This window comes from Macrosteles quadrilineatus, unplaced genomic scaffold (assembly GCF_028750875.1).
Source record: "Macrosteles quadrilineatus isolate MER2022 unplaced genomic scaffold, UCM_ALF_1.0 Scaffold_2__2_contigs__length_208266976, whole genome shotgun sequence".
In the NCBI taxonomy this organism is placed as follows: Eukaryota; Metazoa; Arthropoda; class Insecta; order Hemiptera; family Cicadellidae; genus Macrosteles; species Macrosteles quadrilineatus.
The window spans coordinates 175,624,949-175,879,885 of NW_026542595.1; the positions used below are offsets into that span (position 1 = coordinate 175,624,949).

General features: G+C 35.0%; 10 protein-coding genes across 18 annotated transcripts; 5 read left to right on the top strand and 5 right to left on the bottom strand.

The window, feature by feature from the left end:
- Positions 1 to 2,138: 2,138 nt before the first annotated feature.
- On the bottom strand, positions 2,139 to 31,440 carry LOC128986365 (kelch domain-containing protein 1-like). Of its 2 annotated transcripts, XM_054406710.1 has the most exons (11): positions 31,206 to 31,440; positions 29,872 to 29,963; positions 26,217 to 26,305; positions 22,124 to 22,265; positions 20,257 to 20,391; positions 18,814 to 18,895; positions 17,967 to 18,052; positions 17,248 to 17,372; positions 15,741 to 15,904; positions 12,732 to 12,784; positions 2,139 to 2,422 (listed from the first exon to the last, which is right to left on the bottom strand). In XM_054406710.1, exons 1-11 carry the CDS (start codon positions 31,299 to 31,301, stop codon positions 2,311 to 2,313), a joined length of 1,176 nt encoding a protein of 391 aa, XP_054262685.1. In that variant the 5' UTR covers positions 31,302 to 31,440; the 3' UTR covers positions 2,139 to 2,310. The 2 variants fall into 2 exon arrangements, with proteins under 2 accessions (XP_054262685.1, XP_054262686.1); XM_054406711.1 differs by lacking the exon at positions 15,741 to 15,904 and having other exon boundaries at positions 2,300 to 2,422.
- A 1,582-nt stretch (positions 31,441 to 33,022) lies between these two features.
- LOC128986485 (peptidoglycan-recognition protein SB2-like) lies at positions 33,023 to 38,185 on the top strand. 2 transcript variants are annotated; one of them, XR_008490129.1, is made up of 5 exons: positions 33,023 to 33,096; positions 34,597 to 34,760; positions 35,911 to 35,963; positions 36,489 to 36,616; positions 37,271 to 38,185. XR_008490129.1 is itself a non-coding variant. In XM_054406883.1 (5 exons), exons 2-5 carry the CDS (start codon positions 34,599 to 34,601, stop codon positions 37,408 to 37,410), a joined length of 471 nt encoding a protein of 156 aa, XP_054262858.1. In that variant the 5' UTR covers positions 33,023 to 33,096; positions 34,597 to 34,598; the 3' UTR covers positions 37,411 to 38,185. The 2 variants fall into 2 exon arrangements, 1 of the variants encoding a protein (XP_054262858.1); XM_054406883.1 differs by having other exon boundaries at positions 34,597 to 34,748.
- On the bottom strand, positions 38,068 to 50,754 carry LOC128986484 (peptidoglycan-recognition protein SB1-like). Of its 2 annotated transcripts, XM_054406882.1 has the most exons (6): positions 50,328 to 50,754; positions 43,128 to 43,329; positions 42,026 to 42,153; positions 40,677 to 40,784; positions 40,107 to 40,165; positions 38,068 to 38,110 (listed from the first exon to the last, which is right to left on the bottom strand). In XM_054406882.1, exons 1-5 carry the CDS (start codon positions 50,692 to 50,694, stop codon positions 40,107 to 40,109), a joined length of 864 nt encoding a protein of 287 aa, XP_054262857.1. In that variant the 5' UTR covers positions 50,695 to 50,754; the 3' UTR covers positions 38,068 to 38,110. The 2 variants fall into 2 exon arrangements, with proteins under 2 accessions (XP_054262857.1, XP_054262856.1); XM_054406881.1 differs by lacking the exon at positions 38,068 to 38,110 and having other exon boundaries at positions 39,705 to 40,165.
- Positions 50,755 to 51,925: 1,171 nt separating this feature from the next.
- On the bottom strand, positions 51,926 to 59,576 carry LOC128986594 (DNA-directed RNA polymerase III subunit RPC4-like). 2 transcript variants are annotated; one of them, XM_054407035.1, is made up of 9 exons: positions 59,394 to 59,576; positions 58,161 to 58,420; positions 57,489 to 57,579; positions 57,119 to 57,241; positions 56,009 to 56,138; positions 55,525 to 55,649; positions 55,078 to 55,179; positions 54,301 to 54,444; positions 51,926 to 52,909 (listed from the first exon to the last, which is right to left on the bottom strand). In XM_054407035.1, the coding sequence occupies exons 2-9, from the start codon at positions 58,397 to 58,399 to the stop codon at positions 52,766 to 52,768; spliced, it is 1,098 nt and encodes a 365-aa protein (XP_054263010.1). In that variant the 5' UTR covers positions 58,400 to 58,420; positions 59,394 to 59,576; the 3' UTR covers positions 51,926 to 52,765. The 2 variants fall into 2 exon arrangements, with proteins under 2 accessions (XP_054263010.1, XP_054263009.1); XM_054407034.1 differs by having other exon boundaries at positions 55,525 to 55,661.
- Positions 59,577 to 60,204: 628 nt separating this feature from the next.
- LOC128985164 (uncharacterized) lies at positions 60,205 to 71,010 on the top strand. Its single transcript, XM_054404545.1, has 9 exons — positions 60,205 to 60,223; positions 60,925 to 61,047; positions 61,276 to 61,430; positions 62,495 to 62,641; positions 62,958 to 63,026; positions 66,348 to 66,367; positions 66,810 to 67,074; positions 67,398 to 67,618; positions 70,231 to 71,010. The coding sequence occupies exons 1-9, from the start codon at positions 60,205 to 60,207 to the stop codon at positions 70,343 to 70,345; spliced, it is 1,134 nt and encodes a 377-aa protein (XP_054260520.1). The 3' UTR covers positions 70,346 to 71,010.
- A 332-nt stretch (positions 71,011 to 71,342) lies between these two features.
- LOC128987461 (E3 ubiquitin-protein ligase Siah1-like) lies at positions 71,343 to 81,693 on the bottom strand. Of its 2 annotated transcripts, none has more exons than XM_054408316.1 (6): positions 81,523 to 81,693; positions 79,106 to 79,256; positions 77,020 to 77,201; positions 75,773 to 75,934; positions 74,618 to 74,859; positions 71,343 to 72,100 (listed from the first exon to the last, which is right to left on the bottom strand). In XM_054408316.1, exons 2-6 carry the CDS (start codon positions 79,212 to 79,214, stop codon positions 71,923 to 71,925), a joined length of 873 nt encoding a protein of 290 aa, XP_054264291.1. In that variant the 5' UTR covers positions 79,215 to 79,256; positions 81,523 to 81,693; the 3' UTR covers positions 71,343 to 71,922. The 2 variants fall into 2 exon arrangements, with proteins under 2 accessions (XP_054264291.1, XP_054264290.1); XM_054408315.1 differs by having other exon boundaries at positions 81,528 to 81,692.
- Positions 81,694 to 83,475: 1,782 nt separating this feature from the next.
- Positions 83,476 to 97,474, top strand: LOC128986325 (isovaleryl-CoA dehydrogenase, mitochondrial-like). Its single transcript, XM_054406646.1, has 10 exons — positions 83,476 to 83,703; positions 83,875 to 83,964; positions 86,064 to 86,285; positions 87,052 to 87,213; positions 89,116 to 89,281; positions 90,008 to 90,101; positions 90,950 to 91,040; positions 94,991 to 95,046; positions 95,735 to 95,847; positions 96,835 to 97,474. Exons 1-10 carry the CDS (start codon positions 83,545 to 83,547, stop codon positions 96,969 to 96,971), a joined length of 1,290 nt encoding a protein of 429 aa, XP_054262621.1. The 5' UTR covers positions 83,476 to 83,544; the 3' UTR covers positions 96,972 to 97,474.
- A 5,795-nt stretch (positions 97,475 to 103,269) lies between these two features.
- LOC128986967 (probable tubulin polyglutamylase TTLL2) lies at positions 103,270 to 138,502 on the top strand. Of its 2 annotated transcripts, none has more exons than XM_054407600.1 (10): positions 103,270 to 103,410; positions 109,303 to 109,407; positions 119,544 to 119,666; positions 119,881 to 119,984; positions 131,468 to 131,621; positions 132,528 to 132,685; positions 133,636 to 133,754; positions 134,583 to 134,785; positions 136,718 to 136,890; positions 137,688 to 138,502. In XM_054407600.1, the coding sequence occupies exons 2-10, from the start codon at positions 109,339 to 109,341 to the stop codon at positions 138,373 to 138,375; spliced, it is 1,791 nt and encodes a 596-aa protein (XP_054263575.1). In that variant the 5' UTR covers positions 103,270 to 103,410; positions 109,303 to 109,338; the 3' UTR covers positions 138,376 to 138,502. The 2 variants fall into 2 exon arrangements, with proteins under 2 accessions (XP_054263575.1, XP_054263576.1); XM_054407601.1 differs by having other exon boundaries at positions 132,531 to 132,685.
- Positions 138,503 to 140,443: 1,941 nt separating this feature from the next.
- LOC128986678 (metal regulatory transcription factor 1-like) lies at positions 140,444 to 149,285 on the bottom strand. Its single transcript, XM_054407165.1, has 8 exons — positions 149,215 to 149,285; positions 148,694 to 148,918; positions 147,622 to 147,845; positions 144,803 to 144,953; positions 144,260 to 144,391; positions 143,696 to 143,867; positions 142,458 to 142,557; positions 140,444 to 141,972 (listed from the first exon to the last, which is right to left on the bottom strand). Exons 2-8 carry the CDS (start codon positions 148,897 to 148,899, stop codon positions 140,957 to 140,959), a joined length of 2,001 nt encoding a protein of 666 aa, XP_054263140.1. The 5' UTR covers positions 148,900 to 148,918; positions 149,215 to 149,285; the 3' UTR covers positions 140,444 to 140,956.
- A 2,529-nt stretch (positions 149,286 to 151,814) lies between these two features.
- On the top strand, positions 151,815 to 238,510 carry LOC128985388 (mitogen-activated protein kinase kinase kinase 11-like). Of its 3 annotated transcripts, none has more exons than XM_054404838.1 (14): positions 151,815 to 152,978; positions 203,707 to 203,887; positions 207,044 to 207,192; positions 209,445 to 209,620; positions 218,316 to 218,529; positions 220,707 to 220,808; positions 225,168 to 225,311; positions 229,451 to 229,670; positions 230,897 to 230,994; positions 231,400 to 231,605; positions 231,818 to 231,945; positions 232,445 to 232,671; positions 234,031 to 234,231; positions 234,696 to 238,510. In XM_054404838.1, exons 1-14 carry the CDS (start codon positions 152,147 to 152,149, stop codon positions 234,935 to 234,937), a joined length of 3,120 nt encoding a protein of 1,039 aa, XP_054260813.1. In that variant the 5' UTR covers positions 151,815 to 152,146; the 3' UTR covers positions 234,938 to 238,510. The 3 variants fall into 3 exon arrangements, with proteins under 3 accessions (XP_054260813.1, XP_054260814.1, XP_054260815.1); XM_054404839.1 differs by having other exon boundaries at positions 231,821 to 231,945; XM_054404840.1 differs by lacking the exon at positions 225,168 to 225,311.
- The last annotated feature ends 16,427 nt before the right edge of the window (positions 238,511 to 254,937 follow it).

Consider the following 254,937-nt stretch of genomic DNA (forward strand, 5'->3'; position numbering starts at 1 on the left):
TTGGTTTGGTTAGGTTATGATAGTTTAATTTTATAATTAAAAAATTATTTAATTGATTTTGAGATATTTATAATTTTATTTTATGAACAGAACTATTTTTGTTATTAAACCTTCATTCGAAATTTTCATTATCAGCAAGTTTGGTTAGGTTATGACAGTTAAATTAATTTAAATTTAACCTACAAATGACACGTTTTGACAGCAACAGTGCTAAAGATAACAATTTCCCACGAACAGTTCGGCTATGCACGGTATGATGCGTTCTGCACGGCGCGGTGGTGGGCGGTGACGGTCTGACGGCAAGGTCTCGTTCAGCTGAGCTGCCAGCTTAGTTTGACGAGTTATCTATATATTTAATACGCTAGGCATATTTTTGGCATAATTGTTTTGAAGCTGCTATGCATCGGTTTACCAAGTTTGAGGTGTCGTTGGATAGGGTGTGGTACGCAGATTTGCCATCTATCAAAAAATCTTTGAAATTCACTGCAAAACACATTATTAGGGTTCAGTGAATTTTAAAGTGAACTGACAGTACAGCAGTTACACGGGTTTGGCTTATTATTTAGGTTATCATCAATTAATCAAAAACGAATCTTTACTGACTTTCACAAAAGAAACTGCAAAAACGGCAGGTAAACTGCGAACTCAATTAGGCCTTTTACTATCACCAGCTTTAGCAACAACACCAAGAAACGAGATAACGCCAAATAAAAAAAAATCAATACAAATCCTTCTTCTCCTTTGTCTAAATTGCGTACGATTTTGTGTGCCAGGTTCTCTAGTTTGTAACATTTAATGTTTAGGTTCTCATATCTAAATGTGATAACGTGGTTTTCTTTTATTCTGTATAAAAATTCTATTCAGAGTAGGTTTGGTTTGAGGTTTTGCATACATTGCATTAATTTCAATTTGCTCTGTATTAATTAATAACATATAGTAACTTAACAGTAATAACAGTATAGTACTTTTTATACATTTTTACATTTTCTTAATAGGGATTTGGTTATCATCAATTAAAAAATATTTGCATACAAAATTTAAGTAATTTATCCCTAATAATCAATCCCTGATTCCTGACTCTAGTATTTTTCTAAGGTGATTCAGTCCCTTTAGGTGTCTGTTTTTGGGGATTAAAACAAAGATAGCGACATCATCACTCATTGTGTGTTGGGGGGGGGGGGGGGGCGCCTGGCAACAACCCGCCCCGGGCGCCAAAAAGCCACGCGACGGCCCTGCACAGGAATGCAGATGCACTATCTAGAAGACCGTGCGGGGACAACTGCGTGCACTGCACACACAAGGAAGACAAAAGTGCATCGGTTTATCGTCTGACAGCCGTTGGTGACAAATGGAACAGTAAGAAACTTTTTTGATGTTTGTTTGTTTTCACGTCCAGTGCCTTTGGATGACTTAGTCTCTGTGAAATTTTGAAAAGTTGGCACTCTTGACATTGTGGATTGCTAAATTCTTCCACCATCATACAGAGTTTGTAAAAATGAGTCGAACGCTCGTACCGCCCAGTGAATGCTGGAATCTTGTAATGAACACGTTCAACGCAAAACAAATACAACTATCCGCCTTTAAGGATAGAGGTGTGCTCTGTTGTTTCGACTTTATTTAGTCTCTTCAGTGATAGATAGGTCCGAAGACCACTATCAGACAACAGTAAGTGTGTTTTGCGTGGAACGTGTTCAGACCGGGGGTTTCGGTTAGTGTCAGCCTGGATAGGGTTTCAGTATTAGTGTTAAGACTAATGGGTAAACACATAAATGGTTTAACTGAAGTATTGGCTGAAGCAACGTTACTAGCCTAATTCAAGTTAGAGAAAGCAAAGTGTGAAACACAATCCAAATTGCCAATTTTTAACAAACATTCTAACAACACACCAGAAGGTGTGAAATCCCTTAAACATAATACTTACTTGCACATCCATACAACTAATTAACTTACAACTTACAAGAAGGAAATCACAGAATTAGGTCATAGACCCATAAATATCTAAATAAAATGTTAGTTCCAATAAAACTTTATAAGAGAATTAGCTGAAACTCAACCATTACCTGCCTGGCAAGCCTAAAACCAACCACTAAGTAAATAACACACGTTCATATATAAATTTGTTAAATTTTAATAAAATTATCTAAATTGTGAAAACTTGAATTTTTACGCTTGAAGCAATTGATTAACAAAACTCAACCACTGCATGTCATGCAGCTAATACCGTAAGCGATAGTTATCGTGAAACCTCCATTAAGACAACGGCTAATTTAAGAACTATCAGTACAAAATTGTAAACAGCGTGAAGTCAGGCTAGGACGGATTATTCAGGCGAGATGCGATCACTGACTGTAGATGAAGTGGAAGAGAAGGAAACTCTGCTTGGAGATATTTCGGATACTTGCAAACTACGTCTAAACTCAGTCTGAAACAGACAACATATACACTGATGATTGCGGATGTCAAAATCACTGTTAACTTGTAACGCTAATATTTAAAGCAATGATGGTTTAGGCACAACGAATATAAGTGATTTTACAATAAAGAACAAATAAAGTTACATTTCTGTTTCAGATTAATTATAAATAACCATTGCCGGGTGTATGGGAGGTTCAAATGGAAGCATTAATCAATGTACGTGTCGTTGACACTGTTGCTCCATCGTACTCAATCCTCCCATACGAAAAAGTACTGGAAAATACAGAAAGATAGAAGAAGAGAAAATTCTTAAAACTAGTTAACAGAAACAAGAAACACTTCTTTCACCCCTCTAATCACTTTTGTGGATGGAATGCTAGGCAAAGAGTCTCAGACATTGCTCAGAGCAATGGAAGAAACCTTACAGTTTAGTGATGAACTGGATAAGGGTTAAAACCATCTGTGAAACATTAAGGGCCACGTGTGTCTAAGGAAGACAAGAAAGAAGTGGAGGGCCCTTAGAGAATTTAAAGATGGGACTGGAGTACCGGCATTTATTAATTAAAATTTTAAAAATTCTGTTTTTTATCAAAAAGTTAAAAAACCCATATTTCAGTAAGCACTAAATTTTAATTCATCCAAATCGTAAAAATGGTTTGAAAATTGAATTTACAACCATCTGAATATGATTAAGATGATATAAAATACAAATGGAGAGATGTAACAGAATCATACACCTTGCATTGTTTGTTTAGTTGAAACCGTTTCTCATATAGCTCAATAATGCCTCAATAGTTATTTGGTGTGGAAAGTTTCTCGAGTGCAGCAAAGGCACTTTGCACTCGCGTTACACATTATATGTTTCTTACAGTTACAAGGTGAGTTAGTTATCCTTCTTTTCTCCTCAATAATTATAAAGCATTTAAATAATTAGTCTTTTTTATACACTATACAACACGTTTTTAGGTTAGGTTAAATCCAAGGTGTTCGGTATTCATATTTTTAGAGTATTTAGAAATTAATCATTATGTTAATTAAGTCACTGGTTAATTAATCATGCTAATGTGTATATAAATCACCACATTTATTGTAATATTATTTAGTCTCAGTAACAATTTATTGTAAATAGACTCCCGCTTTCAATATTCAAATGAGATTGCTAAGCCTGCTCGAATTTCCCGCCACAGTAAGGCCTATTTTCCTGTACTACATACCCATGAATCACCTGACGCCGTGTTTGCTTCAATCGCATTTCCTATTGGCCATCGAATTCCTAGACCCCTCTAAACCGCAATTGCATTTTTCAAAGTGTGAAGCCGGCGATCGGCGTCTGTCTGTCCACGGTCGGCGTCCATAACTCACGGTGTATTCCGTTTCTCGTATCTCGGGACATTAATTGCCCATTTTACCTCTCTTAAACGTATTTTTAGGCTATAGATTAATTATATCTGGCCTCCCTCTCCTCTATAGTACATTTAACTATATATACATTTTAATTTCCCCCTTTTGTTTGTGATTAAATTACTTAAATTGTGATCTAGTGCTTTCAGACTCTTCAAACCAATCAAACCTCAAGACAGTGTGTGCGCGTCCGTGTATTACTTCTAGACTTTCCGTACGTTTTCACCGCGACTTCCGCGTATTAGTGAGCTCTTTGTGATCATGAACTTGGGTGCGTTGCGTTCTCCAAAATTCTACAAAACAGAAGCACTCGGTCTAAGGACTCCGCCATCCGCCATCGCTCCACCATAGACGACGCCGCTGCCATACTCTCCACCTTTGGATAATTGGACTCAAGGTACAACCTTAAAGTTTTGTGTGTGTTTTAATTAGACTCTAAAACTAATCTCATTTGCCCCTCACAAGACATTTTATTCCATCTCGGGACCTCAGTGCCCTTCAAATTGCAGATTCGCCATTTTCTATAATTTAATTATTTTTCTCTTGAACTATTAATTAGTTCTGGTCCTTCGAGTTATTAATTATTTTCATTTTCACCCATTACGCCCCCAACATTTGGTCCTTCGAGCCGGATTCATTGTCTAAAGTCCTGTGGTAATTAATTTCAGCCAATTTTCATCATCAACCATATTTTTAGCGATCTGCAATTTTCAATTTTCGCCATATTGGTAAAATATCGGCTCGCGTTCGTTCCGTTCGTGGGCGTGGTTTAGCAATCTCTCTCCACTCGCGCGTCTGCGCAGGTCACAATCATGTACAATTTGCTGTTCTCTCTAGTAGTAGACAATTTTTCCCTACTTGGCTTTTTATCCCGAAAACGGGATTTAGTTTTAGTTGCGGGATTTAGTCGCGTGCAGACGGCCGACACTAGTAGTAGACGCATATCTCAACTGTCACTCACTGTACAGCGTTTGTTGTTGTTTACAATTTCTCATTTAAGGTGTATTGTGTAATAAGGTTGATTGATATTATTAATAACCAACTATTAGGTTATTATTAGGTATTTACTATTATTCTTTGAAACAATATTGCTCTTTTGAATATCATACTAAATAAACAATAATTTGTCATTGTTATTTAACATTGTTTATGCTTTCTGAATTTTGATTTTAAATGAAGTAAAGTTAAATTAGTTCATCTCTGTAATTTTGGTTGACAAACGTGCGATATTATATTTAAGGTAATTTTATCTTGTCAATTAACATTTTAATAAATAGTTCAAAATAACCGTTTTTACTGGTTCTTATTACTAGTGTTGTACATATAAACAAAACTGTTAGCTAGCGTATTTGTATTGTGATTCATATTTCATTGATGGTTATAATTTTATGTTCCTTTCTCATTTATTAGGGTAATAACTTACTCTTTATGTTGCAATTCTTGTTTACTAAGGATTATTCTACACTGTTTCATTAATGAGGCCTACTCTCATTAAACTTATTTAGATCCATTTATTATTTTTGTAAATAACGGTGAACTTTCATGTGACTCATTCATTTGTTCTATCATATCTCTTGTTTTATTGTGCATTATTATTACCGTACTTGAATACTTTCAACTAAGCTCAATTGTTGATTTATAGTTTGAAAATCGAATTAAACCTGCCACACTCATTTAAAAATATTTTATTGCTATTTAACGTGTTAATAACTTAGTGTTTTTCACTATTTGCCTCAATTAAGCTACAAAGTAGGTGGATATATGTTTTAGATATTTATAATATTTTATCTCTATATTATTCAGCGGACAATTAATTACTACATTGTTAAGCTAATACCATTCATAGGCCTAGCTACAAGCCTTTTGTGTACCCACAACTTCCATTTTCGTGTGAATACTTTCAAGTGAACACTTCACAATGCCTCCTAAAGCATCTGATTTTAAGTCCGCAATCTACACCCGTTCTACGGCGCTGATTAAATCACGTTTTGAAAAACTTAAGGCTACAGTAGATGAGTTATCAACTCAAATCGACCCTCTAACACCATTACAACTTAAGAAATTATCCGCTTACGCGTTGGAAATAAAAAAGAAACGCAGTGAATTTGAAAATAACCTTCAACGTGCCTTCGTTCTGGAAGATGAAGGGATCGATGATAAGACTCTTTCCAATGATCAAGATGCTATTGAAGACATGTTCTCTCACATTCAAGCTACGATTGAAACCCTGGTTCCCTCAGAACCACCAAAAACCCCTTCCGCGTTCAGTGAATCGTTTTCTGTTTCAGAAACTCATCCAAGCTCACAAGTACGATTACCTAAACTGGACTTACAAAAATTCTCTGGCGATCCATTAACGTGGACAAGTTTTATCAATCTTTTTGACACTGCAATCCACCGTAATGCTTCATTATCCTCTGTTATGAAATTCCAGTACTTACTCTCTGTCTTAAATGGAGAGCCTCTCAATTTAATAAGGAGTTTAAATCTCACCGCTCCTAATTATCTAGTCGCCTATGAATTGTTACGTGACAGATATCACAACAATCGAAGATTGCAATCATTGCATCTTAACCAATTGTTGGACCTGCCAAACATTACGGCAACTTCACTCAAAGGTTTGCGCCAATTTGTAAACCTGTTTACGGAACACACACAAGCTCTTAAGGCATTAAATTGTGACGTTAGTGACAACAACCCCCTATTGTCCGCACTCCTTTTGCGTAAAATGGACCAGGAACTACGTAAAAAACTTGAATCGTTCCGTTCCAGTCAAACCGAAGATCCAGTTACTCATTCATTACCAGAAATTGGTGAAATAATAAAATTTCTTAACCAAGAATGTTCGCAGACAGAAGATGCTAACATACATTACATGTCATCGGCCCACAGAAGCGTTCAACCTTCACCTCACAAAACCATACCAAAAAAGGTGCATTTCCGGTCTGACGTAGGCCTAGCCATGGTAGCTACTTCGAGATCTAATGCTCCCCCCTCTCATAGCTCTCAGACTAAAAATAGTCCTGTCTATAACAAATGTTTTGTTTGTAACAAAAATGATCACAAAGTTTACACTTGTGACGTATTTCAAAATAAATCTCCTCGAGAGCGACACGCCATTGTTAAAAAACATAATCGTTGTTTTTCTTGCTTGGGTGAACATAGCTCCAAAGAATGCCGCTCTCAGTTCACTTGTCGCACATGTAAACAGCGACACCACTCTCTCTTACACCTTGGTGATAATAATCAAACCTCTCAGATGTCTTTTCGACCTCAAGGTCAATGCACCTCCCCGACCACTTCAGGTCCATCTCACACTCAGACTGGTGATGTTAATTCACAAGCCTCTATCTCCGCCACTGTCGCGGATGTAAGCAATTATTCTGCCCAAAATAACTCATGTACGACTTCGGGTAATTATACTGTATTACTCGGCACCGCCTTGGTCAAGTTGACTTCCCCTCAGGGTATCTCTCATGTGTTTCGTGCTCTACTAGATACTGGCAGTATGTGTGATCTGCTCTCAGAACGCGCTGCGAATCTCCTGAATATAAAACGCCAGTCTTCTCAACTCAAAATATCTGGTCTTTCTCAAATGGCTTCCTGTACTAAAGGGTCAACTTACTTGAATCTTGAAACTCTCTCAGGTCGAGTAATAGCCACTGACCATCAATTCCATATTCTTGATAAGATTTCCGTCGACTTACCTCGCTCCCCTATATCACCGGAAGTGCTAACAAAAATCAAGCCCTATGTTCTAGCTGATCCTACTTTTCACTTGCCTGGTGGCATTGACGTGCTTATAGGTAGTTCTCTGCTACCCCTCCTCTGGACTCATGAAAGTTACTCCCTCGGCACGCACATGCCTCATGCGATAGGTACTCATCTTGGCTTTATTCTGATGGGTAAAGCTCCCTGTGCAACTAACTCGGAACCCGTGTCAGGTTTTGCGATCTCTCTTCTCTCTGTTAGTGATAATTCACTACACTCTTCCCTGCAACGTTTTTGGCAACAGGAGGAACCCCCTCACTTCCAGGTTAAGTCACAGGAAGAGCTTCTTTGTGATGAATACTATAAAAAATCACACTCTCGTGATCAATCAGGTCGTTATGTTGTGCGACTTCCGTTCAAGACGGACCCCTCCATTCTAGGCCAATCTAGGCCCATTGCTGAAAAGCGCTTGTTGTCTATTGAGCAGAAATTTAAAGCTCAACCCCATTTTTCACACTTGTATAAGACGTTCATGTCTGAATATCAAACTCTCGGCCATATGACAAAACTAGATTTTGTTGAAGACATACACCCACACTACTTCCTACCTCATCATGGGGTACTGAAGGACTCTAGCACGACCAATTTAAGGACAGTGTTTGACGCCAGTAGCAAAACCAGTTCCGGTCACTCCTTAAACGATATTCTTTTGACAGGACGTAAATTACAAACTGACATTTGTGACGTAATTTTGAACTTCCGCTCTCATAAAATTGTGTTTTCATGTGACATTCGGCAAATGTACCGCCAAATACAAGTGCACCCTGACGATCAAAAGTTTCAACTGATTCTGTGGCGTGACGACCCTTCAAAGGAAATCTCTACGTTTCAACTTACTACCGTCACCTACGGCATGAACAGCTCCCCCTACCTTGCTATTAAAACTTTAATGCAGTTAGCGGAAGACGAAGGTGATGCCTTCCCTCAGGCTTCTCACTCTCTACGTCATCACACCTACGTGGACGACATTATCACGGGTGCTGACTCCGTTGAGGCTGCTCTTGAACTACAGGACCAACTTATCCAACTTCTACATCGTGGTGGCTTTGAACTTCGCAAGTGGGCCTCCAACTCCTCTGCTCTTCTAGAAAAATTTCCTTCGGAACATCTAGAGACTCCAAGTTTCCTGCAAGACGCTCAGCTTCCCCAGTACTCCATCCTAGGTCTCCATTGGTCTCCTGAAGAAGACTGTTTCTGTTACGCTTTCAACCCCCCGTCTGAAAAGCTGACAAAGCGCTCCGTGCTCAGCTTTATTGCCAAACTATATGACCCCTGTGGATTTTTGTCCCCATTAATCATGGTAGCAAAATGCTTCATGCAATTACTATGGACTCAAGGTCTTGATTGGGACGACCCTCTCCCTTCTGATCTCGCACATAAGTGGCATGTGTTCACTAGTAACACTAAAGACCACCTCGGTCAAATTAAGATCCCCCGAGCATTTCCGCTCGCCCACTCATCTAAAATCGAGCTTCACGGTTTCTGTGATGCATCGGAATGCGGTTATGCCGCTGTAGTGTATTTCCGGTGTGAATTTAGTGACAAAACAGTCATTGTGAAACAAATATTGTCTAAGACTCGTGTTGCCCCGTTAAAAAAGGTAACTTTACCCCGCTTGGAATTGTGTGCAGCTCACCTCTTATCAAAACTAGTGCATTATTGTGAAAAACAATTTAACTCTCTTACTATGAATACCACTGTATTGTGGAGTGACTCATCTGTAGTTCTTACTTGGCTACAAACCCCTCCATACAGACTAAAGACCTTTGTGGCTAATCGTGTAGCCCAAGTGCAAGAAATCATTCCCAGTTATCAGTGGCGGCACATAAAAGGGACGGAAAACCCCGCTGATTGTGCCTCACGAGGAATTCTAGCCTCATCTCTCATTGACCATCCCTTATGGTGGACTGGCCCACCATGGTTACAGCTCCCTGCGGCCAACTGGCCCCCCTCATGTTTTTCGCCGTCTGAACTCACTCCCACGGACGAAATTAAAGAAACTCCTCTTAGTGTACTTAGTGCAACAGTCGCCCCTTCGGAATGGGACTTATTGTCTAAATATTCATCTTGGTTGAAACTAACCCGTGTGCTAGCTTATGTACTACGATTCATAAACTATTCCAGGTCTAAAAACAAACTCTCTGGACACTTAAAACTCAGTGAATTAAATCTAGCGGAAGTGACAATTTTTAAACTAGTGCAAAAACTCCATTTCAGTGCGGATATTAAATTATTGAACAAAGGCTCAATATGTTCTGCACAATTACAGAAACTCACCCCCTTCCTCGACCCTAATGGCCTCATACGCGTCGGTGGCCGATTGTCACATTGTTCGCTTGCTCATGACATACGTCACCCTATTGTTCTACCCAAGTCTCATACTGTAGTGAATTTGCTTATAGACTTTTACCACCAGGTACACTTGCACTCAGGTCCGCAACTAACTCAATCACTACTCGCCCGAAAAGTGTGGATTCTATCGGCCAGGAGCGTTATCCGCTCGCGCATATTTAAGTGTCTTGTGTGCTTTAAAAATAAACCACGAAACAAAATCCCTCTAATGGGTGATTTACCTGCTCATCGGGTCAATCCTACTCGTCCATTCTCATCTACAGGCGTAGATTACGCCGGACCATTTAGTGTTCGCGTTTGCAGTCTCAAAGCTCTTAGACAGATTAAGGTCTATTTGTGTATTTTTATCTGCATGGCTACCAAAGCTATTCATATAGAGGTAGTCACCGATCTTACCACCTCAGGCTTCATTGCCGCTCTCACACGTTTTGTGTCGAGACGCGGACTCTGTTCCGATCTGTATTCTGACTGCGGAACCAACTTTGTTGGTGCAAACTCGGAATTACGCAAGGTAATCCGTGAAACCATCCTTACACCTGATTCGCAGGACAAAATTGTTCATTTCACCACCCCCAAAGGAATTAACTTCCATTTCAACCCCCCCTCTGCACCTCATCAAGGTGGCTTATGGGAAAGTGCCGTTAAAAGTGCAAAATACCATCTGAAACGGGTAATTGGTGAAACCATTTTAACTTTAACCCAATTTCAAACTTTGTCCATTCAAGTAGAGGCAATGCTAAACTCGCGCCCTCTTACAGCTCTTAGTTCAGACCCTTCCGAAATTTCTGTGCTGACCCCTGGACATTTCCTCATCGGAGCTCCATTAGTTGCCCTGCCGGAACCTCACCTGTCTGAAGTGCCCTTCAATCGTCTTCGTCAGTGGCAGCTTGTCCAGGCTTTTCACCAGCGTATCTGGAGGCGTTGGCAGCTTGAATATCTCCACTCCCTCCAGCAGCGATCCAAGTGGACCACCCCTCATGAGAATTTGAAGACCGGAGACTTGGTGCTCATTCACTCCAATTCACCTCCACTCACCTGGCCTCTTGGACGCATCGTCTCCACTCACCCTGGCGCTGATGGAACAGTTCGAGTCGTCACAGTGAAGACAGCTTCTGGGACTTTCACACGGCCTGTTCACAAGGTCTTCCCTCTGCCATGCAATGAAGACTAAGTCCAAGAAACCTACTCTATGTACATATTAGATTTAAGTGTGGTTTACGTTTGCTCTTGTGTTTTTTAATTAATTGTCTGTTGAAGCTGTAATGCTTCAAGGGGGCCGGAATGTTCGGTATTCATATTTTTAGAGTATTTAGAAATTAATCATTATGTTAATTAAGTCACTGGTTAATTAATCATGCTAATGTGTATATAAATCACCACATTTATTGTAATATTATTTAGTCTCAGTAACAATTTATTGTAAATAGACTCCCGCTTTCAATATTCAAATGAGATTGCTAAGCCTGCTCGAATTTCCCGCCACAGTAAGGCCTATTTTCCTGTACTACATACCCATGAATCACCTGACGCCGTGTTTGCTTCAATCGCATTTCCTATTGGCCATCGAATTCCTAGACCCCTCTAAACCGCAATTGCATTTTTCAAAGTGTGAAGCCGGCGATCGGCGTCTGTCTGTCCACGGTCGGCGTCCATAACTCACGGTGTATTCCGTTTCTCGTATCTCGGGACATTAATTGCCCATTTTACCTCTCTTAAACGTATTTTTAGGCTATAGATTAATTATATCTGGCCTCCCTCTCCTCTATAGTACATTTAACTATATATACATTTTAATTTCCCCCTTTTGTTTGTGATTAAATTACTTAAATTGTGATCTAGTGCTTTCAGACTCTTCAAACCAATCAAACCTCAAGACAGTGTGTGCGCGTCCGTGTATTACTTCTAGACTTTCCGTACGTTTTCACCGCGACTTCCGCGTATTAGTGAGCTCTTTGTGATCATGAACTTGGGTGCGTTGCGTTCTCCAAAATTCTACAAAACAGAAGCACTCGGTCTAAGGACTCCGCCATCCGCCATCGCTCCACCATAGACGACGCCGCTGCCATACTCTCCACCTTTGGATAATTGGACTCAAGGTACAACCTTAAAGTTTTGTGTGTGTTTTAATTAGACTCTAAAACTAATCTCATTTGCCCCTCACAAGACATTTTATTCCATCTCGGGACCTCAGTGCCCTTCAAATTGCAGATTCGCCATTTTCTATAATTTAATTATTTTTCTCTTGAACTATTAATTAGTTCTGGTCCTTCGAGTTATTAATTATTTTCATTTTCACCCATTACGCCCCCAACACAAGGGTTGAAGGAAATGAGGAATGCTGCACCATCTGATTGTAGTCGTAGTATTTAGTTGTAGCAAGTGTTGCCTTATTTTAAACATTAAACTTATTTTCAAGCGTACTTGTATTACGTGCCTAATAAAATTACACTGTTTTGTGTTGTTTGATTGGAATACTGGAGAGCAAAAAAAAGTGAGTGTGGCAAAAATAAGTAAATGCAGCAATTAGCTACTTGGTGTGCTATAATCAGTGCAAGGAAGCCCACTAAGTCAGTTAACTGGTGGAATCGACCAGCACATGACAAAAAGCTGTCACTAGACTGAAATGAGGAGGCGAAGGATGGCAAAAAGTAGGTCACAGTGTTCTTGGAATGTGGTGTGTTGTGCACAGTAAAGGCTGACAATATCGACAACCAACAAATATAATTTTTACACAAAAAAGTACAAACCCGGTCTCTTAGACAGCTATGCGTGCTGAGCTATGTGAAACTTACCTAAAAAGTGATTTAGGTGCAAATGGCAGTATCAGCAGTTCATACGCATGGTCCTGAAACAATATTGGAAAATGATTACAAAAACATACAATAGTAGGCAAATACTATAAAATCCTAACTTCAATGTTTTGCTTGCAATGACACTTTAATTCAAAATCCGAACAGAGGGTATGATCCTCGCTAATTGTTAAACAATCTGGAACACAGAATCATCTGGAGCAAAAACTGTTGTTGCAGGTGGGATGAATGTGGCAGATTTTATTTGGGTGAGGTCGTCAAAGTACCACAAGCAGAAGGTTTAGGGAGGCAGGTTAGGCTACTACAACAGGGGGAAGTAACTCTCTCTTCTACCATGGAATCATCATGTCTCAGTGGTGGACCTATCGCCCTTGGAGGAATTAACTAAGTGGAATTACTGTTTAAGATATGCTTTGAAACTTAACATACAGTAGCTGCCCTCATATCCACTTTGTTATAACCGACTCTTCGGGATATCCGAATTAGTGTCCGACATATTTGTTTCCTATCTAGGGCGATAATGCAGAACAAGTTCAGACTATTGGCATGGTTAGATTTTATTGCTAACCAAACTCTGATGTATTGTATTTTTATTTAACCTAATTGAATTATGTATATTAGACAAAGCCTATTACTGTAGTGTTTAATGGCTGAATAAACCATTTTAATTTTAATTTGACTTGAAAGTCCACTTACCAGCCTTTCTTTACGACAATGAGTCGTGAATAATGCGGGAGTTTTCAATTTCACTGGGAAAACCTGATTATAATCTGCATAAAAATGGTTTATATTACCTGTCCGTCAGTGATCCGATTGTTGTCGTCTTATGCGACCGGTTTCCAGGGGTGCCCATCCCCCCCAAAGCTCACGTCGCAGAATCCCCCCCAAATTCGTTGTTTAACCCATGCCGGAAGGTCTGGGGGCTAACCCATAGTTATGTTTATAATGCGGGGAGGGAAGGGGTGCCCCCTACACTTCTTTAAATTTATGGGAATTTAAGCGTTTGAATCAAACTTTTAACCCAATTTAAATGGACAATTTTCCTTTAAAACTCTAGTAGCAAACTATTTGTTAGTTTAGTTTTCATTTAAATGAGTTGGATTTTTAACATGCACACAATTTGAATCAAAATTGGCCATGTAGTTTTTTTTAATCCGATTTTTCATGAGTTAGGTTTTAGGTTTTGTAGGTGAGTCATAGAGTCATGACCACGCAACTACCCGTGCCGCGTCGTAGTGTCCTGTACTGGCCAGTAGCTAGCAATGTTATTCCGTATTTTCGTGTTTCGTGTTGTATGAGTGTGTTTTTATGTTTACCGACGACCTCAACTTGAGTGACATGACATTTTTATCAGCCTGATGATCTGCGTGTACCGTGAAATCGAGAACGTTTTCAGCATTCACGTTAAATTGCAAACATTGTCTATGTGAGTAAATCATAGAAAAAAAATAGTTTTTTGCTCCTCTCAATATCTAATCCCGCCATGGTCAAATACGAGGGGTTCTACTGTTATAAAAGTTCTATCAATTACAAAAAACAATGAGTGATTATTTGGATCTGAACCTTCGTCTGCAGGTCAAACGTTTTGCACTCAAGTCAACACCTATGATGTAAAATATTGAAGCCACAAAACAAACTGGAAAAAACAAAGAGTTTAATCACTACACCTAACAACAAATGTTGACAAACTCTTGGTAAAGTTTAAATGTAGTAGTGAATAGTGATATTATTTTCACACCATAGCAAATTCAAACATTTATATACCTTCAACTATAAAACATTGCACAGAATTCAAACACATTAAAAAGTCAACTCTACCAAAAATAAAGTTTGAAAACTCTGTAATTTTTTATGAGCGTATGTACTATGAATAAATTCTGTGGAAAAATTTCTCAGGGCTTAATGTTTTTGGGCAAATAATGCTTTGTTTCTAAGCTATAGGCGAGGCCTAAAAGCCATTTATGTTTGTATGGCTGCTTATTTACAATTAGTTAACAGTGAAACATGTTAGTCAAAGCATTAAAGGCAAGACAGCTAGTAAACCACTGGGCACAGACATCACACAGTGTTAATCAGAAAACCAAAGGCTCAGTTTACAGCGAGGAAAAGACGAGTGTTGTAAAACGGCTGCGTAAGACCCGAGTGGAGAATGAGATTTGGCTCAAAGTAACATGCGACGTGGTCACACCGAGGTTCCCCGTGGTCGTACCGTAGCTCGTGCTCAACCCAACGAACTCGGTCGTCCTCAACGATCATTTGCCAACAATCATCTGGACAAGGAAAATATGTCAGGCTGGGCAAAAACAAACAAGGTTTAAAACAATTAGTTTAAATTTGACAGACATACACTTTTACTGACATATCATTCAGCTTCAAGTCTTAAAACCAATTCTAGTGAGTAATGTGTTGAAAGTGTTTGAATGTTTTTAACATGAAAATTATGGTTTGGAAAATTGGTAAAGGGATTAATGCTACTTGAGAACTGACACAGAAAATGCACCTTAGCATGATAACATATGGGACTAAACAAATAGATACTTAATACCCACTGTACAAGCCAACAATTAATTGTTTAGGTATAAAAATGTGATTAACAAAGAAGACTAGGTAAACAGTTTATAATTGTAGGCAGCAGATTTTCAGGTGACTCAGAATCCTTGGGAACCTCTCAAAATAAAAAAAAAACTTTTCTTGCAAAGGGAAAAATCAAAATATAAATAATAATTGATATATAGTGAAAGGAGCAAATTGATTATGATGTATAATTAGGACCATTTGCAAGAAAAATTGATTGAATATGTTAAGGTTCTTTGACCTCTACAACAATCAGTCTCCTAACACTAACAGTGATAAACAAATGAAAAAATCTAAGGAATTCACCAAGGAAGGTAAAAACAACAAAAGACAAGAAATAAAACAACCCTTCTTTTGTTGACGTAAACTGAAACTTTGGTTTTCCGAGACAAGTTTTCTCTCCAACAATAGACTCACTCTCCATGTAACCGTGGCAACAATGGACCGTTTGAGTCCGCCCTGTATCAGCAGTTCGTTGGTGTCGCGGGAGAATATTGCTCGATGCCAGAGTAGTGGGCGGCAGTCGTTCCGTTTGTGCCATCGTGCCGACGTACTGCTCACTTCCAAGGTCCAGCAATCACCTGTCAGTTTCAAGTGTTAATGGCTGCCTAACAGCTGATGTATGATGCTTAATGAGTGTTAAAAAGGTAATGATGATTGTACACTATTTATATTTAAAATAATGAAAATTGTTGCCATAATTTCCATTTTAACAACAACAACAAAACTTCACAGTTGGAGAAATGATTAGGAGAATTAAGTGACACTGACAAGAATATAACAAAAAATTGTGATAAAATCACAAATCTATATATAAAGCTAGGATGGATTTGAACTTTTGAAATAACTGTAAGCCGTACACCTATCAACTGCATACTTCAACAAAAGATCTTAATGTGAAAATTCCCCGAAAAATCTCAGTTTTTTTATAAACCCTTTCCTAAGACAGGAACTTTAGTTAAAGGGCTGTATTTAATTACATTAAAACCATTAAGATACATCAGCTGTTAGATTTGTTTTTTTAGTTTGTTTGTTTACTTTTCCATGAGTTAACCATACCATAGATTCCATAGATTGATTCTACCACAGATTTATATTGCATCAAGGGAAGTGTAAGTACGTTTTTCGCATAATGTATGATAGTGTTCAAACCTTTGAATTCTGTTTCAATTCGTTACTTATTATTTCAGTATTATATATCACAGCAAATCTATGTTGCAGACAAATGTTGTGTATTATTTAAGTGACAAGAACTATAGAGTTTGGACGGACCCTTATATGTCCCAACTGGGAAAAAAACACATCTGTAGAGTATTTTCCTCATGTCATGTAGGCCCTACATTGATAAAATTAATTAGCATGAAAAACAAGCGCTCAATCATTCTGCAGTTTGCTTTGGAAGAGGCAGTAAATAATCACCATATCTTCTCTGCATTCTCTCACCGTGGCGAGGCATGAGCAGAACTTAATTGTTTTGAACCAAAAAAAAACTTCTGATTAGCATTATATGTGTTTGTACTATCATATGGATAGAATAAAATATGTCTTTCAACACTAATCATACTAACATAACACTTACCGTATAGGCTACTAGTGGTAATTTTTAAGATGATAGTATAGGCCTACTTGATTTTTTTTTTGTCCTAGGACGCTAGGCACGAGCCCGGAATTGTTTTTCACATTACTTCAGGCTAGACCTAGGGGTTACGGCATTATCACTTAGATAAAATCCATTGGTGATTTGGCGGGATTTGAACCCGGGACCCTAGGAACCGGAGTCCCGCGCTCTAACCACTAGACCAGCTCGCTCCCCCGATAGTATACTTAATAGATTTACGTTAACTATCGACTTTGACCAGGCACAATCATACTAAATTCAACACCTAACCGTAATACAGTGGTAATTTTGATGACTGCAACTCACTCAATACGGCGTTGTACTGACTCAGTCCACCATAAAGGACAGCTCGCTCGTCAGAGATGAACGTTAGTGTGTGCCAAGTACGACCTTCCGGAACGCCACACTCACTCTTGGAGGCGCCTGTCAGGCTGTAAACACGGACAAATAGCTACACATTGCTGTTCTCAACAAAATAGAACAAGCCATTAGCAAGAAACAAAGTATACTAGCCTATAATTTATAACCATGATAGGATACAAAGGCAGGGAAAGGAGTGTAAGAAATATGCAGACATAAAACACAAAGACTGTGTAAAACGGTTGTGGTTTTGAGGGATCCAACCGTAAGGATTCCTGACATAATAGAGACCAGAGTTGAACCGTTTCCTCACAAACAACGTAAAATATGCCAATATTGCAGAAACAAAAATAAAATAATAACCTCAGTAAATTATTTAATGAATTTGCAGATCATTATCTCTTTGACCTATTCTATAAAGAAGTCCTGTATTAGGACAATATGTCTTTGATATGTTTTTAATCTTTTATTTGCATGTCTATTAGCCTCTGGAAACTTTTTTTCTCAAGTGAGCTAGCTAAACTTAATTACTCATCAAACTGTCTTTTCTAAATAATTCCTAACCCGCCTCTTAATATTCTCTTTAAAATAATCTCAATAGTGTTAATGCAGTAAAATTGTATGAAATATTCCATTGGAAGTTAAGATGTATTGTTATTCCTTACTTGCCACTCCATGTAAGGGTGTCCAAGTCCAGGCAGTGAAGTTCATTGTTTCTAATCAGTCTAAGGCGGCCTCCAAAAACATAGACCTGTAACATAAAACACATTGATGAATCATAAATATACTATCTTTACATAGATTCTAGGTTAGGGTTAGGAATTAGGAGATCCGAGGACTGAGACTGTAGTTGAGAATAGCTAAAGAGGAAGGATGGAAAAAGAAAGACTGTCGTTGTCAAGTGTTATCAACATAATCAAAACGAAACCGTCCCCAAAACAAACCTGCACCATTAAGTTTATTGAGTTTTTAAACCATAATAATGACTAAAATATTGACATAAAATATTTTATACACTTTGAAATAAACATAATCACTACAAATAACTTTTAAAGGTGTTAGAAATCCTAATGTTGGTAAGCCTGACACTCCCAACACTGTCACTGCCATCACACTAATTTGCGGCGTGCACCACATAGTATGAAAGGGGCCTAAGATGCTTCGGACAGGTGAGAAGGGATAATTCCTAAGATAATTGAGTTGATAGTGATAGAGGACAGGAGACAGACAAGACAATAGTTACATAAAGGTGTAGGAAGAGTCAACTGTGAAGGGATGGGAGGAGGTGAAGAGCCCATATTGCCAAAACCAGGAAAAGGATATCCATTTATTTAACTCATTTACTATCAATTAAAGAAAGAGATACTAATCAGACAAAATATACACACATACATGTATAGTCAAGTCTAATAAAATTTGTTTCATGCCACTGCTATGATCAGAAAATTGCTCCCTGACAGTGGTACCGTAAAAATAATATCACATTTATTTTAAAGCTTAAGGTGGACCAACCTTATTCTTTGATATGGCGGCTGCGTGTGCGGCTCTAGGAGCTGGAATAGTTCCTCTACATCTAGGCCACTCCCAACTATTTCTGTAAACAATACAAAATTGATAAAATTATTATTTTGCTATAAGAAAACTGATAACTAATAAAAATGTGCCAATATCTTCCATAACTGTTTGCTTTGAGTCAATAGTTAAGGCTATAATTTGTTACGGGGCGCAAGTGTGCGATTTTATAGATAGTGAAATTGTCGTGTCCGTCCAAATCTGTTTATAAAAATATTGTTCAGATTGCCTTCTAATACTCCTAATTATATATAGAGACAGGTGCTGATAGATTGTTTCCATACTTTAAGAACAAATATAAATTATATAGTTGGAGTGTTATCTTTGCCTAATAATAGATTGCCTAGAATATTAGCAAATCAGATTATTGAAAAACATATATTTTGGTGCAGACATTGGGAGCAATAAATTTTTAAACTCAGGATGTCAGCGCATTGGCGAAACAGTTTGGATCGCTGGCAGAAGCAATTAAAATAAGTGGAAGGATGAATGTGTAAGCCGAGCTAGGACATCTGTTTATCACAAACGACTATTGCGAGTTGACCTTGAACTAAGAGCCTACTTGCCTTCAGCGAAGTGGAACTAATTTCTTGGGTGATTAAAGCTAGGGCAGAGTTGGTAAATTTAAATTATAAACCCTGGACCTAACAAAATTTTATTTGCTCATTATGTAATCTTGAAGAGTATAAAACTATCTTTCACTTCATTGCTGTCTGTCCAATTTTGGGTAAAGTTAGAAGGTCTTGGTTAGGAAGCAACATTTTGAGTGAAGCTGAATATTATCAATATCTGAACGGGAAGGATTGGCGTGTCTTTACAAACTACCTTACGGAAGCTTGGAAATATAGACGGGAACTTATAGTCGAGTTTAACTTCCAAATTTTGGGTAAATGAAAAAAAACCTTGAAACACGTTTACTTTTATCTGATATCCTTAATTCTGTAATTATGTTTTGTTGTAAATTGAGTACGCTAATTGTGATTTATTATTATTTTATTTATTGTATAGAAAAATCTTCATTTCTTTTTCTGCTAAATGTTGTTAGACTCATATTCATTTTAGAAGGCAAAAAATTGTGCCAACCAAACAGACGGTTGTAATCAACCATTGTTTCAAAGTGTTATGTTTTTGGATGTAGATTGTAGATATTACTTTATTGTTGAATAAAGCACTTATTCATTTCATTTTATTTCAATAAGAAACGGACACTTTGAAATAGCAATCATGACAGTAGACAATGCTCTTTTAGCATTCAAAACACCCGTATAGAATGGTCTTAGTAGGCATTACAAATCAACATTTGGCATTAAAATATTAAACCCTTTACAAAGACCTATTATAGAAAACCATTTAAAAATAAAATAATATAGGTTTACAGCTTACGTCAATACGTTATAAACAGCCAGTTGGTTGTTCCACCCCGTCGGCCAGGGTGAGAGTTCTGACGTCGGCTCCAAAACAATCTGAAACTCACAACGACACCTCTGCACAGGGCCGAACCCACCAAAGAAGTAAAGTCTGGAAAAAATACCAAGTTGATTTGCTTTAGATCTTGATTATGTTAACAATGGCTTGCAAATACATCTTAAGTACGAAATGGTCTAGATAGAATGCTTCAGGGTTGTTGGGTCAGAACTTTATCCACCAAGGTAAAACTTCTAATGAGACGATTACTCATGATGACTTGGAGGGTAGGCAGAGAGGTTATTGGTTTAAGCCAACAAAGTTCTTCTTGAAATCCTTAATTAATGTCAATGTAGGCCTACTTGTAATGATTGTGACATGGGTTTTACATAAAAAGATAAGCCGAGGCAAAATATTGTAGACAAACTAATCAACATTAGACCTTAAATTACCAACATATTTATCAAACATGATGAGAAAATGACTATAAGTGCAACCGCTCATTGTTAGAGAAAACTAAACTAGTAAAAAAACTCAAAATAGACAAATTATACTGAGTCATATTTTGCACAACATCTATCCACTCCACATTCTTGTTTATTGCATGTACTTTAGCTGAAAAAAATGTGTATACAAGACTCAGATAGTATTTCACAATATGATTATGCCAGTATTCAATAAAATATATAAACTAATTAAACTGTTATGGAAAATTTTAAACTTTTTGAAGCTACTTTGAAACAAAGAAAATATGATATCAATTATTCTAGCACCAATTAAAATGATATCATTCAAGAAGCATTTGAAAGGCGGTGCTTATCATTTAACTGTTATTGTGGCTCATTCACTTGTGACAGTTTGCTATCTTAAGTGCAACTCTAAAAAAAAATAGATCATACCACCACTTAACTTCAAGGTGACTTAAAAGTGCAATAACTTCAAGGCTCTTATTTTTTTCTGAAATAATCAGACTTAAGGGCGGCGCACAAAGTGACAGATGGACTCATGACAACAGACTCCTGCAAGACGGATTTTTTGTAATGCACACGGCTGTAGGAGTCCACAAGCAGGCGGACTACCCCTTCCCTCCTACACGTCGTGATTTTACTACTTTTGTCCTGTGAAAATGGCGTGTAACAACATAGTGAGCTACAGCCATGATTTTTATAAAGGGGAGGACGATATTCCAGTGATGATTTAGATTTCTTGCTGTTGTACTCAATACCTAATTGGAAACCTTGGATGCATCCCGTTAGTAAAAAAAGAAAATTGAATGGTGAACCTTACGCATGATTTAGAAGAGGATTAGGAAAAGTTTAGAGGAAATTTAGAGTATGCAAGGAAGAGTTTTACGGGGTATTTGGTTACACTGAAGAACCTGTTTAAATATTTCTTCGGGCCTTCAAAGAAACATTTGCCAAGTATTTAGCGTAGTAATGCTATTTATAACGCAAAGCCACATAATTATTCTATCAGAAACACAAACTCCAGTATAAATGGGTTAAAATTGAAATGTTATTGTTGTGTTCCTATACTTACACAATGACACGTACCAGATGCAATAAAAGAGTACAATTTGGCATACTTTCACTTACACAATCCTGGCATATCTTATAATCAGTAGTTTATCAGTTTGACTTTGTAAAAAAGTTGGAGCATTCAACAGAAATCAACAATTTACATCAGTACATTTAAGGTGGCTTTCTTTTCTAAAACTTAATGCAACAACATAGTATAACATGGGAGGAATGAGTACTTTTATCAATAGTCAAGGTCAACACCACCCCAGACATTGTTTGTTTAGGTGAACGTGTGATTGGTTCACGTTGTTGAGTCATATACTCACTTATCCTGGTAGACCCATCCGGCCATCTTATCACAACAGACGGGCAAATCACCCTTAGGCATTAGTCTCGTCCACACCATTGTCTTGAGATTGAGTCTGTAAAGGTGGTTGGTTGTGCCAGTTTCTGACTTGTGTTGATAACCTGCAAACAATAAATAATAATTTGTTAGATCTTTGTTAGATACTTTGTTAAATCTCCTAATGTTTATACAGATACAGAACAGGAAGTTCTACTTTTTATACTTTTATACTTTTCAATGAAATGGCGACCAGACAAAGTAGGTATTTTAAGCCAAGTATGAATGGAGATGAGTGTAGGATGAGTGGCGCGATCTTGTAGTCTTGTTAGTGACTAAGGCCGACATATTCCTTAGACACAGCTGTTAATTAATAGCCCATACAGCTAATGGCAACTTTCCTACCACTGCATGGAAATTATCACATTTCCACACCTGTAAACAGTGTGCAAAATAGATAATTTCCAATTTTATTCCCGCTCGCTAAATCAGCTGATTTCCCTGTTGGCATTTCTATAAAACACTAGCATCGGGTAAGTAAATAACTTAGCCTTAAAAAAGCAAACATAACCTAAATGACATTTTATATATAGAAACAAAAAGTTAATCTATATACTATGGTAAGTTAATTATGGTGGTAGAAAAATCAGCTGTGTATAACAAGTAAAAACAGTCATTGCCGCTCTCAAAATGTATTAGGTAAGTAAGATTAAATAAAAAATTAAATCAGTTTCCACAAATGTGGGTGTGTTCCTCTCGATTGAGTCATTTCTTAATCGGGTATCATTTTACTACATATTGCACACTCTTACAGAGATAAACTGTCATTTACAAGATAGCAGCAGGCTATAAACTATAAATCCTTTCTCAACTGAGTCTACGTACTTTGAAAAACACATGTTTACGTAAATATACAAACATGTTTGTTACACAAGTAGTGTTTAGATGTTTACGTGTTGATAACAAAGTAGGTCTCACTTCCTTAATGGTTTAAGTATTTCACATTCTAGGTCAAGTACAGTTTTGATCTCAGATTTTCTTAAGAAATAAATTTTCAAAAGTTTTTCAATGATAATATTGTAAATAATTTGTGAAATTTTTTTATTTCAATTAATCAATTATTTAAGATGGGGACGCCACTATGTGCATATTTTAACCCAAATATCAGTAAAGGTTGAGTGTAGGATGAGTGGTGCAATCTTGTAGTCTTGTTAGTGACTAAGGCCGACATATTCCTAAGACACAGCTGTACAAATTAAATAATGTTTCATTTAAATACCCCCGCCGCAGCCAAGGCTATTAAAAAGAAAAAGAGGTTGCCTCAGTCGCGCGTATGACGTCACCCGCCGACCCGGACGGTGCTGCTTTTAATTCACACAGCTGTCACCTGTCAAGTACTTTGTTATTGTTGTTTGTTTTTCATTTATTTATTTGTAAACAGATCTGGGTCGGCGGGTGACGTCATACGCGCGACTGAGGCAACCTCTTTTTCTTTTTAATAGCCTTGCGCCGCAGCAACCCTAGGTGAATTTCCACCAACCTGGCTAGATTTCCATTAGAAGTAAATGCCATTAAAATTATCAGATTTATATTCTTTTTAAATAACATTATTATAAATGAGTGCTTAGGTTTGGTGCTACAGGGAAGGTGATAATGTGTGTGTTTTTATTAACAAGATTATAGCGGTATGAAATAACCAAAATTTCCAAATTTGACAAAAATATAGCCATTTATTTGAAGGGGGAGGGGGTGAACTATTCTGTTTTTCCATACAGATAATACAAATATCATTACTAACGGCCAAAAGTTGGATATAAAACCATTAATATTGTACCACACACTAAGATGTCAATTAATTGTCAAAAGTTCTTAACTGTCCAAAAAATCTGCTTTAAAGCCAACTGGTCATGACTTACAATAGGCTTGTCTACTTGTCCTGCTGGCTTGTCTAGAAAGCTTTTTAATAATAATTTCTTCCTTCAAATTATATTTGAAAATTTTATGTCATTCGTAAAAACAATCCAGTGATATAAAACTTTTAAATAGCCTACCGGTACTGCAATTTTTCAAGTAAAATTGGGATAAGGAAAATATAGTTTTAAAGTAGTTGAAGTAGTTTAAAATGGAGTGTGTCCAACAAACAAACAAGTTGCGTTGTCAACGCTTTTCTTGGCTGTAGTCCACCATTTGGCACAACTACATTGAGCTATTACTACGAGATCGTCCTTTTAGTTTAATCAACCTCGACCTATTTAAGTCACTTTGTATTCTTCATTTCAAGTTGAAATACTACAATATAATGAATTTGGTATGATGCATTCTCTTTATACATTGTATGATTTAAAAAGTCAGATGATATGAACTTAAACATCTTACAAATGTAAAATCTGCTTTAAATCTACTGGATTTTTATTTGAAATAATCCTTAATCAATGGCAAAATGTACCTATGTTTTATATTTGACTATTAAATGGTTTTATATATTGAAGATTCAAATATTTTCATTGACTTCTATCATAACAAAAGTTACACTAAGGCAAAATAAATAAATGAAAGTAGTTTTTTACTCAAGCTAATCTGTATATCTGATGAAGTATGGTTTTTTTACAGCTACAGAAGTGGCACATACCAGAGTGTGTGATAGATAGCAAAGCACGTCACATACTTGAAAACTCTGTAAACAGAATGCTTCATAGCTAAGTGTTAGGATTTTCAGTATTGAAATGTAGGACTACAAAAATGTTTTGTAATTCGATTTTTACATACCACCCTTGGATGGATTACTCTATGCAACTGGTTTTGATGGTTTAAATATATTTACCCAACCCGCCATGTTAAACTTCCCTATCCCAAGCATGATGTAAACAACTTCTTTAGGTACTTCATGAGTGAGGTAATGAAACCCATTTAAATAACATTGAGTGCTCAACTTAAAAAAGTATACCTCTATGGAGGCAACAACAATCAACTCTAGAAATCAGCTTTGTGCTTGAATTTTATTGTTATGCTTTAAAGAATTTTCCTAACCTAGCTTTTGTTTGTAAAAGAACGTTACTGTTAGAAAATGAGTGAAATGGATAATGAAAAATATTGTACGTAACCCCCTGTATATTGTCGGGTCAGGCAAAATCTTGCACGTTACACGTTACGCAAGAGCGTGTTTACATCACTTAAGTGAATTATGCAACTCGCTTCCGCTCGTTGCACAACATTCACCTCCGTGATGTAAAAACGCTCTAACTACACTTGTAAGGTAAATAGCTATTTTACTCATTGACATGTAGTTGCTGGAAAAACTTAAAGTCATATGATTATGATGAATGAAAAATAAACGGTATCAGCAATCTGACAAATACTTTCTCTTATTAGCTTGTCGACAACCTGTTTCATGGGTAAGCAATGGGAGTAACTATGATATTTGATAGGGAACATCACAAAAGCTGCAATAACTTTTGAACCAACTGTAATTTTTACAGCAATTAGAGCTTGTACTATTTTATTTAAAGGAATTTTATTTATATAGATTATAAGGGCAATAACAAACTAATTTCAATCAAAAAGGCTTTTTTGAAAATCTGATTTTCCGTTATTTCATAGTTTTTTGTGAGGAAAAAAACATTAGTTACAATAACTTTAGAACTGTAATTTATACAGAAATAGGAGTCATACCATATTTTTCAGAATTGAAATAATTATAATATAGGTACAGTACAAAATTTATATCAAAATAGTTTAGACCAATTTCCGAGAAAACATAATTTTTACTTTATGTTATGGGGAAATCAGCATTAAAAATCAACTATTCTGATCCCAATTTATACTTTCTTTGTCTCAGGCTACGGTAACATTATAGAGTTTGTACCACCATTCCTTTCAAAAAAAAAATTTGACATGCCTCAAGTAAAGAAAATACAAAAAACTCCAAAACTCCATGGCATTTTATTGTATCGTAATTTCAGAGATAATCCCACAGAAGACTTTCTAAACATTTACCCTACATATATGAATCAAATTTAAAGAAATAATTTTTTTACTGATTTTGTTTCATCCAAATGTATCTGCAATAAAAATTTTACCTCCAAATGTGTAGAGATCGTCTCCATGTAAAAGGGCACAGCAACCGGAGACTTTTGGGGGAATATCACCTGATGTAAGAACGCGACACCTGTAACAAAAACCCAATTTTTGAAAATACATTTATTTTCATCAGACATTTATATTCACGAGTGAAAGATAAAAAAAAGTTATAATTATGTCTATAAGTGACACTTGTAGTTCACTGAAAGTAATTGTTCACAATAACTAGTGATTATGATCCAATTCATGTTGGATATAGTATAGGCCTAACACAAAAATCATTGACTGATATCTCTAATTTCCTTAAAAAGTCCTTATAAAAGTGTTTGGTGACAATTATTGATCGTATGAAGATATACTTTTTGATCCTGAAAACTTTCTGTGCAAAACTAGTTTCCATACCCCCTTCACGAAGGTCTATCTAGGGTAAAAACTTGAAAACAGGACAATTGCTGTCCCCAGCTATTTATACCTCTTCTGCTATCTATTCCTGCTCCAAATAGTTTTAAAATAATTTATTACTAGTGTACCTGTTGCTCGAATTCGAGCAATTGCGAAGCATTACAGGCGTTATTTTAAAACGAATAACGGTCATAATTTCCGATGACTTTATAAAAGTCGACTCAAAGATTATGGACATACTTACGATGTACACAACAGTTAGATATAATCAAAATTGTTTGTAAATATCTTATCTTTTTACAAAAGCTGATCTTGTTTTTTAGAGTTTTCTACAAAGGTTTCCCACTCATAGCCGCATTAGGTTCTCTATCATAAAGTTATAAATGAAGAAAAAAAGCATTATTTCTATTTCTTCTAATTCAGTTTTTTTAGACCTATATCAAATTGTCCAGGATTTCTCGATTTTTTCCATTGTAATAATTACACCAAACCAAGTATCGTCTACAGATGCAATATGCCAAAGAATATCATCTACGTGCAACACGCCTACGTACAATCTCCAAGAAGTGGTAAAAAAGACCAACAATAACAATAGACATAAGTTAACTCAATAAGAAATAATTTTAAGAGTTACTGTGATATTAGGATTTTCCACTGATTCGGATTGCACATTATAACATTACGACATTATATTGCAAAACATGACACGATGCAGAAGAAAATCAATTTTAAAATCAGGAAAAAACCTTTGTAAATACTTCGTTTTGACAAATTCAATAATCACAATTTAAATATTAACAGCTGTTTCATTAAAAAGTAGTGTATAGTCATAATGTAAACAAATCTGCTGAGGAGACTTTAAAGGCCTCTGGGGCAGAGCCCCAAGGGAATTTACCTCGTTTCTCTTTTGATGGCTCATCTACAGACCAAGACCTTTCTTGAGACACCTCTACCGAGTTTCTACACCCAGCCGTTCTCTGAAATTAGCTGTGACAAAAACCCGTTTTTACCCGATAAGAATAACATGAGATGGGAATTTAAAGGCCACTGGGGCAGAGCCCCAAGGGATTTTACCACGTTTCTCTTTTGATGGCTCATCTACAGACCAAGCCCTTTCTTGAGACACCTCTACCGGGTTTCTACGCCCAGCCGTTCTTTTAAATTAGCTGTCACAAAGAAAACCAGTTTCAAATTAATATATAGATACCTTCCTTCGAATAAATATGTTTATGTTTCTAGATTTTAATACCATGTAGTAAAGAAAAGTGTGTTTGAAAAGTTCCAAAATGGGTATATTTAGTGAAAAACCCTGTCCCCTAGGTTAGAAGTTGGATACATAAGCATATATTTTCAGTGATATAAAGGCAATAAATTTTAAATATTTGGTTTGAATTAATTTATAATGTTAAAATATTGACAAAAATTACCAAACAGGCTTTTTAATGAAATTATACTGGCAATAACGATCGTTAAAAGTCGCGTCCCTGGCCGTGAATGTAATGCTGGGTTCGAGGGTCGGAACCAGTTCTCGTCAGGTCTTTCAACCCTATCGACTACGGGCGGATCGATATTTCGCCCTCTCTCAGTTCGTTGTTGACTGTGGGTGAAGTAGGTTAGGCGTGATGTTATGCCAGGCTTTCCAGTTTATTCGGAAAGTCTTTATTTAAAATCTGTTTTGTAAGAGTTTTTATGTAATGGTCGGTACTGGTAATAAATGTTACAATAAGGCAAATAACTTATTTAAAACTAAGAAAATATAAGACAGACGCATACTTAACCAAACTTGTGGCCAGCAAAGGGGACCATGGCCTCTATGTTCCATTTTAGTAAATGACGAGAGTGAAAATGCTAATGTCGGTCACTGTAATTTGGGTCACAAAATCTGAGGATCTGATGTGTGACCTACATTACTTTTGGTGAATTGTGTGACCCAAATTACTTCTCTTATGAGTTTTCAATGTAGAGAATTATTTTTTGATAACCCACAATATGATTGAAAATGATTCCTGTTTACTTTCTTTACTTGACCTATTCTGATGATGGGCGGGATTATACAACAATGTGGGCGACAAGAATTTGGCTCCTAGATTTGCAAAAAAATTACGAACCTCGCCTAGTGTTATTAGCAGACGATAATAACGAAAAGGGGACACTTTTATAATAAAGGATAACACAATTTTGTTTAATACATAGAAGTTCCCCATTTTTGCGTTTGAGTCACTGTGTAATGTCAGTCGCCTTACGTGCATTACCCTGTAATGTCAGTCAGGTGACCTACATTACTTGTAATTTGGGTCACTCTTGAAATGGTGGGTCACAAGGTGTGTTTGTTGGCATATAAATAAAACTGCTAACTTGAATGGTAATTTTTAATTAAAAATTATACTTTTCAGCATATTTTTTAAAGAAAAAAATATTGCAGCCTATAATTTGTATTGTGAGTTAGATAAAGAATATAGAAGGATCTTGAAATCATTACCGCAATTTTTTTTTTTACATCTTGTATATTTATAGCAACCACATTTCTCACACTTTGGTATTATTGGGTATCTAAAAAGCTATTGGAATCTTAATTTGCATAATTCATTGTAGATATCCTTTTCAAAACTTAGGATTGTTTGTGTGACCCAGATTACACAAAACCAGAGGTCGAATTTCTCTTCTAGCAATAATAAATGTTACGAATTAATTTTAGAGAAATAAGATCAGTTTTATGAACTACAAAGGCTAAACATTAGAAAAAAATAGGCTTAATTACTATTGGTGAGTATTAATTTTCTCAGATATAGGGGACAGCAATTGTTCTGTTTTCAAGTTTTTACCCTCTACACGACTGGTACAGGACATTAAGTATTCATTTTATGTGGAGTGTGACAAAGCTACACTTAAGAACAAACAGTTCTATCCTTCTTACACCTCAGTCCAAACTTATGATTGGGCTACATTTGTGTGAATGTTCAGTAAAACTACTGGATTTGGTCTCATCAACAATGCAATTTTGTATTCAATAACTGTAAGTCACTGGGTCACTTGCAGGCCCACTAGGCTGTAATTTGTGTGTTCCGTTCAAATATGGTAATATTTTTCATAACAATTGAGCTCCCACTAGATTTAGACGCACAGCATTAGATGTTAAAAAGGCTGTAAGTTACTCAAAATTCTCTTGTGGGGCAAAGCCATGTCTCTGAATCAAGACATCCTGGCTTAAAGCCTAATCACTGGGAATTATAATAATGGATTTAAATTACTCACCATACTTCTGTAAGGCAGTTGTACACCCATAACTCATCGGTGGGATGGTAGGTGCTGTAGGCGATTTCTATATCAGCATCAAGCATTTGCTCCTAAAATGTTAAACAGTCAGAAACTTCATCTAAGATAAGTAGATGATTTACATAAGGGCAATCAAAATTGCAGCCTATAGCACACACATTAGACTTCCATTGAAAAACATTTCAATAATGAATTCAGGTGTTAAACTTAAAATGTAAATTATGTCGGTAGATAATAAATTGGTAATACCCTAAAAAGTTCAAAATATTATATCAAAAATCAAAAGTAAATAATTTAAAACCGTCAGTTAAACTCATAGGCCTAATCGATTTCCCAAGTTTCAAAACTCAAGCAGTAAAAGGTATGATACACCACTAAGTTAATTATAGGGTAAGCATTGCAAAACGACAAAACAAAATTGAAACTGTATTGATCAGACTAACTAAATTATACCTATTCAGGCCAGTTCCCCGGCCTGGGTACAGTTCCGCAGAGAACCTGCGATATATTATCGGATGAATACCTAACAATACATAGGCTATCGATGTTTATCCAATTCAATATACCGGTATCCATTACAAAATATTGTTTATTTTTTTCCAATGTAAACACAGAATTAATTTATGATTTGTTTGCGTTTTTATTCGAATAAAACGAACAATATTTCAAAGCCTAACCAAAAATTGTTTTAAATTTTTAATAATGTTGATATACCCACCTACTTATTAACCACATAACTTAGAATTCAAAAATTCCTGGTTTCTTCAGTTTATTCTTAAATAGGCTCATCTAAGAAAAAACTAAGGGACAAATAAATAATAAATAAAAAAAGTTTTGATAATGTTTTGTTATTGTTTTTATTTAATCATAAGTTATATATAGTATACAATTTATGATATTAATATCGAACCAAATTAAACATCAATATTAATTTATTGTTTTTTATCCAATAATATATTGCAGGTTCTCTGCAGAAATACCGAACCAAATAATCATCGATATTTATTGTTATTCATCTCATAATATTGCAGGTTCTCTGCAGAACTGAAGGCCTACACGGCCTAAGTTAAACCCCAAAAAATGGAAATTATAAAAACCTACAATAAACTAGGTCATTTTAATTCAAGTTAAGCTAAATTGTAAGTACCTAAGTTAATTAGTTGTTAGGCCTATAAAAATGTCTTACAATCATAGGATTTTATGGTAAAATACTTACATAGTATTTTAATTGGTTTGACCAATGTTAACACCAAATCACGAAATGTTAAAACTTTTTTTATTTTATGTACGTAAGAAATTTTAGGATTGCTTACCATGTATCCACCCCAAACGAGCATACAGTTTTTGTAAGGGACAGCAACATGGCCACTTCTTCTGTGAATTCTATCGTTTAACGTTATTACACTCATAATAAATTTAAAAATTGTTATTTAATTTAATACAACCTAAATTTAAAGATAAGTATTTAAAGATCAAGCTATAGCACCACGTTCCCTGAAACCTGAAGTTCGTATTACCACTAAAAACTTCCATAAAATTAATTTCTAAAGTCCGTCTGCGTTGCATTTATAAACACTGGCAGACGATGCTAAACAAGCTGAGCAGCTAGGCTCCTCTCCTCTCCTCGGAGATTGCACTTCGATTTACTCGAGCTTAAACCCTGACGACTCAGACCTGTTTCAACATTACTCGATTGGATCAATTGTGCCGCTCTTGAGCGTTGATTATGACAAATTCGCTAAGTGGTTTGTTTATATGCAATGGCTATATTACTTTGTTAAACTCACAGTTATTATATGCATTATACATTATAAGGTATTAATAAATAGGGTTGTTTAATCAGGAGGCACGCACACGCAGTAAGTAACATTCTTAATTCAATTAAATTATTTATTTTTATCATTGAGAGAAGCGAAGCGATGCTCTTAGGATGACTTCATGCGAACATCATCAATAATAGTAGTACCAGTGCTAACTTCAGTTGTATTCTAACTCTGTCATATAACCATAACCGATTGTTTATTTCTGTTCTCTTTGGACTGAGCCTATCAGGATGTAGTCTCGTGTCGCATGCATTTCGTTCCCCTCCCAACACCCACTAACATCACCCCTCTTCGGGTTGAAATAGAAAGGAGTAGGTAGCAGGGGAATCAGGGATCAACGACCTTATAAAACCACATGTTATCATTCCAATCAACATGTGCAGTGCACTGTGCAGCGCAGTCTTGCACTTGGAGAAATAGTGAGAAAGAAGTAGGGCCTAAAACCATTGACTAAAACTAACATTTGTTTCAATACCAATTTATTTTTCAACAAAAATACCTCTCATTTGACGAATTAAAAACTTATATTTACCTTTAAACAAAATACGACCCAGAATTGTAAAATTTGATACAGTCCCCTGTATGATAGTGTAAATGTGCAACAAGACGAGTTTTTTTTTAATTTAAAGCAAATTTAGTTAAAGCAATTTCCGGTCAAAATATACGATGTAGGCTAAGCCTTTATATTTTGGTCTGTAAAGGCTGGCTGAACCAATGCTTGGATGTTAAATCTGATGTAAATTAGTTAGTGCAGGAATAAAATATCTACAACTTATGTATTTAAAGTTTGTTTTTCTGTCTCAAAGTTTGAGACACTGATTTTACTCAAAAACCGTTTGAGACTCAAACGGTTTTTGAGTAAAATCAGTTGAAGTCAAAACTGAAAATTGACTTTACCCTCATGTTTGCACCTTAAAACAAGGCAGTTTCCATAAACCATAATAAGAATAGCAAGTTGATTTGCAGATTTTTTAGGTCTGTAATGTGTTATGTGAGAAGTGTGTTCTTTCAATCTAATTATTACATTTCTTTTTGTTGTTCCAACATACTTCATCATCTCACAACAAAACTGTCATGTCACACTGAGTTAACTAATTTGATAAATGCCCGATTTTTTCTGGTTTATTATTATTATTTATTATTATTAATAATAAAATACATTTTCTGCTGACAATTAATTGCTATAATCCCATCCATTAAAGTGGTGTTTATCATTTTGATTCAAGCAACATTGTTGATTAGTGATACAATTTATGTAGTTGTTAGATAACTCATGTCTGATAAGCAATAGTTACTAATTCATGAAACATTATAGGAAGTCATTTTAGTGTAACTTATGTTAACTTTTTTGAGGAACTTAAGTAGACTTCCATTTGGCCTTGTAAGTTTTTCTTAAGTTAATTTTTTGAACGTCAATCATACTATAGCAAATATTAATATAGACCACCATTATAGTAGTAATTTATTTATATACCACTTTATAATAGGGGCTAATATACTTTTTTGTTATAAAACCCCCGTTAATTAAAATTTGTTACGTATACTGTAGGCCTATATCTATAAAGCGTTCATGAGGCGGATTGGAATTTGCTTAGTCTGCAAGTTTGATGAACCAGGGGGTGTGATAATATATTTTATAAACCTACCAAAATTTACTTTACAAAATTCATTAGGTATTTTTTATTGTTAGGTATATTCCCTATGGGGAAGTAGCTATTACTGTAGCTCTCATGGTAAGACCTAGGCCCGGGACTGATTTACTTTATCATTTTGATGTCCCCAGAGGCCAAAAACACCATTCGTTCAAATTTTTATATATGTCCGGACGATTAACTTGAGTAATTTTTGTCCGATTCTGATAAAATTTAATTTGAAGGTGTAAAGACGGGATAAACTTAAATGAGTTCGCAAACCAGCATGATCGGACCATGGGAACAGTGTTTAACGGGGGGTTTTATGGTGTGAAAATGGGGTTTTCTCATTTTTTACCCTTAAAACACAAAATTTATCAATTTTTCTCCAGACTTTTTTAAAGAGCTTAACAAAATTATTTAGAATATCAAAGTGTTTTGTACGGTGAATGGTTACGGAGAAAATTAAAAAAAAATTTTAATTTAAAATTCCCATATTATTCTTATGGAGAATATTATTGTAAAATGTCGTAGTTGGCTTGTTTATTTTGATCAAACTTGGCAGATTTATTTATTTCATACTAAGCTATTGCTATTTTAATAAAAAACACACTTTATTAGTTTCCCTGTAACAACTAACCTAAGTACTCGTTAAACATAATGTTAATTTAATAGATTAATTGAAAATCAATCCAGGCAAATGGGAATTTGCTTAGATGGCAGGTTTGCTGCAGCGGGGGTATTTATTTTACAGTTGAAGTAAGATATTTTTACTTGTTTTTGTTTGTAGCAGAAGACCATAAAATAGGTTCTCGGCATCCTAAACAATTTTAAGTTATGGGTTATTTTACAAATAACTGATTACAACTGTGTGTTTATAACACTGCAAAAGTTATGTTTTTGAAGTTAAATAATCTCTTATGTTTGGTATATTTTACCATATAAATTCATCAGAAACTCTATATAATAGACTATAAATATTGGGCAAAATAACATTGTGCAGAAGTAATTTTTAGTTTAAAAAGTTTGTTATGCTGTAAAAGAAATTAATAGAAAATTCAATATCATAAAGCAGTCAGTATTGATATCCCAAATTGTTACAGTGTCATACCAATGTGCTTGGATTCAAATATTTTGAAAGTGTTGAAAAAATAATTCGTCGTTCACCAAATGTTTGATAAAACATCAAACTTTTGAACTGGAAGAAAGTTTGTGTTGGTTTAGTAACCTTTTACATTATGATTTTACAGATATGACATTGGACATCACGACCAGACGGATGTGGGGAGGTCAGACCCCGCGATGGTCATGGAAGTTGCATCTACCGGTCACATCGGTGTTCACATCATACACATACTCAAGTCCCTGCAGCTCATACAACTCTTGTGTGGAGGAAGTACAGGCATGACCACGTGTAGGCTTAGATTAATTGTAATACTCTTTAAACTAGCTAAAGTTTAAGTGTTGTAATCATTGGATTCAGAAATTATTTTAAAATCCTGGAAAAATACTTAGGCCTACTTCCTTTCTGAGGTGTTGCCTTCCGGATTACTTAACAATTACTAATCTAGAGGTTAAATACCTTGTTGCCAACGTAATCTTTGGTAGACTTAATGGCTACCGGTTTCGACACACTTATGGTGTCATTGTCAAGCCTAGACATGGTTGTCGCTCCTAGGAGGTCGTCATAAAGTCTACAAAAACATAACGAGACGAATAAATAACAAAAACTAAAACGAATGAATAATACTATATGGCTGTACGAATAATACTACTCTACACCCTGAACCCGCAGCCGCGCCGAGAGTTGTATATTTATTCTATGCTCTGTGACAGACACCACCTCAAATTTATAATAGTATAAATAAATTAATAAATCTTTATTGGTCATTAAATTACAGATGTTACAATAGACCTCGTTAACAAAAAAAAGGTGCCAAAAAGGACCATAGACTCTAGATAGTATAACATGGTCTCACTACTATTAAATATAACAAAGAAAACAAGAGAATAAATAGTTAAAAATCATTTGAAAAACAACACAGAACTATATACAGAAACAAAAAGTGAGGTACTTAAACAAAGCGTTTGAAAGACTAGGTAACAGTTGACTAGCTAGGGACTAAAGTAAGAACAATTTTACCATTACAATTGTGTTCTGCAAAAAAATCATCCAAACTGTAAAAAGGGTGGTCAGCAAGCCAAACTACTTATAAATAGATAGATGAAACCCTGACAGAAGCCACTCTTGTGATTAAACTAAAAATCTAATGCAAATTTCAAAATGAATCATGTAAAAACAGAAAAGAACGTATTCATATTATGTGAACTTTTTACTCAATCAAAAAACATACTTCAATGCTGCAGAGCAGCACAGGGTCCTCTAGGTAAGGTATATGTGAACAAAAAGTGAACTTACAGACTAATGAACTTAAACTAATTACAATTAAGATTCCCTTTCAAGATTTAAAAGAACAGTAGACTGTTAATACTAATATTCAGAAAAGTTTGAAAGCACAAAATTACAATGTGAACAAGTGAAATTTAACTGATATTTTTTTCAGTATTTGGAGAGACACGCTACTCGGATTAGAAATTGTCCAGCTGTGCGATACAAGTAAGGATTCTGATCTGGTAAATGTTTATTAGTACTTTACGTTAATCTAAAAGCAAACAAATAAGAGGCAGCACTGCTTCCTCCGTACCGCGACCGGTTAATAGTAGGCCTGGTATTCTAAATGTTTAAATTCTTTTTTCGTGCGTGTATGTGAAATTATCAATCAATTCAATTTATTTACCCAGATTTCTTTAAGAAATACAACAGTGATCAATACATAGATTGTAATTTGAATTTTCATCTTGCTTGACTATTTTGATCGAAGAATTCCTTTAATGAATAATAAATAAACAAACCTAATAAATAAACCTAAATAAAAATAAACAACATTAACACTATTGTATTAGCTGCTAGCTGTAAATAGATAAATAAATACAAGATCGCGCCACTCATCCTACACTCATCTCCATTCATACTTGGCTTAAAATACCTACTTTGTATGGTCGCCATTTGATTGAAAAGTATTGAAGTAAAGATCTAGATATTTTGTTTTGGGTAGCAGTCACATAGTGTGGTCCTTTACAGTTTCCTGATCGGAGGAGATGGGTCAATCTATGAAGGTCGGGGTTGGTATAGCCGTCCAAGTCTACCACCCAAGTATACTATGTACAACAAACGCAGCTTGTATATCGGTCTGATAGGCATTTTCGCAGGTAACGTCAATTTATTTCTACCATGTTAATCTTGTAAGTGATTTTCTTCTTTACATTTTATACAAATTACATTACAATATTTTACTTGAATCCACTAAAACATCACCAACTGTAACGATAACCCCATTTTCATATGGATGTAAACAAAATTGTATAATGGCCATTTGCTTTGATGTAAACTTGAAATAGTTCTTGCTTGTTCTATTATTGTAATTACAGAGCAGAGTTTAGATTTGTTAAATCTACCCTAAATAAAGAGAGAAACGTTATAGACAATAGTGTGCTCAAATGTAGCATAATAAGCAAGTCAACCAAAAAGAGGGATGGGTTAAATTTAAAGCAATTGGTTTGGATTGCTTTCTTATAAAAATTTTGAGTTTCTTCCAATAGCCTGGGGAAAATATACTTGAAATACAATAGGATGAAGGTTATTGGATGAAAAATAAGGGTTTGGCCCGCTTGTCTTAAAAGCGATTGAATAATCTTTACAACACCTACAAAATGCCACTTGCATAGAGGAGAAAATGTCATGAGTCTGGTGAACTATATAAAAATGAAGATAAATAAATGCTATTTCAGAATCAACATTTTCATGTTCTATCAGGTAAAAACATAAAAAATTCTTGATAAATTTGTGGTACCTTTTTGTTCTAGAATCTCCACCAAGTGATCAAATGTACCAAAGCCAGGATAACCTCATAGGATTCGGGATGGACTATTCACTTATTTCAAAAATACACTTGGCCTTTACAATTAGACCTGCTGGAAGGGGTATTTTAACAGAAGTACTTTAGTTATGGCTCATTTTCTATGTAGTGATCTCTTTTAATATTAATTTGGCCGTCCACTTAAACCGAAGGTGTGTGGAACCGACGATGACATGTTTTTAGGCGAGGTGTTATTCATTTATGAAGATTGTTTGTGGGCATCGCTCACCTCGATAGAACGTGTTAAGCCCCATCTTATCAAACATTTTCATGGACAAGTTTGAGCAGGATGTAATTAAGTAATTTGAAACTAAACCTAGATTCTGGTTACGGTATGTTGATGATGTTTTTTACATTTGGGAGGATTCAATGTCGAAACTTATAATGTTTAAGAAACACATAAAAAGTCAGTTAGAGCCCAAAAAAAATCTTCAATAACAACTATGACTTAAGAGATAGACCATAGAGTGTCAGGACACTCTATTGTCTACCGAAATCTGGAAATTATTTTACCAGGGTAAAAAAAAACTCAAAATTTGGGTCTAAGATAATACTGTAATTTTTTAAAAACACTACAACCATGTCACTTATTAGCAATTTAATTCTGTAATTCCATGGTGGTTTGTGGCAGTCACCGTTCATACAGAATAATTGGCAGCAGAAATACAAAATTCGAAATACAGTATGAACAATTTCTCTATAATCTATGCATAATATTCCATTGTCTTTGTTTTCCTGGTTTGTAAGAAACCTTCAATAATAATTTTCATAGCAGTAGCATTAAATTCTGAAAAATTTCACTACAATTTTACATGATTTTGTTTTTGTAAGGTTTTTTTTAGTAAAGCAAAACACATTGTGATATTAGGGTATATTAATTGTAGTTTATAGCTTTATGTTTTAAAAGTGTAATTTATAAGAAAAAGAAATTGACTATTCATTACTACTTTACTTTTTGTACCATAAATATATACATGTTTCACGAATTACATTTAGTTCATTGGCATATTTCATTTTCAACCCATTAACAACGACAACCCAAAATACTTAACAATCAAGATATGAGGATACATGTTTTAATCATTCTGAGTTCATAGTGGGATCTAGGAATCAAAAACAACAAAAACAGCGGCAGCAAAAACAAAACAACTGGAGGCAATTGTGCAATACTAAGTGGAACAATTTCATCTCCATAATCTTTTATGAATGATGTAAAAAATGTTATGTAACTTTGGAAAGCCAAATTCTTTTCTTAAGCGTTGATAAAATTACTATTACTCAACAAAATAATTATTTCAATATAACTGCAGCAATTTTACAAAGGTCTCTTTAAAACAGCAATTTCTATCTTGATTCACATTAAATTAGAAACATTGATCTGAAACAACCATCAGCTCTGTATAGCTGAGCTGTGAAAGCCATGTGGTAAGATGGTTAACAGTTCGATCCTGAGGAAAGTAAAGTTTTAAAAAGTAAATAAATCAGCTGTAATTAAATTTGCAAATTTTTTGAAAGGCTGAGCTCTTAAGTGAGGGTATTCATCACAGCTAGATTGTTGGGTGCAATTATTTCTCATTTTATTTTTAGATTAGTTTAGTTTTTCATCTGTCATCGCATAGATGATATCAATTTTTTTTTTACTTTATTTAATTTACAATCTGTTCAAGTTGAACAATAAGCAAATGATATAAATAAAATACAACATTAACTTGAAGAACATGAGCTAGTGATTGACCACTTTCAACACTAGCTAACAAAGAGAATTTTGATAACACTTAGCCGAATCTGAATAAATGTAATATAGACACAAAGATTATTTATTTAACTTGTAGACACCGGGATATTTTTCACTATCAATACATTCTTTTTTAGTTTATGTATTTTATCTTACACATTTCAACACGACATGTCCTCTTTTAACATAAAAAAAAATAAAAAAACCACGTCCTCATCTTTTATACTGATATTAAGATAACTATGACAGGTGTTGTTTGCAATCCATAATAAACTCGCCAATGCTGTCAACTTCTACCCAAGCTGGACACTGTTTATTTAAGTTGGGGTCTACTCCAAGCCACAAATTAGTAAGCTCAATATGGTTACACTACGGGATTCGAACCCGTGCATGTAGGAAGACCTTAACACTACGTCCATCGCCTTAGCCAACTGAGCTACCATGCCAGAGTCGGCCATCAGCCAAACAGGTCGATTGCCACACAACAACATTAGAGCTGGTAGGCTAGATTCTACGTACTACTTGAGGGCCAGTGGGATAGCAGTATGATTATCTTGCGGAAAATTTGGTGACAAGCTACACACAAGAGTCGTTAATGGGTTAATGAAAGGACAAGCAAATCTTAGGTAATTGTGGTAATAACTCATTTGCAACAGATCAAACGTTTTAATTATAAAATACCAACCTTTGTGATATGCAAAATAATACAAAAATTAATTTGACTATTGGCCAAACTATTTGACAAGTTTTATTAAATTGTAATTAAATGTGTTAAGTTCTAACATGAACAATGTTGCACAATGATCTTACGGATCTTGTTACCTTGCCAGACTTTAAACTCAAAAACTTTATGAGACATTTTCACTTTGGATTAGAATAACAATAACGATGAAAAGTACATGAAGGAATAATACATTTTTTTTATCATACAGTTACAGCACTCTGTCCGTTTTTAAGCCAGCAGTGTTTATGTTTAAAGTTAAATGTTACTATAAAGATTTAAAATTGTAAATCTAAGTTTTACTCAAAGTAATTCTTCTGCTTTCACCTAATAAGCTTGTAGATCTTTAAGCACTTCTGAGTCAGTCGGCGTTCCAGGTATAGACCCTGAAAACACAAAAACATGTACATTGAGTAATAATTTAATTTGACTCTGATGAAGCTTACATAATTGGCAAAGACAGTTTTGTGTTGTTAACTACAATACTTCTACGGGATAAGGCCACAAAAACTAATAAGAATGTTTCAGCAGTTATATAAATATTTATATGAATTTGAACCAATGGTGTTTTTGGCCTCTGGGGACCTCTAAGCGAAAAAGAAAATCGGTCCCAGGCCCAGGTCTTACCATGAGACCTACGGTAAAGCTTATTTCCTATATGGAAATAATCGAAACAAAGAAAAGATACAGGATTTTGTATGTGGATACCATGACGCAAAATTTACAATATGTAAAACAAAATTGAATCTGTACCTTTCACAATAAACCAGTCAAGTAAAGAGACTAAAACGAGACATTTGTCAAATTCCAGAGTGATTTAGGACTACACTCTTCAGAAAACTAAATAAGTAATGAAAAGTGCTCAATAAAGTAAATCAAACCCTTCGAGATACTTACATAATCTTGATGTGTATTCTAAAAACTTTGGAGCAATAAAGTGTTTCCTAATTCCTAATTCCACGAGGTCGCGAGCAGCATTAAACATTTTCTGTGGAGGCATGGTCGCTGGAAAAAGATACAAAAATAGTAAGCAAACATTTAGACATTTCATTAAGACTGTGATGTAATTTGTGTATTATGAGCTAAAATTCATGCAGGGTGATTGGTTGTTGAATGGAGTGAGATGATCTGTGTAGCTTGTTACTGGCTACAAAATCACACTTTGTAGTAACAGCTGCCATAATAGTATACTTCAGCAAACAATTTAATCGCTTTCATAGTTAAATTCTCAATCATACAAGCATAAACAATATACTATTTTGTATTTTGTCACACTGCAGCAAAACAGCCATTTTAATACATGTGTTGCAGGGCCTAAAGTAGCTCTTTTACTCCCTATGGGTAAATTAGTTTATTTCATCGCACTAAAGAGGTCAAGTTTTACAATCGAGGCGAAACCGAGGTCGGAAAATGAGCAGGGTTAAAAAGTCACTTTTTGCCCATGTGGTGAACCATATTTTTCATCATATTGCATCATTAAATAATTAACAAACAAAGCTAGAAAACAAAATAATTGTTACCGTATGTAAAGATAACTTCTCAAAATGACTTCCAGCTTACTGTTTTAAATTCTGCTAATGCAAATAAGCAGCATTTTAGTAATTATACCATCGATATGTCAAGTAATCGATAACAATATGCTAAAACCTTATCGAATAAATCAATAGATAAATGATTTTGATCGATATGATTGCCACAATCTAAATTTACAACTGTTTACAACAGCTGATTTTTAACTCCCTAAAGACTAAAAATAATTTTTACTCCTCCGAGAGTAAAACTGCTACGTTAGACCATGCATTAAAAACAGCTGTTTTTGCTGCAGTATGACAAAAAAATTAAGTGATGGATGTCATATTAAACATATTTAATTACAACCAAAATAAGAACATTTAATAATTAGGAATCCATTGTAAAACCAACCAAAATTTCTCCTACTACTGTTTATAATAATGTATTCAAGCGTAAATGTTTCTCTCTTATTTTAGCGTAAATTTTAAGTTGTGTTTTTTTGTGTGTCTTTGGTTGGAATACCAGAGAAAAAGGAATAGTTTTCATGACTTGTTTTGAGTAGGGGAAATTACATGAACTAAAGAACAAAGCGCTCAGTTGAATAATCAACCTTCAAACTTAAAAGTTTGAACATCATAGTTGACTTTATTTTACGTAAGATCATGCAATGATTTTTAACTAAAGCATTTTTTAAACAGAGTTCATTCAAAAGATTTACATTTTTGAGAACTTACCCCTCAAGTTGCCAAGGAATGCGATATGCAGGGCATTCCGAGAAAACCGCTGCAACTTGTGGTTCAGCCGAGGTGATGAGTTCCATCCTCGACCTTCGTAAACTTGTCCATTGCCTCCAATCAAGAAACTGCAAACCACCACAAGAGTTAAATGGGAATTTCACAACTTCAGAAGTCTATGCAGATCAGATTAAGATAAAAAAATAAAATATTTTTCTATATACATGCCAATTATCATAACACAATACATTGGTCTACATACACACACCCACAATTGAACAAAGAATATTTATAGGTGCATGTTTGTGTGTTTTATATGGAATTTTTAAAATATGATGGACATGTAAAAATGAAACTTTTTTTTAAATTTAACCTGGTGAAGCAGTCTCAGACATTCTACCAAAACTGCAATTTGTGCTTGGATATTCTAAAGCTTTCTTTGGAAGACGTTTTATAGTTATTAGTATTTCATTCAGTCAGAATTCTGGGTAGCTGAGACATTAGTACTTGTCTGGCAATCAAAAGGTCACCCTTTCAGTCCTGAGAAGTCAGTAGCTTTCCGATAGTACTCAGCTTGGCTTTGGGGGGGACAAACATTTACAATCGAGGCGAAACTGCCTCGATCAATCAAGGCACAATTTTACACAAGATTTTAGCACAAGATTACAATCTTAGGCAATAAGGATCTACAGTGATAAGTCTACACAGATTATCCCACTTCATTCTACAATATTCTTGCATTCATATTCAGATCAAAATACCCCCCTGGTGGTTTGTCTCAAAACAAGAGTTATGCTAATGATAGTAATCAACCTTAATGGTTTTTTTAACCAGGACTTGATTTTCATTGTATTGCAAAACAGTTATGTATCAGCGTATAGTGTGTATGACAAGATTCATCCCAGGTGACATCCTAGATCATTTATGCTTAAGACTTTCATTATTATTGTTCCCTGATCTCCTTAAACTCTTCTAAAGCATCCCTCGGGATTTTGTGTGCTTACTTAACAGAGCTGGGCATTCAAACAGTATGTGGTCTATTTCCCCCACGCAGAATTTTCTGCAAGCTTTGAAGATAACATAACTATGAATACATACTCACTTGAAAACTATGTCAACGGCTCCGTTCTGCACATGGTTGGACTGGATGCGTTTGACCTCACGGTTGCAGAAGTAGGTGTTCCAGCAGGTGTTGCCGTGGGAGTAGGTCATTACGATCAAGTCCACGGGATGAATCAATGGAGCCGAGTGACTCGGGGGAATGGCTCGCCACCAGTCCCTGGGTATGATGGTGAATGGCCTCCCTACATAAAAATACCAGTCTTGACAAGCTGCTCAGAACTATGTGGTTGAGTGGCGGGAGCCAATGAAAATTGGTATACAGAATTTTTTTAAAGTCAGTTATTTGGTTGGGCCAAAAATATCTTCTGTATAATATAGGCTATAAATACAAGTATTACCAAATGCTTAAAATAAATGATAAGAAAATCCAGTATATGCTATGGTAGGTGTGGTAAAAGTGACTACGAGCTACTGTAAGCAAGGCCTTGGACAAGATGATAAAAATTAACTACGGTATTTTTTTCTACTGAATTCCTTATGGACGCCCAAAAAAGAGGTGAAGAGAAAGTAGCCAAGAGATGGGAATGGCCAGGGCCGATGAAGAATACACACAGGATAAGAATAAAAGACAGTTTCAAAATATAAGTTTAAGTTTTTAACATTTACTAAATTAATAAATTGTTTCATTTTCCAGCTGTCTCCTTCAAGATAAAATGTACACATTTAATAGCTATTTACATTACAAGTGTAGTAAGAGCGTTTTTACATCACGCAGGTGAATGTTGTGCAACGAGCGAAGGCGAGTTGCATAATTCACCGAAGTGATGTAAACTTGCTCTTGCGTAACGTGTAACGTACAAGATTTTACCTGACCCGACAATATGCAGGAGGTTACGAGCAATATGCTTCGTTATCAATTTCACTCATCTTCTAACAGTAACGTTAATTTACAAACAAAAGCTAGGTCATAACAAAAGCTAGGTCATAACAAAAGCTAGGTCATAACAAAAGCTAGGGGTTGGCAGCCGTGATCTGCCCTGAACTGAAGGGGTGCACGTCTTGTGAGTTTTTAAAAGTATGTTTTAGTGGTATAATGTTTTTGCGACTACGTAATTTAGTGTTACTATTGATCTTGGACAGTTGGACATTTATTATTTTACTGTGTAACGACATCGTGGTTTGTCGTTGTTAATATTCAGACAACTGATAACTCAAGTTTCGTGTTTGATAAGACTGTGCGACAGCGTGTTTGGTACGTCTGCGCACTCGCCGCCGCGCATCGGGACCAGTGTTGCCGGCCGCAGAGACTTTCTCCCGTATCGCTTCTCCCCGTCGCGTTGCGCTGCTAGCCGGCCTACGACCACTCGTAATTTTGGCTACTCCTGCAATTTGCTCGACGCAAAACAACTACAGTACTGCGTTGCATCCAGGATACGAGTTTGCAGGCGCTGGGATATCTCGTCAATCATCAACTTGGTATTATTATTCGTTGTGATTTAGCCGTGTCAGTATACTCTCATCAGGTTTTATTATTTTAATATAAAAAATGGACAACTTAGAACATTTTATGTCTGATTGTACACATTTTTCTGATGATACTGAACTAATAATTTCCAATTTTTGTCTTCAACTACAAAAGTTCGTTGCAAACTGTAATCAAAGTGGCCATGAAGACTTGGTTAATGCTTCAGCTAAGGTTGTTTTTGAATTTAATTCTATATGTGGCCACTTATCTGAAACAAATGATAAGTTATTAAGTACAGAGACTAAAATGAAGGAACTTGATTGCCAATTGGAAGTGTTTACGCGGAACCACCGTCGGGAGATTAACGAGTCACTTGTTGCAAATGATTGTCTTGTTAGTGAAAGACTTTCTTTAGAAAATAAAATTCGTAATTTGAGTGATAGTTTGGTTAAGGCTTCCAATGTCAATTTAACATTAAGACAATTGCAAAGTGAGCATGATAGGCTTGTTGAGGATTGTGACAGGTTGCAGTGTACAAACCAACGGTACATTGTTGAAAATAGTAGATTGAAGAAACTTTTAGACAAAAATGTGTCACAATGCACGACTTTAGAATCAAAACTCTCTGATGTGTCATTGGCGCTCAACAATTTGGAGGCTACGATAGATGACAAGTCCAAATGGGTATCAGACGAGTTACTGACTACATATTTCACTTTGTTTAATACGGAAGTGTCTAACCACCGAACTGATATTACTTTTGTGGGAGCATCACTGACTCAAATTTTGAAGCTTGGTGAAAAATCTCAAGTACAAACCCTCCTATCTGAGCTACAATTTGGTACCAAACGTTATTTCTTCTTTTGTATCAACAATTCCTTAAGTGAGCAAGGGGGTACTCATTGGAGTTTATTGTTGCTGGACACTTGTAAACAGTCTGCAGTGCATTACGACTCTTCGGGAGGTGTCAACAGACGGCATGCTCAGATACTCCTTGACAACTTGGGACTGAGTGGCGGCATCCAACTAACCGAGGGGTGTGTGGCGCAGCAGACTGCGGGTTTCGAGTGTGGTCTACATGTGATCGTCAACGCGCGGCTGCTGCTGGCTCAACTCTGCGCAGAGATCATCACACCTACGTTCCCACGGCAAGATGAGGGCACCCTGGCTACGACCATCAGTGACGTCACGGCGGTGGACACAAGTGTGGAACTGACTACGACACAACTTGCTGACCAAACAACGGTCGATAAGGTAGACTCAGCTAGTAGTGATAAGCGTAACAGTGACAAAAAGTGGAAAATATGCAAAAAGAATAAAAAATGTAATAAAGTAAAAAGTAATAATACACTCAAAACTCAAATTCCTTGTAAAAACAGTTTTGCCGTCCTAAGTAATATTAATGAGATGTCTGATGGTGTGGTATTTAAAAACACATCAGGTTCTTGGATAACAAAGCCAAAAAATTGTAAAAAAAAAGCATTCTAAAAATCAAATAAAAAATAGAAAAACAATGTTAAAGAGATCTAACAACACTCATTGTAAATCTGTACCACTCTGTATTGATTCCACTGTCACAGGTGTCATAGTCTCTGACTCAGCTAGCGTAGATGTTAAGAATTCAACCTCAGTTTCAGAGTGCAATGTTAATGTTTGTGTAAATAGATCTGGGAGTGATTTAGTTCAGGGTCATTCAAATCAATTTGAAAAAGTGTTAGTCATTGGCGACTCACATTTAAAGTTTGCTGGTAAACAAGCCTCAAACAGAGGTGCTCAAGTGCATTGCGGCCCTGGAGACAGAATCCAAGATGTCAAAAGAAAACTGTTAAGCTTTATAGATAAGGATTTGTCTGTTATTTACCTACATGTTGGCTGTAATAATTTAAAGAGAGGTTTTAGGGGAGGTCCGGGTTACAACGGCGGGCACGGTAAGAGAGAGAGTTTGCATCATATGGCAGATCTCCTGTACACTGCCAAGACACGGTTTCCAAAAGCTGAAGTTTGTCTGAATAGTGTTTTAACTCGCCATGACATTCCTTTTAAGCCTTTACGTGATTTTAATTCTCAGCTGGATCTCATGTGTAATAATTTTGGCGTAAATTTTGTTGATCCAAACCGTTGTGTTGGCAGGAGTGACTTAGCCCGGGACGGAGTCCACTTCAATCGAAGGGGCACCTCTCGCTTAGGTTCTCTGATTGTGGACCACATTTCTGCAGCTTTGGATCGTGTGAGTTCTCTCTCTCGTGGAGCTGCTCCTACTCCCTGTCATGTTCCCGGGACTGAGAGTGTCGATTGCGTCTCCAATACTATTGTAGAGGCATCCAGGGCTTCTCATATCCCGGAAAACTGACTGGGAGGGGGGGTAAAGGGAATCTCAAAGTGGCCCATGTCAATATAAGGTCTCTAAACACAGCTTTCGATGAGCTCTGCTCACTTGTTCATGACTTTAATTTTGACATTTTAGGGGTTACTGAGACCTGGCTCCACCCAAACACACCCACAGACAGTTATGCTATACCGGGATACTCAATGCTTCGTTGCGATCGCAATGCTGGAAATGGTTACCCAGGAGGGGGTGTGGCATTGTATGTGAAAGACGGCATCGACTTTCAGCCTTACCCCCTACCTGATTTCATCGATCCTGGTATTGAGCATCTCTGTGTGGTGGTGAGTTTCAAAGGGAGTAAGTTTGGTATATGTGTGGTTTATCGGCCTTCCTACATAAGGTACACTCGCCTTTCGGATCTGTTTCGCTCCCTCTTTATTGACCTTGCGGTTGAAGTCAAATCAGTCATTTATTTGGGGGACACAAATATTGATATGCTGTCACAAACCTGCGAAACAAATTACCTGTGTAGGCTGATGAGAGAATCCAACACTATACAAATTGTCAACGAGCCTACAAGAGTGACAGAAACCTCGGCAAAATTGATTGACCATATTATAGTAGACAAATCTGCCGAGATTGAAAGTGTTGGAGTCATAGACACCCCCAGCATAGTTGACCACAGAGGAATGAGGATGACTGATCATAAATTAATATATTGTTGTATATCTTGTCAGAAAGACAAAAGGGGGTCGAAGCTAATCACATATAGAGATTATTCCAAATTCAATGTTGATACTGCACTAAATATAATTGCTGATATTAACTGGAACTATGTGTACAAATTAGAGTCTCCTGATGATATAGAGAAATTCATTACCGATAATATAAAGAAGGTGTTTGATGAGGTTGCTCCTGTTGTTTGTAAGAAGGTAACACGGAAAAAGGCTCCTTGGATAAATGAAAAGATTAAAGAATTGTCACTTTTAAAAAATAAGCACCGTAACAAATACTGGAAGACCAGAGATTCTTCGGACTGGTATGAGTACAAGACTTCGAGGAATAAATTGAATTCCATGATACTAGAGGCTAAAAAAAGATTCTTCTCTAACAAGCTTGCAAAATGTGAAAAACCTGCAGAGTTCTGGAATTGTTTAAAAAATTGTGAGATTATAAGTAGTAAGAGAAATAGTGTGCTCCCCCCTGATTTAGATATAAACAGAATAAATGAATATTTCACCAATATGGGATCGGGAAAAGATATAGATATTGAAATACTGAATGTATTTCAAAAAGATAGAAAACACGGAGATAATGATAGGTTTAATTTCAAACTTATTACAGAAAATGATGTTAAGGAGGCAATGAACTCGATAAAATCAAAAGCTCTAGGTGCTGATGATATATCTATAGAAATGATAAAATCTGTTAGCCCATATGCATTAGGAGCAATTACACATTTATTAAATATGAGCCTGGCCTCTGGTGTTTTTCCTAGCAGTTGGAAGATTGCCTACGTGAAACCTTTGCCTAAAGTTGCTACGCCAAAAACCATCCAGCAGCTAAGACCGATATCTGTGTTACCTGCTATTTCAAAGATACTAGAGAAGATAGTAACCGAACAAATTGCTTTATTTCTAGATGAGTATAATATACTGCCTAAGCTACAGTCAGGGTTTAGAAAAAACCACAGCACGTGTACTGCACTGACTAATATGTTTGCTGATCTATTTGATGCCAAAGACAAAGGATTCTACAGCACATTAGCTATTTTAGATTACTCTCAAGCATTCGACTCTATTGATCATGAATTATTATTGGCAAAAATGAAGTACTATGGTTGCAGCGAAAAAGTTGTATGTTGGTTTCGGTCCTATTTGGAGTCCCGACTGCAGGTTACCAAAATTGGGAGTGGGACATCAGATCCGCTTTGCAAATTGCGAGGTGTTCCTCAAGGTAGTTGTTTAGGCCCTGTGCTGTTCAATTTATACACGTCTGACTTGCCCAGAAGTGTAAAATATTGTACAGCACACTTGTATGCTGATGACTGTCAATTACACTTGTCATACAAGCCAGACATGACATCCGCAGCAATTGAACTCATCAATGCTGATTTGCACAGCATTTTTCAATGGTCTGCCATGAATGGCCTTGGATTGAACGTTGACAAGTGTGTTGTCATGCATACTGGACCACATATTCTAATGCAGGAGTTGAGAAAATCTGACATTAAAGTCACCCTTGATGGCATGGGATTGTCTGTCTGTGACACTGTCAACACGCTTGGTGTTGTACTTGACAAAGACCTCTCTTTTTCTGACCACGTCACATCTGCAGTCCAACGCGCAGTGGGAAGATTGAGAGGTCTTAGCAGATTCAAAACTCTCCTGCCAGAATTTGCCAAAACGCAACTCATGCGGTCCTTGGTCCTTCCAGCCTTCACATATTGCTTTCCTGCATATGGAAACAGCGTCTCTAAGGAGGATATGGCAAGAATTCAGAGAATTCAAAATTCTGCCATAAGGTTCATTTTTGGCCTTAGTCGCTTTGAACACGTGTCCTCCTACAGAGATGCTGCTAAGCTCATCCCAATGGATGACATGTGCAGAAAGCTGACCTGCTGCCTGGTCCACAAAGTGCTCACGCTGGGAGAGCCTCATTACCTCAGCGAGAGGCTGAAGTACAGGAGGGAGATCTGTCTGCGTAGTACTCGCTCCGACCGCAAGCTTCACTTTCCTAAAGTGAGGCTTGAGGCTGGAAGAAAGGCTTTTTCTTATTTCGGCCCGCGGTTGTACAATGGCCTCCCTCAAGAGATCAAGTGTTCAAAATCGTACAACACATTCAGGGCCGCAATGAAAAAAACAAATGTAAAATGTATATTGTAATTATTCTGTTGTAATTTGTTTGTATATACTTATGTAAATATTTTAGGATAGTTTAGATTTAGTGACTTGAGTTAGTTTGAAAACCATGTATTATGAAACTCGCTCGCAAATAAAGGCCTTTTTATTTATTTATTTATTTATTTAGGTTAGGAAAATTCTTCAAAGCATAACAATAAAATTCAAACACACAGCTGATTTCTAGCGTTGAACGTCGTTGGCTCCATAGAGGTAAATTTTTTAAGTTATCCACTCAATGTTATTTATATGGGTTTCATTACATCACCGAGTGAGTTTTTTTCAACTTTACATCACTCGAGAAGTAAGGAAGTTGTATACATCACGCTTGGGATAGGGAAGTTTAACATGGCGGGTTAGGTAAATTACATTACAGGACATCTATTCTGTGTAACTGAGTTCAATTTTAAAACCAAACCACAAACATAAGTCAACAAAACCATGCATTTATTGATTGCTTGAGAATAAAAATTATTTGTATTGTTAAAAATTACCAACTAGAGTAATAATAGATTCTTTAATGTACAAAAGTAAAATTTCAATACTTACACTCTTTGTCATTTTCCCAGCTTTCATAGTTCATCTTGGTGTTTTCAATCCGTGCTTGTTTCCTCTTCAGGAAAGCCTCGTGCCTACTGGCATTCAAATCTCTCATACCTGCTGCAACTTTGTAACCTCCTTCATTTTCAGTCATTCCTCTGTAGTTTCCAGATTGCCCATAGCTTTCAGTTGATGAAAACCTTTTCGTTCCTTCATAACTTTCAGCTGCTCCAAATCTTTCAGATCCTCCAACATTTTCAGATCCCCCAAAATTTTCAGATCCAAATCTTTCAGATCCTCCATAGCTTTCTGTCTTTTGATAATTTATGGAATCTTCATATCCTTCTTCATTAGGGTCTTCTATAAAATCACTCATTTTGTCTTAAATATATACATACAGAATTCTTTGAGACAGAATATATGTTTTATCTGTATAAAGTTGATGCCTTTTTGATAAAGAATTACTTTATCATATAATTAAGATAAGAAAAGAGTTATGAGAAAAATTAGATATAAATTTACATAAGTCAATAGAGTTTAGGACATAACAAGTTGATAAAGTTGATATGGATTTGAAATTGAAATGTGAGGTAAAAGATGTGCAATAGTTATTTGTGCAACTAGTGAGAAAAGTGAGCAATTGACTCACTCGAGAGAAATCCTTACTCACGAGCCGTAGGCGAGTGAGGAATGGTTTCTCGAGTGAGGCAATTGTATTTTGAACTCGAGTTGCACATTATACTTTTCCTACAGTTACCATAAAACAAATAAATTTGTGAAGAAACATAACCTATTTTTACACAGAAGTGAACTTTTAATATAACATTTAATGTGAAGTGACAAATACAACAGTACAACAGCTGACCAGCTGATTTACAGCCAGTGCTGCCAACGTATTTCGCGCGCATACGACGTTGCCTGCATGTATGCGCTCACTATTTCGTGCCTTCACGTTGCAAATCTGGAGTGAGACAAAGTAATTAGAGTGAGACAATGTTAACATTGTCTCACTGATGAGCGAATTGGCCACTTTGCTTTCTCAAATCAGTGAGAGAACATGTACATTGTTAGGTAACTGTAGGAAAAATAGCTTTTTGTCATTTCAATTTAGATTTTGGTATTCAACTAACTTGAAGATTTATGAAAAGTTTTTCGAGGATTAATTGCTACTGTATTTATACAAATCTCTAACAAGTAATTTTTAAATTTAATATTTATAATGCATTTTAACCCTTAGACCAACTTAGTATTTTTTGCTGAAAAGACAAACTTCTGATATATTGGCAGTTTAAATAAACGATTATCTAAACAAAATTTAAAATTTAAAAAATCAACAACAGCATGCAGAAATGTTAATGAGGGCTGCTATTCAAAAGTTATAGAATTTTTTTCTATAACATAGCAGAAACTGTTCAAAGTACCCCGGTCTTACGCAGTGCGTCTTATACTATAGGGTCTCTAAAGGGTTAAAGAATTATTTATTATTTCTCTCAATAAACGGGTTCTTTAGTGCAAATTAAAAGTTTTTAACATATTAAGCTGTAGTTATTTGTTTCTTTAATGGAAAAAGAGATAATATTAAAACAACACAGCTTTTTAATCACCATTTTATTATCCAAAAATATTTACAATAATCAAATACATAACAATCATTTCTATGAAACTATTTATTTGAATACCTACTTCAGTCTTTAACAGCCACACTATGTATAGTTCATAAATATTAACGTTAACATGAAATATTTACAGTATTTACAAAACTTTAAATTAAAACACTTTAAAAATATCATTGAGAATGAAATAAAAAATACAACAGGACTATACACAAGACTAGTAATGGTTAGTCAATAAATACCAATAAAACAAAATATTTTAAAAGAATATGATTGTGGTTTTAAATCAGAAAACTTGCAGACTGAGAACCATTCTTTTTCAATTTAAGGATTTAACATGTAGCACAAGGATCTAGGTTTTAAGGACTTTGGTTGGGATAACTGGCTTACCTGAATAAAAAAGCGTACCCACTTTCCAAAATGATTAATGAATCCTAAAAAAATCTACGTTTTATACAAATATCAGAATATTTCACTGAGATAGCATTTTACAAACAAGGACGGTTCTGAAAGACAGGTCTCTTCTCAACTCAAACCCTCCTTGAAACAATTACTGTGAGCGACAATGAAATATTTTAATTTTTCTTTATAGAATTACTATTAAGTTTTTTTTCTTGAGCCAAAGTGAACTCTTCTACTCTTTATCTACAATTTTCTATAAAAAACTATTTTTTAACATTTTGTATAAATAAAACTTAAACCAAATTTCTATAAAAATAAAAATACATTATCCTATATTTTGCTTGTAGCTATGGTATATTTTTATCTGTCAAAACTTAACTATTGATTGGGCCACACACACACACTAACACAACTTATTTGTCAATACCATTGTTATAGCTTGACATTAGTCTGAGTGTTAAGTTTTGACATCAGCCCTTCCCAGTCGGGCATTGCGACCATTCGAACATTCAGTGATCCAATGTTTATAATGTGACCGGTGTGATTCTCCTTGTTTAACTGAGTTGACACTACTTCCTGTAACATAACCGCATTTTGTTAAAAAATCTAGTTGGAATCCAGTATATAACCTAACTTTTTTAATAAATTCATCCAGCTATATTCTTAACCTAATTTGGCTTAAAAGTGATATTGACCTCTAGCTAAGGTGATAAAAGGCTGATTTTAGCAGGATTTTAAGATAATTTTAATTATATTGTAATGATTGTGTAAAAAAACCCTGTACAGAACTAACTTTTCAACTTTTTCTACTAGGGTTTATCAAAATCAAATTAAAGCAAATTTGATACTAACAATTTTACAAAGCAGTTTTTTTGTTTTCTTTTGTATCATCTCACTTAAACCTAAACTAAAAAAAAAAAAAAAACATATTTTACAGCAAAAAGCACAAAAAACAAATTTTTTTAATATTTTATGAAAATTGGCCCCTCCAAATACAGAAAACAGGATTATTAATGCTGTTGTGAATGTGTTTTATCATGCCTATGCTTGGTCTCGACACAATTTACCTCTGAGTACTCGGCCAATAATGCCTATTTTGTAAGTCTTTTTTGTTTGCCTTTTAATTCCATTACCTGTTGTTGAATTGCAACTGTATTGTTCTCACAATTTTATTAATCAGCCTAATATGGAAAAATAAGTCAATAGCAAAAATATAACAAAGAAAATTCTTGGTATTTTCAGTAAACATAAATTAAACTGTGTTTTTGTAATAAATTTCCAAGTTTTATTATAAATTGTAATCTTCTGTTAGCATTATTTAAAATCAAAATCTCATAAAACCGAAAGACATCTAGTTTACAACGTAATATTGAATTAAACCTTGATTTAGTTTGATAAGGTTATTATAATATAGCCTTTTTAGAAAAAAACCCTGTTTGTCAGTAACCTTTATGATCTCTGTTATGGTTCAGCTGAAAAATAACAAAACAGTCCGTGACTAACTAGTGCTGCTACCTAAAAGATTTGCACACATTGAACAACTAGGTTGTAGCTCCATCTGTTAGCAATTGTTGGCATCATCTTGAATACCAGTTTTTACTCTATATTCTCCAAGCACAGATAGATTGGATGTGTCGCTTGGCCAGTGGCATTCATTTGTTCGGGTTCGATTCCCGTCCTGTGTGGCAAATAATTGGTGACCTGTGAGTTTGTAGCGATATACTACAACTACCGGGGCATAGAGAGGTGTTCATAATCCTTGGTTTGGACATACACCTCGAATTATCGGATTGGGCAAATCTTTTAGCTAAGTGGTTGTTAGTGTATAAACATGCAGGACACCAATGGCAGTTTTGTTACTTTTTGTTAAAATAACCTTCCTCTCTATATCCCTTAGAGAAGTTAGTAAAACAACGATACATTGTTACATAGCACACAAAGGGTTAAAGTGTCAAGTAAAGAAATACCTGTTGAAAAGCGACTTGTGTGCCCATCTCAAGCCACATCGCTGTGTCTCCGAAAATCAGTCTTGCTCGACCTGACTTAAGTATCTGGAGTTTCCCAATCTGACCACCAGGCAGTGTTGACAGCAAACATCGATTGTTCTCTGGCTGCACAATAAAACAATAGGTTTCAAACCGAACATGTGATCAAGCAACTTAATGACGAACAACAAATACTTATCTACGAGGGCTATCCTGGATATGGGCCAAAATAGCAGGAAAAATATTTCAATCCAATATACTGACTGCGACTACTGCAAGCCAAATAGAACCAGCCACAGGTAGGTATGTGGAATTATAATATTGAAGTTTATCAATAAAAGGAAACAGGTGCTCACACACAAACACACATGTAAGTTAATCTGGTTTCATTATCCATTGTGCAATCTCAATGTCTTATTAGTCCTACTGTTCAATTTGAGTACGGTAAAACTAAAGATTAATTATTGTAGGCTGTACCGTACCAAACCAAATTTAAACTAGACCTACTCTTTGGACGAAATACTTAGGAACAAGTAATAGTTTGAAAATAGATCGTTTTGATTAGTTAGATAGTTAAATTTGATTAAATAACAGGAGACAAATATTTGAATTTGTCACAGTAAACCCAAGGTGGTTTAGCTGATCCATAAATGCATAAGGTACCGGTAGTGTATAACTCTTCTATTCTTTGCCATGATCTAACTGTGACTGACTACTACTAGCAATCTAACTTGTATTTAATTTTACACTTAGGCCCACCTTAATTTCTGTAGGTTGGTCGGCCTGCACAGTGGATTGTGCATTAGGTTTTTGTCCATCCACTGTTGTTTCTGGATTCAGACCTGGCATAGTATTGGGTAGCTGAAATACAAAATGACTGGAATCAATAAAACGATAATGTAATGTTTTGAGAGTTCAAATAAACAAAAACCATTGTACGAAACAAACTAATTGCTCTATTTTCAGAAGGCATAAAAAGTAGCAAATGCCTAGCCTTACATAATCCTACAACTGAGCAAAAAATATAAGTAGACCATGGCTATTTTGTAAACCAAATCTATTAGTAACACTAAACGTAAGGATCACTTGCCAGTAATATAAACCAAGAATATATTCATCAGATTAATTACTGAATAGTAACTGAGAAGTCTTAAATAACCTCACTAATAAAATAATTAATAATATTAAAAACTTCCTCTTATGTACCTGTAGAAAGATAAAACCAGGATCAGGTTTTGTAGTGTCGCAGAAAACATCGTTAATTGAAATATCTTCTTTTTTGATGACAGGTTTCACATCAGATCTTTTCTTTAGGCCGGGATCATCCAAAACTAGAAATAAAACTACATACAGGCTATCTCAGTCATTCTACAACTTAGGCAAAATTTAAAAAAAATCAGTAACGGAGGGTGAGGATGACCCCCCTTTCCATTATACTTAAATAATAAATCATTTGAGGCCCGGTTTGAACCGTGGAACAGCTTTTTTATCCTGGATTTTATCGTCTTTTTCTGAGCACTCCAAGGAAAAAATTTGAGTGTGGCTGAATCTAGGGGTAGGCCTAGCCTAGCCTGTTTTGTGAATACTGATTTATTCCACCCTTTAGAATTTACATCACAATTTGTTTGATCACTGTTAACTTTTAACTAATATTGTAACTAACTGTATTTAAAAAACTGAAAAATCTTACTGTTTAGCAGCGGTAACGTGATGGGACAGTTGTCAAAGTCCGGTTCCAGATTGGGATCATCAACAAAGTCATCTTTAAGCAATTGTTTCATTGTATCTTCTTCTTCTTTCTTGTCTACTTTTAGATTCTCCTGTGGTAAAACAATTATGTTAAAACTATGATTGCATAGCCTATAGATTTTATGAGCAGACTTACGACTTGCTAAATAATATGATCACATGATTTTTAATGCCATAAAATGATGTTCATCTTTGTTGACCAACAGAGTTGGTAGCCTAAGAGAATATTCAAAGAATTGGTATAAACTGGTTCCATCTTGTTAGAAAGAAAATAATAATGAAAGTATCAGACAAGGAAGAAAATGCTCAATTCTGTTGCCAAATAAATATTGTGTAAATATTGTGTTCTCAGGTTTTAAGCATAGTTAATAATAATAGAATTTTGTTCCAGTAGTACAATCATGTTCAATAAACGTAAAAAATTCATTTTACACGTAAACATAAAAACCCTTAAAAATTGATAATGGTATTGCTTTCTTATTGTATTTATAATTTGTATTTTAATTAAACTATACTTTGTAAAGCGCCTCTAGCAAGCCAATGATACAGTTCAAGCTATGTAATCATTTAGTACAAAGTCCTTGTCATCATTTGTCTTACACTACAAAGGCTGGGAAATCTACCAGGAGGAGACTTTAAGGGTAATCAATATTTTTTTTTTTTTAAGAGGTTGGTGGCCTCTTTTAACCTTGAATTTGCCCGTACACATAGACTAACCGCCCGTGCGTGGATTGTATACAGCAAAGCAAGGAGTGAGCCGGTACAGTACAAAGGAGATCTGTACTGATAAAATGTTTTCGGCAGTGACCAGGATCGGAACCAATAACAACGCTGCCTTCCCGAAGGCCACGACACTACCGACTGAGCCACCGACTCACTAACGACTCAATAATAATCATTGACATGTAATTTTAAATCGGGAACATGTCGGATTTTCTGTTATAATCGTTCTGTTGTTTCCCTTTTAACCTTCAGCATTTACATTTATTCACCTCATATGTTAAAGTGCAAAAAAACCATGCTAGATCTTAAACAGCTAAATATTGGTTACCTTTAACTTGAGTGTAGGCCTCTTAAGTACGGAGTTGGATGCCTCCCCCCCTCCACCCGGCCGACCTCTTCCCCCTCCAGGCTTAGCTCCAGGCACACCCTCGGAAAACACACACTGGTTCAGCTGAAACATAAAAGAATCACAGTTGTACTCAATTGACAACGCAAGAGAAGCTTACAATTAATTTGATATCCAATACAAGGGAGCTTGACTTATTATAACACTTTTTTTTAACAATTAAAAGCATACCAAGTAGCTTCATTTATAAGCCTAATCTTCATAGGTCTGAAAATATAAATAAAATTAGGCTCCTACAATCTTGAATCCCACCATAAATGCATAAACAGGATGAAGAATATGAATGAGCTACCTGAATAAGTGTTCTTTTGCCTCTTCCTCTGCTTCTTTCAGTTTTTTGGGTCAAATTTGGTTTCACTTGTTCTTTTTTTGTGGTGACAGTTCTGAGGACAGTAAAAAAATAATGAACACACACAAAACTACTAAAACCGACACACATTAAAGTTCCTGCTGTTATGAATGAGACTGGAATGAAAAGAATGTTAGGTGTAACCTTTACCAATTGATATGACTATTGACTAGACATTCTATTACCATGTTAAAGTTGTTGTCAGTTTTTTAATCAAAATCATCATGTCCTTTGTTACAAAAAAATTGGCGACAACTGGTCCAAATATGGGATGTCAGAATCCAATAATAAATAGTGTAACTTAAGCAATAAAACTATTGACGATATATTTATATTATATAAACAAAATGTTTGTATATGAATAGAAATGCTTAAGCGAGACTGAAAGTTCTTGTAATGTTTTGTTAACATTATTATTACTTAAAAATAATTTTCTATTGCTGCTGAGCTGCCATGAGAGCTAAGGTAATAGCTTATTCCCTGTATGGAAAATTCACTCACATGAAGAAAGTTTTAAAACATTTAAGAAGCTATAATATGCTGTATTGTATTGTATGTAGACCATTTCGAGGTGAGTAAAATTTAATCAAAACACAATATACAACTAATACTTACTCGGCAGGCTTGTTACGCTGCACATTCAAGTTTGGTACGTAGACTTTTTTGTTTTTTGATTGGTTCAAATTTGGTATTTTCTGACTGTAGGCTGATAGCGACAGATCTCTCGGAGGCCGAAGAGAAGGCAGTCTTTGCATGACGGGACCAGACGATGTCCCTGGTTCAGTTTTAATACCAGGTTCTGTTTTGATTGTCACCCCACCAAGAGGCTGATTGTTGTCCTGATGTTTCATCATTTTCTACTCAATGACAAATTGCTGAAACAGTTTTGTTATTTTTTGTTTAGTAATTCTATGATGAAAATTTGATAGCTGATGCCCAACACAATAACATTGAACTAAAAGTATTAATATTTTCAATCGTACAGATCTATGACTATTCTACATTTAATTAAATTGTATAATGTTTCAATTCATTGAGTAGGGCCTAAGTTATCCAATACCAATCCAATAATAAGTTAAGCCTAGGCATAAGTAAGTAGGCCTATGTGTTAATATTTTAGGTTAAACAAAAACACAAAATGTAGGTAGGCCTATGTTCTATGAAATATGGAGCGGCTGGAGCCACTTTTTTGCTTTCTCCCCTTACACCATAAGCTATATGGAGAAAGTAACTTATTGTTCTTTTAACATTTTTGAGTTTTGAGTTTTAGATGAGTAGCCTATGTTAACTTAAACTTAGGCTATATATAGGTACATTTGGGTCCCCCTAAATTCCAAAATAGCTTATTCCCTATGGGAAATTCGCTAAACGTGGTTTTCAAACTAATGTGTGCTCTTGTAATGTGTTGACTGGGGGGAGATCCGAAACTTACACGCACAGGGCGAGGAGATCCGTATTGCGTGATGAAATCCGATCCCTGGATCTCTGGGCGCAATTAGCCTACCATTTGGTTAAAATGATTAAAACCAGGTCTAGGCCTACTAAAGGTTGCACTTTAGTTTACATCCTACATTTACTGTTATACATTATACATTAACTACCGGCTGATTATAAAATGAAACTGTTCTAAGCTAAACCATTACTAAACCTAACCTTAACCAAACTGCAGTAGGCTATATGAGTAAATGTAGGACGTAAACTAAAGCACAGCCCTACTAAATAATATTTCGATCAGGCCTAGTACGCCAATAGCTTACAATAAAGTTTTGTTTCTAAATGTTTAGATACCGTATATATCGAGACGTACTTTTTCCATTACATAGGCCTACATCTACATTATTTACTTACGTTACAAACTGGTACCCTGAGATTATCGGAGTCAATACTTTTTACAAGTTAACTAGTTATACACAACGAACTTGAACTTGCTGCACTCCACTCACTAAACAAACACTGGAAGAAAGAAAACTTGTATTATTAATGAAAGTGAGTGAGTAAATGCGTGATGCTTCTTTTGTTATTTCAAAGCGATTTGAGGTTAAGTCTAATAGTTCAAGTTCACTTATTCATGGTTTAGTGGTTCTAGCAAGAAGGGTTGTCTCAGCTCTGCACCATGCAGCTTTGCAAAGCATTTTGGATTTTTGTACGGCAAAAGAATAGTCCGTTTTGATATAAAACCATAGATAAAACCATAGACTAACCAACACAAGTATCTATGATAAAACATACTCCTCAAGATAAAACTTATGTTAAAATGGGCGAAAAATAGAAAAACCCAAATCGAAACAGATTTTCAAATAGGTATTTAGAGTAATTTGTTTCACTAATTGCTTTAAAAATATAATCTATGCTTCAAGGGCACTACTGAGTGTAGTTCTAGTTAATTGGAGTGACTGAGTGGAGTGGAGTGAGTCAATATGAGTCATTTGCTGTTGCTGAGTTGCTGTCACTGCAGACTGCCAATTGAAATATTGCCATTGTCAACCTTGTGCAATTAATGGATTGTTTTCTGTAATATTCATCTCACTTATTATTTTAGTACTTTATGCCTTCAAACTTTCACCAAGTGTTCACAATAAGTTGTTTCTAGACTTGGCATAAGTAGTGTTTGTGTGCTTGTTTAAAATATATTTTGTGCTGCATTTTTGTTAAATTCAAGATGTCAGCAGCCATGGAAAGTATCCTTTTATCATGTCCTAAGATTATTGTTATTTAATTAACTGAACACTCCATGACATACAAGTTACACATAACTAAGTTACAGAGTAGCCTTAATTCTTATTGGTTGCCATTTAAATGAAAAACGTTAAAGTATTAAATTAGGCCTAGGCCTATAGGAGGTAGTTAACTCAAAAACTCATTAAAGCTCATAATGTGGATTTATAAAGTGCCCTCTGGCACTAGAAATTAGAAATAGGGAACTCTTTGGTTGATGCACCATACCACATCATTCATCCTCCTCAGCCCACTAGCTTGTCAACCTGCTCGGCTTGGAAACTGTTTTGCTCTGGAATTTGATCGGCTGCACTTTACTTTACGTCCTACACTCATTCGAATGAAAATATCGATTATTCGATTGTTTCAGTCGATATTGTTGGAGTTACAACATCATCCAATTTACTTATTACCTGTTTTATAAAATCATATGTTATATATCTAGTTTTGTTATGATTATAAGTAAATAAAAGTTATTATTGTGTGAGTGTTATTAAAGAATAGTTGATTCAATTTTAACAGATTATGAGACTTAATTAAGTGAGGATTAAGGAAAGAAATATGAGTAATCACATTGAACTTTTGAACAGAAATAATTATGACACATGGAAAATGCAGATGGAAGCAGTTTTAGTTAAAAATGATATACTTGGGTATGTGTTAGGAACCATTAAAAGGCCTCTAGAAGAAGGTGAAAGAATGACTGCTTGGCTAATCACTGATGCAAAGGCAAAGGCAGATATAATCCTCTCTATCAGCCCAAGCGAATTAAAGCAAGTGAAAGGATGTAACACTTCAGCAGAGATATGGGAAAAATTAAAAGGCATTTATGATTCCAGTGGACCAGCAAGGAAAGCCTTTTTGTTAAAGAAGCTAATTTTGGCAAAACTGACCCCTGATTATGATGTCAGAGATTACATTAATATGTTTTTTGATGTAGTGGACAAATTAAAAGGAATGGACATCAATATTAATGAGGATCTTTTGACAATTATTCTTTTGTATTCCCTGTCAGATGAATTTGAAAACTTTAGAATTGCTATTGAAACTAGAGATGCACTGCCTTCTCCTGAAACTTTGAAAATAAAAATTGTAGAAGAGTGGGAAGCGAGAAAAGAACATGGTAAGAAAGAGAGTAGTGAAGCTCTGCTAGGAAAATTTCAGAATAAAGTTAGATTTCAACCAGGAAGATTTTCAAAAGACTCTTATAGAAATAGAACGGAATCAGTTGATTTTCCGTTTCGATGCTTTATATGTAAAGCGATCGGGCATAAAGCAAAATTTTGTCCCAAAGCAAATAAAGATCAACAAAACGTAGCGATTGCTAAGCTAGAAGAAGTAGGACTTAATTCTTCTGTACAAGATGAAACTTGTCAATGAAAGATATACAGTGGTGTTTGGACAGTGGATGCACTTCACATATGACTCATGTGAACAGTAAATTTACCAAGTACAAACCTGTAAATGGAAGAAGTATATCTCTTGCCAATAATTCATCAACTGATGCAAGAGGGGTTGGAACAGTTAATATGAACATTTTAAATGGGAGTACAAATCTAAGCGTTAATTTGTATGACACTTTGTATGTACCAGAACTTCGAACAAATCTGATGTCTGTAGCTAAAATTACTGACCATGGGTATCAAGTTTTGTTTAAAAAAGATGCTGCATTGATAATAGATCAGAATGGACAGACAAAGATCCATGCGAATAGGTTAAATGGACTTTATTACGTACAAGAGAATAGTGAAGAAATGAATATAAGCTGTGAAAAATCAAGTCTATTGTCTTGGCACCAACATTTTGGACACTTGAACTTTGGAGACTTGAAAAGAATAATCAATTTAAATATGGTTAAAGGTATTAAAGTGAACACAAAAGAGCTTATTCTACAATGCGAGGTGTGTATTCAAGGAAAATTTACAAAAAGACCCTTTCTTAAAAGTGAAAGAACATCTGAAGTGCTGGACATTATTCACTCTGACATCTGTGGACCAATGAAAACTGAGTCACATGGAAAATCTCAATATTTCATTACTTTTATTGATGATAGCTCAAGATGGGTTGAAGTTTACTTTTTGAAGAAGAAAAGTGATGCAATAGATTCTTTCAAAAGGTACAAGAACAAAGTAGAAAATTTTACAGGAAGAAAAATTAAATATCTTCAAACAGACAATGGAGGAGAGTATGTTAACAGAGACTTCGATGGATTTTTGAATTGTAATGGTATTCAGAGAAGATTAACATATAGCGGAACGCCTCAACAAAACGGAGTGGCTGAACGGATGAATCGTACATTAAACGACATGGCAAGATGTTTGCTCATTGAAGCAAATCTTCCTCAAACGTTTTGGGCAGAGGCAGTTGCAACAGCAGCTCATGTTAGGAATAGATGCCCATCAGATGCAATCGATGGTGTATTACCATATCATAGATGGTATAGGAAAATTCCAAATGTTTCATATCTAAAAAAGTTTGGTTGTAAAGGTTTTATCCTAGACAAGACAAATGACAAGTTTCAATCAAGAGCAAAAGAAGGGATATTTGTTGGTTACTCAGATGTATCAAAGGGCTGGAGGATGTGGTTACCCGAAAATAGGAAAATCATTACAACTCGAGATGTAGTTTTTGACACATCTTCCTTTCCACATGTCGATGCAAATCATACTAATTCAAGCTTTATGGTATTGCCTGTAGACAGTTTACTCCAAAGACATGAAAAGGTCGAAGAAAATCAAAGAAGTGTTCAAGTTGATCAACCAAAAGGTACTGATGAGAAAAATGTACTTGGTGATAGGCAAACATTAACAAATGAAACTAAAGAACATATGTCAAATGAAATGGAAGAGATTGAACATGACGAGCCATATATGATTGATGGGGATAATAATAGAGATGATCATCAGAATAATGGTATTAACTTGAAAGTAAGAAAATCTGAAAGAAAAACAAAAGGTGTTCCTCCTAACAGACTACAGTATCATTAATAGCTCAAGGAAATGTGATTGAGCCAAAATCTTGGAAACAATTGGAGAAATTGCCTGAACCTGAGAAAAAACAATGGGTTGTAGCAGCTCAAGAAGAAATGGAAGCCTTATTAAAAAATGATACATGGGAACTTGTAGATTTACCTCCACAGAAAACAGCAGTTGGATGTAAATGGATATTTAAAGCAAAGTATGGAGATGACGGTATGGTTGAGCGCTATAAGGCACGTTTAGTAGCCAAAGGTTACTCACAGAAATATGGAGAAGACTATGATGAAATATTTGCTCCTGTTGTTAATTCAACAACAGTAAGAATTTTACTAACCATAGCAGCGACAAAAGATCTGACTGTGCATCATTTTGATGTAAAAACAGCCTTTTTAAATGGAAAGTTAGAAGAAGAAATATATATGCAACAGGCCGAAGGTTTTGTGAAATCTGATAATGAAGATAAAGTTTATAAATTAAAGAAATCAATTTATGGGCTAAAACAAGCAGCTCGGGCCTGGAATGAAACACTGAATACAACAATGATGAGCATGGGATTTGAAAAAAGCAATTCTGACCCTTGTTTATATACGAGTAATACTGATGGAAATTATACATACGTAGTGGTTCATGTTGATGACATTTTGTGTGTTGGATCAATTGAAAATGTCAAGAAAACATTTCAAAAACTGACACAATGCTTTGAAATGAAAGACTTAGGAGTTGTTCACAACTACTTAGGAGTTGAAATTGATAAGATGGATGGAGACTTTTACATTCACCAAAGAAGAAAAATAAATAAAGTCATAATTGAACATGGGCTGGAAAACAGTAAACCAGCAAGAACACCAATGGAAGTTGGATTTATCAACTCAACAGCTATGTCACCAGATCTGCCGGATAACAAAATGTACAGGAAGGCAATAGGATCACTTCTTTATCTTGCTGTGACATCAAGACCGGATATTTTGTCAGCTGTTGGAATTCTAGCTAGAAGAGTTGAAAAACCCACCCAAAGTGATTGGAATGCTGTAAAGCGAATGATAAGATATCTGAAAAGTACCATTGACAAGAAATTAAAATTAGGGGTGGAAAAAGAATTGAAATTGTCATGCTATGTAGATGCTGATTGGGGGGGTGACTTAGCAGATAGAAAATCAATCAGCGGAATGATGTACAAGTTAGGAAACACTACTATAAACTGGATTAGCAAAAAACAGACTAATGTCACTCTTTCTTCAACAGAAGCTGAATTCATGGCCGCAAGCTTAGCCACTCAAGAAGTAGTGTGGTTAAGACTATTGTTGAAAGATATGGGCTTCCCCCAAGAAAATCCTACAGTAATATTTGAAGACAATCAGAGCTGTATCAAGTTTATTGAAAATGAAAAGATGAGTGCTAGAATAAAACATTTAGATATTCGAAAACATTACGTCCGAGAAATGATAAATAAGAACAAAGTATTTCTGGAATACTGTCCAAGTGAAAATAATCAAGCGGACCTTTTAACAAAGCCACTTCTAGGGCAAGTGTTTAAAAGATCACTCTTTTACCTAGGACTTTACTAGGCATGATGTTGAGAGGGTGTGTTGGAGTTACAACATCATCCAATTTACTTATTACCTGTTTTATAAAATCATATGTTATATATCTAGTTTTGTTATGATTATAAGTAAATAAAAGTTATTATTGTGTGAGTGTTATTAAAGAATAGTTGATTCAATTTTAACAGATATATCGTTTGGTTAGTTAGGTTAGGTAACCTTACCTAACTAACCAAACGATATAACTTATCGATTAATATATATATCGATCAATATTTTCATTCGCATGAGTGTAGGACATAAATTAAAGTGCAGCCATTTGATCTGTTCTACAACACAATCCCTCACATCAGAAGATGTGCTACGAACCTCTTTACGCCTTGAACCTGCATGAGCATGAACTACCACTGGGTACAGTTCCTTAAATGGGCTATGCTAATATTGATCGAAACTGGGCTATGCCAATATCGAAACCATAGATTCGATTAGTAACCTTCATGCGATTTTTTCACTATCAGCAAGTTTGTTTAGTTAGGTTAGGTTATGACAGTTTCATTTTACAACAGATATTTTTAAAAGAAACAATTATAAATCAATATTTTCAATTCAATAGTTTCAATCTATATTAGCATAGCGCAGTTAAGAAACTGTACCCCTACCACCTGACTGTTGCTGATCACCTAGGCCTACTCACTATTTAGGATGTCGTGGGTGTACAGTGGAACCCTCAGATTCGACTACGAGGGGACTGGATATGGGGAGGAGCATAGCCTGCGGTCCCCGAGACTTAAGTAAAAGTCTTCTGCGACCGTGGGAACAACTGAAAACCGCACAAACAAGTCTATTTTGCTTTACAAAAAGTGTACAGGCCTTCATAATTTTCTAAATTGTTGAGTCCGTTCCCTGATTATATTAAGTCAGATGCGTTTTTGTGTTGAATCATTTAAATCATTTTATTTGGCCATTAAATACAAACTGCACAATAGGCTAAGTCATATCAAGCATTACAATTCAACATGCACAAATCAAACATCAAATAGCCTAATAAAAAGCGACATGCAAGCAAACAAAATAAAATCAAGAGTTCAAAGCAAACATCATCTGCAAAGCAGCAAACCGTGCATCTTACCAAGCTATACATTACTTGTGTTAAATCTTTCTTTAATCATGCTAGAGAGATCTGCTTCATAAAACTCATCCAAGCTATACAGAGGGTTTGACAAAAGCCATGATTTTATAGTTTTTACAAACTTAGTTTTACACAGGTTTTTTACAGGTGTTTTGGGAGGCGATTGAAAAATTTCATACCTGAAACAGGATAACAATTCAAGACCAAACTTAACCTAGATCTGTTCATGTGAAAGTTATTTCTATTCCTTGTATTATACATATATGTATGTCGCTGTTTGTCAGAAATACACTCTCATTATCTTTGATTGCTACTAGGCTCTGTAAAATGTAATTATTAACAATAGTCATTGCACCACACAGTTTGAACAATGGTTTGCAATGGGCTCGGTATTGGGCATTACATACAATTCTTAACTTACAGCTATTTTTTGCAACAGAAGAACGCTGTGGGTGTTGGGTAAGTTAGCCTATTAACAATTGTTTGTTCGTGTCTCTTCAGCTACATTTTTTGTAACCAACTTACCTAGGCCTAGTTTATGTGGGATGTGATAAGTCACTCATTAGATTATTATGTGCGTTTTGGCCTATTCTACCTTGCGATCACATTATTTTCCAATCACAAGTAAGTGGATTTTGTTTGCAATATTTTGTTATAAATTTTGTTTGTCAGCTCATTTTAAACATAAAACACATATATGTATAATTGAGTGAATAGATCGCACCAAACTTATCATAGATGTAAACATTGCAATTAATATAAACATAAATTTTTCAATGTGTTGTCATGTTGTGGATGCACGATGAAAACTGCAAGAGCAATTTACATTTTCTATCATGATCGGGTTTGAAAACTAGTAAGTGTAGGCTACGGTACCTACTTAAACAAGTTTTGACTATTGAATCCTTAACACTAGCACATATCACTTGTTTAATCTCAAGTTTGCAGTCAAAGAGCTTGAGCGCAATTCTAAACGGTGTGAGAAAGAAGAGAAGGCTGAAAAAGCCAAGACAAAAAAAGCTATACAGAAGGGTAACATGGAGGTAGCCCGAATCCATGCTGAAAACGCCATCAGGCAGAAGAACCAGTCCGTTAACTATCTGCGAATGAGCGCAAGAGTAGACGCTGTGGCCAGCAGAGTACAAACTGCACTTACAACTAGAAAGGTATGTTTCTGTGACTTAACCCTTTCCGAGCGTTGGCGTAAATATACAAGAACAACGCTATTCAGTTGCGAGCGTTGGCTGTAGGCCTATTTTAACCAGCTTGTATTCTTAGAGGCATTGTTGATACCTTTGTAATTTAAACTAGACAAAATAAAATATATATCTGTTATTAATGGCTTTTCCAGTATATAAATTTTAAACTAATCCTCTAAACATAGGCTTTACAGTAACAAAATATGAAATATAAACTTTTATGCATTCTTGCATTGCTCAACAAAATAGAGAACGGAAGATCCACAATTTGTTGTCTGAATCAATTGTAGGTGACACAATCAATGGCTGGAGTGGTGAAGGCCATGGATGCTGCTATGAAGTCGATGAATCTTGAGAAAATATCTGGACTGATGGACAAGTTTGAGAATCAGTTTGAGGACTTGGACGTCCAAAGTTCCTACATGGAGAACACCATGAGCCAAACAGTTACCACCTCCGTGCCTCAGAACGACGTCGACTCTCTCATGCAAGAGGTGGCTGATGAAGCTGGGTATGTGTGGGATGACTATTACACATTTACTTTTAGATACAAGATAAGACATACCATATGTGTAAATCGGATGTCACAAAAAAAATATTAATAAAGTTTAATGAGCGATTTATAGTGTGCGACATACAGTCCAACCTCAGTATAACGAATCTGAAGGGACCGAATTGAATATTCGTTATATCAAGGATTTCGTTAAAACGAGGTTCGTTGTATAGAGGTTATGTTTGCAGGAATTTCGCTAAGTCGAGGTTCAGAACCAGCGTCGGTCAATATAGGTCGGGATTACACATCATTAAAACACAATTAAAGTAGCATAGGCTACAATACTTTACAGTACAGTGTTTACATTGTACAGTAGAACCTAAATTATCCGGCATAAAAAGGGGAGGGATCTTGAATATTGCGCAATCATGAAAATGGCATTGACCTTGGTACAGGTTAAAAAACTGTAAGTTTAAAATCACAGCTTGTTCTAACCCTCCTAAAACCTAGCCAAACACTGTATTGCGTAGTCATAAACCATGTAAAGAACAAAACAAAACAGTAGTAGGAAGTTTTGTAAGCTACTGCTCGTGATAGGCCGGTAGGCTACTTACAGTACAGTACTGATTTATCACAGCAGAGGAATGTCAATAATAATCATTAACTATAGCATTGGTGTTGCTAGTTGAAACAAATCGTATAGAAAACAATAAATAATTAGATAATTCATTATAAAAGTGTATAATCATAGCCAACTTTAAGATAATAAAAACACCCGAAAAAGGAATGTTAAAATAACGATGTTGATATTCTTTCTCTTTGGTTTTGTTTTTATATTCTTTCTTAGGTTTCTCTTTGTCCAAAAAGTTCAATTCACCATAGTTACTTATCGCCCAATCACAGCTTACTAAACATTACGTCGTCATCAGTCCTCAGTGAATGAAATCAGTTCTCAGTTGCAACATAGCGCGCGCAGCGACAGCAGACAGAGATGTGTAAAACGGAGCAGACAAATGTCATGACAAGCGATGACGTCACCTTTCCATTTAATTTGATAAAGAAACAGATTTTTCAAAAACAATAATGGGGTGGGGGATTTGTTATATCGAGGGAAAGACGTAGACAATTCGTTATGCAAAGGTTAAATTCGCAATGTAGAGGTTCTAACAATGATAAATTCGCTATAATGAGGTGTCTTATTTTAGCCGAAATCATGAAAAATTCGTTAAATCAAGGTCGTTGTTAAGGTTTGTTCGTTATGTAGAGGCAAAATATGCATTGTGTCTTATGGAGAGTTCTAGGGGATTTAAAAAAATTCGTTATATCAAGGAATTCGTTGTATCGAGGTTCGTTATATCAAGGTTAGACTGTAATAAAATTTAATTTTTTCCTTTGACTTTAGTGACTGAGATAATTGTTGTGATATAAAAGTCGCTATTGCTTACTGTAAGTCATCGTATCAGTTTTACTTGTTTAAAAGTTAGCTTCTCTTACAGAACAAGTAACTTAATTTACTACAGCTCACTCTGTCGTCTCAAGTCAAGTAATAGTGACCAACTTACTTATACAAAGCTAAAGCGAAACAAACTTATTATAGAAGATGAGTATGTGTGTTTTTTAGATTAATTTCAATCTAAAACTGCTGATAAGTTAACACGTGGTTGTACTGTCTAGTTTGATCAGAAGTCAAAGATTTGCCGCCTAGTTGAATTTGCATACAGTTAGATATTGAGGCAATTTAAAGGTATTATTTGGTTTTTTCCATGGACTTTCACAACAATTTTGCTTGCAGTTCTATTATATCTACTAAGGCTTATACCTTTGTATTTTTAGTGAGTCATTGATGATATTTGTCCTTATGAGTTATCTCTCGACGTTTATCAGTCAAAATAAGTGTTACTACAGACAGAATAAACATCAGAATAGCCATAGACCAGGAATTATGAATAAATTTTGAAATTTTGTTGGGAAACCCTGATTTTACTGCAATTTTGTTGAAACGTGAATCTAAAACAAATTTTAAAGAGTGAAACACCCAGCAACATAACTCTGTTTGCTTGTGTAAACACTCATGAAAATCTGTTAGTGCATGAAAAATACGACTGTTAAAACATTTTCTTGGCGGTATGTAATAGGTTTATACTACGGTACGCAGTTCAGGGGCTACAAAATGGAATTAATTTTCTTGGCCAAGGCAAAATTATGAACTAGTTTAAGCATTCACAGAGAAATCGTGAATGTCTTCTGTGGTCACAGTAAAATCAATGTCATCTTCCACGTTCACAGCGAAATCGTGAACATCTTCCAAGGTTACCATAAAATCATGAAAATCCTCTGTGATCACGTCTTCAACATCATGAACATCTTCTGCAGTCATGACGAGATTATCGTCTTTCTTGGTTGTTTTTGTTAGTCTGGTTATTTTGTGGCTATGAGAGTTCAGTGCAAATTATTGAATTACTTTAAATTTTAAATCATGAAGTTATGTACCAGTACTGTATATAAATAGGCATATTTAAATTATTTAGCCTAAGTTTTTGCTTTATGACTAATTACTGATTTAAATTGGTGCAATTCAGGTAAACATACAGATCAATAAATCTATGTCTAAAATGCAAAATCCGTTTCAGTCTGGATTTGAACCTAGAACTGCCTCAGGCTGGAAGTGTTGGGACGTCAACCCAAGTGTCACAGGAACAAGACGAACTTACACAACGTCTTGCAAGACTACGACAGGCAGAATAGTCTCGAGACTAACCGAGAATGTCAATATGAATAATCTAATCCACAAGTATGTCTTGAGGTTATTGTGTTGTTATTTGCTCCATAAAATGAAAGTTAAATTTTCCTAATTGGGGTAAGGTTCCATCACCACTTTTTTAGTTTTATGTACCAGCTGTGAGTTGTTGGCTGTCGTTTCAAATTTATGGTGAGGTGGAGGGGATGGGATCGCTTCCCCTCGATTTTATTTAGTTTTTTTTTTTAACAGAGTATTGTAAAGGTGATCTACACAAAATTGGAGAATAAATTTATTTTTTTATTTAAAGCCTATGTATTATGTCAAAAAATCAAGTTTTAATTTGTTGTATTCTAATTTATAATTTGAAAGCATGTATTAGAACTGATTTTTGAACATTGAAAGTTTTTTATCTTGTGAAAATCGATTACCTTTCTAGTAATGAATGGACCTATTAATGTGATAAATATTTTTGTTATTTTTCCATATACTTCCAACGTTAAGTTAATGTTACAACGCTTTAGTTGTTACCTTTATTACACTTTTCCTGAAAATTATGCCTTAAACATTGGTTAGTTACAATGCTAAGTCATCTAAAGCCACTGTGTCTGTTTAATCTATTATTGTACAAAATGTGAATGCTAAACCTGTAAATTATACATTTTTATATTAAGTTGAGAAGTTTTTATTAACTTTTTGAGTTTTTCCTTGACTAAGCCAGTAAGACGTGGGAGTGTAATTATGGTGTTATTTAATGTTTGTGTTCTTAGAAGATGGAGGCTCAGGTTAAACAACCGAGGCAACAATATGATTGGAAAACGAGAGATGGTCAACATAGATACATTGTTTATCTTTATAAATTACCTCTCAAAATGGTTTCCTTCTTGTTTTGCGACTGCATACAAACAGCTTTGTTATTTTAGATGTTGCCTAGTAGCCGTGGCTGTTTTATGAACTAACAAGGAAAATGTAAATGCAAGGGTGGAGCAATCATACACACATAAGAAAAAATTTATCAACTATATTGCTCACAAAATATTTACAGTGTCTTTCATGTTAAATAAGTCCTAACACAGTACTTATTTAAATACAATTATTTTTCTCGAGGTAACAGCAACATGGCACAGTCTATTACCAAAATATTAAACATCTTTCTTATCAAAATATACGGTGATGTTTTACTCTATCCAAGTACTTCAGTTGCAACAACACAACTCCTAAGTGTTTATAATTCACTTAATCAACTCATAAAATGTGATGAGTACAACACACAAACTTAAAAAGAAATCATCTTAACCAACACCCTGAATTATAAAATAAAACTTACTCAAATAAACTAAAATTTTATTTTAAAAGATCAGTCTTGAACTGCACGTCGGAATGTGAATGAAGAAAATGTGACAAAGTCATAATAGCAAAACAATGACAAAACATTATCTGTAACCTTTCACACGCAGCACCCGTCGACAGTTTGTTTCTCCTTGAAACGAAACCACATGAATATTTTACAGTAAAAATGTCAGTCTTGTCATGAAACTGCTATGAAAGAGAATCATGATCTCAAATAAACAAGAAATGAAAACAGTTACACCATGGATATTGTGACGTTGATTCCAAGGTTCCCGGTGTCAGCAAACAGCTGAGCAATGCAAGTATCGAACACGAGGCAGTCTGAGTTATTGATGGACGAGGCGATGCCTTCGTGGATGCTGCGTGGAGTTGCCTCCCAAGTCAGTCTGCGGCGGTGGCCGTTTAGCTCCAGTCTGCAGGACAAAACAGTAAAAGATGAATTGCTGTGTGAATTTAAATCACAGTCCGGCATAAATAGTATATTACGTTACTAGTTCTGAAAATAAGTGTTTACCGAGTGTGGTCCTTCCCATGCGAGACGAAGTCGAGTACGGGATTACCATACGAGTTCGGTACACACATTTTGGACAAGTTACGTACGATAGTTTACGCCATACTACTAAATCTGTACAAACCCTTATATATTTCTACCAACTAAAGGACTAAAAATCACTAGTCATAACCTCTAGGAGAGGTTATGTTTTGTTTATAACCATTCATTGCCACCTAAATACAGTATAATCAGCTGATTGGTGTCCGGTAAAACTCACTACAGTACAGTAATGACGTACAGTACAGTACGCAATGAGACCCCATTTGAATATGCTGGCGGTTCGTCAAAATAATGTAGTGTGGTAAAAAAAAATTAGGACCAGATTATCATATTGGTTGGGAATAGCATTACAAAATTGAAGCAATGCATTTCTATGACAGTTGATTGTAATGATCGATCACGGCAAAAATAACTATACAAAGGATGTAGGCCTATTTAATGTCTACATTTTTACTTGTGAAATTTGTTTTAGATGTTGATAGTTCTGAGACAAACTGATAAGTTAAATTAATGTTATATAGGGTGTCCCACGAAGGGGTTTAAACGTTTGATTTTATATTACGTGCCCATTCATGCACCGAACTTTTTGAAAGTTAACACAGTTTACAAAGTAGGTTATACAAATATTCTGGAAAAATTTCAACTCCCTAACCTTAGTAGAAACAAAATGGCGGCATATTGAAAAACGTTACTTTAAAAACATTAAAAAGGGAATGTTTGGTTTTATAAAATATTTTTATTGTTACTTTCCAGGGCAATATGACTTTTAAATAAAAAAAAAAAAACTAGAACATAGCCTAGTGGAAAACTAAAAATAAATCAAATAACTAATAAATAATAATAATAAATAAATAACTAATAATAAATCATGAAAGTAGTTCTTATAGAAAGCACATTGGTAAATTTGTCAATATGCCACCATTTTAGTTCTACTAAGGTAAGGGAGTTGAAATTTTTCCATAATATTTTTAGAACCTACTTTGTAAACTATGTAAAGTTTAAAAAAGTTTGGTGCATGAATGGGCACGTAATATAAAATCAAACGTTTAAACCCCTTCGTGGGACACCCGGTATTTATAAACATTGTTTTAATATATTGATTTATTAAAAACAAAAACCATGAAAAGTGATCACTCCGCTCAACTGGCTTTCACTGCTATGAAATCAACCCTAGTGCATGTTACACCTGATTACAGTTTTGGCAACCTCAGCTGTTTAGCTACATTGTGCTTATTGTACTTTTGTTGTATTGTATCTAAGGTAGGATACAATAGGCAGGGATTCTTTAATAGTATTGTGCTTACATTTCTGTGCAAGTTATTTTAATTTGATAATGATTTATGTTAATGAAATACCCGAGGTGTGAAATAACTAAAAATAGGATGTTAATTACAATTATCTGGTGTGTGGCAAAATTCATTAATATCTATAGTAAGTGATGACATCCCTATTGATTAAGCGGGCAACAAACTCCAGAATATCTCCACATGTGAATAAGTCCTTAAAAAAATTGTAGCAAAAATGACATATAAACAATTTTTATCAGTGCACCTATTGAGGGAAACTGAGTTTTTATTTTTTTATTTTAAATATTTTTAAAAATTGTAGCAAAAATAACATATAAACAATTTTTATCAGTGCACCTAGTGAGAGAAACTGAGTTTTTATTTTTTTATTCTAAATATGAGTTTTAAAAGACACTTTGCACACTAATTGTACATTATATTTTGTCTACAGTTAGGCCTATTGAGTTGTAATTAAATGAACCGTTAAAATATAAAGTTAGTATATTGTATGTTCAGTCAAGTTGCCTTTGATTTTTGTATTAATTTTATATGTCTTTGTTTTTAACAGTCCATCTGTAATTCCCATCACATTATCATATGTCAATTATCATTGTTGCATTTATTCGTCTCAAATCACCGCTCATAACATCACGTATTCATTTTTCTCTTAATAAATTATACTCTTTTATACCAAAACCTCGACTTTTTCCTCTATAATATAATTTCACCCCACATTTTTGGTCCTTTTGAGCCTCGGATTTTTAGCTGCATTCTTGTGGGGACGATAAACGTAGTCACATAGTCTCCTCTGTTTGCATAGTAAAATGAAGTTAATCAACTTGATAAATAATTAATTTGTTTTTAAACAAAAATGTTAACATAAAATTTTACATGTTAAAATTAATATAAAATACATACGCACCATTTCCTATTGATCGCAATTAAAATAAACTTAAGCCAAAATTTAGTTTTGTTCAGTTGTTACTCGGAGTAAACCAAGTAAAATGTTGAGCAATCAGTTATTTTGCAATCTACTAAAGTGCACAAAATGTCGCTTTGTATGACATCTAACTGTAGACAAGATTTCTCACCTGTATGCAAAGTGTTCAGCCTGTTTCCTGGAGCCGATGAGTTGTACGATGGCGAAGAACTGCTGATGTCCATCGTACTTCTCTTGTTTCTCCAGCACCAACATGAAGTGATGTCCGAAGCAACTCTGCATCATGACCCAGTCCACAGCTCCAGGCAAGTTGATGTCAGTAGCTAGGAACACAATGTCCTCGCCTTGCAGCGTGGTGATAGATTTGTGTGCTACCATCAAGTGAGGCATAACCTGCAATGTAGCTGAGTGTGTATAGTGCTCAGCAGGCAGCTGGGTGCTATCATGAGAAAGGTCAGAAGCTGTCAAGTCGATGGTTCAAAACCAGACCCAGCTAGTAGTGATGGTCAAAACCAGAAATTTTGAATCTAAAAGCGTAAACCGAAACTTTTCCAAAGATTTGATGGTTTTGAGATTTGGTTTTGACACTTAAAAAAAAAAAAAGTCTTTGGCATTGAAACAAAAATGGTAAATGAATAAAAAACTCACCCTACAAGTCTTTGCCATAGAATATAACCAGAAATTGTTGACTAAATATATGAATTCAGGAAAAGGTCTTCTGATTTTAGCCAGCAGATCAGCTCCTTACTAGTTAGTTTCTGTTAAAATGCTCTTTTTGCTAGGGCAAGCCAACCCATAATCTTATTACATACAAGATGGTTTGAAAATTATTGGAATATATTGAAATAAACCATAAAGGGAACAGTGATCTGTAGATCTACCAAGTAAACAGAAATTGTCGATATCCAGGCATGTACTGTGGATACGATATTCCCTGGTGTGGATTAACGTCCGCACTAGTGAGTACTACGGCTATCCGCAGTACTATCCTGATAATTAGACCAATTTGTTAATTACAAGGAAAATATGTGGTTTAGATTTCACTATAAACTGTAGGTCCCTCAGTTGCCATTGGCTGTATGGGCTATTAATTAACAGCTGTGTCTAAGGAACATGTCGGCTTTAGTCCCTAACAAGACTACAAGATCACACCACTAATCCTACACTCATATTTGGGTTAAAATACGCACATAGTGGCGTCACCATCTTAATTGTTATAACTGATGAGAGTCAACACAAGTTTTACATTTTCTCAAGAGACAGGCGACTCACTTTAAACCCCATGCACATCAAACATTTAGCCCACCTGTTCAAGAGTCCCTTGCCACTTGCAGCTGGCTCCGGGACACGGACAGGAGTACGGCCGATGCTCACACAGATCCTCGTGTTCTACTTTCTGTGGGTGAAGCAGCGACACATTGCAGCCCGAGGAGGAATACTTGCAGGGGAAAAACACTGTGTTGGCAACCTACAACACAGCTCAGCTATAGCAGTTCTACCGTAGTTGAGGATCAAAATAAGTTAACAGGCTACTGGAAATGGTTCTATGGGACAAAATTATGAATAACATTTTTTCCAAAATCGCTTAAACTTTAGCCAGATATTCGCCATTTTGTATGTTTTACATAAATTTTTTATCCTTACAAATTTTCTCAACCGATCTTCATGAAACTTTGTAGGCACTATGTATGTTAAGGTAAAGAGACCTATACCTATATAAAAAAAAAAAAAAAACATATAACTTGGATGTTTATCATTTAAATTACTAAAAAACTGTTACTTTTATTATAAAATGCCAAGAACACTTTCATTAAGTATTTAAAATTTGCTATTGAAAAAGATTGAATGACAAAAGCTGAAATATTACAATTTATTGTTGTAAAATAGGACTAAGCTAGTCAGGATGCACACCTCATTTGCCTTATTTTACAACTAAAAATTGTGATATTTTAGCTTTTTGGTATTTTCCTCCCTGTAGCGGCAAACATAGGTACTCGTTAAACCTAATGATTTAAATATATTTAAGTGAAAATCAAATCAGACAAATGTAAATTTGCTTAGTCTGCAGGTGTGCAGCGGTGGGGGTATTTAGAACAAGCCAAACTGAAAAGAGATAAAATATAGCACCTTTCATGTCATACCAACTATCTTAGTAAGGCCTACATGATTTTGTGACTTAGCATTTGATCTCTTGAGCTTGTAGGCAAGGCAGTAGTTATGTTTTAGGGATAGTTTTTAATGGGACCTAGGGTTTGATATCTTGAGGAGTCGGTTATGAGGGGGTTTAATGTTCAACGTAATTCTCAAATGTGTATATTTAGGGTTCATTGCTTAAAAAAAGGTGTTGCTTGCTGACAAGTTTGATTTTATCATAAAGATCAATAGGTGCATGTTTAATGAAACTGTCAACGTAATTAAATTATAGTAATATACCCTAAGTAGCTTTGGTATATTGTTCTTATAATATCAAGCTCATAAGCAGAAAGAACAACTACCTATGCGCTGCCGCCAAGTTTTCTTATGCTTATTTATCTGCTTACATCGTATGCTTACCTTCTCCATTGCAAGGTTACGAATGTTGCCAAGGGGTCCGCGACAGGTTGGGCAACAAGTGAGCTTGGGGCGACAATTGCTGCAGACAAGATGGCCGCTCTGACATTGTAGAATGGGTGGCAGAACATAGTCAAAACAAACTGGGCACTCAAACAGGGAGGCTAGGTCTGTGGACACTGGAACTGACATTTCAAACCATTAAAGTTAGGTAATAGGTATTATAGTTTAATTAATCATAACATCCATTTTGTAAAAAAATGATAGTATAAGTTGGCCAATTAGATCTGACTGGGTCCAAGGGAGAAAAATGATGTTTATTGATTTAGAGATAAACAAATTTGACTAACTCAACACTCAGCTAAACTTATACAAAATCTGAAAAAAACTAAGCATATTTAAAATCACAGTAGCTTACCAAACAGATAATGGTACAGTTAGTTTACACAACAATCGTGTGAAGATAGTTTACGACGGTGGTTTGAAAACTTCTAGGAGTGTCGTAAAGACTAATTATGGGAGTTGATTACACTACTCTACCTACAACCGTTTTTAATTAAGTTTGTACAACTTATTATGGATATTGGTTCTTAACGCCACCTATAGGACATTGTTATCAGGGTATTGTTAATCGATCATCAAAAGTTGATGCTGATAGCAATACTAAACACGTCTGCGAAGATGATGTGATCGGAAGAATAGGTACTACAATTGTTGGGATTGTGCAAGACGGCGATGACATTTCCATGGCCAGGGGGGACAATGCTTGAGTCTACACAGCTGCGGGAGATGACAAAGTCTACATGGGAGATAAAACCATGAGAAATCCTAAAATGTTTGCTGCGATCACGGTAGATGATAGTGATGGCTACATGATTGTGAAGACGATAATGATGGCTACACGATTGTGAAGAAGATGATGGCTACACGATTGTGAAGACGATAATGATGGCTACACGATTGTGAAGACAATAATGCAAGTAGAGAGGTTCATGATTTTGCCGCCATTGCGAGACACCATAAGGATGCCCTACACAACAGCAGAGACGATTTTAAGAAGTGTTTCACAATCAGAGAAGATGACAACAACCCTACACAACCCCCGGAGATAATGAAAATTTTGCCTTGATCACAGAAGAGGTTGACAGAGTTTCCAAAACAGCAAGAGACTAAATGGTGTTGCTCCTCTTACTGCTGTGCAATACTCTTTTGCTGCGACCACGGATGACAGTGATGATGTTTCCTTTTTTGAGGAAAATAGCCGGAATTTTACAATGATCGCAGAAGACAACGATGATGTCCCCACGACCGCATGAGATGATCACGATATTACCTCAAGTTTAACTTGATTGAAAATCACAGTCTGGTACCTCTCTAGTATAGTAAAAATTCTTTTGCATCTTTTTGTAATATCTTCATTTAAGTGCCTTTGACATGGTATTTATTTCAGTTCAGAAGGGGTTAAACTTAAGTTGGCTAGTTAGGGTTTTTAACTGCTGCAGATTTTTTTTGTTTACTTGAATAAAACCCCAATAACCTTAAAATACTTTATGGAAGGAAAGAAAGTCAGGGGTTGATGTAGTATTACCAGTCCAATAAAAAAATTTGGTAAAACTAAAAAAGATTTTGGTACGGCATTAAGATGGTTTTTAGGTAGGCCATAGAGAAGTAAGATACAAATCAAATCACAGAGGAAACATTCAATGCTACAATCGTCTCCAACACCAGTCGCTTGTGTTCAGTGCAAATTCTATTGGTTGTCCCCTTTCGCTCTCCTCTCACTGTCTTGTACTTCAGCGCTCTTGCTGTAGGAAGAGCATGTACGATACAACTGCTCTTGTAAACAATAGCTTTTCAGGCTCTTCCTTGCTCGGTTCTAGTATATTTCTGCCTCACCATTCCAGAGCTAAAATACTTGCTTAAAATACTTAGTAAGCAAACCTAAAATAACTTACCCTAATCCCTGCGGAGTAGGCCTACTATGGAAGTAACGTTAACAAGACCTGCCTACCAAATTAATATCTAACTTAACTTTGCCTATCTTAAGTTGGTTATGTAGGCCGCAAGAAAGAAAAACTTAAAATTTTACCAGAAACAGACGAAGTCGTTGGCGCAATCGTGTTAAGGCCACTAGTGGATGTGTTAGTTGTACTCCGCCGTTGTTTTGAATATGAAGTGTTTGTTAATTTATCACACATTTTCCTGGTGAGTAACGGCAAGTTGTTTAATCTGTATTATATCTGAAAAAGATGCAACATACATATTAGGCTACCTACTGTATATATTTTGAGCATAGCCTACCGGGTGATCTAATAGGAAAAATTTTGGGGACAGTTCCGCAGAGAACCTGCAATATATTATCAGATGAATAACGTTATATATATATATCAATAATTATGCAATTCAATATAACTTAACCTTCCTATGTTTTTATTTCACTAGCTATGTAGGCCTAACTTAAACATTAAAAAATTGAGATATGAATTGTTTAAAATTGTATTGACATCTTTCTCAATAAAAACAATAATATAGGCCTAAATTATAACCAAAAACTAATTAAATTATTTAATGAAAAAAAAAACAAAAACAAAACTAGTTAAAACCACAAACTACGATAAAGGAACTTAAGTCTATGATTTTGCTTTTAAGGAGATCAACCGTTGCTCCTGAGAAAATTGACGCAGTTATCTATAAGGCACTGTCAATATGATAACTAGTATAAAATAAATACAAAAAGCTTCTTTAACGATTTTGTTATTGTTTTATTTAAATCTTATGGCTTAAAATAAGTTAATCTCGATGCAATATTAATATAATCGGATCGTTAACTTATTCTTAATCATATAGGCCTAAGTCAAGTTAGGTATCATATGTATTGTTATTCATCAAAAAATATAAGACATAAGACATTTATTCATCATTTATACATATGAAATGCATAGACAGGTCAAATTGTTGGTAAATACATCTCGTATTCAGTCTTGGGTAAATAAATGTATAAATATATAAATAACAAGGAATTCAGTTGATAAGTTAACTTATTCATATAGATATGGTAAGTTACTGTATCATATATATATAGGCTATATATATATATTGTTATTTATCCAATAATATAAGTTATCGCAGGTTCTCTGCGGAACTGTAGTAGGTACCCAAAACTTTGAACAATGCCAACACTCCCAAATATATAGGCCTACCGTTTATTCTAGCACTGGCCTAGTCTAGAGATGGTTTAAAGTTACGCAGAGGATAAGCATCCGGTAACAGGACGTGGATTAGGCGTCCGGCAGTTACTGTCATAACCTAACCTAACCAACCAAACTTGCTGATAATGAAAAAAATCAAATGAAGGTTAAATTCTATTCATAACATAAAATTATAAATGCCAAAAATTCTAACAAAAGATGTACAGTTAAGAAGAAATTACATTCAAAGCAAAATCTGTGACAAAAAGTTAAAGAAACCGATGGGTTTCGAACCAGGGACCTCTTGGATATCAGCCGAGCACTCTATCCACTACACGACGAACAACGCTGGCCGAACATCGTATCGTTGTGGTAATGGCATTTCGGGACCCCACAACCCAGTGACGTCACTAACGGACGCCTAATCCACGTCTGGTTACCGGACGCGTATCCTCTGTGTTAAAGTTATTAGCCACATGTAAGTTATAGCACAGAAAACATACTACTATAACCCAGAATGCCAACCGCATGGTAAAAAGCATTAAGTGTTTTGAGAGAGCTAGCATGGCAACGCTGGTGGCGCTGCCTACGAATTGACAGGCAAAGCTCTCTCAAAACACTTAATGCTTTTTACCATGCGGTTGGCATTCTGGGTTATAGTAGTATGTTTTCTGTGGTTATAGCTAAACTTACTAGCTTAGGCTTAAACAGGTTTTTTAATCCTTTGGACAAAGGCCTAAGTTAACTTAGCCTATAGGAATACGGTACTAGCAAAGAACAAAATTTACAGATTTAGCGTAAAATGTAAGTAAAAACTACCTAGTTAGGCCTACCTCATATAACTATGCTAATAACCAACATAAGTTAATTACTAGAACCTAAGCCTGTAAGCCTAATTAAAACTTGCACATGTCAATCAAATCAAACTCAAACAAATTGATACTCAAAGATAGCCTTTAATACCTATTCAATTATTAATACCTTACTAAACTTATAAATCAAGATGGTGAACAGAATTAGTATAGATTAGGCCCAAGTTATGTTAATCATTTTTAACTTAGGTAGGGCCTACCCCAGGCCTAATGATATATTTATTAATTGTACTTATTAGCAAGTAAACTTGGGCTCTTTAAATACCAAATGCAGCATACAAATGTAATAGATTTTTTTTTGCTTACTACTACTAGGCTATTGTAAACATTTTCTTGGCTAGGCCTAACAAGCACAACACAAAATCAAATCCCACAGGCTTTTGGGGATTTCTAATAAGCTTTACTTTTGTAATTAGATACTATGTGGAATTGTAAAGTATCCTTACTTTACTTGTATTTTTGCAAGGTAGGTACGGATTCAAACTAAATAATATAATTTAGGATGTTGACACGCGACAAACTGTAATATTATGGTTACAATTTTTAATTTAATTATATGAAGACCAAACCTAGGTTATGTTAAACATCAAACAACAACAGCAACTGGACTGGATTGGACGAGAGTCCGTACAAGAAAAGAACGAGACTAGACTCCTAGACTACTACGTGCTACTACTCGGACTGGGAGTGGGACTGAAACTGTTCTTTGAACTAGAAAATAGAAATCTAATAGCATAGATAAAAAGGCTACGTGGAGTAATTATCCAAGCCGCCTTAAGGGCTCAGAAAAAAAAAAAACTAGAAAAAGGAAATACTACCATAGATAAAATATACAAGGTTAGTCTATGATACTACCATAGATAAAACATAGTCCCCTAGGTCCTAGGAACTACGTTTTATCTATGATACTACCATTGAATTTATATCTACACTATGGTTAGATACACTATCTACACTATCTTTGTAGATATAAAGTCAATGATACTACTAATAACACTGGTCGGCCTGGCGCACACATTAGATTTTTTGAGAGGCCGATAAAAAAATCGGCCAAAAATAAATTGCCCTTAATTTATGTCTTGGCGCACACGTGGTGATTTTTTAGTTGATTATGGATGTTTTCGAATGCGTAGCTATCCAAAAAAAAATGGACTTTGTAGAATTACCCTTTGTTTGTGCTCTTCTAATTAGGTCTAAGAAAAAAAGAAGACAACGTAAATATTGGGTCCATCCTATAGTAAGTCAGAGACTGTATTCTTTAAAATTTTTATTATACATGTGCATGCCTATAAATATCCACAATTCATAAAACAAACTGTAAACAAAACGCGACCTCTATATAATAATAATAATAAAATTATTAGCTTCAGCTGTTCCATAAGAATGAGAAATCTACTAAGGGAGTACCTATGGTGGAAGGAAAATGGAAAATACATAGGTGTGCTATTCCCGCCATATGCTATGACGTCACCCAGATTGCAAACAAAAAATTAGCAGATTGTATTACCATTATCATATAAGTATATATTTGTTTTGATTTGATTGTTATTGTTTATACAATTTTTTCTAAATGGTGTTTGCAATCTGGGTGACAATTATTATTATTATTATCAATTAGTTAAGATGGGGACGCCACTATGTGCGTATTTTAACCCAAATATGAGTGAAGGATGAGTGTAGGATGAGTGGCGCGATCTTGTAGTCTTGTTAGTGACTAAGGCCGACATGTTCCTTAGACACAGCTGTTAATTAATAGCCCATATAGCTAATGGCAACTAAGGGACCTACAGTTTATAGTGGAATCCGAACCACATTTTTCCTTGTAATTTACGAATTGGTCTAATTACCAGGATAGTACTGCGGATAGTCGTAGTACTCACTAGTGCGGACGTTAATCCACACCAGGGAGCATCGCATCCACAGTGCATCCCTATAAATATCCACAATTCGTGACCTCCTAGTAGCTGGATTACAGGACGACGCCACCCGTCCCAGTCAAAAGAAGAAGAAACATTCCTTATTATTACATTTAACAATAGAACTTGGTTTTTTGAAGTGACATCAGCATATGAGCACACTTAGGGAAGTACCAATGTTTTATCCATGGTATTATTCACTGTGTAATACAGCAGTTAAATTGTTGGATCTTAATTAAGTACTTTACTTAACAAAATACATTGTTACAAATATAAAAGGTATAAGAAATCAGCATCGTTACTCTACGGGTAATGTTGGGCACCTTGGCACCTATGAAAAAAAAAATCCACCACTGAAGTCCAAAATAAAATAAAGTTAAAAAAAAACCGCCAAAGTCCAATCTCAGCTGTGTCAAATTTAAATTTTCTATTATCATCAATCCTTATAAATCGGGTTATCACTGTTATCAGCTCAGCAGTCTGTTTTTGTTTATAGATTCTAGAGTGTGTGAAGCAAACAATATGTTTTGAGGGGTTAGTGTATTACCTAAAATGATGTCTCATAGGTTTTTAAAGACCTTATTAAAAGGTACAAGGTTCACTTCAAAAAACCAAGTTCTATTGTTAAATGTAATAATAAGGAATGTTTCTTCTTCAAAGCACTATCCAATAGATGAAAGTATTTTTGGATTATCACCAGAACAGATTCAGGTATTCATCCTCTCATCTTTATTATATTATAATTTTCTTTGTTTACATAATATCTTTATTCTAAAACATATAAATTAATGTACTGAAATCGGAATGGTCACTTTTGTGCACCCTGAAAATTGTTGGTTCTGTTATTCAAGTATGTCTATGAATACAAATTTATTTTTACAGCTTCGAGAAAACATATTCAATTTCGCTCAGAAGGAACTGGCCCCTAAAGCAGCAGAGATTGATAGGACAAATGGGTTTTCTGATCTGAGGGTAAGTAATATCACAGACAAGGGAAACAAAGGGCCACACAATCAGTGGGAGTAGGTGCCAACTGCCAAGCAATATTATCTCGTCAATCTTTTTGTCTAGAGTATTTATCACTGTATCGTTTTCATTTTCAAATATTGTATCCTTGTTAATAATTTATAAAATCTTTATCAATTGTTGTTACTCTTTGTTGTTGTTTTTGTATAGTTCTTAATGATTATTTCTTTCAATTAATTGTGTTCTTTGTTATTGATTATGAATATTGATTGATCATCTTCTTAAATATTAATTATATCTTGTTAAACCCACTTGTAAAATGGTGTTTGCCGTTAATAAAATGAATTGAATTGAAAATACCCCCGCCACAGCAAACCTGCAGACTTAGCGAATTTCCATTTGCCTGATTGGATCTAAACTAAAATGTCTCCTTAAAAATATCACATTTATTCCCTATTTAAACAGAATTAGTTTAATGAGTACTTAGGTTTGCTGCAACAGGGAGGGTAAACAAGTTTTTTTTATGTAGAATATTAAAAGGTACTGTGGTTTAGTAAGAAATTAATGTATTTTCCAACTTTTATCAAAATATGTTCATAAACAAGCAAACTACAACAGTTGTCTTATTCTCCATAAGAATAACATGGGAATTTTAAAATTACAACTTTTTTGAATTTTCTCCGTAACTATTAGGCGCATAATAATGCTTCAATATACTAAATTATTTGATTTTTTAAGCTCTACAAAATGGTTTAAAAAGAAATTTTGAAATTTTGTTGTTTTTAGGGTCAAAAATGGGAAAAACCTATTTTTACCCCATAAACCCCCGTTCCCATAGTCCGATCATGCTGGTTCGCGAACTCATTCAAGTTTATCCCGCCTTACACCTTCAAACCAAATTTTATCAAAATCGGACAAAAATTACTCAAGTTATCGTGCGGATGGACATATATATATATATATATATATATATATATCTCTATATATAGATATATAAAAATTTGAACGAAATGTTGTTTTTGGCCTCTGGGGACATCAAAATGAAAAAGTAAATCGGTCCCGGGCTTAGGTCTTACCATGAGACCTACGGTAATAGCTACTTCCCTATAGGGAAATTCGCTAAAAGGAAATTTTTATTTCCTTAATCCTTAGTCAATGGTAATATCATGCATTGTACATAAAAACACTATAATTATGTAGATATTTTTCTGTTTTATTTCAATTTGTAAATTCTACCTTTAAATAATATATTTGTAAGATATCATCAAACACAATAAAATAAACAATAATCTATATACTTTGACTTCTACGGAAATTTGTTGTTTTTAACTATTTTTTGCATACATTTTTGAATTTTTTACATTAAACAAAAATTTGAATGTTTGGTTTCATATTAGCTGTGTCATTATTCCATTATTGAGCAGTTTACATAGAGTATAGCAAAAATATTTATGTTACAGGAAGTGTCATTTATGTCTCAAAACTCTACTTCAGTGTTTCCCAACCTTTTTCCGTTCAGGGCACACTAACTAGAACAAGTTTGTAGTCACGGCACACTTGTCTACAAAATATCGTTGGTTAAAATTACATTTAGTAAGTGCATAAAAAACTCTTTTTTCAATTACATCTTACTCCGTAAAACCTATTTTTTACTAGTAAATATATATATAAAAGGTAAAAAATATAAAACTCACATTTGTTATCTAACATGTGTACATTATTTAGTGTTTATTAATGTGGAAAGTTTTAAATAATAATAAAACATTGAGCTTGATTAAAAGTTTGTATGAATTTACCAATAATTAGTGAGAAATATTTAATAAACCCTGGTTTGAGTTCTAGTGGGAAATTTTTGCTCGACGTTTACTCATTAAAAGTTTCTTTCTTGATCAAAAATTTTTTAACTACTTAAAATTTCGTGGCACACCTACAGAGGCCTCCCGGCACACCAGTGTGCCGCGGCACACTGGTTGGGAAACACTGCTCTACTTTATGCTGTTATTAATGTAAGTGATGAAAATAACCACAACCTAACACTAAGATGACTTAAAAGTATTTTTTTAATTTTTTCACCCGATGTAAACGGTTATCATTAATGATTTCAGCCATTTTGGGCCAAGCTTGGATCACTTGGTACGCTTGGCATTACTGTGAGTAGTAAATATGGTGGGTCAGATGGGTCTTACCTCGATCACATTGTGATTCTTGAAGAGCTCTCGAGGGCTTGCGCCGCCATTGGACTCAGCTATGGCGCTCACTCAAACCTCTGCGTCAACCAGATACACCGTAACGGCTCTGAGCAGCAGAAGCTCAAATATTTACCTAAGGTAAAATAAATTAAACATACTCCCTAAATAGGATTGTTAGATATCAGGATTAACTGAATAGGACACGAGTTCATCTTCATACAAGAAATACAAAAATTTTACACCATAAAAAGAATGAATATTTCACTTTAACTGTTCATTAAGAAAAGTTAACAGATTTATTTACTTTTTTTGCCTAAGGTCTGGTAGGAGGTTGAAATTAGTTTATGCACATTTCGCCACTCAGTGCGCGATCTTCTTGGAACTTGTTCTTCTTACTCTAATTTCTTACATTATATTTATATATTTAAATTCTTATTGTTCTTTTCCCCGGTGACATGAGTGGCAGGGTACTTTCCTTGTTACAGTCGGCATGAAGATGCCACACTGAGCAGCGAAATGCGCATTGAGTAATTTCAACATTCTACAAGACTTTCAGACAAAGGTAGGTAAACAAATCTGTATAATAAAGGTCTTGTTGTTCAAATAACATTGAAAAGTTAAATATTTTTTTATTACTGTTTGAGTTAGGAAACAATATGAATTTAAAAGTCCAGTGATGTCCAGGAGTTCAAAAATAATTGACATATTTAGCAAATTTTCATTAATTATAAAATCATATATAAAGGTTACGCAAAATGCTTCTGAGTAGTTTCTGACTCCACAAGGAAAACTTATTCAGATTTATAAATTAGATCTACCACCCAAAACACTCTTCAAATAACATCGTAGATTCCCCTTAAATACCTAATTGTTGTTCAATACAATTCTTTACCCCTGTTAACAGTTATGTACTGGAGAGCACATTGGGGCCCTAGCTATGTCCGAACCAGGGGCAGGCTCTGATGTCGTCTCCATGAAACTCCGAGCAGACAAGAAAGGTGACTACTACATATTTAATGGTAGCAAGTTCTGGATCACAAATGGACCTGATGCAGACATTCTCGTTGTGAGTATTTAATAACTTATGCTTCTTACTTTACTTTAGATAAATTTCTATTCCTTTAACCAATATTTCTTTATATTGTCAAAAAATAAATATTGTGTAATGCTTTTGTCACCCTACTCAGTACTCAGCTGATGACTATATTCCTTGTAGGCCAGAAATTTGTTGTTTACAGAAAGGGTTCGGTAAAAAAATCTGAGATGTACTAAGATCGGTGGGAGTGCAAATTTACACGCATATTCAAAAAGTCATAACGCCAGTTTCTTCGCCACACTCATAAACCAGGGCCCAGGGGGGCAAAGGGTTTTAAGTTTGTTGGGGGCACTGAAGAAGAGTTACTTCGCGGAAAGGGAGGAGGAGGCGCAATCATCTCTTGAGCCCATAGAGCACTACATACAAATCGTAGGCCTTTCCTAAACAAAGCTGCGCACAATAGGATATTGGACATGTGTGGACAAATATTGCACTCTCATAATAAATATTAAAACTGTTTAAAGTCGTTAGGGTGTGCTTTTTAAAAATAGTTGAAAATTCTGTTAAAATAGATTATATTAAACAAAGATATAATTATTGTATATGCATGAGTTGTGTTTTACAACCTGTATTTGTTATACAAAGTGGTGGTGGTACAAAGTCTACCCATGTAGCACAGATGGTTGGGCCAACGTTGGTAAATTGTGGAGCCACACAGTTGGCCAACGGTAGAAATGTCACCTTTTTAAACTGTTTTCCAGCCAACCATTGTCCAACCGTTTTATTTCACACAAAATAATAAAGATTTAGTATGAAAAGCATAATTATTAGTTGAGTAAATTGATTAAATAGTTCATAAAAACAAATTTTGAAAAAAAGCTAGAACAAAATTTTTTGGCCCAGACGGGTCTCGAACCCGGGTCCTTCGACTTATGAGCCTCTTACTTTACCACTGAGCTATCTGTGATTGTTGATATAGAGAGTTTTCAAGTGGTGAAAGAGTAGCCGACAGTTGCAATGGTCGCAATACTTCAAACATTTTTGATACTACACAGTATAATATGATTCTGTTAATCTGTTAAGGCATCATAAGTAGTTTTTTTTTTTTTTTTTTTTTTTTGAGTTAGAGAGGATACTGGTATTTGAATATAGATTAATTTATTAATTACCGTTAGATTATTAATGCTATTATAATTGCCTGTTATATGATTAATTACTCTTTCCCCTTAAATTGTTGCAAATAAGTTAAAGAATATTAATTTAAAAAATATTTGCATTATTATAATTATTAAAATTCATTGTTGTAGCCCCGGAACTGTAATATATAAAATATCTGGTTTTACAATACCTTTATCAGTTCCAAAAACATTTGGAACTGATAAAGGTATTGTAAAACCAGATATTTTATTATAATTATGTTGTGAAAGCTATACCCAGAGAATGAAAGTCGTGTAAACTCAACTATGGACCATCGTTGGTCCAACAAAAGATACTTTTGTTGGTCCAAACGGAGTGAAAAACGGTTGGACAACGGTTGGCTTGATGTATGATACCCAGCAATGCATATTAATGTATTTCATTAACAATGAACCAATGTTGGTCCACAGTTGTAAATATTGGTTGGCCCAACTACGAGATATACAGTTGGACAACGGTTGGTTGGTTGTGGAAGCTCCAACCAACCATCGACCAACTGTCCCACAGTTGGCCAACGTTGGCCCAACCATCTGTGCTACATGGGTAATGGGGTGTTAAACAAACTTGCATGAAATGTACGTGTGGAGGCTGGCCGATCAAGCTATCATGCTCGTACTGTGATCACGACTACTTCCCAGCTTTGTGATGAAACACACTATTTTCCACAGGACAAAAATTTTGAGTTATTTCATCTTTAAATACTTTATAAGTAAATAAGGTTTTGATTTACTGCAGGTGTATGCAAAAACCGACCCCAACGCCTCCAAACCACAGCATGGCATTTCTGCTTTCATTGTTGAAAAAGGAACCGAAGGATTTTCTACGGCCCAGAAGTTGGATAAACTTGGGATGAGAGGCTCTAACACATGTGAACTTGTTTTTGAGAATGCCAAAATACCAGGTAATTTAGAGCTGCCTTTCATTTCAATTTAGTATTTAAAATATTTCTGGTAAAGACATCTCTCATTATAGACCAGCGCAGAAACGTTCTTTATTACAATTAGTTGTGCTTCAGTAGCTAGTAAATGTTTAGTAGATTTAATGATTATTTTCTCCTTGTGATTATAAGAATTTAAGTTGTAGAATGTAAGTATTAATGAAAAAGTCAACTTTGACTCCGCCGGAACTTATTGAAGTTTGTTTCCAGTACTTACAGCGACCAATAGCATTTAAGTATCAACACAATTTTGATCCTCTCAATCTCTAACTGGGATGATGACCGGTGTAACTGGTTGAGCTATTGTAACTTCTTGTACATTGATTTATAAGTACGGTCTTAATTGTAATGTTTACTGTATGGAGTGTAATTATATTGAATATTATTGGAAGACAATTTTCTAATCATATTCCTAAGTGAGAGTAAAACTGAAGGTTTTGATCTGAATGTGATTTTGAGATATTGTTATTTTTTATCTGAGTTCAATGCCTAGAACAATGTTTTTCTTTTAGTTCAACAACTGTTTAGAAACCTCTTATCAATGTACAATTACTGTTTCTAAAATTAAAAGCGTACATTTTTTTGACAAAAAAAGTTTAAAGTAGTTACATAAAGAGATTAGTTTTGTCTGTAGTTTTTTTTTATGTAACTTACTATTGTTTAAACTTCCTTTGTTTTACATATTTCCAGCTTCTAATCTGTTGGGTGAGGAGAACAAAGGAGTGTATGTGCTCATGAGTGGATTGGATCTTGAGAGGCTGGTTCTAGCTGGAGGACCTATTGGGTAATGGATTTAAGTTTTTTTTTTCTAGTTTAAGAATTGTTTTAAGTGTTTTCTATCCTCCTATCCTATAAGTGAGAAAGTTTGGATGTATGGATGGATGGATGGATGTTTGTGACAAGTAAACACGAAAAATACTAAACCGACAGGGTTGAAATTTGGTATGATGATAGCTCACATTCCCGATTAAGATATAGACATATTCTTATCTCAAAATCCCTTTCAGGCTCCGCCCAAGTGGCTCTGGAGTTTTTCATGTTTTCAGTATTCATATTTAAAAGGAATTTAAAAAGAAATTTGTCATATGTTTCGACTGCACTAGTTGGTTCTATGACATTAAATAGAATTAAAAAGTTATATAAGGTTTACCAACAGGGTGCAGCACTATAATATTTTTTGCATTTATGACAACAGCTAATTTGAACCAACTAGCAACAAAAAGCTGTAGTACACAATGAGAACTTTACTTTTTTCTATGGTTTAGGTGCAGTGGTAGACCGGTAGAACATTATGGCTATGGTAGATTTGCTATACTATAGCATACCGTATAGATTAAAAGAGCCAAATTCTCTAAACCGTGTCCTCTTCCATAACTGCAATAAGCATTTTATATTTATATACCAACCCCGTACGAAGGACGGGTACTCTGCTAGTTCATATAAATTATAAACCATGTTTTTTATGCGCTCTAATGAAACTATAGAAACTATTCATATAAGCTTTAGAGCTACTTACAGAATTACATGTTTATGTATAAATGGTGTAAGTTGATTCTCTAGCTCCTCAAATATTTAGACATCTATATAGGTAGGGATTTAATAAATATTTTAAACAATTATTTGATTTTGTAGCATTATGCAAGCGTGTGTGGACACCACGTTTGAGTATGTACATGTCAGGAAACAATTCCAACAACCCGTGGGACATTTTCAGCTTATCCAGGTGAGTTAGAAAGTATCTATATTTGTTGTAATTTCTGCTGTACTTTAGACTAGAAAAGTTGGTCAGTGTTATTAGAACACAGTGACAAGACCTGTATTACACAAATATTTAACGCAGACCCAGTACAAGTCAATCGTACACCAACAGTGCCGAATGAGATGAACATGCACCCCGCTGCTTGTGTCACCGTCGCCAGGTAACCGCGACCGTGAATGCGACCGAAAAGTGAATAAGAAGATCTAATGTAAATATGTATGTTGAAAATTTTCTGCTCCTAAAAACTTGGTGCTCTTGGATATAGTCCAGTCAGCCCATATAAACTTGGCCTGGTGAGATTGTGAACTGTAGATGGCAGACAGAGACAAATTATTTAATAAATTAACTTAACAAGAAAGTTACAGTAACTTTCTGCTATAATTTGATTTTGTTCTTTACATTCCAAGAGTCCATCACAGGAGTTTACAAGGGTTAAATTCTTGATAAAATAAAAGGATTACCTTATCCAACCACAGTTGATGGTATGACAACTAGTTTTGTTCCTTAGAACTTTGTCAGGTCATTGTATGCAACCACATCATCAATGTATTAATAAATTGTAGTATATCAAAAGATTCTTTAAAATACTGTCAAAATCACAATAGTCAGAACTAGTCATGTTGATCAAATTATTAAAATGGAATAATACCCCCACCGCAGCAAACCTGCCGACTAAGCGAATTTCCATTTGTCTGAATTGATTTTCAGTTAATTATATTTTAATAACATTATGTTTAACGAGTACCTAGGTTTGCTGCTACAAGGAAACTAATAAAGTGTGTTTTTGAGTAAAATATTGATAGCTTAGTACAAAATAAATAAATTTGCCAAGTTTGATCAAAATATATCCATAAACAAGCAAACTACAACATTTGACAATATTCTCCATAAGAATAACATGGGAATTTTAAATTTACAATTTTTTTAATTTTCTCCGTTACTAACAATTGAACAAAAATACTTTTATATACTAAATTATTTGTTTTTTTAAGCTCTTTAAAAAGGTCTAAAGAGAAATCGGAAAATTTTGTGTTTTGAGGGTCAAAAGTGAGAAAACCCAATTTTTACCCCATAAAACCCCCCGTAAAGCCCCGTTCCCATGGTCCGATCGTGCTGGTTCACGAACTCATTCAAGTTTATCCCGCTTTACACCTTTAAACCAAATTTCATCAAAATCGGAAAAAAATTACTCAAGTTATCGCGTTCACGGACGTATATATATATATACAGGGTGTTTTTTTTTAAAACTTGCATCTTTATTTATGTAAATACCCCCGCCGCAGCAAACCTGCCGTCTAAGCGAATTTCCATTTGGCTGAATTGATTTTCAATTGATCTATTTAAATAACATTAGGTTTAACGAGTACCTAGGTTTGCTGCTACAAGGAAACTAATCAAGTTCGTGTTTTAAGTAAAATACCCCCGCCGCAGCAAACCTGCCGACTAAGCGAATTTCCATTTGTCTGAATTGATTTTCAGTTAAATATATTTTAATAACATTAGGTTTAACGAGTACCTAGGTTTGCTGCTACAAGGAACCTAATAAAGTGTGTTTTTGAGTAAAATATTGATAGCTTAGTACAAAATAAATAAATTTGCCAAGTTTGATCAAAATATATTCATAAACAAGCTAACTACAACATTTGACAATATTCTCCATAAGAATAACATGGGAATTTTAAATTTACAATTTTTTTAATTTTCTCCGTTACTAATATTCGAACAAAAATACTTTTATATACTAAATTATTTGTTTTTTTAAGCTCTTTAAAAAGGTCTAAAGAGAAATTGGGAAATTTTGTGTTTTGAGGGTCAAAAGTGAGAAAAACCAATTTTTACCCCATAAAACCCCCCGTAAAGCCCCGTTCCCATGGTCCGATCGTGCTGGTTCGCGAACTCATTCAAGTTTATCCCGCTTTACACCTTTAAACCAAATTTCATCAAAATCGGACAAAAATTACTCAAGTTATCGCGTTCACGGACGTATATATATATATATATATATATAAGTCTATATATATATATATATATATATACATATATAAAAATTTGAACGAATGGTGTTTTTGGCCTCTGGGGACATCAAAATTAAAAAGTAAATCGGTCCCGGGTCTAGGTCTTACCGTGCCACCTACGGTAATAGCTACTTCCCTATAGGGAAATTCGCTAAAAAGTATTGCTTAGTATAAAATGAATATATTTGCCAAGTTTAATCAAAATATATCCATAAACAAGCAAACTACAACATTTTACAATATTCTCCATAAGAATAACATGGGAATTTTAAATTTACCATTTTTTTAGTTTTCTCCGTAACCAATAACTGTACAAAAACACTTTGATATACTGAATTGTTCGTTTTTTAAAGCTCTTTAAGAAGGTTTAGAGAAAAATTGGGAAATTTTGTGTATTGAGGGTCAAAAGTGAGAAAAACCAATTTTTACCCCATAAAACCCCCCATAAAACCCTGTTCCCATGATCCGATCATGCTGGATCGCGAACTCATTCAAGTTTATCCCACCTTACACCTTCAAACCAAATTTCATCAAAATCGGATAAAAATTACTCAAGTTATCGTGTTCACGGACACATATATATATATATATAAATCTATATATATATATACCTATATATATATACATATATAAAAATTTGAACGAATGGTGTTTTTGGCCTCTGGGGACACCAAAATGAAAAAGTAAATCGGTCCCGGGCCTAAGTCTTACCATGAGACCTACGGTAATAGCTACTTCCCTATAGGGAAATTCGCTAAAACCGCAATAGATAGAAATATGCAGTTTGCGGGAATCATCTATTGACGTAGGGGGCCCAATTGTTTTGAATTCAACGTTACATTCAAATTCCCCCCTTTCCCCCCAACTTATTTTTTTTAAATAGCAAGGTACCCCTTGTGACATATCAAATGAAAGAGCATGAAAAAAGAAAATGTTTGATGAAAAAAAATTAAAAATCGGTTCATAAATTTGCGAGATATTTCCCTACCCTTCCCCGGAACTTGATTTTTTTTTAATAGCAAAGTACCCCTTGTGACATATCAAATGAAAGAGCATGAAAAAAGAAAATTTTTGGTGAAATTTATTTTTCATTTGATATGTCACAAGGGCGGGTACCTTGCTATTAAAAAACAAGTTATGGTTAGGGGAAAAAGAGGGGGATTATCTCACAAATTCATGAGCCGATTTTAAATTTTTTTTCACCAAAAATTTTCTTTTTTCATGCTCTTTCATTTGATATGTCACAAGGGGTACTTTGCTTTTAAAAAAATTAAGTTCCGGGGGGGGGGGAGGGGGGGAATATCTCACAAATTTATGAACCGATTTTCAATTTTTTTTCATCAAACGTTTTCTTTTTTCATGCTCTTTTATTTGATATGTCACAAGGGGTACCTTGCTATTTAAAAAAATTAAGTTGGGGGCAGGGGGGAAAGGGGGGGAATGTAAATGTAACGTTGAATTAAAAAAAATTGTGCCCCCTACGCCAATAGATGATTCCCGCCAACTGCATATTTCTATCTATTGCGGTTTTAATATATATATATATATATATATATATATATATACATATATAAAAATTTGAACGAATGGTGTTTTTGGCCTCTGGGGACATCAAAATGAAAAATTAAATCGGTCCCGGGTCTAGGTCTTACCGTGCCACCTACGGTAATAGCTACTTCCCTATAGGGAAATTCGCTAATACTTCCCTATAGGGAAATTCGCTAAAAAGTGATAAAAGTGGTTAAAATGTTTAAGGCTGATCAGCACTGTCTCACCACTGTGACTGACTAAATAAAACTCAAAATTCTATTATTTTCAGTACCTACGGTTAACTCAGTAGACAAGTTTTTACTCTTTGTATGTGTATGCTCTCTTTTTCTCATTTGTATCTTGTTTCAGAGCAAACTTGCAGATATGTACATACATCTAAGCGCATGTCGCAGCTATTTATACAGGTTTGTCATTAATTACTACGGTACATTTCAATCAAAAACAAAAATACTTTTTCATCACTCCTTAACGAATCAATGACAGTAGTCATTTCCCGCTCTCTAATTTAGGGCGAGGGAAAACCGATCAGTTAATTATTAATGTTACTTTTACTGGACATCTGTTTTTAGCTAAATGTCACTTTTTTACTTGACTAAAACACAAAATGTTTTGTGGGCTTACTTAATGATGGAGGTGTAGATGGATGTCTAGAATGAAATGAGCTGTGCAGTTTTGTAACCGTTTGGTTGGCAATGTAGTTGATTGGATACAGTGCTTGCCGACTAATCTGAAGGTTGCCGGTTTAATCCCGAGAAAACTCCGGACTTTTTTAATGGTCCTAGCTGATCTTTGTCAAAACACTCATTTTGTATTAAATAGACACCCTGGTGTCAGAGCCGTACTTTAATCTGAGATCAGATGTTTTTTTTAGCCAGAAAACTTTTCAAAAAGCTACTGACTTTGACTTTACTCAGGGTAAACGAGCTTCAAATACGCACCTGTGGTGTTGCTGTCAGATAGAAATCATTCTGATATTCACATTCATTTGAGATGGGGACGCCACCTATACGCGTAACAATAGATTCAGTAATAATATCTAGTGTTAAATATTAGATGTAACTGTAAGAGTGCCTGACAGTGTTTCTGCCGCAGTGTTGCCAGGGCCTGTGATTCAGGCAGTGTAAACCGCAAAGACTGTGCGGGTGTGCTCATGTTCTGTGCCGAATCTGCTACTCGAATGGCTCTAGACGCAATACAGTGTTTGGGTATGATTTTGTTTTTTTTTACCTCTTAGTAGTACCTCTTTTTTAACTAAAGTACTTAGTAATATGTAATTATATTTCATGTTTTTTTTTTCAACGTCATCAACTTTTTATGTTTTTGTAAGGGAATAGTCCGGTGGCCTTGCAATGAAAAATGTCACTCTTGTGTTAGCACCAATTAATAGCCCAACATAAAATTACATCTGGGTCATGAACCTCTTGGTATCGAACCGGCAAATGTAAACTTTGAATCTGAGCACGAGGTGGTTCTTCGTTCATACTGCACTAGACTAGACGAGTGGACGGGTGGACTGGCGTACTGGAGTTCTATACAGGTGTCGGCTACCTAGGAAAGTTAAAATTTAATTGGTTCAGTGATTGGGTTGTTTATAAAAGCCTTTTTAGATAAAAGTATATACAAAATTTAATTAATTCCATATCTGATAACAATGGATCAAGGACCTATACCAAGGACAGAAGCTTATTAATCATCACAATTTATTGCAGTGAAGAGCAGGGTGTAAGAATGTCACACTAGGTCTTTATATTTCTGTTAGATGTTTAGACGTTTTATCTTTTAACAATAGTACAATAAACTCAATCTCAGATACCTTTTTAGAATGGACCATAGTCTGAACTTTAAAAAAGTTTGAACCATCAGAGGTGTGCTTAAAAGTAAACGGATGGGTTTCTAAACCGCACCTTTTGTGTGAAAATTAGTAAACCACTGAGTTCACAAAGAAATACAGCCTTATAATTGTACATATACCAAACAGTGTGCTACACACCGGTTGTGACTCGTATTTTTGATTGTAACGATGGACAGAGCTTGAAAGTGTAAGTATACGAGTGTTATACACTATATACATGATCGTAAAAATCCTAACCAAATGGATTCTTACAGGGGGTATCTTGTGATAAAACAGTGGTATCAACAAGTGAAACAAAACAAAAATATATAAAATAATCAACCTCTTCTGATTTTTATAGGTGGAAATGGATACATAAATGACTACCCCACTGGACGATTACTGAGGGACGCCAAACTTTACGAGATCGGGGCTGGTACAACTGAAGTGCGAAGATTAGTTATCGGAAGAGCTATCAATGCAGAATACGCAAATTAAATACTGACAAGATTAGGACGAAAATGTACGATTATCAGAAACTGATTTAATTTACTGTAGATCAGTTTAAAACATCTTTTTACAAAAACATCGGGTGGATGCGGAGATTAGTGGATCCAAACGAATTACAGTTAATTTCATCACTAGGACGTAAAGTGAATCTTTTCGACACTAAACTGAGCTGACTTTTACTTCCTAGGGAGTTATACAGCTACTTTAGACAGGCTGTTCGTTTGCTGCAGTATGTTAGCCACATAATGACTTTTTAGATTCAATGCTCAAAGATACCACTACTAGTATAGTAATATTTTGGAAGACAATACTTTATATCCAAAAATCTTACCATGACTCATAATATATTTAGACTATTTGAATACATTTTATTTGACTTTAACTTGCACAAATAAGAGTGAGTTTTTAAAACATTGTTATGTTAATTTATATTTTTTTATTTTACATTGTTGTTATGTATGGGATTATTTTAAATAAATATTTCTATAACAGACAGTATTATTTATTTTATGGATGTCTTGCATCAATGTAATTTTTGACATAATATTTGTCAGATTGTATACATCAATGACAGGTGACACACAAGTTACATAGTTGGAGACAGTTGTAGATAAAGAAGCTGGCCTGAACATTCCAACCTAAAACTTAATTATATTAATTTGTATACATAGGCCTACATTATAAATAACGTAAGTAATAAAAAATAATTTTGCTAACTACCTAGATACTATTTGATTGAAGTCCTGAAAAAACAAAAAGAATATATACATCTAATATAAAACTTGTAATAAAATATATTTACACTTATACTGTTGACTCACAAGATGGTAAATACATATAAAAGTTGGTGCATTCGCCTATTGGGTTGGGTCTGATGATGATTGGAGTGTCCAATTGAAATCGATCACCACTTACCAACTTTTATATGTATTTACCATCTTGTGAGTCAACAGTATAAGTGTAAATATATTATTACAAGTGTTATTAGACGTATATATTATTTTTGGTTTTTTTTCAGGTAATTTAATAACAGTACGATGCTGATCAAGAAGTTACCGGTATTCATTGAAGTCCTAGCACTAGTATGTATAATGCACAAATAATAGTCTGTTTGAACACACATACATTTCAAGGCTTTACAAAAGTTGACATCTACAGTATATTTAGGCACCTACCATGATGGGGTAGTGTTAAAACTATTATTTAAGATAAAAACACATGTAAACAAGTCTAATTTACAGGTTTTTAAAATAATTTTGTAAATAAAACAAATTTGAAGTTTCAGTTTATCCAGGGTGTACTTTGGATCTTTGTGAATATTTTAAAGTTCATTTCAATTTTATAAACACTTAAATAATGCCACGAGGTTCTTTTTTGTAGGACCATGTTTACGTGGTAACCAGCCGGCCGGCGGGTGGACTGTAGACAGGTCAGTTCACCAATGAATACATTGTTGTCACACACCAATGCCGTGGCCTTGTACCATTGAATATAACACTATAGTGTTATATTTTCAATGCTTGTAACCTTTTGTATTAGAGGAAGCTATTGTAGGTCATTCAATACTGTGTGTTTACCAACATGATTCTATCAATCACGGAACAACAAACCTGTAAGTAGAAAAATCTTTTTCACCACACTATGATGTTTTTGGCTGTATTACATACGTTAATTGGTGGCTGAAAGTTACGTTTTGCTGGCCATGCCAGCTGTCATCGAAATTTGGGGACCGAGCAGGTTTTTACAGGCCGGGGCCGCAAAATCAGCTGTCCGCTTACTTACTTAAAACATGAATGCATTTTAAATACACAATCAAAATCCATAGCATTGCAATAGAATTGTGTTATTGTCACCGTTGCCTAGCAACTATTTATTTTTATTTTTGCTGATTCCTCAAATTATTTCTTTACATAACCTTAATGTTGTAGTTGTGTTGACTATCAGTGTGCATTATTATAGTGGTGAATAGTGGTAATAGGGTATAGTGTGGTGAAAAATAGCGTTCGTACCACGGGCAGAAATGGTTTTGCAGCTCTCGATCGATTTAAGTTCTCGACTTCGTCTCGAACTTAAAAACTATCTCGAGCCGGCAAAACCTCATTTTCGGCCCTAGGTACGAAATATACTATTACCTAACCCACCATGTTGAACTTCCCTATCCCAAGCGTGATGTATACAGCTTCTTTACTTCTCGAGTGATGTTAAGTTGAAAAAAATTCACTCGGTGATGTAATGAAACCCATTTAAATAACATTGAGTGCTTAACTTAAAAAATATACGGAGCCAACGACGTTCAACGCTAGAAATCAGCTGTGCGCTTGAGTTTTATTGTTATGTTTTGAAGAATTTTCCTAACCTAGTTTGTGTTTGTAAATGAAGGTTACTGTTAGAAGATGAGTGAAATGGATAATGAAAAATATGGTTCGTAACCTCCTGTATATTGTCGGGTCAGGTAAAATCTTGTACGTTACACGTTACGCAAGAGCGTGTTTACATCACTTGGGTAAATTATGCAACTCACTTCCGCTCGTTGCACAACATTCCCCTGCGTGATGTAAAAACGCTCTTACTACACTTGTAAGGTAAATAGCTATTACGCCACACTACACTATTTTGACGAACTTCCCACGCAAGGATTTAGTCCAGAAAACAGCTGTTTGCCGCCTGCTTAATCAAATGGGGTTTCATTGCGTACTACTGTACTGTAATGAGTTTTACTGGACACCAATCAGCTGATTATACTGTATTTGGGTGGCAATGAGTGGTTATAAACAAAAACATAACCTCTCTACAGGTTATGACTCGTAATTTTTAGTCCTTTAGTTGGTGGATATAAGGATTTGTACAGATTTAGTGGTAGTATCTTTGACTGTCCAATAGTCAATGGTAGTATGGCGTAAACTATCGTACGTAACTCGTCCAAAATGTGTGTACCGGACTCGTATGGTTATCCCATACGTCCGGTAAACACTTATTTTCAGGACTAGTTACGTAATATACTAATTCCGTTTGACTGCTGTATCTAAATATATAAAAGGCAAAGCCCTCACTGACTGACTGACTCACTCACTCATCACTAATTCTCCCACTTCCCATTTACCTAGGAGGCTGAAATTCGGTACACCGATTCTTTGGGCATTAAATAGGAAAACTAAGTAGTTTTTATCCTGATCGGGCTTTCGGGCTCCGCCCCAGTGGCTCTGGAGTTTCCCATGTTAACCTTATGATTTTTCATATTTAAAAGGAATTTCTTAACAGCTGTTTCAATTAAACAAGTTGGTTCTGTTCTATGATGTTCAATAGCATTAAAGTTACAAGGATTACCAACAGGGTGCAGCACTATTATTTTTTTTAAATTTATGACTACAGCCAATTTGCAACCAAAAGGTGAGTGAGCGTAGCGAACGAAATTCAACCTGGAAGCAAGTTAGCGTAGCGAACGAGCTATCCTGAAGGCAAGTGAGCGGAGCGAACGAGCTCCAACCTAAAGGTGAGTGAGCGTAGCGAACGAACTTCAACCAGGACGTGATTGAGCCATGCGAACGAGCTCACTTGTGAAGTTAAACGGGGCAAAGCCCGCGGGTACAGCTAGTTCATGTATATTTTCTTATTTGAAATAGGTAACAATTAAAATCAATAAAGTAAATCGCTATTTTAACTCCTCCTTCATCCAACATTCTACTTTGAAGATGGCATTCTTTGATTGGAACAGTTTATTCCAAGTTGGTGTCAGTGTCAGTAGAATGTCAGTCATGTTGGCAGATAAGCAAATTGTTTACAAGTTAGCCGAGTATAATAAATCACATTTTAGCGACAACCGCCCATGTAGCCTAGCGTGGAGATAGGATAGCAATGTCTACATGACAGTTGAGCGGTTTCTGGGCAGTCTTACACGCCATGTACCGTACTCAACAATGCTCTGTGTTTCGATTTGGTTTTGATACTACTGTAATTAAATTAAACCTAAATGTTTCATTAAATTCTTCCTTATAAAAATAAGAGTTTTGGAATTATAAACAGTGGCTAGTGACCATTGAGAGTCGATCTCCTTCTTTTAATGATGATGTTTCTGGTCTTCATTTTGATTGTAGAATAGAGATTTATTTCGTTCTTCTTTTAAGTAAATTTTAGTTCTTTGACATGTAAGTAAAAAATTATGTCTTTACAAACACGTTTAAAAAATCTTTGAATGTTATGAACTATTACAGGGTAACCGGGTACCGGTAACCTACTTTTAACTTAAGTATACGTGCTCGAAGATCATTATTACTATTTTGGGACAAAATATTTTAAACAGGTTAGTACAAGTAGAGGGTAGTGTGATTTTTGTTTTAACTGTGCAAGTTAAAGATTAGCTTGCCTAAAATTTGAATAACGTGCGTATAAAGCAGCACAAACAACCTATGGGTTATAGACTTAAACCTGAAATTTGCAGGTAAAAATATAATCTCATATTTACTAAATAATCACCATGTAATTAAATCATTACTCGACATAAAGAAGAATTTATATTGATCTAAGAATCGTTTAGAAAAGGCCCTACTCCCTATTTTGGCTTTTTAAATTCGTCCATCGTTCCTTGGCACAAATCAGAAGCAAATAGTCGCAGAATCAGTTTTACTTTTCTTCATGACAAACTTGGCAATTCTCAAACTTTATGCTTAGGCCAATAAAACCTTGATAAAGAAAACATTAATTCCACAGACCCAAAGTTAAACTTGCAACTTGTAATGACAGCTATAAACATGAATTATTGAGCTAAAACTTGCATGATGTCGTAGCACTTTTCATGAACTTAAAATACACAAGACTCGATGTTAGTAGTTCCCGGCAGAAAGTTGAATGCTATATTAATAAACTTTACGTGCACGCGGTCCCCGCTCTGTAAATTATAGCAGGTAGTTTAACAGATGTTATTTAATACTTATAAATGAGCGTATCCATTAAAGGCAATAGCGTGAGCGGTAGAGCAGATGATTCTAAACAATCGCAAGATCATAAATCAAGAAACGCGGCGCTGAAAGCATGAGCGAACTTATAAATTGCTCTATACCATTTACCCTTGTATTTTTATCCATATAGCATGCGACCCGACCCCAAATTGTTATTTCAGTTGTGATTTATTGGCTATAGGGATAATTTTAGTCATTTTACTATACTGTGATAAATTATAGGCTAGTTTGCTCTTTGAACTGTCAAACTGCATTGATCAGTTTGAATACGTAAACTTTACATTTAAATGGTAACGATTCGAGCTATTAGTATCTATAAACTTTGGTTACGTGTATTACCATAGATTAAGGAGTAGGCACTCCCGCTGTCTACTCCTTTGGTATTACGTTTTGCTAACAGATCAAAGATCGCCTCTTAAAAAGATGTTCAAGAGATGTCGGTATTGAAGATGTCGTCAGTACAGGAACCCTGTTCAGTGTTCAATAATACAAACTAGAGGTCGTCCAGTGGTCGAAAACTCGACCAAAAATATTTAATGACTTAACTATAATTTCACCCACTCTGTAAATAAAACATGTGATTGGAATTTGTTTAGATTTTTGTTTATATTTCGTTGTTATTTCGTCACCAGCATGATAACCCATAAGGCCCATGTTAATATTTTTATTTAATTTAAAAATATTTTTTGTGCTTATGTTTAAGCCCATTTTTCTAAAGGGATTCTGCATATCAACAGGAAAGCATATTATTTTCAAGAGTATGCGTAGATTTTCCCTGCAATGCATACGAGCTGAGAAAAAAGGTTTTCAAGAAACATGTTTGCCTATTAATATATAGATGCGAACATGCATTTCAATGGCAATGCCATTCAATAGGATAATCATCAGCATGTAAGATGTAAGGTTCATACAATAATTGTCAGATGAAGAGATGATTTACCACCAAAGTAGTTGACAATGTTAGTAACCACATCATGTGTAGCCCGAACTCGATAATAATTTATGTTTACCATCAGCAGGAACCTAAGCTCGTTATTTTATCTACATTAACGCAAGTCAGTCCAGGAACGCTGTCACGAGCTAACGCGGAAGGGTCAATGAGAACAGGGTGAAATCTCGAAATAGCATTTCACTATGTAATCGATATTCAATGTTTCCTGTCAATGGTTCTGAATAAACCGCACGAGTTTAGTGTTTGTGGGTTGGCGGGGTTGGGATGGGTTGGGTTGGGTGGGTTGGGATGGGTGGTACACATAAGCAAGCCTCGGTCGCGTGCGAGGCACACACCGTTGCGACCCGGCCTAATACACACTTCGACCTAATTTTCGGGTATACTCGCGTAACAGACTTGGTAGCCTTTATTTGAAAATGTACGAATATCTGTATATTTTGGCGTGAATCATGATGGACTGTTTATGTGCTTCACTCAACTTGTGCACTACATGATCTACTCCGTTGGCATCCTTAGATTTTAAGTGAGTACAGTTTGTTTCACGTAGTAAGAAGTTAGAAATTATTTTGTGCCACCACTGTGTTAAGTTAGTATTACGTTAAATGATAATAATGCGATGATAATGATAATAATAATGCGAAACAGTATAAAGTCTATATTGGGATTGTAACTTGAATTGGAATTTATCTGGATGTTTACGTACTATACCATAGCCTCCTCGAATACATTATATTCTATTGTATTGTATTATTCTTTGGTAATATCTACCATTTGCATTGAACTGTTTATTCTAATTTATGAAAACACGAACAACCAAAGTTAGTTTTACAGTTTCAATAAACTATACGTTCATCATACAAAGTAAGGTTAGGTAATTAGGCTACATTATTTAATAGTATAATCAATTTTACTAGTTCAACTAAAACTTTAAATGAAGAACATAAAAATTAAGTATTGTAGTTGTTATAATCATACTAATATTATAAATATTATAACAAGTTTGTGCGTTTGTTTGTTTGTGTGAAGTCCAGTCACGCATTAACTACTGGTCGGATTGGGTTGAAATTTGGTATAATGATAGCTCACATTCCCGATTAACGTATAGACATATTATTATCTCAAAAATCCTTTAGGCCTCCGCCCCAGTGGCTCTAGAATTTCCCATGTTTACCTTATGGATATTCATATTAAAAAGAATTAAAGAATGTTTACAGCTGTTTCAAGGCTAGAATGTTTAAATTGAGACACGTTCTAAAATGATTATGAGTGAAATCAAAGTACCGTTAACAGACTTTTACCTAACCCGCCATGTTAAGCTTCCCTATCCCAGGCGTGATGTATACAACTTCTTTACTTCACGAGTGATAAAAAACTCACTCGGTGAGGTAATGAAACCCATTTAAATAACATTGAGTGCTCAACTTAAAAAATAGTACCTGGGGACCGAGCTTTGCTCGGAGAAAATCATTAGTTCACTCTAAAAGCAGTCTTAGTATTGGAGATACATAAATCCATTCCCAAACTCCACACGGCTCGCCTTTACTACGTCCTACACCATTTCCTACGTCATTGACCTGTTTCCCTCCATTCCCATAGCATTTCAGAATTGCAGACACCTTAATCTAATCGTCATAAACAGTTCCCACGCTCCATACTACTCGCCTTTACTACTTCCTTCACCACTTCCTGTGTTGCAAACCTGTTTCCCTCCCTTCCCATTGCATTTAAAGATTGCAGATACCTTAATCTAATCGTCATAAACAGTTCCTACACTCCGGACTACTCGCCTTGACTACTTCCTTCACCACTTCCTACGTCGCGGACCTGTTTCCCTCCCTTCCCATAGCATTTTTGGATTAATTTTTTTTTATTTTCTAATTTCGACATCATAAGATGTGGGATTGCCCCTGAACTGGTTATAATAACTAATATAATGGTTTTAAATACCTTCAGTCACCTTCACTCAAAACTGGCCCGCCTGATGGTACAACTTCGTGCCGAAACCTAGGTCGCAATAGCCGACTATTTTTAACTGGTGACTGAAGGTATTTAAAACCATTATATTAGTTATTTTTGGATTGCAAATACCTTAATCTAATCGTCATAAACAGTTCCCACACTCAGGACAGCTCGTCTTGACTACTTCCTTTACCACTTCCTACGTCGCGGACCTGTTTTTCTCCCTTCCCATAGCATTTTAGGATTGCAGATGCCAAAACAAACCAGAACAACTTCCAGTTCCTTATGTGATATATGGTATACCAATCGAACCATATATCATATAGCGTGGATCTAATCGTCATAAACAGTTCCCACACTCCGGACTACTCGCATTGACTACTTCCTTCACCACTTCCTACGTCACGGACCTGTTTCCCTCCCTTTCCATAGTATTTTAGGATTGCCCATACCCTTAATCTAATCGTCATAAACAGTTCTTACACTCCGGAAAGCTCGCCTTGACTGCTTCCCTCACCACTTCCTCTGTCGCGGACCTGTTTTCCTTCCTTCCCATAGCATTTTAGGATTGCAGATACCTTAATATAATCGTCATAAACAGTTCCCACACTCCGGACTACTCGCCTTGACTACTTCCTTCACCACTTCCTACGTCGCGGACCTGTTTCCCTCCCTTCCCATAGCATTTTAGGATTGCAGATACCCTAATCTTATCGTCATAAACAATCCCCACACTCCGGACTGCTCGCTTTACTACTTCCTTCATCACTTTCTACGTCACGGACCTGTTTCTCTCTATTCCCATAGCATTTTATGATTGCCTTTACTACTTCCTTCACTACTTCCTACGTCGCGGACCTGTTTCCTTCCCTTCCCATAGCATTTTAGGATTGCAGATACCTTAATCTAATCGTCATCAACAGATCCCAGACTTCGCGCTGCTACCCTTGACTACAATGTATCGAGTAATCTTCAGTATAATCTTTGCTAAATATTAACAAGGGATGTTTTTCCTTTTGTACTGTATTTGTAATTTGCTAATATACTGTGGGTAGTTGGCTTATTATGAACACATGCTACAACTTCAAGTCTTTTGCTTACTTTTTCCTTGTTATTTAATTCAGCCAACATGGTTACCTAGCAACCCATAAGACTAATGTTAAAAAAATGTGATTTTCAGTTTCATTTTTCTACGTAATTAGATTTTTGTTGGCAGTTCTAACTGCAGTAAACTCGTTTTTAGGCCAGAAATAAACTATTTACAACATTTGAAGAAAATCGTCGGAGCCGTTTTCGAGATCTTTGTGCAAGCAAGCATACATACATACAAGCAAACATTTCTCATATTAGAGTATAGGATATACCTCTATGAAGCCAACGACGTTAACGCTAGAAATCAGCTGAGCGCTTGAATTTTATTGTTTTAGTTTTGCTAATTTTCCTAACCTAGCTTTAAGCTTTTGTTTGTAAAGAACGTTACTGTTAGAAGATGAGTGAAATGGATAATAAAAAATATTGTACGTAACCCAATGTATATTGTCGGGTCAGATAAAATCTTGTACGTTATACGTTACGCAAGAGCGTGTTTACATCACTTAGGTGAATTATGCAACTCGCTTCCGCTCGTTGCACAACGTTTACCTGCGTGATGTAAAAACGCTCTTACTACACTTGTAAGGTAAATAGCTATTACCACACGGACCTCAATAGAAGCTAGTGATATCAAAACAAGTAACTAAAATTTGTTTTATATAATAACAATACTATAGTTCGGCCGCTTAGAAAACGACCTGCGCGCTAATGCTAAACCAATGCTAGAGGAGGTCGCTTTCTAAGCGGCCGAACTATAGTGCTTGGATCGTTCCCTAACACAAAAACGTTAACATTTGCGTAGATACAAAAAGTAAAATAAATAAAATTTTGAATTTCGATGGTTTTAAAAGTACTTCATCTATTTGGCCATATTTGTAAAATATTTAATTACTTGAAAAATCCAAAGTTTTGTTTTCTATATTTTTTGTCGAACGGTCGATTCCTCAAAGTAAACCCATACGTAAATACCATACGATAGCAAGCATTACTATTAATCTTAATAATAAGCATTAATCTATAAATATAATCTACCAAGAGTATTCACAATAAAGTATGCAATTTTGGGATAAAATAAAAACAATTATGTAACGAGATCTTATTACTCTCGCATTGCCGCGTGCTTTAAGCCGCAGATAGCACACGCAACATTTGGTATCGTGGGATATGTTGATCAATATGCATTCCAAAATTTAAGGTTTACATAGCATTTAAACTTTTATCATAGACTAAACATCTTTTACTTAGAAACGGAACTTAATGTCTTCGTTTTACGTTAAGTAAGTTTGAGTGAATCAAAATAAGTTTCATTTTATTCTGTTTAAAAGTTCACTTTAGCAAACAACGGAGGGTTTTCCAACACATACATTCAGTTACATAGTTGTTTAAGGGAAAAAACCAATTAGATATGCATTACAGCATTTATTTTGTAGTTTACTAGTTTACATGAACAAGACGTTAGTCATCTAGAAAACTGTTAAAATTGTGATTACTGGTAAGACGGTCTACTACAGGACAATAAATGAATGAACCGATATATCCCGAGAACGTGTTTTAAGCTAAGTATGAAATCAAAGTATAGAATCGAATGGAGTGTGATGATCTGTGTGGCTTCGTTACTGACTGCCAGCTGTTCCCTTAGCAGGAACCATTTACCATTCCAATGTTCAAGGACAGGGGGGTATAGTTACTGATTGTTTTCAGGGTTGATTTGGCAACTGGATGATATAGGTTGGAATACACTTATTTTATATCAATCTTCCCTTTAATGTAATTTAAATCAAACTTCCAAACCAATCAGAACCGTAAACTGGAACCAAACCAGAATCACCTAGCCGCAAACCTCGAACTAAATAAAAATTAAATTAGCAACGAACAGTGTTTAGTATTATGTTATTTTAACGCACTGTGTACAGTAAAATACAAAGTTATCAGAGATTTGTGATTAATGTTTGGTACAGAAAATGGAGCTATGAATGTTACCATTTGTCATGAGAAAACAGTTCGATTAAATATAACATGAGAAATCGTAAATGAAATTCCACGAACCACCCAGAATAGCATTCAAAATCAATTATGTTGACTTACTGACTTATTTCCTGACGCTCAGCGGGAGCATAGGGCATCGAGAAGAGCTCCTTCTAACTAATGTTTCTATCTAACTAGGGGACTTGGAAAGCACTTAATTAAATTTCCAACCAAAATGACAATTGACAACAAAATGACCAAAATGACTGCAACCAAACTTATCCTACCCGAGTAACTCGGTAATAACTCGGTAGTAAGTGAAAAATCTTGGATGTACACGAATTCACCAGTAGGCCCTACAGGTTAAAAACGAATGTTGAGGAGTTTGCTTGACATTATCTTTTGCTGTTCAAACCAATTCAGTACAAAACATTAGATTAACTCGAACAAATCTAGTCATGAAGGAAATCCCCAGTAACTCTAAGAAAGTAAAACGAACACGAATTCGCCAGTATAATAAAAGGTTAAACAAGATTGTGGAGAGTTACTGCCATTATGTGTTATTTGTCAATGTCTGTGGCTGTGCAGGCTGTAGCGTGCTCACGGCTCAGACTGTCAAGCAGAGGGTAACTTACCCACATCTTGTCCACTGACATTTGCTGAGGAATCGTATCAATATTTCCACTTGTGTGGTGCCCAACATTCAGCCACAGTTTGTGGCTATTTTTATAAAAGGGACTGAGGGGTAAACCGTTCGTATCTTAAGATTGATATTGCGAAGCGAAAACACTCTAAAATACAGACACAAACTGAAAACAGCTGATTCCTTTCATGAGAACCCCATAAAGTTATAGTAGACATGGTTGATGATAGATCTACGCTTCATTTATAGCAATAGATCACTTTACTTGCTACTGTACCCGTGCTTCGAAACAGGAAGAAAAATCAGTTTCAGAACTATTCACATAGGTTTAGAATAAATAATCTACGATAAAGTTTTAGATTTAATAATCTAACAACATAGTTGTGGAAAATATTTAATTTCTTTGGATCAGCTGTCTGAAATTGTGAAATGAGCATTTGGCAGTTCTTCTTGTTTACATTGAAATGTCAAAGCAAAGATAAACATACAGTAATGAGTGTCTCATCATGTCATGGGGACCATTCAATATTAATTTTGAAAATTTCACCTCAAAACTTTGGACAGCCACGGGGCGAAACCCGAGGGAAACTCAAGGAAGTGAGTTAGTAGGACTATGGCGTTCCTGATATATGTCCATATAACAATCTTTTACCTAGATTGAACCATATTACCAGCTGTCTATGGTTATAGGTCTATATAGGCCTACTGCGTACATATATGTACCTAAATTTAAATAACATCTCGTGTTTCTTTCAGGGATGGAGACCCAAGTAGCCAGCCCCAGCTGATACGATGACTGACAAGGGCCCCTTCATCTTCCGACTAAACGATAACGGAAGTGGACCCAATCTTTTGATGCAGGTGGGTTATACAAAACCAAACTCCGTTTAGAAACCTTTTACAGTTTGACTAGTGAGTTTGAAGTTGAACAGGAATGTTGGTTGAACCCGGAAAACACGTGGTTGGTTGGTGGTTTGTTTCTTTGAGTCTGAACGAGTTTGGAATCGAGTTTGACTCATAGGAAGGTGCAGGTCTTTCTGAGTCAAGCAGAAGTTATTGGACTGGATGGGATCATACTTTGTTCTTCGAATCTGCAGGATTTCAAATTGAAAGGTTAAGCTTTCGAGACGTTAATGTTGATATGCAGGTGGACGCAGAAGGTCAGGTAATACTGGAGGGATAAAACCTACGAGTAGATCACTAGGTGCCACGTACACAGTACACAGACAGGCTGCTGACAAGAAAGGACTGGTAGACATGCAGAATCTACCCAATCCTGCTGGAACGCTGCTTCGGGCAGATGCCCGATGCTCCTGGGCAAACTAACGTCCTCTGCCGCATGCATCCACGGGGCTGACTGTCTCGAGGATCACCCTGTCCTCAGTGGAGATATTTCTAGGAGGATTAAACATTATTTGGGTGTAGGTTTTTTAGGGGTTATTTGAATTTGCTTGGTTGCGGGTAAATAGTTTGGTGAATGAATGGCGTCTTGTGGAGAGAGAAAATGAGGGAGGTTATTTTAAGATATCTACCTAATACCCGTTCACTAATGGCAGTTGTCTTGCTCACATGTAGTCCTGAGGTCCTGGACATAGTGACACAGCCTATTATCCTGGCACACGCTATGGCTGCCAATCAAGCTCTATCAATTCAATATATCGAGGAACGCTCGGTCTACTGTATGCCTTCCTCTGTCGTATTGGTGAAAACTGTGAAATGCGTGCCATGTTTGTTCAAAATTACAAAGGTTTGCTTGTTACACATTTCTGTTATTATTATTATCAGTATATGAGATGGGGCGCCACCTACGTGCGTATCGCCCAAATGTGAGTGAAGGATGAGTTTTTTTTATGATGAAGTAGACAAACTTATTTATGATACTCATATATTATATTTAATAGCTTTGTCTGAAAATGTGTTAAAATGATATTCAGATCGACGTCACATATATAAATTCGGAACTTTAAAGAATAAATTAATTTGAAATTAATTTATCATCGTATTTAATTTGAAGACTTCTTGGATACGTTTGTAAGACATGGGGAGCGCATTTTTAGTGTCATACTGTGTATTCTGTACAGTTAATTCAGTAGAGACCTCTCATTCCTGTCATGGAGGATCACGTGATGGCGAAAACACAAATAAGGTTTGATTATCAGATGAGCACAGAACAAGGGACAGATAGCAGAAAAATAAGAGTAAAAACCGATGCAGTAAACCAATAAAGTCATTAATTGGAAAATATTTTAATTCAGAAACTGTAAGATATTCCAGAAATTGTTTATCCTCATGCAATAATTAAAAGGGTGGATAATACAGTGACTGCAATGGGGTAAAATAAAGTTCACCCCTGCTGATAATACAATCTTTGTCCAGAATGGGAAAAATTGAGATTTTTCAAATGCCAGTTGTGATTATATTGACCATGTACTAGTTTTTAGCAAATTTCCCTATAGGGAAGTAGCTATTACCGTAGGTGGCACGGTAAGACCTAGAGCCGGGACCGATTTTCTTTTTCATTTTGATGTCCCCAGAGGCCAAAAACACTATTCGTTCAAATTTTTATATATGTATATATATATATATATATATAGACTTATATATATATATAGACTTATATATATATATATATATATATACGTCCGTGAACGCGATAACTTGAGTAATTTTTTTCCGATTTTGATGAAATCTGGTTTAAAGGTGTAAAGCGGGATAAACTTGAATGAGTTCGCGAACCAGCACGATCGGACCATGGGAACGGGGCTTTACGGGGGGTTTTATGGGGTAAAAATTGGTTTTTCTCACTTTTGACCCTCAAAACACAAAATTTCCCGATTTCTCTTTAGTCCTTTTTAAAGAGCTTAAAAAAACAAATAATTTAGTACATAAAAGTATTTTTGCTCAATTATTAGTAACGGAGAAAATTTAAAAAATTGTAAATTTCAAATTCCTATGTTATTCTTATGGAGAATATTGTCAAATGTTGTAGTTTGCTTGTTTATGGATATATTTTGATCAAACTTGGCAAATTTATTTATTTTGTACTTAGCTATCAATATTTTACTCAAAAACACACTTTATTAGTTTCCTTGTAGCAGCAAACCTAGGTACTCGTTAAACCTAATGTTATTAAAATATATTTAACTGAAAATCAATTCAGACAAATGGAAATTCGCTTAGTCGGCAGGTTTGCTGCGGCGGGGGTATTTTTTTTTAGAAAGGACCATTGAGAAGCACATTGAGAACTGATTCTAATCATCAAAAAGCTACAAACTTGCCTCAACCATAAACTTTCTGACTATTAGTCGAACTCTATAACCGTTGAACTAAGTATGTTAGTTGATTATTACAAAATCTATCAGAACCTTAATCACATGCAAAGGGTTGTGAGTGAATTTCTCTCTGTTTCCCAGGCTACAAGAGGCCCTACTGATTGCATGGTGAAGTGCTGTTAAGACCACCACTTGGTCGCTTTTGCAGCCACTGCCCACTATATACTCGGCTTAATTTGTTTCAACTTGCCTTGTAACTATTCGAAAATTTCGTTTAACATGCTTACATAACATAACAGGTTGTATATGAACATCTGACTTCATCGACTATGTTTCTAGCCCAGTTAAATTATATTAGACTAATCGGGTGAAATAATTCCCGGAGAGTTGGGAATTTTTTTAAACGTTCCTTTTGTTCATTAGATTGAAGAAAATAAAAAGTACTGATTGGTGGGGGTCGAGCTTGACTAAGGGAAGGACTTTGAATGCGACTTTTTTTAGTTTTTCGCTTATGTATCGGAGTCTGTAAATCATATTGAAAAGTGTTAAATAAAAAAGTTACAGCTGACAAAATTCCCTAAAATAATTACTGTATGCATTTTTTCGTAGGACTTAACCGTTCAAAGCTAACGGGTAAAGAATATAGCAGTATATTAAAATGGTGTTTTATTTGCATGGAAGATGAAACAGGCTCGAAAAGACAAAGTCTTATTATCGGCCTCATTGAGCAGCACTATCAAAATAACGTAGTGCATGTGGTGGATCCACTACTCGTATTTCAACAAGTTGCAATTACAAAGAAAAACTACGAGGATCTAAAGGACCTTCTGTGCTACGAGCTGCGCCTTTCCTCTTATAGCTCTGTTTGATGAAAGAGATATGAGAAAGACATAAGTCTTCTTTATATGATTCTTTCATGTTCAACTATCTTTTGCAGTTGTACAAATGGTTGTAGAACACGTTGTGGGTGCCGTAAAGTGCCGTAATGCGAGGATCCACTTCTCAACATTGTGCGGAACTGCGAAGGAGCGTGCACTAATGACCCTCCGGTAGACGACTATTCCGTGGATTTGGATGATACTGAAGAATCCCTGGATCCCCTAGTATATACTAACTTTTTTTAATCCTAACTTTAAAAACAGAAATGAAAATAACACACGATTTTAATATACTGTTATTTTCTTTACCATTTATCTTTAAACGGTTAAGTCCTACAAAATATGCATACAGTCATTTTTGTAGAGAATTTTGTCAGCTACAACTTTTGTATTTGACACTTTTCAATATGACTTACAGATTTCGAAATATAAGCGAAAAGCTAAAAAAGCGACCCTTCCCTCTGTCAAGCTCGACCCCCCACCCATCAGGACTTTTTATTTTATTCAATCTAATGAACAAAAGGAACGTTTAAACAAACTTCCAACTCTCCGGGAATTTTTTCACCCTAAGGGCAATTTTTTGTTTTATTTGACTGGGCTATTCGCCTTTCTCAGTATTCTAAAACTGTATACCAAAATTGCCTGTTCTCCAAATCGAAACATGATCCAGTTATCCTTGGTAGTTTTTCTTTCAACAAAAAATCGTAGGGGAAATAATTAATAAACCACCGGTAAAGACTAAAACAAAGCTTCACAAAATGCATCAACTCATGTTTAATTCATAGTCAGGTTCAAATACGCATATCACTTTTGTCCGTGTCTCAATATTATACAATGATTCAAAATATGATTAAGAAAATTGCAAAGCTATACTATGATTAACGTGTATTGCGGTTAGGATTTCAACTAATCCTGTGAATCCATAACATTTTTGGATACAATAGGCTAGACGTCTATACCAATAACACTAGGTACATATTAGACCAAGGTCGGACAACAAAACATAAACAACATTTGTCGACCATTGATTCCGTGCACTATCCATCATAGAGCAATAAGTCACTACTGACAACAATAATGAGTTGCATTTTCTTACAGTACGTGCCTAGGTCCAGCTTGGGGAAATTAATTTTAAAGTGGAATCTGTGGATTACCGTTAAGTCCTATTCTAAATAGTTCCTTTAGTCAAATTCTGCTTGAGAATTGTTACAATTGCGAAGAGCATGAAACAATTTAACATAATTTATTTAGGTAGAGATCATTTCAATTCCCAGGCACCACTGCATAGCAAAAACGGTATGAACAGTATGACACATACTTCCTCCCATTATAAATACAACAACCCTTATCTTATTAATCTTATTAGTAATAAGGGGCCCTAACTATGATATTAAATCGTAGGGAGTAACTATGATACTATTTTATGAGTAAAAACACTAAAGCTGCAATAACATTTAAACCGTAATTTTTACATCAAGGGAGTCGTACCATTTTGTTTCTGAAGGACTATAACATACTAAATTTTTATCAAAATCGTTAGAGCCGTTTTAAAATTTTTTAACTCCTGGAGATACCATGGATTAGTATTTACCAAATTTCATCAAAATCGGACCACAGGTGTGATCTGCAGCTCTGTAAACATCCACACGCACAGACATCACTTCGAAAACCCCCTTTTCTGTTTCAGGGGGACCCAAAACGGATTCACTCTAAACTCACGCTAGAACATTTTGACAAAAACAATACCTTCTCCATATTATAGGTGGCGAAAGTAAATATCGAATCTACAAAAATGTTATCAATATAATCCGCAGTACACACGCTATTGGTGTACACCGTAGCACGGCACATAATGATTGTGTACCTGAACAGTTAGCAAGCTCGGAATCAGAAAGGACACGTTTCCTTAGTTTAAATTAGTTTGGACAGCATTAGCGATAATACCCGCTGGCACGAAGTGTTCATTGATTCAAGTGTCGCCACTTAACTGGCTTGTCTCCACGCCATAATCAACAATCAACCTTGGCGGCTTTCTTTTAAACATTTTATTGAGTACGTGGTATTGTAGATTGAATAAAACTATCAAACAAACAGGCCTGGAGTAGGTAAAACAAAACTGTGGTCTGTATCCAAACAAAACCAACACTAACAACTGCAGTTATAGTGTGAAGACATGAGTGCCAATCAAATCGTCCGGTTGAATAAATAAAAATCCACTAATGACATATTTCCAAGAAGACTACGTGTAGTGGGGCCTTGGTTTGTTACGACAAGTGTATAGGCCTTTAAGGTGGGTATGTACCACATGTACTTTTGGATATAAAGATATAAAGTTAATGGTATAGGCCTAAACCAAGGCCGCACTAGATATATAGTATATCTAGTGCGGCCTTGCCTAAACCCTTGATTAAAAGCTTACAGGTGAATTAGAGCGGAATTCGGGTTATCGAACCATAAACAAGATTTATTTGAACATTATTGGTTACACTGAAATTACTCAACGTGTATTGTAAATCTTATCAATCACAAATAAATTGCCAAGTAATGCAAATCTATATAAATAAAATTACAGTTTTGTCTGTACATTGCTTAGAATCATGCAGTTTTTGGTTATTTTTACGTTTCATAGCCTAAGAAAGCCGAAACGAGTCTTATCTCAATTTCTGTCTGTTTGTCTGTCTGTTTGTCCATTCTGTGGTTGCGTCTGTAACGCCAAAATGTCATTTTACGCGGCCTACTCCTAGAAAACTAGAGAACCGATCAAGGTTCTAATAATTTTTCTGTATTTACTGGATTGGTGAGAGTGTCTTTGGCTATAAAAACATGGCCTCGCTTCTTTGAAAACAAAATAACGAACCACCAAAAACCCAATTTTGTTAGATTTTTGTCAAATTTTCTCCCAATTTTTACTATTACATTTTATGAAACAACGATCAGCTGTTTGGATTAGTTCTCACTTCTAGCTGTCACTGATATGTTTACATTAAAAGTTGTTTACAAATACCGCAACCATTTCCGATCAAGTTTAGTCAGCACATCCAAACCAAGTGAGATTAAAAACGTTGTGCCTTACTTAACCGGTTTAATTAATCGCAAGTGCAATGATTGTTCTTGAGTTTTGATAACCGGGGAAAATACCGTAAATCAGTGTTGTATCAGTGCAAGGAAACTTATATTTTTTTAATCATCGTCACCAATACCATAGCTTACAAAGGTTTCCACTCATTGACGGCGCTTGAAGGACAGTTGTGTAAAGTGCAAAGTAAAAAATCACAACTGCAGTGGGTGATCGTGGATGTTGCTGCGATCTTGGAAGATATTTCTGATTTCGCTGTGATCATACCGTAACGGAGGTTTAACTTAACAGATGTAGCTAAACTCGCTTTTCCAATGTGTCACTTTTGCTTTCTACTTACTTACATTTCGACAACGATATCGGTACTTTTCCTACTTAGGAAGTAAAACTACAAACGTACAAAACCCCAGATTTGTGCGTTTTTTGTCACATTTCCTCCGAATGTTTGCTAGATATTTTCTCCTTATTTCTCCTTATTTTTCGTGGAAAAGACAAGAGCACCATTGTTAATAAAAATGCCAACCCGAATAAAGTGTGCAGTAGTACCGATTATCGTTTAGAGATTACGTAATCTTTTAAATAAGAAACCTTTGTTTGGATAAAGGTGGTTTCTTCAAACTGCCATTAATATGTTAACATTAAAAGCTGCTTACAAATAATGCTACTAATAAGAAATAACTTGGATTTTCTAAAACTTAAAAAAAATTTAAAACCAAAGAAGAATAATTACTTCTGTACTGCACCACATCAAGTGAAAGTTTTTTTTAGCAAACCATAGTAAGTGTTCAAAGCTTTACGGTGTTAACGTTACATGTTACATGTTTTGTGGCCTGAGTATTTATTTATTTGTATATTTGCCAACAGATTAATTAACACCTATAATACAGTTTGATTAGAAGGACAGTTTGAATTAGTCGTAAGTACTACAGTTCTTTTCTCAAATGTAAACGTTGGTTTTTGGTACTGCTACTTTTCCTTAGAACCGGTGGTAGCAGTAAGAATAATTTTTACATACAAACACATAACTATTTTCACTATTTATTTATAAACACTGCACCTTATTGCTTATTAAATTTAATTGATGTCTTACTGTATAATTTTTAGCGTTTTCTGTCTGGACTCAAAAATGTTGTGTGGACTCAATTCTGTATTTGTGTATGTATGTCTGTTGGTAACGCATTAATCTCCTTATTTTTCATGGAAAAGACAAGAGCACCATTGTTAATAAAAATTTCAACCCGAATAAAGTGTGCAGTAGTGAGGTAGAGGTAGTGTTTTAACTACTTTTAACCAGTGTGAAAAGTAACTTTATTACAGGCCTACCTTAGGGCTATGCCTCATAGATCTATACTGTAAAGCAATTCCTTTCATCGTTTGATATAAAATATGGACTAACACGATCGGGTGACATTTAATTGTGAAGCATTCGTTTTGGCTTTGAAACTGTCAGACATTGTATTTGAGAAGGTTTATATGTATTCCTAAACAGTTATAGTTTTGCCATCATATCTGGAAAAATGCACACTAAATATGCAAACCAATTCCTGTTCTGAATATAAGGTTTTAACTTACTACTAGATTCCCGTACGTAGAACGGGCAAACAGCTAGTAGTGTAATAAAATCATACACTATATCCAGACCAGAACTGAATTTCGATAGGAATGGATTATTTGTATCACGGAAGTTAAAACAAAATTAATGTACCGGTATGTTTTGACTCGTGGATAACATGCAAGAATAAAATTGCTGTAATCAAATAGGTTTTGCATCCATTCTGAATGTATTATTTAATGTCGTATTTATGCACATCAAAATAAAATCGTAATCAATCTAACTCTCATTCCACTGTACAACCAGAGTTTTTTTGTCAATTAGATTTTGTTGGATATGTAAAAATACATATGACGACTTGCCTGGTCTTCAGAAAAAATATCGTTGAAACGCAGCTATATGCTTGCAAAACAGACAGATTATGCAGTTTTTAAAAGGTAAGTGAATGTTGACAATTATTAGGAGATACAACTGAGAAATTATTCTTATCGTATTTCAAATTTTTACAACATATTAAGTGGGAATTTTCATAATTGAAGCCAGAATAAAACCCAGTGCATCGTATTTGTTGTTAACATTTTAGTACCATTACAATGTTTTTGTGGCAACCGCTAGACAGATGAACGATTTTATGTAGTGTATAATCATAGAAGGGAGTGGTATGACTCTGGTAGTGACTATATATCTCTATAGGTGACTAGCGCGATGGACTGCGAATTCAAGGAATGATGTAGAGTGCTCCTGTGCCACCACTAACAAGCTACAAGCTACTGATCAGTACAGTGTTAATTCTTGAGCTGTTCGGTTCACTCTCGATTTGCTTGATATTTTTGAAGCAGGCATGAAGCGAATGTGGATGAGCAAGTGCAAGGTTAAAAGAGAACACCAAACTTTCTAAGAAATGTTTTTGAACTAAACATGGACCACCTGGTCCCCTAATGTATGTCTTAATTGTATACCTACATTTCCTAACTACCCCAATGACCCGTTACACAAACATATTACCCTCCGACGACCCAGTTCAGCGTGCGTGTGCCTGGTCCCCTTAACTCTCTATTTCTTATTGCCGCTACGCATCCCCCCTCAACTATGCTTATTGCCCTTGTTAAACTTCCAATGCCAAACTGCCATTATTGTCTCTATTAATTTTATACGCTGTCTCCTTGCCAATAATTCTACCAGTTTAGATCTTGTTAATTGTTTGTGGCGTGCGTAGACTAAATAAGTTTTCGACGTCAGTGGAAAACGATTAATAGTTGTTTATGGCCTTTGGTTGCGCCGTATTTCCTCCCTTCGTGTTTTCCCACAATTATTTATCATCCTTTCAACTATTCCCGCGGCATCGCCATTTTTACTCTATTAATACAATTTGTTTGCGAGTTTCTCGACGGTCAAATCATTGTCGGGGAGATTTATGGTGACAATCAAATCAAATGGTTTTGAAATGGCTAACAAATTGATTGAACACTATTCTGGAAATACTTTCCTATTGTAGATTTGAGTTTGAAATGTAATACTTTTAGAAATGTCTTACTGGTATAGTTCAAGTTGTCATTATTTAATGTAGGTATATGTTTCTTTTTGTGTGCCTCGTATGCTTCTCTCTGTCTTTTATTTGTAATATATGTAGAAAGGCGATCTCATGGTAGAGAGTCCCTTCTCAATAAACTCGCTCTTATACTTTTCCCTCTATTTTTTCCAGTAAAGAAATGAAGGATTCTCACTAAACTTTCTTGTAATTTTCTCTCTGTTTCTATTTTCAGTAGGTCAATTTCTCTACGTTTCTCGCCTCCAGGTCAGCAAACCTGGGGTGGGTTTACTTACTCGAATCGGTACTTAAGAATCGGGGGATTCTCACTTAACTCCAGGTTATTTTTTAAGTTTTTCTCTACCCTAGCACAAACCATCAACAACCATGGTGGTTTTAGTTTGCCATCAAGGACAACTTGGAATCTCTGGTGGAGAGCTGGAGGATTCTCGCTTAACAAACACTCTCTTTTACCCAATTTGTTTCTCTCTTCTATACGTTATTTTTCTCAGTTTCTCTCTACTTTAGGTATGCCTAGAGCGGGGCTAGAGAGAATACAACGAGGGGTCATCCATCAAGGACAACTGGAATCTCTGGTGGAGAACTGGAGGATTCTCGCTTAACAAACACTCTTTTACCCAATTTGTTTCTCTCTTCTATATGTTATTTTCTCAGTTTCTCTCTACTTTAGGTATGCCTAGAGCGGGGATGGAGAGAATACAACGAGGGGTCGTCCATCAAGGACAACTGGAATCTATGGTGGAGAACTGGAGGATTCTCGCTCAATCACTACAAGCAGCTCAAACCGTGGCAGGTAATTTTGTCGTGATCATTTTCAAGTTTGAACATCATGTTAATTATATTAAGCCATAAGAAATAACTTCAGTTTTGTTACGATATACCTTAGATCTACACTGTATAAATTTACTGCCTATTATCTTTATGCAAACACTAATATTTTTTGGTGAAATATTCGAACATGAAATTAAAATGGTGCATTCAAATATAGGTTTGTGTTTTGTTTGAAGTTCACGAACCACATACCCAAGGCTTCATGTATCTGCCGCAAGGACAATCTGTCGAGGTACCTGAAATGTATGAAGAAGGTGTTTGGAGGAATCTATGACTTCAGGTACGAATGTGAATTGATCATTTTACAATTTGGGAAAACAACTAGAGTACACTAATTGTTTAAGATTAAAATAAAACACAACATTCCCTCTATAGAACAGCCCAAGTTGATTTTATAAATTTCCAATTCACAGCGACGCACATTTTGTTACGCATTTTAAGCTTGGGTGTGAATGCAAGGCGAGTAAAGAATGAGGTAAGATGATTTTTCGTTAGCTAAGGTAATTTTTAAAAGATCAATGATCACAAAGAACAGGATGCAGTTTCGAGCCGTTGAACCAGCGACTTTCTGATGGCTAGGGAGCACTAACCACTCAGCATACCCCAGCTTTCCATCATTCGAAAGAAAAATAATATAATTTTACTGTATCGTTTCTACTCTGTGCTTGTCCTAAAATAGTAACATCATTCTTTAACAAGTAATTTTTCCTAACTATTATCTTATCTTACTAATATTATAGTGAAAGTTTGTGTGTTTGTTTGTTTGTTTGAAGTTCAATCACGCACTACTGGACGGATTGGGCTGAAATTTGGAATGATGATAGCTTACATTCCCGATTAACATATAGGCATATTTTTACCTCAAAAATACTTTCGGGCTCCACCCCAGTGGCTCTGTAGTTCCCCATGTTAACCTTATGAGTATTCATATTTAAAGAGAATTAAAGAATTGAGTCAGCTGTTTCAACTAAAAACTTTAGTTCTATGATATGGAAAAGCATTAAAAAGTTATAAGGGGTTATAAATAGTTATAAAAAGTTATTAGGGTGCAGCACCATATTTTTTTTGCATTTATGAAAACAGCTAATTTGAACTAAGCAGCAACAAAAAACATTGATGTGATACTGAGCTGAACTGTCAAAGTAGGACTGTGTACAGTTATGTATGTTTTTAATTTCATGAATAATTTGTGATATTTTATAATTCATTTTTTTCTATTGTTTAGGTGAAGTGGTAGATCATTATGGCTATGGTAGATGTGTAATACTATAGAATACTGTAAATTTAAAGAAGCAAATTTTATAAAACTGTGTCCTTCCTCATTGCAAACGCAAAGCTTGAGTATAACTGCAATAAGCATTTTATACTTACACGCGAACCCCGTACGAAGGACGGGTACTCTGCTAGTATATGTCTAATTGCAAGCCCAGTACCATTGACTAATAAATCCTTACGTAGCACCAACTGCAGTTCCGTGCGAAAGGCCAATCAAAGGCTCCTTCCTCGCCGCACATGTTGCTCGCATGTTCACACCATGTTTGCCAACCGTGCTAAATGTTAAATGTATGCGGTGCGTGTTAGCCAAAGCCAAGATGCAACGTAATAGGCTTTTAAAATATCTATTTAATCGCGCATGCTTGTGTATTTGTGGAGTTTGATGGCTTTTTGAGCTCCATTGATTTTCGATGAGAAAAACTGTGTTATTGTAACAGAGTTGGTAAATATAAATTATGCAGATAATACTTAGAATGTTCTTCTAATTACCAACGATATGTAACCTAAAATATCTTTGGGCAAGGTTGTGTCAGTTCTGCACAGATGTTGACATACTGTTAAAGAATAATTCGTAGTAAGCATTCAGCTTTCTCCCTGCTTGGCCGTAGACTTTGAAAATGGCCAATGTAACCTATATAACGAATCTTCGACAATGCCCTTTACAATACACAAAAAAAATCTCTACTTTGAGCAAATGGTCTCGGCTGGCGTGTCCTAGGGCTTCTGTATCTTTGCGCGATTGCTGGTGCGTGTGAACGTGTTTTTTTTGTCATTTCTATTCATAATTATTATATTATTTTGATAATTGTTGTTTTATTTGTTCAATATGTAGATTTATATTAGATCAAGAAATGTCTTATTTCTTTATATTACGTATGTATGTGAATGTGAGGTTAAGTGTAAGAAAGGGCATGTGGCCCTAATTTTGCCTGATAAAATAATTAATTTTTAATTTTATTTCATTATATTTCATTTACGCGTGGTTATTGATCAATTTACTCGATAAGAATCGTTGATCAGTTATTTATATCAAAGGAAACTAAGATTGTGTATTATGCTAATAATTGCTCTATTGCAATCAAACAATTACTTAGTAGAATTATTGCCCATTCAACAGACGACCCAACTCGATAAAACAAAGCAATAGTGCTGTCCTATCCTTGCCATCCTTACGAAATAATATAATTGTGAAAGAAATAATAAAGTCAGGTTTCTTGGAGGACAGTCTGAGTTGCAGAGTGTTGCGTGATCTGAAAGTTTGCAAACAACTTTTCTTTAACCAAGACTAATGCTGCAAATTGTCTTAAAGTAAACCTGGCTAAAATATAACTACGTTGCATGGTGGAAGGAAAAAACATAGGTGTGCTATTCCCACATATTCTGACGTCACTCGGATTGCAAACAAAAGATCACCTGATTGTAACTGTCAAATTAGTATATTATGTGTTTGTTTTGATTTGGTTGTTATTGTTTTTATTATTATAAAAACAATAACAACCAAATAAAAACAAATACATACTAATTTGACAGTTACAATCAGATGATCTTTTGTTTGCAATCCGAGTGACGTCAGAATATGTGGGAATAGCACACCTATTAGCGAATTTCCCTATAGGGAAGTAGCTATTACCGTAGGTCTCATGGTAAAACTTAGGCCCGGGACCGATTTACTTTTTCATTTTGATGTCCCCAGAGGCCAAAAACACCATTCGTTCAAATTTTTATATATGTATATATATATATATATATAGGTATATATATATATAGATTTATATATATATGTGTCCGTGAACACGATAACTTGAGTAATTTTTATCCGATTTTGATGAAATTTGGCTTGAAGGTGTAAGGCGGGATAAACTTGAATGAGTTCGCGATCCAGCATGATCGGACCATGGGAACAGGGTTTTATAGGGGGTTTTATGGGGTAAAAATTGGTTTTTCTCACTTTTGACCCTCAAAACACAAAATTTCCCAATTTTTCTCTAAACCTTCTTAAAGAGCTTAAAAAAACAAACAATTCAGTATATCAAAGTGTTTTTGTACGGTTATTGGTTACGGAGAAAACTAAAAAAATGGTAAATTTAAAATTTCCATGTTATTCTTATGGAGAATTTTGTAAAATGTTGTAGTTTGCTTGTTTATGGATATATTTTGATCAAACTTGGCAAATTTATTTATTTTATAGTAAGCTATCAATATTTTACTAAAAACACACTTTATTAGTTTCCTTGTAGCAGCAAACCTAGGTACTCGTTAAACCTAATGTTATTTAAATAGATCAATTGAAAATCAATTCAGCCAAATGGAAATTCGCTTAGACGGCAGGTTTGCTGCGGCGGGGGTATGTTTTTTCCTTCCACCATGACTACGTTGCGGTTGCGAACAAACTGTCTTAAAAAAAATCACACTCATTACTTACGAATATTTTGAATCCAAACTGATGACACGTACTTTACGTTTATAAGCACGCAATCTTGCTTTATAAAGGTGCATGGCCTTCTTTAAAGTTCTGGGCATAGTTGAAATATCAGTTCGTTTACTTCCATGCTATTACAGAGATCTCAACTATTGCTTTCACAGTGTTTTCACTTGATTGGAGAAACATTAATCTGTGGACCAAGTTTACCGGTTCAGCTAATTCAAAATATCATCCACCCATCAGAGACACCATTGATTGTTACTACTGTCAGCTCACCCATAAAAAACTACTGCCATGTTTTTATACTCAACGAGCCACTGTTTTAATGGCAAAACTCTTTAGTCCACCAAATGTTTACTATTCCTATTGGTTCTGATCAAATCTCTTTGTACTGCATTTATTTTTAGATTGACCTGCGATTCAATATTCAAAATCTATCTATACTTCGTTGATCCAATCGTAAAAATGTAATTGTTTTATCTTATACTTAATGGCTTCCAGTTACCAGGGTGTCATTGCTTTATTGTTCATGGGAATCCGAGTGCGGTTGATTAAGCAGTTAGAGCGCGGGATCTGTCCTGCAGGCCCCGAGATCAAGCGCCGGGAATAGCCAATCGTTTTTATGTTCGTGAAGGAGTTCCTCAAGCTGTGCACATACCTCCTCTGTGTGAGAAAATTCCCTTAAAACAGCCATACAATAAAAATACCAATCCTTTCATCCATAAACAAATTGGCCTACAGTTGCCACTCGGAAATAAATCGACGGTTAAAAATACAAGCCAGCAATCGATGGGTTGTGAGAGTATGTGTGCGGGAGGGGTTGTCAACATCCTCACCCGTCACTAGAACATGTCTGAGTCTCATAGATATTCTACTGTGGGGGAGGTAATGTCCCAGTTACCTCGCATTTGCAACCTACCCGAACACGTCATTTGCATGGGAACGCGCTTCTTTCAACCCCTAACTCAGAAAATACTTCGGTCTCGGGTGAAAATTTGCATTCAATTGGCCTTCTTGAAACGAATGATTTCAGCTAAGTCTTGCTGGTCATGTAATAAATCATTTGATTTGGACAAGTATTATTTTGGACCTGAGAATTTAGTAGCTTGAAGCTACTGATCGTGAACAAGTACAAGCTAAATTTTATGGAAAGGGTAAGTGTTTTCTTCAAATAATCGATTTAAAACATGAATAGGCTACCAACGTGTACCCCCGAACACGTGACGTGATTCGATTGGTAAAGATTATGCAATACATACGATTTCAAACTAATAATAATTTCTAATGTTTCTACTCTTTTATAGAAGCTTTAGTATTTAAATTAACTTTTAGTTTTGGGGCCAATTCCATTTTGGATTACAAAAGATATGTTTAGTCCTTGCTGCGGAGCATTTACCACTATTACAGAGTCGGAGTGCAGAGGACGACATGCCTGACTGTAACCAAAAACTGCCATTTCAGGGGTTATAAAAATTACAGTTTTCTGGTAGAATCAATGTTCTCCTCGAGTTTTTCTAAGCGGGAGCTGATTTAGGGAATCTAACTTAACCTTATAAGGGAGTAGATCTCTTTCCCATCCCTACACCTTGAATGATTTCCCTCGGTTTCTCAAATCCACAACCCTCGGGAAAATAAGGACAACCGGATATATATTTTGTGAGACTAAAAATGTCACTTTTCGTGGGTAGGTGGGAGGGGCCCAAAGAATCAAAAAACTAAAACAATCTTAACATTGTGTAATGTAGGCCTACCAGGGATTTTTGCATGTCAGCCATGTTTTAGTTCTGCGTTATCAAGTACTGATCTTGCGTAGACCTACTATGACAGTGGAGCTTTAGCACAGATTAAACAGGGGTGGCGGAATTGTACCCCCCTGGAATTGTACCCCCTGCTGGTTTGTGACGTCACGATGACGTCTCATTTTCTCGACCAAAACGGCGTGTACGGGCTGGAATTGTACCCCCCTCATAAAACTTTGATATTGTTATGCACGAGTGGTTTGATTAAATCCACTGGCATCTAAAAAACTGTACGGACCGGAATTGTACCCCCCTGGAATTGTACCCCCTCAGTTAGAACTCACTTTTATTTTACCAGTGTACGGGGTGGAATTGTACCCCCCTGGAATTGTACCCCCCGTCAGTCTAGCCCTTCTTATAGGACCGGAATTGTACCCCCTGGTCACGGCAGAAGAAAATGTACGGCCCGGAATTGTACCCCCTGGAATTGTACCCCCCCCCCCATTTAACCGAGGAGCTTGTCTATTATGATTACCAACAAAAATCAAAACAATAGTTATGTTGGATATTAGAGGGGAATCACACGAATGTGAACTGAAGCACTGTTATCCGACACCTAATGAATTGCTTGTTGTAAAAGGATATTCTAAGAAACTGCAAATTAAGGCCATTCAGAGTAACGTGCGAGAGGCCTAACAGACTTCTTTGTACGTTATTCATTAATATTTTCTTAACCTTCCCAAGTACTAACTGTTCATGGGTTAGCTTAAATTCACAAAGGTTAAAACTTTGACAAACTGTGAACTACTTTGTACCAGATACCTACATTCGGGACCACGTAAGTTTGCAGTTGAGGGAGGAGCCTATTTACCATATGGTTTTGAATGGACCAATGAGAACCATGCGGTGTTGCCAAATCTAATAATACCAGATGATTTGATAATATTGCTTAGTACATTTTAATTAGTGTTGTCAACGGGCGATGTGGAAAAGTCGCTCTAGCCTTGTCTTGTGATTGGCTGGCACCATCTGCAAACTTACGTGGTCCCGAATTTAATTTTACAACAGGTATTTTGTCAAAAATGAAATACATTAACTTCTTTTCACGGTCATGTTAAATTACGTCGAAAAAGATCGAAGAAAAGTGACGTGAACAAATAACCATTCCATTCTTATAGCGTAGTTATTGTATACAAACTAGTTTAGCTTAGGCTTCTTTCACACCAGCGTGGTGTGGCACCGTCCCGCACCGTCGATGCGGGACGACCCGCAAGGCCCTTTCACACTAGCTGCCCGGATCCGGGCGTTTCCAGGCTGAAACTTAGTGATTTTTGTGACAGCTGTTTCAATTAAACAAGTTGGTTCTGTTCTATGATTTTCAATAGCATTAAAGTTACAAGGATTACCAACAGGGTGCAGCACTATTATTTTTTTAAATTTATGACAGCAGCTAACTTGCAACTAAAAGGTGAGTGAGCGTAGCGAACGAACTTCAACCTGGAGGCGAGTTAGCGTAGCAAACGAGCTAACCTGAAGGCAACGTAAAGGTGAGTGAGCGTAGCGAACGAACTTCAACCAGGACGTGATTGAGCCATGCGAACGAGCTCACTTATGAAGTCAAACGGGACAAAGCCCGCGGGTACAGCTAGTAGGAGATAAAGTAATTCTGTAGTTGATATATATGGTTGATATATAGTTGATATTTTCATGACAATATTTGTAGGTGGTTTTAGGTTAAACAACAATTCATTTCCTTCCATATATTTAGAAGAACATGTAAGTGCTCGTTAAACCAAATGTTTTTATATTAAATAAATCAGGCATGTTTAATAAAATCGTTTGTAAAAATGTAAATATGCAAATGGAAGATGGTTTGCTGCAGTAGGGGTCACGTCCTACAAGCTGACCTTCAAACTTAAACAAAATATAAAGCTTGACCAAACTAATAAGCTCTATATAAATTTCAACCTCAATACCAAGAACAACAAAATTGCCTATTAACAAGAGTACAACAAAATCAACCACTGATAGGCATAGACAGTCAAAACTACTGATTTATGTGCGGGCAAAACCAGCCCGTCCCGCGCAATTGTGAAAGCGCACATAACAGCCCATGATCTAAAAACTATTCATGCGGTTTCGACCCGCATTGGAAGTTTAGGTTCGTGCGGGTGATTTTTCAACCCGGACAGGTGTTTAGGTCTGTCTGGGTCAACCCGCACTGGTGTGAAAGCTCCCATATGATTCAATAGTCTAAACAGCTTCGTCCGGTGGGGCACGGTCCCGCACCGCGCTGGTGTGAAAGAAGGCTTAAGGCCTATGAGCAGTAATCAAAAGGTAAGTATTTCAAATGTATATAACCAAGCCGAAATTCGCTGCTTGCGACTACTCTTAAAAACAAAGTTTGTTAGGATTTGCACTGCTTGTATCGTTTAAGAAAAATCAATCAGCTTGGGTTATAAAATTATTTAGAAGCTTTGTCCATGAGGGAATCAAGCTCAGCGTTAATTTCGTAAACGTTTATTCCATATTGCTTGGCCTTTTATTAAGTCACTAAGGAAGGCAACAGGTATATCCTGCGATCACAAGAACATCGCAGTTATCCCAAACGATCACAGCAAATTTGTCGTCATCTCCCACTATTACGGCAACGCTGTTTATTATCATCTCTTGCGATCTCTGATACAATGTGGTAATTTACCGAAAACGCGATTTAAGAGACACAAAAACAATACGTGATAAGTAACTGATGGCGACTCGTTACAGATTGCTTTAGTGGATATTATAAAATGTAAATTTCTCTTTTCGCACAAAGTATTCATTTGGTTTGGGCACAAAAGTCCCAGGTATTTCCCTAGTCATTAAAGTTCAATTTTAGTACTTAGTTTTTTCGATCACCCTGGTCGCAAAAAACATGCTCATTTTATTTGGAAAATGAATTATTGTTTGATTTTCATTTGAATATCCCTAGTTCTTCCGTTAAATGTAATCCGTTTAGAGTTAGTGTTGAGCAGAATTTATATTGTAAAAATGTTGTAAATAACTGCTTTAAGGTAACCATTGAATATTACAATAATTAAGGTTTATTATAAAATCATTGTGTAATGAGTTCGCAGTGCGGGAATTCAGTGAATTTTTGAGACCAAATCGGTTCTGAGATGACCGGAAACCCTGTCACTCACTTACTTGTGAGCGATTTGTTGGTCTACGAAGAATCATTACCGAAGGTCATGGCTCTTACAATAATCCCTATATCTTCAGGCCTGCATTGTTGTTTGATTAATAGCCTCTTAGAAAAAGCGTTGACCTATGATGTGTACTGTGATTGTGGCTTCGTCTTGTGTATTTTCAAAAATTGAAGGAGATTAAAAGTTAAATTTTATGATCAGGTTTTATGTTATTAGATAATAGTGTATAAAAAGTATTACAGTAAAAACAAACTAAGCAATAATGCATTCAAGTTGTTTAAAGAAAATTAATAAAATATGCATATAGCCCGAGGCGAAGTAAAGTGGCGAAGCCAGATTTTTGGATAATCTCTTCACAATTATAGTTCCTTGGTACAATCACTATTCTGTACAGGTTTGAAAATCCAACATATGTCACTGTAGAAGGCATTCTCTACTACTTCATTTTCATAATACCAATTAAGATTATCGAGTGGGTGGGGGGTACAATTCCAGCCCGTACACAAGCCAAGCTAGCTGTCCAAGAGGGGGGTACAATTCCGGGGGGTACAATTCCACCCCGTACACATTTGGCTTTCTGATGGGGGGTACAATTCCAGGGGGGTACAATTCCACCCCGTACGTAAATATTTTTATGTTGGCAGGGGGTACAATTCCGGGGGGTACAATTCCAGGGGGGTACAATTCCGGGCCGTACATCTCCTGCTCTTTTTAATATCTAATATAATTATCCGGTTCACTGATCACTTGCCCACATTAAATAGATTAGATTTCGTTAAAATCAAAGTGTACGGGGTGGAATTGTACCCCCTCTAGGCGTGACGTCAAAATGACGTCAACGATCGCCGGGGGGTACAATTCCAGGGGGGTACAATTCCGGCGACCCATTAAACAGTCTCCTCTGCTTTAAATTACGGTAGGGTATCTAAAAAACCATTGCTTTCACGGAGCATAAGTAAACATTTCGTGACGATTGGTTTGTGTTATTATTAGTCTCTGCTCATCAAACAACTTGTAATCAACAAGCTTTGAGCTAAATATAAATAGTTTTACTTCCCTGAGATCTACACACACACACAAACTTCCATACGCTTACATCGAGATGCCTTTATAATGTGAAGGATTCTGTTCGTGTCAGCATCACATTCACCCAGTGACAAAAATAAATGGAGAACTTTGATAAACGGCGTTTCTGTTGCCCAGATTTAGAATTGAATTCGCTATGCTTTCACAAATATGATAAAGGTTATTGTTCCATAACCAAAACCGACCACCATTAAATAAAGACACTCTTCTCTAACGTGGACACATTATTTTTTTTATTGATGCATTCTTCTTCTAAGCATCAGTTCACGGTGGTTTTCAACATTTTCTCGTGCTGAAACGATTTATAATTTAAAAATGGACCTTCCTTGTTTGTTTTTAATTAAAATTTGGAATGAAAATTACAATGTGAGACGCTTCTCCTATTCAAACGGGTATGAAAACTCGTTGAATATAGCTTTAAAACGACCCTGGGTTTAAAGGGTCAAACTGCCGACCTTCCGAATAATAACTTAGGTAAACCTTCAAAGATTTAGTTAATTCTAACTCATTAGTCCTAAACGGCTACATTAGTCCGCCATTTTGGATTTTTGGAGGGGGTTAAAACTTCATAATGAGCGAAGTCAGTTACACATCGGGATATGTGTATAGTTATTTAGATATAAAATGTATATTAATATTGGTAATTAAAATTCAATATGTTTGAAACTAATTAAATAACACCAGGTGAATTCGCTGATTTTCTATTCATATAGTCATTGATTCAATGCTTTAGTTTTCTCGCATATCTCCCGGAGCCTCGGCATATTGAAACCTCCTTGTCTCAATGGCCTCCTTTTTCTCCAAATTGTACCTGAATACTCTTCTTCTCATTCTTTCCTTAACGGAACTAATTCCAAAATCTGAGAGAGTCAGCCTAGCTCCATTCTGTCTGCATCCTCAAATCTTAAATTTTTTCACAGTTTAATTTATTTCTAACAAAATTGTTTCTTAGCCTCCTTGTCACATTTAATTCAAGTGATGAATTTTCCTCGGTCTTCCATTCCATGCAGTATGTACCCATATGTATGCAAGTATGTATGTATGCTTAAGTATGCTTTTATTATTCTGTATTCGAAAATAGCCCATTTCCATACTATATTTACTATATAAGTATATCTATACAGCTGAGATCTTTAACAAATAGTGATCAGCTGACTTTTCCTGACATAAACAATACTTTCGCTACATAAACATTACTTTTGCTACACAAACAATACTTTGCCTGACTTCATAAAAGTTACAATCAACTGAACTTTACACTAAAATTTATTGTACAGCTGTATTGTGTTTAGATTAGAAAAGTGAGATTACGAAGTATCAGATAATTTAAGTTTGATGAAGTAGTATTTTTTTCATCGTGATAAAAAGTGTCGTTCAATACTCGTCACTAAAGTCACATTTCGGGGTGAGATAGTGTTTTACATGCGAGTCTTGGTAGTGAAATATACTATTTCATCACTCTGTATTCGAAAATAGCCCATTTCCATACACCAAACACAAATAGTAATCAGCTGACTTTTCCTGACATAAACGGTACTTTTGCTACACAATCAATACTTTGCCTGACATCAACAAAGTTACAACTGAAGAAAAATGAATAGATTACAAAATATCAGATATTTTCTTAAGTTTGATGAAGTAGTTTTTTTATCTTGATAAAAAGTATCGTTCAATATTCGTCCCGAAAGTCCCATTTCAGGAAAAGGAAAAAGTTGCCGGATTGATCCTGAGAAAAGTCAGTTGCTTTTTGATGCTTCAAAACTGGATCTAGCTCCCTGATCCTAGGACTTTAAATAAATTATCCTGGCTGATGAAACTGAAGCAGTGGACCTTGGTTCGTCGTGACAAATCTGCACAGATCATCTCACACCATTCTATACTTATATTCGGGTTAAAATACAGACATAGGTGGCGTACCATCTCAATTGATACTGTGATGATATTCAAAACTCCTTTGAACTAGCACCTATCACACATTTATTAATCCTACCAATGACTACATACCATGATTTTAAGGTACATAGGCAATGATCATAAATCATCTGATTCACAGCCCAGAGGCATACAATTTACCCCTAGAGTATACAAAGCTGGTGGCAGAATGCAGCAGACAGAATCAAGGGGAGAGTCAAGGCCAAGGTCATGCTGATGTCTGGATCTGCAAGCCTGTAGGGCAGAGTCAGGGCAGGGGCATCTCCATCTTCAAGGTAAATTATTCCTTTGAAATTATAGTCACAGCTTATGGTTATAGCAACTCTCTGTACTATTAAGTGACTCAATTTGTCATTTGTAGACTTTTGTGGCCTGTGTTAAAATCCATTGATTTTCTTCACCATCAACCATTTCGTCAGATGAAATTAAGTAAGTCGAACGTCTATAAGGCAAATTTCAAGGGGTAGGGGGAAAATTTGTATTATCGAGGTTTAAAAATGCCTTTATTCGTCTTATAGTTGTTCTTCCTCGCTCTGACAATTACCGGGAAGGAAGAGGGATGGGTGGGTGTTTCATGTTGAGACAAGCTACTGTTTGTTTCGAAAAGTACGTACTATGGAGGTAAAGATCAGGAAAAATTTGTCTTACTCTTATAGAGGTCGCATTCCTCTTGTAGAGGTTTTGTGCTAAGAATATCTGTTGTATAGAGTCAGTACATCAGTCCTAGCCCATGTCACAAACAAATTTGTCTTAAGGAGGTTTTAATCTAATCTAATTACATGTTGTATAGAGGAGTTTTTAGCAGTGACCTCTACGCGTTTCGAGGGGATTTAAAAAATCGTCTTATCGAGGAATTTGTTTTACCAAGGTTCGTACTAACGAGGTTCGACTGTAGACTGTTCAATAGTGCCCTTTGCTGTGAAGTTACATAATCAAAAGATAAGGTTTGAGAGTAGAGAATCATTATGGTTTGGGATATCACTGTAGATTGCAAAACATCTGGCACTGAATTTCATCCAGCAACACAGTTGACATTAAGAAATCAATGAATAATTCAAGAGATTTTGTTTGAAAAACATTCGTCCAAGCTGGAGCCCAATGTTATTGTACGTACTCAATTAGTGATGAGCTGCCTTTTTTACAAAACGAAATTACCTCAGAATTCTCTTGTTTGATTTCAGAAGCTGAGTGAGCTAGTTTACTATTCCAATGCGGTAGTTCAAAGATACGTACAGAACCCACTTCTGATTGGAGGATACAAGTTTGACTTGAGGCTATATGTTTGTGTGCCTTCCTTTCGTCCACTTACAGTCTACTTGTATAAGGAAGGATTAGCTAGGTGAGACATGTCAGCAATCATAGTGTGCAGAAGTGAGAGAATATGTTTGTAAAAAATAAATCCCTGATCCTGCTAAATGGATTTCAATTAAAATTAGCTTCCTCAGTTTGGAATGCATGTTTAGAAATCTTTTTTGAAAAATTCATCCAGGGCTCTCCATGGACCTTTCAAGTTTCCACACCACCCTTACTGATATAAAATTCTACATAGGTTTATAAAAGCTATGACATAAAGGGCAATAACAAAATTGTTATATGTGTTCAAAATTAATTTGATAATTGAATTTGTTGTGTTTGCATTTATTTTTCAACATTTAGTTTTTGTATACGATATGCATTTTAGTAAAGCACTGTTATATAAAACCTAAAACATTTCATAGATTAGTTTCTCAGTTTGTCTATTATCTGTTGTGCCTCAGTTAAATATGGAAAAACAGATAAGTTTAAGTGTTTTTAACTTTAAAATAATATTCTACAGTCAATATTTTTTTCCCTATAAGCCACCTCAATATTATTTTTTTATTTTATTTTTTTTTAAAGACGTTGGCGGCGTCTTTTAACCTTGCATTTTCCCGTCCACATAGACTTACCGCCCGTGCGTGGATTGTACAGTACAAGGTGAACTGTACTGATAAAATTCTTTCGACAGTGACCAGGATCCAAACCCACGACATCGCTGCCTTGGGCCCGAAGTCCGTGACGCTACCGACTCACTAAAATATTTAAGATCCAAGACCTTAACAAACCTAACTGCTTTAAGTTGGCTGAATCATAAACCTAAACCAAGGGCCTTAATATTTTTTGTAAATTTTAGGTTCAAAGTTGGATACACTTAACAGAGAAACATTTGTAATGTGCTTCAACTAAGTGGTTTATAAACTGATACTTTTGCCTCAAATAACAAGCTAATAGTATTGAGGAAAGTGCTACTAATATTTTTATTTTCTTCAGGTTTGGCACTGAGAAGTTTTCTCTCAATGACTTAGACAACCATTTTGCTCATCTGACAAACAGTTCACTCAACAAGCTCGGTCCCCGCTACACCGAGATGAAGGAAAGAGTTGGTGCTGGTAAGATGGAAAATTAATATTTTATAAGAACAGAAACAAATTTAAGTGCTTTCCAAAAAATATTAGAGACAAGAAGACAACAACCTCAAGTTTCCATAATGCCATGAACAAATTTGTAAATCCATGCTTCTATAGTCTTCCTCACATTCAACAAGAAATGTTTTGATAAAAGTGGTGCCATCCTCAAGGCTGAATTTGGAAATAAAATTGTAATTTTCTCATCTTCAGCAGAGGAAAGTTTCTTTTAAACACTGAAAAAGTAAATTAACCTACTATACGACACACCTATAACACACCTAAGTACACACCTATACGACACAAGCACACTATATATTTACCTTTAAACATTTATAAACAGTAAAATTCTTTAGACAAAAAACCAAGCAGATGTAAGGTTTAAGGTTAACTCTGATTTAGTCTTACTGACAAACTATTGTAAAACCAAAAACCCTCTCTTCTTCTTCTTGATCATTGAGATTATAACTTTTGATTTTGCAAGGTACCTGAGTATGGATATGATGCTTCCGTGGTTGTCTAAATTTTGCTTGATTAGTTCTGCTAAGAGTCAAAAGCATTTTGATGGTTCAGAACTTGACCCAACTGTCATTGATCATTGGTCTTTTAATAAATAATGGTCCTTGCTAAAATCCAACTGATCTTAGTCAGTCACAAAGCTAACACCCATCCAACATTCAACCTTCACTCATCTTTTGCCTTAAAATATGCACCCTGATTTGTCACTGACATACGTTTCTAATTTAAGGAATCAGTTGGTCCCACCCACTATTTATAATCATCTTCCCTTCAACATTGTTATTTTGCTTACAGGATGCAAATGGAGTCTAAGACAGCTGAGGCACTACCTACACCAATCCGGCCTAAAGGACTGGTTGCTGTGGCAGAGGATATCTGCTCTAGTAGTACTAACAGTGGCCAGTCAACTCCACGGCATCCCTCCGAGCAACAACTGCTTTGAGTTCTACGGCTTTGACGTTCTCGTGGACTCCTCGCTTCGACCTTGGCTGCTGGAGGTAAAGGGAGACAGGTTTGAATAATTGTCGTTAATGTTATCGAGGGTCCGGATTGTTATTCATGTAACTGCAACTCGGATGTTTTTTAGCCTATGGTGCACTCTCATGACAGGAACTCATCCCTCATAAGATCCTAGATCCCTTACTGATCTTTAGAGTTTCTTTATAATTTTCCCTGGCCTTCTCTTTGATCTTTACAACTTATACCAAGAATCTGTGCAAATACCTAACAGACTGGGCATCTAAACAGTATGTGAAAGGTTGTTTCCTCCATACTTTCTTACGATTTTCCCTGGCCTTCTCCTTGATCTTTACAACCCATCCCAAGGATCTTGTGTGCAAATACCTAACAGACAGGGCATCTAAACAGCATGTGAAAGGCTGTATCCTCCATACTTTCTTACGATTTTCCCTGGCCTTCTCCTTGATCTTTACAACCCATCCCAAGGATCTTGTGCGCAAATACCTAACAGACAGGGCATCTAAACAGCATGTGAAAGGCTGTATCCTCCATACTTTCTTACGATTTTCCCTGGCCTTCTCCTTGATCTTTACAACCCATCCCAAGGATCTTGTGCAAATACCTAACAGAGTGGGGCATCCAAACAGCATGTGAAAGGCTGTATCCTCCATACTTTCTTACGATTTTCCCTGGCCTTCTCCTTGATCTTTACAACCCATCCCAAGGATCTTGTGCAAATACCTAACAGACTGGGCATCTAAACAGTATGTGAAAGGGTGTTTCCTCCATACTTTCTTACGATTTCCCCTGGCCTTCTCCTTGATCTTTACAACCCATCCCAAGGATCTTGTGTGCAAATACCTAACAGACAGGACATCTAAACAGCATGTGAAAGGCTGTATCCTCCATACTTTCTTACGATTTTCCCTGGCCTTCTCCTTGATCTTTACAACCCATCCCAAGGATCTTGTGCAAATACCTAACAGAGTGGGGCATCCAAACAGCATGTGAAAGGCTGTATCCTCCATACTTTCTTCGATTTTCCCTGGCCTTCTCCTTGATCTTTACAACCCATCCCAAGGATCTTGTGCAAATACCTAACAGACTGGGCATCTAAACAGTATGTGAAAGGGTGTTTCCTCCGTACTTTCTTACAATTTTCCCTGGCCTTCTCCTTGATCTTTACAACCCATCCCAAGGATCTTGTGCAAATACCTAACAGACTGGGCATCTAAACAGTATGTGAAAGGCTGTTTCCTCCATACTTTATTACGATTTTCCCTGGCCTTCTCCTTGATCTTTACAACCCATCCCAAGGATCTTGTGCAAATACCTAACAGACTGGGCATCTAAACAGTATGTGAAAGGCTGTTTCCTCCGTACTTTCTTACGATTTTCCCTGGCCTTCTCCTTGATCTTTACAACCCATCCTACACATTTTACACAGGATATCCTCTTTACATGTGTAAAATATAATATAATCTGAAATGGTTGTGTAAAATATACAATTTTTATATCAGTTATATCTAGTTTGTTTTCTTATGGTTTCAAAATTCTTCTGTGAATAACATTTCTTCAGAAAAGTTTCCTTATCATATCAACCTTTTTGTTGTTTTTACCTTGCTTATTTTTAAGAAGACTTTGGAACCAGGTAATTTTGATGGAAAATAGCAAATAGAGTAATGTTGGTATTGAGGTCGCTAAACTTTTCTATTGGACTCAAGCCCACATGACTACAGAAAACTCATGAAACATTTCTTTGAAAGAGTTCAACTTAGTAATGTTGGTATAGAGGCCGCTAAACATTTCTGTTAAACTAAAGCCCAAGACAAGACTCCTGAAAACTCATGAAACATTTCTTTGAAAGAGTTCAACTTAGTAATGTTGGTATAGAGGCCGCTAAACATTTCTGTTAAACTAAAGCCCAAGACAAGACTCCTGAAAACTCATGAAACATTTCTTTGAAACAGGTCAACTTGAGCCCAGCCCTGGGCAATGATTGTGACGTCGACCCTGCAGTCAAGAAGCCTATGTTGCACGACATGTTTGACTTGTTGGGTCTGCCTGTTTGCAATACTGGACTGTCCCTCTTCACAATCTGGTCTGGAGAAACTATCCGAACCATATCTAACCAGAGCAGCAGGTAGAAATGTGTATTGGTTATTGATCATTTAACGATAGTACCTATATGAATCGTCATACAATACTCAAGCATAATACTTGGGAACTTAACACACATACAAATAACCTGTTGAAGATAGAGGTAATTTGTTTAATTCTGAAGCGTAACCTTTTGTGTTTAAGGAGGATTGAGTTAGAGATTTACTGAACCATTTTCGAATTGGATTATCGATACCTGACTTTAACCTTCATACTTTCAAATAAAGCTCAGAAATAACTCAATAGCTGTAGATAAAACTATTTAAAGTTAGAAGCCATGCTAGTTAGTAGATATCCTTTGTTTGGATATACCTTTGACAATTTGTAGAACTAAAAATGTAATGACATTCCCATGCTAAAGTTGTGGCCAGTTTTTGAATGAAAATTAGCAAGTGAAATTGAACCACTGACATGACTACGCTGTTATAAATGACTGATTTCTCTCCTCCACCGAGATATTTCCACAATGTCAAGTTGAAAGATCAACTCAAGTAAGCCTTAGCATCTTTTTCCCCCAAAATATTTCAGTATCAAAAAAGGGGGTAAATATTATTTTAGGCTGAAGAACTAACCACTATGAGTAGCTCATTCAAATTGGTTCTTTATTAGTAAACAGGCCACAGCTGGTTCATTCAGATGCAATGTTCACTCAAGTATCCAAAACTAAATGGTTCTACTTTCCCAATCACCTTTTACTTTTCCAGTCATAGCTACAAGCTGATTTTTCTTAGCTTTCATTCATTAAGTATGTTTTCCTTTCTAAACTATGTGGTGTTCTAGCTCACGCTCAACAACATCCATAGAAGACACGATCACTGGTGAAGAGGAAGAGGAAAAGACGCCCATTAGTGTCGGAGGGTGTGGAAGTAGCAGAGCTAGGTCTGCTCCGCATACAGCCGTAACCGTGGTAACCGTAGCAAATAGGTGGAGACGTAGAGGGCAGCCTGACCAGGGGCGCAAGAAGACAGCGAAAACCAATCACGAACCTCCACCCAGGCCTAAGACCCACCGGAAGCCAAGTGCTACGAGAATAGGAGCGTTCCTACCTACAGTGAACATCGGCGAGGAATACCATAGTCCGGAGGAATGGGCTACATGTAACGAAATTGTGACAAAGCACAACGGAACAAAGACTTATCGTAGGTCAAAATGTTCCCCTTCTGCACTCTGGGGGAACGGCCGAGATTGGAGGGATCCTCCAACCAAAGAAGGGGATTGGGTGAGAGTTTATCCTCTGGGACAAAAAGCTCTCGGTAGAAATACACTTTGGCACGACGAAACACCTGAACCCCACACCACAATGTTTGGAGATAAAGAAATAAAAACTATAGTGTCCAATGTAAGTAAGTGTTCAAAACTGGCAAAGGAAATATTCCAGAAAAACCCAACGGTAAGTGACGAAGAAAGAAATGCCTTACTGATGAAAAACTTAGGACTTGCCGGACTCGTTTGGTTACCGAATAACTAAAGCTACTATTTTAAACATTATTTACTTTAGTCACTAAACATCTGCCTCAGAGCTTTCAAAGTGAGCACTTTGAATATTCAAGTGGCTGCTGTTTTATTTATTGTGTTCATTTACTCATGTAATTAATGTTGATAAGAAGCTTTAGCTATGTAAATAAACAATATGTTGAACATTAACATAAGGCTCAAAGTCGTTTAACCCCATATTCTTAAAAGGGTTGGATAGCCGGTGTTTTGGGAGCTTTGAATATTAAAATAGTTAGAGTTACCTCACTTGCCTGAAGATATAAGTAAGTAAACTATTCTACTCTCAGCTTTGTTCATGCTAAAGGTGTTTTTTAATTGAACATGATAATGAGTGTACACACCAAGCAATTACTCAATTATATAATACACATAATAGGCATATTGTGTCTTTTTTTTGCTTATTTTATGTTTGTTGAAAATCACAAAATCGTTGCAATTATTTTAGTGAGATGATGCAAATTAATCCCCTCTCTCAACGCAATGTTGGAGTTTTATTAATTAAATATAGTAATCATTAATGAAAGCGGGACAAAATAAAATGTACTAACATATCAACAACATATCATAAAAACTAATTGTTAACCACATTTTTTTGGGGGGAAGCCTACATTTTTTTGATAAATTTATATTGAATGTCAATACAGAATACTGTTACTTCAGTAAAGAAAAAATATACATATGAATAAAAATAAACTAAGCAGGAAGGACGTCGTCAAACGTCACCAATAAGTACCGAGGAAATGTCCGCATTGAGGGACGCCAGTGTTCATGAGTACTCAAGAAGACGTTTACTAATCACCAATTCAAATTGCTTTAACTCGTACTATAGGCTACAGTTACTATTATATGCAAAACTTACTTTAATAAACAAAGTATCTAGTACAAGATAAAACACACAGTGTCCGGCAAAATAAGAGTGTGGCTGACAGACGACAGATCGTGCTAGCGTACGAAGGATAGTACAACGCAATCTGAGGAAAATATATCCCCAAGTGCACAAAATACCCCATGTGTTGCAGTCAAAGAGGTAATAAGAAGACGTAATTAAAATATCTTTAACAAGAACATATTTATTCTGATTATGTGACAGCCAAATTAACATAGTATACATATAAACAACAAAAGTATACATACTACAAACTAAATCCTGTGATAACAAGAAAGATTCTTTAGATATTTTGGCTGAAGAAATTATTAAACATTAAAAAACAACAGATGTACAAAAGGATGCAGTTTTAAACACAACCGTACTAATGGTTATTATTTTTTTATGTAGAAGATATGACATAAAATACAAAGTAAAGGCACATTCTGGTAGATTCCTAATTTTCTTAACAGTATAGAAAAAATATTACAAGACATCGTGCTTTAAATGATAAATTTCTAATATCACTTCATTACAGTTATAAGTTTTTATAATTGATCTACAATATAGACATGAGTCGTAGCACCTTCTTTTATCATCAATTCCTTACAACTTAGTTTTTATGTTAAAAGAGAATCCACTGAAGGCAAGTTCTATTTCATGTTTTATTTTCAGATGATTAGAAAAATAATAAACTCTTAATAATAACCTCTTAATAAAAATAATAACCTGTTCTGCATAGTAGCTGGGACCCATTATTGAGGAACATTACGTTTGTTCTATGTTTGTGTTACTGTAATTTGCCAGAATGTTAGTGAATGCAAAACAGAATATGTATACAGAACAAAATATAGTTTCTATTGACCAACCAACAGTGAAGGATTAGTGTTTTCAAATTGTCATATTTTTTTACTTCAACTATCACAAATAGTAATTAATAGTACAAGGTAACTAATTTTTAATAAATATTTACCAAAGTGAAATCACTAATAGACATTGCAAATATTTCACTAGCCTAGATAAATTTCTATATGAATTAACAATGTAAAACAAATTATGATTTTTATTCCTGCAATGATACTTAGGCCTACTACTAGCCTACAGTAAACAGGAAATAAGCCTTCAGAAGCTAAATAACCAAAGCGTATTGTACACTCTTCCAGTAAAAAAAAAAAAAAAAAAAAAAAAAAAAAAACTAAACCTAATTAAAACTAAAATCCCTGTGAAATGCTTCGACAGAATAATTGACTTGTGACTAGAATAAAATGGGTTTAACATTTTATTGTTGAATGCCAAAGACAACCGATAGTAAAGTAAAATTCATGGTAACTTCAAGTGACAAGAATTGTGTCAAATATTTAAAATCGTCTTTTCCTAAAAAGTAAATTGTAACAAATAGTTTCAGCTGTACCCGCTTATAATGTAAATTATTAGCTTTGGTTTTTGTCAATTCTAACAGTTTATCATTTTTCCTCCCGCTATAATTCTAGAAAATTGTATACATCGGGAAAAACTAAATAAAAATTATTTTATCTATATGTAATGCTTAACAATTATTTTTAAACAATTTCAAAAGTTTAACTATTATTTTTGGTAGAATTTTTAAATAAATAAACTATTTAAAAATAAAATCAGCCTTTAAAGGAACTATGAACATAAAATAAAATATTATCTGATAACAACCAACCTTTTAGTGTCCTGAACAGCAATTCGTAGTGGAGGCCAACTGGAGGGCTATAGCCGCCAGAGATTGTTTCCCTATTGCACTCCCTTTACAACAGCCTTGTTCTAGAACTTTCCTCAGTTGGTTCATAGTCTTCAAGCAAACAGTAACACAGCAGTTTTGAACCTTTTTACCTTCTTTAGTACACTCACACTTGTCATCAGCTGATCCACAACTCCCACTGGAACTTGCTGAAGCTTGAGGCGTGTTGGTCGAATCTCTATTACTCCCTGAAGGGATTGTGTATTCAGTTTGTTCAAGTGTTTCCTCAGAGCTTAACAACCCCACAGCATCCTCCAAAACCAAATTGTTATTCTCCATGTTTCTCCATAGCTCTGTAATATCTTCGTTTGCTGCAGAGCTATTTTCTGCGGGGTTTCTGTTTGTGTCTTTACTGAAAGACGAGTCAGACTTATGGTTTGTACCAGGAACGTCTTCAGTTGTTGTCGATTCTTCAGGTTGATTTGGTTTGCCTTTCCTCATTATTTCATTCCACTGCAACTCCAGTATATCTAATTGAGGACTAATGACGATTTCACCTACTGAAGAAATGTCTTCCCATTCAGATTGCTTTCCAAGTTCCATGATTATTGTCTCTGGGTCTACATCGGGTGATATGTTTCCAGCCGAATGATTCAGAGAGGGTGCCTCTGGAGCAGTGTTTGTGACAAACGTTGCTGGTAATGAGCTACCAGTTTGTGAATCCTTGTTAGCAACCTCACTGATGAGGTTCAGTGTGATTAATTCCTTCCCTTTCTTCACATGACTGTTTTCAAAGCCAACGTTTGGCAGAATGGATAGATTTGTTGTCGGTTCATTGTTATTAGCTTTCGTAATACCCTGTACTTCTATCTCACCATCACCGTTGATTTCAAACATGATTGGTTCAAAACCACTTTCAGATATTATCTGGGAAGATTTACAAACGTTTTCTTGATTTGCATCCGATGACACCGAAGAGGCCAAATATGAAGAAATATCCCCTGTAACATTTGGTTTTGAATTAATTTATTAGCCTATTATATTAATCACATTTGTGATGTTTCGATCAAAGATAAGTGAGCAATTTAAACACAAATAAAAGTACTGTACTGAATAATTAGTGAAACTAAATTACATTGTTGAACAAAAAAAGCTGATTGATTAGATCTTGCCTCGTTTAGTAAAATATTGACCAACCAAACTAAATAACAACTGTAATATTTTAAATTACTAATGTTAATGTAAATAATGGTATTGAATATTTAGACAATTGGACAATAGTCCACAGTTGCTACAGAGGGGTGTAAAGCTTACTTAGTTCTTTCCAGAGAAGAATGAGAGAGAACTAAAACAGAGTGGGAGAGAGATCCCTTTTCTCCGTTAGGTTAGGCCTATATCAGAAGGTTAGGTTAGCTTCGTCATTTTGTTAAGGGGAAAGCTTACCATAATTGTTGGGGAGATTGTTGTAAAATTGTATAAAATATACCTGTTGAACTGGATAAAGGGTCTTCCGTAACATCTTCTATGTCAGAAGGATTATCTTCAACATCAGAACAATCCTCAGCTTCTGCCACTGTGACAAGGTCCTGAAAATAAATGTAAATCAAAACAATCGTATAAATGTAACCATGTAACTTACTAATAATTTTTTCAATTAAAAAGTCACAAAAAAATGATGTGTCTAAAATAAGTGTTTACAAAACTGTTAAAAGCATGTTGTGAGTTATTGAAGTATAAACAATTTGATATCATTCACTCAAAATATTTAAAGAGATAAACAATTTTCCAGTTAAAAGCTATTAACCAAAAATGTGCAATGCATAAGATGAAAATTTAGTAATACACTTGCAGATTTATGGAAGGAAGAATTTAAATACAGTATTCTAATTACCAATAGTTCGTCCGTTTGGCAATGATACCCAGCGGATTAGGAACCTTCTTGGAACTCAACTCACCCTCTCGACCTGCTGGCTGGAGACAAACAGTGACTCACCCACTGTCACAGTTGTGTCCCACAATTCTGTAACTTTTTTTATTTTAAGTTAAAATAAATTGTTCTTTATAAATTTTAGTTCTACTCTACATGAAATTCCAAAAATAATGAGCACGAACACGATGTGGGTACTAAATATCTACGATCTGAAAGTAGTACAATTACTCTGAATCGTCACCAGTTTTATCCGACTTTCAGATCGTACATATTAAGTATCCACATCGTGTTTGGACTCATTATTTTAGGAATTTCATGTAGAACTCAAATATATAGAGAACAATTTATTTTTAACTTAAAAAAAGTTACAGATCTGTGGAACTGTGACAGTAGGTAGGTAAACTTTTTATCAAAGGCCATTCCGCCTGGCAAGCGGGTCGGGAGGGTGAGTTGAGTTCCGAGAAGGTTCCTAATCTGCTGGATATCATAGCCAAACGGACGGACTATAGGTCAAACCAATGTCCATCAGATTACTGTGTGAGATCTTGAGCTCCATATAGTATTCACTCTTAATTTTTATCCCATCATGCCAAGTAATTAACCACACTGCTCATTATGATCTAAATTTTTTTTACATAAGTGGTATTTTTAAGCTTCTTTTAATGAACCTCTAAATCATAATGTCTAGTTGCTGTCTAATGTCGATCTTTTGCTAGATATACTGGGTCCACAATCAATCCAGAGCAACCTTGGAAGGTAAGCACTGTAACCACTCATTGTCTATGTTTACTCACCGCAAGGTTACCGTGAGTCGCGCAGTGTTTCAACAAGCCCTGTTTGTCCATGAAGGTTCGTCTGCAGCCGTTGTGTGGACAGACCATTGGTCGCTGACCCGTGTGTGTACGGATGTGAGTCTTTAGATGATGGGAAGCTGTGAATGCTTTGCCACAACCATTCTCTCCACACCTACGATATCAAATATGTGAAGTAGATTGGGTGAAAATAGCAAGTTGTGTCATGAATTGTACTAGTGATGTGGTAAAGCAAATTTTCAATAACCTGAATTTAAAAGGAAAGTTTTAGTTCAAGATTAGATTGGCTGGATTCAAGCACTGAATCTCGAATTTCATTACACTTGACATTTGTCTGAGCATCTCACATAATTGATTTAATTTTACTTTAAAATCTGAAAAATATGTTTCATTTAGCTTTAAAATTTGTAAATAGTTTAGGAAAATTACATACTTCTTTAAAGTAACAGTAAAACATTTTCCTACGCTAGAATGATTGTTTCTTTTGAACATTTCTGCCAACATTCACACAAGAGCTGTCAATAGATACATTTATGTTTCACTCACTTGTAAGGTCGCTCCTGTGTGTGTGTTCGAATGTGTTTCTTGAGATCACTGTGGGTCGTGAAGTACTTTCCGCAGCCGCTGAAAATACAGTTGAACGTGTCTCCATTGTGCAGTCTTTGATGGGCTCTCAGTCTGAAAGTATCCGACAAACTATTAGAATACCTATCTATATATATATACGCAAGCAGTTTTCCTTTTGGAGTTATAACTCAACAACGACTGGACGGATTTTTGTTTGAGGTGTCAAATTAAAGGTATTTTCTATACCTTTAAGTATGAGGAAATAGCTAAAAACTACTTATTTGAAAAAAATAGCAAAACGGCCATTGGTGACCTGCATGTTTATAGGATACCCCACTAACAATCATTAAAAAGTAAACGAAAGTCTAACAAAATACAATTTATTGGCCTAGCACTAAAAGGGTTAATCCTGTGGAGACTGGATGAAAGCTTACTATTGTTTTACTGTTGTAAATACAGTATTCACAGCAGTTCCCAACAAATTATACATTACTTCACCAATCAACTTTTGGTGTACACTACCTGTAAAGTGTATTGAAGGCCTTTTCACAGCCATCATGGCTACAGTTGAAAGGTTTCACTTTGGTGTGAACTCGAACATGAATCTTCAGGCTATAGGACGTCAGAAAGGCTTTCCCACAATTTGGCTGTGCGCACTTAAACTTGTATTCTCCTATAGAGAAAAATGGAAACAATAGAAAAACTGATCAAAAAGTGATTATCAAAATTTGAAGAAAATAATGAGGTTGGTTAAGGATGATAAAGAGATTGGTATACAATACAATTCTTCTAAGCAACAGTTTCATTTCAAGAATCTTTTACGTAGCATACACCACAGAGTGAAAAATTGGGAGAGGCAAAAACAATTACAAATGAAAGCTTACGTGCAACAGGTTAAACAGTGTTCTACTAGCGCAAAATAATGTCCGGGTGCTTGGGGAGAAAGAAAGCATCATAAAAGTTACAATCACAAACTGTAAAGGTAAGTATGTATGTAAATTAACTTTGTAAATTGGTGATCTTGCTGTTGGAATGGATTTGGTGATGTTTTAACAAATTCTACATATCATGCATTTAATTTTCTCTTTCTCTAAAAGCTGGGGGCTTCCACCTCACCCCCCCCCCCCCCCCCCAATTGCCATCGAGTGTGGGCGCCCTTCAATATGGGTTTTCTCCTAACACTTAGGCCTACTAAGTATTTAAAATTTAACTATTAATTGTCTCCATCTTAAGATAGCTTCTGATTTCAAAGTCGTGAGGCTGTGTCTAGTACAGCTGTGGTGTCAGTTTTCAACAGGTCAAAGACAACCCATGTGATGAAAAACAGAAGACGATTTTCAATTTAGCGGGAATTGCGACCAAATCATACAAAGAAGATCATACAATCATTATGATACAAGTTAAATAAAAACCTGGCTACTGATAAAATGTAAGCTAAACTAATAACTGTTAAAACAAATTTAATGCTGTGTTACATTACAGGAAGTACTGTGATGGAGGTATGGTCTGGTAAAAATGTAAAGGTGATTCTCCAACCAAGCAAAGGTACACAGTAAAACCACACTAACTCTACAATTTGTGGACCCAGAGGTTGTTGAGTTTGGAGTTGTTGGGCAATCTAAAACATTGAATTTTTTTATAAATGAATCCCTGACTGACTAATTTTTATTACATATAAATTCATTACTTAAATAATATGTATTTTTACATATTACGTAAACAATTTTCAAAGAAATCTAAAATATTAAAGAATTATGCAAAACTAAATGTTCTGAAAAAAAATAAATTTTAATTTTGCATGCACCCTGCACCCTGTTGAGTTACCGGGTGTCGAGTTAATGAGGAATTAATGTAACAAGGAAACTACTGGAAAAAGAAAATTTAGAACAAAGGTGAGAAATGGCCCTATAGGTGTTAAATCTCAATAACAAAACTTCAAACAAACACAGCTTAGAGAGCTTTTAGTGGTTCATAAAATAAAACGTAATTACCAAGTTATGAAGACAAGTCAAGCGAAGCAGAAGATCCCGAAACAGGCCTGACACAGAGTTGGTTTTAGCATTGTTAGCAAAACATATTCAACACTAACGTTAGTAAAATTCAGCCTGAGCGAGTGGTGACACAGTTTACACCGATGTATGGTTTAAAGTTTAAAAAACATTGGTTGTAAGAACAAACAATATTTTGCAGCCCAACAAATGGTTGAGCTGATTTGAGATTTTATGTGGGATAAATTGATTGTGGTATTAATTATTTCTGCAAAAAGCGTTCGAGCAAAGCATGATAAGGGAGCACAGTAGGCAAGACACTCAAGCAAAATAGTTATTTTTAAGTTAATTTGATTACCTACCAAAACACAAACCTGTTTAGCCTTAATACATTAAGCAGGACACATTTAATAGAATCTCACCTAAACTATGAAATTAATTTATTGACTTAATGTAATGTTAATTCTCTAAGGCATTAAACAAAGAAGGAGGGCTCTGGAACTGGTAGGAGATGAAAGGTACGGTAATTAATCAAGTTTTAATTATGAAAAACCATAAGTGGCCTATCGTACTATCGATTCTTAATGTGACTGTTTTTTTTTTTCATTTAGAAGGTTTGAGTACCGGTATGGTATTATAGATCTAAAGCTATAAGTTAGGGAACCTTTTTTACAAAGGTCACTTTCATGTTCTGTTGGCAGCTAAACCATAGTTAAAACATAGGGTACTCCTTAGTTTGTCATCCTTATAGAACAGCTGACGTCAATTTTATTGTTAGTTCTGTACGTCGCTCTGTAGGGGTCATGTTTTGTTTAGGCTACAATTAATTAGCGTCTTGTTATTTCAGTTATTTAAAATCTTATTTTCACAGGCTGTTGTTGCTTGAACCTCTGTAACCAAATAAAACGATCCAATCATAAACAATACCGTAACTGTTCTCCTAGTTATATAACCAAATCGTAAAGAAAAAATTATGAAACTAAACCTAAAATAATAGAAACAAATTTCGTCTACACTAGCGATCAGAGTTGTCATACATGAAATAGACACGAAAAACAAGCTTCACAATTTACAATGGGATGAGAAGTCTACTTGTGCTGCTTTGTCTATGGCTAAACTTAGCGCACCCAGTCTAAAGCCTATTAACTCTGTCAAGCATGTATCAGACAGTTATTGTATTTTAGGCGTGTTACTATAGCCTTCAGTGGTTGACGTCTTAAACTACAGTGTTAGAGGGACGGGTTCGATTCCCAGCACAGCCATTTTCCTATGGATTATGGACCATGTAAAAAAAAAAGCGTTTGAGTTTTTAATTGTAGGTACCTCCTTGAAAAATAAGATAAAATAACTCACCTTTATGAGTTTTCATGTGAGTTCTAAGATTTCCTACAGTAGTGTATCTGCGTTCACATCCGTTGTATTCACACTGAAATTTCTTTACTTGTTTTTGCATAGTCATCGGATCAGTAGTTTCAACAGTAATGGTCGCATGTGACGGAAACTCTGGCATTGCCGAAGAATTTCCTACAGCTATACGCATTTCTATTTCATCTGAACTAATTTTGTGATGTATAAACCTACAACAATAAGTGTACTATTATAACAGGCCCACTATTGTAGTACTGGCATGAAACCTTAATCTAGACTATAACTTAGGTATTTAAAATAAATAATAAGTTACGGTAGGCATAACTTACTTTGGCCTAAAATTATAATTTGCAAAGGATACGCGTCTTGTAACCGGACGTGGAGTAGGTGTCCAGCAGTTACTGACCTAACCTAACTAACCAAACTTGCAGATAATGAAAAAATCGAATGAAGGTTAAATTCTGTTCATAAAATAAAATTATAAATGCTAAAAATTCTAACAAAAGATGTACAGTTAAGAGGAATTGGCATTCAAAGCAAAATCTTTAACAAAAAGTTAAAGTTACCACCCATGGGATTTGAACCAGGGACCTCTTGCATATCAGCCGAACGGCCGAGCACTCTATCCACTACACCATGAACGCCGATGTCTGTACATCGTATCATTGTGGTAATGGCGTTCCGGGACCCCACAACCTGGTGATGTCACTGCTGGACGCCTAATTCCACGTCCGTTTACCGGACGCGTATCCTCTGTGATTATAATTAGCGATCACACAGGTTGCCTAGCTTGTATGAAAAAAAACAAAACACACAACACAACATTGTTTGTAAAACAGCCTGTTTGGTTGTCACTTTAGATGTCGGCCCTAACTTAAAACAAATTTTCAGAAGTAACTTAAACCCAAAATAAAATTATATCGATCACAATAATCAATAATAATTATATCGATCGGTAATTATATCGATCACAAACGGTACGATAAAATAATATTACTTCATAATTTTAAACCCATTAAATATAGGCTAGAAGATATTTAAGTTAAGCACAACTTACCCTGCCTCTTTGTTGTTATGGTCGATTCTAGCAATATATGTAGTTGTTGCTTGAGGTGTATTGTGGTTCAAAATGTTAGCAGTGTATATTGGACTCTGTTCAAAAGCTGTATCAAAGTTCGGTATTTCAAGGAATTCCATGTTACTAGAAAAATCTTGGAATTGTGGAAGATCTTCACCTAAACTGAACTCGTTATTTTGATCCATTTGTTTCTTTGTACGGTTCCTGTAACAAATGTTGAGATATTTAATTAATTACAACTCTAACAGATAATAAAACCAATTGAGGGTAAATCCCTGAACGAGACTATGAGTCTCTTGCTTTAGAACTATTTAGAAGGAAAAACATACAGTTTATTTATGGCCAATAGATGTTGCATTAAGTCAACATTGTAAAGAGCAGGGCCAAAACACATAATATTGAAACAATGAGTTACAGACCAACTAAAAAGAAATGTATTCTAACTAAACTTATGATGAATGAATAATTAATTATGGAGTAAAACATTTTGATAATGATACCTGAAGGTAATTCAATTGAACAAAATGGTGTGTGTACACTTCATAACACAAAACAGCTGTCTGTAGTCTGCACTGATTTCTGCTGAAAGTGAAAGATTCGAAAAGGGAAAACAAATTGCTTAAAAACATATGACTGAGACGACCCTACATCTGCATGGCTCAATGCCACAGGAAATAAGCTAAATTAATACCATCATTGATTATATATTCTGTATTCAAATTTTATAAATACTATACAATGGTTGATTATACTATATCAATAACATAAAAAGGTCTTAAAACATTCCTAAGGATCAAATCTGAAATTTCTTGAGCTAACACAATAATAATTTTGAATGGACTGAAATTACCGTAGTTAAATTTGAATAAGCCTTAGTTATTAAATAATTTAGTACTTTTAATACTTTTTAATAAAATGGCGACCATACAAAGTAGGTATTTTAAGCCAAGTATGAATGGAGATGAGTGTAGGATGAGTGGCTCGATCTGTTAGTCTTGTTAGTGACTAAGGCCGACATATTCCTTAGACACAGATGTTAATTAATATCATCCCATACAGCTAATGGCAGCTAAGGGACCTGCAGTTTATAATGGAATCCGAACCACATTTTTACCTAGTCAAAGCTATAACCAAAGATTACATATGCTGCATGCTGCATGTGTAATCTTTGCTATAACTAACGAATTGGTCTATCAGAATAGTATTGAGGGTAGTCGTAGTACTCATCACTAGTACCACAGAAAACGTACTACTATCTATAACCCAGAATGCCAACCGCATGGTAAAAAGCATTAAGCGGTTTGAGAGAGCTTTGCCTGTCAATCCGTAGGCAGCGCCACCAGCGTTGCCATGCAATAGCATAGCGACGCTGGTGGCGCTGCCTACGGATTGACAGGCAAAGCTCTCTCAAAACACCTAATGCTTTTTACCATGCGGTTGGCATTCTAGTACGTTTTCTGTGCTAGTACGGACGTTAAGCCACACCAGGGAGTATTGCATCCACAGTGCGTGCCTATAAATATCCACAATTCGTGACCTACTAGTAGGTGGATTACAAGACGTCGCTACCGTCCCAAACAAACAACAGGAGACGATAAAGAACAATGTTATACATGTTTATAAGGGTAGCATACAATAATTGCGAGTAAATATAACTCCTAGAACTAAATTATTTTAATTAAATCGGTCACAGTCCCAAGTTATTGAAAAACCGACGATCAAGCGATAAATAACTAAACCGAGCTATCAAAATACAAAGTGATTTGTTTACGAAGATTTTCGAGTAAATATCGGTTTGATATCAGCCATCCAAAAATGCTTGTAGGTACCGAATATATTTATTTACCTTTTTTGTAATATTTAAGGGATTCAGCAAGTTAGTGCTTTGTTCATTTCGATATAAAGCTAGAGGATTAGCAATGGTTTGAAAAAAATGATACTATATGACATACCCCTCTTTACCGTATTGGTTAGTCTATGTAATTCTGTGGAACTAATTAAAAATATTAATATTAATTATATTACAACATAATCCTCTTAATTAACTTAGTATTTAAAACTTTGAGCTAAATCCAAATTAACACTAATCCGAAGTCCCTCCTTCACTAGCATTTGACTTTTTATACATACAGATTTGGAACCAAGAAAAATAATTATTATTTCATTTCCCAAACCATCAGGTGGTCATTGGCAAAATCTTTATTCTCTCTTACTCTCTCTCTCTCCCTCCCACTGCCAGTTAGCCAGTTCAGTTGGAGTTGAGTTGGTGTCAAAATTAGTGATGGGAGAATCGAATACTTTAAAGAATCGAATACAGTGAATTCGTAGCCTCCCCTGTATTCGAATACTTTTACGAATACTTGTATTCGAACACCTTTTAGTATGCAAAGCATGGAAAATGAGTGTGTAATTCTTTTTTCATATTGCAACGGTTCTTTTGGCCACTGTTATTTCGTTTTACAGCAATTAATTCATTAATATAATTTATTCAATGTAATTTTAAATGATATGATTTTTAAAAGGTACATTTATTTTGACTTATAATTATTTCATGGTCAGTTACAGTCTTATTAATGTATTATTTTCTATTATATTAACTAATTAATATCTTTAATAATATGTCTTACGGATAATTTACATCAGATATGCATGTTATTTTGCCATGTAACTAAAAAAATCGGTTGTAGTTATAATAAATTCTATTCAGTTGCCCTCTACCAGTAGTAACCTAATATTTTAAATATCCAATATATTCTAATGTTATCGATTAATAATAATCTTATGTAAATTATAGGGCTAATGGTAAAATTATAACGAATAGATGAAAACAAATGCTGCAGTAAAAACATCAAATACTCTTACTAATGCTACGGATTCGTAAGATATTCAAAAGGGAATTCAGTACAGTTGAAAACGAGTTGAATACATTTTTGAATCCCCCGAATTCGCTTTCTAGATTCAAGAAATCCTGCAAAACCTGAGGTCAAGAGTATTCACAAAAAAGTATTCGTACGAATTTGAAGTATTCGAATCTACGAATACTCGGGCTGTATTCGAATACTATTCGATTCTGTATTCGATTCTCCCATCACTAGTCAAAATGGCGGACGGTATCTTCAGGTTAGCATAAGTTCTCTCATTTCGTTAAACTAAAGTGATCCAAAGTGAAACTTTTGTTTGTGTAGTGAATCCTGTTTCGTGAATTAATAGTCTCCATTAAGTGAAATAGTGTTTTGTGTTGTTTGAGGCAATGAAAAGTGGCCCAGTTCCTTATTTCATTGTTTTGATGCCGCAAGAGAACCAACAAGACAAGTGTCATAACACTGACCACCTGTCACTTATTTTTGCTTGCTCAGCGTTAATCAAATACAATAGCACATTTTCAGATAAAATTGTATTAGTAGGATCTAGAATCCATTCCAAAATAAACGAATGCCTCCGTTATTAACGTCCATGGAACACGCCAAGACTGTTTATGTGAACACCAATGGCCGAGATGTCTACCATAGTCGTACTTCCCCCCAAAACACAATTAGTACATATCAGCAATCTAGCAATAACATTAAGCAAATTAGTAGTCCTCACCTTGTGCGTAGGAGTGAAAGTGCAAGTAGGAAAGTAACTTTATCACTTTGGACAGCACTCTATGATTATGATGCACAAGGAGAGGATGAACTTAGCCTCAGAAGAGGAGACATCGTTGAAGTCCTTTCTCAAGATTCCAATATATCCGGCGATGAAGGGTGGTGGACCGGAAAGGTTGGGGAGAAGGTGGGCATATTTCCTTCAAATTTTGTCACAGAGCAGAATATCATCGACCATGTTTCCAACGTGATAAGTGATATCCAGCCAATCGAAATTGACTTTAGTGAATTAGTTCTTGAAGAAGTAATTGGTGTAGGTGGTTTCGGTAAGGTTTATCGCGGTTATTGGAATAATCTAGAGGTTGCTGTGAAAGCAGCTCGACAAGATCCGGATGAAGACATTTCTGTGACGCTAGAAAATGTTAGGAAAGAAGCAAAACTTTTTTGGTTACTTAAGCATGAAAATATTGTTTCTCTGGAGGGAGTATGTTTACAAATGCCAAACATGTGCCTAGTGATGGAATATGCTCGTGGTGGATCTCTGAATAGAGTGTTAGCCGGACGTAAAATTAGACCAGATGTGCTTGTGGACTGGGCCATCCAAATTGCCAGAGGAATGAACTACCTCCACAATCAGGCACCAATTTCTCTAATTCATCGTGATTTGAAGTCTTCTAATGGTGAGTTCAGTAGGCTAAGCAAGTCACATTTTATTATTAAGGTAAACTTGTTTTTAAAATGGTAGAAGAGTAGGCCTACCCTAATTGAATTTCTGTAGGTAGGTAGGACCTTTGAACCTAATGTAGCTTAAAAAGGTACCTAAATATAACTTATTGACTCAAGTCACACCTAACTGCTATGATGGATTGTCGATGGATAACTTAGGCTAGACCGATTTATAGACCTGGCATGTTGCAGTAGTCAAGTAGGGTGCCACCAAAAAAGAGAACGGGAATATTGTACCGACCACCTATTGGTGGTGAGGAGTGACTTTAAATTTCCTATCGTCCCTAGACTGCCCCACAAACCCCCTAGATCAATCAAAGGCAAAACTTTAAACATTTTTCAATGTGTTTAAGATGGGTACATTTTTTACATTAATAACTATGAACTCTAGTTTCTTTTTCACTAAAATGTTGGTGAATGTGTTTTGTAAAATCTGTTGAAACCAATATTAACATAATGTAGAATGGACACTAGTAGGCCTAGATAGCCTATTAGTGTTAAATCTTTATAGGCCAAAACTTTGCAGTGTAAGATTGTAAAAAGTTTGAATTTTGCATGCTAATTCTGACGGGTCGCCGAAATTGTACCTCCCCTGCCGATCGACAATGTCATTTTCACGTTAAACACCTAGAGAGGGTACAAACCTACACCCTGTAGGGTACATTGATTTTGATGGAATTTAATATGATTAATGTAAGTTAGGCAAGTGATTAGTGAACGGGATGATTATAGGCCTACGGTACCTATTTGAAATTAAAAAAGAGCAGGAGATCTCCGGCCCGATTTTTACCCTCTGGATTTGTACCCCTGCCACTATCCAATTAGCCTACTTATGTACAGGGTAGAATTTTACCACCTTAAGTTCCTGGAAAACCTAATGTGTACGGCCCGAAATAGTACCCCCTCCTTCCAGTATGTAGGCTAGGTAACATCTTCAAAGTCGTCTTTTAATAAACTTATGTGGTAAGTACCTTAGCAAATAACTTACTGACCTCTTATAAGTTAGGTTTATTGGTTTTAATTTCTTGATTAAGCCAATTATTTTCACGGACATGTGATGTAACCAAATATTAGGTCTATCTTAGGCTATCGGCTAGTTTATGTTTAAAATTTAAGCTGATTTGGGAAAAATGTATTTTGCAATCCTTTAGGCTAATGGATATTAATGTCTTAGGTCCAAATAAACTTTGAATTAATTTGAATTTTAATCTGAAACCACAGTATATTTTGCTTTAAAAGATGATTTGTAAAACCAATGAACATATGGTGATTTTAATACCGTACTGATATGGTTATGTTTATTTATTTTACATTAGATACTTTATTGCCGAATGAGGATAACAAGTTTCTTAAAAAGTCCTATAGCTTTACATAGTAATTTTATACTAGGTAGGCTACCTTTAGTGCCAACGTTCCTTTGTAAAATGACTCAGAGAGGCAGAGTATATTTAAGCTTGATTTCTTACTTTGCCTGGTTTATTTTAGGCAATGTATAAGTTAGAATATACCGGTTATCATTCTATAGAATTCCTGATTAATAGGCCAACTTACTTTGCCTGTAACATGTTAATCAACCTCCCAAAGTTTCATGGTGATTGGATGGACGATATAGTAACGCACAAACCGAACAGAACCAAAGACTAAATTAAATGTTTTGGAGAAAATGAAAAAAACTACAAACTTAGGCCTAACTTTTATCTTAAAACATTTAAGATTCCCGAGACCAATCGATAGAGGTTTGAATTTCACACACTACCTACTGTGTTTCAGAACAGCTTTGATTTAAGTATTTTAATTAGGCCATTCTCAAGATTGTCACTTACCTATGTGTGACTTAAGCTTTTTATTTTCTTTTTAAAGGCTTTCACTGTAGGCCTAGGCCTACTTTAGTTTCTTATGCCCGACGTGCAAAAAATAATCTCAATTACTGGCAGACTAACGTAACAGTAGGCCTACTATCTGTTGCCAAACAAACAAAGAGAATTGACTGACAAAACCGGCAAAACTTTGATTAATTGAGGCACATTGTGCAAACTTCTACTTAGCTTATAGGCCTACATGTAATCTTTGACTTGTTCGCTGAGTTAAGTAGGCCTAAATTGAGGTTTAAGAGTATTACTGATCCAAACGGTGATTAACATTGTCATTTATGGAGATTTCAAGGTGATTATAAAAAATTAGAGATTACCAAGATTGGAGTAGGCCTAATTAAGTAACTTAGGTAAACTGTATCACAATCCTATAACTGGTAATAACAAATGTTGTAATTAACAGAGGTATTGGTAGCCAGCCTATTTGTTATTTATTTACCTTTTTTTTTATTTAATTACCGGTACCTAAAGGAATAGAAACATTTTTCTATTCCTTTGTAAACTCTTTAGTTCTTAAAAGTATGCCTACTGAAGAGTCTTAATTTTAAAACAATATCCTCAGGCCAGGGCCATATTTAAAATCTAAGAGGTCCCTGGTAGCTCACACCACCCTTGTCAGCGTCCTGTCAGCTCTCTGGTAGTCCTGGGTTTCTCTATTCTGATTTTTCATTTGCTGGAGATTAGGGGGTTATTGCTTCAACTCAATGAACTCAAACCCTTTGTTTTTGACAAACCAGTTTCTAAAGACCTAGGATAGTATTGAATAAATGATTAGGCTACATTTTATTTTTTAATGATACCTAATAATATTATTAATTAGGGGTCTGTGGGCTAGAGTTTTTTACTTCCTTTAAAAATGTTGACCTTTGGGTCTCCAATTAAAATCAGGTTGGCAGAATATCAGGCTCCTTTGGAAGGTATTGATTATAGGCTACTATAATCTGTCCAAACGACTTCTGAAATCACCACTTAAAACACAAAAGGAAAATAAGTTAAAACCAAACAAAATCGTCCAAGGTATCGACAAAATCGTGAGCGTCTCCTGCGATCCCAGTGAAATTGAGGTAATCTTTTCCGATCATGGAGGAATTAAGAATGCCTCCTTCGTTTATGGCAAAACAGTACTTTGGTGATCGGGGAGACCTTTTTTACGTCTCATGCAATCTCCACCATATGGACAACTTCCATGATCACCGAGGTATCCTCAACGTTTCCTGTGCTTAGGGGGAAATTGTGAACATTGTTAGCAGTCGCAAACACTTCATTATTGTCCCCTGCGGTCATGCAAAATTGTTATTTTTGATTGCCCAACTTACCCAGAAGCTTTCCGTCTAATTGCGAGAAAAAAATTCCACTTAAATCAGTTATTTCATATTTCAAGAGGAAAAATTCCTGTGAGTCCACCTCCCATGCGAGGCTACCAGCAACTGCCTCTTGCAGGATTGTTGTATCTTCTTGTAGAAATAGTTTTATAATGATTTTTAATGCACTAAATCAATCACAAATTCCAATTACTTTGAACATTCTGTACATACAAAGTAGTTAAAAATCTAAATTAAATCTCAACGCTATAAAATCTATCAAAGATCAATAACCTGGTAGTAATAATTCAACATATTTTATTTAAGACTAATTAGGCCTATTAGTCTATTATAGAAGCTCATTTTACAGTTTCAACTCTTAAAATGTAAACTGTTGCTATAGATACTGAAGTAAGCCTGTAAAATTTTTAAAAGTTTCCATTTTGATTCTTAAATTAATTGTTAAAACCATTACCAACGATTAAATCATGTTGAGTAAAGACACACTGGCGAATGAAATTGTTAAGATCATCGGAATATTAGGCAATAGGGATGGATCTACTATGAGAGACGTGTCGAACGTGTTGGAGAGTTTGCACGGACCTTTGGACCGAGAGTTGGTCCAGGACAGTTTGAGGGAGGCTGTGACGTCTGGACGAATCAGTTGCTTCAACCGTCGGTACACGATCAATATGCTAAGCACTCTGTACGACTCACCAATGCCTGGGTGTTCCAACTGGTCCGATCACAGACTGTTGAGATTGAGGGAGTTAAGAGACAATGAACATAGTGTTTCTTCACTTTCAACTGAGGTCAATCAAACCTTGTATGAAGATTCTAGTTGTCCTAGTGAATGCTGCAGTGTGGAGGAACTCCTCAGTGCGAGAAGCATTTTAAGCTCTGATCAACTATCTAGTTGCTCACAATACTGTGATTCATGTACCGGTAGTGAAGAGTCTGTTAGTGATTCAGAACAAAAAGAGATCAAGAAACAACCCAAGAAGCGTCTTGTGGTTAAATGGCCAACAAAGAAAAATGTTGCAGGCAACACAAAAGACAATTTAGATGGACAACAGGAATTAGAGTCAACTGTTAAGGATAGACATAGAAATCTACCTGCTAAAAGATCTGTGAATGATATGATAAGCGAAGTAATGAAAAGGTTCTTGAAGAACACGGATGACTGTCACAACGAACAGGAAAATAATGCATCACAAAATAACAACTGTGATTTGATTGTTGATGAATCATTGAACGAAGATATGACTAAAGTCATGATGAGATTTGGTGGAAATACAGATACTAGAGATGTCGCGAGCGATGAAATGTCCTCGAGTCCTGATGGTACATTGAATATCACATCTGCAAACAGAAGTGTCCAAGCAGGATCTGAAAATCCTCGTAGCTCAAAGAGTGTCACTCCTAAACCAGCTAAAAGGAAGAGGAAAGCTAAACAAGATGAGAACACTAGTGGTGGTGTAAGTAACACGGAAACTTCACCAAGTCAGTCTGGAGGTGGTACTAAAGAGGCGAGGTCCGAAATGCAGTCAAACAGTGATTCAGAGGTTCCAATACTCAAAAAATCAAAACCGTCTTAAAAAGTTAAAATTGGTAGCGCAGATTGCAAAATATGCGATGTATTTTTGGTAAATTATAACAAATTTGATCAAATCAGTTTTGCATAGGATTATTTAACTTTTGACTATAATTTTTTCGATTAGTTTGGTTTACTCTGCTTATTTGGTTAATCTTAAAAATGTTTTTCGCCCTATTGTTTCTTCAGAAAGAAAAAAGTTGATGCATGACTGACAGCTTAATATACCGTATTCAAAGGAAAACAAAAGTGTTGATTTTGGACATTTTGGTAGCAAAGGAACATTTTAAACAAATTCATAACACAAAGTATGACATGTTTTGTCTTCGATGCCATAAAAGCTTGCAAGTTAAAAACTTATCTTAAACAACAGTAAATCTGTGAACAATATTAATATTAAGATTTGAAACAAATGATTAGGCATACCGTAATTAATAGCCATAAGTTTTCTGAAAATGAAGAAAACATTGGCCGTATATTTAAATTCGTATAGTTGGTAATAATAAAAATAATAATTACTTTGTTAATTGATGATTTTGTGTCGAAACTGTCATTTTACCAGTTACAGTATTTGAAAATTATAATAAGACTTAATATCGTAGCAGGTCCTCAACAATAAAACCGTCGTCGTTCTCAGCACTAAACACATAGCATATTTGACTATATGTGTGGTGATCAGAAACCAAACAAATAATATTTAAACTTCATGCCAACAATCACAAGTATTTTTATTAGTGAGTTTTCAATTAAGCCTATAGACGATTGTTTTGTATTTTCACTACTCAACATACAAATTAAGACGTTTGCCCACCTTGGTTGGAGCGTGTCAGTAATCGAACCGCGTGTTTCCGTCTGTGAACAGCCACTTCCGTTCCGGTGTTCCGGTTACGCCAAGTGTCCGGTTACTGACGGCGACGGCCACTCTTGTATCTGTATCTCTGTCCTCTGGTGTCGTCGTCCACTCCCACCCCCATTGTTGTATGACCAGATAACAAGGTAATCCAGGTAAAGACTGTTCCCCACAAACATAAACCCTAATCGATTGGTTGAAACTAAGAATTTTTGTTTTACCCTCGCCAATCCATCCGCTCCAAAACGAACGAACGGCAGTTGAATGTTATTACAGTTTTTTGTCGACCATAAATTTTGACCCGTCAATTTAGGCTATTGTCCTAATATACTCCACTTTTTATGATAAACACACGTCGTTTGTATAAATCCTACAGTTGACCTCCTGCAGTTGGTATTGGTTGTAGTGCTCGCCTTCAAATCCGAAGTTTACTAGTTTATCCCTAATGGAATTGATTCCGGATCCATTAATCCAATTGTATCTAAAAATGGATCGATGTTAGTAACTAGATCATGGTTCAAACCTTTCTCTTACCTGATAAATATAATAATAAATGCAAAATGGTGTAAAAACACACGTAAAAATCTCAACAAAACCATCGTACCTTTAAATTGAATCACCAATGAAATTTCTACGTGCACTCTAATGCCTATGGTACAACTTTGACAAATCGACTTGTTATGTTTAATCGCACAAACGTGATTTTGCGTAGTACTTATTTTGGAGTACAAAAAAGAAAATCCCCACATTGCAATCGAGTAGGGATCGTCGTCATTCGCTAGAACACAGAACCACGCAACATTTCCCCGCAAGAAAGTGACCTCCGATTATCATTCCTTGGCAGAGACGGCGGCGGATGGCACGAGGTGTGGCCTTGGGCGGACAACAACACTGAACTCTGCCAGCACCAGCAAGTCCACTTGTGGGATTTCCATCCACGGGGTGTGGGAAACGAGGACAGAATCGGAAATTTTGTATTGCTCTTTGAGTGATGCGATTGTGTAGTTTTGTAAAACTTAGAGAGTCGTATTTTATCGTATTGGATATTGGGCACGTTTGTGAGCTTTGTACGTTTGTTTGTTAGCCTGTTACAGTGGCGTATCCAAGGGGGGTTAGGGGTTTGAACTCTCCCTTGACCTTAAAACGTGACACCCGTTTAAAACTTGGATAGTAGGATAGTCGTATTTTACCGTATAATAATATTGGGGTATTAGTATTAGCTTTGTACGTTTGTGTGTTAGACTGTTACAGTGGCGTATCCAAGAAGGGTGGGGGGTTAGGGGTTTGAACCTTCCCTTGACCTTAAAACGTGATACCCGTATAAGTAAAAGTCGTCATGTACACTTGAACCCCCCAGAACCCCCGATGAAACCCCCCTGGGGCCTATGCGGTATAGCCATTCATTGTAGTTTGAAGTCAATAAATCAATACCTAAACATTTCTGGAATCTCAATGTGTAATCCGCAGATTACAGGTTGTCAGTTTTAAATAGAACGAGTTTGTGAGTTAAAGTTTGTTGTGTGTGGAAGCTATGCGGAATCTGGTTGACGAGAGTTGAGGGGGGTTGTCTGGGGATGCAGGAAGGGTCAGTCTAGTTGTAGCCCAGAGCACGTTCCGAGGACCCTTGATGAGGGTGGTCGCAATAAAGGCAAGTCGCTGATGATCCTCATCCTTTTATGCCCCCGAGATTGATCTGGGGATCACTATTTTGGAAATAAACTTCTCTGTTGTGACTTGCGGTTGTATATTGTGCTCTACGTTATCATAGGATTGTCTAGTCTTCAAACTATGAAAACACTTCCATTGGAGAATTTCCCAACCTTATTGTATTGTAAGTTTGCTTGTGTATGTTACAGTACAATTTAATATCGGCATATTCGTTTTTGTACTAGCTGTCCAAACTGTATTGTTTGTTACAATGTAAAATGCTACGTAGTAGTGATTGTGTTCGAAACCAATTAAAAGGTCGCCTGTTCACTCCTAACAAGTCAGATACTGTTTATGGTTCAAAACTGGACCCAGCTGTCCTTATTCATTAACTTTTATTTAATCACATAACGAAAGAAACAGCGTTCTTTGCAACAAAGCTACACAAAGAACAAAGCCACTCCTTCATACACACCAACGATCACATAAGACCAGGGGCCCATTTCATAATAAAGTACAAACTAATATTATTAGTAAATCAGCTGATCGTCCAATGCAAATCTAATGGAAATTACAAGTTACAAGTTGTAACTTGTAGTTTATTATGAAACTAGCTGTGTGCCCGTTCTACGCACGGGGATCTTATAGTAGTCAGTTGAAACCTTATTAAATAAAGAACAGCAGTTGGTTTGCATATTTTCAGACGTGCTGGCAAAACTATTATATATAAACCTAATATTAGGACATATAAAGAAAAAGCAAAACATATATAAAAACTTTGGTGACAGTTTGAACCAAACAATCTCATCCAAACAGCTTTTTGTTATTTAGAATATGAATATGTATTCTCTAAACGATGTTTGGTATATGTAGTTAATATTACTGCAGAAGGAAATGTGAACAAAATCATACAATGTTGTGTTTTTGAAAGTTTTTAATTTGATTTCCTAAGTAGGTACCTAGGCCATGTATTCTAGGGAAAAGTACCGGTATCAAGGATCGTCGTCGAATAGGTTGTTATGAATAATTGGGTAGGCCTATGTACCCAAGATACAGTCTTATTGGCCTATTGGCTGTATGGTCCAGCGATTGTAGCACATAGGGGTCAGTAGAAACCGAAAGTGACACATTGGAAAAGCGAGTTTGGCATCATTCGTAAACCTCTGTTACAATCACCCACTGCAGTTATGATTTTTCACTTTACGCTTTACACAACCTCCATTGAAACGCCGTCAATTCAATAAACGTAAGTTTCCCAGCCCTATACATCACTGTTTCAAGGTCTTTTTCCTGGTTATCAAAGCTTCAGAGCAATTTTATACACATAGAATCTCTATTTCATTTTACACATTATTGAACTTGCGATTAATGAAATCCTTTATGTAAGGAAAATAGTTTTTAATCTCACTTGGTTTTGGATTTTGCTTTCAAAATGTGATCGGAAATGTTTGCGGTATTTGTAAACAACCTTTAATGTAAACATATCAGTGACAGCTAGAAAAAATAATCTTGATCCGAACAGCTGTTCGTTACTTCATTGATTATTAAGTGATGAACATTGGACATTGGGAGAAAACTTGACAAAAATCGCACGAAGTTGGGTTTTTAAACGTCCGTCGTTTTATATACAAAGTAGTGACGCCATATTTTAATGGCTAAAGACAATCTCGCCAATCCATTGAATACAATAAAATTATTTGGATCTTGATAGGTACTCTAGTTTTTCAGGAGAAAGCCGCGTAAAATGGCTCTTGGGCCGTAACAGACACGAAGACAGACAGAAATTTAGATGATACTTGTTTCGGTTTGTTTGATGTATAAAACGTAAAAATAACCTAAAAGTTTATGATTCTGAGCAATGTACAGACAAAACTCTAATTTTATTTATATAGATGGGCCCCAGTTGGTCTTATGTTATCGTTGATACACACATCCTCCACCACTCTATTTTGGTTTGTGGTTCAGTTGTGTCCCCATCTCAAAATAGGTAAAGTAATGTAACCATTTAAATAGCATCACAACAAGGGTGCGCTTTACCTCAGCTCGGAAATCTCAGCTCGGGCTTCAGTAGCTATGTTTCATTATTGGACAGCGCTGCGAGAAGCGCTTGCAGACGTTTCCAAGATTACTGTTTTAGAATTAACAAATAATGATAGCTACGCACTCTAAACGGCTTATAGTAGTAAAAAGACCAATCTATAGTTCTGCGTTTTTCAAATGTTCAAAAAATGTTTTTTTAAATAAGTTAAGGATAGTTGAAAAGACCCTTTTTTCTTGTACTACAACTCAAATTTATAAGGTGTGTATTTAAAATATTTGAAATATAGAAACAAAGAACTATAGGAAATTTCACCCTCTTTAATATGAGACCTTAACTTTGATTCTACCTTCAATGTAGCAGGTGAAAACAGAAATCTTGCAAACCCTTGCATTCGGTTGCGCGTCAGGGGTAAAGCGCGCCCTTAACAAATCGTCGTGTATAAATAAGAACATCTAAATTGATTTTTCTTTCTTTATCTTAAAATGAACAATGATTACTACGAACTCTATTTTGGATTTTGATAAAATAATAATACCTCAGAATTGTTTTTGTATAATCTGGTATGTATTAAGAAAATTGTCAATAAAATGTAAAGAGCCCAACGAATAATCCGTTGTTTTCGGCGGTGGTATTTTATCAACATCCCACCTGCTATCTATATTACAGCTAAGTGGCTAAGCTCTCCACGAATTGCAGTATTGCGTCAAGAACTTTATGGTGGCCATAACTTTCACTATTGCTCAAGCGGGCTCGTCTCCAGTCCCCGTCCTATAACTGCGGATATCTGGCGATCCGGAAAATTGTATTAAGTATTCAATAGAGGTCGTCCAGTGGTAGAAAACTCGACCAAAAAATTTAATGTAGGTACAGACTTCTCTATTTTCACCCCACGCTGTAAATAAAACGTGTGATTGGAATTTCTTCCATTTAGTTTGATTTTCTGTTTATATTTCGTGACCAGCATGGTAACCCATAAGGCCCATGTTAATTTTTAAAATGTTTAAACTCATATTTTGTGCTTATTTATTAGCCATTTATAATTTATAAAGGGATTTTCTCCATCTACAGGAAAATATATTTCTTACAGTATGCGTAGATATCCTCTACGATGCAATTTTCCCCATCTACAGGAAACTATCTTTCTTACAGTAGCCTATGCGTAGATATCCTATACGATGCACACGAGCTGAGAAAAAATGGGTTTAAGAAACATGCTTGCCTAGATTAATATAGGCTAATAGATAACTGTTTATATTGAAATAGCACGGATATGAACCAAAATTCAATCGTTTGTTACTTTTATTTGTGACATTTCAGTTCAATTTCAACGTAGATAACATTGCAAGAAAATAATTTGAGTTAGAAAAGTCATCATGATCCTCTCTAAACCTTTTCACCTCATTCTTTCAACTACAGAATCTTTAATCTGAGTTTAAACTTAGTTTGGAGTCTTAATAAATGTGTCACTATCAAATGTTAAGTGGTTTGAACCCATCAACATGTATTTAGATACGCATACTCCGTGTTTGCTGTAGGACGGGGGCTCCGCCCTCGGGCTGCCCACTGGACTGACCCACCGACGCCGACCTTCTCAAGGACGTCGTCCGAGCTCCTGGGAAACGCTCACCGAGCGACCTTAGTGTGATGGTTGAACGTAATTTGGGGATGTTTATGATATTTAATTTGTTTACCTAAAATACTTCAAACATTTGATGATACAGTAGTAGTTAATCATATTTCGAGGTTCTGTACAGTAATTTGTTGTAGGATTTAAAATGGAAGTACAGTATTAACAAATTGATCACCGTTGATTTAAAGCTTAACCAACCTAACTAACCTAAGTTTCTCTGCGACACTACACAATTAGGTCGTGCATTAATTACGCCTAAGAGTTCCTTAATTGCGCCAAGCCCTCAAAGGGCCCCAAAAATGTTCCTTAGTTGCGCCAAGCCCAAGCCAGGTAGGGGTGAGTTTCCGGCAGAAGGAATTACGTTGTTTACGTGTCATTCTAACCTTACTTAATATAATCTAACCTACTCAAATATGTAGTCAAGAGGGACGCCACTTGTGGCCCAGTTAATGAACTTATCGGGCGGCTCCCTGGAGTAGTTGGCGCAATTCAGGAATACCTGACTCAGGTCAGTTGGCGTAAGTAATGCTCGCCCTACGATTACGCATATTCAATTAATAGCAAAAATTTACAATGAAGCCTAACAGTTAACTCGAGTGTGGCCCACTGTATTAGAAAGTCATTACGTCTGTCCCACACGGAATGCCGAAGCGGCCACGGGCCTCGCCAAATTTGGATTTGACGGAGAAAAATAAAAAAAACCAGCGCGGAACTGGAGGCGACTGGACCTATAATTTGACAGCTCTGTGGCGCTGCGGTCCCGGTGTGAACGAGTTGTTTAGCCAGGGATAGCCGTGGCGATGGGACTGCTTCGTTCAACGGAATTACTGATTTCGGACTTTTAGATATGCTTAGAACTTCCTAATTTGTCTGTTACGTGTTAGATCGACAGCAGAGTGCTATACGTGGGAAGTTCGTCAAAATAGTGTAGTGTGGCGTAAAATATTTTACGCCACACTGCATCATTTTGACGAACTTACCACGCAAGGCTTAGTCCAGAAAACAGCTGTTTGCCGCCAGCTTATTCAAATGGGATTTCATTGCGTACTACTGTACTGTAATGAGTTTTACCGGACACCAATCAGCTGTTTATACTGTATTTAGGTGGCAATGAGGTTATAAACAAAAACATAACCTCTCTTAGAGGTTATGACTAGTGATTTTTAGTCCTTTAGTTGGTAGACATATATAAGGATTTGTACAGATTTAGTAGTATGGCGGAAACTATCGTACGTAACTCGTCCAAAATGTGTGTACCGGACTCTTTCAGGACTAGTAACGTAATATACTATTACACAACACTTTTCACAGCAAGATGGTAAATAAGGTGGGCAGCGGTGGTCGATTTCGATTGTGCACTCCAATCGACTCTTGAAGTTAGGCGTTGGTGTCCAATCTGAATCAATCACCACTCTACTTATCAGTACTGTATTCAGTTCTTGTAGCAAGCAGCATAACGGTGGATACATTTTTAAAGTATATTCTGTCTACAAACGATAGTATATGGTAAAAGCATACACCATGGATGATACATACAGCACTCGCTTTAGATCCTACCATACTTCATCTATGATCCTACTTACAAATTATCTGAAGTGAATAAACTATCTTCTTCTGCTGGGCGAAAAAACTATAAAATATGTATGTATGTATGTAATTTTAGCTACATACATATTTTATAATTATGTAGCTAAAATTCGTAGTTAAATCTCATTAAAGGGGGAAAATAATAGATGGCTAGACGTTTTAAGGGTAAAAAACTACTAAATGGGAAATTATAGGATTTCGAACGGGTCCACCTGCGCTGAGAACACCTGGGCTTTGCAGCCGCTAGCTAAAACGATTAGCTGATCTCGGCCATCCGCTGTTTACCGGTTTATCTATCAAATTTAATTACCTCTTGTGCCGCGGGGTGGTGTTTTTGTAGTTCCCGCCGGATCGGCCCAGAATACCGGGAACTTGGACACGGCGACCGGCCAAACTATGCGCCGACTATGCGGTCGGGTAAATTAAGTCTAGAAACAAGGACGAACGTGAATATGCGATGAGGGTTCCACTTCAACATTTTGTATAACGTTAAGGACAAGTTTACGTAGAGATTTTGATAATTGAGAAGGAATTATAAATTCTAACTCGATAAGAATTGGAAATAGGGTAGGCCTACTCCAATTTGACAGCCGGTAATTGTATGTAGAACGTTCGATGGAGGCATGTGTCCAAATGATATAGTTCTATTTACCCAAGAGGTCCATCTAATTTACGTAAATCGTAATCTATATTATAGCTTGATAATATAGGTTGGTTCTGAATCTCCAGGTTACAATATTTAACGTAGGTAACGAATTTTCATTAGTGATATGAGGGACTTAAACCTGACCTCGCCTTATGATCAGTTGTGTATGTGATCGCATCGTCAAACATTGAAACGCCATAAATTTAACACTTTTCCTTCCAAACAATAAATAACTGCGATATTTTGAAACAAGCAAATTCCAAACAAACCATAATGAATGTAACATTCACTTGTAGTTTTTTGCGTCATGCACTCTAGTGTACAGATCTTTGTTTGAGGTTAATTTTTTGTGATGTTGAGGTGTTTTATTTATGTTGTCACCGCTTTTTGAAACTGTAATGTATACACTTTATTAATGTCTACACAGCATAGCTCTTGAAAAAATGTACGTTATTTTCCAAAAATTAAAAACTCAATAGTGTTACGCTGACTTATGTTTTTCTTACTGTAGATTTAATTGTTGTAAAGTACTTAGGCATCCAAATCATACCCAAGGAATGTGTGTCAAAGAACACCGGCAAGACAGGTGTTTATTTGGAGTTTGTCGTGAAAAGCAATTATTTGAAGAGTTCGCTAAAGGTCAGATGTGTCGGCTCCCATCGACGTAATGGCCTTTACTTGGCCGACACACCAGCTACAACACAACACGTCTCACCCATACCTCCCCCCAACATCAATGTCGTGTACTGTACTTAGACGCGTCTTATATTTCAATACTAGCAGAGTACCCGTCCTTCGTAAGGGGTTGGCATATAAGTTTAAATTGCTTATTGCAGTTATACTCAGCTTTGCGTTTGCAATGGGGGAGGACAAAGTTTGATAAAATTTGCTTCTTGAAATTGACGGTATACTATGGTATTACACATCTACCATAGCCATAATGTTCTACCTCTTAACCTAAACAATAAAGAAAAATAAAGTATTACAAATTTTAAAAATCACAAATTATTCATGACATTAAAAACATAAACATAACTGTAAACAATCCTACTTTGACAGTTCTCATTGCGTATCACAGTTGTTTGTTGCTGCTTAGTTCAAAGGTTCAAATTAGCTGTTTACATAAATGAAAAAATATAGTGCTGCACCCTGTTGGTAAATCTTATAACTTTTTAATGCTTTTGTATATCTTTTTGTCTATGATATCATAGAACCAACTTTTTTAGTTGAAACAGCTGACTAAATTCTTTAATCCCCTTTAAATATGAACTAGTGTCCCTGTTGCTCGAATTCGAGCAACTGCTAAGTATTACCATAGACAAAAAGAATGAAATAGTATTACAGGTATTATTTTAAAACGAATTTCAACCAAGTCAGCAAATGTTTGTAGCAAACTTATTGACTGTTTACAATTAACATATGCTCTTCTTCTTACTTTTGATTTCTGACAACAGCTGGAGTTTCATACAATTTTTGTTTCCAATGTTAATCTTATACAATTTTTGTTTCCAATGTTAATCTTATGGAGAAATACAAAACTTTAAGGGGCTCCAGGGCCTCACTCTCTCATTATTTCCTTAAAGAGAAAGTTTCCTGCAAAATTTCACATACGCTCTTTCCAATGACGCCAAAAACATGACAATCGGTTCAGTAGTTTCGGAGGAGTAATTGTCACAAAAAATCTGCTTGCGTATTAAATAAGTATAGATACTCATAAGGTTAACATGGGGAACTACAGAGCCACTGGGGCGGAGCCCGAAGGGTTTTTGAGATAAGAATATGCCTATATGCTAATCGAGAATGTGATCATCATGCCAAATTTCAGCCCAATCCATCCAGTGGTTTATGCGTGATTGACCTTCAAACACACAAACAAACAAACACACAAACTTTCACATGTATAATGTTAGTAAGATAAGTTGTATAGCATTAATTAAATGTCTGTATTTTTGTATGTCAAGTAAATTAGCCCCGGATCTAGGTCTTACCACGAGACCTACGGTAATAGCCCTTTCCCTATAGGAAATTCTCTAATATAGTTATTTGTGTGACTATTGTGCGAAGTGGGACTTTGCTGCACATGGGAAAAATGTTTACGCACGAGCCGCAGGCGAGTGTGCAAAGTTTCTCGAGTGCGGCAAAGGCACTTTGCACTAATTTTTCCTACAGTTACTATAACATCTATATATTAATAGGCAAGCATGTTTCTTTAAAACCTTTTCTCAGCTCGTGTACATCACAGGGAATATATACGCTTATCGTTAGAAAGATATTTTCCTTTAGATGTGCAGAATCCCTTTATAAATTAAACTAGGCTCAAAATAAGCACAAACAAATAATAAAAAAATAACAAGTGCCTTATGGGTTGCCAGCATGGTGACGTATAAATAATTTGTCTATCAAACACTATAGGCTACAATACTTTAGGCACAGAGGTTAGGTTAAATCCAAGCTTTGAACGAAATGGGAAACGCTGCCTGCACCAGCTGATCGTAGTCGTAGTAACATTTGTTACTTATTTTCAAGCGTATACCTATTTCGTGCCTAATAAAAGCACAGTTTTGTGTTGTCTGGAAAATACTGGAATGTGGCAAGAAAATGAGTGCGGAAAAAGTTAGTGTGGCAAAAAATTAGAGTGCGGCAAAGGTAAGTAAATACCAACGTAAATACAGAAATTAGCTACTAATTTCATTTTTAGAAATCTATATATAATACGTGAAGCCGTTTTTTGTTAACGCAACTCCTCCCTTATTTTTGGGCCAATTTCAACGTTTAAAGTGTCAAAAGGTTCGTCTCAATGTGTTGTTTTGCAATAAGGTTTTAGAATTTTAAAATTCCTACTCTTAAGGGCGTGAGACCCTCTCAAAGGTTGGGGTTTCCCCATAAGAAATACATAGAACAAATTGAAAAAAAAAAACAGCTGTTTATAAAAAGAAACTCATTAGCTTTTTGGGAGTAAATATTAATGTTTGTAATATTTAGTAGGTTAAGACCAAGTTAGTTAAACAGTTAATCAGTTTTGTTGGAAGAACAGAAAATGCCTCAAGTTCAAAGAAGAAATGTTGAAAACGAGACAATTAATAATAATAAGATATCTTATGCGTATGAGGAGAGTAGAAAAAGAGAGGCCTGGTCTAACAGATACCCATCCAGATACACATTCACTTGGTGAGATGAATAATATTTGCCAGCTCTGCTATGCAACTTACTTTGGAAGTGTTAGACCAAACATAAGTGAAGGAATTAGTGTTTATGTAGACATTGATCGAGTAGTTACTGTCAAGTTTATTTTAATGATTCAGTAGAGGCAAATAATATACGCTGTTCAAAAATAGAAAATGAAAATTTCTATCCAAATCTTATAGCTACAAGTTAGAGTTATCCAACCTATTTAGACAAATGAATCCATACTTTCAAAACTGTTGGACAGGTATTAAGAGATACTCCACTGAACAATGTGAGAACGTTCTGATGCGGGGCATATACTGAGACTAACACACAACACGTTAAAATACGTTAACCAACTTTCAATGGTGTTGCTGTCTTAGCCTATTCAAAGCAGATTATGGCTGTCCAGCTGGTAGTCCGCAGTTTGTGGGTAAAAAATGGAGAACATGAAATGGTTGATACTGTATTACCCCACTTTACAGGATTCTCTACGGAGAAAATTCGTTTTATTAGGGGGCTGTCTCAAATCAAAGAAATAAAATGACCCAACTTAAATTACTTAACACAGGTTATCAGTAATGCAACAGTTTTCTTCAATTCCCAATGCTGGAAAAACTTTGTAGCATCATGTTAACTTGAATTGAAGCAGATCGTTTAGCATTCATTAGAAGTTAGTTATCAGTTAAAACTGAGAGAATATAAATAATGTAGGTGAGCATTGACGACGCAAATACAGATATTCAAAATTATTTTCAAACGAGTGTTTAAACAACTCTAAGATGTAACTAGATTACTCGAAATTAAGCATAACGTTTTCCTCGGCGTTATGTTTCATACTATGCGGCTCATAGAGCCGCACGGGTTCTCTAGTTAGTTACTAATTGGCGTACTATAATCAGTGCAAGTAAGTCCACTTTGTTAGGTAGCTGTAGGAAAAAGCTATTACTGTTGCGACTACCAGGGTTGTACGGTCGGCAAGGTTAACGTTGTTCTCGTGTAGGACTTCTCGTGTAGGTTCAGTGAGAATACAATTCAGCCTCTCTGACGTGTGTGAGTCCCCAAGGTACAGTTACAGACACCTGCTGTAACATACGATATTGAAATATGCTCCGACCCCACACACGGACTTGCTTGTTAGAGTATTGTGTGAGTTTGTGTTTTACGAGATTTTGTTTTATTCTGTAATATATATGTATATTTTCTCTATAGTCAAATTTCGATCGTTTTCAATTGCAGAATTTATAACTGCAGGTAAATAAAAAAATAGCCCAGTTATTTGTAATTATTCTGCTACACGCTACGTGTGAGTTTTAATTTACTAATTTTCCTGTAAACAGAATTGGAACGTGTTTATGAAATAAAGGCAATGAAATAACGACCATCATAAATAAGGGCAATTTATGAAATAATGAATAGTTTTGAGCAAGGTTTCTCGTCAGGACGAACATTTTAAGTAGTCCTATATTAAATTATGGGGGTGTGACTGGTACTGTAGTTTAAATCCGCAGTCAGCATCAGCGTGTAGTCTATCAGCTGTCTGCATTCCGTTGTTGCAGACGGAAAACCTGGTCTTTGAAGTGGGAGTGTTGTGGTCGGTACTTCGTTGTATCGCCTATCTATGAATATAAATTTGGAGGCCAGCTGTTGTAGAAATTTGCCAAATGTCAGTTAAGTTTGTTTTTGCAACAAACCCACGAGAGAATGAGCTTTCACTGAGAGGTGAAAGCTTTCTGCGAAAGTACTAATAAATTTATCCGATTTAGGCATTGCGAATTTTACGGCGGTGCTTTTAGTCGAGTTGATTGGAATTCGTAATGGGTCAAGGTTAAACAACTTGTAAAATACAACTGGCATAAAGAACTAGTTATGCCAGTGACATATGTACTTAATGCTTCTGTATTTGTTCGTGTTCGACCAGTCAAAAGTACTTGTGTTTTATGTGTAGGCCTGTTGTTACTATAATCATTTGGACATGGTTAAATATTGTTGTGGCAACTATTTGCAATACGGGTATATAGGTTCATTATGACTATTAAATCCATCATCATAGGTCTTAGGGTCCTACCCTATACATACATACATTGTATACATACTATAGTTTAAATTTATTTCAAGAGGTTGGCGGCTATTTTTAACCTTGAATTTGCTCGTCCACTTAGTAGACTTAAGGACTAATAATGCTATAAGTTATTGCACTATCATTTAGCTTGGTTTCTTGTCAATAGTGTTGATTGCAACTAGATTTTGATTTTGATATTTCTGTTTCAGGTATGTTCCGTTCTTTCTGAGCTTTAGTAAGTAATTAGTTTAACTTGTGTTATAGTAACATTAGAGTTATAACTACTGTATATAAATCTGATAAAAGTAAAAGTGCAATAGTTATAATAGTTGCTATGATAAGTAGTTAGGCAAAAACTGTTAATACTTTTTTCCTTTTATGGAACTAAGTTTTGTGTACTTACTATAACATAGTCATATACCGTATAAGTTTATTTTATCCGACTGATTTTGTTATTTTATAGACATTTTCGGTGTACTGTACCATTATTGTAATTATTGATATCGGTAACATAAAACTCTTAAACTATTGGACAATTCGTGTTTTTATAGACAAGTTGACTGGCAGAATTTCTAAATTTGAAATTAATTAGACTCAGTTATTTTAATAAAGTCTATAGTCGCAAATTAATATCATCCATTCAATCTGAACTGTTTGTCTGATATAGTTGACTTGTAAACATTTCTTGCCTTGACACGGTAAAACGCAACACTGATCACGGATGTGAATGTGGGCATTTCCATTTCAATGAAATTGTTTGATTCTTCCCACCTTTCTCCTGTTTGGTACAGCAATAACGATTACGTACAGATTGAAGGACTAAGGGGAGGCAGTTTTGTGTCTTAAAAAGGCGTTTATTTCATTTCAAATTAATCTACATTTCTTCCTGATTAAGAAAATGTAGAACACTTAGCATATTAGGGAGCTCCTTATGATAACAATAAACGAAGATGACTCTACTGAGGGGTTCGGCCACACTATTCTTATGGCTTTAAGTGTGTGCTGCAAAGCTTTAAGTGTGTTTTCCTTAAGTTTATTTTTTTTATTTTTAGGTACACATAGCCTAGTTTAAAAACTATAATACATAGAGACTTGAAACTTTGGATGCTTAATTAATGAGTACATTAAACCAAACTTCTATTGATCAGTAATATTTGTTTATATCCAATATTATTTTTTACTATTTTTCAAAAATGACATAAACATTTATATTTTTTAAATTGTCGAAAATATTTTTTGTCCATATATTTCTTAAAAAGTTGGTTTAGCGTAAAGATATTGAAGTTGTTATTAGATGTGCAAAATATCAGTATGGTAGGTTCAGTAGATTTTCTGCTATATATACTTAAATTGTAAAAGTTTACTCAGTAACTACAGAGAACTTGCGTCTGCAAGCGCTTCTCGCGGCGCTGTTCAATGGCTCAACAGCCCGAGCTGAGATTTCCTAGTCAATGTCCTTAATTTAATACATAGGTGGTCTTTATTGTGTAATGTTATATATATTTTTTGTAACTAAGTATTCTGTGCGAAAGTGTATTCCTAAACAGATTAATGCAATTGAACAACAGGTAGGCTATATAAACTGACGATGAAAGTGAAATCATGAATTAGAGATCTAAAAGAAGTCACGTAGAGAAATGTGTTAAATCAAGTCATTGGCTTTATCCTAAACTTGTCCTTGTTTGAGCACAGTGTCAAATACAATAGCTAGTGTCAGTGTGTCAGTGTGTGGGCGTTATAAGTCTCAACTCTCAGAAGATGATGGATGTATTGTTTGTATACTGAGCGGCGCCGTCTATGCTGCTCCACCATTGATGTTCTTTGAGGAATACTGTAGTCAAAAAAGTACCTTGATACTTATAGTACAGCGTTAAAATGACATTTGAAACATTTCACTTGCACTAGATAACACACCCCATAGATCTTTACAGGACAACAGAGGAAAATGTTGTTTGACACAATGGTTACACCATTCCAGGTATTCGTATTTCGCAAATAAATCTTAGTAAAATTTGTAAACTGCAAAAAAAAACTTCTGATTTAACATACTCTCTTATTGATGTGACTTGTGAATCGACTTGATACATTTCAAGTCAGGCAAACTTAAGCACGCCGACGTATTCTATATTTTTTACTTAAAATATAGCGTTTAATGCATTTTTAGAACATTTATTAATAATTTAAAATCTAAATTTAAGTATACCTATCATAGTAGTAATTGAAGTGGCTATTATAATTAAACTATTGTAGTAGATTTTCGTTCCCTTTAGTTGAAAACCCTTTGGTTGATTGATGGAGAATATTGAAACACATATATAATAATCATGGTACAGTGCAGTGGAAAGATCCAATCGTTAAAGTCTTTTAGTTTAGGTACTCATAATACGTCGAATCTCACAATCGGTTTCAGAGTTCAATTATTAGCCTTGATTATGTTACTTAATGCATCGTTTGTTAAAATAAAATAACTTATAGCATGATTTGTATGTTATATTATTAATACAATCTATATTTATCGCGTGGCGCGCTTATGTTTGGAGATATGGATGGAGGACGGGACCAAAGACGGATTAAAAGAAAATATGCAAATTTTGTTTAAACCCACACAATAAGTATATTTACGAATTCCAAAACCTAAATGAAATTCAAAGTTTTCATGTTTTAACAAAAATTTCGATTAGTTATATTTTCACCTCACTGACTGTATCAGATTAAACCGTAAACAAGGTGTGTTTGAGCGTCCGTACTTCGCAGTTACGACAGTAGGTTATGTCTGTAGGCTGATCCTGGGACCTTGGCCTGCTATCCGAGGTATCCTACGACTACATCACTACATCCTAGTGGGCGCTCCTCGCTGTATCTGTGTAGTGATACACTTCTAGTGGAGCTGAACAACATTCAGCATAAGTTGTTGTTTTGTAAATGTCAAAGTCAATTTAAATCGAGAGGTTTCAATCAGAACTAATAGACATTTTTATTCGTTTTTTTATTAATACTTTCTGAATCTGGTTTGCATCACATTGAAAAGAGTAATATCTAAAAAGATTGTGTTTTGAAATCGGACAATAACTACTGTATTAGAAATATTATTATGGAATACTGTGGGTAGTTCCATATATCTTGAGTTGAAGTAGTTTAAGAGTCAGAATTGCAATGACTAAGTCTATCGACCGCTCGGTCCATTCCAACTCACAGGTCAATAGGGGAGAATAGAGAATAGTCAAACCTCCAACATTCATATGGACTATACACTTATATTTCCGATATGTAATAATTTCATAAAAGTTTGAATTTTTCTAAAAATCCAGGCAAAGGAAAGTACTGTATGTTGTTTAGAATATAAGTGAAATAAAATCGAATCTCACAAAGGAATACAATAAATTAAATGTGTCATATATTCTTCCAAATATTCAGTGCCATTAGGTTGGAGTTCCTCCGAAAAATGACGATCCTATCGATTGTGTATTATGATTGTCAATTTACCCTGAACGCTCTATTGGACTTGATAACTTTTCTATTGATCAACAAACATACAATATCAATGCAACCTCTGACATTTGACTCTTTTTTATTCGCTGTAGTGTTTATTCGTAGAGGTTTCACCATTCAATAGTATATATTTCTTGTACCAATTCACCCTTAAGTATGTAACGGGTTTATACATTAATTTGTATTTTTTCTCAGCTTTATTTTTTTCTGGCATTCCAATTTGGTTTTTCCAATCAATGAATTTATATTCGTATACCAGAAATCCAAACTAAGAAATCAAAAGTAAATTTACTCTAGTGTTATATGATTGCAGAATTTTTTATTAAACTTAACCGGTTGTCCGATTTTGGTGAAATTTCCAATCAACCTATAAACCGTCCTCAGCAAGACTCGGTCGAATGGTATTTTCATTTCGACTCTTCGATTGCAATTTCCCTTGACAATGGACGCGTGTTGTGCGTGTGCACGACTGTAGAGGGTGGTAGGAGGGTGTCTGGACTAGCGTCCCCCTCGGGTCCTCATCCATATGGATCACCGACAGATGATGATAGTCCGGGGTGTCCTGCGGATATCCGGATGTTTGTGGACGCCACAAGACAACCGCCCTATGTAGGACTCAATTAATGTGTAAATGTGGATACAGCGATATATAAGCCTTTGGACACCATACGCGAGTATCGTCCACAACTTACTGCTAGGCCGAATCAACGAAGTTCAATTTTTCTGGGATCATTAATGAGAAAAATTTTTTGGGGAACCTATGTTCTACAGACAATATATATTTTCAAATAGAGCTTCGAAATTTTAATTGTGGAATATTGCCAAAAACAAATTTGCATGTACCGTACGGTCTAATCAATACGATGACTGATAGTAAACAATATTCGTTACATCACATTTTGTCGCATTCCTTATTGTGGGAGGGCTGATGCAATGCTTCTTCATAGTTACGGGAATAAATTACTGTTTGCATTCAAAAAATGATGGCTATCAAATTTAATACAAGGCATTCGGAGAGTAAACTCATTTATTTCAAACTCATTTAATTTCAAAATTCTTCGGGAAAATGGCATAAGACGACGATAAAACTTCTTACAGCTTTATTTTTGAAATCAAACCTTCGACCAATACCTGCGATATAAGACGCCAACAAAAAATTAACTTTTTAATTCATTCTCGAGCGGAAAGTGCGAGTGTCTGCTTTATTTGATTCATTAGTGAATTTCATTAACTTCGCTGCAATTCATAAGAAAATGAAAATTATTTTTATACATATCTTAGTAGAGGTAAACAGGCAGCACGGTCCATTTGTCAGAGCTGTCATTAGGTCATGTGACCGGCGGCGCCACACAGACCACCATATATCATCAATAATAATACGTCAGTCGTACCTCCTGCTACTGCCACGGCGAGGGACCAATGGGGAAATTGGGCTGGAATTTTGGAGAAAATCGAGATATATATTTTATTTATTTACTTTCCCTATTGTTGTGTTTACTTTTACCTGTTTGTGTTTTGCTCTAAAAAATTTATTTATTCTTGTAAGCCTAAAAGACGAAAAAGCTGTAAAAGTATCAAGGACAATTTGTATTGCTACACAGCTTTGATATAGGCCCTAAGGATGTGGCATTTCAATGTGAATAATATTTCAGTATTCAATAATCAATTATTTGGGTAGCGACCCACCCTGTGTGTTCATTCATATCATATCCGTTTTAAACGTTACAATGAATATAATTATTCGAAAGTATACTCACCGAGACTTCTTAAACCTCACGCCAGCGTACAATCCACACCAAACACATGGGTCAATTTTACGGCCGTCTGTAAAAAAACCTTTTCTACACCCAAACCTATCGTATTCCTTTTTTAGTGTTGAATTGAAATCGGTTAAAAATTTCGCTTTCCTTTTCTTAAACCGAATTGCCTCTGTTCCAAGAGCGAAGGTACGTACTGTCTGTTCTTTGCTAAAACTCTTGAGAAAGCCTAAGTAAATCTATTCTGTGTTGCTTTGTGTTTTAGATTATAACGCCTACCCAAGTAAGTTAGTTGTATTGTATATAACTGTAAAGGATGGTGGAACTAGAAGAAACCAAAACCGTTTATAATATTTAGCTGGTGGAAAAATTCAAATGCTCAGCACCGTTGTTAATTATTTAGCCCCTTTTTGAGATTGAGATTAACGGCCCAACAGCGGCTCCGTCTCTTAATTGTTGTTAACTTCCCCATATTTTAATTTTACAGACAACCCAACTTGATCCTTAAAAATTAATAGATTCTAGCATCGCCGTTTTCCGTTTGTGTAAAGATGTAATGTTCATTTTTTACACACAAGTGTACTTTAGCTGGTTACATGCTTATCTAAAAAAAACATATCCAATGAAATGTATATAGATAGTGATATTAATTTATGTTAATTGTATGCATTAGAACATCTGTATGTATTATTATGTATTTTATTGTTCTATAAACTTAAAATTCGAGAATACTTTGTATTATTAATTTAACGCTTACTTACAATTTTTTCTCACCAAGATTTTTTCATAAATTATTTCGCAAAACATTTACCTTTACACATAACGCAAGTTCCATGATATGCATCTCTGTCTGTCTAGATAATAACACTTTTACTTAAAAAGAAATTTTCCGGAAAATATGTCCAAGCAATCTAGTCAAAACAACAATGTGATTGGTGTAAGCTTCTCATGATGTACCTAACTTAAAATTTCATCTGGGATTTTGCGTGTGTTCTTTTCTTTCTCTCGGGTCGGATGTGACGTTATCGTGATGCCCCGGGGAGTCCACTGGGGTGCAAGACTTTGTCCCCTCAGGTCTTTCCTCCAAGTAGTGTATATGCACGATATGCACACTGCACTGCGGCCTTGTGTTGTGTAATGACTACTGAGGAGGTAGTGACCGCCAGCGGATCTTGAGCGGTTGGTTGACGTGTTTAGACAGGTTCACACTTGATTCGACCTTGGACGGTCACCGCTCCGACCATGGTCAAGACGTACAAGAATTGACACAACCTTTAATTTGTATAGTTGAGTGTATGCTATATTGATATATTTCCAGAGGTTCCTCAAAGCATTCTCTCTTGATATAAAGTGTTATAAGGGTATGTGCTCGGTTGTGTGAACCCTTATTTGCCAGGAACAGGGGCTACATCACTCTATATGGACCAGCTGTAGCCAATTTCAATTAAAGTTGAACATGTTGAATGAGTCAAGTCACTCACATGTCCTACAATAAAAGTAGCTTTCGATACTCTGGTAATTGAGGTGGCATGAAAGATGCTCTGCTTTACAGTAAGGCATCCTTACAGTTTAGCTTAGTTAAAAGTCGCTATGGCAGATATCAGTAATTGAAAGCGGCACTCTGTCAGTAGCTCAACTAAACTTATTTTATTTTCATTATAAAACTGATCAAAAATTTTACACGGGAATGGGTCTACAACTCTCCATCGGTCCTCGATTCTATGCACACTCTAGTTTTTAAATCAATACGGGATTTTGCTAAATGTCGCTATTTTGTTTACTTGAATACTAAGTTGGTATCTAATTAATTATTCAGCCATGATTAACATTGTGAGCCTGGAGTACGCTATAGTGTTATAAAACCTAGCAATGTCCAATAGACGCAACCCGCGCTGTTTGAAGTTTAGGTACAAAGAAAAGTCCTTTCTTTGCACAGGTTGACAGCTCCAATGTTAAACCCTCATTACCCCTCCCACAGCCAGACCGGTGTAATTATTTGTCCTTCAGCTACCCTCTCACCCTTCCCGTGAATGCCTCCAGAGAAACTTATTTTCAACTTGACAAATTCTTACGGAGCTTTTTTGTTTTTGTGAGTAGGTAAAAAATGAATAGGCGTGTAAAAACACATTTATTTTCGTATGGTGTGGTTAACGTAATATTTGTTTAAGGTGTGGTTCAATATAATTAATTATTGTATAACAAAGAAAACTTAAAATAATTTAATCTCTCAATCTTGTTGCTTGTGTTTTTGAGCGGTTTTCTGACGAATGGAGTTCTACATGACTAATATCACCACGGAATAAAGCTGTGGCCTTACCTTGAAACCTTGAAACTTAATAGGATCCACTGGAAACTCTCAACTTTATTCAATTAATTTTGTTTATGTTTCTAAGTGTCTTTATGAGTGTCGTGGACGACTTGATTTTTTCTATGTATGTATCTGCCTAAAGCTGTTGTTAAGGAAAACGTGCCTTTAACATAATTTTTTTTGTGTCATATTAACACAAAGTTTTTCCGAGCACATCATCCTAAATCAGTTTTTACTGTTATTGCATACAAACAGGTATTTTTATGCGGAATCTCTTGCCTCACAGAACTTTCTAACGCATACAAGTTTGTTGCACATGAAGAGCAAAATTTAGGAGGCAGTAACCCTATAACTGCAGTCATAAAAGAGTGATAAAGCAACGTTTTAAGCTCTCTTGAGCAAATATGTACTTACGGTAACGTCTAGAGTCTACGGTTCGTGACCTTTCCTAGCGTTTTATCGTTCGTGAACAATTCACAACTTTATCGTCTGCTCTACCGCTCTACCGTCATGCATTACATTTTACGCCACCTTTCCTAAAAATTAACTTTGTATAATTGATTAGGCCTGTATTACTCTAATGTAACTTAAATTTTATCGAACTTTGGTATAATGACGGGGTTTAGGAAAAAACTATTTGTATTCCACTGTAGTGTATGATAAAATTAAAACTAGTTTGGACTAGTAGGATGACCCCATTCTGACGCTTAAACAATCTTGGCGAAGATTATATTTAACCAATAATTAATGTAACACCATGTAAATGTAACCAATGCAACGTCACCCCTAATCCAATTGATTTAAAGGTTGTCCAAACACATGAATTTCTATATGCCCTTGTTAAATAATTTGAAGGTGATGCAATGGTTAGTTTGGTAGCCGCCGTAGTGCGGTGTTAGTCTAATTGAACGTGAAGAATACAGTGATCTTTGGTGATCGGTTCTCAGACTACACGTGATTGTGTGTTACTTAATAAGCATCTTTAGCGGCAATTGTTCTAATTTGTGATAAAGAATTGTTTTCAGTAAAATTTTCTGTGTGTCCATTAAAATTAGTTGTGTGTATCAATAATATATTTACTGAGCATTGAGCAAGAAAGTAATGTTAATTGCTATGGGTTTTGTATCAGTATTGCATCCTTGCATTCATCTTACGTTGATAGAAGACAGTGACTACTAAACTGTTAACTGTTAGTACCTCTCGACATGAAGTTCGGTCAGTGCAATTGGATTGCGGCAAGTTTCCCTGAAGGTCACGCAACGATTTGGTTGCGTCAAATATCAGATTCGATTTTTGATGTTTTTAATGTGAAAACATTCATAAGCCAAGGATATTCCTGGAATCGGCTATCCGTACTATGACCAATAGTGAACAAATAAGACGACCAAACTAAAGAAAATAGTCTACTCTTCTGTGTGCTTGGATTCCATCGTTTTTTGCATCGTCCTTTTTTCGGATTGTGAAAAGAACCAATATTTAAATTTTGACTGTAAGGAACGGAATTTGTTTTAACTTCTTCCTCAGAATAAAACAAATGCGTAATTGGATTATGACAAAGGAGGGCATGCTGTTTTGATATTTTATCGCAAATTTTGACTAGATAGGAAAATAGTTTTTTTATGGTCACACAAATATTTACTAGTTCTGCCCCCACATATTGTAATAAATTTTCGAAGAATCACCAAATGCTTGCTTTTGGTTTCCTATCGTGACTTGTAAGAGATCTGGATCAAATATATCGGTAACAACGCCTTACCTACGTCGTCGTATTGATAGTGAACAGAAAGGAAGACTGTAGCAAGACTAGGGCTGAACGTAAACAAGGGATGAATTATTGAGATGCCATAAACAGACGCCACACATCCCCTCCCTTGCCTCTCCTAGTAATGCCACCACCGAATATGTACTGTTAAATATTTTGCTACGTTAAATTGTTAAAAATAAACAAATCTAGTCTTAAATTGTTATTCAATTGATAATTATTCAATTAACATAATTCATTATTGCATATTACCGTGCAACCGAATTAGCGTTGGTATTCTATAATGCCTGAATCATCGAGATGGATTGCAAGCTAATATTGTGTTTGCGTGTTAGATAGATCTAAATTAGGTACAGGATGACATGAGGAGCGTATGTACTTTATTCAACAAAATATTTGTAAGGACCTTATTAAATTACAGTTTTCTTGATTTCGATTGGAGTAAACAATGGAGGTAGTTGATTCCGAAATTAAGCCTGAACAAATAGAAATTGACAAATAAGAATCTACGTATGTACCGAGCCACATTCATTTCCCTTCAAGTAACCCTTCTCTATTTAATTACATCAATCAATCAATTATATCAAATATTTAAGATGAGGACGCACCTATTATGTGTGTAATTCAACCCAAATATGAGTGAAGGATGAGTGGCGCGATCTTGTAGTCTTGTTAGTGACTAAGGCCGACATTCCTTAGACACAGCTGTTAATTAATAGTCCTTACAGCCAACGGCAACTAAAGGACCAACATAGTGGAATCCTAACGAAATTTTTTTCCTTGTAATTAACGAATTTGTCTAATCATCAGGATAGTACCGCAGATAGTCGTAGTACTAACTAGTAGGCACCCTTCTTCAAACAGACGCGGATTTAGGGAACTTACCAACCTAGGGAAATAACCTTATCTACATTCTAACCTCCTAACACAACCTTGACTGACCTGGCCTTAGATTGTATTGCATTGTATTTATGCTGCAAAGCTACATTTCCGCGGCACAACACATTATGCAGCAGTGTGGAGTGTAGGACGTATGGAGAGGTTTAGTGGCTAGTGGCGGACAACCTGCCATTATGGTAATTGCTGGATCAGACATGTGATTCTATCTGACTGATGGATACATTGGCGATCTAACCTCTGAACACGAGCTCGTTCAATCAAAGACTACGTGCGTCCGGGTTTATTGTTTGCTACTGAACGGAATGGAAGGTATGGGTACGAATTTGTAAGTCCTTCCTTTGTAGGATGGTCTAGTATGGAAACGTTGTTGAATTCTGTTTTTACAACCTTCTAATTGCTTTTGACTGTCGTCACAGTTGCGATTCTAAGTATTGCCTAAATTGTAAAGAAATTTAAAGCATGAAGAAAAATATGAGCTAACTTCTAAAGTCCTGCAAGAACAAAGGCTATTAAATAAGCTAACGAAACTTCTTAATTATGATAAATGATGCTGTTAATGTCAAATTGTCTCCTAAATAAACTCTGGCGAGAAACCGTAAAAGCGAAACAGCAAGAGTCCCGGTACTGCTTAATTTAAATATATCTTCCACTTCTGTGTATCAAACATTTTGTGTATCATTTAGCTTTTTTTAATAACCATGTTTGAAGCTACAAAATATCAACTATACCAAGACACGCGTTACAGAAAATATAAACAAAACTGCAATGCAAGTTTGGAATACAGCCAATGTGAGTAAATATTTCCAACATACTGAGACGACATGGAAAGTCTTTTGAATCAGTGAAATGTGTTTCGACAATCGCTCCATATCTTTGCGAGGTGAAGGGTTTGAACCAATCCAATAACGCTGAGTGCAAGTGGCAACCAATGGGCTTTTTATGACTACATCAAACCCAGACACTGAGTAATTAGCTTAATTGAATTGGTGCTTTGGGTTTAGTTGAACACCGATGTATTCGTTTTAGTTTTGTAATTATAGTTGTTTCACTTTGTTTATTTTTAGTTAGTAGTTTCCGACAAAAATTTCGAGTTTGATTTTTGAGTGGAGAGTGGAGTCCTTCTGAACCCAAAAAAGTGGTTTTCGAAGTGATGTCTGTGTGTGTGTGGATGTACAGACCACTCATGTAGTTCGATTTTGATGAAATTTGTTTTGTAGGTTAATCCATAGTATCTACAGGTGTTTTTCATTTTTTCGGAATTTCGATTTTTAATGGAAACTTTCCCATTAATACCCATAAAACAGAAGAAAAATCTTATATTAAAAAAAATTGCCCGAACGATTTTAAGAAAAAATTTAGAATGTTATAGTCCTTAATAACGGAGAAAAAAATATCAAGCCTATAAATTTAAATTAAAACTACAATTTTAAACAAATTCAATTAAGTAACAGTGATAGTACCTCTATACAAATTAAATGTTCTCCGTCATTTGTGTTATGACCCTATAAACATTGAACATTTCTGTTAAGGGAATTCAATTCCAACCCTTTTTGTGATTTCTAACATTGTTATAGATCCTATGGTTTTGAGTTATTATGCTTTGAAAAATAAAAATTACCGCCGTTTTGAAATTATACAAAGTACAAATTTGATGCTTTGCAAAAACATAGTTCTTTTTGGTCATAATACACGTACTAAGTTAAAAGTTAGCACTTTAAGTGGTTCCAAAGTTATGGAAAAAATACATATACACTGGCAGACGGAAAACGAAGCGAGATAGGGTATATGTTTATATGATTAATTTTTTTCCTGAAGAACATTACCACTGAGTTTCGGGAGAGAGTTTCGAAACACCCTGTATATGTGGGTAGAGGGAGGGAAGAGGGATTCTCTCGTTATTCTGCACTATAACTTATTTTGGTCAGAAGCTTATTTGCTACAACTGTATGTTATATAGCTCGATCGCCAAGGTTGCAATGTTTGCCACTGTTTAGCACCCTACTAAAATGTATTGTAGCGATACTATCGTTGTGTATACACGACGCCGTATTGTATAGTGTATACTGGATACAATCTTTGATACAATTTCTATGGCAATGTCGAAGAGGCGGACCACTCAGTTCCATTAGTTGAGATCCCGATGTGATGGACTTGTATGGTAAAGTCCTGGGACTAGCGGTTTGCTTTTACACGTTCTGGATGTAACATACAAATAAATGTTAATACTTAAAAGTTGTGTGTAATATTGGTAAGCATTAGATTGTGACTTGATCTAAAAAAATTGTTGTAGAAAAGATGAGGGACTGTTTATCCGTTTCTATTAAGAATTTGCACATGCCGGGGTTAGAATGGGTAATGTATATCAATGTCCTCGTCACATTTAGTACCTTCCATTTTAGACGTGGTAAGTTATTATACAATTTGAGTTAAGAAAGGTCGACTGGACAAAATACAAAACAATATCGAAGATGACACTTCAAGTTATATCTTGTCTCTTATACCGACCAACTTGCGTTCAAAACAAATATATAGAGAAATCAAAGCAATTAAGTAAAATTTTCTGTAAAATAGCACTCTAATAATAGTAAAACCTGTTAAATTAAGGGCGAATATACATCGTACGGAAACCCTCAGTTTCATAAAATTGTTCCTGAAGATTGTGGAAGCATGAGGTACAGTAATAGGGGACTTATAATAAAAGATAGCAAATAAGTAGTTTTTACCGGAGTTTTTTTTTTCTTAAAGTTTTACAGATGTAACAGTGTTGATATTGGATTTCCCCACTCAAATATTTTAACATCCCTACAGAAGAAATCGCAATGATAGTTGACAAAATTAACACCATTGTATGTTTGACTGTGTAATCATTTCCTCGTAAATTTTGTTAGCGTTTTAAAAAGAGTGTTAAATTGATTGTTTTCCAAATGAATCATGTGTAAGTGTCAATAATTATTCCCAAAATGGAATTAATGGATTGGGAAGAGTGCAGTGATGGTATAAGAGGCAGGCCTCTGTTACGACATGTAGCCCCAGAGATAGTGTTGTTGACATGTCCATTACAACGATGTTACCACCGCAGTCCGCATGTTTATATGTCAATGGACTTCCCTGTACATAAACCCAAGGTTTAGAGTTATTGTTTCGTTGTTTGTACCACGTTTGGCCGGAACTATTGTTGTTGGTGTTGAGATATTTCTGTAGACCGTTAGATTGCCAAGGACTTGTTGAATGAATGAAATATGGAAAGGTAATTTTTTGCGTGTTAAATGTGTTAAAAAATTATGATTGTTAATGAATCAGATTCTATTTTGACAGATTAATGGACTAATTTAAAGGTTTTTCGCCATCGTTAACCTCTTTGAAGATTAACACGCGTTCTCGGCCGTTGATTGGCTATCTTTTGATATCTTTACAACTACTGTATTTAGACCTCAAGTCACCTACTACCTTCTATATTTGTTTAGTATCCTATGAATTGTTGGGGTTTTTACTTACGATTGTAAGAATAAAAAACATCATTCGCGTACTTCATTCTGTTGGTCAAGAAAAAGCATACAAGTATAATCCTTCTACAATCTACGTATGTATAATGCAAAGTTAAATTGCTAAGGTGTAAATGGTCGGATGGGCTAATAATTAGGTTAGAACACTGGTCTTCGGGTTCAACTCCTGGTCATAACTACTGTATGTATATTTTAGTGATGTCATTATTTTGTCACGAGGAACTACGGATTTTGTGAGTGTTTTGGGACTCTAATAAAATATGTATATCCACCAACCAAGTTAAAAAAAGTTTTTTTCAGATAAGAGAATCGTATTTCTACTTCCCCAATTAAAGGTAAAGTTTACGATAGCGTAATTTTGCTAACGTTCAATTATAAGGTGACGCAAATAGCTCGTATTTAATATGCGATAGTGGCGAGGGAAGATACTGTGATTTTGAGTTCAACTAGCCCCTAAACATAAATGATTTGAAAAAGACTATCCGTGCAGAAATAACGGAAGTCGAAGAAGAAACGGTTGCTGAACTAATGGAGCATTTAAAGGATACACGTACATCTACAGGGAAGGGCGCTATATTACAAAAGCTATTTTCCTTATACGATTCTTTTTACTTCGTATTAAGTATTTGGAGTATTTAAAACCTTAAGATATTCCCGACAACAAAATTGCTAATTTGATAAGGTAAAACTAAATTGAGCTTCATTCATTGTAACTTTGTTTGACAAATCGTTGGTGTCAGGAATAACGGTAACACTTACAAGATAGCATTTAACTAAGGATTACTAGTGTTAAAACACTTGAGATACGCGAACTGATATCAATCTGCATGATTTCCCTAAATATTACAACGTAGGGCTACTGTAGATGTTTTCAGAAGCACTCTCCGTACCACTCGGTACCATTCGGTACTGTAGCCTCGAGATGGTCAACAGCTCTGGTCCGGGGATTCCCCTTTTCAACTGTTATCACTGTTGATAACACCGTCTCGTGATGATAGCTGTTAAACTGTTTGTATTTATATTGTATAAATTGAAATACTTCTCTATTAATCTTGGTTTGGTTCTATTTTTTGTTATTTCTTCTAAATATTGTTTGGAATATGTAACCTCTGATTATGTAACCTCGAAACAAAATTAATGCTTTTATTGAAACTTGACTCATTTTGATGATGTTTAGGATGCCGCAACATCACAGATGTTGTAATTATTGGATGGTATTATTTATTTTGTGATTCAACGTTTTAGCTGTAAGAACGATCCTGTACGTATACCATCAAGCGTATACAAATGCAGAGTGTAAACAAATAGACATGTACGTATATTACTTGGAAAATGATATTTACTTTCTTATACTGTTCAATTACAAGACGGTATATCCACATTATAACATCGTCAACCCAAAAATTCCCCTAAAAATAATAAAAATACCCTAAAATTGCACCTATTGGGCCTGATGATGGTTGGAGTCAAAGGCTAGTTTTAACATATTAATAATTGCCCGGACGCGAACTACGAAAAGATAAGTTCCACAAATTCATAGTTGTTTGTGTCTATTTTTAAGTTTGATAATCTCAAATTTGCCAAATTATTAACAAAAGGCGTTTTTAATGGGCCGCTTTTCAGATAGTTCAACCGAAAGTCAGCAGGGTGAAATGGCGTGTCTGGCTGACGTACTGTACAGCAAAGTTAATGGCTATCAAACTGCTGGCAAACAACTTGTCTCTGCAATACTACGGGTTACTTCTTTATTTTAACATTTCTGGTTTATTGTGAGGATCAATAGAAACCAGTTATTCCTACATCGCAGTTTGACGTGTTGGAGTTTAAAATCAATTCCTAACGTTATCTTAGATGTTTATGTCAATTAAACTCATTTTTACCCCGTTTCCATAGTATGATCATGCTGGTTCACGAACTCTTTGAAATAAATGTATATTTTTAACTTACACGTTTATCAAACTAGTGGTTACCCAAAAGCGTCGCTCTGTTTGACTTCGTAAGTATTTTTTGGAAACCTAAATTGGTATCAGAGCTTGTTTTTGCTGGTTAGTTCAAATTAGCTGTTGTCATAAATTCAAACAACAAAAAATAATAGTGCTGCCACCTGTTGGTAAACCGGGTAATGGTTAGCTGGTCCCGTAATCCGAGGGTCGAAAAAGGTTGGGGCAATAAAACGACTCCACTGGTCCCAAGAGGTCCAGGTAGTTTTGGGGCGGCTAATCCATAGGGGCAATGAGGCATGAAGCGTGATGTAAACAAACAATAAATACTTGCAGTCCTGTCCTCGGCAATGAATGGCGCGAATTTTGGAATTCCCTCGCTAGGTCATCATCCCATCGCGAAGCTCTAAACAATGCATCACTTCACTCTACACGTCAACAACAGCAAATACTTGCAGCGCTCTCGGTATCAAAGAATGTTGCGAATTTGGGGTTTTGAAGCACTCACCTACCATAAGGGGAAGTTGATAAATATACTTTTAAACATCTATGAGAGAAGTAAACAAAATGGAGTACAAGAGGTAGTACTGTAATAAGCAAAGTTAGTAGGGATATTTATGTTCAAAATCAAATGTTAAGAGGAGAGAAGGAACGTGGAGGGAAAAGAAGACTGTAGCAATGAAATACTTCATCGACAAAAAGCTAGAATCTCTTTCAACAGGGGAGATCGACCTGGTCACTTTTAGCGAATTTCCCCTATAGGGAATAAGCTATTACCGTAGTACTCATGGTGAGACCTAGACCCAGGACCGATTTATTTTTTCGTTTTGAGGTACCTAGAGGCAAAAAACACCATCCGTTAAAATTCATATAATAACACCACACCGTCCGTTAGCGCGATAACTCGAGCAAAAATGTTCCGATTTTGATGAAATTTGGTACATACGTGTAAACTTATGTTTATTCGAATGAGTTCGCGAACCATCATGATCGGACTATGGGAACAGGGGTTTATGGGGGGTTTTATGGTGTTTTCCCATTTTTGACCCTAAAAACTTAAAATTTAGCAATTTCTTTTCAAACCATTTTGTAGAGCTTAAAAAAAACTATTTAGTATATTAAAGCGTTATTATGCGCCTAATTGGTACGGAGAAAATTCCAAAAATCTGTTAGGCCTATTTTAAAATTCCCATGTTGTTCTTATGGAAAATAAGTTAACTGTTGTAGTTTGCTTGTTTATGAACATATTTTGATCAAATTTGGAAAATGCATTAATTTTATACTAAACTATTAAATTTTACAAAAAAAACACATTGTTACCCTCCCTGTTGCAGCAAACCTAAGTAGGCATATTCGTTAAACTAATGTTATTTAAATAGGGAATAAATGTGACAATTTTAAGGATACATTTTAGTGTAAAACCAATCAGGCAAATGGAAATTCGCTTAGTCTGTGCAGGTTTGCTGCGGCGGGGGTATTTTAAAATGTGTATCAAACGTTTCCTTACCCAGGGAGGTTTAGTCGAGGGGAATAGAGTCTGTAAATATAGTTTTTAGTCATTTGTAATATGGTAGTTTGTTTGTAAAATCTTTGTAAGCATTCAGTTTGTCGTATTTTTCGTATATTTTATGAGTTTTTGTTTTGTTATCAATTTGTAAATATATCTTTTCCGCAATTTAATTTCATATATCATCGTATTTGATCTGGTTTTTGATCAATGTTTATGTCAATTTTTGTGACATATGTTTTTAAATGTACTTAGTAATTATTAAATCGTAAATATTCATCTTTTAGCTGTGTGCCCGTTTTACGCACGAGGCTCTTATAGTGGTCAGTTAAACCTTCCTATATAAAGAACAGCAGTTGGTTTGCATATTTTCAAATATGCTGGCCAAACTATTATATATAAACAAATACAGTACCCAACAGTTTCAAGTAAAAAAAAATGCGTAATAGAACTATAAGGGGTACACTTCCATATCTGTTGGCACAAACAACCAAATGAGTAATACTGATTATTCGATTGTTTAATTCGATATATCGTTTGGTTAGTTAGGTTAGGTTAACCTTACCTAACTAACCAAACGACATTTAGTTAAAATACTATACCTCAACCTCGCTATTAAACATTCAGGTTGGAAATTTCACTATCAAAGGTTTTCTTGTCCTGTCCGTACGGAACACTGAGTAATATAATATGCGCTACCAACTTATGAATAATTGTTTAGGCCTACGAACCCAAGAGATAGGCAATTGGTCTATTGGGTGTATGGTCTACCGAGCAGCACATAGCGTTGAGAAGACACATTGGAAAAGCGATTTGAGCATAATCCGTAAACCTCTGTTACAATCACCCACTGCAGTTGTCACTTTACACTTTACACAACCACCATTGAAGTGCCGTCAATGAGTTGAAACCTTTTATGTAAGCTATTGGTAACGCTTAATGTAAAAGATGTAAGTTTCCCAGCCATATAAAACGCTGATCCAAGTTCTTTTTCCCGGTTATCAAAACTCAAGAAAACTTGTATACACAAAGAATCTCTATTTTCAATTACGGTTACCCCACAAATTATTGAACTTGCAATAAATTAAATCCGTTATGTAAGGAAAACCTGTTTTAATCCAACTTGGTTTGGATTTGCTTTTGAAACGTGATCGGAAATGATTGTGGTATTTGTAAATAACATTCAATGTAAACATATCAGTGACATCTAGGGAAAAATAATCTTGATCCTAACAGCTGTTCGCTATTTCATAGATGATTATGTGATAAAAATTGGGAGAAAACTTGACAAAAATCGCACAAAATTGGGTTTTTAAACGTCCGTAAGTTTATTTAAAAAGTAGTGAGGCCATATTTTAATAGCTAAAGACACTCTCGCCAATCCAGTGAATACATAAAAATGATTTGGAACTTGATAGGTACTCTCGTTTTTCAGGAGAAGGGCGCGTAAATGGCTCTTGGGCCGTGACAGACGGAAGACAGGCAGAAAAATTGAGATGAGACTTGTTTCGGCTTCTTTAATGTATAAAACGTAAAAATAACCTAAAAATTTATGATTCTGAGCAATGTACATACAAAACTCTAGTTTTATTTATATAGATTGTTTTAAACACATGTCTTTGTATATTTTTCAGTTATTTTCTTAACGCATTTGTATTTTATAATAAATATTTTCAGCATGAAATAATCGAAAATTATTCACAACACTGTGAATTAGTAAGTATCCTTCGGAATTAAAACCAAATGAATTCTATAACATGCCATATTACTGATACTCATTCGCTGAATCACCATTAAGACACTTGAAAGTATATAAACATTAATGCTGTACTTTTTAATGTTACTGGTAACACTATCTAAATCTATCAAACACTCTCCAAACATGTGTTTTTAGAGACAACGAAGCACCTCAGGCCCCTTCCTCCTACTGATGAATGGACATTGATAGCTATACAAACACTAGCTGTAATCCTGTTAGACAAATTACAAAGGGGCTGCCGACGGGACCAGTGGAAGTGCGGATTAAGAGACCTTACTTGAGACTGGGACCAGTAGAAGTAGGGTACCTGGCTCACGGGACCAGTTGAGTCTGCCCCGGTAAGGGTGGTATGGTCCTTGCAACTTTATAATGAGCTATTGAGCATCATAGATACTTGTTTAATTAAAATAGCTGTCCATTAATTGATTTTTAATATGAATACTAAGGTTAACATTGGAAACTCCAGAGCCACTGGGGCGGAGCCCGAAAGTCAGATCACGATATAAACTATAGCCTAGTACTTAGTTTTCCTATTTAATGTCTACAGAATCAGTGCACCAAATTTCAGTCTCCTAGGTAAATGGGGATGTAGGAGAATTAGTGATGAGTGAGTCAGTGATTGCTTTGTATTTTGCTGTATAAGTATAGGTTTCACAAATTCCGATCATTTTTGCTCGAGTTATCGTGCTAACGGACACATTAAACGGTGTTTAGGCCTCTGTGGACCTCGAAACGAAAAAATAAATCGGTATATCTTACCATGAGACATACGGTAATACTGTAGCTTATTCCCTATATGGGAATTCGCTAAAAATCTAAAAAAAATAACACATAACTGTAGGCTTGCGAGTGAAAATGAATTTGAAAATGCATCAATCGTTAGTCCAGCAATAACTCGTAAATGATTTGATTAATCGCTCAGACTGGACTATAGATTTTATCACGTCATAGCCAGCCGTGCGTCAGCGACAGTGACAAAGTTAGTTGCATTATAATAGATACCTTCTGTCTAATGTAATTACATAATTACCTTCGTCCAGTCTAGTTATTAATCACCCGTGACGCTGTATGCTATATAGCCAGCTGATCTACCGTGCCAGGTATAAATTGACTTGTAATTTTATGGACTTGTTCTGTAAAATGTCGGTTGGTTATAGGTTTGTTCGTAGTTTAATCGTTCTCCGTTATTAGTTTAACTCTTATTAATCCGAACCCCGTCGATACAAAGGTTTCGGATAACCATTTCGACAGCAGTTTTTGAAAATTACATACAGAAAGGGTAGAAATTCGAATTTACCACTAACTAAACTATTCCACCTACTGTACAAATGCATTAGCACATAACAACTGTTCCATTTAAATCAAAGGGGGATGTTGTAATTAGGGGTCCTTTAAATACCTACGTAATTAAAAAAAAATTCTTTAAGTATTATTCACAGTTAAGTTTATAATTATTCGTCATTTCTTTCCACTTGACACAACATTTCGTTTTATTAATTACTATTGAGCTTTTAAGGTATTATCAAATTGTTTTGCCAATTTATCGAGTTTCAGGACAATTTACTGCCCCATAATTTATTTTTGGTACACCGGAATATTTGTGTAGCGAAATCGGCTATGGGAAATCGCCCGGAAACCCGTGACGTCGCGTATGAAAGCCCTAATTTTGCTACGAATGCGTACTTGCTACTCTATCAATGCACCTAGGTCAAGCCACTTACCTACCCTTCTTCTTGTTTGGATAATAAATGGGACCCAGCAACGAACCTTGTGGTATTCCGTGTGGATGGCTATCTCACGGATATTACATACAGAACAGTTTTGTGGTAGTGGCTATTTTACGCTTCATTAGTAGGCCTATGGTACTGAGGGCAATTAGTACAGATATTGAACTAACGTCCCGAACACGTTTGATATAAATCTAATTCCTTAGGCTATAAAAAAATCCTTTTATTTTTTGTATGGAAAGCGTTCGAGATCGTTAACAATGTTTACACGACACTACCAAGCTTTAAGTAACGCGGCGATTAAAAATACATAATTTACATATTTTTTGCAGTTTATTAGGGCTGAAAAACAATAAGGAGTATTAAGGAGTGAGGTTTAATTAACTTTGTACAAACTTTGGAAATCGTTTTTGTTGTTGTTAGATAATTTGTATGTACTTATATATCTAAATGATTTAAGCACCATTATATCCACTTGCATCCACTGCAATATGGAAGAAATTTTCTATATGGTTACCTTATTGGTCTTCCATATTGTAGTGGTACCACCCGTTTCATTGAGGACAAAAAATATTCCTTGTTATAATTTTTTGAAACATACTGTGTTTGGCAGTTTTGTGACGCGTACCATTTCGATCAACTGACTGCTCGAAATTTTCGCTCGAGCAAGGTCGTTCGTTCGTTGCTCGAAAACAGAGATCCCTTTGTGAGATAAATGAGATAAATTTCATCAATGTAATAAAGTGCAAGTTTTGAATTGTATCTTTCTAACGGGATAAAAATCATACAGTAAGTGCCAACTAACTAATTCTGATTTAAATTGGTTAATATCATTTTCTTTTAAAAATGTAGCAGAATTTCACTGACACAACTTGGTGAGGCTGCTGATGTCATACAATTTTAAATATTAATGTGCAATTTATTTGCATATTAAACATTCATCCAATATTCTGTTATAAATATTTTATCACAGTGGCCTACATCAGCCTACAATAAGCAGTACCGCTACGCCTAGGCGCCACACAGGTGTCCTTGAGTCGCCTAGGTGCCTTCTAGATTGCGTCGTACGTTCAACGCCACCCACTTCCTATCCCACTGCCACTGCCGACCAGATATGCGTGTTTGTTTGTATAACTGTCAGATAAACTATTCGCTAAAACATTTCAGCGCGACCTACCCAATATTTTGTTGAGTGGCAAAATTTACCTCAGCATCTAGTGAAAGTATTTATTCTTGAATTCTCACTTATGCCTTGACTTAGTCGACTTAGTTACCCCTACTTTTCGAGATTAGCTGAGATCAAATTTGTCTTGTACATATTTGCCTAGACATTAACTACGTAATTTTGTAATTTGATGAGTCTACACAGTGCAATATGCGTATTGGGATTAGCTGACTGTTATTAGCCTTGGACTACTTATACAGGGTGAGTTTTTTAAAGTGATCCAATAGCTAACTTTTTAATTACACGACTTAGCACCACACTTTAAATTTGAAACTTGCTCAATTTTAAGTTTCACTCAAGAATACGATTTCAGATTTTTTCATTGTGGCCGCCATTTTCCAATATGGCTGCCAACTTTAAAATTTCTTATGGAACACCCTGTATATTATTTTGTTTTTAGATTTTACTCTAAAAAATAAAACATTTTTGTTCTTGAGATTTTTTCAATATCTCTAACGGTTAAGGAGCTACGAGGACTTAAAGTTTTCATACAAAGTTGCATGAATTCTAAAGCATGTTTTAAAACAATGTTAGTTTTAAGTGTTGTTACTGTTAATACTTAACAATTTGTCCTCGTAGCTCCTTAACTATTAGAGATATTGAAAAAATGTCAAGAACAAAAATGTTTTATTTTTTAGAGTAAAATCTAAAAACAAAATAAAATACAGGGTGTTCCATAAGAAATTTTAAAGTTGGCAGCCATATTGGAAAATGGCGGCCACAATGAAAAAATCTGAAATCGTATTCTTGAGTGAAACTTAAAACTGAGCAAGTTTCAAATTTAAAGTGAGGTGCTAAGTCCTGTAATTAAAAAGTTAGCTATTGGATCACTTTAAAAAACTCACCCTGTATAGTTGCATCGGCCAACGTGATTAAGTTTTAAAACCATCCGGTGTATGAAGATGTTATTTTTCTTATGGTTAAACCATTTTTCTATTCAATAAAAAAAATTATAAAGTTACTAAATGTAGGCTAAAAATGTGTTTAGGTTGATAGTCTTAAAAAATTTAGATAGGTTCCTTTGTTACATAACAGAAGGAATAAATAACTTACTTCTTCTGCAAGGTTACATAAGTTTTGAGAACAGTTTTTCTCTCTGGTTTCGTATTTCCATCAGGAAGAAGTGATTTATGCAATCGAAATCATTTATCGGGTTTGGCAAGTACCCACATAAACGCCATTAAGTATAACGGATTCCTTTGACTGATTTGTTATTATGTAGAACGAATTGAGATCAAAGACGCTATGTAGTGTGAATTTGGATGTAATTGAAAACAAATTTAAAGTAATGTTAGTGGTTTGGATTGCTTTAATGTATAAAATTAGATTAAAGTATAATTTGATAAAATATTGGGTTATCTCCAAGGCTTGCAGAAATGGGATTGAACTGGTTACTCGAAGCGGCGTGAACATCTTGACAATTTAAGGGGATGAAAATCATTTGCATAATCTTGAAATATATCATCGAAATATCCGGACTCAGCGTGTGCTAAGGCAGGACGTTTTGTCACTTAACTGGTTGTTCAATATATTACAGAACTCATTACATTAACCACGTCCTTCAGAATATGTTATAAATATCTGAAACCTTTATTGTGAACGTGAACGTTTTGAACTGAATTGTAAGACAAATTACCAAGTATTAGTTAAGGGCAATTTATGAAAAAACTAGCTGTTGTACCCGTGCTTTGCAACGGGAAGAGGACACAAAATAGAAACTAATCTTTATCTCTTGCATATAATAGTTACACATCCGCCAACGCTTTTAGAAACAAAATTCAACTTTTATGGCCTTAATAGAAACGGTTAAGTTATGACTTTTAAATCTGGTAAGTAGTGGATACCACCATTTTGGTTTTGATTAATTTTTTAAATCTTGTGTAGGCTGGTATGAGAAAAACTGACCAAATCTTTGAGTAAAACTTTGACATACATGATTTACCAGATTTACCTTCGTCTCCCTTAGTTACACATCTTTTAATTTATTATTGAAATTTTAAATTTCAATTTTGAAGTTGCAAAAATACTAATTAAATTTAAATATCGTTATTTAAACTCTTCCTTATATTAAATCAGAAATCCTTTCATCTTCAGTTATTTCACTCCCAATAAATCATTAGCAAAACTAAGTCAGCTGTTATAAACTTTAGAAATATTGCTGTGCCTTATCAATACAGTCTTTAGAAATATTAAAGAAACTATATCTATAGGTACTATACAAAATGTCAAACAAATAATTTAGCATTAAAGACAGCAGCCAAAACTAATATGATTATCAAAGCATCAAGGACTAAAATATGTAAAAGCAAATACAGTATATGTTTCATTGCATCTCTGATTCTACTATACAAAGATATCAACAAACAACTTAATATACAAACCAGTTCTTTTAATCAGTTCCATCGTCCACTGCCTTTACATTTTCACACTTACCATTAAGAAAACATAGTAACATATATTTAATTGATTTTAGAAACAAAAGAACACTGTGTACTGCTTAGTTTTATGATATTTTCCTTGGTTTAATTTAATCAGTGGTGTGGCAAAACACAAATAATAAATGTATCAAATGAAGTAAATGTGAACTGAAAGCTATGTTAAGATTAAATAAGAGTATTTTGTATTACCATTTGATAATTAAATATAGTTACACATATACAACAGATTTTAGAAAACAAAAATCAACGACAATTTAGTTATTGATGATATTCTTCAGTTTAATTTAAGCATAGGTTTAGCAAAACACAATAACTTAATTTACCTAAATATACATATAAAAAACAATGTGATGTGCAAGTTATGTTAAGTTAATCTAACACTTGTGAAGCAGTTAGAATTTATTTAAAGTAGCCTCCAAATTCATACAAAACATCTATACATTGTAATTTTCATACTGTTTCCATGAAAACATATCAATTACATTATTTTCTCTTAAGATGATTAACTTAAGACGCTTTAAAAAATCCAAAGCAGAGCCGGAGTTGATAAAGCAACGGTTATAAAATCTTTTTTTTTCTATAATCATTGACATAGTTTTAGAATAAATAATCCATGATAAAATGTTAGATTAAAATAAACCTACCTCATATTTATGGAAAATATTATATTTAATTTCTTTGTATCAGCTGTCTGAAATTGTGAAATATGCAGTTTAGCAGTTTTTGTTTATATTTAAATGTCAAAGAAAAAGTAAACAAACATTGTTAGTGTTCTCATCACTGCCATGGAGACCAATCAATATTTACTTTTAAAATGTTCACATCAGAACTTTTAAAGCCAAAGGGGCAAAGCCTACGGTCAGTATCGAAATGTGAATAATCCTATAATGGTCCTTGGTATGATAGCTATATTTTTGTAAAATTTAAGCCCAGTTGGTTCAGTAGTTTTTGCACCTATTACTAATACACATACAGACAGACACCATTAGATTTTTATTTAATAGTATAGATAATGGATAGTTTCGCGCAAGGTTTCTCATCATGACGAACATTTTAAGTATATGGTTTATGGGGGTGTGACTTTTAGTTTTCTCAAAAGATCATGGGTACTTTGGGATTTATATATGGATACAAAAAGTTTCCCCTTCAGTTTTACTATGATTTGAAAAACTAGTTTTGTGCATTGTTTGCTTTTGAATTTATTTGCTGTGTGATTTTTTCATTTTAGTTTTAATTTCAATGAAAATTTTATATTATTTATCTGTTTTGACGATGCCTATTGCATTGTATGCCTAATGAATAATAAAGCATTTCGTTTAATTTCAAAAAAGTTTAACATTTAACATTGTCCATAAAATGTAATTATAAAATATTTTTCGTGGTACTGCAGCAAAAACAGCCGTTGGCCTAGCGGCCAGAAAGGATTCCCAATGGCATAATATTGTTACCAGATTACAGATTAAAACTACAGTAGATATTTATGTTATAGGTTTGACATTTCAGTGGATTAGAGTGAGATTACTGGATTACGATTGTTTTCCGCGGGTCGAGTTGCTTTAAGAATGTTAAGGATTATATGTTGCAAGATGCAGGATTAAACTACAGCAAACTCTGCAATGGCAAATAAAGGTTGTAAAGACCGATTTGTGTGTAGTGTTGACATCGATGTATAATAACTCCCATTGAATATTACATCGATGGTATTGACTTGGAGCTCGAGCCACTAGACTAAGTGCCCAGCCGAGCGTAGCGTCGTTATCAATGAAGGTCGAGCGTGACCTACTGATAGTGGGATTCCCGCTGTTTGTGACAGATTCACTGTTTGACAAACTAATCACTCTGTGACAAATCTTGAAAATAATGTCATTGTTTGATGTACTTGTGCGTAAGAAAGTTTGTTTCGGGGAATTAGGTTGAACTAATGGACTTTGTGGAGTTCTAAAAATAAATTATGACAATGGTTGTTTTATTTTGTTTTAATCTCATCGTTGACTGAGTTGCATAAAAAGTCATTGTGTGGTCATTTGTTTGGTACTAAAAATCGAGTTTTAGTTACATAACTTGTTTGGGATTTTCAAGTTAGGTATTAATTAACGTAAGATTTGATGTTTCCTTAGTTCTAAACTATAAAATTGTAACTGACCATCGCCTTAATCCATCCGAAATTCTATTTTTATTTGGAAATATCAACTATTTACTTATGTATTAAAATGTTGAAGTTTTTTTTCCATAGATGTGTATAAACTACTTTACTCCAATCTGCATTTTACGTGCCATTTGTAACTTCAAAAGATGACGACATTGCTTGTAGTCTTTTGATAAGTTATAATGACAGTGGCTTGATACTGAAACGTGCTGAATCTTCAACGACGATGTTGATCAGCTGATTAATGATTGCTGCTTCCAGCTTCAGCACTTCGTATAAAATCACGTTGTCGCCCTTTTCATACAGTTCATAACCTTAATTACCTTTACTGTACACACTGTCATTTAGTTCAACTAAACTAAAAAGTATAGGACAATCTTATTATCTGATTGTCCTACAGTATTTCCCGCTACCATATGACAGGTGGCAAGGTCATGATCAGGTGCGATATATCGATAAATCACAACCTCACTCCCGGATGCTTGGAAATGCCGCTACTTTCACCCGGTTCCTCCCCCTACTGGCCAGCCGGATGGCACATTCCGGATCTTTTCGATACCGGAAGCCCTTGTCGTTATCTGCCGCGAAAGTGTGATAAGAAGGACGTTTCGTAAGCGATCTCGGGTCCGCACCTGGTCGATTTGCTTACTTTGATACTGTATTTACTTAAATCCCCTTGCTTCTGGGGGTATCAAGTTTAATTTTGTTTCGCTATGGATGATTTCAATCACAATTGCAAATCTTTTTTTAGATTTTTTAAATACTTTACGCAGTTAAGACTTTGGGATTTGTAGCTTACAAATAAAATATGTTCTACACAGTTGGGTAGCTGGAAGTAGTTATAGTGCTCGACTGGTACTTAATACTAACTTACTACTACTTATGGTACTTAATACTTAATACTACTTATGGTACCTAATACTTAATACTTGTAATAATACTTAATACTTGTAATAATACTGGTACTAAATACTCCTAGTTGCGCACCGTGTTATATATAATATTTTCTTGCTATCTGCTACATCAAAGAGTTATTTTTGCTTGTCGGTTGAGTGTGATGTTAATTTTGGTTCTTGCAAATAATGAAATTGTATTATTTACTCATCCTTATAATATGCTGAGCTACTAATATGTTACTTCGTGTGATAACGTTTTTTCGCTTATATTTTGATGTTTTTCAGGCTAAAATAACTTTTTTTAATCTTATTTCAGTAAAGAATTAACGCTAGGTTTAACAATATTTTCCTAGAGATAAATATTATAACAGAATTTATTAAATGTTATTTTACAATCTGTTACTACGTATACTAGAGTTAGTTAATAAAATTGATCCCATGTAAGCACAGACAATGGAATAAATATGTATTCCCTCTTCTGTGTTGTTAGTTAATACAATTTTACTAACATTTTTTTATTGAACTAAATCATTGCTTTACGTATTATAAACTATCAAGGTCGGTCTGGTAATCGCCTTCAACTCTCGGCTTATCACGTTCTTGTATCTCGCATTGAAGACATTTTCCAGTCGAATGAATGGAAGGTGGTGGATATCCTCCAATAGGATTTCTCGTAAACATGGCGTGATACTTTCTCTTTCGCCACTTCAGGTCTGTTTACTGTAAACATGCCAAGTCCTGCAATAAATCTGCTTCGGTTCTGTAGGCCAAATCCACGCAATAGGCCTACACCAATCCAATCTTATATCATACCGACCAAGATTAGTTAATATTGTCCTCGTGACGATTGTGTCTCTTTAGAAAAAAAAAAAAAAAAAAAAAAAAAAAACACATAGACTACTGATGATCCAAAGACGCGAATTATCATAAGCATTGAATATTGTACTAACACTTCTATGATCATAATCAATGGCACAAGGCACAAGTCACATGGACTAATCAGTAGTGACTAATATTACTATATTTATGATAAGACAGTTCAGGCACCGGTTCTGAATCAGCAGTGCCTGGCTTATCAGACCAAACAAAGCTACCATCAAACCACCCGGTTCTGGGTTCAAATCTCGCCAATCACCTAGCTTTTAGTTTTGTCTTAATACCGTGACCCTAAAGGCCGCTTCGGGCTAGAGCCTACTAGTCCTTGGATAAAAAAATACTGAATTACATATCAGGATATTGTGTCCTATTTTCCCTTTTTTACGAGTTTGTTAGATTTTCTTTGTTATCAGTTTCTATTGTGGACCTTGTGTTACACCTAATTAGTTTTTATGAGTTGCATGACCCTTTAAAACTTGAAGTTGTGTGGCTTTTGATTAGACTTATCTCAATTTGGAAATACATTTTACTTGGTATTATTATGTAACCTGGTAAAGTGTGGGGAAAACATGTTAATGTGGTGGAGTTTCAATATACTATTCATAATCAACACAAACAATTAATTGTCATTAGAATATCATTCCGTGTGATAAAACTAACTAGCCAGCCTTTTGTTGATTTATGCTTACAGTAAGCCGTACATAGTTTTTTTTTCAAATCAAGTTTAATGCAATCAATTTTGTCAATTGAATTTATTAAATGCATAAACACAAAGCTTATACACACATCTGCCAGCAGGAGAATGACATCTGGTGTAGTGGCATTTGGTTGTTGACACCTTGCCTGTGCTTTACATATTGTACTCATGTACGAGAGAATTAGCATACTCAACTACCTGACTCAAGTACACTTAACCTTTAACTAAGTCTGTTTTCACCATTTTAGTCAAATTTTATGTCCTCGCTTGCGCTAAGTTTTCTAGAGAAAGCTAGTGTCATGGATAGTAGTTAGGATTTTTCAGTGATATAAAAAAAACTTAGAAAAAACGTTTTCTAACAAATTATTCAGAATTTTGCAGAGATTGCAGACGAAGATGATGACGTTTTCGTGACCGTGGGAGACGATGATGTTGACCACACGACCCCGGGAGATATTTAGTATTTTGCCACGATTTTTCAAGACGTTGATAATGTTTCTATGGCCGATTGGGATATTCAGGATTTTGTCGCTGTCACTGGAGACGATGATTGTGTTTCTGTCACTCCATAAAGCTGTACCTAAAGTAAATGTTTGTCAACCGTTCAACTTATTATGGAAATATATTTAGTAACAACGACTAAAGTAACGACAAAGTGTCCTTAAATGTATGGGAATTGTCCATGAATTTTTTACCCAGAATGTAGTAGACACCCTGATAGCAGACTCATTTTCACATAGCCTATAAAAGTATTACTTACATGAGTATTTTTCCATATTGAGTAAACAATCTTTAAAGAATTGTAGAATATTTAACAATTGAAACTAAATGTTCTGTAAAAAATAATGACATTGGTAGTTGATGGGATTTGAACCATGGACCTCTTGAACCAAACCCCTGCGCTCTACCACTACACTTCAGCTTTCTCCTTCATTTCAGATAAAAACCCTCATCTCTTATCTATGTAGACATTGTAGCTTAAAGTATTGAAACAAATTAAGGAGTTAAATTTGGTAGAGTTTTGAAATTTATGATTGTTGGGAGTTGTATTCAAAATGAATGTTAGATATCGGAACACCAGTCAAGATGTAATGTACATTGTGCGTGCAATGTTAACCTACTGAGGGTTGCATTATTGAGAGCAATTTGTGTAAAGCAGCAGCCTGTTGATTTCTCTGGGGTCCAGGAGATCTTCTTACCCTCTTGGCCCGAAAAGAGGTGACTAACCTTTACTTTAATAGGAGATTGAGCGGTTTAGAGATATTATCATTATAAACGAATACCCCCGCCTCAGCAAACCTGCAGACTAAGCAAATTTCCATTTACCAGTATTGAATTATAAATTGAATCTATTTAAATAACACTATATTTAACAAGTACCTAGGTTTAATGTTCCAGGGATGGTAATAAAGTGAGTTTTTAATTAAAATATTAATAGCGTAATATACAATAAATAAATTTGCCAAGTTTGATAAAAAATATCTATAAACAAGCACACCACTACAGTTTACTTATTCTCCATAAGAATAACATAGAAATTTTAAATTGAATATATTTTTTAATTTTTCCGTAACCAATAATTGTACAAAACACTTAGATATATTAAATGATTTATTTTTTAAGCTCTTCAGAATCATTTAGAGAGAAACTGGAAAAATTTATGTTTTGAGGGCAAAAAATGGAAAATACCTATTTTTCCCCCATGAAATTCCGTTCCCATGGTCCAATCATGCTAGTTCATGAACTCATTCAAATAAACGTAGGTTTACATGTTTGTACCAAATTTCATCAAAATCAGATGATTTTTGCTCGAGTTATCATGCTAATGGACACATATTTAAATTTAGATATGAACGGATGTTGTATTTTACCTCTGGGGACATCAAAACAAAAAAGTTAATCGGTCCCGGGTCTAGGCCTTACCATGAGACCTACGGTAATTCTTATATGGCTTATTCTATATGGGAAATTCACTAAAAAGCTCCTTACAATAAAACCTCTATTAAATGTCTCCAAAAAAACAGAAACTTAATATGAATGGACTGATAAACAAAATTCCTTTGGTAAAGACTACACTTTAAAACATACATGTAAATTACACTTAGAATAATTATTTTATTTACATGTATGTTTATATACACACAGACGATTATTTAAAACCTGCGGCGAGGCAAAAGGTACACTAAATATAACGAAATAGGTACCCATTATATAGGTGAAGGATAAGCGAGATTGATGGATTGTAAAAAATCAATCGATGTCCCAAAGTTTCAGATATACATTGATGTCGGTGTAATAGTAGTAATAGTAGTACGTCTAACGACGGTACAAATGTAATTTCCAATATATTCACTAAAAAGTTCCTTATTACAAGTAAATACCAGTTCATAATATGGTTTATTTATATTAAATAGGTTCTTGGATGTGTTTGGTCAAATGTGGAACTACAAGAAAATGTTTGTTTATTTCCAAGACCATTTGAATAAATGTCAAAAGTCTCTCAAGATTGTGAAGGACAACTTACACAGCATGTTTGGTCTTTTCATTTCCATCTCACAAACAGGAACTTAACTGTGTGGGGATGAAAGTTTAGAATTTTGAATAGTTTCTATTGTTCCATACACAATAGCTACCCTCACTGAATACCTAATAGCAGCACTTAGGCACTGACTGTGTTATATGAATGAGCATATTCAACTGTTGTGTAAGACTTAGTAGATCTGGTCTGCGTACAAATAAGGCATTCAAACTTTATGATTTTTTATCCAATTTCCGTACTGTCATAGTCCGTACTGATAGTCTTTACTGTTTTTTTTTTTTTTTTTTTATTAAGCGTGTGTAAAACATTATGTTAGCACCTTAAATTACCCTGCCTCCCTTTGTTACCGTACAATTTTAACAGATGTTAAATTGATTGGTTGTTTACATTGACCAAAGACCTGTTTCTTAGTTTTAACCTAACCGTATTATGTGATAATATTGACAAATTACCCAAATTCATCAGCTATGGTTTATTTTATTTACAAAGTAAATTAAGTTGTTGGTTTCAGGTTTTACATTTGCTTGGCTGTGTGACTACAGTTTTTTTTTATACAATTTAGGTGAGACAGTTATTATTTTTATATTAAGAGGTTGGCAACCTTTTTTACACTGTCCCATGGGTCTCAAAGGCCTGTGCGTGGAACTTATCAATCAAAGGAAGGAGTCTGTTATACTGTTACAATACAAGAAGAAATTGTAACGATAAATAAGAGCCAGCACTCATGACGCAAACCTTCACGATATTGACTCGCCAAATAATCTGTTTTTCTTTTTTAAATTTATATATCTCTGATTGATTTTTTATTTTATGTTGCAGTGCTTCTCAAAGAACCGATCGAAAACGACGACCTTCAGTTTAAAACACTGAAGATCACCGACTTTGGCCTCGCCAGAGAAGTGTACAAGACCACACGGATGTCAGCTGCCGGGACATACGCTTGGATGGCGCCAGAAGTCATCAAAACTTCCATATTCTCTAAAGCTAGCGATGTTTGGAGGTAGGATTCAATAGTTGAATTGTGTCCTTAAACAATTACGTAGTTTTAGTTAGTCATTAGATTTTGGATAGTTTTGTAGACATCCCATTTGCATTAGAACTAGCCGTAGTCAATTTTTGATCTGCATAAAATTAAATAAGCTAGTCTTAGGCGGGTTACACACCGGTATTGCAGACATAATGTCGCCGATATTTCTGATGTCGCAGGCATGATGTCTGCGACATATAATAAAATACAACCATGGTAAGAGGCACGTGCTGGTGACATGAAAGTGAAGGAATCACAACATTCATCAGTTTAAATAATGTCATCGTCAGAAGAAGATGATGTGTTGTTGCTGTCGTTTTTTTACAAAAACATTTAAAATAACTTCATGGTAATTTTTCCAAAATACGTTGTAATTAATTGTATTACAGTACTTGCGTAATTTCCTTATGGTGTAAATTGAAGTACAGTAGAGAGTCAAAAAACCGAACCAATTGGGACCGTAGGTAGTTCAGATTATCGATTTGTTCAGATTTTCAAACATAGCCTAGAAATGCCTAATAGACACATAACTAGGCCTACAGTATTAGGAATACAGTTCTAGGATACAGTCAATGAAATAAAAATAATGTTTTTTGTACTTAGGTATTTTCGTTTTACTGTATAACTGTAATTAAATATGTAGAGCTTATACATTGGAAACGAACAAAACACAGACTGGCTCAGCGCGTTCACTCATTTCTCTGCCAGGCGCCGACTTTTTGGCCCGCAAAATTGTAAAACATCTGTCGTCTCTGTGCTAATTCAATATTTTAAAACCCTCAGGAGCGGTTCGGATTTTTGACGTTCGGATTTTCGACTCGACACGAGTCGCAGGCAACTTGTCTGTGACATTGGTGTGTATAGCTCCATAAGTTAACATAGGTTGGTTTTCGAGGGGCATGTTGCAGGCACAAAAAATATCTGCAACATCATGTCGGAGATGCCTCAGTGTTAGCTACTGTCAAATATCTTTTTCTTCCTTAATAATAGTACTTAATTATCATAAAGTACAAAATACTAGATCATTGTGTTACAGAACATAGTAAGTTGTATTAAAAGATTAAACCAAGTGAATGCAAACATGGTAAGCTTTTTACTATTTCTATGGTTACTAATACATCGAACCATGTGGAAAAGCCCTAAGGGAGTTTAAGAATCAAACTAAGACCAAACCCTTCAAATCTGAAGGTTGTGCACAGAGAACATCACTTGGATGGATATACATTTTTTGTATATAATATGTATTAATAAATTATCATATGTATATTTTTAGCTCCTCATATCACATTTCCTTGTTTCCTGCTGTTATCCTATAAGGAGGAATGGTTTGACTGACATAACTTTTAAAATAGTCTTGATCAATCAAAAACCATAACTTATCATTCGTCATTTCCCCCAGAATAATGAATTTTTTTTGTGCATTTCTATTTTAAATAACATAACTAAAATTTAGTCCAGGACCTGACTAGGGTTCTGTGTGCATGTCGTGTATAGAGAATTTTGCTTTTGCATTTCAATATAGGTGTCTTAGGAAGTGTTTTCCACTCGGGTGTCAAGTTCGCACCTGGTACGTTTTCGAGCAATGACGTCATCAAAATGGCGGCCATTGATTTTTTTAAATCGTATATTTCGCAAACTATTTGTCGGATCGGAATGAACTTTTTTTTGTTTGAAAGATAATTTTAAATGCTACCTGTTTTACATTTACACATTTGTTGTATGTAAACTTATCTTTCAAACAAAAAAAAGTTCATTCCGATCCGATACATGGTGTGTAAAATATAGTTATTTTTAATATAGCCCTTTCCGCCATTTTAATGACGTCATAACCAGAAACTGCAGTGGGTGCAGACGTGACACCCGAGTTGAAAACACTTATTTAGACACATACATCAACATTGAATTGTAAAACTGTCTTTATAAGACTTGCGAACTGCCCTAGATGCCGGACTAATAGGCGTTTTTGCGCCAAAATTGGTGTTTTTATGAGATTTATCTAGTTTCTTGACGTAATCTTTTGAGTAAAACATATCGAATTTGGTATTTTTGTAAAGATTTTTAAACGTTCTACAACTTTTTTCATTAGTGGTTTTTGATAAATTGTATCAATAAAACATTAAAAACAAAAATAACACAAAAATATTTAAAAATGCAGGTTTTTGCAAAATTACGAAGAATGTATTAAACATACAACAAATGTGTAAATGTAAAACAGGTAGCATTTAAAATTATCTTTCAAACAAAAAAAAGTTCATTCCGATCCGACAAATAGTTTGCGAAATATACGATTTAAAAAAATCAATGGCCGCCATTTCGATGACGTCATAGCTCGAAAACGTACCAGGTGCGAACTTGACACCCGAGTGGAAAACACTTCCTAAGGCACCTATATTGAAATGCAAAAGCAAAATTCTCTATACACGACATGCACACAGAACCCTAGTCAGGTCCTGGACTAATTATACTAATAACATTGTTGCTTCACTTGCTTTGTCTGCAAATGAAGCAAGCAGACGAGGTGCTTGGGTGAAGGATAACAATTAAGTTGGGTATGAACAAAGCCTCGTTTGCAGTTTATGGCAGAATCCCTTACAATGTGTATTCTATTTGCTGTTTGACATTGCTTATAATTTGACTACTACTTCCTAGTCACAATACTGTGTAAATAGTGTGATCACTCGTTAAACTGAATCCAGTCAATAATCTGTTTAATTCAAACTGCCATTTGACAATATGTAAAAATATCACTCAGCTAAGTTAAAAAAATATGCCACAGTTTATTGAAAACTTTGCAGTATTTGAATAGTTAAAAATATTAAAACTGCCTATTCTGTATATTAAAACAAACATGTTTCTGTCATCAAATTTACTTAATGTTCTAGTAATAAGTACAAATTGTAAACAAATACTTGTTAAAAAAGTTATTATTTTTTGTTCACGGTGTCTTATAACATAAGATGTTACAACTAGTGTTTAATTTTACGATTCTACAATGGTGCTTGGCAAACTCATGTTTGAAAAGCATAGAACATTGTCTGTTCAAGTTTGTTTTTAATGTGAAATTCATTAGAGGCTGACAGTACCTGTACTTTAAGACTGAAATTTAACAATGTTTTGTATGATTCACAGCTACGGAGTCCTGTTATGGGAGTTGTTGACGGGAGAGACGCCATACAAGGGTATAGACGCTCTGGCCATAGCTTATGGGGTGGCTGTCAACAAACTGACTCTGCCGATACCCAGCACTTGTCCTGAGCAGTGGCGACAACTGATGGAGGGTAAATACCTACCATCATTATCATTACACTATTTATATCATTACACTTACTACACTTACTAGTCCTGAAAATAGGTGTTTGGCGGACAAGTGTGGTTGATCCCGTACGAGACGAAGTCGAGTCGAGACGAAGTCGCACAATATTCTATGCCATAATACTTAACAATAAAAATTCTCTACAAACTCATATATTACCACCGATTAAAGGACTAACAATCACTACTCATAACTGAGTGGTAATGTTTTTGTTTATTACAACTCATTGCCAAATTAATCAGCTGGTTGGTGTTCGGTAAAAACTCATTACAGTTACAGTAGTACGTAATGAAACGTCATTTGATTAAGCTGGCGGCAAACATCTGTTTTCTAGACTAAATCCTTGCATGGGATGTTCGTTAAAACAGTGTAGTGTGGTGTAAACATATTTCTAATTTAAATATTTTATTGTTTTATTTATCATTAGTTGATGATTCAGAGTGTTAAACTCTTTACTGTATCGGCACAATGCAACATTTTTATAACAACCCTTGTACTAATCATCCATTCATAAAATAAAAGGAGTTTATATTTTAACCAAAATATGGAAATTGCTTTGGGAAATAATGGTTTTCGTACAAAGTTTTGAATTTGATTTCAAAATTCGGACCTTTTCCTTTAATTCACTACCACTAATTAGTATATAAGGTTAGGTTAGCTTAGGTTAGGACTAAGTTAACACTATTTACGCGAGTTACCTACACTACTTTACTTACGACCGGTTTTGTAATTACTATTAATCAATCAAAACTTCTAAGAGAGGTTCTGTTTTCGTTTATAGCTCATTACCACCTGATATTGATGCAAAGACTCATTGTATCAATCTTTGCACCAATCGTTAAAAATTAAATTGGTAAACAGCTGATTAGCTTTGAACTTCAATTTTACTTCTTCTCTCTCAATCCTTGAACTTCATTGGTAAGTTACCCGTGTTGTTAAGTAAAACTATGCTGTTATGTAAGTAAACAGTGCTGTTACGTAAAACTTTTCAATTCTAAGAACTGTGAACTGAAATGGCTACTTTAAAAAAAAACTGCCTTAGGTAAAAGACTATTATGTAATCATTCAATTATGCAAGAACGTTAGAGTAACACATTTACTTTTAGTTTTATCATCCTTACAGAGCAGGTGAAGATTATTTTAGTTACCGTAGTTGCATCCAGTGTCCAGTGTATGTGAAGGCAGTATGTTGTTCTATTCTATTATTATTTTTATTTTACTTCAATACTGTTTTGACATAATAAAACAATCAAACTGTTAACAGTAGCTTGTTCTCTAGTATTATAACTATTATAACAGTAACATTGATTTCATTTGATTCGATTTAATTTCGTTGCAGTTGAAATAATGGAATAATGGAAAAAATAAATTTGGTAGGACCACGAAGGGTTTTACTTAAGAAAATGTAAAATAATGTTGCTTTTGAAATGTGTGTATATTGATTGGTAAGGCCACAAACAAAAGAGTACTTAAGATGTTAGATTGCCCACATAAAACCACAAGAGTGGAGTAACAGCATTGCCTCTGCGTTTTATCAAAGTTTTCTTAAAATTTATCTTTGCTTTTGTCGTGTTCTTCTTGCTACTGCATTAAAACATAAATTGTGTCAATTAAATGTATGACAATTTATGAAAGGAAATAGTGTCTTTTCTTTATTTGTATGGTGTTTTAAGATGGATTTTTTTATGAAATAATGTGCATTTTTGAGCTCAAATCTCCAAAGTTATTATTGACCTTTTGTTCAAAAATCTAGTTATTCTTTTATCTTGGGCTTTAAAATACTGAAGATTTCTATTTGACACAATCAATTGTTTGGAAGGATGAAAATATTTAATAATCCAGGAACTTCAATTAGGCTACAGATACTTTTCACGGGAAAGCCTCTTCTTATGGGCCAACTGTATCCTTCGTAATTCAAAACTTGTTATTATGAAGTTACTTTGTATTATTTTTTTAAGACATGCTTCTATGTGAGGTATGGCTAAATTTGTTTTGCTCCACTTATCTTTGTTATGTGTTCAATGGAACACCAACACTCCACTGTTATTTAAAACACAATTTGACATTTTTCATATCCTAAATCATCCACACTGGTTTGACAAGACTCATTTTTGTCTGCAAATGAACGATCAGCCATGAGTTGTACCCAGAAAATGCACTCATCTTAGATTGTAATCAAAGTTGTATTTTGTAAGTAAATTGTTGTTTTTTCTACAGATTGTTGGGAATCAGACCCTCACCTCAGACCAGGGTTTGAGGAGATCCTACTGTCGTTGGACGCCATCGTCCACTCGGCCTTCACACAAACTCCTCACGAGAGCTTCCACACGATGCAGGACGGTTGGCGCATCGAGATAGAGGAGGTCCTCAACGGGCTACGCATGAAAGAAAAGGTCAGTCTACTTTATTAAATTGGAACTATTTAGCCCTAATATTCTTACACAGTACACAGAGAAGTAAGATACAGAGGAAACATTCAATGGTACACTTAAGTCTTTAGCACCAGTCGCTTGCGTCTAGTTCAACAGTTCATAAAATTTTGTATAATTAAATAATATATAAATAGCCTATTACCAGTCAATTAAATCTATTTCAAACACAAGCTAAAGTAAAAATAATTATATATATCCAAACATAATCTCAAAAAGTAATTTACCCAAATTAAATTTCATATACTATACATTGGCCTAAGTGACTAAAAAGTAACAGTGAACATCCAGATCTAGAAGACCTGAATACATTGTTGCTGAAAAACATGTGTTAGGTAACAACTGGATTTTCTTCTTCTACCATGAACTAGCCTGATGAAAGTGTAAAAACTAGTTTGTATGATTTTTATATTATAATATTTTCTAGTAAAAAAAGTGAAAAGCTAAACCAATAGTCTAATTATTTCAAATAGTTTAAACAAGAAGAAATGTGGAAACTTGGAAGAAACTTGGTAATCTCCATCTTATTATTACAGACAATTCTATTTAGGTGTTGGACAATTTGAGAACATTAACCTAATTCTGAGGTGGATCGAGTAGCCTCCTAGCTGTTAAAATTTATATTCTTGATTCAAGTAAAGACTTTTATTTTAGAACAATCTTATCCAAATTCGATATAAAATTATTTAGTAAAAAAAGGAAATCAAAGGCTAAACTTTATTATCATAAAAAAAAAGTTTCAAATTAAAATAGGCTATTAGCAAGGAAATTGGTAATAAAAGAGAGTTCCAAGCACGAACCTAAAAACCCTGAGCTTGCAATTGGCGCCGCAACGAGTGGGGCTCTCTTATCACCCAAACCTTGCTAATAATACAAGTAGGCCTAGCTCATGTGTTTGAAATAGCGATTTTTAGGTTAAACTAAGAATAGCCTATAAGAGTGTTGTACTATTATAAAGGTATCTAAGTTAAGATTCCCCACCTGTTTCCCCTTTCATAATTAGCCTATCAGTCACCTGTTAGTTAAAGATATCTAAGATGACGAGTCAATACAATTTACGCCCAAACCCTAAACCCTCTAGGAAACTAGTCGAAAATAGCGGGGATAATGACGATCATAATCAAGACGACAACAACATTGAAATTCACACAAACACTAACACCAGCGATATTAGTGAAGATGAATCATGCACACTAACAGCAAAAAGCCCTGAAACATTATCACAACAAACACACGCAGAAGCAGAAAACAAATCCTTCGATGAGCGATCATTCCACGGTTCCGAGTCATCAGAAATTGTAGCCCTAACCTCAAAGCAAACAAATTTTACTGACCAAACCAACGTCCCGGTGAACGATGAACAAGGAATGATAGGAATGAATATGACAGCTGATAGGCCTACACTCCTTACGACGGCAACCGAAACACAGCAGCCAATCACAACACAGTTTCATGACGATCAATCACCGCGAGCTTCTCAACATGCTACAGCAAGCACCGTCACTCAACTACCCGACCCGAAACCCGACTTTATGGCCCAAATTCAAACGCTATTCCAATCTTTGGATAATAAAATGATATCGTTGGAAACCAGCATTAAAGATGAAATAAAGACCCACTATCAAATCCTTGATACTAAAATTGAATCTATCACTGAATCACAAAATAAACTACAATTGGAATTAAACTATGTGAAGGAAAATCAACAAAAACAATCAGAGGAAATTAAATCAATTGAATCTAAATTAACTACCCAAATTGCCGAAAGCTCATATAATCTAAAAATGGACCTGAACGCAGATCTAAATGCCCATAAAACTGAAGTAAATGACATAGTCCATATCCAAAATAAAATTATTAGGGAAGAGATGAGCCAGACTATGAATACTAATTTAAATAATATTCAAAGTCAAATTCAGGAAACATATGAAACACAACATAAACAACTCAGACACACAGTAAGCGAAAACACTCAACGGATTCAAGAACAACTAGAACCACAGATTAAAGCAAATCAAGAGAGAGTTGAACAAAACATTGAATTAATAGAAAACATGAAAACAACACTAAGTGAACATCATAACAAGATTGAATCTCTACAAAACGAAGCCACTGTTAAGCAGAGTACATTCACCCCTAACATTTATGTATCTTGTGGTAGCGGAACTAATGTTGACTCAAACGTACCTAAATTCACTGGACGAGCACACAACCCCAAAGAGTTCTTAAACAAACTACAAAAATATTACTATTGCAATTTGGTTCGCCAGAGTCCCACAACCGACCCTAAAGAATTCCTAATCAATACGATAGAGATGAGTTTAGAAGGGAGCGCTTCACGATGGTTTTATCTTATCAAAAGTAATATTAATACATGGGATGAGTTTGAGAGCATGTTTCTCATGAAATTTTGGAGCCAATCAGTACAGCGTGGAATTCGACATAGATTGGAAAACGAGAAGTACCATCCTGGAGGAAAATTGACCCGCTCAGAATACTTTATAGAGAGAGTCATAACGTTGAAATCAATGTCCCCACCTTTGACTGATGAAGAAATTATTACATTGTTAAGCGATCACTTCAGTGAACTAATACAAGATGCCCGCATAGTACAGAATGCCAACACAATATATGCATTTGAATCGATCCTCCAGCGTGAAGATATAAAAGACGGAAATCGCCGGAATAAACAAAACCATTCCCCATCACACAATACACCAGTGACAAACCGAAATGAACCAAGGCCTAACTATAACACACAACCACAAAACAGATATCCTGACCGCACTAATAACATCAACCAAAATGCATACCAACCAAGATATGACATGAAGTATCAACAAAACAATCGACCATATAACCACAACCAACAACACAACAACCGGCCAAACCAACAAAAACTGGTTCCCTTACCCACAAGGCAGATTTCCACAAAATTCAAATAATTATCCCAGTAGGAACGGAAACCTAACTGAACCCAATTATATGACCCCAGAACACCGACAAGTCTGTACCACCATAATCGATAAAACCGACCAACCACATAAGTCGGATTTAAACTAAAGAGCACTGAGAGCAAAAATGGCCTACACACTACTTCCCCTCAAAATAATATTCCCTCAATTGTCTCTTCAGTGCAAGAAAATCCCCTCGGAAAAATAAGGCCAAATGAATATAATGAATTAAATAATTGTTATGAAACTGATGTTATCTGTTGTGACAGAGAATTTTTATTAAGTGAAGAAGATGAATCGAGTAATGATTCCCACGAGATTAAACAAATTTATTTTCCAGAAATTAGTGTTAAAATTAATAAATTGAAGATAAATGCTTTAATTGACACCGGCTGTAATGTAACATGTATATCAGAAAAATGGTTGGTTCCTAGAAAATAAGCACCACATAGGTCATTTTGAAGAATTGCCAATTATAAATACACATATTAAAACCGCTACGGGAGATCGATCTAAGCGCATAACTAAAATCATAATGTTACCTGTAAAGATAGAAAATGAAGAAACTCAACTACAAGTTTTACTCATACCAAACTTAGTTAGGAATTTAATAATTGGGAATGATGTATTAAATATATGGCAGTTTGAAATGAATTTTAAAGAAAAAGTGATTAAATTGAAGATTAATAATAATAATATTACTTTGAAGTTCGGAGAGGTATCTGTTGAAGGTATAAATTGCAATTTTGTATTTGAGCAAAGCCCAAGGCGAAGCATTGAGAATGAAAATAATAATGATAAATATTATGAAGATAATTATGATAGTGTTAATAACGATATGAAAACAAACTATTACAATCCTAACTTAAATATGAGTAAAAATACAGGAAGTCTACGAAGGCGCATTCAAGATCAGTAAAATTTTAGGACATTCAACTTATTATGTAAACACTCTAGATGACAAGAAGACATTTGGACCATACCACATTTCAGCACTAAAAAGATATAATCGTCCTCAACCGAAGATAAAAGTTAAAAAAAATAATCAAAAGTATGTGTATGAAGAATAATAGTGTATTTGAAGAAAATTTTAAATTGAAGAAAATTAAATGAAAAGTATGTGTAGAGAGACCATAAACCCATGTAAATAGTTAAATGTAAATAAAATAGACACTCCACAAAGTGAATTAAATACCAGAAGAAATATGTAAATTAAAAACATAAAATAGACGCTCTGCAGTGTAATGAAATATTAACTTAATTAAGACTTATAACTATAACTTAATTAAGTGTGAAGTGAGAAAAGACGTTAAGGAATAATAACTCATATGAACTATAATAATAGTGATGAGAAATTCATATTCCCCATTGTTCCCAATATATAAACAATAGTACTTCCTTTTCCTTTCTCCTATCTTTAATGTTAATAATTGTTATAATTTTGTTGTTATATTGTTCATGATTCAATAATTGTGTTGATTAAGTATTTGTATTTCAATAACCATGTTCCACCCATCGTTCTTCATTAATAGTTAAGTCTTATTTTATTAAATGTTCACATTTCAAATCAAAATTTAGTTCACTGTGTATCGAAACCTCATATTACATGTAATATTCAGTTTCTGCGGGGATATTGCAACAGTTCATAAAATTTTGTATAATTAAATAATATATAAATAGCCTATTACCAGTCAATTAAATCTATTTCAAACACAAGCTAAAGTAAAAATAATTATATATATCCAAACATAATCTCAAAAAGTAATTTACCCAAATTAAATTTCATATACTATACATTGGCCTAAGTGACTAAAAAGTAACAGTGAACATCAAGATCTAGAAGACCTGAATACATTGTTGCTGAAAAACATGTGTTAGGTAACAACTGGATTTTCTTCTTCTACCATGAACTAGCCTGATGAAAGTGTAAAAACTAGTTTGTATGATTTTTATATTATAATATTTTCTAGTAAAAAAAGTGAAAAGCTAAACCAATAGTCTAATTATTTCAAATAGTTTAAACAAGAAGAAATGTGGAAACTTGGAAGAAACTTGGTAATCTCCATCTTATTATTACAGACAATTCTATTTAGGTGTTGGACAATTTGAGAACATTAACCTAATTCTGAGGTGGATCGAGTAGCCTCCTAGCTGTTAAAATTTATATTCTTGATTCAAGTAAAGACTTTTATTTTAGAACAATCTTATCCAAATTCGATATAAAATTATTTAGTAAAAAAAGGAAATCAAAGGCTAAACTTTATTATCATAAAAAAAAGTTTCAAATTAAAATAGGCTATTAGCAAGGAAATTGGTAATAAAAGAGAGTTCCAAGCACGAACCTAAAAACCCTGAGCTTGCACTAGTTCAAATTCTATTGGTCGTCCCCTCCCCCCTCACCAAGACGTACTACTGTGTAGCGCTCACGCTGTAGGCAGAGCCCGTGCAGTACAACTGCTGTTTAAACAATAGCTGTTCGGTTTTTTCCTGGCTCGGTACTAGTATATTTCTGCCCCACCATTCCCGAGCTAAAAGCGAACGCTTGTTCCATAAGCATGTTTCCTCTGTATCTTACTTCTCTGTGTACAGTACAATGACATTGTTAGATGCAGTAGACTCCGTTGTTTGAATACATTTGATTTGTGCGGCCTTCAGAGTAAGACCTTTGACAATTCATAGAGCTAGACATTTTATGTTAAAGATATCGCCAAGAATGTACAGTAGTTGAATTGTGCACTGATGTAAATGTTTGTCAGATACGCCAACTTTTTAACCAATTCAAACTGGTAAAATCTATTTCGGTTTGGAACGTATTTGTTAGTTTACATATTAACTTATGGTTTGGTCTTTTTTAAAGAGGGAGTCTACTGCAGCAATGAATTCAAACAATCTTGTAATCCATTTGTAATAATAAATTTTTCTTTGAAACAGAAATATGCAAAGACTAAAATAATAATTAGCCTGATAGTCATAATATCAACCTAAACAGCGGTTTAAAGTATTTTCTCTTCTTTGAAATTTTGCCAGGGTTAAGGAGTTAAATTGTGTAGGTTTCTACAGAAATGTATGTAAAAAATTAATTGAAATGAGATTGTTTTGCAGTTCTTCATGTTTGTTATTTTTGTAGGAAAGAGCACAATAGTGTCTAATCTTAATTAAAACCTATACCTGAAAATTTTGATATATCTTGTTTATTAGAAACAGGTATGTTTGTGTTTTAATAATAGAACCTATAACTGAAAATTGGTAAATTTGACTTCTAACATAATAATTAATTTGAGAAGTAAATTAAAAGTGTTCTTTAGCTTGAATGTCACTCTTTTAAAAATGGCGTAAACATCTGTTTTCCTTTAGAATGCACTAAGGATTAGTATTGGCCTATTTGGAAAAAAATATTCTGGAAAAATACATATAACTAAACTAGTTAGTAAAGTAAATCTGAGAATATCCTTAAACAGGTATTCATTCAGAGGCTACAATAACACCACTGTATTAGTAGGCTAATGGTTGTGACATTTAGTAAGGATAAAATGGACATCAGTGCAATTGCAATAGATCCATTTGCTTATTTGTGTGATGAAAGCTATTTATACTCAATTCTCTTTGTCCATCACATCTTCATTATCTTGTTCCTAATGTGATTCTTGTTTGACGCTTACAAAGGCTTTTCGCTCAAAGGAAGAGGTGAGCTTACGATTTCTGCAGTTTTGTTTCACTATTTTTATTCACCCACATTTGTGTTATTTTGTGTGGTGTTTTTGCCCTAGATAAATTGTTTGTAAAGTTTTGCTCTGAAGTTTACTGCAAATATTGTGTTATGTGATGTGATCAAATTTGTTTATGATTTTAAATGTGTGCATGATTGATTGTTGATTGTGTTGTTGTGATGGCTTAGGTTGTACTTAGTTTTCTGTTGGGCATTGGATTGATGTAATGTGGTTCCTGCAATCTTGCATTTTAATTATCTGTTAGAAAATGTTGCTAGGCTCTTATTATTTCTCGCTCTTTTTAAAAACCTTTACACCTATAAGTTTGATAAAAGAGGTTTTGTGCTAGCTGCTTTATAATGTATCTCAGCTTTACTGATATATGTTTTCTTTGTTATATCCTTGGTTTTAGTGTTTAAGCTATATTCACAGATTAATCACCAGTGTTCCTCTGTTACAAGACCGTTTCTCAAATTGGTTGAGGCAACTTTTAACAGTAAATAGCTTAGGGTTGTTAAAACTAAAAGTTTTGAAACACAAAGTGTACAAATCAATTTTTAGAGACTCAAATTTAAATAAAGATCAGCCATCTTTTAATTTCATTTCTTGTATCTCCTTTCCAAAATTCTGCTAGTCTTTTATTGAAAGCAAAATTGAATAAAATGACCAACTTTTGAATCATTTTTAGACATTGTTTTTGCATGCCCAATAATTTAACATCCTGTTAATGTTGATGCTACAAACAAAGTCAAACCACAATTATTATCAGTTGTAGGGTAATTTTCCAGTGGTTGCCCTATCGTAGATAAAACATGCTTTAGATTCATATTTTGCACATCTCACCTTCATCTTAACCTTTGCTGGGTTTGTTATTGTTAAACTTGCTCAAGTAGTTGTTCACCTAATTACCGATGAAGGTCAGATTCAAATGGCACCTCACACATATGTTGTGACCTTTTGTAGACATTCGACATTTGTAGACTTTGAAACCTTCACCTTCACTAACTAGTTTAATGTTGCAAGTAATTAATGTTTTGTTTTAAATTTTTAAAGTATGGTGTTAGTTTTGGGTTTTTTCTTTTAACCTTTAATGGTAACAAAAAAATTTTTAAACTCCTAGTTGGTTTTTGTAGACTAAAACATATTTAATGGCCACTACACTGTCATCATTTGTATCTTAGATGGTGGTATTTAGTGTGAAGAAAAATGCATTATTTTTGTTGGCTTTTAGTTTATGTGAGGGGCTGAGGGGTGTGCATTTGATGCAGGGAGATAGGGAAGACACCGGCTGATGAACACTATTTGCCCACGACGTTTGTATTTTGTCACATTATTGAAATTCTAGGTGGCATTTATAATTTCCAGTCATCTTGACCTGACCCTACTTAATGAATGTATTTTGTCAGGATATGTAATGCAACACAGTTCAACCTGCATAGTTTAGCCCCTAAGCTGTGGATAATGTAATACTCGCAATACTGTCAAGTCAAGTTCTAAATAATTTACATGAGGATTTTACACAATAATGTTTGAATGAATATTGAAGTCCTTGGCTGGACTGTGCTTTGATGGAGCTAACAATTTCCTTATTGTGCCATAACATTCTATAACCTCTGTCTGTATATTAATTATTTAGACCTGATCGATAGTTTGGTGTTTAATATATCTGATATAGTTTAATTTCATATCAAATGTAAGGGTTGATCCAACTTAAAAGTATCAGCATATATTTTATATGAAACTATGATAACCTTAACTAATAAGCTGTTAAAATTAAGGAGAGTTTGCGGGGGGGGGGGTGTTGGTAATGAGGGGGTTTTGTTTCCCAGTACATCCACAAAAAAATATGGGTTTGGTTGGACCGCAATTTCTAAAAGCGTTAAAAGCTGGCACTGTCATGTACAGAGCAACAGATACCGTAAACTTAGTGGGGTCCACATAATCTTAAAGTTGAATTAACCCAATGAGATATTCTACTAAAGACAGTTTTTCTCTCAGGAATTGCGATGCAGAGAAGAGGAGTTGACGAGGGCTCAGTTGGAACAGAAGATGGTTGAGCAGAAGTTACAACAGCGAGAGGCGGAGTTGGCTCGACGAGAGATCGATCTGCTACAGAGAGAACTACACATCATCATCACACAACAGACACCTACGCCCAAGAAGAGAAGAGGGAAACTGAAACAACCCAAGCCGCAGATCAGCTTCCCTAGTGGTGAGTGTTTGTTTATGCCTGTGTTCTCCTATTTTCAATGGAAGAAGCTCAAGAGCAACCTTTTAAAAGAAATCAGTTCAAAAACTTACATTTTTGCTGGAGTTTTTTTCCGCGGAAAGATTCCAAAGATTTTTGTTTCTAATTCCGGTTCTAACTCCCCATGAATCGATTCATCGATAAATGAAAACTGACAGGTTATCAGGTCCCGAGTTTGCGAGACAATACTTTATCCATCTTTAGTGCCCTTGTAAAAGATAAATTAATTAATCAACTATAGATACTTGATCATCCCAGTATTAGCAGTCTTGCTTCTTTTTGTGAGGTTAAATCAAATCAAATTATCTCTATTCACTTTATACATTTTATATACATGAATAGTGTTAAAGCATAAAAAATTAGTTATACAATTTAATCTAAAAGACTTAACTACCTATACAGTTTCACAATAATTTTTTAAATAAATAATAAATGAAGAATGGTTACGAGAAAGTTTACTAGTGTTATATTGTGTCAGATTTTTAGCTAACAATTGTTTGTTTGTCAAAGGAAGGGTGAAAATAGTCAAGAAATAGTTACATATTGAGATGGGCAGAGCTCAAAAGTTGGGAAAACTAATCGATCATTAAAAAAGGTGTAAGCAATGAAATTGTTAATGTTACATGTATACAGGGTGTTTTTTTAAAAACTTGCATCTTTATTTATATAAAAACCGCAATAGATAGAAATATGCAGTTTGCGGGAATCATCTATTGACGTAGGGGGCCCAATTGTTTTGAATTCAACGTTACATTCACACTCCCCCCCTTTCCCTCCCTGCCCCCAACTTAATTTTTTTAAACAGCAAGGTACCCCTTGTGACATATCAAATGAAAGAGCATGAAAAAAGAAAATGTTTGATGAAAAGAAAATGAAAATCGGTTCATAAATTTGCGAGATATTTCCCCCCCCCCTTCCCCGGAACTTAATTTTTTTTAATAGCAAGGTACCCCTTGTGACATATCTAATGAAAGAGCATGAAAAAAGAAAATGTTTGGTGAAATTTATTTTTCATTTGATATGTCACAAGGGCGGGTACCTTGCTATTAAAAAACAAGTTATGGGTAGGGGAAAAGGGGGGGGATTATCTCACAAATTCATGAGCCGATTTTAAATTTTTTTCACCAAAAATTTTCTTTTTTCATGCTCTTTCATTTGATATGTCACAAGGGGTACCTTGCTTTAAAAAAAAAATTAAGTTCCGGGGGTGGGAGGGGGGTAATATCTCACAAATTTATGAACCGATTTTCAATCTTTTTTCATCAAAAATTTTCTTTTTTCATGCTCTTTTATTTGATATGTCACAAGGGGTACCTTGCTATTTAAAAAAAATAAGTTGGGGGCAGGGGGGAAAGGGGGGGAATGTGAATGTAAAAACGTTGAATTAAAAAAAATTGTACCCCCTACGTCAATAGATGATTCCCGCCAACTGCATATTTCTATCTATTGCGGTTTTTACATTAATAAAGATGCAAGTTAAAAAAAAAACACCCTGTATACCTAAGTGCTCCATGAGTACATCAAAACAATTTTACTCATTAGATTTATTTTTGTAATATTTATTCATTTTCTTGTGATAAGAACTGTTTGACGCAAATCCACTTTCACTGAAGTATCTAGATAAATATACTTTACACCAAGTACTTGCGTCAAACGCTAGAGAGATTTTCTTCTCAAGTAGTTGGTTAAAATACTCAATACTTGAAACAAGTTTTTGTCTAAAATAATTCAAACCTTGTTGTACAAAACTAGTTTGAAAAGAGGCACTTTTTAAAACGAGAGAAAATGTTGCTCAGTAAATTGTTTATCTTAAGTTATGTTTATGTGACAATCCGGCAGTCACAAAAGTTCAAAGGTCAATGTAATACAATGTTTTTAAAGAAACAATCAAAAACATTTTTATATTCAAACAAAATTTGTTAAATGTAAGGTTATTCACAAAAAAACAAATATTGGAAGTAGCATTTCTTTAGTCTTTAGTCACTGTTCCTCTACTTGTAGGCGTTCATGTTGTTTAACTTGTTCACTAATGTAGATAAAAGTGATTTGTTTAGTCTATTTGCAAGTTGTTCGATAAAGAGTTGCAAAAAACTAAAATACTGTTGTTGGTTGCATTTATTTATTATGTTGTTCGGTTGCAGATTTCAGACACACCATCACTGTGCAGCACACACCCAAGTCACACCCGAGTCCCAACTCACCACCCGGTTCACCCAGCATCTCTCGGCTGAGGGCTATAGCTCGTGAGTTTCTACATTCCCTTAGTGTCATCTCTGTAACTCACAAGAAACTCGACTCGGAAGATAGCGACTAAATAAGCAGATAACACAGACTTGGGGAGGTCTTCAATTAGAAGTTTTACCCCTTTACTTAGTAAATTTCAACTGCTAATTTTACTAGTTTTTCTTCAAAAATATGTTTGTCTTTGTAGCATTTTCCCTTATTGGTAAAGAACAATTTAAATATCAACTTCTTCTCAACTGATTAGTAAAGATCAGTAATTAATTTATTGAGAGATTGTGGACTAAAATTGTTTTTCAAAGGTAATCTACAAATATTCTATTGTGAGATAGAGCATGTCAAGTTAAAAGTTTTAAGTTGTTCTTGACTTATTTATAGAAACCACTACAGTTGGGGCCACGAAAGTTTGCAGTTCACAAGACAAGGCTAGTGCGACGTTGCCATATCGCCCTTTGATGACACTAATTAAAATACTAAACAATATTTTCAAATCAGCTGGAATTATTAGATTTGGCAACACCGCACTGTCCTCATTGGCTCCTTCGAATTCACGTGGTAAATAGGCTCCTCTCTCAACTGCAAACTTTCGTGGTCCAGACTTTAGGTTCACTTTTTTAAACCCTGTGTTTAAATAATTGTGATTTTTTCCAATTACAATGGTTCTTTTCTCCAAGTCTGTGTGGGTTTTATTATTATTTCATCTAGGTTTTATCAAGCTACAGCGGTTTTCTGAGCTACTTGCTAGTTCTCTTAAAACTTTGAACCACGTTCCTAGATATTTGGAATCAAGCTAACATAACCTATAATCCCAAAAGTATTCTTTAAAACTCCAAAATTAAAACCAGGCAATTAAGTATTGTGCCCATAGTATGAACTATCATTTTGTTTCTTCTTGATAGTCTAAATTCTCACAAGAATATTTGTAAAAGACTCTTTTAATTATGATTATTTGACTGCCCTTAACTGATCCTTCTATTTTGGATAAATTCTAACAAAGTGCAACAGTACCATTTACTGAATTTTTCCCATTTTTCAACAGTTTTTGTATATTTATTGTTTTTAAGGCAGAATGAAACACAGATGGGTTTTGTTTCCAATGTCTTTATATTGACGATAGTTATTTATAGATTGTTCCTAAACCATTTAAAATGAACATTGCTGTAGATAAAGTCAGGAAACCGCTGTCTAGTTTTATATTAAGATACTTCCAAAAGAAAAAAACATCAAATACAGTAGAATCACAGATTTGACTAACTCAAAGAGAATTTTATGTAAAAAAAATGCATTTATCTACTACTAATACATTTATCAGAATGATCAAAACACCTAAATGTTTTATGAAGTCTACTCTTTTAAATAGGCCTCCAATTATGAAAATTTTATGGATTGCATAATCAACCTATAAAGCTCTTTTTCCCAGAACACACTATTTTCTTGTGGTGACTGTTGTGGTTCTACTGAAAATAAATATGCTAATTTCATTTTTAAGAGTTGTTAGCCTCCGGATTACGTTTGAATATTTATAATGGTTTAAATACCTGCATTCAGTAATCCATTATGCTGCTTGTGGCAACTATAGTTTCGCCCAAAATATTACATCGGACAGACTTCACGCTCCTTCAAGAAGAGGTTTAGAGAACATATCCCCAAGAAAACTACAGGCCCACAAACTTCAAATTTCGCAGAGCATTTAATTTCACTCAACCACAACTATGTAAACATAAATAGTAATATGGACGTTTTACATCTTTCCCAAGACCGATCAACCATTAACACTTATGAAGAATTTGAAATATACAAGGCAGTCAAAACAGATGGTCAAAATGTTTTAAATGACAAACTCTCATTTCAATCGAATTCCATTTATAACACCGCAATCAAAATACTGGATGGGGGAGGAGGAGAGAAGGAATGAATGCGAGCCGGCAGTGATAAGGAGACAATGGCTGACGTCATACCGTTAGACCACTGACCACCAGTTCGAGCTACAACTTCCACCCGGTCGCGTCACCTGTCTCGTGTTCCCGAGTACTCGGTATTTTTAATTTTAAATGTTCGTGTCAATGTATGTTTTCGTGTGTTCGTGTTTTATGTACTTATGACGACCTTCATATATGGAAGTGAATAACGACGCCTTGTACGGCCTGAAGATGGTTCCCTGTGAACCGAAACTATAGTTGCCACAAGCAGCATAATGGATTACTGAATGCAGGTATTTAAACCATTATAAATATGCTAAGACTACATAACAGATTATTTTACAAGTAGAACATACAGATATGACATGTTGAAAATGTTTAAATGCTATTTTCTAATGATATTTAGATCTGTAAGAAATCTGATAACCAATATTTATCACATAATATGTTAGCTCAAATTAGTTTTTAATTTGTTTGAAAACAGGACTGGATTGTTGTGTAACTTCACCAATCATTTACACACCTCAAAAAATGAAGAATACAATTCAGATAAATCATTGTAGTCATCACTTCTAGTCTCACAAATTAAAGTTACCCAGAGATAATTTTACTAAAAAATTTTCCATCGTTTTAAAATTGTTAACTATTTATGCTCAAATCTAATTCTTTACTTCACTGATCTCAACATAATTATGCTTGCATAATTATTATAATGAAGTTTTCAAATTCATTTTTTGTTCTTATTTGTTAGCCTATTTTAATTTTTAAAAGCATTCTGCACATCTACAGGAAAATATCTTTCCAACAGTATGCGTAGATTTTCCCTGCGATGCACACGAGCTGAGAAAAAAGGTTTTAAAGAAACATGCTTGCCTATTAATATATAGATTATGTTTGTTGCATCATAAGTGTTTTTCTTTAATTATTCAGTTTTGAACTTTATTTGCCTGTAGCATTTCACTATTTTATGTCGTTGTTTTAGTTTTGGGCATGATTTTCATATTATTTTTAGCATGTCATGTTTGTATTTTTGCATGGTTTTAGTATTTTAGTTAGGCTAAGTATACTAGAGTTTATCATAGTTTTAGTTTGTACATCAAATCTGCAGTGTACCTGTTAACATTTCTCCTATTTTAACCTTAGAATCTCATTGCTTTTTTGAAGACTTTGCAGTTGTTATTTAAATATTTAGATCTTCTTTTGTGTATCAATACACTGCTAAGGTGATTGGAACCATTTTTACAAGGGAATCCGTTGAAATCTGCTTCAAAATAAGTGCCAAATAACAAAAATCCATAGTATCCAGCATACCGTCAATTTCTTTTTATCAGAAAACTAAATAAGCTGAAAGTGTTTTATTTGTATTTTATCTAAATACTAAAATGTAATTACTATATTTCTCTTACAGTAACATAACATTTTATTAGTTCTCACCTAGACTAAGCGCAATTTAAAATACAAGTTTAAGAAGCAGTGGGATTCTGAAGGCTAATTCATCTTATCATTTTTTACAAGAGTACCATAATATTTCAAACTTGTAATTATAGTTTTCATCATTACAGTACAAAACCATTTATTTGTTTATACATCATTACAGTTTTTAGCTAGTTTTAATGTGTTTTATCTTTGTATAAGGGTTTTCAGAGTTGTTTATGGAGATAGTATAGTATAGAGTAACTTTACCACCACTTTTTACAGATTTAGGTATTACAGCTAAATTAGTTATAGGGATTTATTTTACTCAACATTTCATCCGCAACTCCTAAATTGTTTCCTCTTACACCTTTTCATACTTTATAGCAATCATTAAGTATCAATTGTACGTTTGTTTTTCCACCTTTTAACCATTTATAATTGTAATAACATTGTTAGATATTTAAAGTAGTCCTCAATAAATTTGATTTCTACTTGATCAAAAAACAAAAAAATAAACCATTTCTGATATGTCAAATGAAAATATTCGGGATTTGTCCTGTACCCCACCCCCCCCCCCAAAAAAAACGAATGATAAAACTACCATTTTGACCTATTTATTGAATATCAAATATTCCAAGTAAATGTCTTAAATATTCTAAATATAATACACTGTTTCCAGGTGTAACCAATATACCATTTTTGATGTCCCATATGGGAGAAATATATCGTTCTTTTATCTCCCAAATGTACTGTTTACCAGTGTCCCGAATATTTCAACTAGTCTATACCAAATAAACGTATTACCAATGTCCTAAAAATTCCAAGTAAAGGATGTTTTTTCCTTATACCAATATTTCCAATGTCCCAATCATTCAAACGTTCCTTTTCCTGATGTCCTAAAAATTCCAAGTGGACTGTTTTCTAATGTTCCTATTATTCCAAAAATACCGTTTTCTGATGTTCCACCCTGTTGCGGATGGATGTAGTAGTGGTAGTGGTAGACTACAGTAGTGTGGCGCTGTCTAGTGCCGGCTGACGGAGTGAAAGGCAAGACGTGGGGTCCTAGCACGTGTCACCAGCGGGAGAGGGGCCAGATAATGACCAGACCCAAGCGCTGGAGCAAAAGTGCGCCTAACTTGGAGAAGCCTTCACGCCCCCGTGCTCTGTTAGGTGAGCGAAGCTCCATGGTGCAAAGGTGGCGGGCTTTCTGCTCTAATACTAACCGAGTTGCTCACAGTAGTTTCTTTGTACCGCTTCAGAGTGAGGAATAGAGGTTCGTCGAGGTTTATCAATGTTTTTTCCGATTAAAATAGATTTTTACTTGTTATATACTGGGTAAGCTAAGTACCTAATCAATTTAATTATAGGTGTGCGATTTTTTAGACGAGCTTGACCCAATAGCTTGAGTGATGAGATTTTGACACGTTTGTCGTATTTAAAGGCTCAGCTAAAAAATTCTTCAAGACTATATATTTTTTGTAAAAGCTCGACTTGAGCTAAGTTTGATTACTAATCTCAGGCTTGCACACCTCTAAATCCAATCATGATTCAAGTTTTTTTGTTACATGAAAATTAATTATCCTAGTTTAATGGGTATTTTATTGCCTATAATTCCTCTCAATAAATATAACGTAATGGTGTGGAATTTTACATAATTTGTATTGTATTCTCAATTTTATTATACATGATATTAAGTCAGTATTGGGAGTTCATATTGCACCATCAGAAGTATTTTTTAATAGTAAACTGTTGTTCAGTTTCTTTTTAACACTACTCCAAATAGGCCAACAAAATCTGTATACAGTACTACTTTTTAACTTTGCTAAAACTGTGAATTAATTAAGTATTGATAGTTTCCTATGATACATACCTATGAAAAAACTATTGGAAGGGTTTTTTTTATTCCTGCATTGCTTGCTTCAATTTTATGAGGTGTTGGGTAATATAAAATTTTATTAAAAAATAATTTATAAGTAATGTTATTTTTATGTCCAGATTCACTGTTTGACCTTCGCATGTAGTGCCTAGAAGTTCCAAAGATTACAAAGAGGAAATGGATATTTTAGTTTATAAACTTTATTTTATAAAAAGAGTGCCACACTTTGCTGAACTATTGTAGTGTTTGTGCTTGTATATTGTTTTATTACTTGACTTTTCCTTTATTATTGTAACTCACTAATTGCCTTGTTTTGGTGGTGGTATGTAGACAAATAATGTATTATGATATTTTATCGCTAATAAAATTTTACTTTTGAAAATATTTTGTTCCACGTTTGTTTTATTTTTTTCACTTTGCACAGCTTTTGTTAGTTTGAGTTTGCCGTTTTATTTTTGCATTCTTGTAGTCATATATTTTGTTTATATGTGTTTTTTTTAGTTGCACTGAAACTGAGAAAAGTGTAATAGACAACTTTGGTGTCATAGAAAAAAAATATAAATGAGCTCAGATTTATTTTTAAATGGTTATTTTCTTGAAAGCCGACAACTGTGCCAAATTTATAATTTCAATGAAACCCATTTTAAGGCTGAACTATTTAGTATTAAAAATTGTCATTGACTTCAGTTTTTCATTGGTACAAATAATTGCAAAAAATTAGAAACAATACTAATCCAATATGTTGCATATGTATACATACAGGCTTGATATCACCAGAAAGTGTTGAAACCATGATTGGTGATGGATTTAAGGCAATTTATTTAAAGTGTGTTCGTGTAAAAAATTACTATGGGTATAATCATGATGAAAAACACTCACCAAGCTCAAACTTCACTGAAGCTTAATTTAATATTTCATATCAAACATTATTGTGCAAGAGATTGTTTGAAAATTACAATTTTAGTTTGATTATTTTTATTCAAAAGTTGTAAAATTCTTAAGCACATGAACAATCAGTTCAAATTAAGTCTAACTTGTTCAATATCATAGTACGGTATACTGCACAATGAATATTAACTTTCCTAAGAAATAAAATAATTATAGGATTATTTATGTTATGACAATTTATAAATATGGCAAACACAATTTATGTTCTCATACAAAATTATGTGAGGTATGTTATTTGTTTGGTTTGGTCACAGCATCATTCGCACAAAAACATAAAGAATTTTTGGTTATTTAATATTATATTTATATAAATAACCAAACAATCATCAAGAAATGTCAAAAATCATGGCTGAGCTCTTAATTTAGACCCTTGTTTGGGAATTTAAAGGGGGGGGGGGTACCTTTCTACGCTGAAACGGTCCAGCCCGCATTTCCTCCAAAAATTGACAATGCTGCCATTTGGTAAAAAAGTTTGGAAACCACCGAAGGATCACAATACGATCAATTCCAAAGGATTACATTTTATTACATATCTGCTTCAAAATTATCTGAAGAAAGGAACAGAAGAGTAAGTCTTTCCTGAGGAAGAACAATAATAAAAATATTGTGAAGAATATTAGTGATATTATTATTATTATAAATTCATTACTGAAGCCTAAAAAGTTGGATTCATTATCTTTTTATAAAAATGGTTTGTCCGTCAATAAATAAATATCCAAATAACTGTAATTGTGATTAAAAACTTAAACTGCTACTAACCATTTTAACCTAACTCAACTAAAAGTAAATTAATGTGGCAAAGGTAAGTTGGAAAACACTTTTCTATCTATGACTATAATTAAAGGGACTTGATCTACTTTGAAAAAAAACAGCACAATAAATTTAAGTTCATACTCCAAAGAACATAGTAGATATTAAACTAATTGTTGACACAATTTGAAGGACCTATTAAAAACACTGGGTGGTTCTAAAATATTGAATTTTGAGGTACCACTTTATACACCTAAAAATCCTTCTTTTTTAGCGAATTTCCCATATAGGGAATAAGCTATTACCGTAGTACTCATGGTAAGACCTGGACGCGGGACCTTTTTTTTTTTTTCGTTTTGAGGTCCCTAGAGGCCAAAAACACCATCCGTTCAAATTCATATATATATATATATATGTGTCCGTTAGCGCGATAACTCGAGCAAAAATGATCCGATTTTGATGAAATTTGGTACAAACATGTAAACCTACATTTATTCGAACGAGTTCGCGATCCAGAATAATCGGACCATGAGAACAGGGGTTTATGGGGGGTTTTATGGTGTAAAAATGGGGTTTTCCCATTTTTGACCCTAAAAATATAAAATTTTAGAATTTCTTTCCTAACCATTTTGTAGAGCTTAAAAAAATAAATAATTTAGTATATTGAAGCATTGTTGTATGCCTAACGGTCACGGAGAAAATTAAAAAAAAATGCAAATTTAAAATTCCCATGTTATTCTTATGGAGAAAATGAAAACTGTTGTAGTTTACTTGTTTATGGATATATGTTGATCAAATTTGGCAAACTTATTTATTTCATCCTATACCATTGTTGTTTGGTCAAAAAACACTGTTTACCTTCCCCGTAGCAGCAAACCTAAGCATTCGTTATAACTAACGTTATTTAATTTGAATAAATAAAATATGTCTTATTTATGGAAGTATTTTAGTAAATATGTACGGTAATCAGACAAGTTGAAATTCGCTTAGTCTGCAGGTTTGCTGCGGCGGGGGTATTCCTTAATATTTTGTTTTTGCCGTACTGTTTTTTCCGACAATATTAACAACTGATCAACTCTACAAGTACAAGCTGAAAATGGTGTTTTAATATCAAAACATGTCCTAAATTGACAATAAATGTTATTGAGCTGTGACGGGATTACGTAAGTAATTTAGTCTTACATTATGTCTTCGAGAAGAGATTGACCATTTAAACTGATTTTATTACAAAATGAGGATTGGGTGTCTACAACAATAAAGGAAGATATAGTTCAGAATATTACAAAAAGGTACTGGTAGTTTTTATAAATTGTTTAATACTCCTCTGGTTTTTTAACAATATTGCGGAGTTCAGGGTTCTGTCCTGCTACTGACTCTGAGCAGACATATAGAGAGAGACATAAAGTTTCTATATGTCTGCAGTTAAACTTTGTATACAATTTACAAATCTCTGATTACAGACAGTGGTCTTATATGCATCAGAATGACATTCTGAAACCTCAATTTTTTTTACATAGATGAAAAATGTATACTTAGAGTAAAGTGTTTTGTGACAACTGTAATTTTTTTCTTGATTTTGTACGAATATGTTTCGTAGAGCTATTTCCTAAAGTGTGAACATTTTCTTATGAGACACCATGTATTATTTGTAAATTACAATTTACTAGGAAACTGTTTATGCCAACGATCCCCCTTCCAGGGGTAACTTTAGCCATTCATCCCTGTGTGTTCGCAGATTACATGGGAGGCCCCAGTGAAGGTGAATGGGGCTACGACAGTAGTTCACTGGCGTCACTGATCAACGGCCTGGCGGACGTGAGGAATAAAGGTCCAAAACTGTCAGTCGTGGAGATGGTTCTGTACAACATGGCTGCCATGTTGGCTAGCTTTGCTGCAGGGTATGATGTCAGACTCGTGAATACCTTCCCTATACACCCTCGCCTTCAACCTGACAGGTAGAGTGAACATAAAGCCTAAAGTAGGCCAACAATCTAAGTTATAACATAACCCTTAGATTCTTTTATGATAAAAAATGCTTCTTCACCTTCGTCAAACAAACTTTTGCCAATGAAATCAATAAATTGGTAATGACTAGTTTTGCAACAATCACATCATTGTAAAAGCATGCGCAACATGTCAAAATAGCAAAATAAATATATTACTTATGTCATCTCACAAGACAATAACAAAAACAAAACCAACAATCTCATCTTCTACTCATATGCTTATTTTTTTCCTAGTAAATATTGGTGGTGATCATTATTGTTAAATATTATAACTTAACCAAGAAATTAATTTTTCATCATACTGTTCGGAAAACAGCCGTTTTTAGTTCTCTAAATTGTCCGCAAAATCATCGTTTTCGACTAACTTCAAATAGGGAACAGAAAAAATATATGGTAACATTTTTGGTTCGCTAACCTCAACATATTTTGTTTATGGCACATTATAATAATGTTGTTTCCTATTTAAAACACGAAAACACTGCCTATCATACTATATTTTAAGTTATGTTTTAAAAAACAGAAATGTAAACATTGGTTATGACTTAGTATAACCTCAAATTATGTGGTCTAATTTTGTAACGATTAGAAGGTTATTTCTACAGTATGATGACAAATTGTTGTTCATCACACAAAGTGAAATTGTCTTTTTTTCTAATCCTAATCTAAACCAAGTTTTTGTAGTTTTAAACTTTTATCCAATTCTTGAAACTAAATGATTTTTTTGTCAATCTTTCTATAATTTGGACTTATTTTTACTGGATACAAGAAAAATCAATTATTGTTATCAGATCATATTATATTACTCTTATTGTGATGTGAAGGGAGTGACCTGGAAGGGAACGAGCTGGTCTAGTGGTTAGAGCGTGGGATTTCGGTCCCTGAGCTCCCGGGTTCAAATCCTGCCAAGTCACCAATGGATTTTATCTATACTCCGTTCACACAGCCGTGGCACTTGACGGATTAGGACACCCTATGGAAACCCTTGGGGCCTCCTAATCCCTCAGGTGCCACGGCTGTGTGAACGCACTATAAGTGATAATGCCGCAACCCCTAGGTCTAGCCTGAAGTAATGTGAAAAACAATTCCGGGCTCGTGCCTAGCGTCCTAGAACAAAAAAAGTGATGTGATGCATTTTTTGATTTGCCCAATATTTTATGTTAATGTTTTTTCTGCAGGTTAGAGGAGGAGGCGGAGGAGCGCAGATGGTGGCTGGACTCCAGTGGAAGTCGTAACTCTCACCTCAACCCTGACTATGAGTTCTCTAGTAGTTCTGGTAATAATTACAGCTTGGTTATTTTTTACACTAGAAACAACCAATATGTTCAATGTTCATGTTATTGAAGACATTCTTATTAGTAAAAAACAAAAGATCTCACAACCTTTTTGGAGGTTGTTCTCAGATGAGATAGAACCTAAATCAGCAAGATTAGTACACAGATTCTAGATACTAAAGTGTCGTGAAAACTTGGTTTTTTACTGTGATGAAAAATGTCTGCAACAATCTATTAGATTGTTAAATTAGATTGAACCAAAATCGCCATCACAACTTCAAACAAAAGAGTGTTATGTTTACTACATGAAGCAAAAACATCAATTCCAATCATTACATCATTAATGTTTTGTTTTTCAGTTAATTTTAAGTTAACTATAGTGAACTACAATGGATGTTGTTGCGCAGGTTACCCCCACAACACGTACCACGGGCCAGCCAAGCACTATCGTCCTCTGCTCAACAACCTTGCCCTGGCGGAGCCTGTAGGTTGGCCGAGTGATTCACCACAACACTCGCAACACTACACGCCATCCCCTCTCAAACAGCTCACCCCTGCACCAGCACCATCGCCTCGCCGCAAGAGCTCCAGTACTAGTATTGAACCTGCGGAGGTTAGCTGATAGTTGTTTTCTAAGTTTTAAGAATTGTTGTAGATATTGCACGCTTACCTAGAAAGGAGTCAAACAAAAATTAAATTTCTTCAATTTTGACATTATTAATCAAAGTTTGAGTTTTAATAAGTCATATTGTTTTAGCCCTGATAGTTTTATATATATTCTTTGAGAAATAAAGTTTATATTGGTACAATGTTTGTGAATGTCAGCAGGTGTCATACCCCCCTCCTCCTGCTCCCAGTGGAGGTATGCTGGAGCTGAGGGTGGGGCCGGACTACTACAATGTCCGAGACTATTACAACCCTCCCAGCGAGTACAGCACTCCCTACGCTGACAGGTAACTGCACAAGTTCCTTACTCCACTTTTCACTTTTTACTTATCTGCCCGTCCTATGATAAATCATTTTTTATATGTGCATATTCATTTTTTTAAGTACCTGAACTATCCTTATACAGTATAGCTCTGGTAATACTGCACATTTAATATTAATATTATAAAACTAGTCTTGGGTTTTTGGGTGTATTTAGCATAAACGGTTACTGTATTCAAATTAAGATTCAATGTGTTCTGAAATATTTATTGACAGCATTCCATTGGTTTCCTTTTAATGCTGTTTTGTAGGAAGAACGTGATTGAGGGAATTGATAATGGGTTTTGCCAAGATCGCAGTAGATAATTATGAATACTTCTTTGATCGTTGTGGTCGCAACATTTAGCCATTTACAGTTATAAAATTACTTTTAATGCAGTTTCACAACATTTCTGGCTGACCTGAACAATCAAAATAGTTCTAGTCTTTAATGTATCAACTGATTACTAGTGTAACTCTGTTTAGGCTCTACCCAGAGTTCAGCGTGGCCAGTGTAACATCGGTTGGTGACTACGGGCCGTACGCTTACGACAACCCTAGCAGTTCTGTAAGCAGCAGTACGACTGCCAGTGCTAGTGGGAGAGCCAGACATACAGCTCAGTACACACACAGACGCACACCTAGCAATGTCAGCAACACATCTAGTTGCGGAGGCACCAACCCGACCTTCAGTCTGGAGGGAGAGGCTCCTGGTAATCAGTCCATAGATTTACTTTGAATGCTGGTGTAGACCCTTTATTTATACTAGTGTCCCTGTTGCTCGAATTCGAGCAATTGCTAAGTATTACAGGCATTATTTTAAAACGAATAACAGTCATAATTTCTGATGACTTTAAAAGATTCAACTCAATGATTAAGGAAATACTCAAGATGTACATAACAGATTATATCAATTTATCCAGGCTCTCTCGCTTTTTTCCATTGTAATATTTACGTTAACTCAAATTCAAATAGTAAATATTTCATTTCAAACAAAAGTAAATGTTTGTAGCAAACTGTTAAATTAGCAAACTTATTGACTGTTTACAATTAACATATGTTCTTCTTCTCAATTTTAATTTCTGGAGTTTCATAACAATGTTTGTTTCCCATTTTAATCTTATGGAGAAATACAAAACTTTAAAGGGCCCCAGGGCCTCACTCTCTAATTATTTTCGTAAAAAAGAAAGTTTCCTGCACAACTTCACGTTACGCTCTTTCCAATGACACCAAAAAACATGTCAATCGGTTCAGTAGTTGCGGAGGAGTAATTGTCACAAAAAAACCTGCTTGCGTATTAAATAAGTATATAGATATAGATGTTCCAGCTGTAGAAAACTATTTAGTCAAATAGAACATTCAAGGTGGAATGAAGTGCTACTTTTGCTCACTCTGAATCTTGAACAACAAGATTTATGCCTACCAGTAGAAAAGAAAAACCAGTATTTATGACCACAGAAACATTACTTTCAGCAACTTTTGTGAACAAGTAGCTGTAATTAATTGTTAGATATGTTTTATCTAAAGATCAAATTTTTTTTTACATCATTATCAGTGTTTTATGTTAAGACTTCAGTGGAAACAACAGGTTGCTATTTATAATTTTGCTACTAGACTTCCCTTATTTAATTCATTGGTGATTTCTATTGTGTGTGTGACTTCGAATTAGACCCTTTTACTTCAAACTTTTATGGCTTAAGGGACAGAGTTCACCTTGACACAAGAAACAGAAAACTTAAATATGTGTACAACAATTTAAATATTCCACTATCACTTACATCACTAACCAAGGAAGGAGTGAATTTAAAACCCTCCTCTGTTGAAAATGTCAGTAACATTGGAATATTTAAATGTTTGCATATAGTGTTTATTTGCCACCGTTGACTCTTTACCATTCTAGGTTAGCTTGTTATCCCAGAATGTGCAGTCAATTACTTACTTGCCATAGTCATTTGAGTGATTTTCCTCTTGGTGGCCTCTTAAACGCAATTACTCAAAAATGTGGATGAGAATAAAACTTCAAACTGTTTTTTTCTGGTTAAACATGATGATAACGTTAATTGGTATTGCAGGGGAATACCAGCAGTATTACACGGCCTACGGTTGGTCGAGAACCCCAGCAGTCAAGTCGAGTTCCCGCCAGAACTCTATAGACTCCACAAGTTCCGAGCGTCCCATGACATTGGAAGTCGGAGGGTCTAGACTGCGCTCTAGTCTCAAGAGATACAACTACTCTCGCAACAACACTGGCGGTTCATCCTCCTCTGGACCAGGTAACCCAAAGTTATGGTTTTTTATTTAATTATGTGAGATGTTTGGCGTAATCTAAGTTTGAATGAGAAAGCTTAAAATTCTGTACAATTCTCAATATTTATGATTTCTGAAGAAATACTGTGGTGTCACAGAACTATGGGTATTTCTTGCTTTACAAAAGGAAAATTTACATTTATCATTTTTTTACCTAATTGCGATGTATTGTGGACCGAGAGACAAAGTTGGTAGCTCTTCTGGTGGAATTTGAGTGAAAATCCGGATTTCAAGGAAAGTCCAGGTTATATGTGTACAATGTACTTGAGAATTGCATGGATGTAGAGGGCTATAACTGTTAAAAAAGTATTACATTAGGACAATTGAGTTGAAGGATATAAAAATACAGTACAACTGTCTTTCAGAAGGACGATAATCCTGTGGGAGTTCATCTAAACTTGAAAGGTAGTTAATGTTACTATTTTTACAGGTACTCCGACCAACCCTACACCCCCGGATAGCTTGACTAGTGAGGACTCCAGCTATGTGTCTGCTAAGGAGTCATCATCCAACTCCGTCTCTCGTGTGAGGTTCTCACCCATCACTGCTACCAACCTGCTGGACTTGCCCAACCCCGCAGACGTCCCTGCAGGGCTGGTACCCCTGCCTCGCCCTCGGGGACCCTCACGACGACCCTCCGTGTCGGAACTGGAGAGAGACTTTCTATCATAGCATCACAACTGGCGTTAGGTCTGCTGTGCACTTGGAAACTGACAAAATCTTGGGTTATTATAGACATTTTGGAAGACTTTACTTTTACTGGGAAGATTTAGATTTGGAATCACATGGATTTTAGTTTTTGGAAAAAATGCACCAGCTGAAGAATACTAAAGGGAGGATGGAATGGATACACAACTTATTCAACCGAGAAAAGAATTCCAGGCAGTTAACAGCATACAAAAAGTCCACAACACATTGATATTTCACCCCTAAAAGGGGCTTCTTCAGAATAAAGCATAGAAATATTCTACTACTCATTGCTGTTAACTCCCTGGAACACATTTATTGGGTAAGTTAGCAGTGCGTCCATTTATTCTTCCGTTATGTTTTAAGTTTTGTTGGAATTATTTCAAAAAGGGATAGTTTTCCTAGATTGCCTGAGAAAATTTAAGTTCAGTGATAATATACTCAACATTCTTTTAATAGATATATAAAAGGTTAGACATTTAACACTGATATTTTATCCTGATATAGGACTGCTTCAGAGATCGTGCTGAAGAGAACAATTTTTTCCTTCAACCTACTCTCATTGCTTTTAGCTGAAATTGAACACACAAACTACAAACTGTAGGTGTAAAGGTGCGACTGTATAACTTACTTATACAGTTCTGACAGAAATTAATTTGGGGTTACCTTAGTATATTTTGTATACATAACCAAAACAGATACTGGTTGATCCCATCAGTTTCCAAGTGCAAAGGCCTGAGAATCGCACAGCCACAATACTCTATATCTAGTCGGTTTTAAACAGCTTAGCAACATTGTGTACAGTTATTACTGATAGGGAACTCACAGAATATTATATATTTTTCCATGTTATCCCTTCTATAAGCTTGCCTTGTAAAACACCACGTTTATCACCAAATTTGTGTTTCGCCTCTCCGTTAGTGTAAATAGTTTTCTAATAAAAAATTACAATCGGCTAAAATTTCTTGTGATGAGCTTTTGCTTGGTCTTAAGATTAATTTTTAAATATACTTCCGCAATTTTACATGAGAAAGGCATGTGGTATGCCTAAAATTATTACCTACGAATGAATCATCAGTATCTTTCAAGTTAAGAAAAAGACAGATTATACTACAAGGCTGATTTATAAGTCCTATAGCTTTTGAGTTATTGATTTTATAGTTTTTACAAGATTTTTATTTATCGACAGATTATTTGCATGATAGTTTTTTTTTTATTTTGACTCGGTTATTTTCAGTTTTATGGTATAAGATACTATGTGCAATAATTTATGATTTAATTTTTGTACTTTTTTTACTTGTGCAATATAAAGAGTATTTTAAAGATCGATGTATTAAGTCAGTAAATTATATTAATCAACCCCACAAAGCTCTGAATTAATTGTGATGCAATCATTATGTTCTATTGTTAAGTACCTTTTTATATGGTATAAATATTAAACTCGTTTAAATAACTTAACTAATACTAAAGAAAAAGTTAGACCTAATTCCAAATTTTTAGTTAGTTTTTTTAACCATTAACTTGGGGTGTTTTAATAAAAGACCTCAGTTTAAGATTAGTTATTTAGGTTTGAAAGGAAGATTATTGTAAAATAGTTTACATTCAATATTTTTTTAAGTTAGGGCTGGCACTATTTATAAACTAAACCAAATCTTTGTCTCAATGTACTTGATTTTTAAATGTATAGATACACAATAACATTTTATTGGATGTCATGTAATATGTAATGAAGACATCAGTACATATTAATGAACTCTGGAAGTTTTCATTGATCACTAATATACCGTAATCTTTATAGTAATATAGTTTTTCACTGTGTACATTTTAACATTCAGAATGAAGTATGCATTATTAAAGAAAAAATAATAATTTGAATTAACCCCCTTTTTATTTTTTGTATTTTGAAGCCTCGGACCCTAATCCCTTCCTTTCAAACTTAAACACTTTAATTGTAAGAATTATTTTTGTCAGCCACAAGGCTAATTAATTAAATAAGTAAATCAATTACTCTAAGACTTAAATTTAGTTGTAACAATATTTGGTTGTGTTGGTTAAAATGTTTTTAAGTCATGATGCATTTTGTATTAAATCATAATACTCTTTCGTTTAGTCGAACCTTTAGTGTTATTGTTCCAAAATAGTTTGTTATTTGCAATTGTTTAATTGATGCTTTAATAATATTAATTACAATTCTGATTATGATGAAATTGCCATAATGGTGATACTGTATATTAAAGTTTACAAACAAATTTTGAAACAAATGCATGGACAGGTTCATTATGAAAAACCATATTTTATTGATAAAGGTTTTTTTTGTAGAAATTTTTGTTTTGTTTAGTTTCAAAGGAAACTAATCATTTCAAAGTGATAAGGGGTTTAATTTTAGTATTTGCCAGTTTTAACTTTGTAATTAAAGTATTTCATTTGTTTTATTTCATTTTACCAAACAGTATTTAAATTATATTTGAACACAGAGTCAACTAAAGGGTGAAATTAGTTAAGTTGACATATTTCACCATTACCACTATGATTTTGGAAATTCCTGTGTAATTTAATTGTTAACATTTTATATTTTTATCAGGTCCAACCTGTATTTCAATGAAAGTCAATCATTTTACAGTATTATGTAGGGAGAATGAGAGTGAGAAAGAGAGAAAATTATTAATGTTTTATTTATTCAAAATACATTTTGTATTTTATATTTACATACAGAGATTATTTTATAAGTATTTATATTGTTTATTTAGACTTGTACTCTAATTATTGTAATTGAGATTATAGTTTCAATTGTGAAGTTTTCAAAAAACTTTCTTTAAGCTTTGTTATTTTTGTTTTATTTACCAAATAGGTTTATCAAAGTAATAATACTTTTTTCTACTGCTCATATGTACACATTTTTTTTTGTATAATAAATCCTTGTGTTGTGAATTATATAAAAGTGGCACGAAGTACTTAATATTTATGTTATTTACCACAAAAATAAGTTGACATGAAAAGTAAGTTACTAGCGTAATTCTTTTTTACTTTTTTGTATGACTGTGAGTCGTTTGATGTTAATGTTCACATTTTGCAAAATTAAAAGCATTTGCACATAACTCACTAATATATTTTATTAAGTAGCTATAAGTTTTGTAAGTATGCTTAACTTAATTAACCAGATAAGAAATTACAGCAGACGACTGATTTGACCGTCGGTTGTAAGCAAAGTTTTCAATTGAAATGACAATATAACTTTCCCTCACAAATCGTAAAACATTCCATTTGTTCACATTCCTAAGAGATGTGATACCGTGCCATTCCGTTGCACTTAGGCTCTTTAGGTTGTTGAATCACTACAAGATATCGTACCTAGACTAGCTTTAAATGTGCTCTGTAAATATTAGATACACTTTAAACCTGTATATATTATAAATTATTGTGTTGAAGCAATTTTTTTTTAAAGACTTGTAAAATTTATATTTTGATTTTGATTAAAATCAAACGTATTCATAGATTTGTGGTGGTTCTGAAAACGATTTAGGTTTATTATATTCATTGGAAATAAACCGCTCATAAGTATTTGTAGATTGTTTAATTTCCCCACCTTTCTGATGTCTAACCCTATTTTACAATTGATTTGTTTTCGCTGTGTTTGATGAATCCATTAAAAAATAACATTTTGAAGATACAGCAGTCAGATATTAACTTGTTTCCTTTATTGTAAATCTACTTTGAGTTGTATCTTTGTTGTATCCAAAGTAGGGTGAGACAAAAACATCTTTATATAGTATGCAAATCTTAATTTTACATACACTGATTTCCAAAACTACTGTTCAAAGAAATATTCAGGAAATCATCTGATTTGTTTACTTTACTAAATGGATTTTGTGTTACCATATGTCTTTGTAAATTTACAAGTTTGTTTACATTTCAGTCTTGCCACACAAAAACCATATTATTAATACAACTTTTTTTACAGGAGTGTGAAGATATTATATTAAAATACATTTATAAATATATGCAGACTGATAATGTAAAACACCAAAACTTGACTTGTTGGTTAACAGAGAATGAGGTTAGTTAGTCAGACCAAAATTCACAAAAAAAACTTCAGCTGATAACATTGGCACCAGTGGTTCAATCTAAAACAATGAAATACCATAATGCACGTAATGTCATATGTCATATGGACTTTCAAATTTGATAATTTATTATATGGATAATTATTTAGAATTGTGGGAGGATGAATAAGTTTTAAATCTAGTGTCTCATCTCAAAAGACGATTCATATCTGGTGTCGCACGTCACATAAGTGCACATATAGTTTAGAAATCTATATCTATACTTATTTAATACGCAAGCATGTTTTTTGTGACAATTACTCCTCCGAAACTACTAAACTGATTGACATGTTTTTGGTGTCATTGGAAAGAGCGTAAAGGCTAGTACTCACTAGGACACCCGGTTGCTTATCAACCGGCGATCTGGTTGACGAGCGACCAAATTGCACAAATATCGCCGTGTGTGTACGTGTCTGTCAATTTGGTTGACGGCGATTTGTAGGTTGCCAGGCAACTTTTTGGTTTTCGGACATGTATCGAAAACCTGGGGGTTTCCGATCAACCATTTTATTGCCGGGCAATCAGATTTCTCAAAAAACTAGAGTGTGTACGCTTCAGCGACCAAGTTGATCAACTAAAGACGGCTAGCGCATGTACACTGTTTGTGTCACTAAACAGTGCTAGTGCTAAACGTGGTCTCTTTCAAGCTAGCTTTTTTTCCTTATGAGGCGTCACCAATTGCAAAATGTGACGGAAATTGTCGTCTGACATCCTCAAATAATTCTTGTAATCCTGAGGATTATCATCTCGCAAAGTTCGTAGAAGTGCCATGTGGCTGTAACTGTGTCTGCGTTGAAGCCACTCTTTAGCCCAAAATCTTTTGAACAATGTCTTCCTTCTTCTATGGTTACTGCAATTAATTAGAATTATAACTGCGGCAGCAATCTCTTCTTCGTAGGTGGGCATGTTGTCACAACACACAGGTCAGTGCAACTAGAGCTCGAACCAGATTCCAGAACCAAACACAGTCCATCCCCGCCAAATTTTGATTTCCTGCTCGGTTGAAAGTGCTAGGTATCTTAGTGTGTACCCCCCAGCAATAAAACGTTCAATCATCAACTTAGTCGCTCGTCAACCAGGTCGCCGGTTGATAAGCGACCGGGTGTCCTAGTGAGTACTAGCCTTAACGTGAAGTTGTGCAGGAAACTTTCTTTTTAGGGAAATAATTAGAGAGTGAGGCCCTGTGGCCCTTTAAAGTTTCGTATTTCTCCATAAGATTAACATGGGAATCGAATTGTTATGAAACTCCAGCTGTTGACAGAAGTTAATAGTGAGAAGAAGAACATATGTTAATTCTAAACATATTCATTTTAGAAGGCAAAGATTGTGTCAACCAAACAAACGGTTGTTATCAACCATTGTTTAAAAGTGTTATGTTTTTGGATGTACATATTACCTTATCGTTTAATAAAGCACTTACTCATTTCATTTCATTTCATTAATTCTAAACATTCAATAAGTTTGCTAATACAGTTTGCTACAAACATTTACTGACTTGGTTGAAATGGAATATTTACTATTTGAATTTGGGTTAGTGTAAATATTACAATAGAAAAAAGCGAGAGAGCCTGGATAAATTGATATAATACTGTTATGTACATCTTAAGTATTTCCATAATCTTTTGGTCGAATCTTGGTCATCAGAAATTATGACCGTTAATCCTTTTAAAATAACGCCTCTAATACTTGACAATTGCTCGAATTCGAGCAACAGGGACACTAGTCTATCTATCTATATATTAATAGGCAAGCATGTTTCTTTAAAACCTTTTTTCTCAGCTCGTGCGCATCGCAGGGAAAATCTACGCATACTGTTGGAAAGATATTTTCCTGTAGATGTGCAGAATGCCTTTAAAAGTTAAAATAGGCTAACAAATAAGCACAAAAAATTAATTTGAAAACTTCAAAAAATTAACATGGACCATATGGGTTGCCATGATGGTGACGAAATAACAACAAAATGTAAACAGAAAATCAAAACAAATGGAAGAAATTCCAATCACATGTTTTATTTACAGTGTGGGGAGAAAATAGAGAAGTCTGTACATTAATTATTTTTGGTCGAGTTTCGACCACAGGACGATCACTAGTACTTATTTAATACGCAAGCAGATTTTTTGTGACAATTACTCCTCCGAAACTACTGAACCGATTGTCATGTTTTTGGTGTCATTGGAAAGAGCGTAGCGTGAAGTTGTGCAGGAAACTTTCTTTTTAGGGAAATAATGAGAGAGTGAGGCCCTGAAGTCCTTTATAATTTCGTATTTCCCCATAAGGATAACATAGGAGATAATTTTTATTTACAGAAACATATGTTTGTTACTTGAACATAGTCAAAGTATACTACATAATAATTTCTGTGTATTATGACTGTTGATGTATACTACATTTCAATTTAAGTATTGTATACCTTAATGCTTATTCATAATGGATCTTACTACTTTATTTTAATTCTGGGAATAGTAAAAATTAGTTGAGATTAAGTAACCATGATTTAGAAAACTTTGCTATAATAATCTATGTATTTAAAATCACAAATCTTTGACATTATTTATTCATTTGAAACAAAACAGCTGATCGACAAATCAAACAAATCATCTACTTCAAGTGAATAATGTTGTTACACAAAAATAGGTTATACAACCAATAACTTGATTCTTTTATACTTGTGGGTGTATTTTGAGTTTGCAGTTATGAAAGCACCAAGCCAAGTAACTTAAGCACTTTAATTAAAGATCAGCACTGTTCTTACCCAGACCAATTGTGTTTTCTTCAAGCAACATCTTTATGACCCTCAAAATATGCCACATAGCAGGTTCTACATAGGCCTATTGGTTTGAAATGATAAAAAGTTTTGTTACGTGTATTTTTAAAAATCTTTAAAAATAGGTAACTACCCTATAACATACTTGAACACTTATTAATTTACTAAATAAAATACACATACAGCTAGAAAATGGTTGGACTGCTTCTCTTCTAAGGATTTATTATTACTGTTTTTAATTTTTTACGTTGAGCCAATATATAAGTAACACGATGAATTTGTTTTCTAAATTCATATGTAATTTTGCGGGGCATTGAGCCGCACAGGTTCACTAGTACTTATTTAATACGCAAGCAGGAATTTTGTGACAATTACTCCTCCGAAACTACTGAACCGATTGACATGTTTTTGGTGTCATTGGAAAGAGCGTAACGTGAAGTTGTGCAGGAAACTTTCTTTTTAGGGAAATAATTAGAGAGTGAGGCCCTGGGGCCCTTTAAAGTTTCGTATTTCTCCATAAGATTAACATGGGAAACAAAAATTGTTTTGAAACTCCAGCTGTTGTCAGAAATTAAATATTAATAATTGGTCTCCATGGAAGCATGAGAAAATCCACAATGTTTACATTTGCTTTGACATTTAAATGTAAACAACCAGAACTGTCAAATGCCTATTTCACGATTTTAGACAGCTGATAAAAAAAATAAAACAACTACATAGTTGTTGTATTATAAGTATAAGTTGTTATAAGTTATAAGTTGTTGTAGTAGCATATGTATTATAATGTCCACATGGTAGGTTTATTTAATCCTTAAACTTTATGATAGATTATTATAAATCTATTTCAATAATTATGAAACAAATTTTTTCCGTTGCGAAGCAAAAATTAAGTCAAAAATAAATAAAATTAACAGTCAATGTGTAAATTATCGAAGTTGTATTAAAAATGTGTATAGTTTTGGATGTTGGTTTGTGTTTAATGATATAAGATAGTTATTACATTTTTATTTTAAGGATTTGGCATATGACTAAGACTATGATAAATGCTGACAGCCTTTTTACGTTGACCTTAAATTGTAAGCTTACCTTTTCCCGTCCATCGGCAGTTTGATTGTTAAAAATTCACCCTTTAAAATAGAAAAGGACTGTTATGTAAATTGTAAGTATTTCCATTGGTTGATAATCTTTTAGTTGGCTCGTTTGCTCTTTTAAAATCATTGGAAATTATGACTGTTATAAGTTTTCAACCAAGTAATTGGTTTGTAAATAACTCCTGTACTTCTTTGCAATTGCTTGATTTCGAGCAACATGTACACTAGTCGTTAATTATACTATTAACATTTAACACATGATATGTACACCAAAAGTGTGTCAATTGGCTTTAAACAAGTCCAAACAGTGTAAGTTGAAGAAAATGTGCACAGTTGAGAACCACACTTGTATTTACAGATTCACACATAAACCTACCACACCAAAACAATCAATAATCAACCAAAAACGGCCAAATAGTAGACTAAGATATTTAGAGAAACGCTTAATAAAGACATTTTTATTTATTTATTTAATTGTTTTTGTGTTCAGTATGAATTATTTTATTGTAAAAGGTTTTATAAACTGTCTATGGCATGTATAAGACAGACAATTGGATTTGGAAATAGGAAACTAGTCCTAAACTATAATTTCAATTTTTATAAGATGGTCTAAACATAAAGCTAAACCTAAACGTGTGATTGAGTCATAACTCTTTGCTATCAAATACTGTCAATTACTTGGACAGTTTGCAGCACTCTTCCTTTAATGCAAGGACAACCATCCTTATCCACTACTTTTTTAATTGGCTCATAATATCAAAGAAGAGACACAACTGTGTTTGATATTTTGAAAAATGTAATTTTTTATCACAATTGTTTAGCTTTTTGAACAGTATGAGAACAATTAATAAAAGACACTAGTTAGTCTTTATCCATCGACACACCTAACTTAAAAATGTTGGAGGAAAACAAACAGTAATGAAATTATTCAAACAAAGCATGAGCTAAGGTCTAAAATTTGAGATGTAGCTCTACAATTTTTGTTTTAGTCTGATTTTGTTGTTAATCCTTGTTAACGTTGATTTAAATTCAAAACGTTTTTTAATTCAAACTATTGTAATAATAGGCAATGGAGTAAAATATTCTACAGTAGTATTAATTTTGTTTTTATTTTTATATCCTCAGCTGGTAACAAGGCTTAGATTGGAGGAACTTCAACAGTTTTGGCTTGTTTTGAAATCACCTGGCAGCACAACAACTACTCTGGGGCTGTCACTGGTGATCGCATCTGGTGGATGCCGATGTTTGGTGACTTTGCGGCACAAGTTATAGTTTGTTTGACATCCTAATGTTTTTGTTATGGAAGAACATTAGGAAGGCTTCCTTAAAAGTAACAGTTTGAAAATACCACAATAGCTATGCTTTGAGGAAGTTGTCAGTAGAAAACAGGAAAACTGACCTAGACATGTTACAATCAGAGCAATCTACAGCGTTGCAAGGGCAGCTGGTGATAGGGTAAAGCTATCAGAAGGGATACTAACCTCACACGTGTGACCAACGTACACGAGGGTCTTATCGTCAAATTTAAATTGAACAAAACTGACAACGTGTTGTTAGTGTTCTTATCAGCTGTACACTACGACAAACCAAGTACTTTACACATAGAAAATTATTGAACAACTCACTGAGCAAAAAATTATCATGGATATGTAATGGAAACATGGAGTCACCATGTATTATTGTTGCTAGTTGAATTCAGGGAAAATTTTGCTGTGGATGATAGTAGTTTGAAACTGTTCCTTCTGTCGTTTAATTGAGGTTTTGAGTGTTTTGACTCATGAGAGGTAACTTCACAAAGTTTTCCTCTGGATGCATTTATGCTCTGGTTAGAGAATATGCATTTTTTGCCTGTTGTTAGTTGTAAAGGTCACAGTACCCTACGCTCGTTTTTTCTATGAACCAACTTGACCTCGTTTCCCTCTAAAAAATCCTCTTTTTATTCCTTCAGTCAGTGGCCACTGTATTCCAGCTCTTGCGTCACTAAGCCACTGGGAAAAAATAACGTGTCTCTCATCTTCAAATCAATGTTGCCTGTAAAGGGTTCTTTAATTGCCCTGATAAAAGAGGTTGGACTCTATAGCCTGGCGCTTTGTACTACTACTATATTATACAGTCAAAGCCACCGCAACATTCACTGCAAACTGCAATACTTCTCTTGGAGCAATTGGTTGCTCTATCAACATTTTACAATGGCACACATGATTGCAAATTTACTGCATTGATATGAACTACAAACACTAGAAAAACAGGCCATGCTGCAGCCCAGGCAACACTACGTCACAGTGGTGGATAGTTGTACTAAATTCTTACCATTATAAAATTTGACAAACAGCCAGTTTATTTACCTAAATAAAACATATGGGATTTGGCAGTGAATCTATCCACCACTGTGACGTAGTGTTGCGTTGCAGCATGGCCTGTTTTTCTAGTGGGGCCTTGCCAGAATACCCTTCCACTTAGTACTGCACTGCATACATTGGACATTAGCTTACTGTAGGAAGTGATACCTAAAAATATATACTAAACAAGCTTAATAAACATATCAATAAAAACCCAAAATTTACAGAGTGAGATAAGACAAAGTTTATGCATTCTTTTGCGATCATCTCTTGATATGCTATGTAAAACCGCACTAACTCGACAATTTGTGGACCCAAAAAGATGTCGAGTTTGCTAGCCCGCTTTTATAAACAGGCAGACTGGGCATATGCCCAGGGGCGCTGATGTTCGGGGGCGCCTCAAAAGGGGGCGTTGCTTTTGGGGTTTGCCCAGGGCTCCACTGACTCTTAACGCGGCCCTGAGTTTGGGGGTTGTCGAGTTATCCAGAACATTGACATTTTTAATGGGTTGTAATAAACTAGGTGGTGTTTGCAGAAGCGTCCACAAAATTGAGTGGAGTTATCAGAGTATTATTTTATTTTGTCATTGACCATTCACCGTCAAGCTTCAATATTATTTTTACCTACAATTTTAAATTGAGACAATATTTGATCAGAGATAATTATTATTATAGTGATTAAAATAGCTACATATTGCTTTGATCCAGTTAAGGGGGGTAAAAAAAAACACAGGTCTCTATTATAAGTGTCATTTCAGAGACCTACTAAAATTTAAGCTTGACACTCTTGGGGTGTTCTGATTACAAGTCTACTTGCAATATCCAAAATTCATTGGTTAAACAGAGACTTATTGTGCAGCTCATCATTAGAATGACTAATGTAGTATTGGCAGACTTACAGATAATAAGGAAATGGAGTCAGTTACTGCATGATGCTCCTTAATAGAATGATTGTTTCAGATAGGCTCATTCAGCTTACTGTTCTGTACAGTCTTAGCATGTGCATTGTTCAGCAAATCAAGGGCAGATTTTCAAAATAGGTAGTAAACCATTTTTGATCAAGTGTATTTTGATAATCAGATTTTGAGAGTCTTCAAAATTAACAGCTAAATGATATTTAACCATAGCCTATATTAAATAAATATTTTCAAATATGGCCAAAGGCAGAAGGATGATGAGAGGATTTAACCAAGTAAATAAACTAGGTGTTTGGTCTCCAGTCTGCCAATTGAGAGGACCTAAAAAAAAATTGCAAACAAATAATTGTTTTTTCTAGATACGGTAATTGAACCTAAAATATAGCATAAAGAATAGGTTCAACAGCTGTTGTACAAAGTGGGTCCAATCAAGGCCCCACTAGAAAAAGGCCTGTTTTTCTAGTGGGGCCTTGGTCCAATGCATTTTTCAAATTGCACTAAAAATGTAAATAAGAAGATCTGCAGCAAGGCAATTTTACTGTCAGCAACCTATGCTCTATGCTACCATTACATATGCCTGCAGAGTCCAAAGATCTTGTACTGAAAGTAACTATTTTCAGTAATTTAGTAAAACAACGTTTTTCTAATAGCCTGTAGCTTTTGCATAAACATTGGCTTGACAGTTTCCTAGGGAGTTAAAATAGCTTATTTAATTTATTTGGTGTTTTTTTCTATCTGTATATTGGCTATATTAGGACAATATGTTGGATTGTGAAAAGTAATCTATATTTAACTATTGAAGGTTATTGCAGCTAAAGGTTTTGAGCTCATTATGTTTGAAATGTTAACGATAGGAAATTGAGCTTTTCTGACCTCCAGTCAGATTGTAGTGTATAATGAGGTAATATCTAAAGGTGGGCATGAAATTGTAGGTACTTATTTTCGTTATATTATATACTAGTGATTTTTTCCTAGTCAACAGTAGTAACAAAAGGGGTTTTTATTTAGTTTCTGTATGATTATTGCTTACAATATAGTTACGTATTTTGATCAAGTTAATCTCTACTTTCTTTTTCGCCAATCCAAGCTATGAGAATTAAGCAAATATTTAACAAAATACAGGGTGTTTGTGAACTCTCTCGAAAAAATTCACAGGATTATTCCTTGGGTTAATACATGAATATTTTACATTATAAACATGGGTCGCCGGAGCCTCGTTTTCCGTCTGTCTGTCTGTATGTGTTTTTTTATAAATAACCTTATAACTCGAGTTTGAATCAAGGTACAAACTTTAAATTTGACACACTTGTGTATTTTAACGTGGTACACAAACATGCAAAATTTCATTTCGATGACTATAGCCGTTTCAAAATGGCGGCCATACAAAATCTTTGACCTCAAATTACATGAAAACTACTAGAGTTACAAAAAAAAACACAAGAATAACAAAATTTAGAAAATTGTATGCCAAATCAAATGACACCTGGATCTTAAAGATCGGATAACAAATGGCTGAGTTATAGATTTTTTTAATGATTAATAATTTCTTTACTGGCTTTTAATTGTTATTGTTTATTCTTTAAAACCATCTGATACAGAGTATATTACGTAACCATAAACCGATCTCAATAGTTAAGGTAAAAATAGGACACTTAATACATTTACCATCTAGTAAAAAAACTAAATGTTGTTGTTAGGGCAAACCAGCTGTCTTACATTGTTGTGACAATTTAGAAAGGATCAGATGATTTTAAAGAATAAACAATAACAATTAAAAGCCAGTAAAGAAATTATTAATTATTTAAAAACTTTATAACTCAGCTATTTATTGTCCGATCTTTAAGATCTAGGTTTCATTTGATTTGGCATAACATTTCCCACATTTTGTTATTCTTGTGTTTTTTTTTGTAACTCTAGTGGTTTTGATGTAATTCGAGGTCAAAGATTTTAGATGGCCGCCATTTTGAAACGGCTATAGTCAACGAAATGAAATTTTGCATGTTTGTGTAACACGTTAAAATACACAAGTGTGTCAAATTTAAAGATTGTACATCGATTCAAACTCGAGTTATAAAGTTATTTATAAAAAACACATACAGACAGACAGACAGAAAACGAGGCTCCGGCGAACCATGTTTATAATGTAAAATATCCATGTATTAACCCAAGGAATAATCCTGTGAATTTTTTCGAGAGAGTTCACAAACACCCTGTATTTGAGACAAGCAAAACAATTATTTATTATATCACTTTTTCAACGTATCAAAGGATTTCATTTTAAGACAAGAGTAATTTCTTTGTCTAGATTTCTTTCTTCTCTCATGGCTGCATAAACGTAAACAAAGGATATGGACATTAGAGCATTTAATTAAGAGTACTAGAATATGTTTAATGCTCATATAGTTTCACTTCTGAAAAGGAGTTAGTATTGTTGTTCTTTCTATACAAGTGTTAGACAACGTACCGTAACGTTGTAGCTGCTGTTTTTTAGACTAGAAACCAGAAAAAGTTACATTTGTTATCCATTGAAATGAACATCACACAATGTAGAAATGTAGAACAATTGACTATGAAACAGTTAGAATGCATAGTATTCAGAACTCTTTAAAAACTACCATTCATTTTCTCACCAATTTTCCTCTTGAAACTTAAATTGAAAGGCAGGGATGTGTCAATCTCCACTTTAGCTCAAAATTTGCATATTTCCTAAAGAACTTTACTTTTATATACCAACGTATGAGTAATACTTTTTCCTAAATCTCCTCTAGTTCCCTCTAGTCTTACCGAACATATAACACATGATTTTCTTTAGATTTTACACAGTATAAGAGGTTTACTTGCAGAATCAAATTAAATAGCCTACTTTTTCTAATTGTGAGTTTTTTCCCCCCTAGGACGCTAGGCATGAGCCCGAAATTGTTTTTCACAATACTTCAGGCTAGACCTTAGGGGTTACGGCATTATCATTTGGATAAAATCCATCAGTGAATTGGCGGGATTTGAACCCGGGACCCCAGGAACCGAAGTCCCGCGCTCTAACCACTAGACCAGCTCGCTCCCCAAATCCAATTGTGAGTCGAAATTCAAAATAAATTTCGAAGACTACAAATCTAGAGTGTTGTAGCTGGTGTATTTATGTTCTATAACGTACAGTGCTATACCCTAAGGAGATGGTTGACCCTCAACCCAAGGGCTTCATAAGACAACAGTCAGGACCATTCCTTGACATGCAGCTTTGTTCCTCGAAAATAATCTTACAAATTAAATGGATCAAAAACTTAACCTTGATGTGACCGAGTACCGTTACAATGGTCGGACCTTGCCAACACGTAAACAATGCCAGGGCCGGTCCGAAGATGTATGGAGATCATAGAGTAATTATACTCCAAAATATGGGGAACAGTTTGTGAACATTCATGCGAGTATTGAATTTGGTTTCAAACACAATATCGATATTCTATTACCATTTTTATTACAACAAATAAACAGCCAAATATCAAAAAACGTCCTTAGTAATAATTACGGAAGCGCTGCCGTTCGGGTGCTAGAATAGATCGCATGAAAATAATTCATTGGTTGCAATGTTGTCGAATGTTAAGTAGTGAGCTACATCATTCTTACAATTTCCATCAGAGTTTTTGTTCAGTAGCTTAAACGTAAATTTCAATTTATTATACTTTTGTAATTTATTAATTACTTGACAAATTTCAATTACTGAAAACTTCCGTTGCACCGTTTTTGACATCAGTGACATATATCTATATAATGTTCTTGAAGATGCAAATAAACTCTCTTTCATTTTCTCTCGTTTGTGTTTACTATAAAAACACAGATAAGATGCGTTTACTGTTTTGCGTGTAAACAGATTACGTAGTTTTTTCAGTGTGTTTCGTACGGCTTTTGGTTGATAGATACTCGCAATGGTTTACAACAATATTCAATTTTAGGTCTTTCTAGAACAACTGAAATAACTATAAAAACTGGCTTTTAAATTTGAAATTAACTTGTTTTAATGTACCGTATCGTCATGGGAAATCACCTAATTGTATTCATTGTCATTTATTTCATTAATAAGTAACTTGATGTAACCAAGATTAAACGAAAAACAAATAGGTAAGTAATTAATTTCATAGTTCCGTAGAAAAGCGAGGTCATGAGTCGTATAAATGTCGTGCGTTAATATATTTGAGTCGATTCATCTACAAACTTGAAATGTAAAAAACCTATGCAGTAATAATTAACTAGTTGTTCTGAACTTCTGCCCATGCGAGCAACAGGAAGAGAACGCAGAGAAGATTTGGGGATTCTTCACAGCCTTTTTGTCCAATGCAAACTGCTGGTTGATTAAGCGCTTGTTTTTTATGTAAATTAATTTTATCAATGTCAATGTCACTACTCTTCAGATGAGTTTTTCCCAGTTAGAACACATAAGGCTCCGTCCAAACTCATTCGTTCATGGTTCTTCTGTCACTTAAGTTTGTTTTTTAAAATATACTGAACTAAGTAAACAACTGAAACATAATTCAAAGTTTTGAACACTCCCACATTATAAGAAAAACGTACTGTTACTTCTCTAAAAGCAATAGAAATCTACGTTAGAATCAAAAGGTTAACTAATATTAGCAGGGCCATTTTAAATACCTACCCCAATACACACAGATTTGGGTTGGAATATACCCGTTTTGTCCCCATAAAATCTGTATATTGATACAAATTTTAATCGGTCAACCCACTCTAGATATTGAAGGAAAATGTAACGAATGCATTCAAAATCAATAATATCAATTATTTAAGACAGTGGACGCCACTATGTGCGTATTTTAAGTCAAATATTAGTGAAGGATGAGTGGCGCGATCTTGCAGTCTTGTTAGTGACTAAGGCCGACATGTTCCTTAGACACAGCTGTTAATTAATAGTCCATACAGCCAATGTCAATTAAGGGACCTACAGTTTAAGTGGAACCCGAACCACATTTTTCCCTTGTAATTCGGTAATTGGTTTAGTTACCACGTTAGTACTGCGGGATAGTCGTAGTACTCACTAGTGCGGAAGTTAATCCATACCAACTCCTAAGTTTCCACTCAACTAATCATAGCCAATGTTTCTCGTCAAGCTTTTTCACAAGTTCTAGATCATTACCCGACGTAGGTTCTTCACTCCGTTAGTCAGATTGATCCAGAGGGACGATGTAGTCCATGAGCATGTCGTCTGCTAGGAAGTATTGGAGTGTGATCGTTGGAGCGAGAAGGGCCTTGACTCATTGCAGGATATTGTCTGAAGTTCATGATACAAACATAACGACCTATGATAGCTGACTGTTACGTATAGCCACTCATTATGTTAGTTGGCTGGGTAAAATATAAGGAATCGACCACATACAAGTTGCGATTGCAGTTTTGGTTTACTAAAAATACTTATCGATACGGATTGGTAAACGTTTTAAGTCATCGTTAAGTAACTGATTTTATTTAGGCATCTTATTAACATATTTATCACATAACCCGTATATTGCACGTTTACTAAGTGATTATTGCTACTTTGAAAAGTGTGACTGGGACTGGGACGGTGGCGTTGTCCTGTAATCCAGCTACTAGGAGGACACGAATTGTAGATATTTATAGACATGCACTGTGGATGCGATGCTCCCTGGTGTGGATTAACGTCCGCACTAGTGAGTACTACGACTATCCGTAGTAATATTCTGATAATTAGACCAATTCGTTAATTACAAGGAAAAAATGTGGTTCGGATTTACTAAAAACTGTAGGTCCCTTAGTTGCCATTGGCTGTATGGGCTAAATAGCTGTGTCTAAGGAACATGTCAGCCTTTAGCATAGACAAAAAGAATTCCTTTAGTCACTAACAAGATTACAATAATTGATCGAACCACTCATCCTTCTCTTCTGTACAATACACTAATTTGGGTTAAAATACGCACATAGTGGCATTCCCATCTTAAATAATTGATTGATCGATTCGTTCTCACAGATTAAACACATTCCTTAAAGACCTATTTATAATCCTTATGGATGACTTGAGGACAATTTCAATTTTAAGGTTAGCTAGGTACATGTAGTATCAGGTACTACATGATACTAGTTATTCAGTAATAACCTAATAATAAATCACAAAAATGCACCCATAAGAAACATTTTGTCGACACACCCGTCTTCAAAAGTCAACAGCATGCAACCTGTAACAAGCATAAAGACAGGCTTTAGATAACAATTACTGCCCTGCTAATAAAGAAGGCAGTAAGTGCAAAATTTTCGATTTTCAGATTTTGTTGTAATTTAAGGTTTTTAGGGTCAGGGATTCTGAAAAACACACTTAAAAAGCCGCATCTACAACCGTTTCTGAGATATGGCAGGTGTATATTGCAGTATATACATCATTTTTGAACAGAAACTAAGCTAAAAGGCAGTATCTATAAAAGCTAAGCAAGAAAGGCAGTATCTGCGATGTAGATACTGCCTTTATGCTTAGTGATGTACATCACGTACTGCCTTTTTGCTTAGCATTATGGGTACAAATGAGGAACTAAAAGCAGTTTTTACCAGCTGAGATTATGTTGTTGTGTTTGTGTTTACACTGTTGTTTGTAAATATGAAAATGGCTAGTAGTAGTTAGATACTGCTTTTTAGCTTAGGGTCCTCCTATTAGCACTTACTAGCTAAACAAAATGGCAGTATGAGCAGATGCTGCCTTTTGGCTTAGCATGAACACAAATATTTCTAAGGACAAAAGCAGTATGTGCATTATTATATTGATCCAGTTTAAAAAATTTATTTTTTATAGTGTCAATTGAATATTTAGGCCTAAGCATTACCGAAGATAACAAAAAATATTAGTTTAGTCTTCACATGTGTTAGGGCAATGGCGGCAAAGTTGAGGTCATTTTCTGAAAATATTCACTTTTGCACATACTGCCTTCTTTCTTAGCAGGGCAGAATAGGACGAAAGGTTTGCTTATACTATTCAAAGTCGCCAATTAGTGTTCATACGTCGATGTTGTCAACACAGAATTAGTACTTGTTCATTGGGCGGTCTAAATGATGCAACAATAAAACCATTTAGTTTCATAAGGTCCCACTACTCGTCATATTATGACGCTGAATGAGTCTGAAGATTATTACAAAGTAAAAACCATTAAGCTAGTAACTAAACGGAATGTTAGAGACATATTTTTGTACAATACTGTATATCAGCATCAAATAATTCCCTTCTACGAAACCACCAGAATTAGAATAAGAACATGAAACAGATTTCGAGTCAAACAAATTTTGGGTGAATTTGATTGACAAACTCAACTTATATTATTCTTGGTAAGTGACCAAAACTTAGACATTTCTTTGTTAGACTCCTTTTGATCCTAATACGAGATACATATTACATTTATACCCCTTCAATAAAAATACTCGTTGTCTTGAGGAAAGCTTTTGTGTATTCATTACGAGGAAAACCAACGAGGAACTATTGTTTGTGTATGTTGTTACAGATAGATGCTATACAGTACATGCCAAAGAAGTTACTAACGTGAAAATTATGCATATGAGCTATTATTAAATCTTTATATTTTTTAATTTCTCCCCCTAACCCATAGTATATGGAGAAAGTATTGTTTTAGTCAAGAGTTTGAGTTTTGAGTAGATATATCCGTTTTGGGTACCCCTGAACCCTAAAAAGTCATTTTCGAAGTGAAGTCTGTCCGTATGTGTGTCTGTCTGTCTGTATGTGTGGATGTAGACAAAGCTACAGACTACACCTGTTGTTTGATTTCGATTAAATTTGGTATATAGGCACTAATCCATGGTATCTCCAGGCGTTTTTAATGGCGATTTCCCCGTAAAAAGCCATAAAATAACGGAAAAATAAGATTTTCTAAAAAAATGGCCCGAACAATTTTGATTAAAATTTGTATGCTATGGCCCTTTAAATTTTGATCAAAATGGTACAATTAACATTTCCGTAAAAATTACGATTCAAAAATTATTGTGGCATGTTATTTTCTCATAAAACCCCATAAAATAACAACAAATCGAATTTTAGGAAAAAACCAGTTTTAATTAAAATGTATTGCACGTATTGTACTTAATTGTAAACAAAATAGTGCAACCCCGCCCCATCGCTGAAACAATTGCGGTTCAAAAATGATTGCAACTGTTGTGATTTTCCCCATAAAATGCCATAGTTACTCCCACTGCTTACGCATGATTTGACAAGCCAATGTGAGAAAAAGTATGGGTCAGATTGCTGACACCGTTTATTTTATAATTTGAGTAAGCTTTGCCCACTTTTTACGTACATAAGTTTGTATAGCTATCAGAATCATGGCAAGCAAACCATATTTTTTATCGCTAAAGAACTCCTTTCGTACCGTGTAAGTGCGCACTGTATTTTATAATGATGAACCAGAGAAGGTCTTTCGTGTTCTACCGCATTCACGAGGTCATCGTTATCGTTACCCATCGCAACAAAATCATCATCTTCTCCTCTCCCGATATACCAGCTACATATCGTCATCGTCACCCGCGATCGCGAAAAATCGTCATCCTCTCCTCTCCCGATATACCGGCTACATATCGTCATCGTCACCCGCGATCGCGAAAAATCGTTATCCTCTCCTAGCTCTCCCGATATACCGGCTACATATCGTCACCCACGATGATGGCGAAATCGTGTGAACATTACTTTCGATTACGGGAACGTCATTATTTTACTGTGCAAACGTTACAAAATATTAATTTGACAAAATTTAAATTTTGCAAAAAAAG

Coding starts and splice junctions, on each gene's coding strand:
- LOC128986365 (XM_054406710.1), bottom strand. CDS start 31,301: ATGAGTGTAATAACGTTAAACGATAGAATTCACAGAAGAAGTGGCCAT. Junction 26,306..29,871: donor AACTGCCTTACAGAAGTATG/GTGAGTAATTTA, acceptor TTTTTGTTACAG/GTGTCGCGTTCTTACATCAG. Junction 2,423..12,731: donor GCACCTAAATCACTTTTTAG/GTAAGTTTCACA, acceptor TGTCTGTTTCAG/ACTGAGTTTAGACGTAGTTT.
- LOC128986485 (XM_054406883.1), top strand. CDS start 34,599: ATGACATTGGACATCACGACCAGACGGATGTGGGGAGGTCAGACCCCG. Junction 35,964..36,488: donor TGTCCAGCTGTGCGATACAA/GTAAGGATTCTG, acceptor GGTCCTTTACAG/TTTCCTGATCGGAGGAGATG. Junction 36,617..37,270: donor TCTGATAGGCATTTTCGCAG/GTAACGTCAATT, acceptor TTTTTGTTCTAG/AATCTCCACCAAGTGATCAA.
- LOC128986484 (XM_054406882.1), bottom strand. CDS start 50,694: ATGAGTGATTTTATAGAAGACCCTAATGAAGAAGGATATGAAGATTCC. Junction 43,330..50,327: donor CTGGGAAAATGACAAAGAGT/GTAAGTATTGAA, acceptor ATTTTTATGTAG/GGAGGCCATTCACCATCATA. Junction 40,166..40,676: donor AGAATACACATCAAGATTAT/GTAAGTATCTCG, acceptor TTGTGTTTTCAG/GGTCTATACCTGGAACGCCG.
- LOC128986594 (XM_054407034.1), bottom strand. CDS start 58,399: ATGATGAAACATCAGGACAACAATCAGCCTCTTGGTGGGGTGACAATC. Junction 55,180..55,524: donor CTGGTTTTATCTTTCTACAG/GTACATAAGAGG, acceptor TTTGTATTTCAG/CTACCCAATACTATGCCAGG. Junction 54,445..55,077: donor ACCAACCTACAGAAATTAAG/GTGGGCCTAAGT, acceptor TTTATTGTGCAG/CCAGAGAACAATCGATGTTT.
- LOC128985164 (XM_054404545.1), top strand. Junction 61,431..62,494: donor TAGGAAAATTTCAGAATAAA/GTTAGATTTCAA, acceptor AATGGTATTCAG/AGAAGATTAACATATAGCGG. Junction 63,027..66,347: donor TCAAGTTGATCAACCAAAAG/GTACTGATGAGA, acceptor TTTTTGCAACAG/AAGAACGCTGTGGGTGTTGG.
- LOC128987461 (XM_054408316.1), bottom strand. CDS start 79,214: ATGTGTGATAAATTAACAAACACTTCATATTCAAAACAACGGCGGAGT. Junction 77,202..79,105: donor AACGACTTCGTCTGTTTCTG/GTAAAATTTTAA, acceptor TTGAAATGTCAG/TTCCAGTGTCCACAGACCTA. Junction 74,860..75,772: donor GGCAAGGGACTCTTGAACAG/GTGGGCTAAATG, acceptor GCTACATTGCAG/GTTATGCCTCACTTGATGGT.
- LOC128986325 (XM_054406646.1), top strand. CDS start 83,545: ATGATGTCTCATAGGTTTTTAAAGACCTTATTAAAAGGTACAAGGTTC. Junction 83,965..86,063: donor ATGGGTTTTCTGATCTGAGG/GTAAGTAATATC, acceptor TAATGATTTCAG/CCATTTTGGGCCAAGCTTGG. Junction 91,041..94,990: donor GACATTTTCAGCTTATCCAG/GTGAGTTAGAAA, acceptor ATCTTGTTTCAG/AGCAAACTTGCAGATATGTA.
- LOC128986967 (XM_054407600.1), top strand. CDS start 109,339: ATGACTGACAAGGGCCCCTTCATCTTCCGACTAAACGATAACGGAAGT. Junction 132,686..133,635: donor TATAAGGAAGGATTAGCTAG/GTGAGACATGTC, acceptor TATTTTCTTCAG/GTTTGGCACTGAGAAGTTTT. Junction 136,891..137,687: donor ATATCTAACCAGAGCAGCAG/GTAGAAATGTGT, acceptor GTGGTGTTCTAG/CTCACGCTCAACAACATCCA.
- LOC128986678 (XM_054407165.1), bottom strand. CDS start 148,899: ATGGATCAAAATAACGAGTTCAGTTTAGGTGAAGATCTTCCACAATTC. Junction 144,392..144,802: donor GCCTTCAATACACTTTACAG/GTAGTGTACACC, acceptor GGATACTTTCAG/ACTGAGAGCCCATCAAAGAC. Junction 142,558..143,695: donor CGACTCACGGTAACCTTGCG/GTGAGTAAACAT, acceptor ATTTATTTTCAG/GACCTTGTCACAGTGGCAGA.
- LOC128985388 (XM_054404838.1), top strand. CDS start 152,147: ATGCCTCCGTTATTAACGTCCATGGAACACGCCAAGACTGTTTATGTG. Junction 209,621..218,315: donor GGCTACGCATGAAAGAAAAG/GTCAGTCTACTT, acceptor TTTTTCTCTCAG/GAATTGCGATGCAGAGAAGA. Junction 232,672..234,030: donor TCTGGAGGGAGAGGCTCCTG/GTAATCAGTCCA, acceptor TTGGTATTGCAG/GGGAATACCAGCAGTATTAC.